The sequence below is a fragment of the Aulonocara stuartgranti genome (genome assembly GCF_965226115.1).
Source record: "Aulonocara stuartgranti genome assembly, chromosome: 18".
NCBI lineage: Eukaryota > Metazoa > Chordata > Actinopteri > Cichliformes > Cichlidae > Aulonocara > Aulonocara stuartgranti.
The window spans coordinates 13737302-14025659 of record NC_138954.1 but is presented as its reverse complement, the minus strand read 5'-3'; the positions used below and the strand labels follow the sequence as shown (position 1 = coordinate 14025659).

The following is a 288358-nucleotide window of genomic DNA, read 5'->3' as shown; positions in this document are numbered from 1 at the left end:
GACCGACAGTGCTGGTCACCACAGTGAGTAAACCGGACCCTGTCATTTTAACTAATCCAGTCACAGATGAACAGGGGACAGGTTCCTTTGCCCCGCCAACACGAAAGAGACGGCACCGGCGTCATCCTCGTCAAACCGAAGCTCACCTCACTCCTGTGGTTTGGGAAGAACCAGCTGACTCTGGACTGACCGTACGAGGAGCCGCGGACCCAGTGCTAGAACATGAGCCTGCCACTACAGACAATCGGGAGGCTGAGATTCTCCCCAGGGCTTCCCCAGAGGCTGAACTGGAGGCCTCAGTTGCCTCTGGCCCCCTGGAAATTGCTGAGCCAGCGGTAACATTGTTTTCCTCTCCACCCTTCATGTTGGACATATCACCCTCACTTCAATTAGCTGCCCAGCTAGTCGGTCAGTCATCATCTGTTCCACCTTCCACATCCACTGCTCTGCCACCACATCCACCGCCTGCTGCTGCCATGTCGCCATCGTCACCGCTAGGTGACCGGATCAGCGTGCATGGGGATCCCGCGCCGCAGCTGGAGGAGCTCAGCGAGCCGGAGGAGCTCAGCGAGCCAGCTGGGGGGCCAGCGCCGCTGCTGGAGGAGCTCAACGAGCCGGAGGGACCGGCGTTGCCAGCAGAGGAGCTCAGCGAGCCTGGTGAGCCCGCGCTGCCACCGGAGGAGCTCGGAGGTCCGGAGGGATCCGCTGAGCCAGAGCTGGAGGTCGGCGAGCGGGAGTCGCAGGAGGAGCTCGCGCTGCCCGAGCAGGAGCTCAGCGAGCGGGAGCCGCAGGTGGAGCTCGCGCTGCCCGAGCAGGAGCTCAGCGAGCGGGAGCCGCAGGTGGAGCTCGCGCTGCCCGAGCAGGAGCTCAGCGAGCGGGAGCCGCAGGTGGAGCTCGCGCTGCCCGAGCAGGAGCTCAGCGAGCGGGAGCCGCAGGTGGAGCTCGCGCTGCCCGAGCAGGAGCTCAGCGAGCGGGAGCCGCAGGTGGAGCTCGCGCTGCCCGAGCAGGAGCTCAGTGAGCGGGGGGAGCCCGCGTCGCCAGCTGTGGAGCTCAGCGAGCCGGAGGTGCTCAGCGAGCTAATGCTGGAGGAGCTCGGCATGCCGAAGGAGCACAGTGAGCCGGGGGAGCCCAGCGAGCTAATGCCGGAGGAGCACTGTGAGCTGGAGCAGCTCAGCGAGCCACCCACTGAGAAGCCCGCACCGCTGCTGGCGGACCTCAACGGGCCGGAGGGACCGGCGTTGCCAGCAGAGGAGCTCAGCGAGCCTGGTGAGCCCGCGCTGCCACCGGAGGAGCTCGGAGGTCCGGAGGGATCCGCTGAGCCAGAGCTGGAGGTCGGCGTGCTGGAGGGGCCGCCACGTCCAGCAGCCCGGCCGCCACGTCCAGCAGCCCGGCCGCCACGTCCAGCAGCCCGGCCGCCACGTCCAGCAGCCCGGCCGCCACGTCCTGCAGCCCGGCCGCCACGTCCTGCAGCCCGGCCGCCACGTCCTGCAGCCCGGCCGCCACGTCCTGCAGCCCGGCCGCCACGTCCTGCAGCCCGGCCGCCACGTCCTGCAGCCCGGCCGGTACATCGAGAATCATGGGTTGTGCTGAGGCGGGAGCTACAATGCCGCCGCCACCGGACCCGTGGCCGCCCGCCGGAACTGCAACGCCGTCGCCACCGGATCCGTGGCAGGCCGCCTGAAGCGTTCTGCTCCCACCACGGGGTTGGAGGTAGGCCGCCCGAACGGTTTTCCCACCACTGCCTGACCCATAGCGGGTTTTGCCTGCTTGCGGTCCACTGGGTCGGCCGCAAGAACTGTTGCTGCCACCATGGCAGTGGTTGGACTTTTGAACTGGGGTTTTCCGGCCCTCCGTTCTGTTTCCCCCCCGCCGCCCGCCCTGGGGTGGTTGGGTTGTGGTTTCTGTTGTGTTTTGGGTCGTCGGGAGCCGACCCTTAGAGGGGGGGTACTGTCACGGACCCGACTCTGGGGACTCGGGGTCCGTGGGCAGTGGGGACTGTGACTGTTGTTGTTGTTGTTGTTGTTATTGTTGTTATTATTGTTATTATTATTATTATTATTATTATTATTATTTGGTGTGTTGTCTGCACTGCCCCTATGCACATCTGTATGTAGGCAGGTATGTGTGTGTGTGTGTTTTGCCTTTCTGCTGTGGCCAAGTTACAGGCACCTTCAGCCCTGGGGGCGTGGTCTAACTTGAGGGCTGGCCACACCCGAAGTCCTGGCCGCACACCTGCTCCTCATCTGGGCTCGTCGGGGGAGCTATTTAGATGAGCGATGGAGCTTCCACCGACGCTGGATTATTGCGTTTGACTACACGTCAGTCTTCAAACAAGTCAAGTGTGAGTGTATGCCTGCTGGGATAAGTGTTAACGGCTGCCTCTATTGTTTTCCCCTCAGGAGGAGTGTGGGACGAGAAGGAGCAGTGAGCACGGGGAGTGCAGGGACACTGGGGCAGAGAGCACTACACGGGGACTTTTGGGAAGAAGACACTACACGGGAGTCTGGGAAACTGGGGATTTATTGTTGTTTACTTCACCACCTTGTAAATAAACACTGTTGCACTGAAGAGTCCGGCGTTTGGGTCCTATTTCCCCATCTCCCCACGGTCTGCCAGCCAGACCGTGACAATTGTCTTGTTTATGACAGTCCTTTATATTATTTTTTGCAAACTCCAAATAACTGTATATTCTGTGAGGGGAGGTTTTTGTCTGACACTCTGCCATAAAACCCACATCAGCGTCATGCTGCACTGACAATTGTTTTCTGCACACTGAAGCTGAGCCAGAGTGACCACCAGGTCACCTCTCTTGACCAGTCCTTCTCTCCTGATTGCTTATTTGGGAAAGCAGCAAATTTTAAGAAGAGACCTGGATGTTATAAATGCCTTCCATTTAATAGTATCACAGGCCTCTGTGCTACTGGGAACCTTAAATGTAGCAGTCATTGATCTGTGCCGGCACAATGCTTTGTTCCTGTGACCTGTATTGGTTTTCTCTCCAATAGACACTGTCAGGTGTCAGACAGTATTGTTTGCCTTTAAGAATTGTGACCAGCTTGATTTTACACAGGTGGACTCTAGTCACAGTGGATAAACATTTCAAGGGAATGTCACAGTTTTAAAGAGTGAAAGGGTCTAAAATACTGAATGTACTGCATGTAGAAACATATACATAGATTTACTTTATTGGGACTTAGAGTACTCAAACAAAACAAACACGGTGTTTCTGGATTCAACATTGGTCAGGTTATTCATCATCCCACAGGGTCTCTCCTGGTGTCTGGCTGTAACATGCAGCCTCTGTGTTTCAGTATGCTGAGCTACAGTGTGACAGCAGAGTGACGGAAAAAGCTAATTGGTTCAACTGATGTGTCAGCACAGTGGTAGGCTCAGTGGAGAACAGCAAATAGGTAGCAGCTCCTGCCAGCCTCTTGTAATGCCATAGCACAAGCCAAATGCAGTTCAGAGAGGCTGGATAAACCTGCAGAGCTGTTGCGTTAGAGATCATTTCCCGATCCCCAGATGAACATATTAGATCAAATAACAGGGCACTGAAGATTCATAAGTTATATGTTTAACTGCAGATGTGATGCAGAGGTGTAAAAATTCACCCCAGGGGTCTTGCTCAAAAGTTTTCTGTTATTTTTTTCTCTTCTCTCAAAAATTGCAGTTTCACTTTCTGGATGTGTCTGTGTACACTCTGGGACTGAGGAGATTTTGAAAAAAATGCAAATACGCCCCCTCCCCCCCTCCCCCGAATATAAAGACAGAAAAAGCAGCAAACTTTTTTTTTTCTAGGCAATGCACAATGTCAGATCACAGAAACCCAGCACTCCTCGGTTGGCTGTATTGGTAAATATATGTCAGGCCTGTTTGACATGTTTGTCACTTCTTCTCCTGCAAGCATAAGAAAATTTTTGATGACTCATCGTGACTGGGGTTATTTACATAAGTATTGCCTGTCTAATGTTAAAGCTGCCATCATATGAAACTGTGAAAGCACTTCAGAACCAGATACTGTTTCAGTGTAAGCCAACACTCTAAAGACATGTGGGAGCATTGGCTAATCTAAAGTTGGATTCCCATCAGAGTAAAACTGGCAACTGTACCACGGCCCCCAAAGTCCTGTAGACCTGAAAGACTCAGGTACACTGTATCCACTGCTCTTCGGCTGATTGATTAATTGCACCACTTAAGAATAGTATTACCTTAACCTGCATTAGTATCTAGTGTTGTGGCCGTGTCTTGTAGCAAAGCAATTTGTCAAAATAACAATCCATATTCTGCCTTTATTTCAATCTTGAAAGTGGCAACGTCTCTCCCAGAGCTCCAATTCAGTGACATCTATGTGCATCTTCTGCAAAATTGCTCACCTTACATGCTGCCAGGATGAAAGCTTTTAAAGTGTGGACAGCTGCAAGTATTCTCATACAATTCCATTCCGTTTTATTTATACAGCACCAAATCACAACAACAGTTGCCTCAAGGTGCTTTGCATTGTAAAGTAGACCCTACAATAATACAAAACCCAACAATCATATGACCCCCTATAAGCAAGCACTTTGGCGACTGTTATGACATGCATAGGTTCTTTCTCTTCAGCACCCTCTGCTGGTCATAGTTGGAATACTCACCAGCTTACATTTTGGTGGTGTTTTTCTGTGTTCCTGCGGGTAGAGGAAACAGGAAGCTAGTCGCTTGTTAGCCTGCAGAATATGTTGTTGCTCTTTAAAACGTTTCTGCCTTGGAGAGTTATTGCTTGTGAGTATTAATGTACAACATGTTTACAAGTTTATTTGGTGCATTTCTAATACAGAGATTTGTTTAGAAACCAGTTATTTCATCTGTTATGTTTATCTTTGAGGAAGCTAAACTCACTAAGTTGTATTGTGATCAATACTGAGTCGCTGTTGATTACACATACTATATAACAGTATAGTTCATATCCTAGAAGTGTGAGTAAAAAGGAAAAGACATCTTGTAACATTTACTTTGTGTTTGTTTTTAGTTTTACGGGAAGAAAAGGATGTCAATCATTGAAGTACTGACGAAGTAAAAAGCCTTAAACGTACTTCCGCCTCCAGTGTTCATTGAAACCATTAGCTGTCTGTTAAGTTGGGCAAAGGGACGCACAATAAGGACAGAACAGCGACAGTGGGAAGGAAAACTCCCTTTTAACAGGAAGAAAGCTCCAGCAGAACCAGGCTCAGGGAGGGACAGCCATCTGCTGTGACCGGTTGGGGTCAGAGAAGGAAGACAGGACAAAAGACATGCTGATATGGTCTGTCTGGTTGAAATTTGTGCCCTAAATTTCTAAATTTCTGGCTTAATGTTTATGTGCACGGATTTGGTATTGGTGCCATAGTAATGGCTGAGTAGAAGCCCTAAATTTGCCTTGAATTGGAACATAGCATTGATTTTGTATCAAAGGTTAGATTAAAAGACAGGAAAGAGAAGTGATTATACACAAGAAACATCAAGTATCAAAAGAAAAAGACTTACAGTTGTAACCACATTAACCATACAGTTACTGTAGATAAAGACATTTATAAGACATTAGTGGGATGGTGGCACAGAGGTAAAACTGTGACACTGATCTGCTTGGTAATATGCAAGAATGAGTAGAAAAAAAATCCTGCAAATTAAACATCCAGTCTGAGCTCTCTGGAACCGAACATCCCTGCAGCATTTCTGCATTTATAGTTTACAATGCTTGCAGATGTTTTTTTTAATATAAATGTATTTTTCAACATGTGAAACACCAAAGGGATATCTAACTTAAATTGCAAATAGCAATAAATGTGAAAAAAGGCAGTGAACAGCCTTACTAATATGAAAATGAGTAAAGATATGCTAATGCAACATCTATATTATATTTACTCAACCCTCTACACACTCTCAAATCCCCACAACTATCCATCATTAAAATATTATTTACAGATCTTTCTCTCATTTACGCTATCACTCACCTCCCTTTTCCAGGGCTTTGCAGAGAACATGTCATCCAGTGATACTAGTTTAATTACATAGACCATTAGGGGAAGGTAAGATGACTGAAGGTAAATGGACTGATTCTTATACAGTGCTTTTCTCCTCTCCCGTAGCACTCAAAGTGCTTTATACAACATGTCTCACTTGAGTGCTTACCATCTACCAATCACACACATTTATACTTCATTGGTGTATCAGTGTTCATGCATAGAGCCACAGTCTCTATTCTTTGATCATACTCCATCGGAGCATGAATATGTGTGATTGGTAAATAGAGAATTTGGCTCGATTTGGGCAACTCAGAGTGCCCTCGGGATGCCCAAGGATATCTGGCAGCCAGGTATTGAACCAGCACTGAGGCAGGTTGGTAGGACCAGGTAGCAGAGCGAAGGTCCAGTTGTCTGGATGTCTGGGATTATGGTGTTGAATGCTGAGCTGTAGTTCATGAAGAACATCCTCATGTACCATGCCTGTTCTCCAGATGGCTCAGTGCTCAAGCCAAGTCATTGTTTTTGTACTCTGACATACCTGCTTGTTTTCTGCTCTTTGCCACTGAACACAAGCTCTGGACAAGCTAAGACTAACTCAGGGGCAGCTCTGACTTTTCCAGCAAGTCAACAACGGTGCTGCAACCTTCTTGCAAATATCATGTAAATTTTTCATGTAGATGTGTAGTTGAGCTCAAAATTAACATTACTGACTTATTGCTTCAATGATGGGTGCGCCACACTGACGTCGCTTTTGCCTTGAAATTCCCTGCATCGAGCCAAATTCTCTAAAGTATTTGCTGAATTATCCAAAGTGACAGCTGATAGAGGTTTTTCTCTTTGAAGCAAACACTGTTTTCCCCCACAACGAAAGTCTCATCTGAATACACGATTCATTTAGAAAACAATACATATTAATGACTTTACACAGAAACCAGGGCATCTTTCATGCATTTTAAACTTAGCCTCCTGTTTTACATTTTTTGGAAGATCACCCTTGATTTTCCTGCTGTTCTCTTTCTCACTGCATCCCCATTTTCTTCTAGCCACCTCCAGCAGACATGTTTATTTATAGCAATGACTCGTGTGCAAATAAGCTATTGGGGTATAGAACACACAGTAGTTGAGAAGCAGGTTCAGACATCAGTCACAGCAAAGCCTTAAAAAGCACAGGTTCTGGCAACTTTTTAGATCCCACCCATCCACTGGAAGGCTTAGGTAATAAAGCACTGCCCAGCTGAGGCCTCAAGGGATGGGTTGCTGCCTGTGTGACTCATTCTCCGAGGCTGATCTTGTCCTGGTTCTTTCTATTAATAGCCATCTGAGCCCATCTGAACTCTAGTTTCTAATAGCCTCACACCCTCTACTTGGCCCAGAAAAGAAAATCATCCATTCTCAATGGTATGGCTCAGAGGCATGAGAATAAAACCACCCTATCTTTACAACTTTATGCAAATTTCAAGACCATGTCGTATAAAAATAGCATGTGTCAGGCAACTACAGTTCCTGTTTTTTTTGTTTTTTTTGTTTTTTACTTTCACGTCCGGTTATGAAATAGAGCAAATATACTGCGGCCAGATCAAAATTACTTTTTTGTGTTATTTTCACTGTTTTGCATTTAGGGTAGCATATATATATATATATATATATATATATATATATATATATATATATATATATATATATATATATATGTATATATATATATATATATATATATATATATATATATAAATAAACAGATGCAAGTGCAGGACATGAGTGCTCACTAACACATTAACTGTAACAATTTTACACCTGTCCAAAATATAATTCATGAAAACAAATACATGAAAATGATTCACAAGGAACATTCTGTTCTAGGTTAACCAGCAAAGTGAAGCCTTCTTGTTTACATGGTAAGGTGTAAACAACAACACTCAGTCAGTGTATCATGAAATAACTTCTTCTTCTTCTGCTTTCCTATTTTTGGTAGAGTACTGCTGCCAGTGAGAAACTGGAGAGGGAGCAGGAAGGAGGATTCCCACATTCTGTGATGATGTGAATGGTAGCTATATATGTGTCTGTGTGGGCAAAATTGTTGGAGCTTTGATGAAATATTACCAGAGCTACAGCTTTAAATCCCCTTAGACCCACTGATATAATCTCTAGATGTTTAATATAGCGAATGTAGGATGTGCACAAAGAGCATTTGGAGATAAAAAAAAAAGTTTGAAGTTCATGACTGTTCCTATTACAGGAAAAATCTATAGTTTTTATTTATTACTTGCGTCTCAGTTATGAATTTTTAATGCATGGCTAATATTTATCTTATACACAGAGATGCTGAAGTACAACACCACCAACAAAAAATATGAAAATAAAAATTACTTACTAAATATAACCATGGGCATTGCAGCTTTTTATTTAGTTTTTTATTGAAATATTTTATGATTTGGTATTACTTACAGCTCCCTGGCTTTGCATTTCTTTCACTTTATAGCACACTCCCAACTTTAGATCGTTCATAGCAACAAATGCATACAACATTGTATATAATTTCATTTATAGTACTCAAGTGCTAAAGTTTTTTTTTAAATTGCATTTCTATATACTTTACTTCCAAGGAGCCAGACCTTGTAGTTTTTAAAGTGATCTTGAGCAATAGTTCTCCAAACTCCCTGAAGGTCTTTCAAAGTTTTTCGTTGGACATCGGCTGCTTTTTCAGCCATTTTTTAAAAAACAGCAACAGATGAACTATATCTGAAAGTCATACCCTAAGAAATAGGGAAAAAAAACAGCAAAGACCTGACTCGGGACCTGAGATCCTTCACTTAATCCATCTACTGTTCATTGAACCCTCATCAGAAATGGTCTCAGTGGGAAGGTGGCTGTCAACAGGCTTGCTTAGGAAAGGCAAACAGGGAGAAAAGGCAGAGGTTTGCCAAAGTATATAAGAACTGGACTGAAAATGAGTGAATGCAGGTTTTATGGAGTGATAAAACTGTTTTGTTTTTGTTTTTTTGTTCAAATCTGTATGTAGGAAGTCAGGAAGAAAGTACAACAGTGAATCTTTGCAACCATCTGTAAAACATGGTGGAAGCTCTGTTATGGTTTGGGGCTGCATGTGTGTCTGTGCTGTTGGGAATCTTGTCAAAACTGATAGAATTTTGAATGCAGAAACATCTTATCAGATTTTGAGATGCGTCAACAAGTTTGGTTTTCAGCACGACAATGATCTCAAATGCACATATATATACATGGAAAAACATACAATGGAACAATATCAGTCATAGATTGGCCTCCAAAAGAACAAAAGGCAGCCAACGCCCAAAGAGTTCTGAATGTCTTTCTAGAAGCCTGGCAAAATATAAAGAAATGAGGGATGTTCAAGACTTTTGTACAGTGTTGTATATCTAAAGAAGCTTCCCACAAGAAATCATTCACACAATTTATGAAAGCCTGAAGTGAACTGAGCAGTACTTCACACACATCATGACAACAATCCTTGGCCCCTTAAGGAAACAGCAACTGACAATATACAATCCTGAAGGACATAAATACTATTCTTTACCAGCCACATCCTCACATATTGAATTCCCTTGCTGAATACAAATGTGAATGATGTTGGATGATTTTCTCAGAGGGTATGAAAGCCATTTCTCTACTGGCATCTGCTGAATATAAACAAAGAAAAAACACATTTTTCTCAAGTCACATATTTTTAAAGGAACTGCCCATGTTTAGAGGGAGACCAAAGGACACCAGAGTTGTAATTTATTTTGCTGAGGCAATATTTGGTTTGAGTATTGCATTAGAAGTAGCTTGTTTTAACCGATCCACCAACAAAATGCATTAGAGACTGAAAACATCATGCCATCATCAAGGGTTGAGATCGCTGAATGTGAATTTCTTTTTGGAATCTCGAAACTATTTGTTACCAAAATGCTCAGAGAGTTTCTGTCCATCACTTGGTGACACATTTAAAAGCTGAAGCTGTTTAATGCTATAAACTAAAATTGCTGCCATTCAGTTGTTTTCTTCACCTCAATTGAAGAGGGCAGCACACTGGGCATCTGACCCAATGTGGAATATGGTTACCACCTTGCCCCCACTTCTTGAGCACGATGATGTCACAGTGAAGATGACCTTTGGATATAAAATAAAATGTTTGTATCATTTTGATATAATTCTATTATGAAGTCTTGAGTTATAACAAAAACATGTTTTACAGTGACCTTAGTCTTTGGGTTTTGACCAAAACAATCTAATTTTCAACCTCATGGACAGGCACAACATTTCTATGCCATCATGTGGGATGGTGGCTCACCTTTCAGTCACTCCTGCCTGTAGTTGCTGCTAGGTCTGTGGAGGAGGCTTACACTGTCACACTCTGTCACTCAAACAACTCCACAGCTTTTCAGTGGGGTTGAGATCAGGGCTCGTTGCTCATGTGGTGCACTCTGCCTCCAGCATTCCAATGGCACGATCCCAGTCAGGTTGCCCCATCTCCATGTCAGTTTCTCCAAACCTGTGATACCTTTTGTATAGGGTTGGATGTGTTTGACAGAGGAGTGGTCATTAGGTATTGGTTGGATAAGGGTATTGTAACTTCATCCTCAAAACTGTGTTTTCAGACACAGGGCTACTAACCATAATCAGCCAGTCATGACCAAATCCCACATGTAGGGAATTATCATGAAAGCAAGCCTACATGCATTGGTACAACTAATTTTCTTATTAGAGAAAGGCAAATTGAGCAACAAATAGAGTGGTGCATCATTAAATCTCTTTAGTGTACAGTGGGCCATTTATATGGATACACCATAATAAAATGGGAATGGTTGGTGATATTAAAGTCCTGTTTGTTGCACATTAGTATATTCGAGGGGGCAAACTCCTTAAGATGGGTGGTGACCAGAGATGGGCAGTAACGCGTTTACTGTAATCCGATTACTTTTTTCAAGTAACGAGTAAAGTAAGGGATTACTATTGCAAAAACGGTAATTAGATTACCGTTACTTTCCCATAGGAACGCTGCGTTACTGCATTACTAAAACCGTGATTTTTTGCGAGAATGTGACAGTGACAGCTGTGTGCAGATCAACAATGGATCACATATCGATTGTGGGAGAGAGTATGAGCGTGCAGCCTTTAAAGCGTGGAAGTACTGACCTTACTTTGAGTTTGATTCCATAAAAAGTGACAAAAACATTAGCGTCCATCGTGCGTGGGAAGAAAACTTCTTTTTACGGCGAAAAAACCCCCTAAACTTCCAAGCAAGCACCGAGTGCGCTACGATGTAATGGGAAACTCACAGAGAAACTCGCGGATTCTTCCACTGACCGCAGCACACCTGCACCAGGGTAAACCTCCGCCTACCCCCACTCCTGCTTTACAGGTGAAAATAGATCAACAGGACCGCTAGTCTTTGACTTTATTTATTTTCTGCTGTGTTTTACTTGCATCTATTTGAAAGAGTGAGTGTAAACACAAAAAAAAAAAAAAAATTTTATGTTCTGGAATGTGCAGAAAATAAGTTTAAATATTAAACAAATTTCTTCCAGTCAGAGAATGTTGCATATAATTAAATTTTTGCTTGATGCATAAAGTTAAAAGATTAAAACTAATAAAACAAGTTTTAAAAAGGGACTTTTCCATTTGATTACATTTTGTATGATGGATTATGTAGAAAAAGTAGAATTGGGCTGAAAGATCTATCGCTTTATCACCTCTTCAGGTTGTAAATCGTGTTTTTAAAAAGTAACTAAGTAACTAAGTAATTACTTTTGAAAATAATTAATCAGTAAAGTAATGGGATTACTTTTTTGGGGAAGTAATTGGTAATTAGTTACTGATTACTTTTTTCAAGTAACTTGACCAACACTGTTCATCAATGGAAACTTCAAGGCCACTGGATATTTGAAATTGCTACATGATGATGTGTTTCCCTCTTTATGCACTGAAGCTGGCACGTTCCCTGAGTTTTTCCAGCAAGATGGTGCACCACCACATTATAGGTGCCAGGTCCGAGCATTCCTAGATGAACAGTTTCCTGGAAAGTGAATTGGTCGTCGTGGGCCAATTGAATGGCCCCCACGGTCTCCTGATCTGACCCCCTTAGACTTTTATCTTTGGGGTCATCTGAAGGCAATTGTCTATGGTGTGAAGATACGAGATGTGCAGCACCTGAAACTACGGATACTGGATGCCTGTGCTGGCATTTCTCCTGCGGTGTTGCTATCAGTGTGTGAAGAGTGGGAGAAGAGGGTTGTACTGACAATCCAACACAATGGGCAGCACATTGAACACATTTTATAAGTGGTCAGAAACTTATAAATAACTCATGAAAGAGTAAAGTTACGTTGAAACCAAGCACACCATTGTTTTTCTTGTGACATTACCAATAAGTTTGATGTGTCACATGGCCCTCTTCCTATTGAAAAAACAAAAGTTGTATCCAAGATGGCCGACTTCTAAATGGCCACCATGGTCACCACCCATCTTGAGGAGTTTGCCCCCTCACATATACTAATGTGCCACAAACAGGACTTTAATATCACCAACCATTCCCATTTTATTACGGTGTATCCATATAAATGGCCCACCCTGTACATTTGATTAAATATATGGTTAAATTATTGACAACTAATGAATAGAAAAATTTGCTTTCTGTTTGGCCTTAGTTTAGCTGAACTCAATTTTTTCATTGTGCTATGTGATTTTTGTTGGTTGGCTAATTGACCCAGTAGTTTTTAGTAAACAAGAGGCATTATTCTCCATTGCAATTTTAAAAGACATGTCTCTTTGTCTTATTGCACCAGTAGCTTGCATCCTTGTATGCAGTGCCATGAGACATGGGGAAAGCCAAAGGGAAGAAAGAAATGAGACAGTATCATGTGTTGATAGTAACTGCTTTTTTTAATTGCTAATGTGCATAGAGATACATGTGGTTTAATGTTTGTTGTTGGCCTTGTTGACAACAGAATGCAAACTGAGATGGCATTTATCATTCAGTGCAGAAAATGTTTTTAAAATCATGAACTGGTGAAGGACATGGATCTCCCTTTACACCCATATTAAACTGTGTTTACTCTGTCACTCCGCCCCTGCACTGTTTCTAGTGTTACTGTAGGGCACATATAAAAGGATTCTTTAGCTCAGGTAAACCCAGCAGGACTGCAAAGCATATAAGATCCAATCCCTGAAAAACAGTAGCCTCGACAGCTCAATGACAATACAGTGTGTAGACCTCCTGAGACTGTGGTTTCACTAAGAAAACCTTTGCAAACTATTTTACCTCTTTCCTCTGCTCTCTTTTCTTATAGTGACTAATAAATACTAACAAGTTTAGATGTTCCCAAACTCCCAATGCAGATAACAAGAACTCCTCCAGATTAACTAAAATGACAGATGGACTAAATGGAAGGTCTGCTGAGATTTCTTGAAGTTCTCTAATATTTCTGTCAATACTGACCAGGTAAGAGAGGCAACAGTACCTGTAACTGGTACTGAGTCTTCAGTGAGTTCAGCCTTGTGCAAATAATTTCTGTTGTCATGGATAAAGTTCTGCTGCATGCTATTAGCGATTAAACTGCCTGTTGTGTGGCTCAGAACTGGCATCTCTTAGGACGAGCACAGATTTTCCTTGCAGTTTATATGCAGCTCATTTAAACTTTTTAATCTGATTTATTAGCATTAATTCAAAAGTCAATAAGTTACAAAAGTAGTTGGTCATTACTCTCAATTATCTCACCTGGCTGATAGACAGAGGAAAATATAGTGTTTGTCACTCTAATATCATCCTTGTTACCTAGAAGGATCACAATTATGAGGCCGAACTGTCAGGTACAATAACAGAGGAAATGTATCAAAGAGACATGAAATCCGCATTGGTGAGAAACACACCACTGGTTTCACTAATGAATCCCATTCTCTGCCTGGAGATTAGTTTAATAGACATGTGTGCAAATATGTGTATGCTATGGAGGAGTGCAAAAGCGTGGGCGGGTGTTTGTCTTGGATGGACTCTTAGCTGTTGTGGAGTTTTCTCTTTGATGCTGATAGTAAAAGAGGTGCAGCAGATGATACACACCCACAAATCATTGCTGCCGGTCGCCACCAAGGAGAATATCCGGCAGAGGTCACAGCCTTGACCTATATAAAGAGTGAACCCTCTTCATGTAATACTTAAGTTAAAACATATAGTGCTAGTGATAAAGACGTTGGCTTCCTGCCCAACGCAATGCAATTTAAAGCCAAATCACTGAAAAAGTGCTAAATTCTCTGACAGACTCAGATGGGACTTGATACAAACACAAACTTAACTTTGAAAAAAATATGAATAGTATGGAAGCCAGGATCATGTTACCATTCCTCAATGACTGCAAATGTCTAAAAACAGGAATTACTGCAGCCAAAAATAGAACTACTAGCACTGACGTTCTCCTCCCCTCCTCATGAATCCTCATTATCGAATGCATGTGCATCTGTAGCTCAGGGGATCCAGACTTTCTTGAGTACTCCAGGAGTTGTTTGTAGTTGGCAAGGCTTCAATGCAAAAAAAAAAAAAAAAATCTGCAATCTACATGAACACACTTGCAACGCTTGACACAAATCCAAGGAAATTCTTTGATTTCTGTGAGAGATGACTTGCAGATAAAGATGGGGATTCTGGTGAATCTTTTGAGGAAATCTTTTGCATTCGCAAAAGAAAAATGAAAAAATTGCAATGCCTCACTTGAGCTGGGCTTTGCATACATATCACTCTTTTCAGGAATAACTGGAGAAAATTATTCCTTCCTATCCTCCTTTGTAGGTTTGAAAGGTGTTTCATTCCTTTTACATAAACAGTTGCACTTGATATGTTCTGAGAACTATAATGTACTGTAACTGACAGTTAAATGACTCATAAAGACACTTCTCCCTTCACCAGCTGTCACTGTGTTGTAATATATTCTCTTCTAATTGTCATTGCACATGTTGTTCAAATGATATCTTTACATAGCTATGCAAATGTCCAGGTAATGAAAGACAAATAGAAAACCAGCCAAACAAACAAAAGTGAAATTAAAACCAAAAAAAAAAACAATTAACTCTGATCAGTATTTGGTATGACCACCTTTTCATGCTGTTTAGCAGGTATGTTGTTGCAATCTTATTGGATTAAACCATCTGTTGCAGGCTTGTCTTTTTTCTTGTTGCTGCAGTTATCCATCTATGACTCAGGCTTCTACCGATGCACAATTCATTTGCGATTGATCAGAAATCTCCCTGGTGATTTTCCGTTCATTTTGTAGAAATGTTCGTCTTGCTGTCCCTAGCCTTTACAGAAATATGATAACATTTAAGGTTTGCACTTTATTTCTGCGTTAAAATATGAATGTGATTTGAACAATTGCACATTCTCAAGCCATAAATCTAACAATATTTATTAAAAAAAAAATCAAATATTCCAAGTATAATATTCCATGTGCTACAGAAGTGCTCATTCCCACATTCAAAATATAGTGCAACTGCTATATTTTGAGGGGAAAAAATATACATTTTTAACAATTTAAAATGCAGTGATGCATATATAACTATTAAATATACAAAGTCACTGGTATGACTCACTTAACTGTAAAATTGTCAAAAAAAAATAAAAATGGTTTAAATTACAAAGTTTTGTGAGTACATTATGACTGAGAACATGTGATTTGATCTCCTGTAACATCCTTTAATAAAGAGCATAATTCATGAAAACTGTTACTGCTCTTGCCTTTCTTATGGCAAGATCATTACTCTTCAGCTTACTTTGGTCACATGTGTCACTGTTGTTACTGTTTTCTGTCATATCAAACAAAATGTTGCACATTTCCCAAGATAATAACGTTATATCCATTGAATTCTGCTACACTTAAGGTCTGAGGTCTAAAGAATGGCATCATCACTCATTTTTAACCGTTTTTCAAACATTTTCATTGTTACAAGGTCTCACAAATGAAGAAATATCATACAATCCCACTTTGAACAAAGCTGATAGCGATAAATAAAAGATAATCTCCTGATTTGTTGCACTATCATTAATCTTCCGTGACTCTAACTGTGCTGCAGAGACAGAAACAATATTTGATAAAAGCCTTTAACATAGAATAGGAGTTACTTCAGTGACACAAAGACAGCACATGTAGTCTTTAAGGAAATGCACAAAAAATATATTTTTGGGGGTGATGTTATGATGTTGATGTTATTTGTGTGTATATATAAATTTCAACAAGTAAAACCATAGTGGAAGTTTGCAAGTTAGAATAAAGGAAACTAATTTTAAGGCATCTTCCATATTCCATTTCATTACCCCTAAAAAGCAAGGGGGCAAATTGGGTTATTATATATAAAAAGCCCAAAGGACAAGAAGTGATTGTTATATTGCTCACATTCCAGACAAAGCAAGTTGCACTACTCATGGATGTCACACCCACACATCCTGCAGGAAAGCACCACAGAAACACTATAAATAGGTTTTCTACTGCATTTCTTCTTCCTGCTTGTACACCTTTTACACCACTGGATTGGTGTCAGAAAAGAGCAATTAAATGACAGTTTTGCAGGCGAAAAAAACAAAAGTATGCAGTGTGCGTGTGTGTAAAGGCAGACACAAAGGAAGAGTTAACTCAAAGCAAACAATTAATAAAAGCAAGTTTCACATAAGGAAGGAAAACATGGGAGCCAAAAAAAAACAGTAATGAGCATCTATTAGCTTGCCGAGCACCTCAGTGCTCCCTTGTCTGAAGATATTGGTTATGTCCACTATTGTATTATACGGTATTACATAATCTTAACTCTGAAAACAAATGGCATTAGATGATAGGATTGATTCAGTTACCGCCCTTCTCTTTTACTAAAAATGAGAAAGGCATAAACTCAATTTCAGCTGTCATAGGATTGTTTTTATATTATTACCACAGACAAATGCCCAGTATGGAGCTGGGGGAGAATGTCGGCCAAAACTGAGGGAAAATCTAATTACAGTGGAGTGATTGACCATTCAAAATAATGCTACCCTAGGTATGGCAAATTTCGAAAGCTAAATGCGTGGCCGTGACAGGAGATCCATATTACATCTTGCATCTGTGTAATGAAAATGTGATATTGGAGACATAAAGCACATGTAATTGGCAGTTCTGTTTAACAAAACCCACGGAAACATTGCTACTGGAACAAAGACATAACGGAGCTCAGATAAAACCACCGTTTTTACAATTTGATATTTAGCTCAGGCGGTCTTCGAGATTTCATTAGTTTTTACACCTGCTCACCACTGGAACTCGCGACACCTTGACATTCATTAGTATCGGATGCTGCAGGAATTCATTAGTTGCCAGCTGACAAGACAAAAAACTGCGGAGCTCGAGAGCAACTGAATCAATACTTTCACAGTTTTAACAGAAGTTGCGTGATGCTCTGTAGCTGCCGTCAAAACGTTCAGATTTCTGCCTCCTGATGATTTTGATCTATGCTGATGCTTTCCATTGCTTTACGGTCACTAGAGAAGTAACAGACTGAAAGTAGTCATTTGAATGTAGAAGCGGCCATCGTGACATCCAAAATGAATTTATGCACAGTGAGTCAGATAATACTTTTCCTTCTGGTGTTAAATCCATATGGATGTTATACTGATCAGCCTCATAAATGCGTAGGTCTGTGTATTTGAAAGCTGTCATGCTATGCACAAATAAATTCTTCACATCATGACTCAGTACAGGAGATTATTTAACAAGCTAATAAAATCATTTACAAATGTTTAAAACCATCTATTACTGGAAAACTGTTCCACCGGATAGTAATGTCACCAATAAGGAAGAAAAAAAAGGTTGATATTTTCTATACAAATAAAACCAAAATGCAACCAGATCCACAGCTGCTTGTTAGTGTTGCTTGTCAAGACTAAGTAAGCTTCAGAGGGGGAAATGGGCAGAATACGAAGCTGCACTAATGAGCTTCATTATCAGTCAATGATTTTAAGAGGCTTTGTGAAGAGATCCACGAGGGGAATGAATTAGCAAAATTCAGATTAGAACACACCAGTGATTCATATCGAATGCTCCTTGATGCTTTAGATTACCGAGCATCAGAAGTAACATGAAAACAAGAAAAGAAAGGGTGCAATGAGCAAGGCACTGTGTGGCTATTTTTTCCCAGTATTATCAGCCTCTCACAACATAAGCAACATCAAAGCTGATCTAATGACACAGAGACATGCGAAACACGCAGAAAAAGCTTTTATTTTTTTTAATTATTATGTTTTTTATGGACAGTATCTCTGAAGTGGCTGTGTTAATATGTGAGTCATACTCCTCTTCCAGTCCTCCTCCCTCCTGTACTGCCTTCTCAGATCCGCCGCCCCTCCCTTCCAGACACCCTTCTCCCCCTCTATTTCTCACCGCGGCAGTAGGTAGTGTGAGCGCTGGATCCCTGCTGCATTACTGGAGCCTTCTGATCTAATTGTTTTGTAATGCGGAGATTTTGCTTGGGATGACTCATAACTTAGAGAAGGGTAGAAAAGTGCAGATGTCACCAAAAATTCGAATGAGTACAAAATAACAGCCAAGACACTCAAAGCAAATTAGAATACCCCCTACATAGCTGTCTTCAACGAAATCATATTGCTTCTCTCAGTTTTCCTTCCATCCTTCAGGTGCAGTTTCCGTTTATTCCTTCAATACATTTTTTCTGTTTCATATTTGTCGGCTCTGCTTCGGGCTTCTCAGCAAAAATGTCACTGCTAATTCTAGAATGCTTCAGCTGTCTGAGCCCAATTAAACATCTTTATACCATTTTGAACTTTCAGTAAAGCTCAGCAAGCAAACACTGATCAGCTTATATAACTGAAAAGAAGGAAAAAAACACCCTGGAGGAAACTGCAGTGTAAGGTGAAATGGTTACCACATATTACCACAAAACCTCACCAAAGTGATAATAAGTTTTGTAAGGTATTTAATGGTCCTTAACACGATTTAGGCTAACTTATAGTTTGCTGTTCTAAGAAAACAACATTAGTCCTGGCAATATCCAGAAACCAGATTTAAGTAAAATTTATAATTTACTACTAATATAAAATCATCCCAGCATTACACCCATCCTGCTTTAAGAGCAACCAACAGCTGCCTGGAACGGTTTAGCATCTTCCCTCGCTGTTTTTTATAGTTACAGGTGCATTAGACAGGGCACCCTTCTAGCACACCCATGATGCTGACTGTGATCAAGGGTGAGCCATTTCTGCTTTTTAGCCTGCTGTTCTGATAGTCTACTGAGTAACCCAAGCTGTTTTCACACATGTACTGCAGCACTGAACTTTTGTAGACATGACACGAGAGATCTGCAAGTGAGAATGCAGTCAGATCAGAGATTAAACATGTCAGCAACCTACAGCAAAGTCTGTGTGATTGTCTGTCAGATTGGCTCCTGTGTGAGAGGAGGAGAGGTAATAATCTGTAGAATTCCCAGAAAATGATTGTGTCTCATGTGCATTGCCTTCCTCTATCTAGGGAATACCCTTGCTGGATCAGAAAATGTCCTATATAAGACACTGAGTAACTTTATCCTGTTCTGTGCTTATAACTGTGTATACTGAAACTAAGTAAAAATGTAAAAAATACATGAAATTGATGTTTTTTCACCTCAGGATTTTAGGCATGGCAATTAAGACAACATCAAAGGAAAAGCACAATTTGCCTCACTGGAGAAATGGGTGAAAATGACCTGTGAAGTTCAGAGGTCAGGACCCTGTAGAGGTATAATAAATTGTCTGACTACAAACATGAAGAAAAAATAGCATTGGTCCACACAACAAAAAATAGTAGGGGTGCAACGATACACAAAATTCACGGTTCGGTTCGATACTTTGGTGTCACGGTTCGATATTTTTTCGATACAAAAAAAATGTTCACGTCTTTTTAATTTGTCATTTATTGAAATTATAAGTATATATTTTAACTCAAAAGTACAGTTTTTAAATTTAACGTTGCTGAAACAACAAAGTAATAAAAAAAATAAATTTATCTGATCGAGAAATCACTCATCTTTGGAAAAGAGAGTTTATTACAGAGAAATGGCTCTTTCCAAAATAAAAGCTATACTATCCGCTTCTTCTGGGCTATATTCTCAGCAGCATATTAAACATATCAGGTCCCCATAAGGAGAATCATGTGCTAACGGCTGTCTAAATGACTCGGGTAAAGTTTGTAGCATGCGTGCTTGTTGTTTTTGTCTGCTTCCACTTGTCTTTGCACTAGGATGATGTCGGCGTAAATGTGCAGTCATATTCATTGTGTTCCCACTAGTGCTGTCAGCGTTAATCTCGTTAAAATGACGTTAAAACCACAACACGGCAAATCTCCGTTAACGAGCTACCGCGGATCGCCCCGTGCGTGGGGCTGGACGGCCAACACGTTAACGAGCAAACTGCGCTAACACACTAGTTCCCACCCATGTAATTGAGCATTGCGGGGCACATCCAACATACTGTTTTACTTTTGTCCATGACGCGCTTACCTTTAGGGTCATACGTCACATGAAAACCAAAATAGTTCCCAATGCCACATCTGAATGAGGGTGGGGGAGGTTCAATTTGCCATGTTGCAACGAGAGCTTAACTTATGTCTTGGTAGCTTGCCCTGCGGTCAGTCAATCTGCGTTCGACTACTCCACCTAGGCTGCACTGTCGAGCGCAGATCCACTGAGCGCTCACCAGTCAGAAGAAAAGTTGATAAAATAAATTAAAAATTTTGTATTGTTTGATACATATGCGTACCGAACCGAAAGCACTGTATCAAATGGTTCAATATCGATACGAGTATTGTTGCACCCCTAATAAAGAGATACTGCTACCAGGTCTAGAGTGGGACAAAAAAATCAGCCCTGGTGTTTCTGGTCCACGCTGCCCAGCATGATCGGTCAAAACAGCGCAGCTGGTCCAGTTAAATATCTGCACATTTTTTTCTTAGCTTTTCATCTCCATCTTTTCACTTTTCTTTGTCTGTCCTTATCAACCATTTCTTCCACACTAGAGTGTGTTCTACAAGGTGCATGAACTCACAAGGAAGGTATTGGAGGGTCCGCCTGCATTAAGAGATTTGATTGAGTAATCCAGTGTCAGCAATGAAAATCAAAAAATGGGCTGCTGTCAGTGTTTGTAGCTCTTCAAGCCGGCCTGTAGCCTGTAAAATTATGACAATGAAGAAAAAAGAAATTTAAAAAAAATTAATTATATTGATCTATTGGCCCACTCTGGCCAGATTACCAGTCAAGCCCTAACTGCTACTACTTCTAAAAAATATTTACATAGTAAAAATAATATACACTTGATTAAATTTAGTGCATGCTGTGCAGTTGTTTGGTCTGTTGAAAGACTCGTACCTTTCACAAGACAAGTGTTACAAAGCTTTTCCTTCTCCCAACATCCAGAGTAGTTACTCTTTAATAAGCTCTGTATAAGCGCTTGGAAGCAGTGTTCAAACAAACCTTTGATGAATCAACCCACTGGTGTTCAATAATGTGTTTTGGTTGTAACATCACGACAACCTTTCAACTAGAAGCTTAAAAAAAGTATATCAACTGCAAGAATTGCAATCTTTGCTTAGTACTCTTAGAAAATGATTACGCATTTAATTTGACAAGTTTAACCAGTCAATCCAAAATAAATCACGGATTAAGTGATGACTAATATACAGTAAATAATGCTGAACTTCAAAAGTACAATCCACAAGTAATTGCTTTATTATTTTGGTAAACTTTCAAGGTACATAATGAAAAAAAATGAAAGAGGATAAATTTGGAGGCTGCAAAACAAGTTAGAGAAAACTAATTCCACAGCAGCAATGATGAGTGGCATGACATTACAACTTAAAAAAAATTCCAAAATTGTATAGTGTAATGCTAATGTCTTATTCCCGCCTCCACAATATGATGAAAGGTTCAATAGCAGAGATCTAAAGTGATGAACCTTTTGTCCGAGCACTTTTCTCCCCTGGACATTTAATTATGCTAAATGGCTCTCTTAGTGTGTGAGTGGCCCTTTCACTGGCTTCTCTGCTAATCAGGACGTGGGCTGCTGGCGACTTGTTAGCTGACCTGCTCATTATTCTTTAGCGTTAACGTTTCTCATGCTGAAATGCACACTAATTGTTTGCAGGAAGCTGCAGACTCGCCCACCATGCAAACCCAGGTTAACATATCCCTTGATAGATTATTTGCCTGTCAGCCTTTTTAGCAATAAGAGACACAAAGATTTCAAACTACTCTCATTAGGTCACATTAAACTTTAAATAACGTCATTTAAATCCAAGCTTTGAAACCTGTGAGTCTTTGTTTTATGTGATGGAGCATTTCTTTGTAAAGCACACAGTTTTTTCAGCTGACCGAGGATCTGCTAAGAAAAAAAACAAACCTTTTTCATCATTTTAAAAAGTATTTGCTAGCACAGTCCAGCAAATGTGATGTAATAAGTTCAGCCAAACTACTTTCCATTACTTTTTTCTCTAATAAATTTAGAATGAGCTTGTCAGACTGAAAATCCAATAGAACAAGTGACAAATTAAAATAAAACTCAAAAAAACATGTCTTCCAAGGTGCTGGACCAGCAGAACAATTTAAGTGCTCTTTGGTACTGAGATAAGGTAATGATGGAAAACAATTTTTTATTGCAGTGACCCTTTCATCTGAAGAAAAAGTAAATCCTACTATTTGCAGGATGCGAGTCACCATTCTTGCTACTTATAGAGTTCAAAGACTGGGCATTTTTCCTTTTGTCGTCAACAGTCTTGTATACAACCAAAATTAACTATATGATTACAGCTATATAGTCAACTGGCTCATGAATCCTATAAATGCACAAATGTTTATGTAATATCTTTAGGTCTACAGGTCCAAAAAAAGCTCAGGCGGGCATACGAAGAGTTAACTTTTATCTTATGTGGTGACTATTTGTCACTGTTGCATTTTTGCCATGGATATTTGTGCTCCAGGTCTAAGGGTTAAGCCCTTGAAGAAAAGAAAAGGAAACTGATCATTTTTTGTCACTAAATCTCATCCTTCTTGGTGGCTTGTGTGCCCGTATGTGTTTGTTTAGCTCAGCTTCTTGTTCTTCTTATTACATGACAAATGTCACGGTAGTCACCTGCATCCTCAACTGGAGATTAATCTTGCTTAGGAGCACTCCACTGTGTGACAGGTCAGATTAAGAAAAATGACTGTTAGCAAGAAAACATACACAACTGCAGGTCTTGCCTCCATGTTTCCATCTTCATCTCTCAAGCCCCCCACCCCCATGTTGAATGCCAGCCCCACCAGTTCTCAATTGCCCCATGGACTCGTACTACACATTCTTACCACCAGTTGTTAGGGAAGACCATGATTTGTAGGCTGGGTTGTGAGGTATGTGGGTATTTGTAAGCATAATTGAGGTGTGGCGTTTTATTGGAGACTGTGTGTCGATGTGAATGTGGGTGTATCCACAGGGCGGGGGTAGCTGCGTATGTACAGACTGAAAGGAGAACGATAATAGGTGTCTGTGCATGTGCACTATTGTTGCTTCGTCTAATTAAAAAGAAAATAGTCTTTGCTTCATTAGGCTGTCTAAATTGAGAACCTCACTGGTGCAGTTGTGCTGCGTTTTCCTGATAATTTTAGTACATTTAGCTGACATGAATTTTAATCAAACTTTAGTTATTATTTATTTACAGTTTCCAAACTACTAAATTATAATAAGCAATGTTTATTCATTGGATAACAGTTGTTTTCTGGATGGTTATTTTAAATGTGATAACTTTGTTCGTAAAACTTTGTTAGTGGTTAATAAATACTTTGCACTGCAAATGAACAACTACAGGCCGATCTCAAATCTCCCGTTTTTAAGTAAGATCATTGAAAAAGCAGTTTCTCAACAGCTCAGTTACTTCTTAAAACAGAATAATTGCTACGATGCCTTCCAGTCAGGTTTTAGACAGAACCACAGCACTGAAACCGCTCTGACCAAAGTGTTTAATGACATATGTCTGAATACAGACAGTGGAAAAATGTCAGTCCTAGTTTTACTGGATCTCAGTGCAGCATTTGATACAGTTGACCACAACATATTACTCAAACGACTGGAGAACTGGACAGGTCTTTCAGGAACTGTACTAAACTGGTTCAAAACATACGTAGAAAACAGGAAATACTTTGTATCAATAGGTAACCTCATATCTGAGCAGACAAGTATCACATGTGGAGTTCCCCAAGGTTCCATCTTGGGACCCCTTCTGTTTAACATCTACATGCTCCCACTGGCACAGATTATAAACAACAACAAAATAAACTATCACAGCTATGCAGATGACACACAAATATATATCACAATGTCACCAGGAGACCGAGGCCCTGTACAGGCTCTTGGTAAATGCATTGAGGAAATCAATGACTGGTTGTGCCACAATTTTCTCCAGCTAAACAAAAACAAAACTGAGGTAATAGTCTTTGGCGCCAAAGAAAAACGATTACAGGTCACCAGAGAACTTCAATCTATACATCTAAAAACCACAAACCAGGCGAGAAATTTAGGTGTAGTGATGGATGCAGACCTAAACTTAGAAAAACACATTAAGACAATAACAAAGTCAGCTTACTATCACCTCAAGAATATATCAAGGATAAAAGATCTGATGTCTCAACAGGACCTGGAAAAACTAGTCCATGCATTCATCTTTAGTAGGCTTGATTACTGTAACAGCATCTTTACAGGTCTACCTAAAAAATCAGTCAGACAACTACAGCTCATTCAGAACTCTGCTGCTCGAGTCCTCACTAAGACCAAAAAAGTGGACCACATCAGTCCAGCTCTGAGGTCCTTACACTGGCTACCTGTCCGTCAGAGGATAGACTTTAAAGTTCTGATGCTGGCCTTATAAAGCTCTGAATGGTTTAGGACCAAAATACATCAATGACCTCCTGACCCAGTATGAACCATCCAGATCCCTCAGGTCATCTGGATCCGGTCTTTTATCAGTTCCCAGAGTCAGAACCAGACACGGAGAAGCTGCATTCAGCTTTTATGCTCCTTATATCTGGAACAAACTCCCAGAAAGCCTCAGATCAGCTGAAACACTCAGTTTATTTAAATCCAGGTTGAAGACCTGTTCTCAGCTGCATTTGAATAAAGCACCAAATCCACACTTTAAGCTTAAATTTCAAAACTTACCTTTAACTACTGATTTTATCTACTGTTCTGATTTTATCTGTTTTGATTTTATATACTGTTGTTTGTTTGTTTGTTTGTTTGTTAATTAGTTAGTTAGTTTATTTGCTTGTTTTATTCAATTTTAAATCATGCTTTTTATTTGTTCTTGTTTCTAATGTCTCTGTAAAGCACTTTGAATCACCTTGTTGTTGAATTGTGCTATACAAATAAACTTGCCTTGCCTTGCAGCCATAAAATTATCCGGAAGACAACAATGTTTCAAATGCTTCTCTTTTTAGATATCGAACTCTCACAGACACGTAAAACTTCGGGGTTAGCATTTCAAATTTTCAACTTAATAAGTCAAAATTTGGAGCTGCATATCTCAGATTTTCAACTTACTAAGAAGTAACTCAAAATTAGAGCAACTGGACCTTTAGCTTACAGACACACTGTGTGACAAACTGCACAGAAACAGTTTGTGTGTTTGCAGATATTTTTTGAGCTCCTTCTGCTGTGCTAGCTACAGAAGAGTAGTATATGTAGTACTGGATGCTGAAGTACCATGACCACAACTATGCGCCAAAACTGTCATTGCAGATTGTTTCACCACAAAGTACAGTTATATAAATGAATACATTACATCTTTTTGGCGATTTCATCTATTTAATATGCCAACAGTATTGTCTTTTATATGTTATTTTTCCATCCATTTTCATCTATTTATGCAAGAAGGTCCACATTGATGGGAAATGGAAACTTCCCCCATCTGTGTAAACGATCCTGTTTATGTAAGGAGAAAATTAAAAATTGTAAAGAAAAACAAATACTCAAGTAAAGTACAGATACCTAAAAATACTACTTAAGTACAATAAGAAGGTATTTGTACAAAAAATTATTAATGATTGATGTTGTTACCAGTTTTGCATAATTAAAATGTGAATTAACATTGTACTGTATCTATGGTTTTACATGGCAGAAATTTGTGATGAATATAAACACGTTACAGTTTTAAGTCCTGCTAATTTCCTCAAATGTTTACCAACAGTTTGGATATCAAACCCCGACAGTTTTTATTGAGATTTCTAAGCTCCAAGTCACCAGTAATGCATACCCACTGATGGCTAATTACACAGCACATGAAAGGGAACAGAGATGCTCTTTGACATCCACTCACCACAGAGCAACCAGCGGGAAGCTGAAGCCTGTTAGTGAGGACACGATAAGCTTAGGTCTAGATGCTCGGTGTGCACGATACCTTTCCAAGCTTCTTTCATTTGTAAAATCCCAGAGATACTGCATCTCATGTTGTGCTTTTACTGTATCACCACAGTCATAAGCATGCACAAATAGGATCTGTCTGCAGCACTTTTTAAGGAAAAATGAACTGAAAAACTGTTAGGGACAGGCATGCAGTACCTAGTACATGCGTGCAGATGGATATCCTCACACAGAAGCTTTAGGGTCTTTGATCAGCTTAACTTTTAACTTCAATAAAACTGGAGATCAAGTAGAGTACATTGTTGCAATCTTACTCCCACGTCTCTTAGTTTCCATTGAAGTCTCTGATAGTGAAGGCGCATTTGCCTTAATAGTTTTAGAATTTCATCAAAGAGACTTCTCAGGTCTCAACCTGTACAGTTATTCTGACAGTCTGGCTGCTATAATAAATATTTTAGGCGTGTTCATTTTCTTCACACTTGACATGTAAAGAAGAACATTTTGGATGTCATGCAGTCGTACTCAGTGCTACCACTGGTTAAGATTGCTGTACCTATACATACCACGGGAATTTATTTTGTGGGTGACATAAAGTTTTGGGGTTGTTCTCGTTAATGCAGAATCAGAAGTATGCAGGAGATGATTGTTAATGTTTCACTGAATAAAATAATGAAGTGAATATGTATCAGTCATGCATTTTAATAAGAAGAACATGCCAGTCTATTTTATATTACAGACACTCATGGATTTCATCTGTAATTTTTACTTAAAGGCGTGCAACACACGGTGGCGATTCTAGTATTTTTTCTTTAAATGGCAAAGATTACACACTTTACTAATGTGACTCAGCAAGTACTGCATGTAGCACCAACATGTATTTCAGTTCAGGCCTTCACAGTCTGTAGAGAATGAATATGAATGAGTTTGAAAAAGCAGCCTTGACAGATGGTGGTCAGTTCAAACGCTAATATTGGTTTGAGTTCATGAATATTTTCTATTTGTCAAACAGTTTCTCATTCAAGATCTTGTGTACTCATTATAATATATATTAATGCAGTTTTGGATGTTTTTTCTATAATTCATATACAAAACTATGACGGTTTTGTAAAAGCGATACTTCTGGAATTGACTTTCCATTTATAGCTGTTTCTATCTATTCTATATAATTTGCTCTGTGCTTCCTACAAACTTTCCTTACAGGCAGCATGTGGCTCATTCTACTGACATTAACAATGGCTTTAGGCATCTAAGTCAACATTGCAAGCAAGCCAGCATAGAAGGCATGTTACTCTTAGATCAGCGGTCCCCAACCCCCGGGCCTTGGACCGGTACCGGTTCGTGAGTCGTTTAGTACCGGGCCGCGAGAGTTGAGGCTCAGGTGTGAAATGTATAGTTTTCAGGGTTTTCAGAGTTATTTTGTTATAGTTTTTATCGTTTACTCGGTTTTCCTGGGTCTTTTCACGTGTGTTATGAATAAACCTTCTTTTTTTCGGTAGTTTTATTTTGTTGTATTTATCCGCGACACCTTAAAGGGATGAAAATATTGTCGGGCATAAACCGGTCCGTGGCGCAAAAAAAAGGTTGGGGACCGCTGACTTAGATCACTAATAGGAATCGAGCCAAGAGTATTCCCATCTATTAGACCTGTGTTTTTTTCCTTCTTGACATTTCTAGGTGTCCTTGGCCTGTCTTTCTACTTAACCCTAAACCTACTTGATTTATTTATTCACTCAACTTTACAGTCTAATTACTGCTCAAGTTCACTGTACATTTATTGTTAATGTGCTGCAGTCAGTTGCTTTGTTTGAGAAAACCCCACATCTTTAAATAAACACTTTGCATCCTAATTGGAGGAGTCCTGCCCCACTCTTTTTGGCTGCTGCACTATTTGGCTGCTGTGATATAAAGCCGCTGCTGCTTTCTGGATTACAGTAGGTCAGTTGGTGCCAAGTGGGACTGCCTAGGCTGCCGTGCCAGTGACGGGGACAAGGTCAGCCAGAACAGTATGTAGCCATTGCCAAATCTCTGCCCAAAACTCTGTTTAAAATTATAATCAGCCATGATTATATTCACTGCAATTATACAAGCTAGGTTTATGGTCATAAACTGTGAGCCTAATGTCTGCTAGTGATTAATTGGAAAGCATAATTAGATTTAGAGATTTGGAACATAACAATCAGCTCAACATAGTGAACAAGAATATGAAAGTGACAAATGCTTTGTTGATATGATTACCTGAATTAGATTAACATATTACAGCCTAGTGATGTTATTTGTTTACAAAATTCTTTCTTTGTACTGAACAGTTGTGAAACACAGATAAATGAAGAACAAAGTAAAACATTTTGCATTTCAAACTACTGCATTTCATTAGTTCCTTTCAAATTGTGGGTTTTAGGATCAACCCAGTGGTGTGATCATTCACAATAGTTCCATCGCAGGACATCCAGTGTCAATCAAGGAAAAATCCAACATGGCACGCTAAAGACATTTTTCTGTGGAATACTTGCACAGTTTTCATTTTCCATTATCGGAAAGACAGTTCAGAAGGATTTCGGTTTAAAAAAAAAGCAACAACAAAAATCGAAGATCAAAAAATGTAATTTTCTATCCTGAAAATTGCTGGACCTGAAAAGACTGAAGGTCCTTTACAAAAGATGAGCAAAAATATAAAATATTCGTTAAAACCAGAAGTGAGTCCAAAGATGGAAAAAAGGTGGCTTAAGTGAAGTCCCTCAGGAAAAAACTCAGTTGTGACCAAGGTTAGATGAAACTAGGAGTAAACATGGAATGTTCCACCAATGCATCCAAACATTTTCACAGTAATACTGACGTTTAAAGGGAGATTTTATTACTGCATCAAACATAGATCATGTTTTGCGCAGGTAGATAAAAGTGTTTTGAATTAAAATTAGTTTTTTTTGGAAAACTGTCTCCTTAGCTTCTAAATTGTGAACAAACTGGTCATTTTTTCATGTAAAGTACATTGGAAATCTTTTTTTTTTGGACATATTTGGGCAAGCAAACATTTGATTTTGTTTGAAACAGTGAACCTCTGGACACTATACTCAACTAAGTCAAGTCGTTACATTTTTAGACTTTTTTTTGTTCTTTTTTCAGAGGCCTTAACAGTTTTGTATCACTAAACTGATGTTTTTATTCGTCTCATTTCTAATAATTAGCATACATAAAGTGTGAAGTTTTCACTTGTTCAGGCACTGTGAGTTTGTTTGACTTATTACCAGCAATGTGGATCAAGCTCCTGTAATGGATATATAGTGAACGAATCCCTCATAACAGTGAGCCGGGAACCCCATACTCCTGAACCACTCACCACAGGATACTTCTCTGGATCCATAAAACACATGTAGGTTGAGTAAACTCCCGTGTACCATTCAATATCCTTGAGAGGATAAAGAGCTGGTCCAGTGTTCTGTGACCAGGATGAAAACCGCATTGTTCCTCCTGTATCTGAGGTTCATCTAACAGATGTTGTCTTCTTTCCAGGACCGTGCCATCAACCTTCTCAGAGAGACTGAGGAATGTGATCCCTTGTAGTTGGAGCACAACCTCTGATCCCCCCTTCTTAACGAGGGGGACCACCACCTCAGTCTGCCAGTCCCGAAGCACAGCCCCAGATCGCCGCGCAATGTGGTAAAGATGTGTCAACTAGGACAGTCTTACAAAATTCAGGGCCTTAAGCTGAACCTCATCCACCTAATGGGCCGCCCAGCCAAAGATTTAGCCAAAGTTTAACTGCCTCAGTGATGGGGAAGTTGTTCCCCTGGTCCCTATACTCTGCTTCCTCTATGAAAGATGTGTGAGTGGGACTGAGGAGGTTGGGACATGCTCCAGCCTCCCTGAGAATGCTGTAAAAGTTCTGTCAGAAGTGGGAGTTAAGATGTCAAGGACCAGCACCTCTTCCGGACATTCCTGGAACACCCTTACAATGCCTCCTCTGCCACCTCAAACTCATCATCTGGTATTAACCAGTTGACAGCTCCTCTTGTCACCCAAGATCCAGAACATGTGGCCGCAGATCCAATGATACAAGATTCCAAGATTGCTCATTGACCTGCGACCTAGGGTGTTCTGGTGCTGTGTGCACTTATGCACATGCTTATGTTTGAACATGATTTTTGACCGAGCACCACTTAGGTTCAGATAAGGCAGGCCATTCCTCCCAATCACGTCCCTCCAGGTCTTGCTGTCATTGGCTACGTGAGCATTGAGGTCTCCCTCTATGAGTTGCCAGATGGAGTACCCTCAAGTAACCCAAGAACACTGGGTACTCTGAAATGTCATTTGGCACATAAGCGCAACCCATTACCCGACCCAATGATGAAGGGGAAGAACCCTCTTGTCCGCCAGCAGAGACTCCAATGTGCAGGCAGCAAACCGAGGGGATGCAATAATACCCAGGACTGCTAGCGGCACTCTCACCAAGGACAACTCCAAGCTGGAACAGAGCTCCAGCCCCTGTTTTGGATAAAGTCGCATCTCTTAAATCTACCCTTCCTTTGGTGACCGACCGTATGCCCACCCCTGATTGTTCTACTACTTTTTGTCAATTTGAACCTGTTTCTCTCTCTACTCTGAAGCATCTAATTGAGAAACTGAACAATACTAATCTTGTACATGATGTTCTTCCATCCCGTATAGTCAAGGATTGTTTTAGTGCAATTGGACCTTGTCTATTGTCCATATTGAACTCCTCCTTGCTGTCCGGCTATGTACCATCAGCTCTTAAACATGCTATAATCCAACCTGTTCTTAAAAAAAGTAACCTCGATCAAAATGATTATGCCAATTATAGGCCGATTTCTAAACTTCCCTCGTGGCTAAAATTCTTGAGAAGGTAGTTCTGCTTCAACTTCAGACCTACCTGGATGAGAATAACATTAATGATAAATATCAATCGGCCTTTAAACAACACCACAGCACTGAATCAGCACTGCTCCGAGTTTTTAATGACCTTTTACTAATGGCTGACAATGGACGCCCCTCTGTCCTAGTGCTATTGGATCTTTCATCGGCATTTGACATGGTTGACCATAACATACTATTGGCGAGACTAGAGCACACTGTAGGCATCAAGGGCGCTGCCTTGGATTGGTTTAAATCTTACCTCTCTGATCGGCTCTCTTCGGTTCACTTGGCCACCTCCTCCTCCTCCGCTGTACCTGTTTGCTGTGGTGTCCCCCAGGGATCTGTGTTAGGCCCTACCCTGTTCTCACTGTATATGCTTCCTTTAAGTGTCATTTTTGAGAAATACCACATTGCCTTTCACTATTATGCCGATGACATCCAGATCTATTTTGAGCTGAATGATGATCTAGCTATGTCCGTGAGTAACTTTCGAGAGTGCATGTGTGAGGTCAAGCAATGGCTTCTGGCAAATTTTCTTATCCTTAATGATAAGAAAACTGAAATTATGATCTTTGGCAGTGTTATGGTTCGATCCCGGGTTTCGGCACCAGGAATTGTTATGGTTCGTTCGATTCAGGTAAGAGAAGAAAGCAAGCCCAGGCCGAAGTAGGTGTCAAAAAATAGTGATCTTTATTACACACTATTGCGCAGTCAGTGTGGGAAAGACAATTTGCAATACAATCCTTCGTCGACTGGACCGTCCCGTCTCCTTATATTGCCATCATGACATCACAGTTGGATCTTTACTGGAAATGATAACAATTGCCCTCCTCTTCAAAACCTTGTCCTTATATAGACATCAACTGCTACTCTTAAAGAAAAACAAGTGTGTATTACATTGTGCATTTTGTGAAAGTGTATCTATCAGAAAAACTATCCTCAGACGACCCTCCTATTATTACTAAGTGTGAGTGTAAACGTGCATGTGTTATATAAGTGCGTGCATGTGGTTACAGGCCGGCGTACGTGCAGAACTGAACGCAGACAGGCCGGTGTCCAAGTACTGATCATCTGTGTGCATTAATATTTGGTCAAAGTAACATAGATGTGATTCAAAGATTATTCTGTCAACAGATTCAACAATGGTAAATGATTAATCAATGATAACTGATTATAAGAATACAAAATAAAATATCTCCTGATCACACTCCTCCTCTTTGGCCTTTAGGAAAAAGGCTCCGTGAGATTCAGTGCTGAGTCATTCCCCAGCGGTTTAGACCTGGGATTAAATAAATTCACCCGAATTAACCCGAATGGATCTGTCCCTACTTTATCTACCCCTACTACTAAATAAAACGCACCTCCATCAAACCCAGGTTCAGGGAGTTCACTCCATGGTCCTAGGGAAAGAGTAATAGGGTTATTTGTAACAGAATAATCTCTCTGAATAGCTATTCCTTCAAGGGCCGGTGGCACTGTTGGCTGCCATCCTACCCCTGTCCACGCGACCACATCCTGCCAAGAACACCACTGATCCGTTACATAGGTGTAGATGTCACTATCCCATGATGGGCCCCACACCGACTTAGGGTAACACATCATTGGATGATAACAAACCCACACATTATATGTTCTCCAGCTATTCCCGTCACCCGAGCACAAATCGAATGTGAACGCTGTCGTGGACCCATTAACATACCCAAACTCGACTCCGCCACTGGCTTTGAGACACCCATCATCCCCACCTGAACCAACCGCACGCTTGACTTTTTTCGACGATTTGATCGGTTCGGGCTCTGGAGCGGATAGACCTCTGCGTCTGGGCAATTCACCTGTCTGCCAAAAAACAAAGAAACACGTTATAACACTTATTAACCCCAACACCCCCGTTATTTTCCAATTTTCCCACAATTTCATGATGCTCCCAGGCTCGTTTTACTTTTACTCTAAGCTATGTAATAAAAATATAAAGTTATAAGTATAAACGTATGTGATTAACGTACAAAACTATTAAGATTCCTTTAAACTATCAATTACTTCAGACTAGAGCCCTAGCCTATTTAAGAGCCTCAAATTAATTGACTGACGTGTGCCGCTCCTCTTCTTTTCTTCGCCTCAACTCAGGTTAGACTACTGAGGAGGACCGTGGCCAGGGGGAGAGGATTATTCTGCCTCTATATTCCCCCTGGGTTAGTTGGGGTGGAGCTTAGCTCCAGCAAGCTCTCGTCCGCGACTGCACACTGAGACCAATGGAACCAGGTCTCCCCTTTCCCCTTCAGACGGACAGCACTGGTGGTTCGGGCAGTTACTTCGAAGGGTCCGGTCCACCTCGGGTCTCTCCACTTTCGCTTAATGACCTTCAGCCACACCGCCTTGGCATCGGGGATGGACCTGTCCTCCGCTTTCACCCCTTCTCCAACCTGTTGTGTGAAACTAGACACAAGAGCTTTTAATTCTTTCCAACATTCAATATGTTTTCTGTTACTTTTTACACTTTCTTCCGCCGGAACTGTTGTCCAAGGACCTGGAAACTGTCGTCCTGTCAACAGCTCATATGGTGTGAAACCTGTGGATTGATTAACACAACATCTTATTATCATCAATGCAATTGGCAGGGCTGCTACCCAATTTAGCCCCGTGTGAGCAGAAATTTTAGCAATTTTATTCTTCAGGTTTAGATTCATTCTTTCTACCTTTCCCTGCGACTGGGGGTGATATACCGTGCCAAATCTATGTTGCAACCCCAGCTTCTGTTCTACCTCTGCCAAATCTTTGTTAGCGGGGGATGTAATGATTGATTAAACACTTAATCACACTTTTTGCAGCCTCCCTCTTGGTTGGACATGCCTCAGGCCAGCCCGTCAAAGCATCTACACTTACCAGTAGATATCGAACTCCTCCTGGGCCTGGATCAATCATGTCAGTGAAGTCAATGACAATCTCTTCACCTGGTCTTTCCGGAATGGGGAACTTACCTGCCTCTGGTTTAATCACTGGCTTCGGATTGTGCCTCCCACAGATCAGACACGTCCTGGCCTTCTCCTTGATCATATCCTTCAAAAAGGGATGCCACCAATGGCACAGCAGTGACGCTCTTCGTGCCAAACTTCATGATGCTTTTGGTTTTCTCACTAGTTCTTTCCCTGACACTGTTAGGAATTTGGGTGTGCTACTTGACAGCTCATTTAAACTTGATAAACAAGTGTCTGCTGCCGTCAGATCTAGTTTCTACCAACTTCGCCTTATTTCCAAAGCCAAACACTACATCCCGCACAATGACTTGGAAAAGCTTATCCATGCCTTTGTAACGTCAAGACTAGATTACTGTAATTCACTTTATTATGGTCTCCACTCTACCCTTTTACATAGATTACAGACAGTCCAGAATGCCGCTGCACGCATTCTAACTTAAACTAAGAAGTTTGCTCACATCACTCCCGTCCTTGCTGATCTGCACTGGTTGCCTGTGAAATTTCGTATTCAATTCAAAATTCTGTTGTTTACTTTTAAAATTACTAATAACACAGGGCCAAGTTATCTTAAGGAACTCTTAAAATCATATCTTCCTACGAGGGCCTTAAGATCCTCCTCACAGTCATTGTTGGTTCAGCCCAGATCTCGCTTGAAGTCTACAGGGAGTGCAGAATTATTAGGCAAGTTGTATTTTTGAGGAATAATTTTATTATTGAACAACAACCATGTTCTCAATGAACCCAAAAAACTCATTAATATCAAAGCTGAATGTTTTTGGAAGTAGTTTTTAGTTTGTTTTTAGTTTTAGCTATTTTAGGGGGATATCTGTGTGTGCAGGTGACTATTACTGTGCATAATTATTAGGCAACTTAACAAAAAGCAAATATATATCCATTTCAATTATTTATTTTTACCAGTGAAACCAATATAACATCTCCACATTCACAAATATACATTTCTGACATTCAAAAACAAAACAAAAACAAATCAGCGACCAATATAGCCACCTTTCTTTGCAAGGACACTCAAAAGCCTGCCATCCATGGATTCTGTCAGTGTTTTGATCTGTTCACCATCAACATTGCGTGCAGCAGCAACCACAGCCTCCCAGACACTGTTCAGAGAGGTGTACTGTTTTCCCTCCTTGTAAATCTCACATTTGATGATGGACCACAGGTTCTCAATGGGGTTCAGATCAGGTGAACAAGGACGCCATGTCATTAGTTTTTCTTCTTTTATACCCTTTCTTGCCAGCCACGCTGTGGAGTACTTGGACGCATGTGATGGAGCATTGTCCTGCATGAAAATCATGTTTTTCTTGAAGGATGCAGACTTCTTCCTGTACCACTGCTTGAAGAAGGTGTCTTCCAGAAACTGGCAGTAGGACTGGGAGTTTAGCTTGACTCCATCCTCAACCCGAAAAGGCCCCACAAGCTCATCTTTGATGATACCAGCCCAAACCAGTACTCCACCTCCACCTTGCTGGCGTCTGAGTCGGACTGGAGCTCTCTGCCCTTTACCAATCCAGCCACGGGCCCATCCATCTGGCCCATCAAGACTCACTCTCATTTCATCAGTCCATAAAACCTTAGAAAAATCAGTCTTGAGCTATTTCTTGGCCCAGTCTTGACGTTTCAGCTTGTGTGTCTTGTTCAGTGGTGGTCGTCTTTCAGCCTTTCTTACCTTGGCCATGTCTCTGAGTATTGCACACCTTGTGCTTTTGGGCACTCCAGTCATGTTGCAGCTCTGAAATATGGCCAAACTGGTGGCAAGTGGCATCTTGGCAGCTGCACACTTGACTTTTCTCAGTTCATGGGCAGTTATTTTGCGCCTTGGTTTTTCCACACGCTTCTTGCGACCCTGTTGACTATTTTGAATGAAACGCTTGATTGTTCGATGATCACGCTTCAGAAGCTTTGCAATTTTGAGACTGCTGCATCCCTCTGCAAGATATCTCACTATTTTTGACTTTTCTGAGCCTGTCAAGTCCTTCTTTTGACCCATTTTGCCAAAGGAAAGGACGTTGCCTAATAATTATGCACACCTGATATAGGGTGTTGATGTCATTAGACCACACCCCTTCTCATTACAGAGATGCACATCACCTAATATGCTTAATTGGTAGTAGGCTTTCGAGCCTATACAGCTTGGAGTAAGACAACATGCATGAAGAGGATGATGTGGACAAAATACTCATTTGCCTAATAATTCTGCACTCCCTGTAGAGGTGATCGAGCGTTTGCTCTAGCTGCACCTGAGCTGTGGAACAATCTCCCGATTGGCATCCGGGCGTCTGATTCTATTCAATCTTTTAAATCACGGCTTAAAACATATTTGTTTGAACTTGCTTTTTCTACTAGTTAAATTCTCGCCTCGCTTCTGTGAGTTATTCTATTAATGTGTCTGGTTGTTTTGCGTTGTCCTGCGCTGTCAATGTTTTCTATCACTGTGTTTGATGGTACAGCTTTACTCTGCTATAGCTGTGTGCTATAGCTTATTCTTATTAGTGGTCTTTACCTGTGAACATAATCTCACACTTATATGACTCTGACGTTATAGTGCTAATTATTTTATTATTTTATTGTTGCGTTGTCTATGTTCTCTATCACTGTGTATGATGGTACAGTTCTACTTTGCTATAGCTGTGTGCTATAGATTATTCCTATTAGTGGTTTTTACCTGTGAACATAATCCCACACTTATATGACTCCGATGTTTTAGTGTAAATCATTTTATTGTTTTATTGTTTTATCTAAAGCACTTTGGCATGCCCCTGGCTTTTAATGTGCTCTATAAATAAAGATTGTTGTTGTTGTTGTTGTTGTTGTCCAGAAGATTGACCCCCTTGTTGGACATCTACATCACTCTACCATGCAAAATGTCTTCGGCATGCCTGTGTCCATACTCATAGGACCTCTCACCCCTTTGAATCCCCCAGACAGCTGAATGAGAGTCAAATTTAGGATCATTATCCTATTCTAAGATCAGTGTCTGGAAGCTCTCTGGTGAGTAGTGAAGCAATTCCAAACCATAACATTTCAACCCTCATCAGCGACAGATGATTATCTTATGGGAGGTTGTATTTATTCTTACTTTAGTCTGCTGTAACTCTGGTGAAACAACACCAAAGAAGGCCAATTCCTCGTAAGATTAATTATTATTTCCAGTATTATTTCCATATCACCAGTCTACTGGTGATCTTTCTAGGGTGTCCCCTGTTTGAGATAAGCCCCCGTTTGACCCTGATATGGATCCATGGAAGAAAATGAATGGATGTACAGATGTAATGCTTATGGATCAGTGTCAGTGAAGCAATACAGAAAAAAAAACTGACACAAATATTTGCAGAAAAAAGACTAATTGTTTTTATTATAAAACATGGCTTTGATGCTCACTCTGTATTTGGTGTTAATAGTATGTAGTGTTTGCATGGATCACATTATGTCTGATTATGCAACACTTTTTTGATCATTTTATCAAATTCTAATAGAGACAACAAAGGTCAGAATAAATAAAAATTAGTTTGTTGAATTTTCATTTTTAAATTTTTGCCAAAAGATTTGCACACATGGGATAGTTCATCCCTAGGGTGGATCTGCACCTACATTTGAAACTAGATGTACATATTATGGGGTTCTTAGACTGAATTGGAGCGTCACCACCCAGCCTTGGACAAACTTTGGGGTGTTCACCATGTTGCATTATTGTCCTTGCACTGAAATTACTTGTTTAAAACAATTTGAAGAACTTGAAATGAAATCTCATATAGTAATCATCCCCATCTCTCTTGTTTTTGCTGAAGGCTTTAGAACACTTGAGCTTAAGATGATGACAACATACACTTCAAAAGGAAAGATATCACAAGACAAATTTTCAGAGGTTTAAATAATACAGGTTTCATCTGTCACTCCCTTAGCAGGAGATTTGAAGGTATGATAAAGGTAGAGGTGTAGTTATTTTTTTACATGCAAGACCTTATTTTGTTTATATAAATAATAAAACATGAAATGACAACAAAATGTCAATCTTATGTTTCATTTGTTTGAGTGTCTCACATTCCTATCACATAATAGGCAGTATTTCAAACAGGATCAAATGTTTCTTTTCCAGATATGTCAAAAAAAGCCAATGTTTTTCTTCTTGTATGTTTATGAATGCAAGGGTGTATCAATCTTACTGTCGTATTCCAGTGTCTCATATAATGATATAATTTTGCATTTCAACATTTCAACATTTGAATATGTGTCCTGATTTGGTATGGGAGACCTCACGCCACATATTACATATGCATGCACACAGATATAGGAGTGCATGTGTATTATTAAGTTCACACCTATACATGTCTGTGCACGTGCGTGCGTGTGTGTAATATGTGGTCTCTATAAATCATTGACCATATCACTATGGAGCTCACTCCTCTGACCTTTTCTTGTCTCATCCCAGCAATAGAGCCTAGATACATATCGATATTGTCTAACTGCTGTATCCCAGGCGCCGTGGGTTGTCCTGTGCAACACGCTACTGGTGTTTGAAATAAACACTCACAGAGAGAAAGAGAGAGAGAGACTATGATTTTCATTGCTAAATTGTTCTTTAAAGTTGTCATGTTTGTCATTTGTGTAAGCCATTTCAAGCACAGAAAGCACTGATTTGTTTGATGTGCAAATGTCAGAACTTGAAACTGAGTACCTTCAGTTTAGAAGCCTGAAGACATTACTATGTGTTTTATAGTACTTTATGTAAGAGTCGATTTATGTAAGTGTATTTGAGGTTCATTGAAGTACTTATTCGTATATCTACATCATAAAACGTGTTGTTGTTGTTTTTACATAAAACTATTAGGAAAAAGGATTTTCATAAACGAATGTAACTACAGTAGGTGTGTGGGGTCATGTTATGCCAGACAAGAAGCACTCTATGATGAGCATTTATGGCTTATCAAGAAGGTGGGCTGAAAAACTGGAAGCCAAAAAAGTAGAAGGCCTATCTTCCTACAATGAGAAATGACAAGAAATACTTATTTTTAAAACCATCTGGTGAAAACTACTGTGGACCACACTATACATTTTATATATGTTCAACAATTCACAGTTGCACTGCATGGTAGAGAAGCAGATATGCTAATAAATGAAGCGCTTAGCACAAACAAAGCTGATTATGAATGTGATAATCAGATTAACATGCTTGACAAACATAGCAATGTCCCAAAATAATACTTTATGCTAAATGTTTGGAACATTAACAGATATTGCTTTGTTTACACCAATAATTCTGTGAAATACTTTGATTCCTCCTTATGGTTATAGAAACTAAAGCTTGGTGTTGATATGAGGCCAAACATGCATTACCTTCTTGAGTAACGTAATGAGGAAGCCCATTAATTAGCTAATGGAAACATGGCCTTTGTCATGTTTACTCTAACATTAGTGGTGAATTAACATGCTCATTAGATTAGTGTAGCTGATGAGTCTGGGGGATTACGTTCGAGGCATTCTCCATGTCCAAATTTTCAAGATAAAAACTAGATTCCAAGGTGAATAGACGAACATGCCTTCGATCCCGAGGACTCGGTCTGACCAGTGTGCCAACGTGTCTGATGGCTGGCAGCAAACGGAGCGATGAGTCATTATTTCACTGCTGCAGTGCACAATCACACACACCTTTTGCAGCACGGAGAAATCCCTGTGTATTAAGCTCAAAGCAGATTAGCCAGTGGTATATAAACATCTGAAAGAAAGACGGGTGACTTTGAGATGTTCATTATTTTGGTTCACACAATATGTATATTTTTGTTTTGGAATTTTGGGAAAATTATTTCACAATATTATTTTGGGGAAGCATAATAATGTAACACTAGAATTTGTAAAAATGAATGAAAGTGTATGTAAATCAAGTTAAATGTGTTATTTTACAATATACAGTCGTATATAGAGGTTTTTTATATTTTTCCTGTCACTAACATTTGAGTCATTGTTTTGTTTTTCTTGAAGCCCTTGAAATATACATCCCAACGTAATGAGTCTAATACTGACTAAACATTTCAACACAAAAGTTGTTCAAAAACAAAACTTTTTTCTACTTCAACACAGTTGAAAAACACGAGACATGAGATTTTTTCCACAGTACCCACTCTACAGATAAGCTCACTAAGGACAAGATGAAGTGTCTTTATCAACAAGTTTTAGTCATCTACTTCTTTTAAATGCTTAAAAGAGGGAACATAGTGGAAATTCAGTGGGATTCAACTGAAATTGTTTTTCATTAGTAATTAAAACTTTGATAATTTTTTCAATCAGTTTTGTTTACTTGTCAATAAATCATAATAATTAGAAATTAGAGAAAAAAATGCCTTTTAAGATTTCCCAGAGTACAAAGCAATGCAATTAGTTTAATGTCACTAATGTTCAAAAATGTTTAAATGTTAACAAATACAAATATTTGTAAGAAAAGCCAACGATCCTTCTAATTATGCTGCAGATTTGAAATGCAGATTCACTTTAAATCAAAATCTAATTCAAGTCTACTGTTCTATGGCATCTACCTCCCCTCACCCCCAACTGGTCAAGGCAGATGATCACCCCTCTGAGCCTGGTTCTGCTGAAGATTTCTTCCTGTAAGACTTTTTCCTTCCCACTGTTGCCAAAGTGCTTGCTCATAGTCAGGTTTATTGACTTTATAATACACTGCATGGCTCTTAATTAAGTAGGCTGCTCTTATGTCATGTAATGTACGAACACAGGTTCTAGATTTTAAATATAATGTTCCCATTTCATAAACTCTGTTTATTATTGAGGCTGTAGTTGCTGTTGATTTTGTATTGCACTCTAGAATTTATTTAGCTTTGTTTTCAAAATGCCTTCCCCCTCATATTTTAAATGGATAGCTAAACCATTAGATGCAATGCATGATAAAAATGTGATGGTTGCTGAATGCTAGTAATTTCACCTCTGTACTGTATGCAATCTGGACAAGCAGCATATGCCATCGTATTACCTTTATTATTATTGTTTTTTAATCAAAATTTTAGCAACATGGGATACAAAATATAAAAATATGTTTCTGAAAGACTGACACACAAAAATAGAAACATCAAAAATCTGGCGTTGTCAGGAAATAAAACAAGGCTCCCAGCTGAACTTGAAGGCTAATGGGAAATGGGGGAAAAAACCTTTATCATGTTACCAGCACAGTTAAAGGGAGAGCCCAGCCCACAGTTATGATTCCACTAGCCCTGAGACCTCCAACAAGACTTACCTTTTATCCACTCCTCCCACGAGGAGAGCAGACACTATAACCTTTATTCAGCATGAGTTCAGGCCTGCCCCTCCAGACACAATCACTGGTTGAGACAACCTTTAAATTAAGACAGATCTGCCTCGCCGTCTCACTGTATACTCAGAAAATTGTCTGTTGGTCTACCCTCTGCTCTCCTCTTATGTTTCAATATTGCCATCCTCTCAAAACAAGTTAGCTCTGTGTCAAAAAGTAGACAGTCGACTTGCCAGTGGGCAATTTGTTGAAATATAGACAGCAGTGACGGAGAGATCTGTGTTATTGTTCATTTTAGGGTGCCCATCATCAATTTTGCAAAGCAGGTTTTTCTGTCTCCCCTCAATTTGACCTCCTGTTCACATCTGAATAACAATAGCTGAAAGTGACAGTACCACATTATGATATCAGCCTGGGTAATCCTTAGTATGCCACGCTGCCTTGCATTTTTTAGATATTTAAAAGTACATCAACTTATACTGAAGCTGTTGACATAGGAGGTGATTGCAGCATTAATAATTCAACATTTTATTAACATTCTACAATCCAGACTGTTGGAATAATAGCAGCATGAATACTGCAAACCATTTCCATTTTAATGGCGCTAAATATAAGACCTTTTACCACTATGTCATACATCAAAATGGCAGCATTACAAGCACGCTCACAGTTACGTTGAATGTTTGTGACTCAACAAGTGACTTTTCATGAATCATTATGTTTTCATCGAGAAGTTTTGATTGTTACTGTAGGCACTGCACTTGTGATATGTTTACCATATACACAGATTGTTTCAAGGGTTGAGAAGGCCAATACCAAGGTTTGGACCCAAATGCAGACATGATGGGCAAGTGTTAGAACAAAGGTTTTATTGAACTCAGGAATCTAAAGGGACAGGTTTCTGCAGGGAGCGAATGTCACAGGAGATTTCATTGAAAGAGAGGAAAAGCTGGATTAATCTGCTGAATAAGAGCGGTGGGATCAAGGTAAGTATTTTGATGGCGAGTGAGGGGAATGAATTCTTCTTGGTGCAAAAGACAGCTGTGATTCCAGGAGGGGTGTCAGCCAGGTGAGCATCAGAGGGAGTGCGGGAGAGTTGTCCGAGCTTTTTATGCTTCCAGAGTTCATGCTCAGTTTCAAGGACGACCAATCAGAGTTAATGAATTCACATTTATTGTTCCTAGTTGCTGCAGTGATTGTTAAGGTATCCCTTACAAAGAGCAGTTCATCTTGGAGAACATTTCTGTTGTCCCTGTTAACTTGAACCCTCTTATTGCACAGTAAGCTTATAGCCACATTTTTAGAAGAACATATTTTCAGCACCACTACTTTAAAGTGCTGAACAATAAGGAGATATAAACACAGATTGGAGCTCGGCTAATTAGGATGGAAATGCCAGTAAGTAGCAATAAACCTGTGCAAAAGTAAAATGAACTAACAAGGTCATTTAAATGTGAAAGTAATGGACTATTCTTTTAAAAAACCATAGCGTTAGCGTCAACAAAACAATAGTCATCATGAAAACTATTCAGCTGTCTTTTTGTTTATCATATACTTGTTTACCCTTGAGGTAGCTTCTGAAAAATAATAGAGCATTTTCTCTCAGTATGACACATGTTTCTCTATACTCTACATTCAGTTTGGTAACACAAGGTGGGGGTGGGATATGCGTATTAATATTTGAATATATGACAGGAGGAGAGGTGGAAACAATTCACTGGTGGAAAAAAAAGGTTTTCATCCATGATTAGTCACTGTATGAAGAAATGGGCTGGTCAGATGAGGTCCTTTCTCCATGTTAGAGCGGCTCATGCGAAAAGAAGTCTTAGTTCACATGACCTCTCAACATCCAATTGCTGCTTTCGATTAAATCTCCCCTCAGCTATTTCTCCCAGCAATTTTTTTTTCTTAAGCCACTTATTTTTTGTGGGTCAAAATATTTGAGCTTCATGGTTTAATTTGTCAATCTGCCATAAAGCAGTGCATTCAAAGTGGTGTCGTGGGCACAAGCTGACATAGCAGGCTAGCATTAACAATTCAGATACAGCATCATCCTCACATCTTGCTCCATATGCCTCTGGTTTAACCCGTCTGGAAAAAGCAGATGGTGAAAGAGCTTAATAACACTTGAGTCCTCATCTGTCCCCTGGTCACACTCGTTGCTTTGTAGCTGAGATTTCTCTTGACTTTGAACTCTACCCTACAAAAAGAAGCTCTCCTTAACACAAAATGCATTCATTTTCTTTCTTCTTACAGCATGTAGTAGCTAACTCCAGAACGGCACGTCTATTAAAAACTAACTCTTCAGCATAATTCAGACCTGTCTTATCATTAAAAACTAACGATGATCAAATGAGGTGTTTCCCCTCAGATTCAGCATCCCCAAGATGCAGAAATTGTCACAAACAAGAGATTTGTCTCTTCTTTACAAGGTTCCTATGTATTTTTCATCACCACCATCATTCCTCGATTCATCGTACCATGTTACCCCGGAGTCTGACATTATCACAGTCCTGAGGGTGCTGAGCACATTGCAAATTAATGTACCCTATTGACTTTGGCAACTCCATCAGCACATCTACCTGCAGACACAGTACACAAACACAGTTTTAGTAATGAGAGCATGAGAAGTTTGGGGTTTTGTCACATTAGTTAGCACAATTTCGATCATGATGGCAATGGCAGTAATAGTGGAGATTGGAGAGTCCTGGGAAATAATAAGCACCTTCATTACCTGCAAAAAAATATACGGGGACTTCCGCTTGAATGTCAAATGCCAAGAAATGGATATGTGGGAGTTTGCTGACAATTACAATAGACTGGGAAAAGTACACAAATGAATATCCATTTACAAAAAAATGTGCCTGTGCTTGTGTGGCTAGTCTGTCCTCTAGAAAGACACTTGAATACAGCCACTTTATTTTTGCCACTAACATTTTGGAAGTAATGTATTATGTTCATCTGTAGCTCTGTTTCCTCTGTTTTGTAGGTCACCTCCTTAATTTGAACGCCTTTAAAATCTTAGAGAGAAAATACAAACAATTTTATCATTCTGATCAGGAAGTCAACATCTGTGGGCTCACAACTCGGTCTGAATAGCAGGTAAACAGATACGATTTTGCATCCAGGCAATGAATATACTGTGATCAAACAAAATGAAGTACAGCAAATGTTTTGTAGTTTAGATTATGGTTCTCTCAAAATGTATCTGTATTTGCACATTAGTATAAATTCTTAAAATGCAGATTTGGCGTCTTTGTTAGGATGTTAGGATTCTTTTGTATTAGCTCACGTGTGATAACATTCATTAGCTGCAAGTATTATCTTGATTTCATCCTGCTATTTTATCTCTTTGTCACTGGTTTGCGCAGCACCCTGAAGATCAATATCTATCTGTTTGAGCACTAACTGCCGGTTCTTCTATTGCTATTTTTATGGTTCATCCCTTACCACGGGTTGATAGTCACCAAACAGAATTTTGCTATATCTTTCCACAATGACAAATAAAGAATCTTACTGTGTATATTTTAATTGTTTAACACTTCAAGAATTTCCAACTACAACAAACTCTGAAGAGTAAAATTTCAATTTTGAAGAAGCCACTTAGGGTTAAGAAACGTGCATGTTTCCTAACCCTAATGCATTTCTCCATAGAAAGAAGGCACCTGAAATAGAATCAGGCTAAATTGTGTGCATGATACAATTTTTCTTTCTATCTCCCACGTAACCATAGTGACTGCTGGTTTTCGCTCAAGACAGAAGTAACATTTTCTATATAATCAATAGTGCATAGAATTTCATTTAGGGGAAAAACCCAAAGTCTGGCTTCTTTTCTACTGATTAAAATGCCAGCGTGTCTCCAGTTAGAGCCATCTGATAGACATAACCTTTAGTGGGCCATTAGGAATATATTAAAAAAGACTCATTTCCTGGGAACATGTCACTGATGAATTATTAAAACATCTAAAACAGGCCACACCATTCTACTCCGTCTCCCCTAAAAAAGATCACCACTGATGAAGAGTTAACCCCCTGAGTGACGAACACATAAAATAAAATTTAAATTTGCACTTACAGGACACGAGCAAAGCTAAGATCAAGCTTACAAATCATCAGATACGGCCTCTGATATAATTTTCTTATCGATTTTGAACCTGGCCTTGCTGACCAATCAGTATGCATTGGAAATCAATGGGTCGAGCAAACGCACAAGGGTAAAGTGGGATCTTTAATTGGCAACTGCGCAGCTATGTTTGACTGGGAAGAAATCAAATCCTGCTGCTTAATTCAAATCAAGCAATCAATTTTTGCATCTTTGAAGAGTAATTTAAGAATGGCAGCTTGAGAATGAATTACAAAGTGAAATCAAATGTCAATACAGAATGAGTGATAAGTCACAGCAATCAACAGACGTAAGCAAGGAGCCATGCAGATGAAAGGCAACACCACACTCAGGAATGATTCATAGTAAGTCCATAATCTCCCTCATCTGACAAAACCCACTGAGTAGTTTTCTGTTCTTGAACTAATAATTCAAGCCAATAGCCTGTTTTTACTAAAAAAGCTGAAGGTTAGCATTTGAGGAGATATCTAGTAATACACATACAAATACTCTGCTTGTGGAAACATTTCTTGAATAGAGAATGGCAGTATAAGTATCAGTCACTTTTGATCATATTTAAGAATGTGAATACTGATAATGATGGCTCAATACTGAGGCGTACTCATCTTTTGACAATGGCATACAAAGTTAACTGGTTTTTCCGTATTTCAAAAGTACTTACTGTAGCATATTAACATCACTTCTTTCGGTCTGTGGCAAACTAAAATCGAGTCATATATTGCCTTCATTATTTGTTTGAGACAGATTTTGGAAACCTAATTTAACAGGAAATCATGCCTATGCTTATCTTTAATAAACAGTCAAATACACATGTGATGTAGTTTTTAAATTTGTTGGTCCGGTTTATTTTTAGTTTTAATGAGTACACAACCCAAAGCAATGCCACAGAGCATTCACAGTATAATGTGATATGTGCAAAGCTTAAAAAAATCTCCTTATTCCCAATTACCTGCTTGATTCAGCACAGACTGTGCTTTTTCCTTCATTTTGCATTGTACAGTGCCATTCGCATGCTCTGTAGGGCACAGAGTTAGACAGGTGCGTGTTGCCCTCCGATTGTTTGTACTGCGTGGGCTGGGTTTGCGTGGGCTGGCTAGGAAGTTAACTGATGTCTGTCCATAACTGAGTTTCCACTCTCTGGCTCCAGACAGGCATGCAGGAAGTCAGGCAAACAAGCTGAAAGGCTGAAGCTCATAGAAGTGAGAGGAGGAGATGGCCAGGGTGGCTGAGCTGGCAGGGGAAGGATAACGACTGGTGCATTGTGCCCAAGCAGCTTGGGCTGAAGGAGCGTGAGAGAGGCCAGCAACTGGCCCATGAGGTCCACAGATGGAGCCTCTGGATGGATAGAAGAGAAACCTGGTCAGACTTCTCAGATGCACTTTTGGATGACTCACAAGCCCTCAGTGTCCTATACACCTACACAGAGACATGAAGCAGAACGTTGTAGTGCAGCTTGCTGCTCGTGTTTACAGATGAAGAAAAACAGGAAAGGGAAGTCATTACTTCCTCTGACTCTCTCCCTGGACCACTTTCAGATTATCATACTGACATATGACTGTACTGTTGTCTAGGTTAACAACGTGAAAATTAAATCTGACAACTCAGATGGCATGACGCTATTCTGATGAAACATATATCCTCCAAAAAATGAATGTTTTGTTTTTTGTTTTTTTGTTTTGTTTTAAGAAAAAATCAAATTCATATCCAAATCTACAAATGAAATGATAAATGGTGATAGGTTAGATTACATACTTGATGGTTTTGCTTTGACACTCTTTGAGTGAGTCTCCCATACTGTATGTGGCAAAATCAGAAAATAATAATACATACTGTAGGTGGGTGTGAGTTAACTGCACCCAGCAAGGAGTTATTATTGCTGAGGAAGTGAGAACAGCTTTACAGTAGAGTGGAAATCCAGGAGATGTTAAATTGAATTTAGCATCTCAAGTGATGGTAAGTGGTCATTGCACAGCACTTGCAACAGATCTAAATCTTACTAAATCATTGCTACATGTGCTGTGAAAACTTTTCTCATGGTCAAGTGGGAGTGGACTTTATTTTTTGACAGCTCTTTCACTTCTAACATGTGGGTGTTTATTCATTTTTAAAAAAAATTGGTTATCATTTTTGTTGCAGCTAGTGCAAATTGATTTATATATTTAAACCAATCATTTGCTGTTTATGCTGCTAGAAGAGCGAAAAGTATACATAATGATCCATATTATAGATTGTCTTCCATGGTCCAAAAAATATTGGCTAAGAAAACAAGTAGAGGAAATGGTCTCTATGAAAAACAGGGACACTCATAAATAGAAAGATCACAGCTGCTTTTTATGTGCTATATTTGTTTTTTTCTAGATTATGAGATTTTAAAATATTGCTTCACCATTAAGCCGTGATAGGACAGTAAATCAAACTAACGAATATGTAGTAATTTTCTTCCCCTAAATGAAAATGGCAGGGGAAAAATGGAAAATGCAAGAATATGTCATCATAACATGTGTTTTGTTACTGAAAGTCCATGAATTTCTGTTTCTGTCATGCACTGTAACATGGAGACCACAGTGAGAATGATACAAATCCCTTCCTAAAGCTCAAAAGTCAATTTAAAAACATGAAGGCAAGGATCTCCCTATACTCTTAATGTCCTTTTCTTTGGAGAAAAACAGAGACCACAGTAGGATTTATGAAACATTATGTTCTAAGACTAGATTTTAGGATGCATTAAAACACCCACAGCTCTGTATTTAATATCATTTCCACAAGCAAACCTCCCACTGAGTGACCCTGATAGTTCGGTTCACGTTCCTTGTGCTCTTCAAGCTAAAAGTGCAGAAAACATCTGCACTTTTAGCGTCATGAGGTCCCAGTGTATCATGTGGAGCACACAAACCAAACACTCCCTCCAGAAATAAACCAAGACCCTGACACACAGACCTCACTCTTATCTTGCACTATTTGTGTTTTCTTGCCCATTGTGGCCCGCTGTAACACAATTCTGCCACTCAAACAGAGGCGATGACACATTAAACCCTTTATAGGCACATCATGCATATTTGAAGACAAAGCATTTTGGCCCATAAATAGCACATGGGTGAAATAACTGACAAAGCAGTTGGTAGACACGTATGCAAGCACTGAGATCTACTGCACATCCTGTTCCTGAAGATTAAGCAGAGCATGAATGACGCTATACTCGAGCAAATGGGAATTGCGAAAGTCTTACTATTAAAAATAAAATAACAGCGCTGATAAAGTTGTTTAGGAGATGAGTGATTGCAACAAACATGGCTGAAATATGAAGCGATAACTGCTGTATAAGTATAATAATGTAGTATTATCTCTTCTGGTATGCAAATGCTATGAAACATAAACTGAGTTCTTTCCACTATTATTGAAAGTAAAGCCAAAAGCCACCATTGTTTAAGGAAATTGAATTGAATATATGTTTTATTTAATGGTCTCTTTTTGCTCCCATTCACATGCACATCCAAGATATTTCGTTTTCTTCAAAACTATTGCAACATTTTTGAGTGGATCGGTACTTATGCCCTGCCTCTTGCCCTTTGGGATCGGCTCCAGTCTTGACCTGAAAGGCAGCACAACGGTTTATTTATTTGCAAGGAAGTGCAAAGATGAGGAAGCGATCATTATGCAGCTTCAATATTTATTTTAATAAATATAATGGAAAGCAGTAAAAGGTATATTTTTGCACTATTTATTTCTTTTCGGAGTTCCTAAATTGTGATTCTGTGGTTTCATTTGCACTTCCTCGTTGAATCTATGTAAAGTGTACGACATAGTCTAAACAAGTGGCCAAGTCATTGCCAGTTTTTTTTAGATGGCAGTGGAGTTTGTCGCTTCAAGTATGATTGTATAACAAGTAGCAAAGATGCATAGAGGGAAATGACGGTACTGAACCGGCCAGTCACAGTGTTTGGAGTCTTTGTGGATACATTTCTCAGGACTCCAATATATTTCATATATCCACTGTAAGTCGGCTGCAGGTGGAAATGTGAGATAGATAATGAATTAATGGGTACACTTGCACCCAGTTTTGCACCTGGGTTGAAATGGTCCATTTTTGCACTATTACATTAAAGTTAAACATTGTCCACAGGGGCAAAGATAAGCACCTCCTGTCAAAGGTATAATGCCAGCACCAGATGGTACTCCCCCAGTGACAAGCAATTGTAGCCCTAAAGTTACAATAAGGTACTTTATTTTCTGAGAGTAAGGAGCAACTGCACAACTTTCACAATGGCTCAAGGCAGTTAAGGAGAGGGGGAAAAAGTATTATTTCAGTTTTCCTCACAGACCTCGCTAACTAGTTCAGGGATTCACGCTGGCATCCTTCTGGTCTGATATTCTTCACTCTCACCTGCTGCAGGCTCACAGTGCTGTGTGCCGTTTTATGTTCCCAGCTCTCTGCCAGTTGTTTGAAATCCTGCAAAAGATTCATGTTCACGGTGAAAGGGAGAGTGCTGTAATAGGAGGCATGATTTTACAGCACATAGTGTTTTCTCGCACAGGGGCCAGATGAGGTCCAAGTCTGTTTCTCATACATGGGGAAAAATAAGTCCAAGAGTCGAATGAATTTTTTTACTGAAAGTGCCCGGCCAAGAATGGGAATGTAACCTCAGCGTACCCTCACTATTCACTTTCTCCCACACGCATATCGCATCTTCCTTCACACAGGCTCACCCACACAGCAGTATACGCACATGCAAGCAAAATGTAGGGACACGTACACAGAAGCACATATGGATTCGGCTGACTCCTGAATAATTGAGATGTTGCTATAAAACAAATGGTGCACCATATAGTGAGAGGTGGTGGCGGAAATAAATAGAAAGCTCAGGGAGTGCCTGCAGGTGAGCGTTAACATGTGAACCATCATGAATGGGTTTTAACCAGAGAACATCACGCATTAGCAGTTTGATGTATATAAAATATGAATATACAAATATTGAATTAATATGTAACAAAAGAGTGACTCTGGGAATGTAGCTTTACTCAACATACTGTGGTAAAAAGTAGAGAGGATTATGCAACCAAGAAAATGGGACCAAAGAGTGCTAGTCATGTTAGCCAATGCTTTACACTTCTACTTTGTCGCAGTTCATTACCGACTGCTTGTTGGGATTATACTTACAGGCTGAATCCATAGTGCTGCAAGCAAATATTTCTTTTTAGCTCAGTCCAGATTACTACAAACTCTGTGAGGCCATTATGATGGCACCTGCTGTGCTAAAGCTGGGGATGCACACACAGAGCAACAATGCATGTGTGTTTGTTTAATAGTGGATCAACAGAGTGGGTATTGACCAGGTGTCACAATTCCAAGTAATTCAATACTCCATTTATTTAGAAGAGTGGGGTAATAATGATGAGATGAACCCAAGCAAATGACAAAACCAACGTGTAATACTTTAAAGTGAAATATAACTCTAGGCTCCAGTGGACCTCCATTCAAGTTAATCGTTTTCAAAGAGTCATCGTGTAAATCTGCTCCTCCTGATTAGTGTGCTGGTGTTCATTTTAAAAATATGTCCATAATTAAGTACATATTTGATTGACATGCGTGGTCTATAGCAGTTGACAAGCAATTTTGATAAGACAGTTCTGAGGGACACACGTACAGTTTTTAATTCAGGTGAAATGTGAGTTTTATATTTTGTTTCATGTGTTCCACAGGAGGCAGAGCGATGCAGTGGTTAGAGGGCTCCAACATTGTTCTGCTGTATCCTACGCACAGCCTACAGACAGCTTTGCAGACTGTCTACATGTTGTACCTGTTTACAGTGTCACAAACTGGTCTGTGGGCTACTTGTGCCATTTCTGGTCCTTGGCAGCTGTAGAGAAAGAGCTCAAGTGAAACTGGTGAAACCAAGTGTTGAAAAGTGTCCACTGCAGCCACTGTCTGCTCTTCTCATTATGTTTTTTGTTTTTTTCTTTGTGCATCTCTTGTTCGTGTTGAATACATAGTGGAGTTTGCATGTTCTCCCTTCTTCTCCCCGCAGGCCAAAGACATGCATGTTAGGTTAACTGGTGATTCAAAATTAGCTATAGGTGTGAATGTGAGTGTGAATGGTTGTCTGTCTCGATGTGTTAGCCCTGTAACAGGCTGGTGACCTGTTCAGTGCCCACTGACAGCTGGGAACTTGATAAAGATGGACGAGATGTTTTTGCTGTGCAATGGCAGAGTCGGTATATTACATTTTCTGAAGTCTGTGTGCTGTTTATTAGCATTTTTATTCATCTTCTATTCACAGTAATTATGGTTTGATCTTTGGATAATTGTACACAGTGACCCTCAAGAGGATGTGATGCAAAGTATTTCTTGTTTTTGTTGATGACTTCCAATTTTGATGAGATTCGTGTATATTTTGAAATATTGAATTAAGTAGAGAGTCACTCCATTCATTTAGAAGTCACAAGTCACGTTTCTGTGAACATAACAATCATGTGTTGCAAATATTGGCAGTGGGTGTCAGTATCACTTGGTTTGTCCCCTCAATGCACAAACGGTGACTGCTCTGCTTTAATATAATTCAGAATAACAGTAGTTAGCATACAAGGTCCAAATGAGAAACAAATCTATATTTCTAACATCTCAATATCTGTTTGTGGATACAGAAGAAGAAAACTGAGTTATGCAAAGTTCAAGTACTTAAAGGATGAGTTGAGTGCCACAAGACCGAAAGGTCGGTACAAAAATTGGACTCAAGTGCAGGAACCTAGAGAAGAGATAATGGAAAGTTGAAGTTGTTAAACTCAAAACTTCAAAAGTGCGACAAGGGCAAAGTAAACAAAACACAGAACTTGATATGGCGAGGCCTAGCTAACATGGCTAGGTGGACGTGGATTGGCAGGGGTATTGGGCCAGAGATGCAGCCTGGAGCTTGGCAGTTAAGCAGTGACACTGAGGATTAGGGATGGGTATCGTTTAGGTTTTATCCGATACCGGTGCCAAATCGGTACTTTTGAAACGGTGCCGGTGCTCAAACGGTGCTCAAACCGGTGCTTAAAGAATGGAGAACACAAAATTGGTCCAAAAACCTCTCATGTTCAGCTGTTTTTTGTAAAAAGATAACAGCCTTTTCTGCAGCTATGGGGCATATATGGAATCACTCTTGGCTGGAAGCAGTGCTTAAACAATGGAAAAAACACAAACTTTGTCCAAAAACCTCTCATGTTCAGCTGTTTCCCACTTTTTCTTTGGTCATTTTAGCCTTTTTGGCCAGGGTGAAGGGAGTACCTGCCATCAAACAAGAGGACAGCCGCATGTAGCTATGATGATGTTTGCTAGTTCACCTTACATGCATTAATGTAATAACGTGGTTAGCCTACTCAACGTAAATTACACACGAACAACATTAAGCTACTCACGCAGAGAAGAACGGCTGCTGCTGCCATCATCATCCATCATCATTTCTGCTACACTGGCAGGGCTAGAGACCAGGACTCTCCTCTTCGAGTTTTTGGGTATGTTGCTAACTCCGGGTCCGATAACAGGCACCACACCTGCAGTAGATGTGCTCGGTGTGAGGTCTCGCAGCAAGCTATCAAATACAGTGCATTTCTCGGCTTTAAAAAAAACCCGCTATGCGTCGCCTGGTGTTTCATCAGATTTGAGGTGTTACCTCCTTTGACAGTATCAGCTTAAAGCACTTGTTGCAGGCTGCTGAGTTTGCATCTTTTGCTGTGAAGTACAGCCAGACTTTGACCGCTTCGCCTTGGGCATTTTTAATCTGTAGCTCTGCTCTAAAAGAACGTACGTACCTGGACCCGCCTACTATCCTCGGAAACGTAAAATGATTGGCTAGAAGTGTATCACAGCTCAGGAAAAAAAAAGCACCGAAATAAAGCACCGAAATGTGCGCTGCTTTTCGGTCTGGTTACTACCGTTTATGTCAGACACCGGTACCCATCCCTACTGAGGATAGAGGAAAACTGAGTTGGGGAGGTAGTGGAGAGGAGCTCTGTACATGGTGAGCATATTGTACAACTTTTCTTACTTGCAGGTGGAGGAAGTAAGCGATGAGGGAGGAGTGATGTGATGTAAATCTGGAGTGAGGTCAACGGTGTGGAATGGCTGACCTGAGATCCAGAGGTTCCAGATGGTGTGCAGTGGCAGGAGGGCAGGCAGGTGAGGCACAGAGTGATTTACAAAATGAGGGTAAGGTATCCTGAGTCCAAGAGAAAAGCTTAAGCTTGAGGTTTAAGTCAAGGTGAGTTCAGGAATTGTGGCACAAGAAAACAAGGTTAGCAGGGTAAATCACAAAGAGAGCTTGAAACATGCAAACCGGCTGCCAACGTGAGTTGATGACAAACTGGCGGTGAACGAACGACAGCGTGAGGCTCAAATCACTCTGGCTTGATTGCCTGCAATCAGCCCCAGGTGTGTGGAACTGCAGAGGAGAAGATGGCCAGGGGCGGATACCAGGTAGACTCAGGAGCCAGATGGAAAATTCCAGCCACAGACCCGGACCATGACATTGAGCCTCTTAATGGGGCTGAACGAAAGCCTTTACCTCAGCTGTCCTACACAGCGAAGACGAGAACAGTGAAGCCAGCTTTGTTTTAATTAATTTTAATCACAGCAGTGCAGTGTTGTTTGTCCTATTTCTTCTTAATTCTAATGTTACCTAACACATTAAATTAGCCAATCAAGTATGTATGCGTGCACAGTTCTGCTCCAGTTTCATCATAGTTTAATAAAGTTGAAGTTTTGGCACTTTAATATAGACTTTTAGGGCTTATTAAATCATGTGGCACATGTACAAAGATACTGAGAAATGACATAACCAATGAAAACACTTTAGCTTAATGTAGTTTCCTGTAGTTTTTGGTTAAGAAATACCCCAAACCCATGTGTGGCTTTTTATTAGCTGCTTTTGGGTATGTGGAGATTGCATTCACGGAGATGAATTAATATAATCTGCACGTACTGAGCATCATTTCTAATGGAGAGCCATGTGAGACTAGAAGCTGCACCAAAGTAATCTGGAGGTTGATTTTTATACTAATTATATCCCCGAAGAGGCATCTATTGCAGCTGAGTGGGAAATGCAAAGTATGCTCTCCAAGTCTAATCGCATTACATTCTATTTATTCTAATGGATAAATGACCATCTTTATCGGCAAATGTGGTCTAACAAATTGTAGTGTCATGAATAGAAATTAAAAAAAAGTTATTTCCAAGCCTTATAATGATTTATTGTTACCCATGTAACAGAAATAACTTTCTGGCTGCACATCAATAAAGTTAGAATCACCATGGTAATGTAATCTACTTTTTCTAACTTCAACTTTACAAGTTTTCTTTTTTTATCATTGCTGCCATGACAAAAGGGTGACAGGTTGTGACGCTCTGCTATTTATAAACAGCTGCTGCTCTGAATAAATAATAGCACCAGAATAGGCTTGTAGTATAGGTCACCTTGCTGCTCATTTCATCAAGTTCGTCAAGATTTTACTTAATGTCTGCGGAAAATATTTCACTTGAGGTAGCTCAGTAAAATATGGATTTATGACACACGGTTGACCTTTGAGAAAATGCCTTTCACGGCTCATTCTTTTCATCCATTACAAATATCTTAAGTTATTCAAGAGGGTGACAGATTTTTATGTGCTCTCCACTCTGCCTGATTGTTAGTATGATATCAAACACTTTATGAGGATGTCTGAAGCTTCTTTGGGGGTTAGAGCCAGGTACACAACACAGTCTGACTGTTTGGTAAGGAAGAGACAGGCTATCATTATTAGCCCAAAACAAAGGATGTGTGAGAATGCGAAAAGCAGTTTCTGCTTTCAAAATAAACATTCTGCCATTTCTTGTCCTTGTTACGTTACCATAATGTTAATGATGCAACACGCTGATGTTTTTGTAAGGTGAATTTGACAAGGACGCAGAAAATTCCAGGTGCATTAAGAATGAGAACAAACAAATACAACAACTGCAACACATTAGTAATAAGTAGCTAACTCAAAGGTAAGACATCTGGGAATCAGAAATAGAACTGAATTTAATATTGCATGCAAATACATGTTTCTATATTCCAAGCCTGATCGTCCAACAGTAGTTTGAAAGTCAACAAGTCAATGATTAAACCATGATTTCGATACGGTGTAATTCAATCAGCATCATCATAATTAACAATGCATTAAATGACTTCACATCTGACACGTCAGCCTCAGGTTCAGTCTCTGTGGTCCATCCACCCAACAGCCTGGTGTCATTGTTTCCTGCTTATTTATTTTAGCTACTTGTTCATTTTTATATAGTTATACTTCAAGGTTTTTCTCAACAGTGTTTTGTGGAGGTTTTGTTGCTCCTGTTGTGTGAAACTGGATTCAAAGAAGGTCCTGCACCAACAACCAATGATTGCTTTGGTTGCTGATTGATTGCCACAGTTGCCTGCAGATTTTCATGTTTGTGTGTAAATACTCACTAACTACTTGCAAGTTATACCTCAGTGCTGCAGCCAGCGTATTTCATAAGGAGCCACTTTTACTTTGAAGGAAAATGGTCTGTATTTCCAGTTTGTGTTGTACTTTTCACAGTTTCTCTACAGCTGAGAGAGTAGGTTCAAGGTTCAAGGTTCTATATTTGTCACATGCACAGTTATACAAGTATAACACACAGTGAAATGTAATCTGACACGCTCCTTGACATGTGCAAAAATGGGGGGGGGTAGAGGAAGAACATTATATATATATAGTATATACATTAGGTGAATGTGCAGTAGTAGCAGCAAGCAGGTGAATTCTGTACATTAATAAGAATAGACATCTGACTATTTTACAGACTAGACAATATAAACATATTTAAAATTGGTGGCTGTAGCTCAGGTGGCAGAGCAGGTCAGCCACTAATCAGAAGGTCGGTGGTTCGATCCCAGGCTGCATCCTAGCTGCATGCCAAATATCCTTGGGCAAGATACTAACCCCATGTTTGCCTACTGGTGGTGGTCAGAGGGCCCGGTGGCACCTGTGTCCGGCAGCCTTGCCTCTGTCAGTGCGCCCCAGGGCAGCTGTGGCTACAATGTAGCTTGTTCTGTGTGAGGATGCTCTCCACAGCGCCTGTATAGAAAATCCTGAGGATCTTTGGAGAGACCCTGAACTTCCTCAGTTGTCGTAGGTGATACAGGCGCTGCCTAGCCTTTTTGGTCTGGACCTGAATGCGGGCAGCCCATGTCAGGTCTGAGGAGATGTGGACACCAATCAGAATCAGAATCAGAATACTTTATTCATCCCGAGGGAAATTAGGGGTTACAGCAGGCAGCACGCTAATGGCGCATGCGCACTCACAAAGGAACCTTCTGACCAACTTTACACAAACATCATTCAACATTCAAGTTACTTGAAGGACTGCACCCTCTCCACTGGAGCTCCATTGATGATAATGGGCTTGTAGTCTCTGTGCTGACTCCTTCTGAAGTCCACCACCAGCTCCTTGGTCTTGCCGACGTTCAGCTGGAGGTGGTTATCCTGGCACCATGATGCCAGACTCTTCACTTCGTTCATGTAGGACGCCTCATGGACAGTGTTTATAGACAGCCCAATCATTTCCATTAAACTACAATTGCTGCAGTGTGCTAGCCACCAGAGCAATCACAAGGATGTTTCTGCCAAACGATTGGTTAATGCACATTGTTCCCTAGCGACATGTGCTTGGTAGGAGGTCAAAAAGCTGTAGGCTATCTGTAGGCTTGTGTCACTGGGGTTTAAGAAATAACTTTTTAAGCAACTACCACCAACACTCTGTAACTACTCACAGGTAAGTGGGGAATGCTTATTTCCCCCCTTATCACAAGTGATTAACTCCTTATCTCTAGGCCTGCTTCTGTGGTCTTATTCACTTTATCTACGTTGTCACCATATAGATCCTAAAATAGAGCACAAGACATCTGGGTCACATGTCTGCAAAACCTCAAAATCAACAGTCATATAGAGTGGAAAAAAGATTTCTTTTACTTTGTTAATCAGGTTTTTAAAGCTAACATGTAAACAGCTCTTCAATCACATTACAATTGTGTAACGTGCTACATTTCACTTACAATTATGATGTTACTTATGATACAAAGCATCTTCAGTTATCTGAACAAAGAAAAAAATCACCAAATAATCCTATTTTTTCTTCCTGTGCACATCTTTAACAATCGGATGTTTTTAGTTTGTGTGCAGGAAGATGAAAATCATGGTATAGTACAGCGATACAGGAGATCTGTATTTTTATTCCATAAAATAACAAAGAGTGCAATGGTAAAGTGCAAATTGCATCCAGGACTGAAACAACTAAATTGCACTGGTAACAGAACTTCAGCTCTTTGCAAACATCTGCATAGCCAGGATGCTAACACAAAGCTAGCGAAGAATCCAGAGTGATGATGAAGCTGAGTAAATGCCAACCTCAGCTCAGCAACCAGAGCTGAAAACAGCAATCATGAAGATGATCATTTTAAGTAACAGATTAGTTGCTACACATTCCTGCACCGAGAGGCATTTGCAATATTATTAATATTTAGACTAGATGTTAGGTTCAAATACTTTAACATTACAAAGTATTTAGCTGTCATTATAGTAAAAACTTTTGAAAGCCTTTTTCCTCTTGTTCATTCATGATGCCACTGTAAATGGTGACTACAATGGATCTCTTTCCTAATAGCTGAATATGCTGATATTGTTTCCTGTGCCCTTTCTCCTTGTGTAATACTCTCATTGTTTAAACCTGCTGTGTATGGTGCTAGTGATGCACCACATCCTGGAGCTCATTTCAAGTGTGTGCCTTGGCACAGATGTGAAAAATACTGTGTCAACACAAGAGCACACATTAAATGTACCAGGACTATACATGTAACTACCAATGTATGGGAACGGCTCAGTGGACTTTGTCAGTGCGTATATATTTAGCCGCTGCAGTCCTTTTTCAGTGTGGTGACATCTCCCACAGTCTCACCCAGCTGTTTTTATCAAGTCATTCTGTCAGCCAGGCAACCCCACACTGCTGCATTATTCATACTCTGCTACGGAGACAGGGGAATTGGAAGTCCCGACCACCACTTTGAAGACATGCAAAGAAGGGGGGAAAGACTCTGCGCCGCTTACATCTGCTGTCACCGGTGCTTTCCCAGTTGCTGTGATCACATTGAACGCAGGAATCATTAATAAGACTATACTAACATGTGGAGGTGAGATCTAATTGCGAATAGATGCTTACATTTATGTGCACAGGTATTTTGTGTGCATGAATGCATGCACATGCATGTGTGAAGAATATGCAATTTTGCTTAATGTCATTGTCCCCCAGTTTTCCTTTTGGTTTTGTACCAATGTTTATTAATTAAAGCCATAAATCATCTTCCGGGCTTTGGGTTTCCCTTGCACAGGCTACAAAAGAACACAGCTCCCCTCTGTACTATAAATATCTTAGATGGTGAAACACCCCTTTCAGGCACTGTCAGAGAAAAATCTAACCACCATCTTGTTAAAAAAATTGTCTGTGTTCATTTCAGGATAATTACATAATCTGAAAACTCTGACAAGATAACGGATGTGATGGAAAAATGAAAAAAACACGTGCCCCCCCCCCTCACAATACCTCATATTTCTAAAAGTCTCCTCGTCATTTCAGTTTGATAGAGACTGTAGCTGTAAGGAATATGACTGATCTTCCATCACAGAGATTTTTTTTGTCAGTCCTAACATCATAATAGAAACACAGCAAAGCTGAATAGATTGACAGTATTTTGTAGATGCACACAGACCCGCACACAAAACAAAAGTAATATTCCAGAAATGAAAGAACGCATGAAACCCTGACGTAAAACTAGGCAAATAACGCCGTGACTGTGTATGCTGGTGTTTGGCGATTTGCTCGTGTTTGCATAAATGGGAAAGCCTGATTGACAGAATGACTTCCAGTGTTGACTCAGTGTGATTGAGTTGGAGATGTGAGTGCACTCTGCTGGCAGTGTTCTCCATTTGTCACCATCTTGAGCCATGAGATGGGCCGGAAGACGCCCGTTGGACCAGAGACCTCCTATCTGCCTTGCCGTAATCCCGCTCTTAGGATGTACAGGCACGCCTACGGCCCCCAAGAACACCCATCTCATGGAAACTAATCCATTGATCCCACTCTGTGTCAGCCACCAAAGCAGTTAAAGCTGCGAGCTACAGAGCTATGCTATGTCAAGTGTAGCTCTCATCACCAAGGATTCGACAATGTGAAGATATTGTGGAATGCAAATGGTCAAATGGCAGCTTTGTTTATGAGTAGTACACAAGAAAGAGGTTGTTGAAATAGCTTCTTCTCTAATTAAGACTCAACCCTTTTTATGAAATTGATTAACATGTATAACTAATGAATGGTTTTATATTCATTATAGATTTGTCTGTAACTTAAATCTAATCAAGTAAGACAAGAAAAATCAGAAACACCATTAATCATCATCTGTTTTCCTAATGTCTAAGGCCAGCTTTTTATTCCCCAAGTATATATCAAGTCTACGAATAAAACCCAAATAAAAATTGATATAACATGATTTATGAAAGAGGCTCATTGGAGAGTAGGGCAATGAAAATGCCATCCGCCTGAAAATCTAATAAGCATCCTCTCTGAATCAGCGAATGAGGCGGTGGCATGTACAGGAAGCCTTTCACAGGGTGATCATGTATTAAACAGACTTCCTCTCCTCAAATATTCATGGGCAGAGATTTACTCATTAATCTTTCATTATCTTCTATCTCTCTGTTTTGCATACATCAGGAGCTTGAAGCTGTTATTGGTTACAATCACCTTCATTGCGTACATATTCCTACGTGCGGGTGCCTGCGCTTTTGAGCTGATTATAGTGCCTACGTGCAGCAGATAATGAGTCAACTTATTATTTGAGCATATGATTTTGCTGCTGCCTTTTCTGTCTGATTTAGGAATTTTTAAATATTTGTGATGAAGGAGTCAGAGTGTATGGATGCCTAGCTCAAGGGTTCAGTGGGAGAGGTGTTTGGATGACCCACAAACTAACAGGATCTCTACATAAACACAGATGTTTGTCTCAAGGAGCAGATACACTTCAACTTGTCATGGCTGCAGACCTGTGCATAAATACAAACAGCCAAGTGGTGGTAGAAAAAGCTCTGAGATAATTAAACCTTTATTTACAGGAAAGTGAAACTCTTGAGATTAAGAAACTCATTTGCAAGAGTGTCTTGGGCCATCGTGTGTGGCATGAACCTAGCATGTTTTACGTGCCCTCTTGCTGTGAGGGAACAGCACTAAACACTCATCACCATTCTCTTGCTTCCAGTTCGACGACCACCATGTTCAGATCCCCTGCCATTTGCTTTTGAAAGTGTTGTAGTGTATAAAACAGAAGAAAATAGACAGATTCACTACATGAGTAAATGTGCCTAACTGCATTTTAGTACTATACAATGCAATAAGTAAACATTCTACTACTTAAATCGCTTTACTCTCATAAGGGGCAGTAAACAAACTAGATTTATGTTAACTTCAAAGCTTTATGATCCGAGCTCACATGATGCTGCAGTGTGTTCCAAATTAGACTTTGGGGGGAGACAGAGTAGGCTACAAACTATCCTCCAAGATGAAAGCAGTTTTGACAGTCCAGTAAGGTCAGTGGTTCACTGGCTACATGCTTGGCTTCCCAGAACCGCCCCCAGCATGATTAAGGATGTGCTGTGATGTGATCCCTCTGATTACCATAGATGACTATAGGAAGGCAAAGCTGTGTGTAAGACTTCAGGGGGACACTGGTGGGCAGCAGTTGTATCGACCTGCTACCTTGGATTCCAGTTAATAATATACAGGGACTTAACACGCCTACATATGTGAACAATGTGCAAGAAGAAATGCCTGGGCAAAGAGAACACACCAAGTCGGGAAAGCAGAGGAACAAAAAAGTCATCGAACTAGAAAATAAATTACACATGCACAAAAAGAAACACTTTTGAATGTAAGACGCGTACACTCCCGTTTCCTGCACATGAGGAAAAACTGCTTTAAATGAGGCAAAATCTAAATGTCGCTCCTGATAATGACTTTCGTTCTGCTATTTGTCCACTAACATCATCATCACCATGGTTCTCAGAAATTGGACCTTGTTATTCTGTCGACTCTCTTTCTACATGGTCTGACTTACTGGTAACAATGCAATTAATCAGAAACTCTGGATCGAGTTTCTTTTTTCTGAAAAACACAACTTTTGGTTTTAACTTTAGGGATGTGCAAAGGAGTTCTTTTCAGTGTCTTCAATCAATAGAAGCATTTCTTTAAAAAAAAAAAAAGTTGCTCAGATGATTTGTTTGAGTCCACTGACTCACTCAGGGGACTCAGCTTCGTTGTGTAACCTGTTCAGTAAACGAATCACTGAACCTGCACCTTTCCCCTCGCAGTGACGGGATCTGAGACCGTCTTAGAAGCCACCGAACAACACTCAGGGCTGTCATTCCATGTGTGGTAGTTTCACATGAATCACTGAAAATATGCAGCTCTCTTGCATTGAGTCACAGCTGCTGAAGCACCAATGTGTAAGGTGAAGCTAATACTTTGATTTAGCCTTTTTTAGGAAAGTGTGTTACCAAAAAAAAACTTGCTTTTGATTGTGTACCTTAGTATTCATGTGGCTTTGTAAGTGGAAGAACACGACCATTTAAGCCAATTATCTTGTGCTAACTCAGCCACATCAGTCTGGTTAGCCCTGCAAAGAGTCATATTTGTGTGTAAGAATGTACTTGCTCATTACTTTGAGTAATGTATATACTGAAGACTGCATGATAAACTGCACAACATCACATAATATTTTGAAAAGAAACAGTACCAGTGTAGCACTGATATCTACAGACAGTATTACAGTTGATGTTGCACAACTAGGTGTTTGGGCAGTCAGTTAGTCCAGTATAATCAGCAGCAGTTCCTTAAATCTTGCAATATGTCTTTTGGAAGAAGCACCTGACATTGAGTTGATAACATTTTTACTGCGAAAATGAACCGGAAAACATCTCAATTTCACAGTTTTGCCATTTGTAGATTACCCTGACCTTCTCCAGGAAACAAAATGCCTGTCTTTTCTGGGAAGGATTGGCTACGGATCCAGACTGTTAACAAGCACAGGGAGATCTTTTCCATCCCAACAAAGAGTGTTGTACTTATTTTTTCATATTTATTTTATGAGATTCAAAATGTTTTCTGAAGTCTTCCTGCTAAACTGGAGTTTTCTGATATGACTAATGCAATAATGAATCAGCATTGTACAGAACCTGGTCAGGCTCAACCTGTTTCCACCGCTCATCCGGCTTTGAAGAGGTACGTATGTCTGCCATCTGTTGTTATCTGGGCACCCGCTGACACCACACAAAGATTCATTCATATTCATTGATTGGAGCTTGTCAGGCCCTCTTCAATGTTAAAAAATAGATGAAGGTGACTTTATGTCCACGCTGTCAATCAGAAAGTTCAGTAAATTTGAAAATATATCTAAACCTGACTATAAAAACTGGAGCCTGACCAATATCAGCCAAAACTAAAGTAACTCATCTGCTGAATAGTAATACATTAGCAAGTGCTGTGTAAAAGTTGACATTTTGCTAGGAAAATGGCAAATAGGTGCAGCAATTTACTGAAAAATATGGAGAACATACATGGAAATACAGTACATAAGCAAACGGTTTGTTCAGTTCTAACAAGCTTGAAAATTAGTAGTTGATAGCAATAGCAATGACCACCTTTATTCTACAAAATAGCCTGGACTACGTTAGGCAAGCATGCTTGTAACAGTTCAGGAACAGTTCTTTAGGCTTCAAGGACATCCCAGATATCTTCTTAGATATTGTTTGCCTTTTGTGCCACCCTGCATCATGCTCAGTGTTCATTAGCGAGCGTCAGCGTGGAGTGCGAATTTGGACATGTGAGTGACTGGCTTTGTGAAGAGGGGAGCCTTGATGTGTTTTCCCTTCCCTGGATTCCCTCGAGCCCCTTTCCCTTCACCACTGTATATAGCACTTGGTGTGACTCTGTAAATAAACTCGCTTTAATTGTTTCGTTCAGAGTACTGTGTTTGAGTCCTGCCGTTCACCATGATGCATTTCTATTCAGGTATGCTTCTACTGCATTGTCAGTGCCTTCGGGATCACTGTCATGCTGAAAAATGAACCCATTGCAATCAGATGCTTTCCGGATGGTATGGCATGGTGGATCAAAATCTGACGGTACATTTCTGCATGCCCAATTCCTACAGTTTCAACAAAATCCCCAACACCACTGACTGAAATGCAGTCCCAAACCATGACATAGCCTCCACCGTGTTTTACAGGTTCCTGTATCGACTCACAGTTGAACCTCTCCCCTGAGCACCTCCATGCATATTGATGATTCATCACGCCATAAAACCTGTTGGCACTGATTCCCAGGCCAGCTCTGGTGGCAACTGGCCTATACTTATTTTCCTCTAACCTTTCCTTAAGAACATCTTCTTGACAGCCACTGATACCATTTCTTTAAGGCCGACTCACTACCTTGGCAAAACATTACTCCATTGTGACTGCAAATTACGGACTGTCAATAGTACTGCAGGCCAAAGGTTTGTATTTTTCACGTGTTTCGAGCAAAGACTACTTGGATCATGTATCCAGGAAGGAAAAACAAAGATATGAAGAGAAACTACAGATTTTGGGGACTTATGATCCATACTCTGCCCTGGCAGCTTTATTTAAATCTCTCCTAGAGCTCCAGGATGGTGACATCTAAGTGTATCTTGTAGAGAATTGCTGATCTTCATTTATTTATTTTATTTATACAGGTAGTCCCGTTGAGACTTAATGTCTCATTTACAAAAGAGGCACTTCTAACACATTTGACAGGATGAAAGCTTTCAAAATACAGAAAAGCTACATGCATTTTCAATCTGGATGGGTAGATATTGCCGCTATGCAGGAGGTGAAAACAAGATGCTAACTACATAAAAACCAATGCACAAAGACAAAAGCTATGATGAAGTGTATTGACACTTTTGAAAATGTTCTGGAGAGAGGATATCCAATCAGAATTAATTAAGTTGTGTAAAAAGGCAGGATGGGCTTGGAAGTGATCCAATCAGAAGTTAAGTACTTGTGCAGCAAGGTTATATGCACACAATTTGATCAGCCTCCAACAAACAGGTTTTGAGGGGGTTGGTGAGGAAGCTCCCGTTGGGCAAGTTACTTTGAAAAAGTAATTAATTATAGTTACTAGTTAGTTCTTCAAAAAAGTAACTGAGTTAGTGACTGAGTTACCAGATTCTAAAAGTTATTAATTACTTGAAAAGTAACTATTGCATTACTTTAAAAAAAAATGTTTAAGCTTCTGGGGTCCAGGTTAAATATTGTTTCCCCCTAGCTCCAGGTGTTGTGCCAAAAAGTGGTTTGTCTACCAGAAAGTGATTGCCGCGCGCGCAGCTGCTTAAAGCTGTAGCGCCCAGATTACCTACAGCTACTTCCTTTGCAACTGATATAAGCTGCGGTAAGCTGAAGACAGCTTCAACCTTCTGTTTGTTGAAAAATAGTAACGGACTGCATTTTCTTGTTAGCAACGGTAACGGCGTTGTAACGATGGGAATAGTAATTAGTTAGATTACTCGTTACTGAAAAAGGTAACGCCATTACTCCCATCACTGCTTCTTACCAACATGGCATTCGCATACTGTTTATCTTCTGTAAAACGTTTTTCAGGCCTTTCATTTGTTTGACAAACTGTGTTATCTTTGGCATTTTTTTACTAAAGAAATGAGAACAAATGATGTGTTTTTTCAACAAGCTTCAAGTAACAAAATCTCTAAAATGCTATTTAAAATTGGTTCTTTGCTAAATTGTCTGTAACAGTGGTTCCTTCCTTGAGGTAGATGCCTGTTTTATGCTTGAATGAATTATAGGTCAGCATTGCACAGCTTTCAAAAATCCTTGAAATGGCTGAAAAAGCAGCCAAAGTCCAAGGAAAAACTTTGAAAGACCTGTAGAAAACCTGGAGAATTGCTCAAGACCACCTTGAAAAATTACAGGAAAGTTTCTTGGCAAGAAGATAAAAAGAAATGTATCAAGACTTTTGCACAGTACCGTGGTTTTATATATTGCTTTATTTTTGAAAAAAAAAATCCTAAATAATTTCAAAAGATGACTTATGTTTTCTATTTGTAAATTGGTTTCCATAATTTTAATGGCACTAGTAATAATATTAATTTCAAAAATCTAACCCTGGTAATGACCTACTCAGGAAAGGAAAGAAAACATTGTGAATGCAAACAAGTAAAAACAGAAATCAATAAGCGAATAAGTAAAAATGCTAAAGGTCAACTCCAAAGCCCACACTGTGTTAACAATATCACAACAAACTCAAAATATCACGACGACACCCATTTCAACACTTGTCACATTCACAGTAAAGATCCAAAGTGTAGAAGAAAAACAACCCACGGTGTATACAGCAAAAATGTCAATTCACACCACAAATCCCCCCTGTGGCCCACACCGTATGCTGTCATGAAAAAAGAGCCTAACTTGTCTCTCAGTGTTCAGTCATCTGTGTTCCACATGACCTGTTAGATATGCTTAATAGCTGAAGAACACTTCAAAGACACAATGACAGAGGACACACAAAGATCCCAGAAGTTTATTTGCCAGCTTTGGATGCATCCAGACAATCACGACTTGGCTGACGGGATGTAATGGAAAGTCCTAAGACTCATAGTGGGAACAGCACAAACATCAGATTCAAACAACACAGCGCAGCACTGTCAGTAGTAGAGTGCCAGCTGAAACAGATGGGCAGATGAAACAGCTGTGTGCCTAAATTAATAGGGTTTTCAGCATCAAGCTGACAGCTTGTCTCGGTGGACAATGTGTTACTCACTGACTAAAAATGTAATCAGATTACAAACTCCTTTTAAAAATCTAAGTGATGTCTTGCTGGTTTAATTAAACGCATTTAGCCCAAATTTTCATGTCGAATTTGATTTTTTTTCTTCTTTTTGTAGACAGCCAATGAGTTTGTTCAGTTTGTTTTTCCCGCTGATTGTAAATTGGATTATAAATTGGATTTGTTTGTAGATAGTAAGAGCAAACATAAAAAATGTCATGATCAGTGGTTTGCCACCAGGTTTCGGTGTTATTGGAGTTTTGATTCTTGTTTAATAGGTATTTTATTTTCACTGTGTATCTTGCTCTCAGTTTTTCTTGACTATTGTTTGAGGCCTGGATTTTCTTTGTACTCTAGTTTCTTGTGGCATTTATGCTCTAGTTACAGCTTAGTGTTAGTGAAGTTTGTGTTTGTTTTTAATTTCCTCATTGTTATCAGTGTTTTTCTTTGGTCTTTCTGTGATCATTTTTGTTCCAGTAAAACTGTTTTTGTTTTGAATACAACCAAGTTTCTGTTCTGTATTTAGAAACTGGATTACTATTTGATTTGCTCATTATTATATTATGACCTTCTTTCCTTATCGAGTCCCTGGTTTCTGTTTTATTTATGGATTTTTAGGGAATAGTTTAGTTTTCTGTTTCACATCGTCCAATATTTGTAGATTGTTGTCTTGTGTTTATGCCTCAGTTCCTCTGCATGTCCTTGTCCTGTAGTTGTTGTAAAGTGTTTGTTTTTTGATTTGGGTTAATTTTCTTCAGTCATTTCCTGCTTTATTTTCTAGTTCTTTTTTTTGTCTGTTCTGTTTTAGTTGCTCCTCCGATCTTTATTAACTTGATTGCTTGAATGTTTTCATGTCTTGTTTATTGTGTTCAGCTGTGTCTCATTTCTCCTCCTGTGTCTCATCCCTAATGAGACTTCCATGTCTACGCCTTTACTCATTGAGTCATCTTTTTACTTCCCTGTTTATTTGTGTGCTCCGTGTTTTCTTGCATTTTGTTTTCTTTGAGTTGTTGGACCCGCTTGTGTGCTTCAGGCGTCAGTCAGGGATGGAGGCACTGGGAGTCGATTCTCTGGTTATTGAACCTAGGTCCTGGGACATGGAACTTCACCTTTCTGGTGGGAAAGGACCCTGAACTAGACGTTGAGAGATACTATATAGTCAGGATCACCTCAACAGACAGGTTGGATTAGAACGTGTTTGCTGGAGAGGGTCTGGAGTTGCCCTCAGAGAGAGGCAACAAGTGGGGCTGGGTATATGTCATTCCCTCGCTTCCTGCCTGTATGTTGGAGGTTTCTCTCGTGGACTTCAGGATTGCTTCCCTGTCCCTCCAGTTCAAGGAACAGACTTTGACTTTAGTTTACCAAAAAGTTCTTTAATTAAACACTGGTCACCTGCTGACCCATTTGTATCCGTGAAATGTGACTAATTCCACAGAGGAAGGGTTATGGAATTAGAACAGATTTGTCTATTTTTTAATTCAAAATTATGATTCAGATATAAGGGACATATTTTCTTGGCTATGAGTAGTGTGACTTATCCCACTCCTCACACCTCCTGAGTTGGACATATAAGTATAAGACTGCTTTTGGAGTGGAAACAGTACAATCTATTTGCTAGTCTATGTAATTTTTTGGAGACATGGTAGTGTATCAACAGATGAATGTTTAATATTCATTAAGACTTGTGTCTATGGTCACCCAACTCACACAAATCCACCATTCAGTCTCCCGTTGGCTGCACTAATGGTTCACCCACTCCTGGATAAAACACTTGGCAGGCATATTGAGTATTTCTCAAAGCAGAGAGGAAGGCCTTCTGAGATATTGAACATCTTCAGTTCAGAGCTAATAATAATGACAGACAGGGTTTGAAACTTCTTCTTACAAACTCTAAACTGTAGATGTCTAGTTTCTGGTACTATGCACGTCACTTCTGGAATGGGCTGCATGACAGCGTTAGGTTAAAGACTCACAATCCCCTGTAAGCGAGAGACGTTAAATCTTTTGCATCTCATTTTTCAGAATGTTTTAATTAGTGTGGCGTGTCTGTGAGTGAGTGCTTGTTTGTGATAGATGTTTTAGTGTGAATGATTGTAGCACATGCATTAGTTATGTTTTTCCAGTTACTTGAGTATTTAATTCATCATCCACCCCAGTGCTTTTCTGCCCTCTGATCTTTACAAAAAAAAAAAATAATAATTATTTGTGTGTTAAGCAGTTAATTTACAAAATGATTTTTCCATACTTACAGAAAGTGATTTTCCTCCATCATACCTCAATGTTTCTGAAGTTTGTGTAAGTTTATCATTGCATTCATTGCCAGTAGAGGAAAAATAAGCAGTGCGGAAGGAAGTATTGGGAACTTGACAGTCTTTTGGGAATGACTGTCAGCATTCTAAAAGAAAATTCCTGAGACATTATTACTGCTCAGAAAGAGAGGGACAGCAGCGAGGTTATGCACTGCAGACTATTTACTGACTGGAAATTTGGCCCACCATGTCTACATCATAGCGCTCATTATTTTACCTGATAATGAGCACTGTGATTAATGAGTAAATTACAAACCCAATAAATCACTTTACATTAAAACAAATGTCATTGTTGGTATTTAACTACACAATTCTATTGACTTCTATTAAACAACTGAGCTATAACTTCATTTCCATTCTAGTAACAGTTCACATCACCAGTTTTCTCAAGGCACCATATTTTGTAAGATAAAGATGCTGTAGTAGTAAAGGGAAACCCCGGTGATGAGACCAACGCCAATGACCAAGCGCTTGGCAACAGAGGAAAAGAAGAACTCTCTTTTAATAGGAAGGAGGAGGCAGGGTTAAAAGGCGACCGTAGATTTAATGTGTGAGCCGAAGGACAAACCCTGATGAAAAAACTACTCCGTACTATAAAGTTTACACTTTTAATTGTAACATTATGACTGAGTACGCATTTTTATTATAAATGTTGTCATTTAAATTCATGTTTATGGCATTATGTAAAAATGCATTTATACACTCCTCTTTCAGCCACCTTGAAGTGCTTTGTGCCAACTGCCTGCAGCAGTGTGACCTTCCTGCCTCTTTCTCTGGCTTGCTATTTATATATATATATATATATATATATATATATAGAGAGAGAGAGAGAGAGAGAGAGAGAGAGAGAGAGAGAGAGATATTAGATTGCACTTTCTTATAGAACTGGAGACAGTGTGAGACACCCTGTGAGCTTTACAAGAAGTGCATCATATTTGAACATCTTGTGAAGTTTACTCCCTGGCCTATATTTTTAAATTCCTAAGCAATATTCAAGAATAGAAGAAAGGATTTTGGAGAAAGAGATTTTTGTCCTCTATTCACAAAGAAGCTTTCTCCTGTTTTATCTGTAGGGCATGTTTGAAAATGTGCCTCATGGATTGCTGGTCCATGAACGGGGTGTATGGGGACCGGATGTGTCACCAGGTTGATGACGTGTTACCACTGGGAAATGCTTCTGAGGATGCAAACTTTTGACATGTGGATTTGATACCGTCTAATGGTTTCTGATGAGCGGGAAATCACCTTGAGACTAAACTTTTCACATCTATTCTTAGGAGAGGAAAAAAAAGCCAAAAAAAGTATCATCTCTCTAGCGCCATCTCAACAGAAGAAAACCTCAGACAAGGATGAGAGAAATAATAAATGTCAAGTATTGTTTTATTTTCATTTTATTAGGCAAAAGTAGATCTTAGATGTACTTGAGTCAGTTTGATTTATCATCTGCTGAGACCAGCTGAGTGCCTCCTAATGACTTAGAAAGATATAATTCTAAAATGTTTGTTTTCATCAACAAATAAATAGTCAATTAGGTGTTAGTCACACCTAATTAAAATGTTGCTGTACATGTCTGACTTAACTTTTAGGTAATCTGACCTAGATTTTTCACATTTTCACAAACAAAGCAAGTCGTAATCCAATCTTCACGGTTCAGTTCTGCCAAAGGGGCCTTCCTTGTATGTCTCCGTCTCTCATGTGTACTTGCTTAAAGTCAATTAAAAGACAAGCAAAAATGATGTATTTTTGTGTTTGTAGACAATAGTGATACAATGGATATGACAGTAAAGACAAATGGGCCGAGCTGTTTAATCATATGATTTAATTTAGTCTCTGTTGCAAGTCTCTTATGAATGTGTATTTAGGTGCAGCGCTACAAATGCGCTGCAGGTGAAAAAAACATCTGCTAACACACAACATTGTTAGCTGAATGCACACTCTCAGGTTATTTACTGCAAATGAAAATCCTTTCTCTTATTCTTTAGAGATACAGTCATGTATTCGATCCTCGAGCAGGTGTATGTGCAGTGATTTAAATGATTGATCTGCCTTAACTAAATACACCATAACTGTCTCATTTGTGTGTAGATCAGTCCTATAGATCATAATGCAGCTTTCAGGGACATGGAGACTTATAGTAAGGTAGACTTTGAGTTTCCTTTTAGAGGAAAGGGTCGCCATAAATCAATAAAAAGTTGCTCTCATTGATCACCTTTATCCTTTGATGGTGTGGTGGTGTTTTCTTGCTGCTCACTTTAACAGGACACTGGGTATGAAAATTATATGCAATAGCATTCAAGGTCACGAGGTTTTAGGTCTTACATAGCAATTTCTAGGTTATATCTTTTGGAAGAACGGAGTTGCATCCCTCCACCTGTGTCACAGAAACTTGTGGGGTCAATGCCAGCATACACTGAAGCTGTTAGGAAGATATTTTAGGCTCGTTTTTCCTATAATTTTTCACCCCCATACCTTCACCCCCAGATGTGTCTGCCATACAGACACATAAAAAGAATAAAGGGTTGGAATAATACTGTCTAAGGTTTATTTTTAGATGAAAGAGAAAATAAATAAAACACACCTTTTTTGAACAGTTAGCGTCAACACCAACAGTCAGCGGCCACGTTTTTCCTCTAGTTTTTATCTGACTTGTGTTTGGATCTATTTGTGAACTCACCAGGGAAATGTTATATCAGCTCCAATCAGTCCCACCGACTGAGGGAACCAGCTGCAGCACTGCAGCATCACAGGAGGTTTAACTGTTCCTGCACTAGAGCCGGCCAAATCAACAAATCTGCTCTCTAATAAAAACTCGTGTGCAAAACAGTCATCATCTGGAGAATGCTGTGCTTGCCAATAGTGATGCATTCACTTTGGCTCTCTTGTGGTTCTTCCCTTTCTTGATCATTTACTTAAAAATCTAGGAGGCAAAGTAAGTTTATTTATGGCCAATGGTAAATGGTAGATGTTACAGAAAGAAGATACATTAAAATAGGCAGAGTTCATATCATGTTCACAAAGATTCCAAACTCATGCTAGTAAAATGAATATATTTTCTCATTTTAGTCAATGATCAGTCTCTTTTTTGCATTATTGGAGTAAGTCATGCAATAATTTACACAGTTTCAAAGCTGGAACAACTTTTTAATCTGTGTTTTCTTGCCTTTTTGAATCCATCCAAATATTTATTACAAATCTTTGTCAATCTTACTGAACAGGAGCCGTCGTGATTTCAGTGGGGCATTACAAAAATAATAGCAGATTGAATTTATTTATGAAACTGCTTTTGAGTGAATTACTTTCAAGCCAAGATGTGGTGCTGGTTATGTGTAGTGGTACAGCTGCCTGAGATGTTAAAGGAGCTGCTTTTGAAAAAATTCATCTTCATCCTCCAAAACATTTTCCCCACAAACATATATGCAAAGGACATCTGTACAAGTTTTGTCACTTGTGCTTTACATTTAAAATCCACAGATTGATATCTCACCTACAAAAGCTAGTTTGAAAGTGCATTATGTCATCACAAAATAACCAGGTTGACCAGGTGGGACTAAATGGGTTGAATCAGGGAAAAACATATCAAAGAATATGGGAGGACAGGAATGTCTTCTTTTTTTTTTACTTCTTTCCTGTGTGAACATTTCATTTCATCTAGTTTTTTCAGCATATGGGCTACAAGCACGAAAAAACAAAGAGTAATAAAAACAATTAATTTGAGATTTTATGTTATGTTAGATATATGTTATGTTTTAATAACATAATGATAGAAATAAGGACAAGGAATGTGAGACCACAGACAACAACATAAAATGGTTCCAGTGAGCCAATATCACCTCTGGTTTAAATTTACTAGCACACATATTGGATATTTCTGCTTTCATGTCTGTTTATTTCACATCATTGTCACTCTTAGTAAAAAATGTAAATTCACAGCTCTGTGCACACAACAACTACAGTCTGTCCAGACTAAAATGCAAAGTCTGTATCCATCTCTGAGAGCAACCAAATATTGTCCAACTAAAATAAGGAGAAATAAGACATCTTGCCATCTGAATAGCAAAAGACTTCACCCTGCTTTTAACAAACCTCAGATTCCCAAATCAATCTGAATTAAAGTATTTGATTACCAGTTTCCTAGCAACCCAAGACCATGGCCATCTGTTGCTTCTGCAGGCAGACGAGTCGGCCGGCGCTGTAGCCAGCAGGGAGGAATTCCACCACCCTTTCCTTCTCTCAAGCTTGTGCAGAGCCCCTTGTTTTATTCCAAAAGAAAGAGAAAGACCCAAAAGGGTACAATTTGCAGTATCTGCAAAACCCATCACAAATACTACTTTCCTGAGTGCATTCTGTTCAATAATTCAGCTGCGGACAGAAGGAAGAAATGAAATATAGACACAGATAAATGTCCCGCTCTGTTCCATGCAGGCCCTGGGAGGACAGCATACTTCTCCTAACACGATGGACTTGAAATTGCAGATACGTGAAGACAGGGTATCAGTTTGAGTTCATCTTATGACTGCACCTGCCAATGTAAATTTGCACCAAGCATGTTTGAGGAGAAGCAGTGAGAGAAATTCTCAGCAGTGAATATATCCTTTTCAAACTTTTCATGAGAGTGAACCATTCACCACATCCACTTTATTATTCTCTTAACCGCTTAACAAACATAAGGTCACATGGGAGTAGGGATGGGTATCGTTTAGGTTTTATCCGATACCAGTACCAAACCGGTACTTTTAAAACGGTGCCGGTGCTTAAACGGTGCTTGAACCGGTGCTTAAAGAATGGAGAACACATACTTTGTCCAAAAACATGTCATGTTTAGCTGTTTTTTTTTGTAAAAAGATAACAATGTTAGCCTTTTCTGCAGCTATAGAGCATATATGGTATCACTCTTGGCTGGAAGCAGTGCTTAATCAATGGAAAAAACACAAACTTTATCCAAAACCTCTCATGTTTAACTGTTTCCCACTTTTTCTTTGGTCATTTTAGCCTTTTTGGCCAGGGTGAAGGGAGTATCTGCCATCAAACAAGAAGACAGCCGCATGTAACTACGACGGTAGGGATGGGTATTGATAAGATTTTAACGATTCCGATTCCATTTTCGATTCTGTTTAACGATTCGATTCCTTATCAATTCTCTTATCGATTCTTTTTTTTTTTAAAAAGGAGAACACTAAAGTCGATTAGCTTAGAACTGTGTTTTATATCTTCTCTTTGAACAAGATAGAAATTTAGGAGTAACATGGCCTTACAAACCCAACAGTGAGATCTTAAGAGATCCACAGCCTACGGCTCTTCAATGGGGTGTCACAGGGTCCCCAGGAAAAAAAATGTATATGTAAAATAATAAAATAAATATTCTCCTGTAGCAATAACAAAGTTTAACATAAATTATTCTGTAGCAATTACACAAGAATATCCAGTAATGTCCCTGCCTACAATTAAACACATTCACTTACCAAAGTGAAATCGGGGGCATCTGCTGTGGCAAATGGGTGCAAGCCTTTGACCACAAACTTAGACACTGCTGGGTGACATTCGTCTATCCTGGCCTGAAAGGAGACGCTACCGGTAGACTGCAGCGAGAACTGCCAGCATCTGAGCCAGCCAGACTCTGTCTCTCTCATCATGGTTATCTAAATGCAACGCACAGTAATAGCAGGTTTTGTAATAAGGTAAATCGCGCTAACATAATATGCAATGCTAATTGATTAGTTACCTGCAGTATTAACGGGAGAGGACGTGGAAACGCTACCGCTGCTGCTGCTGCTGGGTTGAGCTTCGCTAGTCCGGAGCGGATCAAAAACACGACATTCGTTGAAAGCAATCGCATGTTTTTTGAGCAAATGCTTTTGCATGTTCGTAGTGTTTCCTCCCTTTGATGAAATCTCTACTTTGCAAGTATTGCACGTTGCCCTGTTGTCATCCTTTCTCATAAAGTGTAACCAAACTTTTGAGCGTTTGTGCCGCTCAGGCGCCGTGTTTCCTACTGGGTAAAAGACGCTACTCAACGTGATGACGTCATTCGGGGCGACTGGAATCGATAAGGGAATCGTTTTTAAAAGTGGCAAACGATTCCAAGGAATTGAAACAGTGGGAACCGGTTCTCAACAAGAACCGGTTTTCGATACCCATCCCTATACGACGGTGTTTGCTAGTTCACCTTACGTGCATTAATGTAATAACGTGGTTAGCCTACTCAACGTAAATTACACACGAACAGCATTGAGCTACTCACGCAGAGAAGAACGGCTGCTGCTGCCATCATCATCCATCATCATTTCTGCTACACTGGCAGGGCTAGGGGCCAGGACTCTCCTCTTCGGGTTCTTTGGGGGACGTTGCTAACTCTGGGACTGATAACAGGCAACCCACCCGCAGTAGATGTGCTCGGTGTGAGGTCTCGCAGCAAGCTATGAAATACTGTGCATTTCTCGGCTTTTAAAAAAACGCTATGAGTCGCCAGGTGTTTCATCGGATTTGAGGTGTTACCTCCTTTGCACAGTATCACCTTAAAGCACTTATTGCAGGCTGCTGAGTTTGCATCTTTTGCTGTGAAGTACAGCCAGACTTTTTATTCTGTAGCTCTGCTCTAAAAGAACGCATGTACCTGGGCCCGCCTACTATCCCCGGAAAGGTAAGATAATTGGCTAGAATCCAACATGTATGACGTCTCAGGAAAAAAAGCACCGAAATAAAGCACCGAAATGTGCGCTGCTTTTCAGTCTGGTTACTACCTTTTATGTCAGAACCCGGTACCCATCCCTACATGGAAGCTGGAACCAGTCCATCACACACAACCACATACTTGCACACCCACACTTATGGACAATTTAGAATCACCAAAAAACCTAACGAGTATGTCTTTGGGCTGTGGAAGGACACCCACACAAGTACTGGGAACAACATGCAAATTTCACACAGAAAGGCTCGAGCTGACCAGGACTTCAAGCTAGGAACTTTCTTCCTGTAAAACCTCACAGCAAGAAAGTTGTGGATTGTTTTAACTCCCTCAGTGGGATTATTAAACATTCACTAAGGCAGTGAGATGCTCCCACTAGAGCTGAGGAAAAGGTGCAAACTGTCTTCAATCATAAAACATAAGCTACATAAATGAAAAATGGGGGAAATGGTTTACTCACTTGCACTGATTTTCAAAAGTCAGTTAGTGGTTCCCTGCAAACCGCTGCTTGATTACCAAGTGTTATCCCCTAGCATTACTGTGGAAACGAACTGTATGTTCCATGTGAATCTGCACTTTATTTGGAATCCAAGCTCCCACCAACAACAAATCGCTCCATGTCCCAATAATCTACACATATTGGCAATTTCAGAAGCCACAGTTTTTACTGGCCTTATCCAAGTCAAAGAAGACAATTTATTCATTTTCAGCACTTTGTGTCATGTTTCCATTTGGTTGTTCAATTTGTGGCCCTTCACTTGCTGTAAGCACTTTAACTCAGTCTGTCCCTCTGAGAAAAGATGTTTCCTCTCAGCAAATTAATATTCCTTTAGATTCTACAGAACATGTCTAATAACTTTGAATCTAATCCAAAGCAGTTTTTTTCCTAAAGGCTCAAACTCAAAATGTAAATTAAAGGTCACACTAGGATTCAGAAATATTTGCTGATACTGAGAGAGGCTCAATATAGAGCCATAAAAACAGAAATAGGACTGAATTTCCTCAGAGTCTAGATGCTGTTGGTGTTGGAGTGAGTAGGAGGAAATATGAAACCTTTCTTCTGAAACTAAAAGAACAATTTGAATGTGCAGTGTAGGTGGGGGATTGTGTAATTGTAGTTCTGTAAGGAAAGACTGGTGCTTTAGAGCCAGCATCAATTGACATATACCTTTGAGAGGTTAAGGATCAAAGCTGGGATAGGCTCCAGTTTGGCCCTGAACAGGATAAGTGGAAGAAAATTGATGGATATAAACAGAACTAAGGCAGCACGGTGGCACGGTGGTTAGCACTGTTGCCGCACAGCAAGAAGGTCTTGAGTTCAATTCCAACATCAGGCCGGGGTCTTTCTGTGTGGAGTTTGCATGTTCTCCCCGTGTTTGCGTGGGTTCCCTCCGGGTACTCCGGCTTCCTCCCACCGTCCAAAGACATGCAGCTTGTGGGGATAGGTTAATTGGAAAATCCAAATTGCCATTAGGTGTGAATGTGCGAGTGAATGTGAGTGTGAATGGTTGTCTGTCCCTGTGTGTTGGCCCTGTGACAGACTGGCGACCTGTCCAGGGCGTACCCTGCCTCTCGCCCTATGACAGCTGGGATAGGCTCCAGCGCCCCCCGCGACCCTGAAAAGGATAAGCGGAAGCGAATGGATGGATGGATAAACAGAACTAAAAGAAAGGAAGTTTTGCTTGGTGGATTATTTCTTACTTGTAACAATGGTTCTTGTTAATAAATCTTATAAAGTTGGAAAGCCTGTTTATTTCCCCTTAAATGGTGCCACATTTGTGTGGCAAATACATTTGTGGTTTGAGCAGCAGAGTTGAGTATGTGGGTTAGACCCAGAAAAACTTGCTAAATCTTTGCCAGTGCCAAACAATTTATTCTGCTACTGACTTTGAGCTTCTTGTACCCCAGATTCTGAAAATCAGGTCTCTGGTTGGTACCTGATGAGCATGGACCTTGCTACAGCAGCCAGTTGATTCTCTACTCCCAGCATGTCACATTCTTGATAGAGCCCTATCCATAGGGTAATATCAAACTGCTGTTTAACAAAGACAAGTTGCAGCATTATTTGGAGTGATTGCTAGTGCCATCTCCAAATTACAGGGCAAGTTCCATAACACGGGAGATGTCAGAGACAGACCAGTGGGGCCCCAATAAGACAACACGACAGGAAGCTGTTTCCTCATCATGTCAGCACTTAAGAAGCGTAGGCAGTCTTCTACAGATCTGCAGGACAATGTGGCTGTCTGCTCTCTACCCAGACAATCCAGAACAGACCGCACACAGGCAGCCTCCTATCTCACAGGGACACCAGGGCAACTGCTGGTTGAAGAACGAGATCCCCTCCCACGACATTGTATGACCAAGTTGTTGACTAGCATGAGGAGGAGGTGCCAGGCTGTTGTGGCCATGTGTATATATACATCAGTCCTGACTATATAAGTTACAGAGTAAGCAATACAAAGAGTAACAGATTACTTTCTCCTGAAAGTGAGTAAGCAATGAATGCATTAGTTTAAAAAAAAGAAAAAGTAATGAGTAATGTGCAGTGCATTAAGTCTTTTGAGTAATAACCCCAACACACTACTTATCAAAATATCTCAATTATGGAAGATTTCCTGCCCTAATAAATACATTAGCCCAACTTAAGATACATTTTTGTATTACTGAAGTTTCTACTTATTTGTGTCTATTTGAGGGTCGTATAAACTGACCTTACAGGTATTTTTAAACACATGAGTGACTAGTTCAGCAAATGTTGTCATTGAGTTTACAAGACTAGCATGAATAATTACTGGACAGTTTAATTTATATTTATCAAAGGTTGGGAGGAAGGTTTGATGAAGTGCCTGGACAAGGACCAGGAGCAGGGTTTTGATGAGGATGTTGAAGGGACCTCAGGTGCATAATCCTGTTCCACTGTCAGGCTGAGCCCTCAAGGATTTGTTTGCTCCAATTCAGTCAGTAAAGCATTTTTGACATTGTGTGCTGACATTGGGGTTCAGCTCTGTCCGTGTGTTAATTTGTAATAGTATTGGCAGGTCCTGCTAGTAAAACATACAAAGCAAATTCCAACTAGTCATTGAACATTCTTGTTGTTTATTTGGGAACTGCCCACATAAAAAGGTTGCCAACAGCTAATTATATTATATGGAGCATAAACAATTGATAATTTTCTACATTTGCAACAGATTGTCTACTATACTCCAAAGAGAAACATGCTTTTAGGGCATCTAAAAAAAATGTGCTGGCGATTTTCTTGCAGTAGTAAAACATCCAAGGTTTGTGCAAAATATTACCTAGGACAATTTAATCACCTTATAAAGGAAATCACTTTAAGCTCTAATACAAAAAGTCAAGATCCAATAAGATGTTGGGTTAATAGATATACTGAGAGAGAAAAAAAGGTCTACAAATGAAAGTTATTGTTAGCATTATTTGTTTCATGGTTCTTGCATTCAAATAGCTTTTTGTGATCAAATAGTTTGTCTACTTTTTTATCACAGTTTTCAATAACAAACAACATTTCACAAAAAAGGGAGAGAAATACTTTTATGAACTTTATATTTAATGCAGTGACCAGATGGAAACGTGCTTTGATGTATTTAAAGCAGTGATACAGCTTAGTGATGAGAAGCACATCCATCTAGTGTCCTATTAATGGGTGATCTGTAGCTTTAAATCAATTCCTAAGCAAGCAGTATCTACACAAGGACTGTGGTACATTGTGACACACCCGAATAGATTTGCTTTAAACCTATATCTTCTTATCCCATGGCTTTAAGTGAAACCTCAGTTATCCGTATCTCTCCAAGTGTATATCAATAGCTGTAATCTATCGTGGAGAAGGAAAGAAAAGGTTTGATCATCATTTTCTTTTTACCTGTCCAAACTAAATATTTGTGGTGGAGGAAGATAAGCTCACGTTATTTTTGCCGACCACACAATTGGTCCAAATTTGACAAAAGCTTCATGCAGCTGTTTGCAGTCCTGCCAGCTGGAGATCTAGCAGCCCAAGTAACTTGATTTTTTTGTTTGTTTCTTTTATGTCCTTATGAAACAGCTTGTCTTTAATTTTGCTTGCGGTGTTGGATGCTATACCAGTCATGAAAACCGTTTTGTCCAACTGGGATTCAGTAGCAATCAATTTGGCAGTGGGACACCTAAGCAGTTTAAAATCTCTCTGTCGTCCTCTCTAACGCTAACCCTCCTTCTCCTCTCCTCTACCAGCCTCAGAGACAAAGTGATTTACTCCAGGGCTATGTTTAGAATCCACTGTCACATCACTGAAACACTCAGTAATGTTCGTCTATAATTAGAAACTCTAGTGTCACTTCTTCTATTATTTTTTTTTTTCATTTCAGCCTGCTGTTGCCTTCATCCCTTGTTTGAGTATATGAGCTATACTTTGCCACCATATGGCTACCTGCAATATAAGTAACTTTGTAATATCCACAGTTTTGTTACAGCACATTAATTTCCCTCCTGATTCTGTGTATGTGTCTGTAATAAACAGTATTCGCTGAGTTGCTGAACCTTTACTAATTTATTCTTATTGGGGGAAGAACGTTTCCTGATTCTGTGTTGTTGTACACTTAGGTTAATTAATAGGAATGACATTTTCTGAACTTGCTTGTTAACCAAGTTTTAGCCAGATGTTCTGCATGTTTACACTGCAAACATAGAGTACTGTGCAAAAGTCTTGAGTCAACCTCAGAGGTATTTTTCTCTCCTCACAGACTCACACCAGGAACTGTTCACATGTTAGTTACAGGAATGGTTTAAGTCTGGCTCCTTTGAAGCGAAACATAAAGAAATCAGGTTTGAAACCAGATTTTAGCTCAGTACTACATACAGTCAGAACATTTGGGAAACTGACATCTAAAGTATCAGCATTTACTCATTTTCTTCATCAGAAAATATATAGACACATCTTCTTAAAGACAGGGCTGACATAGAAACACTTCATTCATTCAAAGGAAAGCACTTAAACATCCATCTTTGTTTGTATTAGCTGTTGTCTGTTTGCTTGTAGGACCCTCCCTCTCCCCTCCCTCATCCACTGCTTGCCATTCTTCCCCGCTGCTGGCATTAAAGGGGGGGGGGGGACACCAGCCCCTTTGGAATCCTTCTTTGCCATCATTAGTATTCTGTGGGGAAATAAAAGGACCCATCTGTGGAGGTGGTGATGAGGGGGTGACAGGAGGAGGAGGAAAAGAGGGAGGGGGCATCCCCTGAGAGACCAGGGGATTAACCACTGACACATGGAGCCTGCTAATAAGGTGGTTTGGTAAAACCCATGCATAGGATCAGTATTTACATGTGTAACAGACACCAGGCACACATATCCATACACCTACATGCATGCTACAACAACAATATGGCTTATACACTTAAAAAAGTGTCAAAGTCTATCACACACTGCAGCCAGACACACACAGTAGCAGTGCAGCACCCTTTATTAAATTTGTAGTAGGGCCACATCTGGTCACATACACCCAGAGAACAAAAGGAGAAGTGGAGGAGGTGGGGGGCAGTGTCAGATATGGAGATTTCATTCCATGCTGTAGAGTATTAATGTGCGTGTGCACACGCCAAGCATCTGTCACGTATAATTGGAGGGTGTCAGGTGTGGACATGGGGCCAGATTCAGTCCACCCACAACATGGATTGTCTGCTCCCGTGACTGGTAGAATCTGTGTGTCAACATCTATATTTATTACGGGGCTGACCCAGAGGTTTGGGAAGATGACTGGCTGATAGCGGATGAATGACTCTTGAGATCGTCATGAATCATGCTGCATCACCCACAGATGCCTCTCATCTACAACAGCCCCACCGTTGCAGTTGTTGATTTAATCGGAATTCATTGATTGCTCCAAACATTTCTCCAGAGGCTTTTTTTTCTGGCTAAGTAATAAAATAAATAAATACTCTGCTCGATGTCAGCTGTGTTCAGTTAGAGCATCTTTGTTAAAGCAGTAAAGCAGGACTTTGTTAGTTTTGCTCTCCACATTATATTGTCACCAAGTGCGACATCCAAGTGCTTGAGATCATGAACATGAGACCCTTCCTCTCAGGAGACTTTCCTGTCACTGGCACCGCTCACAAGCCCCACAAGAGTCTCCAATGCAGCTTGATAGGAAAAAATCTCCACACCCCTCCTTTTGCGGGGAAGATTCTGACACTTTTGCAGTTTTGTTTGCAAAAGCAGTCTCCGTGTAGACTTCGAGTTTCTGCATTACCACACTGTTCATGAACGTCTGCTGACACGAGGAAGGGGGATTGCTCACTACCTTCGGGTTTCATTCATGCTAGCTAGGTAATGTGTCGCACGGGTTGATAGCACCGCTCGGAGTGGGAATTTACTCATGGGATGAGGCAATTAACTGGGATGCAGTGCAAGCTTCACAACAGTATGACAAGGAGTTTTGCCTCTGTCAGTCTCTCCGTCTCACCTAAATTTAGCTTAAATGACAGTCTAGTTTAGCAAGCTCGTATATAAATAGATCACTGCAAATTGAGGAACAACAAGGTAATATAGCGCCATTCAGCGCAAATCAGGGTCTGATTGGCTTCATGAGATATGCTGGATCTAGAAATAGAATTTTGCTGACAGAGGAAGCAGTTGGGACCAAAGATCGATACGCTCTCTCTCGCTCCCTCCCCGCTTTAAACCTTAGGCATTTTGTCTGAGCGCTGCATTTTGTTTTCCCTTTTCCTGTCTGGCCATGCACTGACTGAAGAGACGGTGGTTTTGATTGTAATAAAGTTTACCTCTGAAAGACTCTTGCGCCTGCAGAGTCAGCTTGCCTCAGAATTATGCAGACTGAAGTTTAGCCACTTAGGAAACATTAGTTTTAAATGTTTAGCATTAGTGCTCAAAGGTTGTTTTTTTGTTGTTGCTGTTTTTCAATAAATCTGCCTAAAAACCACGAACTTAGACTTTTTTTTGTCTAACTTTCTTTTTTCTTATCTTTCTTTTTTGCATAACACTGAAATTTATGTCCTGTGGTGCTGTTTGAACAGCATTACCTAATGATTAGGCCACGTTTGCCTAACTGTAGTCATACAATCCTTACTTAATCATTAATAATAATCAGGACAGTGTTTGGCATGTGGAGAAATTAGAGAGCAAAAGTATTTTAAAAACATTAGCATTTTATAGCTGCAGAACTTCAGTGTAAATTGAGATATTTTGTTTTTGTTTCTAGTGCAAATTTGGGTGTTTAAGCTGAGTCAGAAACGTTAATGAGCATGCACAGTGGGTTGCAGATTGCACTTCAAGAAAGTTTTTTTTTTTTGGCTTCTATGATAAACTTCTAGTTAAATGAACGAGCATCTACTTGAAGTTAAATATTTAATTTTTATTGTCATGGCTACCAAGTCCTCCTGTGCAGCACTTCCAGTTTCTATCTGCCTCTTTGCATGGGCTGTCCTTAACGAAGTTATCTGGTCGTACATTTGTGTGAATAAAGTAATTTATTTATGACAGACAGTCATGTGACACTGGGTGCTGAGTCGAGTATTTATGTCCTGGCCTCTATGGTGATTATAAGCTGTAAATTAATGTCCTAAACGAGCAGCTAGATGGCGTGTGTCCGGGAGGGTGCGAAATTTGAAACTGTGAGTCAAACAATAATGATTTTGCCTTGTGAAACATGCGCTAGTCAATCTTTCCCCATATGGCTCCGAACATGCTTGCAAGCTGCCGTCGGTCAGTGACGATTCCTCCTACACCAAACAGTGGAAGTGATCTGGGCCTGCACTGCACGTCCAGCAAAACAGCAGCAGATGGTGAGAATTCTAGATCTGCGAGCCTTTGTGATGGACACCTCTGAGACTCGAGTGAGTGACAGCTGTTTCTCAGTACGTGTCTGTTTACTGTGCAATCAGCTGCCCGGGGGGGTTGGCACAAAAAGCTTAATCACAGATGTGATGTCATGAGCATGTGCCCTTCGGTGTATCATTAACTAATGATGTAGGAAGAATCGGCACAGGATAGACTTTTTAAAGAACTGCATAAAATGTCATTCTTTTAAAAAAAAATAAATAAATAAATAAATCCTTTTTTGATTATAAAAGCAACTTTTTCATTCTTTAAAGAAATTCATAAATATTCAAAACACAGCCTCTAAAAATAAACTCATTAAGCTGCGTTGTTTTTCTGTAGCTCACTGAACACTGAATTATAATGGTTTCTGAAAATAGATGGGTACTGTAATAGAGCCTTGATTTTAGCGACTTCACTGATCCCAGTTGTGGAGAGTTAAAACAAAACTGATGATATTATATTGATTATTTATTTGTATACACATATAAAACATATAGACATGTGGTTATGCCTATACATGGTTATAAATGGGGTCTAAAGTCTGAATATATGTTTGCTTTGCTGTAATATACTACATAAATTTTGTGTTCAGTAATCCATGATTGTGTCCAGTATCTGCTCATTTAGAATGAGGTATTTCAAAACAGTCTGAACTCAGCTTGTAGTCACAGATGCAAAGGCATCCTCGTGATTTGATTTCTTACTATAGATGAACAAAGGAACCTTAAATTGATCTGGAATGAGTTAACAGATTCACTCTGGTTCCGCAGTATTTCTATACACTGTAATAATAATAAAGAAAAATATTATTTAAGTGTATACTAATAATAAAAGACAGCTGCAAGTATCTCCGGTTTGAGATATTATGTATCTAAACCATCTAAACACCACATTTGTAAAGCAGCGGTTGATTACACTCATTGCTTCACACCGTGGGAAAACCTTAAAATTGGGAAGCTAATGGGTCATTAAGAGATTTAAACATTTTACTGCCTCATTTTCAATATTTATAGTGTTACGTCTCCCCGAGGGCAGGAGGGGATAACACAACAACTCCGGAAACTCAGTACAGGTGTTATGAAAAAAGGTTTAATGGCAGCGCTCTCACAAAATAAACAACCCAGACTCAAACAACAAATGTGGGGGGAAAAGGGACAGTTAGGTTGTGCCAAAAAAAAAAAAAAAAACCCACCAAAAAGACAAAACCAAAACTTAGCTGAGCTGAGCTACTATCCTAGAAAAGCAACAAACAGGAGAGATAGACCCAAACCTCAACTTAAAACAAGCTCAAAATTACATGGGTGGCACCAACCTACTTACCTAGTGTTTCTAACACAAAGACTCTACGTGAGTAAGTGTATGGGGTCCCCAAACTCACCTAGTCCACTTTACTCCCACCACAATCATCAAACAAAAGAAAGACAGCAGGAAACCATCACACATGTGTCAAACAATTCAAGGAGGGAAGAGAGCCGCGCCCAGCCACAGGTGAGTCTCCTTATCAAGGGCTTCACTCCTGGTTTGTCCAATCAGGGCCTCCCTCCTCTAATTAATTGGACGTGCCCAGATTGACATCAGCCTGCAGTCTGCGACCTAAGGGAATGGCAAACAAAAGGGGAGGGAAAGAAAACATGCAGCCTGCAGACACGTAACAATAGCCTTTGTTTACTGTTTTATTTTTGTTTTTTACATTATTTTCCTGTTTCGGAAGACTTTATTGTTTTAGCTGTTGTCATTTAACACTTATCACACAGTCATTTAAGTATATCATACACTAGCAAAATGTGTGTGATTATTTGAATCTGTTCAACACTTAATTTGGACAAAGATGTAACATCGTAGATCCGGTCATTATGTAGCTTCTCATTTTTAAGTTGTTTTTTTTTACCTGATTTTTCCAACTTTGTTGAAAACTGTGATGTTAACCTCCAAGGTTTGGTGAGCATCTAATATTTGCTGAATGGCTTCACTAAATATTGATGCTGATTTTCCATTTTCATCAAGCACAAATAGCATCATTTTCACATGAAATAAACACTCACAAGCTCTCACTGGAAGAAAAGCATCTGAAAGCGTGGTGTGATCATTGCTGAGAAATATTTGACCAATCCACACAGGGCTTATGCAGGACTGACTGGGTTGTTGACCTTGACTCGGTCGATTATTGGTGGACTTAAGCAGCCCTGACCCAAGTTTAATCCGGCTACTTATTTTTTGCGGTGAAAGAAAACCTGAAAATGCCTTTATTTCATCTTTGTGTCTTATGTTTCCACTCTTCTTAAGACCAGTCAATGAAATTATTTCTAAGTGATTATCTGCAGTCTGTTTGTTTGTATTTGGAGACGTCTTTGGTGCTTAGCAGTCATTGCCATGTTGTTTTCACTGCATTTCTCAGTAATCACTGTGCCAGCATGATGATGTCACTGGACTTGCAGCAGCTGCCAAACCTCCAAACAAACAGGCATGAGCTGTCCTACTGCAACTACAAATAACAGAAGGGATGAAATTAACACAGTGCCTCAGTGACCATGTCTGAAGAGACAAAAATATCTGCGACATGTTAAGGAAGAATGATTCCATGTCAAAAATGCTGCTTTCCATTGATTTGAGTTTGGAGCAGGCAGCTGGACAATTTTCCAAACCTTTTACATTGTTATTATTTTGCACCAAGTCTCATCTCTTTTCATTTCACACATGTTAATTTACCACAGCAGTGTGTCATTAGATTTTTGGCTTTTCTCTCTCTTATTCGGTGTTTTGTCCTGTCTGTCTATTCTCTCTTTATTCCTTTTCTCTTTCCCCCATATGACTGCCCCTCCTTCAACCTGGCTCTGCTGGAGGTTTCTTTCTGTTGAATGGGAATATTTCCTTTGCACCATCACAAAGCTCTTGTTCATAGGGCGTGGCTTGATTTTCCAGGTTTCTTTAAGAATACTGTAATATCTTTACTCTGTAAAGTGCCCTGAGGCGACTGTTGTTGTGATTTGCACAATATAAATAAACCTAAACTGAAGTGAACTGAAAAGCTGTTGATACAACTTCTTATATTCTGTCAGAGAAGACAAAAGACTTTGTGTTTTCAGCAGAAAATCTGAAAAGATTTACCTTGGAAATTCTGCAGTTCATTCCAAGAGGCAGCATTAAGATTCAATGTCAGTCTTCCTTTAGATTAAGTTTCACCAGGTGGAAATGCTCCAATGTCAGTGTTCCCTGTTTCCATTAAAAAAGTTTTGGGGGAAAGTTCCAGAAATAAGTCACCACTACTGCTCGAACAAACAACAAATTTTCTCAGCCAGCTAACTTTGGCATTATTGTAAAATTTAACAAGTTGCACCAACTGCAGCAAACTAACCATCATAAATTTAACATGAAACCAAAGCAGGTATAATAAGATAAGATTGGCATCCATGTGCAATACTGTGCACACCTCATTTCTTAGTGTTTTGCCTCCAAGGAGTGTTTGTTGACTGAACAGAAAGACTGAACAGAAATGACAGGAAACGCACACAAGGAGTTGATAGAAACTGGACTGGTAAATGAGAATTGGAAACAGCTGAGAACACAGCTGGAATGAATCTAACTAATGGAACAGAGGAAGTAAAACTAAACATAATGCATATAAACAACAGGTTATCACAATAAAGCAGGAAACATACATAGGAAACTAAACAGTGTCCATACTGAAAACACTAGGTCAACAACCCAGGTACCTTGACAGTACCTGACCATTTTCAGAGGAACAGTTGTTTGTCTGTTAAGCCAGTTAACACTAACCAATGAATCCTTCAAGCATAAATATGGCACCAAACTTACAGAATGAACCCGTGTTGGGTTTAACAACAGTTTGTGGAAATGGTGGAGAAGTCCACAGCTTCTTAGGAGTGGAGATACAGACGTCACTTTTATTTTTATTGCACAAAAGAAGAAGATTACAATGGTGAAATGCAAACTGTGTCCAGGACAAAAACAACTGCAACAGCTGATACACAACTTCAGCTCTCTGCAAGCATCTGCATAGCGAAGTGATGTTAAAGCTGTATGCTGACCCCAGCCCAGCAGCCACAGCCTCTACTTCAGTGGATAGTGAAAGCAATGAGAGTGAGCAGTAAGGCTTGCGGGACTATAGCCTAATTTTTCCACCTGTACATGTTTGTACTGTATAACTACTTTGGTGATGCTTGGAAATCTGTTTTTAACTTTGCTTTGTGTTGTTAGTTTTGTGTTCATACGTTCATAAGTTGTGTGTGTCCTCATCAGGATAGGGATTCATTTTGTTGTGTGGGACTGTAGTCTCAGGTCATTTTATGGAGTAATGCAAAAGTAATGCAGTGATCTGTCAATCTATGGATGCACACAGCAGAGAGCTTAGCAAAGAACTCATTTTAATTTGTATTTTTTTTGAACAGGACACTTTCTTTAGCTGAATCTACAAAAAGAATTATCCAACTATATCTGGCCATATAGTAGATTCATGCTTCAAGAAGCCATTCTTCAAGGAGAAAAGGCTGAGTTATGCCATACTACCCAAGAACTCGTGTTAAAATCAAATGGAACAGGTCTAATGGACACAAATTTGTCATTTTTAGTGTATATGTTCATCAATATGTAAGGGAGAGAAACAGGTTCTGTCATGATTTGGGCAGCATTTCAGCCAGTGGTGTTGGAGATCTTGTCAGATAGATGGCATTATAATTGCAGAAAAGTACGGTCATTTTTGAGTCACACACAATACCATCTGGAAACCTTGAAATAGGCAACAGCTTAATTTTTCAGCATGACAATGATCCCAAACACACTGCCAATGCAGTAGAACCATAACTGGATAGAAAAACACACAATGCGGCACTATCAGGCATGGATTGGCCTCCCCAGAGCCCAGACCTCAACATTATTGAAGCAGTGTGGAATTATCTTTACAAAGAATGGACCAAAAGGCAGCCAAGATCCAAAGAAGAGCTTTGAGTGTCCTTCAAGAAGCCTGAAGAACTATTCCTGAAGACTACTTAAAGTCCGCTCATCTAAAAAAGTTCAGGCTGTGTTTAAAAATTTGGCCCACTGTCTAATGTCATCAGTCCAGCTATCAAGTTATCCGTGCTGCTGTAGACAGTGTTGCCAAACCTTGCCACCACAGTAACAGTTTTTAAATATCGGAACAGGCATTGTTGTCGTTTGTAGGTCTGCGATTGTGTAACAAAGTATGAAATGCAAATGACATGGATATCTGCCTTAGGAACATTAATGTTTCAGCAGTGTGTCAATCATTGTAACAAATGTTCCCTGATGGGAAGAGCTGCGTAGGAGGGCAACCCTTCCAACAAACGGAAGAGGGAAAAAAAAAAGAAGAAGCGAGAAATGGTGGGATGCGCAAGCACAGTCTGTTTTTCTACTACACGATTTGGATGCTTTACCCCGGGGAGCACAGGATGCTGTTCACAGGTGTGAATGAAGAACCTGGTTGGTTGCCTCGCCTCCCTATGTTTCCCACTTACACTTCTCTCCTTATAACACAGCTTCACTTTTTATAGAGCTGCCACAGACAATTCCCAAAGAGTTGTGTGTTTCTCTGTGACAGGCATTTCCTTTTGTTTTGAATATGTGTGAAAAAGATGGGAAAAGCCTGCTTTGCTCAAAGCGAACACTTACCTTTTTGGTGTGCGTGTGAGGATTGGGGTAAAGCAATCTCTAGGATCTCTATATGTGAACCCTTGGAAGCATGAGAAGTTTGTAAGACTGGAAGAAAAGGAGAAGATGCATTTTAGAAAGGCAGAAAAGGAAACTCTTCCTATTATAATCAAAAGATGTTGAAATAACACAGGTTTCTTGAATCTTTTGTGATGTAAACTGGAGAAAGGGGACTTTGCAATTTCTCTTTTCTCCAGCAACTTTTTCTTCAAACATTTGTTGTTTTCTTTGTCCACAAAACTTGTTTTTGTCAGGAGTCATGCATTCAAAAGCAGTACTGTTCCATCTGTCTGTATTCTACAGTCTCCTCAAATATTTTGCCTATTTATTAAAGCATTTCCCAACCCTCACAGACACACACGCTCATATTGCGTTCATTAAAAGGAAAGAAGAAAGATAACATAACCACAAGCTGCGTGTCAGCGTGAAAATTTGACTCTCATGAGCACATAACCCATGAAGCCTGAGCCTGACAAGCGTCTCTCTCTGCTCTCCACTGTTCTTCATTCATTAACACTCATCTCATTCAGGAAATCTCTCACAACTTTAGAGACGTGAGGGTGAATGATGTGGAAAGGGGTGCAGCAGTGGGTGTCTGTAGGGGGAAGGAGTAATAGGCTGTCTTCCTCCTTCATTTTAGAGGCAGGTGAAAGAGATGGGGAGGAGAATTAAAAGAGCATGAACATATTTCTTCTCGCAAATCTCACACTGAGTCTTTGCACCTAACTTCACCAGCAGTGATACATTATTCAGTGTTTGCACAGCCTCGCCCTAAACCAGAATGGGCACAGCGAATGTACGAGCTGCAAGAAAAATTGAAGGCGAAAAAGACGGTCAGGCTGCAAGATGCTGGTTTGTTTGCATCCCGCTGAACCTTTAAGGTCTGCGTGCGTAAGGTTTAGATATTGTCGTTCGTGACCCTGTTTCTTCTCTTCAAGAGCCAAAAATGTTCTTTGAGTTTGACGTATTAGCATAACAAAACGTCCCAGTACCGCTCCCACTCCCCAGGAAGTTGAAATGCAACCCACCCTGCCACTACCACTGCTACCAGCAGAAATGTTGAGAAGCACATGGGACAAAACAGCTCTCAGATCAAGTCTTTTGGAGAACCAAGCTGGGATCAGACAGCTTTAAAGAAAATTGTTTGATGTTGAACAACGCAGAGCCATGGGGTTTGGGGAATTTTTTTTACAGTTAAATAGCAGCGACTAACGGGAATATAGGGGGTTCTGGGAATAGGCCTATTAAAATGTGTGTTAACAAATTAGGGTTTTCACTGGCATGTTGGACTCGCATGTGAGAGACAGTGTGCAAATAGTCTTTAACTGAGGGTCCAATTTGCAAACTATTCATTATTTTCTATTTATTATGTTTGAGCCTACACTTAGATCAATGGGTGTATGTATTGGCCTCCACAGACAAGATTATTGTCTGCACAGTCCCAGACCTTCTGGCAAACGCTTTGTCTTATTAAGTAAATCCACATGTAGACCCAAGCATAATAAACGCCCAGCTTTATAACACCTGAAGCATCTACAAATGGAAGACTTGATATGGCTGTTTGATTTCTTCTTCAGAACTGCTCCAGTCAACATGTTTATATTGACTGGATCAAATTACTGTGTGATATGAAAGGACATACTTGTACAGATGGTTCATCCGTTTCCTGCCGCTCCGTAGAGGGTTTTAAAAGTTTTACTGCTTATTGTTCAGATTTTTAGTTCGAGTGCAGCAACATCAGCCTTGCCACAAAAGCAAGATGTTTTTCAGAGGAATGGGCAACCAGAGAGCTTAAGACAAAGATGTAGACAAACAAAGAAAGAAAACAAAAAAAGAAAGAAAAAATCAGAAGCTGAAAGGGTCTGAACTACATTTGGAGAGGTGGATGGAGACATAACTACACATCTGAGATCTGCTGCATATCTACAGGATATGCAAATAGGCAACTGTTTGCTAGCATAGAAGCTGTATAAGTTTATAATATCTTGTTTTTCTAGCCTTTCGTGCTAGCCTCAAGGTGTCTAGAGATGATTCATTTTTTCACAGATGTGCTCTCTGTTCTCTAAATAGGTTAGAATGTGTAATTTTTATTCATGACTTTTAATTCTTTTCTTTTTGTTTATAGCAGGCGTATTGCTAAATGCACCATTCTTTAGTCAGTTTATTAGTAGTCATCGGCAACAATGTAACCTCTTAAGACCTTGAAAAATAGAAATCAATTGGACTTCTTCAAGTTTGTGAAGACGTTTCATGGGCTTCACATCCAAGACGAAACTTCAGTTGACCTACGTCCAAAGACTGTTGGAATAACCACTACACGTGATATTTTGAGCTTATTTTTGTAAAGTCGGGTTGTTGTTTTTTCAAGGTGCACTCATGTTCAAGCTTAGCTTGGAGACGTGTACATTTAGTAAAGTAGCTGAGAAAATGATGGTTGAGGTGATTTTCTTTCCAGGCCAAATAGCCTCATAATAAATGATGGATAGTTCTGGTCACCCATGATTACTCAAGCAGCACAGGTAAAGTGTTTCCCTCTAAGCCAGAAGCAACTCTTGATCAGTGGTCCATGTCTGCAAACCCTCGCCCACATCTCCTATTTTCTCCCTCCCTGTCTTTGCTGTCTCTCTCTCTCTAACACGTTGCTCCCAGAGGGGTTGATGTTCACCACAGTGTGCCGCCTGCTCAATGGTAGATGTGACAGAGCCCGCCACAAGAAGGGATTTAAGGGAAAGGAGGATTGAGGGATTCGTGGCTGCCACAATCAAGAGTTTCATAGCAGGCATGACTAGACTGCCCCCCCACCACCCCCCACCCCGCTCAAACCTGACCACTGAATGATTCATGGGGTAAAATGCGAGGGGGTGGAGTGGGTGGGATGGTGATTGCATCACTGCGGTGTCTGGGCCTTTCTTGTACTCCTAACCCTGACATGCAAGAGAGATGTTATGGAAGAAGGAGGGGGCAGTGTTTGCACTTGAGATAAATAAACACACAAACACACACACACACACACACACACACACAAAAGTATTGTGAAGGGAAGGAAATGTTAATCATACACACAATAGAGCAGTAGTGCTCATTCACACACACATACACACTTCTGGCTTCACATGCTCATCAAAACATGGTGACAAAGAAAGATGGGTGTGGCCATGCGGGACTGGGAGAGGTGTGGGTATCCCCACTGAAAAAGCCCTGAACAAAACCTCTCCTTCCCCCTCTAACACTCCATACGTGATTAAGACGTGTCTGGAGGCAGAGAGCTGATTATTAAAAGCCGTGTTTGATTCCAAACTGTTTATTGAGGGAGTTAGACTCTAAATTTAGGAGCTCTTTCCATTTTCCCCCAAGAGAACGAAACAAAACAAAAAACCCAGAGAGACTGAGAACCTTCACAGACAACCCAGAGAGACAACTCCTGCGAAAAAATCAGTTGTGGAATCGCTCAAAGATGCTAATACAGATTTAAGACGTAGAGTGCAGAGAGGAGAGATGATGCGGCACTATGAAGAGGGAGGAGCCATCTTTTATGGATTCAGGCATTAATGTACATTACAGTATGTACAAATTGGTCAAGGGTGGCCCCTTATGTGGAAGCTGTGCAAACAAATTGATGCATTTGTCTCAATATCCACTTGTGGGGGTGAATATCAAATCCAATTTATTTTTGAATACATTTTTTTGTTCGTTTCACCTGCCTCATTTGCTCCATACAGAACAAGTCTTGCAGTCTCTGCTTGTCAGGTGGACCGAAGCTGCTTTTCACTTTGACAGCAGAAGAGCAAAGGGGTAGAGGGGGTATAAATAAAGACCGGAGACAGCATTTATATCACACAGGTAGGTTTAGCACAAAAAAAAGGCCCCTGACAACCAACAATCTGTCAGCCTTTTCTTAGCAACAGGGCAACTCCCATGAATTGGTGTCTTCAGGGAAGAAACAGAGATGCACGTCGAATGAGTGTGTGGCAGTTTCTCATGGCTAACTCACTTTGTTGAATTTCATTAATCATATTTAATACCTGTGCTCCTCTGTGGCAGTAGCTGTTGGTGTTATTACTGTGTCTCTGATAGACACACACTGTGCATCTGTTTCTTCTGTTCAACAGGCAGCGTGTGCACAAAAACTGTAAGGTGTGATGCAGAACCCCATTCCAATGCAGAGCCCGCTCAAGGTCTGCCTGTGCAGTGCACACAAATAGCCCAAAACACTCAGACATGCACACAAATGCACACAGTCTCCGTCTTTGTCTCGCTCCTTTTTTCCACACATACAAACACACTTGACACATGCGTATACATAACCGTGTCCCTTTGTGGACCGTTGCCATGCAACATTTCTCTGATTGGGTTAGTTGAGCTCTGGTGCATGTGCACTCACAGACACATACACACACACATACTCCTGCTGGCTTATGAGTATCAGATCACACACATAATCCTTTGCCACACCCATCCTCCTCGTCTCCCACAGGACACAGCTGCACTACCAAGGCCAAGGATGGAGTGAGGAGAAACACAAGGCAGTCCAGGAGGAGAGAAGCCCTGTGTGGGGCTCTGCAGCTCAGCCGTAGCTTCTCTTGATGAGCTCCTCAGAGATGTTTGATGGTTCTTCAGTTTGAATTGCAGGTTCATTTATTTATTTCCTCAACTTGAAATGCAAAAACACATCTGTGATTTCCCTTTTGACGCATTGCAAACGTGTCTTTTAAAAGTTAGACCAACTTCACACAATGCATTTGCTGCTTTATTTTCTGCTGTGCAACTTTATGTTTGTTACAGGAGGAGATCTGTGCTCATGGAAATAGGTGGTTCTTCATGTAAGTTCAACATTCATATGCGGGCAGTAAACTGCAAACAAAATATATATTCTAGTCAGCGTGTGTGATGTAACTGTGGCTCCGCTGCACTTTCTTTGTTCAAAAGACACGTCTCCTCGAAAAACAAAGTGATGTATTTCAAAGATTAGACATTGATTAGAAAATGTTGTTGTTTACAAAAATTTATTCATACAAATCTTACAACACTTTCATAACAATGACAAACGTAAAACCCCATATAAGGACTCCTGTGTGTATAACGATGTCACTTGTACTAAGGTTCACTTTTAAAACACATTGTTTTCAGATAGATAAGAGATTAAACATTGAAGTAAGGCGTTCGGCGCTTTCAGAAATATCAACAACAGGCATTTTCTATGATCTGAACAACATCTCTATTATATTCTCAAACCCTTTTAAATCTAGATAGTGATGCACAAAGTTCTAATATGTAGGGGATATTTTCTCATTGATAAATTACTGACCCAAAATAATCGACAACACGTCATAATCAACAGCAAGGAACACTGGTCATTGTCTACTGTTCTCACAGACACTGAACACCCCATGCACACACACACACACACAAACAGTCAGACACACACACATACATCGCCTGCTTCACCGACATACACATTCTATTCACTTTTTTAATATACTTTATACTCAACAAATCATTGCCATGCTTTAAAAGAAAGCCTAATTCTACTACTCTTGGGGCAGACTAAGCCGAGCGATTAAACAGAGGAAAAGGAAGTTTTAATGTAAGCTAATGGACTGCAGCATTGTAGGGCCACTAAAATTGCCATCTGTCACTTGTGGTGAATATTCTTTTTAGTATTTTTTTTTTTAGTATTTTTTATGTTTTTCTCACGTCGAAGCAAGGCACCAAAAGCCAAAAGCTGTTTCCACCTCCGCATGCATGTTCAGTCACTCGTCCACACAAACAAACATTAAATGCACACACGCTCACAGATAAACGCAATATGCACATACGCACTCACGCAAAGCCTGTACGATGGAGCCAAATTGAAGAAGGAGTGTGTTGATAGTTTCTATGGGGGAACACAGGCCACTGATTAGATTGCAGGGGTGCATAAAGCTGCATTTGCATAATGTTGAATAAATACATGAGATATCTCTCTAATAAAAGTCATAGGGAATATCCCTCTGCTGGAGGGCTGAATTTCATACACCTCTGTTCTGCTGGTCTGATCCACCTTGACTCACATACTCTTAAACCTTCTTATGAAACCAAAGTGAAGGGAATTCAACGTCTGACATTTTTTTTTATCAGACTCATTGACCCTGATCTCACTTCAACAGGTGAGCAGAGGCAGTGGTGCCATCACTTGTTTTGTTTGTTTGTTTGGTTCTGTATTGACGTGCGACAAACCTCCTCTGGCTCGTGGGTGCTGTAACCTGTGTCTTATGCAACAGGCTACTTTGCTTGCCTTTCCTCTCTCGCGCTCTCTCTTTCACACACACACACACAAACACACACCGTCTCTTTTTCCACTGCCTTTTCTTCGACTCCACACACACATCTCTTTATCAGCTAACACTCTTCACCTGCTTCCTCACATACTCTAACACAGATCAGCTTTACAGTGAAACTAGAGCATTAACATCAAACCAGAAACTTGGCATGGCAATCTAGAAGCAAAAGAACTTGAACTACTACTACAACCAAGATAAAGGCAATCAGCATATAAGGGAGGTGAGGGGGGTCCAGTGTCTTGTTCTATGATATCCACAATGACAGCAGCAGGACAGGTAAAAATAAAATCAACAAGTCAGTGCAGTACCAGTTTCTATCACTTCTAGCCCTCTTTCTTCACATTTCTGTCACAAAACATCTGAAGGGGGGGGGGGGCTGAAAGAGGCTTAGCACAGCTCATCTCCTACACAGCAACAAAAGCACAATCGCATGCAGTTTGTAAGGGAAAATTAGCACGGTGTCAGTTTTCACATGCACCATTAAATCAGAAATAAGAGTCCAGTATCTCTAACCCCAACTCAGACGCTACCTTCCCTCTCCTCCTCTTTTGTCAAACTGCATCACTTTCTGCTCCTTCTGAGTCCTTTCTAAATATTTCGGAGCTCTGCCAAAATACAATCAACAGTTTAAGCATTTTTTTTCCTTTCTCTTCTCCATTTAATCCTGTTGACTGAACAGAGACAACACTGAGATGACTATGTGCTCTGTGTAATTTTTATACTGTACACAATACACATATGTGAAACATTCCTTAGACAGTCGTATCGAGCATAATTTATCTCCCACTGTAAATGACTCTCGAGGCGAGTGAGCAAGCAGTGTTTTCTGCATACTGTTAACAGCAACTCGAGTGCTTCCTTTCGATTTAGTAAAGGCATCAGTGCCCTTGCAAAAGCCTGCAATGAAATTGGAAAGAAGGTTGAATTTTTACCAGCACTTACATTGACTGAATGTGTAAGTCAATCGGTTAACCATCAAATGAGAGGCTGTGGAACAAAAGCCGTCTGAATTCCCCTTGGAGGGGCAGCAAGCTATACAAACCCACAGAGCTCCCATTAAGGGAGCGTGGAGAAGCGTGGACAAGGGCAACATCTATCATTTAGGATAAGCCGGATATGCCTCACATAGCATGCTCACTGCTTCTTTGGGCCTGTTTGGAAAACAAACAACACTAAAAAAATAGAACGTTGGTTACAAAAATAAGTATAACATTCAATACTTTGATTGTCTTTTTAAAATCTATTTATTTTCTGCATATGTAGATGACTTTTAAAGATTTCAAGCGCATAATGTTGAAGGTGCACAATTATCTCTTTCTTCTTCTTCTTCTTTTTTTTTATCATTTTGTTTTGTTTTCAACATCGTAAACATGAAAATAAAATATTGGTCCACAAAGTATAACTGTGCGGTATCAAGTGCTTTTGTACAAAAAGAAAAAAAACGATATTATTATTAAAATATTCATTTTAATGGCTTTACTTCATACATAAATACATGTTGAAAGAACACAGGCGCAATCCACTGGTTGGTCAGATATATCTGAATGACTTCGATTTAACGACTGGATGTATATACACAGGAGGGCAGTTTGAGCGCCTTAACAGCGCTACAAATAGGCAAGCCGGCGTCCTTTGTTCCTAACTCTCTGTCTGTACCTTCTACCCAGAACCGCTGCCAGGTATTTCTGCACGGCCATCTGCTTTCTATAGCGACTGTAGCTGTCAGTGAAGATCCCATCTGAGTGTCTTTTGGATAAGGGCTCTGATTCTTCCTCCATGCTGTTGTCGTCACTGAAAAAATACAGAAGATAAATAAAACAACAGTGACATTAGTTAAAGCTGCGAGGTCTTGACTGGTTTGTGCTCTTTTTGATGTGGCATTTCAACTTTGATCATCTCTTCATCTGGCCAGTAGTCATTAATAATGCATTTATGGGCCTTTATTTTATTTTTTTTATTTTTTTTGTTTTTTTGTTTTTTACGTTAAAATATATATATATGTGAGGAAAGATTTGGTGATTTAAGCGTTTTGGAAAGGTTATCAAATATTAATTTACATCCCATTACATATTCTGACGCTTGCTTTTTTTCCCACCACCACCCATTAATGTTTGTAAAAGCAAAATCAATTGATAGGTAAGACAAGGGCTACAAATAGCGCTGTATTTCAGTATGTTATTCTTAAAGAACATAAATCGTGGATGCAATGTCACGCCACATCAAAATAGGAGCAAAACGGTGGAATGAAAATGTCCAGACGTTATATAGAGGGGTAGCATTTTTTTAAGAAGAAGAAATAAACCACACACGCACGTAAAATGACAGACAGTGACACAGCAGCCTGAACTTGAGCAGCGCAGAAACATAAAAAAAATAAAATAAAAATGATGACTGCAGGTGAACGCTAATAAGAAATGCCCTTACCCTGCACGAATTGTCATCAGAGAATGCAGATAATGTCTCGCTGTTAACTGACCCAGGATCTCCCTCAAGGCTCTATCTAATTCTTCCTCAGCATGCCTTTCTGGTCTGAGATGATAAAACGCCAAAACACATAGATCGTCAGTGACTAAAATAAAAATAAATAAATTAAAACAAAATAAAAAAATAGATTAAAAAGCGCGGACAAAATGATCAAAAGTAGCCTAAAATGTTCCCGCCCACTCGCATGTCCAATATCACGTCAAGTGCAATAAATAAATAAGAAAGAAAGAAAGAAAGAAAGAAAGAAAGAAAGAAAGAAAGAAAGAAAGAAAGAAAGAAAGAAAGAAAGAAAGAGATTAAAGGCTATCCTTTACGAATCTGCCGACCTTCTTTTTTTTCTTTTTTTTTAATCTTGATTATCAACTGCAGGGAATCAACATTTTAGGCTACTCGGTATGAAAATAAGACAGGACAAATAACATGAGAAACTCTGGGAAAAATAAAGCAAGCAAACATTATAGCAAACAGCAACAAAGTCATTAAATTGGAATCCAGCCCAAGGCTTTGGCTGTGAAACGAAGGCGCATTTACCTCTTCTCCTGTGGGTAGTATAGGGTGTATGCGTCGTCGTTTAAGGATGGCGGGCTTCGTATAGCAATCTGATCACTATCAAAACCCATGTCGGATAACGAATTCCCGTCCTCATCGAATGCGTCGTTTTCAAGTCTGCATAAAGAAAGAACATTCATCACAATTTTGATCAATGCACACGTGTGGACGCAGGAGTGAAAGGATGCCAAATGTCTGCATCTGCCTTTAAAAACAGCGGGCGGTTAAATGCAATGAAAAAGGGTAAAAACGGGGGAAAGAGGCTTTTTAGAATAAATAAATAAAGAAAAATAAGCCAGAAAACGAATAATTTAAATTTGGCGAAAATAATGACTTGAATTTTATTAAATGCGTCCTGCTGTATTGTTTTCTTTCTTTGAATATGTTTTTCTTTCTGGAAGAAATCGGGTTTTTTTAATATATATATATTCCACTTGATGCTGCCGGCTCCAACCTTATTAATTATTTAAAACTCGAAACAATGGGTGTGAAAATGATCACATTTAGTGTAGGCGTGGAGCTCAAAAATATTAAAAAGAATTCAGAAAATACCTTTTTTATGTATTTATTTATTTATAATTTGATCAACGAGAACCACGCCCAAATAATGGATATGCTTTTCCCGAAGAAGGAAAAAAAGAAGAAGAAGACTAAATCTTAAATGGATAAAGCTCCCCTATTCGTTTTGCCTCGCCTCTCCTTGGTGACGCCAGTCCACCGTCATCCCGAGGGCTATCCATTGCATCGACTGCATTCTCATTTTTAATAAGGGGAGTTCCGTGAACCGTCCCACCGGACAGATACTCCTGTGCAATTTCCATACTCATTTTCCACACCAGCCTTGCATTTGATTGTTTAAAAGCCTGCATGTCCTTCTGTTATCATGCTTAACTGGGAGATTCTAAAACTTGCGCGCGGAGTTTCTGCGCAATTGCGCGCATTTATTTGAAATAAAGTGAACAAACCTCTTTTTCGTTGATTGCAGCAAACGTAACAGCAACATTAAATGAAACGTGTTGCTGAGGAGCATTTCAAATAGAACATAAAGGACAACGATAACAACCCAGAAACCAGAAACCTACCTAATCTTGGGGTAACTTAGTCCAAGAGGTGTGCAGAAGACGCTGTAGTGCATAAAGATCCCGTAGATGAGCAAGATTAAAGTCGCTTTACTCGAACTGGCCATGCTGTTAGGAAATGAGAAACAGACACAACATTAAACAGAGCAGTTACCTGACAATAAAGCGGCTTTTTCTTTGTTGTATCAAAATCACAAGGCGGTGCTACTTTATCACCACTAATAAAACTAAAAAGCTGGTTCGAACATGAACCTGTTTGAATTAACTGGATAAAGATAGCGTCCACTGGCTTATACCAAAAAAGGATCATTAAAAACGAGGGGTGGGAAGAAAAAACTGGATATTTTGTGTTTTATTCACCTCATCTTGTAAAAGTTACACTGCGGTAATGACACCAAATCCTCTATGTTCAGCGTCAAAGTAGCTAAAAAATTGCAGATCTCCACGCAGTTCACAAAAAGGGAAAAATTTCCATTACTTTATCTCGCTCTGGAGCATAAATTTCTCCGAGTTGTAAGACAGTCCGCAGATAAAGCACATACCTATAGCAGGAACGCAGAGAGGAGGCTGTGCTGTAGGTTGTGAACCGGGCGCGGTTGTGGCAGTGCGTGTCTGCGTGTGTGTGAGAGTGAGAGAGAAAGAAAGAGAGAGACGGTATCTTTCTCACGGCACTTCTTCCCTGGCTGAAGCGCCTCCGTCGTCTCCTTATGTTCCCCTCAGTGCTGCCTATCTCACTTTTATACCCAATTAATAGGACTCAACCGGTCGCAAAGCCAAACAAAAACTCGGTGGGAGAGCGCGCTGTCTGTGCGTCTACATATCGTTGCTCTAAACTTTTGTCCTGTGCTGTGATTGCCTTGGATTTTTATCCATGTATCGCAAGCCTTGCCCCCCTCCTTCTCCTCCTCCTCCTCGTCCTCCACCTCCCTCCAATAAGTCACATTAAGGATGCTATAGACGTCATCAAGTCTTCCTCCCGGAATATAATAGTACAGTTCCTTCCTCATCGATGCATCCGTCAGACTCACCCCCACCTCCCTCCGAAGATGGAAGTTTACTTTCAAACTTTCTTCTTTTTTTAAAAAAAAAAAGAGAGAGAGAGAGAGAAAGAGAGAGAGACGCTTGTGAATGCATACATGAAATCATCAAGTTTTGATGTGACGCCCAATACAGATCAGTTCGTCAACGCCTTAACCACTACTGCTTTTCTTGTTTTTTTTTCTTCTTTTTTTAAAATATAAAATAAATAAATAAAACTTTCACGTCACCAATAGGTTAATTACGCTTTAGTGATTATCTCTGATCTGGGAAGTGGTGCTGGTGGTTTCAAATGACTTGATGGTTTTGATGGAGGGTGATCAGGCTTCCGATGACCAAGTCCAAGGCCCCTGGGGAGTCGGGAGCTGTCCAGTGCTGAAACGACTCGTCTCAAATTGCGGCTTTCAGACTTTATATTCACTTTTCTTTTTGTTCTAATCGTTTACAATAATTGCTCACTGGATGTCGAGGGGTGGCTTTAATGGCCGTGCAATGAGAACGCTAAGGTCTAAACCTAACCTCTGGATTGTTGAAATAAACGAGGCACATAATCGGATTTGAACAACGGCTGGTGACGCAGGATGCTGGTTCGGAGAGTCTGCGTGGCCGAATAAACGATTCACGTTTTCCCAGCATTGTTCTCAAATTATCTATGTCATTACAATCTGCTGATTGATGTGTTTAAACGAAAAACGACGATGCAATGCTTTTTATATAGAACATGTGTCAAATAACCAAGAAGAAGGCCTAATCCTCTCCACCCATAGTGGACTGGTGACGTCTAATTTCGAGCTCGTGGAGAGTAAGTCGAACCTCTCTGTATCTGCAGCTTCTGAGCAATTTTCTCTTTATTGTTTGTTCTAATGCCGCAGTCAGATGATTGGAGCAAAACTTGGCATTCTTTTTTACTCCATACATGAGACTTTTCATCTTGGAGGTTCGGAGGCCGGTCTAGCAAACTTGAATATTTTTCGTGGGGACTGGTAATATTCGCCAAATGGAGAGGTCAGGAGACGCTTAGGTTTAACTATGCACCCCCACTGAATCAGATATATAGCTCACCAACCAATTGAAGAGTTTGCCAAAGAGGGGAGACGGAGACATTCACGTCAGCGTTTTGTTTACGCTGACGCAATATGACGAAAAGAGCCAGTCACTGCGGGAGGGGGGCTATCTAGAACCTCTCCTTGATTCATATGAAGACAACAACTTAAAGCCCATGCGTTTCAACTGGAGCAGACTGCTAATATTAGGCCGGGTACAGCAGGTAGCATGCAGCTCCGTAGCCTGAGCAAACGGCGCCATCATGAGGACAGAGGACAAACACGCTGAGCCAGTCTACCGAAGTTTAGTCATCATCACAGAAGCACACAGAAGGAAAGAAAGAAGGGAGAAGTGGAGCAAATCCTCACACCAGTAATTCCTCTTCATAAAGTGTCACCTTGTTAGTGAAACAGCTTAACTGAGAGCTTCATTTAAAATTCGTGTGATTTCGGCATGACATTACAACTGAGAGGGTTATTTTGCATTTAAAACACAGACGCGTAAAATGGAGCTACTCCAGCGTGGCTTTGAATGTCACTGCACCTACAGTTTAGTGAAGGCTCATAAAGGCCAGTTTCCCTATATGGCTGACCCATAATTGAAGTACTCTTTTTTTCGAGCTGGAACCTCTGTGAGTTGCTAAACATTGGCCATCAGAATCAGAAACACACAACACCACAGAGAGATCATAGATAAGGAAAAGGGATATGTGTTCAACAGCTTTTCTACAGATTTCTGTCCGATTTGTTATCCGTGGAAGATTTAAAGTGCCCAAATTCAGATTTCCCTTCAGTCCATGTTTATCTATTACATAATACAATGCAGTAATAATAACCGTTTATGTGCTTTATCAAATGTAAATAAAACCGAATTCAATGATTCCGTGATCTCAAAAGCCATATTTTGCAAAAGACCATAGAAAACAGACCACCCTATGGCAACACGTCTTCTTTTTTTCTTTTTTTTTTAAAGTCTGTAGACAAGTGTGAACTGAGGAGACCAGTTGCTGGTCTTTGGGGAGAGAAATGTTCCATTCTTGTCTGCTATAGGATTCTAGTTACTCAACAGTCTTTGTCATATTTGTTTCATTAATTTCTTCGGTTGGTGAAAGGGTCTCCACGGGATTCTTTTCTAATAGAGCCAGGTTTAGCATTCTCTTACTGAAGGCTTTCCCTGGAAAACATGTAATCTGGATGCACATGTTGCTCTAAAAGTTGCATATACCTTTCAGCATTGATGTGCAGCACACATCTGGTCTTTCCAGCTGTGAAAGCTGCCAATTACAATGGACCCCCATACTATCAGAGACACAGGTTCAAATTTTACATTTCAGTTCATCTGAACACAGAACAGATTTCCACTTTTGCCTCAGTCCATTTTAAATTAGCTTTGGTCCAAAGGACAAGACGGTAGCACAAGCTTATGTTTATGTTTATTTAAAGAGATCATGTCTATTAATTAACATGAGAACTTAAATTCATCATGTAAATATGCCAGATTTAGGCTAATTTTCATCGGCATACGGCTTCTTTTTTGCATAGAAATGCTACTTTCGACTGCTCCCTCACTCACAAGGGGTCACAGGTAGCTTTGCTTGTTTGATTTCATAGATTCTTGCACTAGATTACCTTCCTAACCCAATCCCAAAAGGTTTTATGTCTCTCTGAAAATAACAGGTATTTAGTATTGATTCTCAACCCCTTGCACACAGAGATTTCTTCAAATTCTCATGTTTTGATTATGTTATTTGTTGTAGATATATAGATATTCACAATCTTCAAATTTTTACATTGAAGAACATTATCTTGAAATTGCTCCACAATTTGTAGACACAGTTTTGTTGAAAACTGGTGATCTTCCATCTGTCCTTTCTTCTGAGAAACTCTGTTTCTAAGAGGTTCTTTTTATACCCGGTCACGTTTCCTGTCCAATCACGGCTCATATCCGATCATACTGCCAACCTCTTGTAAATCAACCTAATTAGTAGCAAAATGTTGCTCCACGTGTTTCTTTTTAGTTCCACTTTTTGTTGCCCTGTCCCAACTGTTTTAAATAGTGTTTCTGCCATGAAATAAAAATGAGCTAATATTTATCATGAAGTAGTAAAACATCTCAGCTCAGTTTTCTATGGTCAATAAAATATAGGTATATGAGATTTGCAAATGATTTGCAAATGATTGCATTCTCGTTTTATTCACAATATCCACCTTTTTTGGAATTGGGGCAGTACTGAACTACTACTACAATACTACTGCTATAATAATAATAATAATAATAATAATAATCAAAAGAAGAAGAAGAAGAAGAAGAAGGGTGAGGTGGGGTGGTCAGGATTATCTATGATGGATAATGGTATATTGCTCAGTGGCCTCTCCACAACAGCTTCAAACTTCCTAATCAGGTTATTTGGACTATAGCTGCCACTAGTGCAAATGCTACTCCCCCATATAATGACCTTATTACAAAAATAAGAGGAAGGCTTTCTTAAGGACATTTTGAAATGCTATTAATCTTGCATCTCCTTGCAAGCCATGCACGGCCCATTGGCTGATACCCCTGAATCAGGAGGTCAGCAATTAATGGAGGGCACCACCAATAAGCTCATAAAGAGATCAAATTAAGACTGAGCAGAACTGAGTGTAGCTTATTGCTGCAGCCCTCCTCCACAGTCCCAGTTTCTTATGTGACCCTTAGGGAAAATTAATTGCACATCCGCTGCCCTGAATGGAATTTAACCAACGTGTTTGAGCAACAGTTGTGTTTATTTCCACCCCAATAACTGGTTCGCATGATATTTAATCTGAGCATGGATGTTTACTGTAAATATTGTTCTTTTTTGTCCTGTCTGTCCCCTCACCCACAGCTGGTGACGACAGATGGCTGCCCCTTTCGGAACCTGGTTCTGCCCGAGCTTTCTCCCTGTTAAAAGGGAGTTTTTCCCTCCCACTGTCGCTAAGCGCTTGCTCCATTTGGGGGGGGGGGGGGGGGGGGGGTCTGATTGGTGGGTAGTGGAGTTTTCTCTGTATTGCTGTAAGGTCTTTACCTTAAAATATAACGTGCTTTGAAATGACCGTTGTCGTGATTTGATGCTATATAGATCAAATTGAATTAAATGGAATTGAATTATTTAACTTTAAAGGCTAACCGATAATAAAATATAATATTAAATCTAACCGATGAAAAAAACAAAATGTAGATATCGAGCAGTGGAAATCATTGCATGATGACAAACAGTGACCGTGCAAACTCTGAGAATCCTTGCTCGTATGCATCCGAAGTGTTTTGCAGACGGAGCCACTTTCTAGGAAAAAAGCATCTGGGGGACATGCTGTGGCGCCTGCGCACTGTGTAGTTAGAGTCAGTAGGGGTCAGCAAATCACTTGAAAATTGTTTCATCCCTTTACAGACACACTCCCGCTGTGTCTGTAGTCAGCGTTTGGTTAGGTGTTCAAGATGAAAGCCCAACATTAGCCTCCCGCTCTCCTTCCTTTTCTCATTAAATATTTTGAAATTATTTTAAATATGACTTTTTTTAAACTACCGCCTCTGTGTAAGTTTAGAAATCTTATGGAAACAATGAATATTTTAATAAGTGTTTTACACACTATGATTTTCCAGTCTGTGCTTCGCAGACAGCCTCGCTGAAACACGCAGTCTTTTACACCTATTGTTAACTCAAGTATCTGCGTGAACACACCTCTTTTAACCGTTTGTAAAACCCAGATGGCGCTAAATGCCTGCGCAATATGAACAAAGTTCAGAGGTGAACACCACGACGCGACTGCGCTTTATTTTTATGGCCAAATAATACATCTTAAAAAAAAGAAAAAGAATGAATGGAGATTGTTGGAGAGCATAACTGAAAACGCTTTAGCTGTCCGGGCAGATGGTGGGCTTTCTCCTTTACAGGGATGTCGGCCATATTGGGCACACGGGAAAACCGTTCAATAGGACACAATGATACCTTCAAGTTCTATCGGAAATAACAAAACGTCGACATGACCAGGCGTGGGCTAGATAAAAGTTTGATTTGTCTTTTTTAATGACCAAATAATTGAATTATTCAGATTAAAAGACTCTTTATCTTGTTGCAGTACAAAATATACCACGGAGTAAGATATCCGTTACACATGAGTAGTTCACTGACAGACAAAAGTAATTACTTTGAAGTTATCCTCGGTGTGGTTATTTGCTGTACTTCTGTGAGCAAGCTAAAATTCTTTGGGTTTCGTACAGTTTGACAATTAGAAGAAGCAATTTGGTGATATCGCATTTTTAAAGAAACAAAGGCCAAACATTCAGAAAAATAATGGTCAGATTAATAATAATAATAATTATTATTATTATTATTATAACATAAGCGTCTTCAATCCTCATTATAGTATACACACACAAACAAACCGCGCTATTATATATATATAGTAACACTGGATAAGAATGGATATTTATATTATGCTGCCTCTCAAACTGGAGGTCGGATTGGCGTTTGAAGTTGGGATTTGCCGATGTTCGAGTCTAATCTGAGCAAGTGAAGGCAGCATGATTCCTTCTTTGGCCTCGTCTGTTCCTCGGTCCTAGTCCGGCTATTGTTGTGTGTCTTTCGTGGCAACCCTGACCTATCGGCAGGCGGTGATTTCTGATATTTTAAACTGCTTTGCTCAGCGCCTCCACCGCCATATTAAGTAGTCTTTGTCAGCTGGCGGCGTGTCCTCGCTTTGAGGGAATTTTAATTTAAAAAAAGGATCCCAGTGAAGGGCTCAGTGCTCGTGAAGTAGTTAATCGGTATGGGACAGACGGAAGACTGAGATTCCACGTTAGTAGAGTCTGCTCGTGTCGCCCGTTTCCACTTAAGGTTGTCGACGTGAAATTGAAAACGCTGGGGGGAAAAAAGGCTCACAGGACGCATGTAGCCGACCCACCACACTGCTACGGTCGCTTTTGAGGTAAGAAACGCTCGCCAACAACTGACATTTTACGTTGGAAGTCGATTCAGCAGGGCCTCGTTGTGTTTGTGACACTTGGAGAAAGTTGGGAAGGGACCAGAGGAGTTTCCTCGCTGTGTTACATTGTCGTAAAAGCATGTTTCATTATTAATCCGCGTTTAAGACCCCGGTGGGGTGGGGGTGGGGGGTCGGTCCTGTGTTGGAGAGGACAGCTGTTTGGAAAGGCTCCAAAACCGTCCTGGGACAAGACGAGAGCAGAGTTGTAGCTATGATGAGAGGTATTATTTATTCATTTACATCTTGGAAATCTTTATTTCAACTACATATTTTGGTTCTTTTCATACAATAAAAGTTTACCACCCTGTCCCTATCTCTGTGCCTCACCCAGTCTCCCTCTCCACACATGCATCAGCTGTTTTAGGCCTCAGCTGTGATAGGCCTTTTAATGCAAGGCACTCATCAGATTTTTCTAAATGGCCAGTGTTTTGATGCCAACTTTGCTCTTGCGTGCTTTTATTGTGATAGTGCAGCTCTGTTCCTCAGACTTATACACACGTGTGTAAGATTTTCAGGCATGCTGCTGTGTTGGATTGTGTATGTATCCTAACATTTACTGCCCCTGACTCTGCATGTGTCTGTCGGTGTGCTTATATACTCTGGTGCCACGGTAATCCCTCTGTTAGTACAGCCCCAGTTGGCTGGACAGTTGTGTCTCCTTCTCACACAGACACAAACACACACATATACACACACAGCTGGAATGGAGAGGGCAGTTGGTAGAGGAGTGAGGAGCACTAACAGGTGGTGTTGGCTGCGGTCCAGGAGCTTGAATTTTAACTGGGTTGAAGGATCCTTGCATACTCTTTGAGTGTCCTCATGGCACGAATGAGACTCTACACTGTCATTAAAGTTTGCTGATTAGAAGCCTCCAGTCTTTTGTGCCACAAGTGGAAAGGCTGAAGTCGTAAGGCAGCTCCACACATGTTGGCAATCTGAACAAATGTTTGGATTTTTGGTGAAAAATAAAAAAATAAAAGAGGAGAATTCACCGTGGGCAGAGGGAACAAGAAGAGCTCTTCTTTTTAATAGCTTGAAGATGGCTCTTTCTCTTTCCCAGCCTCACTCTAGCCTTTGACGGGCACAGCAGGTGGCCTCGACGGCATGAATGGATTCGGAAGGAAGTTCATCTCCTAGCTCCCCGACAGTCCCCTCCTCTCGCTGTGATTGGCAGAGATGGCAGGCTGCCCTGAAGATAAGACCGAGCTGGGCCTCAGAGAGTGTGCCAGGGCAATTACTGCGTTATGCTTTAGTAATGGGTTTTCAGGCCCTTGTATATTTTCATTGCTCAGTGCTTGTGGCTGGCGTTAAAAACCAAGGCGATTAACTTTAATATTATGCAATGGCTTTATCTTTATCAGAATGAGCAGTTTGGCTGTAGAAATAATGTTTACTTATGCATATTGCACATGCTCATTAATAACTTTTTTACGGTGCTGAAAAGATCAATGAAAAACAAATAAGCAAGGCTGGAGTGATTGATGAATTCATCTGAAGAATCTATAAAAAAATACTGAACGATTGCTGGTTTTCAAACTTTTCAGATGTGAGGTTTTTTTCTGCATTTGTCTCATTTACACCACTATGACTCAGTTTTTTCGATTTTTGTTTTCAGTGTCCAAAAAGTTCAAAAACAACTCATGTTTAAGGATTTCCAGCTGATCGGGTTAATCCACTACCTGGATCACATAACCATAAGGAAATTGGTGCACGTTTTCATCTATTCTTGGATATAGAGTATAAACATGCTTCTCTCTGTAATTGTACCTGCTCTAATAATCTGGCCCTCCAGGTATTTGAGTATTTCAATACAAAGGTTTTTCTTTATGCAATGTTCCAAATAGGGCTTCAGTCTATATTTGTCTCTATAAGTTGTGAAATAGTGGTCAGTACTGCTCTGTGCCAAGTTTCACTCTCTGGTCACTTCCATGTTATTGTTGTCAGATGACATTTGCAAACATTAATGCCTTTCTTTTATTTAAAATGAATAAATAAGTGTCCTTCCTGAGTTATGACCAGTTTGTTTAACCACGATCTCCATTAGCAGCATTAGATCCATTAGATCAGCCTCAGGTTAGCTATTTTTAGCTTAGCTATTTATCCTGGGGTCCCTACACACATAATCCAACAATCGCAACATGCAAACAAAACAAGCAGGTTCTTTGTATAAAAAGAACATTTTAATTTAAACAACTAACTTATATCTATTGCTTTGGTTCCAAGATCAGGGCTTTAAGTTTGCGTTCATATTCACACAGTATATTTACATCCTGTGTCCATCAGCTGTCTTCATTATCCATTTGTTAATACTGCTTTAACAGATATTTAAACTGATTTAACTTGTGAGAACATTGCCGTGCACATCATGCAGATTCATTTTGAGCTATTTGTAACTTATTTCTTCCTTTTGTTGAAGCACTGGAACAGATCACACTAATGCATTTTATAACCTCGTGTCATTCATTTTAAAGCTCTTCTAATGACTGACAAACCTCCACCTGTTTTACTTACATTATTATCAGACTATGTTAATTTACAATCCACCATTATATCAAATAGTTTAGTTTTCTTCGATAGGAACATTCTTAACACTCAGGTGGTAACATTTAACACCAGTTTATTATCTGTCACACAATCTTCTACAGCCTTCAACTCCTCATTACGTGTTTCCTTTAACTTATCGGTTGACGCTATAAATAACTCTTGAGTCATCAGCATATATAGCAATCTGAGCCTATTTTAATAAGATCATTAATAAAAAGACAAAATAATAATGGTCCCAAACAGCTACCTTGGTTACTCCACACATTACATGTCTTGTCTTTGACGGACCATTAAATTAAATAATCTGCCTACAATTTCACAGACAAAAGTTATGTTATAGCTGAAATGAGTGTGCTGACCTGGAAGCAGTACATATGTTATCACTGCAAGATAACATCAAGTATTATTCAGGCATTTACAGCTACCATCTGAGCCTTTCAGTGACAAACACAGCACTTTTAGTCTGACATGGACAGTTGTCTAGTGGGATTACACTGCAGTCATTTTATAGTTACCCATTATAGCAATCTCAATCACTACCAATGCAAACAGTTGTGGTCCAACCAGATTGGAACCAGTTAGAAGAAACCTGGTTTATACAATGTTGATAAGCCTGTAAGCTACCAGAATACTTTGCCTTAAAAGCTGTCAGAAACAGAGACTGAACGATGAAAACCTTTGCTGATAGCTTTCCGTACTTGAGTGTTTTTTTTTTTTTATATAGACTTACACTCTATTCTGGCTTACATATTCTGACTTAATATACAAAGTCTTACACTCTGAAAAAACACATCCTCTGTTGAGCTCCGGTCTCTGGTATACACCCTACAAGCCCAGTCTGCGTCACAGAAATGTCCCAAGTGACTGCAAAGTTTGCGAAAGGCAGTTGTGTAAGGGTCAAAGTCTTCTCCAAAGTTGCGTCATTCGCGATCTGTCACCTCAGTAGCCAGAGTAAGGAGCTTCATCTCACAGGACATAATGCATGAATATCGCATTTATACAGAGCTGTACTGAACCATTTTTCTGAGAGCAGACATGCTGGAATTTGTTTTGTTTCTTTTAAAAAAAAAAAAAAAAAGCCCTCAAATAATTAAAACCAGTTTGTCCATTAGGATTGAGTTTGTTTTCTTTTCGTTTGACAGATCTGAGATTTAGCATGACGTTTTCTTTTCCCTGTTTTTGCTTAGTTACTCTGCTTACAGTTTCTGCCTGATATTTGCATCAAATTGCTGTACTGACTGTATAACTGGTTATCTCTTGTGTGGTAGCTCGCTGACTCGTGCCATTATAACAAGTATAAGGCTAACAGTTTGTAATGCTGGAATTTTTCTTAATTTGAATGTTGATGCATGCCAGCCGCAGCAAATAGCTTCCCGCCTGTAGTGCAGCTTCATTGTTGTATTTTCCCCTCTGGGAAGCAGCAGCCTGTGTCTCCTTAATCTGCATCAGCATCACTGGTAGTCTGGCACATAGCATTGCATGTCGCATGTCCCTGGATACAGTCTATTGCCAGCATTTGTTTGAACACATACCAGTCGCTGGGAGTAAAGTTATTCATAAATATGCGTGGGAGTATCTGGATAAGTATATTTCCCTTTCTTCTGTTATTCCACACAGTGGTGGTTGTTTGAAGTGCAATGCAACTAATCAGTATTGTCGTTCTTTATTATTGCACCATTTGTTTTCTAAATTAACATATTTTTCATTCCTGTAAATGGTCCGTTTGATCTGAAGGAAGATCAATAAAATTGAATGAACGTGAAGGGTTATGGTAAATATTAAAAAAAAATACCATTCAATTAATGTTGTTGACCTAAGTGCATCAAAATCAGTGCTTCAGTTTTTTTGGGTTTTTTTTAATATATGTACTTTACTAAAGAAATCAAAGAGACCACAAAAGAACTCACAAAAAATCCTCGAACATGATTTATAATGCATCAACATTATTAAGGTCACTTTATTGATCATGTTTGACGCAAGCTGTGATGACACCACAGCTCAGTCACCACGTATACAGCCGCTGAGGGTGTGCCATACTCACTGTAGTGTTCTTCTGAGTGATGGGTGTCGCCACTCAGACTTCTATACAGCATAAGTGCTGGTCTAGGAGAAGAAAATGTCAAAAAAGACAAGCAAAGAAAATCAGAATTTGTTTTTTTTTTTCCTTTAAAGAATTCTCCGGAAAGTCTGATCTTCTCTGGAAATCAGAGGTTCTGCGCTATCGCTGAGGTGGTGGTTTAAAAACAACACAACCAGCTGGAACAACAACAAAGCCTGGCACGCACCAGCGGATGTGGGGCCACCCTTTGTGGCGCTGTTTGGCAACATTAGTGGGTAGTTTATTTCAGACAACATTTAATGATAGGCGAGACCACCACAGCTATCATCTGCCAACAAGTGACACTTGTCAAAATAACTTGTCTGGATACAGTCTATAAAAGAAGCTACTTTTAACTGCTCGCTTATTCACAAAGGATCACCGCAGCAGGCAACTCTGTATGTTTGATTTGGCAATTTTTTTTTCTTTACGCTTGATGCCCTTCCTGGTCCAACTGGAATTATTTCCAGTTCTTACCTAAAAGGAATTTATAGGTTACAAATCTACAGGAAGTTTGGCAAGTAATCACAACAGCTTTTGCTAATGCAAACTAGGACTGCAACTAATGATTATTTTGGTAGTCGACTAGTGTGCCAACGATTGTTTCAATAACTCTTATCTCCACTTCTTGTGGGCAAACCTCTTGCACCAGGCTCCACTACCTCACCTCCTCAAGTCTGCTCACCTGTGAATGTCACCCTGTTGTCTCGTCCCACAGCAAATTAAAATAATGACTCACGAACATTTGAATTTGAAAATTTAAAAATAATCTAATGTAATTGTAACATTTCTCAATAGGACATGCTTAATTCTAATTGTACTATGATTGCATTCTCTTTAACGACTAATCAGTACACAATAAAAATATAGTTCAGATTACAGGTTTAGCAGTATTACTGCTGTTTGTAAGCACTGCTTCCATCTTGGATGGTGATGTCCGTGTTGGTAGGGTGTCTTTGAATTTTCAAGTTGGAAGTTTTTGGGGATTGTTCCAGTTGAATATTCTAACTCATAATGCCATAGATCATAGGCTCGTTACATGATATGATGTTGCCCACACCTATGCTGATGTGTAGTGCACAGCTTGTTTAATTACTGTGGATGTTCCAAGTGGTGCCAGTCGATAGACTTTTTTTTTTAATGCCAAGATTAATATGTTTTTTCATTCTTGTGTCTATTTGTATTTGTCTATTCCTGTTGTACTTATTTTTTTTTACGATCTCTTCTATTCCGATAGTTTTAGTAATCTGCCTGCAGGAATCTGCTAACATTTGTAAGCCCTTATATTGATACTACGATTATTGTTCTTTATACTGAGGTGATGATTGTTATTCTCTTACTGATAATTAAAAAAAAACTGGCAAAAAACTAGCCAGAATTGAATAGGAAGAATCGACGGTGCTGAACAGGCTAATCACGGTTCTCTATAGGAGCGCGTCAGGTTACAGCATAGAGTTCAGAGGGTTTTGTGGTTATGTCATAGGTCACAACGTAGGTTTCACGCTGTAGCAAAACTTGAGCATAGCTCTTTTGCTAGCTGCTCCTGTTGTTAAACTGTAGAACAAATAGTTCTGCCTGTAAAGCACTGCAGTGTTGCTGATTATCTAGTAAAACTTTTTGAGACAGGATCAGGCCGATGCCAGATCAGCATGCCCAGTTTTGTCAAAATCGCTGTTATGTTATGTTTTTGAGAAACTATGGGACTAAGACGTCCTTTGTGAGCTGACAAAATACTCCCATTTCTTAAATAAAAAAAAAAAAAAAATATAGCTCAGCTTCACGAAAAATTGAGTTTTTTAGAATGTATAGTTTGCACAGGGCAATAACACAATGGTAGCATGCACTATACATTATCCATCTTAAATCAGATCATGACCCAAATCACTGTATGGGCTTGAGGCACCATTTACCGTGCCCCTTGGAACCACCAGAAAAATGGCACATTTCTTTCAGCTAAACTCATTGTGTGTGTAACAGCCTCATTTAGGAAGCCATCTGAGAGAAGATACAGTAATCTGCCTGTAATTTGATTTGCTGTGAAGGCGATTTAAGCTGTCATTGCTGTTGGCAGATTTGTCACACTAGAGAAAACACTGGTAGTAATATTTATCTTTGTGACATGCATTATCGGGCTTTTTTTTTCCTTTTACAAAACTGCAATTGATGTATAGTACAATGATTTGGCTAAGCTGTTGTAATGATACCATTTTCTATTCATGCCAGCTGTACTTGTAAATGTTTGTCTATGAGGCCATCTGGTTGTTTTGAATATTTAATTGGAGCATTTGATTGATAGTTGGCTGTTGGGTGCCACTGTAAGAACAGTTCCGGGCCCTTATAAGCTTTTGTGCTGTTGGTGTTGTAGGAATATGCATGGGATCGTATAGTTCGGGGGATTCTGATGTGATCTGTGGGGGAGCACCACAAAATCCTTTCTCTTTGTCCATAACAAAAGGTGGGGGCAGACAAAAGAGAAAGCCAGAGGGAGAGGTGAAGTTTCTGCCTTTTCTCAGCGCACATTTCCCAGTTTTAAGTTTTAAAGAAAAACTGGGTGGTTCATTTGTTATGTGACACCCCCCCAAGAAAGAACTGAACCAGAATATGATGGACAACTCCAATGATGTTGGGGCATATTTTGACACGGACAGTAGAAAAGCCAGTTCCAGTTCTAAAGGAATCACATTCCACATGTTTTTAAGGCATCGTTGAAGATTTGTATTTGATAAGTTGCTGCTGTGTTATGTCTAGATTCTGCTTCAAGCCAATTCTTGAGATCTAAAGTGAAACTTGTGGCTGTTGAGCCAGTTTGACATTCGGGCTTGCTCAGGCTTGTTATCCATCCATTACTGTCTTAGAGAGCAAATAATATGAAATCATAATGGTATAAACAGCATACTGATTTAAATTGATTTGGTCTTCATCTTTCCAGTTATTGACCCTTCATCTTAAAGTAGACATGCCACTTGCATTCTTCTTCATCAGTTTTTATGCTATTAGCGGCAGGCTAAAGTGCTGCTTCCAAAACAAACAGAATTTTGGATGTTTTTTCAGAAATGTTTTCACAAATTTGTTCCAGGTCAGCTCTAAGGTTCTGCACTTTGTGTATCGGACAGATGAAGCAGCACGTTTTGAAAAAAGGTGGGGAAGTGAAACAATAGACCAAAAAGGTTGTGCAATGGGGAAAAAAGTATAACAAATTAGATAATGATATGTTAGTCATAGTTTCTGTCAACAACCATTTTTTTTCCTAACTCAAACAAGAGGATAACTAAATAAAAACTAATGCACAAGGACAAAAAATATAATGTAATGTATCAAGACTTGTCAAGGCCAACATGTTCTGGAGAGATGAGATCCAAACAGAACTAATTAAGTGTTGTAGAAAGGCGGGACGAGTTTGGAATGGATCCAATCAGAAGTAACACTTCCCGTTTCTCATGAAAATGTGACAAAATGCCAACGAAAATAAGATTCCTAGTATTTAGCAAATCTGACTGGTAAAAATCTGACTTTTACTTCTTTACTTGATCTTGTGATTAAGAGTTGTGCAACAGTTTGATGTTGTGTGTTGTTTTATGAATGAGAAGGAACCCAGAGCTTCCAGAGAAAAAACACAGAAGTGGGGAGTATATGCAAGCGCGTCATCAATGTTCAAAAGTCAGTATTGATAAGTTATGGAGGTGCATTAGTGCACATGGCATCTTTATACATCTGTGGAGGCTCCATTATTGCTAAACAAAATCATGGACATCATAAAAGAGAGGTATGTGACTTTAAATGTGAGTTATGTTTTTGTTGGTAGAAAGTCAGTAAAAGTATCAAGTGTTTGGGTTTTTTTGTTTTGTTTTGTTTTTTATAGTCTATTTTGGGTGAATATGTCTTGGTAACCAATGAAGTGCCCAGAGCTGGTTCGAGATATTTGCCAAACTGTGAGGCTTGCACTTGAAGGACTTCAACAATATAGGTTTTCCGAGCAGCTTATTCTGCCAATTGTGTGGTTTCTTTTTCAGGAAAGGCCTAGGAAGATGATGTCATTCATTACAAAAACACAACTCCATTGCGGAGCAGGCTGAGTGCTGAACTGACCTGGACACAGCTCAGATCCATCACACATTAGGAACATTAAGAGCATTAAAGGGGAGGCCTAAACGGCAAATGTACATTTTGGTGGCATCAAAATAAAAATCATTGTTCCCATAAAATCCACTTGGACCTGTTTTTTTTGGTCAGCTTGCTAGCAGTATAGAGTTTCTGCATTGAAATATCTGCGTAAGTATTTTGTTATACTAGTAATTTAGTAGACAAATTTTAAAAAATGAATCTGGAGAATATTATTTTCTATCCCAGCATATTTGGTTTTCCAAAACAGTTTTCTAATCTAGTTTTTATTTTTTATTTTTTGCATTTGATAATAACCGACTTTAACTAACTGCCAGTCGTAGTGCTGCCGTGCCCACACAGCTCACATGCTGCTGTCACCAGCTGGTTATCTCGTCTGTGCTAAAACTTCTGTTAGCTAGACCTCCTTCTGCAGTGGATGTCTGGATTCTGAGAAGCAGCTGACTCATCCTCGTAATTTCTAGTAATATATGTCATTATAATTGTCATATTTGCATTTGATTTCTTCTAACATTGTTGCTCCAGACACATAAATAGAATTTAACTGTACAGTACAGTATAAATATAAATATTGATTGTTTCAGGTCTGATTCTTCTTGCTCAGCATTAGCTTTCCGTGAGTCCTGTTTATTTGTTCCGAGAAAGTCAGTTGGTCCCAGTTTGATGAAACAAATTGGGCGTCTAATGTCTTTTGCTTGCTTTGTTGTTTATTGTCGCTGTCGACCTTTAGCTGGATTTTAAGTAGAAAGGCTCAAAGGGTTAACAGCAGTAACGCTCTAGGTCTCAGTGCAGTGTAGCTTTTGATTTTGTTGCTGATATAATCGCTGCCTTGCTGCTTGCACATTGCGATTGCGATCAGGCTGTGTTGGGCTCCTTTGGCGCTATTCCCAACAGTCGGCATGTTTTCAATCTTTTATTTACTCTGTGGTGCAGAGCTGCACTGAGCTACACACAAAGAGAAATGTGCAGTCGTTGTGTTAGGGCTCATTTATTCATAGAGAACAACAAACGGGCCGAGCAGGGGATTTGTGCTGCAGTTTCTTTGTCGGGTGTTTTGTTACTTAATGGGAGGTGACTGCTGAACAGTGTTTCTTTAGCTTCAAGGCCACTTAACCTTGGAGCCAAAGCTCAGAGCCACCAAAGCTACAGCCTAACCTCTTAGCACAGAAGAATAACTTCACCTGACTCAGCCGCTCACATATTAAGTGCTATAATCCTTAACTAGCTTCAGAACAAAGATACTAATTCAAATTGGAACATTAAAAGAGATTTGATGTACTTATATAACCCTTAATTAGGCTTAAATTGTGGTATGTTTAGGGTTATTATTATTATTTTCGCTTACAGAAATACTGAAGTTTATTCAGGCTTTTGAAAGTCTGCAATTTCCAAATTACAAGATTCACACTTTTAATGATAACTCGCACAGCTAATGTCTTAACAAGCTGGAGGAGAAAAAAAGATCACTTAAAGTTTAGTCAACCAGTCATGTTCCTCGCAAATGTAGTCAACTGTAGCTAATTAACTGAAATGCTGCAAGCTTGCGAAAGTTTCTTTAGTCAGAAGTACCACTTTTGTTCCATTTTAATGACTGAAGAACACTTTGCTGTTCTTTCACTCAACTTCACAATTTGCACATAGTTATCAGATTTCAAGTGTCTTCAAACCGCGTCATGTGGTCTGGAATACAAAGATAGCGTTGCGGTAGAGAACAACTGGAAATCCTAATATCTGAGACACTGAAAACTTTTGTGAATTTTTTTGGCTTCAGATACGGTATAAACAATGAACCCATTATGTTAATGTTACAGATCTGATAAACACACTATTAAAACATTTACAGCCCGTGCAGCCGTAGGTCACACACCAATGAAAAAGTTTACCCATGTGATTTAAGCCAACCAAAACAGAAAACAAGGCAAACACTCAACCATAATCCAGCATTTGAACACACATTATCTTTTTTTCTTTGACATTTGAATGACAAGTTAAAAGTAAAATCAGCGACTAAAGCTAAAGATGCTTCGATCCAGCTTTTTTTCAGTTTCCCACCCAGTACCAGTTACATTGGCTTTTAGTATCTGAGAATGTGACGTGATGTTTTTAAATTGATGAAGGGACTGTGACTCATTCTTTTAGGACGTGCACTGAACCAGCGTCCTCCTCCCTTCTCCCTCAGTCTCTCTGACCGAGTGTAATGAGCGCAAAGTGTGACGGGAAAAACAACCATGATCTGATATCTTCATTCATGCCAACTCACTTTGGCCACAGCTCTGCCGTTTACCACTGATCCCTAACATAATTATTGTTAGTATTATCAGAGAGTATATGCGATTATACAGTAGATTCTACAAACGATTATCCATTTATAATGACATATTATAAAAAAACAGTACTTTTGGATACATGTGGTTAGAACAACTTATAATGATGTATAAATAAATATAACATCTTTTTATGAAGCTGAATCTGTGTATTAGATTGGCATATTTATTTATACCATATAAATATATTATAGGTTGCATAATCAAAACAGTTATATAAAATGAGATGGATAGTGTTTGGAATTAATTTGGAATTAATTGATTAACTTGGAGAGGGTAGTGATTAGATTATGTTTTTGTGAATATGATGGATTTATGATTTTTTTGTGTGTTATCACATATTATTTATGTGTGAATTGAAGATTTGACTGATTGAAAATGTAGTTTTTCCCCAAGTAATTTTATCTCCACCAAGTGCTGATTGATTAAACCCGTAACAGTTGTATGCAAATCCTTTCAGCATTAACGGTATCATAAGGGATGAGTGCACACTTCAGCTATTCTGTTACAAATACCAATGTGACCCTTCACTTACGGGCACTTGAAACTATGTTGTAACATTTTACAAATGCCAGGATATGAGTCACTGAAACTGGAGCAATCTTGGAGTTGAGCATCCATCTGCTGTGTAGTGGCAGCTTGTTTCACTCTGCTGCCACGCGCATGTGTGCGCGCACATGCACTCGACCTGCATACACACAAGTAGTTTGACATAGAGGTCAAAGGTGAGAAAAATGAGTAAACAGAGAGGATGCTGTCAACCCTTGACAACGCACACGAGCTCTCATACTCAGACACCGAATACGTTTCTTTGCGATCACACACTCTCCTAATTTGAGCCCAGATCATACGCTGTGCAGACTAGACTGCTAAACTGCCATGTACATGCTTTTATATATCTTTATCCCAGCATGCATTTCATGCACAATGCGAGCATCCAGTTTACTGCTCCAGGGCAGGTGTGGTTGGTATGCTTGCACTGAGTACAGTCATTTAAAAGTTCCTTTTTGGGGCTTATTGGGAACTTATTCTGAAGATATGAGCCAAAATATTACTTTTTTCAAATATCCCATAATGTGACTGTATAAACAGATACAGGTCCTCACAATTTGAGTAATCCCTGGACCACACACACACACATTACTAACTCACTGAGTCATGTGTATCAGTAAGCCTGGGAGGGAAGAGCACCAGCTCTGAATGCCAAAGGGCTTTTTCTCCCTTTCAAATCTGTGTCAGTGTAGTGTGAACACAGGGGAGAGATGCCCGTAGGCTGGAATCGTTTCTTGCTGTGCAGCCTTGACAGGTTTTGTCGGGACTTGTAAAGTCACGTGAGGTCACTCCTTGTTTTCTGTATGCTAGAGTCAGGCTGAAACCCTCCAAAATGCTTTAGGCTAATGATGAACAACATAGTAGTTTCTGTTCATTTGTGTCATTCAAGTTCAGCCCTCATGACAAAGCTTATTATCAAGTCAACATTTATGGTGTTTAGCATAAATTTCTTTTATCCAGCGAGACAGGATGGTGGCTCATGTTACAGATATTTTTCACAGATTTGTACTTTGTTTTTGTTTTTTAAAATTTGCCTAATTTGGACACATTTTTTGGAAATTATATCATTTGTGTTTCATATTTTATAGTTAACAGCATTGCATTTACACCACAAGGGTGACAAAAGCATCTTTAACCCAAAGCATCTTTCTTGGGCTACTGGTATCCTGGTATTTGATCGTCAAATCTTCCTCTTCCTCGCAGGCTTGACGATGGGTTGTGTCAGGAGTAAAGAGGACAAGGGCCCGGCTCTGAAGTACCGACCAGACAACTCAAATGCCACTCCGGCCAGCTCGCTCCTGGGCCACTATGGGCCCGAGCCTACAATGATGGGTCATTCACCTGCTATGAATGCTCACAACAACAGCTACAACAGTCATGCTGCTGGCCTCACACCCTTTGGCGGGACGTCTTCAGTCATGACACCCTTTGGCGGTGCCTCCACCTCCTTTACTTCAGTGGCTGTGAACAGTCCCTTTCCCAGTGTCATCTCAGGTTAGTTTGTGGTGAATCAACATATTCTGTATTCATAGATTTATGTATTAGAGAAGCTATAAATGAATGACTTGAACAGCTTTCCTTTCTATTGTGTGATGCACAAACTGTTGTACAACTTTAGAATAAACTCAGTTGATCATTTGTTATGCAGAGGACGTTATAAGCAGCAGATGTTATGCAAATGAGACATTTGAAACGAGTCAGCCAAAACATCATTGCTGAACAGAAACCCAAAATAGGTCTGTATTATGGGAAGCAATGCAGAGGCATGGCCTCTCCTGAGCCAAGAAAAACAATAACATGGACTGGATTGAGTGGCTTTAGTAAATGCAAATTGCATATTGAACGTTTTTATTTCCTACACTAGTTAGACTTAGAATGACTTTAGAATTAAGGGTGTGTCGGTCATAGAATGACTCTGAGTGGATTTATATTTAAATTATGCAGGAAATGTATGCAACAAAGCATAATGTTGCCTCCTAAAGCACGCACACATCCCTCATTCCCTTCATGGCTCTTTCACGATGCTGTGGCCTGAGGGGCTCCTATGCATCTAATACAGCCCTTTTAATTTTCTCTCCAAGATAAACATATCTGAGTCCCGTTGTCTCTCTGCACTCCATCATTTGTCAGTTCTTTTTATTGTGAATAAAAAATTAAATGACCTCCCTTTAATTTGAGGTGATGCCACTCAGTTTGAGAACGCTAGGAGGAATATTCTGCTTCCCTGATGAATTCTTAAAAATAAATCAGAGCTGAGAGAGCCAGGTGTATATGCAGACCACCTCTGGTGGTATAGCAAGGAAAATAAATATCTGAAACAATATTTCACCGTGTTCTGCCATATTTCCATCTTACCTTTGTATTAATCTGTAATTTAAGGCTGTAACAAAGAGTGATCAAAATGAGTGTGTGTTTAGAGGAATCAGGCGTTTAAATTTCTCTCACTTTCAGGTGGTGTAACGTTTTTTGTAGCGTTGTACGACTACGAAGCGAGGACGGCAGACGATCTGTCTTTCAAAAAAGGGGATCGCTTTCAGATTATCAACAACACGTGAGTATATTTGCTTTTTACACTGACAAAATGCTAGGCGGATTTGTGTGTGTGTGTTTAATCCTTCAGTGTATTCAGGTCTGATATTAAGGCCGAGATCTGTCTGGGTTAATGGGTTCCTTTAATGGGCCATCTGTTTACTGTCCATTGATTTTTCTCTTGCCAAAGAAAAACATGCAGTTAAATTTATGACATTATACCAAAAAAAGGATGCTTATTATTGGCGCTTTGATGATCACTGAAGGTCAAGCTCATTAGAGTATTGACAAACCAATTAGCTTTGTAAACCAATGCTCATTTACTTCTTTTGATTTTATTTTGTGGATTACTCAAGTCTTGAATTTGACAATTCAGTATCAGTCATGTTAGTTCTCATAGTGCTTTGTAAGGATATCATGATTTGGAAGGAGAAATATGTCACTCAATACCTGCCGCAGCAGCTTTACCTTGTACCCCACATGTGCTCAGGTGTGAAAATAGGCGGCGTGCCAAGTGCTCTGCTTTTCTTGTTTGTCACGTTCCACGTCCCATCCTACCACTGTGTGTGTCCACATTGCTTTTGCGGTGATGAAAATGCCATCTGCTTCTAGAGAAGAGGTGGGACGAGTACAGATTGGCTAAAGGTTTTCAGACAGATTCTCTCTTCCTTCACTTTTAATTTAAGCTCCACATCTGCTGTTAAACACACTAGTAATTGTGGCTACTTGCTTATTTTAGCGTTCTAGAAAATTTTGATTCTTTTCCAATCAGTTTTACTTGTTTTTTTTTTTGTTTTTTTTAAATAATAGAAAAAGCATATATAACATTATATAGGGCTTTGGAGTTGATATAACGGCCCAATGTATTGTGGGACTGCGGCGCCATATTTGCAGGTCACGAATCAAAACAAGCACACTGTGGTGGACGATTGCTAGAACCATGCTTAAAAGCAGCTCAAAAGAAAAGGGATGGGATAGAGACTGATTGCGTCCGGATGCGAAGAGACGATACTTGGAAAAAATAGAGTGCGTTGGTAATGTGGACACGTATGAAATATGGCTGTGGAGTAGAAACCCTGATGACCTACCGCCATTGCCCTACCCTGATACCTTCTCGTACCTTGTATGTCAGGGGTGGGCAACTCCAGGCCTCGAGGGCCGGTGTCCCTGCAGGCTTTGGATGTGTCCTTGAACCAACACAGCTGATTTAAATGGCTAAATTAGCTCATGCAGTTCTCCAGAGGCCTGGAAACGAACTAATCATGTGATTCAGGTGTGTTGACCCAAGGTGAGATCTAAAACCTGCAGGACACTGGCCCTCGGGGCCTGGAATTGCCCACCCCTGTTGTATGTGGAGTCGGTGCATACATGGCGAACCAGTTTCGGAATTATAAATCTCTGGAGGCACACATCCAATTTACAAGATTTCAGGGTTCAAGATTTGGCTGTTTTTAAGCCTCCGCGTTGTGAGTACGTTGTCATTCAAACAAAGGTAAGTCAACTTGAGTACTGCGAGTAAAACGCGATTGATTTCCCCCCTCCCTCCGTAGATTAGACATTTATTAATGAACTGCACAATCTCCATATCATATTGTGTGTGTGCAATTATTGTCACTTAAAGTCAGGATTTGTTTCATCCATTTCATAGGCTGGTTTGCCTGCAATAACGCCAAATAATTAGCAAAACATAGATCCTCAAAATCACTCATTAGGATGTTTGCTCTATTACGCTATGACCTCAGAGCACATTGAAAATAAAACTAATAGGCTATAAAGAGCAATATGAACTTATATGAACTTACTGGAATGAAATGATGGAGCACACCAACAGATATCTGGGGATAATAGAGAACTGGATATCAGGTTGTCTCACTGCTGCTATCCAGGCTTGACGCCTTCGTTTGGTAACATCCGATACTTGAGATCCCACATGTTGCTTCCAGGAGGGGAAAGAATGAAAAGGTAGACCATTTTCAAGCTTATTCCCTTGCCGGTCATGCAATCTAACATTACAACCGACCACACAGCAAGTACGACCCATAGCTGATGTTATCCGTGTGCTTTCGCTCCGCTCAATTGTTAGCTTTTTGTTTGGCCTGCAAATATGGCGCCTCAACCAAAAATCCTGGCCACGCCCCCTCCCACAATGTCATGCTCCAAAGCCTTATAATGTTATTGAGGCGTAATTTAACTTTTCCTTAACAAATTACTTTCCCATTTTCTGCCAGTGACTTCCCTCAAAAAGTAGTTCAGTCAGGACCACTTCTGTTAGGACTCACAGGTCACACAGACCTGGAAACCAGTCCATCGCCTCCCACGGCAACCTCTGGTTGCTAAGGAAACTTGTGGTGATAGTGCAATTTCAAAAAGAACAATGCAAACTGGAAAAGATAAACGCTCACCATCAAAGTAAAAGCTGTGCCTCCCTTCTGAAACTTTGAAGTCAAACGGCCTCTGTTCCTGCTTTATGCCTCACGTTTCAGTTTCACTATCACTTGCCGAGTAGTTTGAGTGTTTGCAGACAAGTTGCAGTCTTCCATGAAAACTACTAGCGACCAGAGCAATTGCTAGAAAATTTTTGGTGCAACACCACATTATCTCTTTGCGAACATTTTCACACTACCAGCCGCCATCAACCGGTCAGGAATACATTTGCAGCTTATGGTTAGCAGTTGGTTGCCGACCAATCTGGTCTGTGTAACTGGGGTTTTAATTAAGTAATGCATGCAAAGGAAGAGCTGGGTTAAGGGTGGGTTCCAAATGGGTTTGCAGGGATAGCTCAGTAGGTAAAGTGGTCGCCCCATGATCGGAAGGTCGGCGGTTCGAATCCACTTAACGGCTACCCTGAGGTACCCCTGAGCAAGGTACCGTCCCTACACACTGCTCCCCGGGCGCCTGCTTAGTGGGCTGCCCACTGCTTCACTGAGTGAATGGGTCAAATGCAGAGAAAAACAAGTAATTTCCCCATGGGGATCAATAAAGTATCCATTATTATTATTATTATTATTATTATCAACAGCAGTAACTGTAGGTGATCTTGAGTTATTTAAATATTGCTTCCTGCTGAGGTTAGCTGTTATCAGCTGATCGCAAGCTGAGCTTGACTTCCTGTTTTGACTAAATGCTTAATATGTGGTCTTTGTGTCACATCACAAGTCTTTGTCAGTTGTTTGCAATTAAAATAAAGAAACTCAAACCCTTGAAATTTATTTTAAACATGTTTTTATCATCTGTACAAGTAATTTTTTTTCTTTTTTTACAAAAAAGCTAATTTTAGTCATCATTTATTAAATAATTTTGTATTCTTGATCTGTTCATTTAATACTATATATAATATATCAGTTATTTAGTTTCAGTTGATTTAAAAAAAAAAAAAAAAAAAAAAAAAAACTAAAAAAACACCAACAACATTCAGCATCTGAACTCCACCCACATTTTGATGACTCAGACTGCTGACGTCTTTGGATGATGTATAATCCTACCTCTCTCTGTCTTTTTTTCCCCCTTTGTATGCTTTCATACCAGCTCCCTTTCTTTTGGAATAGGATAGTTTTTTTTTAAGTCACACTTTTGTGTTTGTATTATGTGGTTCTGATTTCTAATTTACTTCTCTCTTCAGGGAAGGCGACTGGTGGGAGGCGCGCTCCATCAACACAGGGCAGAAAGGTTATATCCCCAGTAACTATGTGGCTCCAGCAGACTCCATACAGGCTGAAGAGTAAGAACTCACACAATTGCCTTTCCAAACATAGTATCTTTGCCTCTCTCTGTCATCCAACAACTTTTATTTCCACGTCTCTTTTTTTTTTTTTCTTGTCCCTTCTTGTTATTTTCCCGTTCCTCACCCAACAGAGAGTCTAAACAATGAAGCCATGTATTGTCACAGGAGCCGATGGCGTTCTCTTTTCTGTTCTTCTTGTGTGACAGAAACATTGTGCTGCTTTTACACAGTTGTGGCCTAGTTTCTCTTTTAGCTGTTGGCCATTTTCACATTTTCACTTATGTTTGAGGTTTAAACTGCTCATTTAAATAAAAAAAAAAACTGGGTAAACCTGCCCAACTTTGCCTTTAGCATGAAAAATAACTTACTGTGACTGAGTTTGCAGGATTTTAGTATATGAAGCAAAAAAAAGAAAAAGAAAAAAAACTCATTTCTTTGATTGAACTTCGCAAAGTAAGCCTTACAAACAAGAAAATTTAGATTTTTGTTATTTACATCTGGGAGACAAGTGGAAAATAGAAAATATACCATGGAATGGCTGTTCCAGCAAATTCATCCCAGGGTCAGACCGTGCGATGTTCAGAGAAATTGCAAACAAAGCCCAGACACTGTATACACAAACAGAACAAGTATAGCTTGTTTAGAAGGGATGCCAGGTGAAGAAAAAAATGGCAGCACTGTTTAGGTTTGCAAAGTTGCATCTGAACAAACCACATGACTTCTGTACCAATGTTCTTTAGAGCGGTGAGCTAAAGTAGAGATATTTGGCTAAAGCGTCACGTTTGGTGAAAACCAAACACACCATATCAGAACAAACACACATCATACCAGCTGCAAGCACGGTGGTGGAGGCGTGATGATTTGAGCTTTTTTTGCAGTCACAGGACCTGAAGGGTTTTATTATAACACAAGATTAACCACACTGTGCATGTCCTCTGACTGGAGCCTTTTATTTTGCCGAGCCAGCTAATTCAAAAAAAGCCTCACTTTCTTGAACCTCCTCTGTAGTAGACCCCTCAGTTCATCTTTTGGTCACTGAGTCAACCATGAATTCGTCTTTATATACCTAAATATTCTAGAGTCAGAAGCCATCTGTCCGACAGCTAAAGCTTGGCTGAAATTGGGTCGTGCAACAGAACAGTGATCCCAAGCACAGTAACAAATCTACAACTGAATGTCTGAAAATAAAAAGAATCAGGTTTGTAATGGCCCAGTCAAAGTCCAGACTTCAAGCTGATTGAGATGCAAACCTGAAGGAACGCTGTAAAGAAGAGTGGGGCAAAATTCCTCCACAATGAGGTGAGAGGCTGATAAAGTCGTACAGAAAATGAGTCCTTCGAGTTATTGCTGCTAAAGGTGGTTGTACCTTTTGACCTATTAAAGCATGGTATATGTTTTTAAAAGGATTGCAAAATCTTTTATAACTTTATTTTCACATGACTATAAATTGAAACATGCAAAACGCTTGTTGAAGCAAAGTTTTAAACAAGTGATTATTATTTTACCTTAAATTATATTTTATATTTTTTCCCCTGTCTTATTTTCAATGCAATAATGTTAACTCCACATATAAATACCTGTCAACTGGTTGATGTCAAATATATTGTCACATCACTACAAAACATATCCCTACTATATGAAGGAGAAAATGTAAATTGTGTGCAGTACATCACAGTGGGCTCTCCTCTTGTGACTGATTGTTTGACTTTATTTCTTTTGGCAGATGGTACTTTGGTAAAATGGGCCGCAAAGATGCAGAACGCCATTTATTGGTTCCAGGAAACCAGCGGGGAACTTTCTTGGCACGAGAGAGTGAGACGACTAAAGGTAGGATGATTTATAACAGACATAAAGATGGGCGTGGGTATAGAGACGTCACCCTTTCCCTTTAAACTTGAACTTTAGCATCATGACGATTTTCTTCTTTTGGACCAATAAGTGACTCTATTTGGACACAAGAGCAAAGTGCTAGCTTGCCCCGTCACATTTTCTAACAATTTATTTAGAAAGATGTTTCTATAGAGTGCTGGGGGCATCACAGGAACACAGATACCTGCTGATTCGTGGAATGAGTGTAGCATTTTTAAATACTGGATGATATTGAGATCCGGTGCTTCAAGTTCTCATTTGGTGGATTGAAATTTTTGGCACTTTTGTGTTTCATTTTCCTTCTCTAACTGGACACACTAGCAGCGTAGCTATACCAATGGCTGTAATGCTTTGTCACTTGACCCACCATTATCACTTTACTGTGTAGTTTACTGTAAAATAGAACCATAGATCTATCTGTATGTCTTTGTTCACCTTCCGACTTCATGAGATTTGTAGGCTCATCTGTGACTGTGGCTAAATATTTTTTTTATTTCTTATCGGTTTAGTTATTTTAGAGTGTTTATTTTCCCGAGCAACACATCTAAGTTCATTTCTGTGGATTGTTAAGGTGCGTACTCTCTGTCCATCCGTGACTGGGACGATGTAAAGGGAGACAACGTCAAACACTACAAGATCCGCAAGCTGGACAACGGCGGTTATTACATCACGACACGAGCGCAGTTTGAGTCATTACAGAAGCTGGTGAAACACTACACAGGTACGCTGCCCATCTTCTGCACACTCGGGCGTCTTATTTACGTGTGGAACGCATTTAGACAAAGTGCTGTTTATAACTGGACAGATTTATTTATTTATTTATTTAGTTCTTTCCTTTTTTCAGATGCATGTTTTATGAAGCCTAGTGGTGTTATTTGGGCAGATGTGATGTAAAAGTCACTGAGACCATAGAGACTTATTCTTTTGAAGGGTTTTAGCATTGCAAGTAGTCCCCTGCCTCCTACTCTGGCTCCATACAGTGTGTAGACCAGCAGATTCAGTGCTCACAGTGGGAAATGTATTATTCAGCTGCAGATCTATGTGTTGAATATGTATGCGTGTTACAGAGGCTTTTTTGCTATGGTGATTCTGAACTAGTCACATGCAGCGCTTTCACCGACGCGGTCACAGCTCAGTAACTCAGTAACGAGGTTCTAAAAAAAAAAAGTTTAACCCACTGGGACTTAAGCCAGAGGAGGCCATGAATACAAAAAATGTTTCACTTTTTAAAAAAAACTGTCTCATGTAGCTGAAATCTGCACAGTATTGATAAACAGTCATTCTAAAGGTCTCCTTTGGTATCTTAAAAGAAAGCGACTGCAGCGCATGGTGTGTAAACACATTCAGTACAAACTGTTTTTGCGAACTGCACAAATCCTGTTAAACTTGTAAGAAAATCTATTTTAAAAGAGAGTGTTTGTTAAAAGAGACTGCGTTTCTGGTTGTGTTGACCGCATTTTTCCACATAACTGATAGAAATCACTCGCTGCTGTGTGGGTTTTTTTTTTTTTTTTTTTTTTTTTTTTTTAAAGAACTGTTACGGCTCAAAGCTCTGCAGCAGTGTAGCCTTTGATCTGGAGACAGAAAGTCAGGAACAAGTGAGAAAATCTTCACTGGATCTTAACTGCTCAGTGTTTGAATACAGGCTGGATTTCCACTCATTCCTCTGTTTTCCCCTATTTTGTGTGCAGAATTCCAGCAGGACATGATGTAGCGATTGCTGCTGCTGCCAAACAAAAAACAAAAACCCAGAACCTTGATCTTCTTGCCTTTTAGTGTAGTTGAAATCAAAATAAAACACGGGATACTATTATGGTGAAAATCAGATTATTTCTGGAGTGCATGTTGGAAATAAAGTTTTTCTGTGAGGTGTGGGGACGGGGATCAAATCTGTTGTGATTTGATTCTAGTTTGCTACCTGCTGGTGGCCAGGACTGCATGTGGATAAAGCACTCCGCATCAAAGCTCATTCACTCACTCACTCACTCATTCCCCTTCTTTTTTTTTTTTATGTACTTCTTCCTGTGTAGAACATGCGGATGGTCTGTGCTACAGGCTGACGACTGTGTGTCCCACAGTAAAGCCGCAAACTCAGGGACTAGCTAAGGATGCCTGGGAAATCCCACGAGAGTCACTCCGGCTGGAGGTCAAACTGGGACAGGGCTGCTTTGGAGAAGTTTGGATGGGTAAGAGGCCACTAGAGCCATACTCAAGCACACAGTATGAATGATATTATTTATTGAAATCAGCCCTGCAGGCACAGAAACCAATGCTTCAATCTTTCATTGTGCTCACTCACACTAAAGAGTGACAAAGCAAAATTCATCTACATGCCCTCCAGATGTTATGTGACAATGATGGCTGTAGTTTTTGATTCCTGCACAATTGGTTGACAGCAAGGACGCTACTTTTATGTCTTTGTTAAATATGGAGATGGGGATTGAAAACAGCAGAGACTTCATAGTAAAGAGACATGCTACTGAAAGAATCCTGAATGGAAGCTGTTGGTAGGAGTATAAACCCTTATTATAATCCTTATTGATGCACAAGTCCTTGAATAAGTGCCTGGAGGCATTTCAAGATGGCTGCTGTGTGGCAACGCTTGCTTCTAGAAGGACTACAGTAAACAGTACAGGGAGTGCAGAATTATTAGGCAAATGAGTATTTTGTCCACATCATCCTCTTCATGCATGTTGTCTTACTCCAAGCTGTATAGGCTTGAAAGCCTACTACCAATTAAGCATATTAGGTGATGTGCATCTCTGTAATGAGAAGGGGTGTGGTCTAATGACATCAACACCCTATATCAGGCGTGCATAATTATTAGGCAACGTCCTTTCCTTTGGCAAAATGGGCCAAAAGAAGGACTTGACAGGCTCAGAAAAGTCAAAAATAGTGAGATATCTTGCAGAGGGATGCAGCAGTCTCAAAATTGCAAAGCTTCTGAAGCGTGATCATCAAACAATCAAGCGTTTCATTCAAAATAGTCAACAGGGTCGCAAGAAGCGTGTGGAAAAACCAAGGCGCAAAATAACTGCCCATGAACTGAGAAAAGTCAAGCGTGCAGCTGCCAAGATGCCACTTGCCACCAGTTTGGCCATATTTCAGAGCTGCAACATCACTGGAGTGCCCAAAAGCACAAGGTGTGCAATACTCAGAGACATGGCCAAGGTAAGAAAGGCTGAAAGACGACCACCACTGAACAAGACACACAAGCTGAAACGTCAAGACTGGGCCAAGAAATATCTCAAGACTGGTTTTTCTAAGGTTTTATGGACTGATGAAATGAGAGTGAGTCTTGATGGGCCAGATGGATGGGCCTGTGGCTGGATTGGTAAAGGGCAGAGAGCCCCAGTCCGACTCAACAAGGTGGAGGTGGAGTACTGGTTTGGGCTGGTATCATCAAAGATGAGCTTGTGGGGCCTTTTCGGGTTGAGGATGGAGTCAAGCTCAACTCCCAGTCCTACTGCCAGTTTCTGGAAGACACCTTCTTCAAGCAGTGGTACAGGAAGAAGTCTGCATCCTTCAAGAAAAACATGATTTTCATGCAGGACAATGCTCCATCACACGCGTCCAAGTACTCCACAGCGTGGCTGGCAAGAAAGGGTATAAAAGAAGAAAAACTAATGACATGGCCTCCTTGTTCACCTGATCTGAACCCCATTGAGAACCTGTGGTCCATCATCAAATGTGAGATTTACAAGGAGGGAAAACAGTACATCTCTCTGAACAGTGTCTGGGAGGCTGTGGTTGCTGCTGCACGCAATGTTGATGGTGAACAGATCAAAACACTGACAGAATCCATGGATGGCAGGCTTTTGAGTGTCCTTGCAAAGAAAGGTGGCTATATTGGTCGCTGATTTGTTTTTGTTTTGTTTTTGAATGTCAGAAATGTATATTTGTGAATGTGGAGATGTTATATTGGTTTCACTGGTAAAAATAAATAATTGAAATGGGTATATATTTGTTTTTTGTTAAGTTGCCTAATAATTATGCACAGTAATAGTCACCTGCACACACAGATATCCCTCTAAAATAGCTAAAACTAAAAACAAACTAAAAACTACTTCCAAAAACATTCAGCTTTGATATTAATGAGTTTTTTGGGTTCATTGAGAACATGGTTGTTGTTCAATAATAAAATTATTCCTCAAAAATACAACTTGCCTAATAATTCTGCACTCCCTGTATACAGGAAGTAGTAGTATAGAAGCATCCTGACTGTGAAGGGGAATTCTTGCCAAGGAGGAGCAACTTTGTTTTTGTTTGTTTGGGGTTTTATTGTTTTGTTATTATGCGTGTACAAATTGAATAAACAAGATGCTGTCTTGCATCTGTCTGGATCCATTTCTGCTCTAACAGAGCAAGATAACATTTGAAAATATAAAACAGATGCTGTTTTTTTCCCCTCCCTTTTTGTCGATTCAAATTTACTCAGTTTATTCAAACCACAAAGAGACAGAAAAAGAGGATGTTTCCCTGCAAAAGTACTCCCGACACAGTAAACGCCTACGTAAATGTGTTAGTAGCTGAATAGTTATTGTGTGAAATATGTCAGAAATACTTGGAAAGGCTGCCAGAAACAGGAACTTTACTCAGAGCCATGTTTCCAAAGAATTTGCTGTTTGAGGACGAGGTGATGAAGCAGAGCTGTAAACATGACCACGATGAGCCGCGGCGTTTCGAAAAAGTCTTAAAAATTTGATATGTTGTCTTTGTGTCCTTTTCAATTAAATATGGGATTTGATTTGTGGGTCATTGCATTCTGTTTTCTGCACTTTCATATTAATGAAATTATTAACAGGGTTGTAGATGGCGATGTTAAGGGATACATTGCGATAAACCAGTGGCCTCCGTGCGTTCGAGCAGTACTTCCGATGTTAACAACTTGCAGACATAAATCCCCGCTGTAGTCCAGGTGTTTGACACAAACACTTATGAATTAGTGAAGAACAGGAACAACTTTGTGGACGTAAACACACACAGTCATTAGGGCCTACAAACATGCCCAATGTGCATGATTTATATGCGCATGAATATGAAACTTATGTAGAGTTAATGTGAAAAACAAATGACACTGATTTATGTTAGTGTTTTAACGTCAGGAGTGGGCCTGTTTTGCTGCCTCACCGGCACACGTACTGATGTCAGAGCTGATTACAGATTCCTGTGGGTTTTCATAGACACACACACACACACACACACACACACACACACACACACACACACAGCTCCAGTAATCACAGGTCACTTCCTACGCTTCTTTTCACTGGCCTGCTTGTGAGACGGGGCCTCTGAGTGAACACGACTCTCTTCTTTCATCGTTGAGTCTTTAATTAAGCCTGCCCTGCAGCAAGCCTCGACCTGCAAGCCTCCACTGAGCAATCCCAGGAATCCCTCTCTGTCACTCACTGTTTCGTGGTTTCGTGATGGTTTTCTGCTCAGCTGCAGTTCGTGCTGCTCGTGTGTTTTTGTTTTTTTAGATGATGTTCTCTATGCACTCCCCACCTCACGTTATTACTTTATAGATATTATCATTGTCTTACTTTGTCCTTCAGCTTGCGTGCGTGCACGCAGAGTTTGTTCGCTATGATTCATTCATGAAGCTCAGCCCTCTAACGAAAGCAGTAGATCTCCTGCCTTGGCTTATTGTATGTAAGCAGGGCGTGAGTAAGTGGCTCTCAATCAGGAAGTGGCCGATTATTTCAGCTGCCATGTTCTCTCCATACATGGGAGCCCTGCCAGAGGTCCAAGTGATTTTAGGATTGACTTTTTAATCACGTGAAAGGGTTAGAAAATGGGCCTTTTAGTCTTTTAATGAATTGGAAGTGTATTTCCTCTGTATCTTTCAAGCAAAGTATTTACTTTTGCAAAGTAAATAAGTGATCATTCACATTTTGTTTCATATATATTCAGGCACATGGAACGGTACGACTAAGGTGGCGATCAAGACCCTGAAGCCGGGCACCATGTCTCCAGAGGCTTTCCTGCAGGAGGCTCAGATCATGAAGAAACTGAGGCATGACAAACTGGTACCTCTCTATGCCGTGGTGTCTGAGGAGCCCATATACATTGTTACTGAGTTTATGGGCAAAGGTAAGAACTGTTCAGTTTCCAAACCAGAAGTTATGACGATGCACACAAAGAATGTATATCTTAAATTTATTTGTATAGCCCAGTATAACACAGAGGTTCCAAAGAGATTCACAGGAACTAAAGCATATGAACCCATATGAAAACAGACATTTAAATAAACAAACAGTCCATCAGAAATAAACACACAAATCGTGTTTGGTTTTAGAGCCAAGAAATGAAGAAATGAAATTTAGTCTTAAAGCATTTGCAGTCATTCATATGTTAAACACAGTGCTAAAAAGCTCATTAAATCAGTGTCGCCTGGCTCTACAGATAGCTGTGTATCGACTGCACAACTATGCTAACAAATGTTTTGCTGTTTGGTGACGTTTCCAAGTGGCAGCATGTATAAGGAGAAAAATAATGGATCAAGACAACTGCCCTGTGGAACGCCATAGAAGTCATGAGTGGTTGATCTCCGTAGATGATGATGAATTTTCTGTTAGTGATAATATAATATGATCTAAAACATTCAAGTATATTATAAAAGAGTCGTGCTGTGACTCATTTTTTTTTTCATCCATAAACTGTTTAGGAACAGCCAGCCAAACGTGCCCATACTGTTTGCAGTGACGTCTCTTTGGGGCTTGTAGTTAAAATAACACTAAAAATCAAAAGACAATCACTTTGAATCAACTTCAGATGTGTGCTTCATTTGGCATGAAATAACAGGAGAGCTCGCCTCACCTGGCCACGAAACTGCTCCTCAGTCAGTTGTCTGAAAATGGAGACTGTGTATAAAAAATGGCTATAATACCCAAACACTTCATGCATTCATTTTTGTAAAACCTCTGAATTAAAGCTGAAAAATCTTCCCTTCAAGCACAAATTGATTTGTTTATTTGGATTTAAATCCACTGTGGTGGCATAGAGAGTCAGAGCGGCAAGAAAATGTATGTTTATGCAGAGCTTGTTTGAGTGCAGCTTTGAGATAAATACTTTTTTTTTCCACTCCAAGAGTGAGGCAGGAAGTCTGACATATCTTGTGTAAACCTTAGAAGTGAAAATATCGACAGACCTTTCAAAGAATAAAAAAAAACCTGACGTCCTCTTGGAATAATAATTTGTGTCTGTCAATTTTTCTATTAGAGTGTTTCTATAAAAGATCTTCTGTTTATCTTTTAACCTCAGAAAAGTAAATGCAAATTATTTCAGAGCTTATATAATGTTATCCCTGGCCTCAGAGCTCTTTTTAGAGCTGTCACACAGATTATACTTAAGCCAAGCGATCAATAGCCACTCCTTTCACTCTGATTGATTGATTTATTTTTTGAGCAGATGTTAAACAAGAGCAGCAAAAAGGTAAAATTTGAACTCATTAACTGGTACAGAACTGTGATTAGAACAGCCAGATAGTTCCATCAACATTTAATAAGTATTTCATTCTTAATCTGACCCCATTAAACACACACAAACCTTCCAGTCAACAACTTGCTCACCCCTGCACCACTGGATCCCCCGCAGTCCAGCAGCCTTTAAAAACACATCACAGTTCATTTGAAGGGTTGTATTCACTTTTTAACAGTCGCGGTGCCTCCAGGTTATTTCTGTTTCTGTTTATTTTGGTGTTGTCTTTATACACGTTGCAGACGGATGTATTGATTCTCTTGACAGTAGTCTTCTAAACTCTGGCAGGTAGTTTACTGGACTTTCTGAAGGAGGGAGATGGAAAGTATCTGAAGCTTCCCCAGCTAGTGGACATGGCTTCACAGGTAGGATAAAAACTCAGTGTTTAAATGCTAACACAGGTGCAGCAGCTCCCCGTGTCTCTTCCCTGCCCGGCTGCTCTTTTAACTCTGACTGAGGGGAAAGATTATCATACATCAGCAATGCAGCGGAGAAAGCTCCACGCGGGCTTCTTTCCAGCCGTGTGTGTAGGTGTGCATGAGTCAAATATTCACGCCCTGTGAATACTGGTTTCGGTTTGTTCTCCATCTGGCTGGCATAATTTATTTAAAATCTACCCTTCCCCTCTCTGCCGCTTCCTGTGCAACAATGTGCGCCTCCTCTCCCCCTCCGACAGCTCTTCACCGCTGCGTGTGCCTCCCCTCGTTGTTCCCCACTTAACTGCCTGTAGCACTTAAACGCTGCTCACCAGAGGCCATTTAAGCTCGCTGGTTCAGTCACCTACTGTGATCTGCTCTTAATTTGCCTCTTCACGCTCACAGGCTCCCTCTCCACTCTGCAGAGTAGTAATTTTTCTTTTCCTTTTTTTGGGGGGGAATTAAAACTGAAACAGGCTGAAACCCAGAGACGCCTCAGAGGGAGTTTACAACAAGTGTGAGAATGGTGTCGAATGGCTGTGTTCAGGATGTTTATCCAGATGCTGTTGGTGTCATTGTTACAGGTGTAGAGTGCCTTGTTTGAGTTTTGTCTTCGTGTATTCTTGACACCTAAATGCAGCTATGTTGATTTGATCTATAATTGAAAATAAAACGTCCTTTTTTCATGCTCGCACTTTTGCTTTCTGAAGCTGTTAGAATAACACCATTACGTCCTGTCCAATCCAACTTAATCCCAGATTGCAGACGGCATGGCCTTCATTGAGAGGATGAACTACATCCACAGGGACCTGAGAGCTGCCAACATTCTGGTCGCTGATAACCTGGTGTGTAAGATCGCTGACTTCGGCCTGGCTCGGCTCATCGAGGACAACGAGTACACCGCCAGACAAGGTGTGTGACAGGGAGCGGATGCAGTTGGACGCATGTTTGTCTGCACTGACTATAAATAGAGAACATGTTGATACTGGGCCTCTCAGTGCCTGCTCTGATCTATTTAGTTATGACTGCTGCTTAATACAGGACTTGGAGCTTAAATAAATTGAGTTGAACCTGAAAATGTCACAGCAGATTTTGATATTAGCTATAATTAAAAATGCAATTTGCAGGCCCGCTACATGAACCATGATTTTGTTCATTTAGGCTACACATGCTTACATTTTTTTGAGCTGAAGGGTGGTTCAAAAAATCAGTTAACGTTTCTAATCAGTTGACCGATTTGGCATCCTGATGTGAGGATGTGCTGCTTTTTCACAGTTTCTAACATTTGAAAAGTTTAAATTATTGATTTACCAACTGAGGAATATTCAGCAGTCTTATTGATGTTTTCTTTGCCCATGCTTGACTCGCCTCGCTGTTTCCTTTTCTTTTTTGCCAGGTGCTAAATTCCCCATCAAGTGGACAGCACCTGAAGCTGCCTTGTATGGACGCTTTACCATTAAATCAGACGTCTGGTCGTTCGGTATCCTGCTGACTGAACTTGTGACCAAGGGCAGAGTACCATATCCAGGTAAAGACAGCACACGCAGATACATGTAATGCACTTTTAATTTTTGCTGTAGATGCTTTTGGCCCCTCCTCCTTTGTTCAGCTGAATGGAGTTCTCGTGATGGTTTGCCCCAGGAGACAGTTTTGCGTCATGATTATTTTCCAGCACGCTATTGTCATCCTCAGTCATCTGGGGCTTTTTCACCCTGTGAATTAGAATAGAAATCCACACATGTGATCTGATATGAGTCATCTCAGGTGTTTAGTAACTTGTCAGTCACTGGCAAAGTACCCTTGCATGTGTGATCCCCCTTCTTATCCCTTTCTTCCACCTCGTTTCTGCCCCCTGCTGTATGAGATCAGTACTGCAGTGTGTGCCTTGAACTGTGTTAAACTGACAGTGATTACAGAGCATGCCATATGGACGACTTAACGATGTCTTGTAGAGGTCCATCTGGCTCCAGTGGCCTTCTTGGTTTCAGTGCAAATCATTCCTCTAATTATTTCACCCCAGAGCTGCAGATTCAGGGGGTTGAACCCACTTATTTGCATTTTTTTAAACCATAAAGTGTCTAACTGTACATGTATGGTCTGCTCTTCTTATTTGAATTCGATGCTAGACAGTGCAGATGTATTTGGATGCAGTTAGACCAAGTGTCTGGACTGTGATGTGTCATTTCTTTTCCATTTTATATCAAGTGTGTGTGTATAGGTATCTACTGTTACCCGAATAGGCAGACATGATGTTAGAGCTGAGGTTTTAACATGCGAGATGTAAATCATTCTACCACCTCAGCAGCCGACATATTGCTGCCACCACATCCTGGTCTCAGCAGCTGCTCGGGGCTTTTCCTCTCCTCTCCGACTGTGAGATAATCTGATCCCCACTCTCCCACAGAGAGATGGAGGGGGGAGGATGCGGCTATGCTGTGACCATGCCGCTGACTCTGTGTCATAACCTCTTTTAGCTGCAGTTGAGCTCCCCACGGAGCGGTTTCTGTGCTGTGTCACAGAGTTCATGATCACGATCTTCCTGTCTTGGGAAGAAATCTGTGACACTGGGACGCGGAGCTGGAGCAGTTCTGTTTGTTTTCTTGTTGTTCAGTTTTACGAGTAAACCAGTAAACTGGAGGAAGCTACGCAGACTTCTCTGTGAGAGCGCTGGAGCACCTGTATCGGTTTATTTCTGCTAACAGTCTTATCTCCCTGTATGTGTTTTAAAATTGACTAAAAGTCTTAACAGGAAATAATGAGTGAACTTCCAACTGGGTCATTGAGGTTTTTTTCCCCCCGTACCACAGTGGTCTGCGTGGGCATTTAATCCTGCTGTCAGCTGTATGACAGCAGCGCTTTCTACAGTCAGGCTGCACACTGAGCTATTTCCTAATCAAAAGTTGTACTAGTTTTCTTGACCAGAAAACTTTGGAAGACTCCTTCTGTTATATGGTTTTTCAAATAACCACAGAGAGAAGTCATATTAATGTGGAAGTCAAACTATATTAGGTGTGTGTGTGTGTGTGTGTGTGTGTGTGCGTGTGCTTGAATGCTTCAAAGGCAAAAATAAATGAATACATCCGTACAAGGACTAGAGTGAAAATTAGTGGAAAAGCTGCTAATGTCCAAAGAAAAACTTTGAGAGATCTTCAGAAATTCTGAAGATGTATTTCTCATGACCATAATAAATAAAATAAATTATATAAAAAACGTCTAGAGTTATATTAAACCACCAATTTATGAAATTTTATTCCCATCCATCAGAGTGCACAGCTTCACTCGGCACATAGGTTAGATGGTGAGATAATCTCCCTTTTTGTGTGTCTATAGTGTAAATTTCCACGATTACAATCCCACTGCCTTACTTAGATCAAATAAATGAATAGATGTATGAAGTACCTTTGTAATGAATGTTTGGATAACCTGACTATATAATGGCTGTCCATTTATATTGTATTTCTTGTCCTTTTTTTTTCCTTTAAGGCATGGTGAATCGAGAGGTACTCGAGCAGGTAGAGCGAGGTTACCGCATGCCCTGCCCACAGGGCTGCCCCGATTCACTGCACGAGATGATGAAGCAGTGCTGGAAGAAGGAGCCAGATGAAAGGCCGACCTTCGAGTACATCCAGTCCTTTTTAGAAGACTACTTCACAGCCACAGAGCCACAGTATCAGCCAGGAGACAACCTCTAGTCGGGAGGATCTGGGACTAACTCTGGCAAACCGCGGTACATCGGCAGAGATCAAAATCCAGGAAAACCAACGTTTCTGCTGAAGCTGCAGAAAATACTTTTTTTTTTTTTTTTTTACAAACTTTTCCAAACTGACATACCCGATGTAGAGGAAGTAGAGGTTTGTCCCTTATGTACCTGGGGGGCCAAATATGTGGGGAAATGTCCAAGCGGGTTGAACTCTGAGAACTGTGCATATCACAATAATCCATATAGGCTGGCCACAACACTGTGATCCAAATTTTCAAATGAATGGTTACTCGCGGATGCATTTTTTTAATGAACGTTTTTTTAAATGAGAAGTTCCCCTACCCTTCCTCCAATCCACCATCTTTTTTAAATTAAATTTAACAACAAAAAGTCTTTGATATTCGAGTGAGAGCTTTTATATGTATATGAGTTTGGTATGAATATGTAGGTTGATAAGAACAGACTGCTGACAAATCAAAGGAAAAACAAACGGCGACTCAGTGGGCACAAAAGGAGCAAAGGATTCGAGTATTTCCTTTCATTTGTCAGCCATATGTATGTAGTGGGCGCCCAATTACTGTGTGAGATGTTACGTATGTGCTCTGACTGTAAAGTGTGGAGCATTATGAGGTGGAATAAATGGAGGAGGAAAAACGGTGGTATCGTATGGATGCAAGAATGTACTGAGAGATGACCGCAGATGTACATACAGTATGTATAAAAAGTGTATTTGAGCAGGTGTGACGAGGTGGAAGAAGCAGGAATAACAAGTGTTTTATAACAGGGTTGTTTGAATCTCAAAATGAAATTTTCTTCTTTTTTTGTCATTTAATCTGGGACTTGAAATCATAAAGAGGTATTTTGCTAATTTACAAGTGCAAACAGTTTTTCCTGATTAACGTTTTGTATAAGAAAAGAAAAGATTAGACAGTTCAGCTGTGAAATTTAATTAAGATTGTCTTCATCTTTCTATAAGATTTGCTTCTTGTCTTTCTTTCCCTGTTGTACAGCTCTGATTGCTACAGAAGATTCTTGTAGATTTCTCTTCATTATTGCACACATCTACACAGTCGAATTTTGCAGCGCCGTGACTGACGGTGCAGGAGTCGCCATACGTGGGACTGTGTGCAGATCGACACTGTCCTCATTTCAGATTTTGCTGGAGGGAAAAGCTTTATCCAAAGCTACAACCTCAATCAAGTATTCTCATAGGTTTGAAATGCAACTATGCAAAGCCGTGCGTGTGGTGATGTTTAATGAAGCATCTCCAGTGGTATTTGCATGTGAGCAGCTCCGCTCTCCTATGATTTTCATAGTTCAGTTCCCGGCGGTACAGATGATATATCACTTCGTGTGCGAGTTAAATAGAAACAGACAGACAAAACAAACACCTGGCACACACTGTGTTCCAGACAGGGCTTTAGTGCTTTTACAGATCAAAATCTAATAAGAAATTCTTAGAAATGCTTCCATTCTCTGTCCAGGTGTGTGTGATGGGGAAATTTGGGAGTATGAAAGCTACAAAGATGTGAACTTTTTGTTGTTGTTGTTGTAATTCTTTCTGTTCATCACTCAAAGAACATGTGTGATTGTTCTTAAACATAAAGACATGGGGACTTGAACTAGTAGGGACATGAATAATGAAATGAATGAGAAAAGTTACTAATAATGATTTTTGTACAGGAAAAAAAATAAAAGGTTTACTCAAAGGTTACTTTTACTACTTGTGTTCTTGACGAGTTGCAGTGATCTTCTTGAAGAGTCGGACCCAAGACGTCCAGATGTTTTCTTAAACGTGGCTATTTTTAAAAATTCATTTAAATTTATGCTTCTTTTTACTTTACTGAATACTGATGCTTTCTGACTTTGATTTGACATTTGTAGATTTCAACAAGATGATGGCTACAATACAAACATGCTCGAGTTGTATTCACTGTTGCACACTGCAGTATTACTCATCTTCAAACCTGTAAAGAAGCAGAGAAAGCAATACCTAAATGATCTCCACCGTCGTTGTAAAACTGATGAATATTGCATCAATATTTCAGAACGATTCAGCCTTGCTATCTAATGACATTTCTGCCTTTTTTTTTTTTTTTTTTTTTTTTAAAGAAAAAGGACAAGTGATACTGACAAAAGCATGGGTGAAGGGTTCAGTCATTCTGGCTCTCACCTGACCATCTCCTTGTACTTCTCCAGAGCCTCTCGAGCCACATACTGAATGAAGGCTGGGTCCTGCAGCTCCAGCTCGCTGGGAACGGTGAGGGTAAGCGGAGGAGAGTTTAGGATGCTTACCTCCACCTTGGTCTCACGAACAGCCTCATTCTGTTCATTGTGGCTCTCTGGCGCCACCTGGAGAGTGGAAGAAGTCATTTTACATCAAGCACTCCTTTGCAGTGGCATATACAATAAATATTCCACTTTTACGATCAGATTTAAAATTTTCCTTTTTGCTAAAGCTTAAAGTTCGGGCTGGATCAGATGACTGAACCATTCCTATGTTACACTGCTATAGGTGAGTGCTGCTGGGGAGGGGCTTCCCGTGATGCACTGAGCATTTCTTCTTCACTCGTCTCTTTTCACTCTGTGCATTTATTCTCCACTGCTGTGTTTAATCATTAGCAATTAAACTCTGGCTCTCTTCTATATTTTATCTTTTGTCCTATTTTCCTTCCCTCACCCAACCAGGCATAGCAGATGGTCGCTCCTCCCTGAGTCTGGTTGTGCCAAAGGTCTCTTCCTGTTGAAAGGGAGGTTTTTTTTCCCCCATTGTCACCAAGTATTTCTACTATTTTATAAATGTTTGCGATTTAAATTCGGTTTATTGAAGATTTAAGAGTTCCATGACAAAAGCTCTGTGGATATGCCTCCATTTAAATTTCTCCTTAAGAAAACATATCTGCTGTTTTTATTTCATATTTCATCATAGCTTTGCCACCTCTTCCACCATCCCTCCTCACCTTGGTGATGTGGAAGATATTTTGTGAAGCGCTGCTGTTGCTCACAGCCTGAGCCACCCAGCTGTATACAGCCGACATGTTGCTGAGCCAACTGACTGTTTCATCAGTGTGGTGCTGGACAATAGACAAGATCTCATCAAACTGCTCTTTGGAGATTTCCAGCAGCTGAGAAACGTCATCCAACTCCACGTGCAGTTCCCGAACACTGGGACACTCTGGAGCCAAGAAGAAGATAAAGTTTTAAGTTTCAAAATGTCAGCTCGAATAAACGTCCAGGTTGAGGCTGGTGGTTGCTCACCTGTGAGCAGAGCTCCCTGGCAGTTCTCACACTCGCTCTGTAGCTGCCAGCACTCTGATGTCTGTCTGCGGAGGGCTCTGCACAGCTTCCTGTTCTGCAGGAAGCGAGGAAGACTTTCCCTCTCTACAACAGAATTTTTTATTTATTTTTTAGTTTGCTAACACTTTATGGAACAGCTAAGAATAATAAAACTCAGTCTGTACAGTTAACTTACAAATAAGAAAATGCACTGAAATTTGTTCAATTACATTTAAAATGATTTCAACTCAGTAGTTCCAAACCATGTGGCACTGGGAGCAAGGAATCTGCATATTTTAATTCCAACCAATTCCAGCAGCAGCTCTATAAATTTACAGATGGAACCAGAGAAATCTGCAGCTGTTATCATTTTTTGTATATTTGGCACACGCTCACTGGCACACGTGAGGCAAACTGCTCGGCTTAATCATTACCTTTCTTCTTCTCCTCCTCCACTGTCTTGTGGATATCATCAAACACCTGGGTCACCACAGCTCCAAACTCATCCACCACACTTTTAGCAAAGTCAAAGAAGGATTCCAGTACTTCCTCTAGTCCCACACCTTGCAGGAAGCCCGAGTCCCGGGCAGGGTCGTAGGGATCAGAGGTGGTTTCTTCCATCAGGATATCGGTGTTGTTCAGAAAGGCTCTCTGAAGAGCTTTGTCAAGCCTGCTGCTCAGCTTAGAGACCAGGGTGACGCTACGGTTCACCAGCATTCCCACTTTATTGACCAGTCGGTTGAAGGAGTCTTCCATCTGGACGATCTCTGTGTCTGTGTTGTTATCCTGGTTTACCAGAATGTCCCCTGCTTCCAAGTTGGTCTCACGGGGACCAAAGCGCCGGGAAACTCTTTTAAAAAAGTTTTCTACCTACAAAACAGAAGTGATGGAAATTGATGCATTTCACAGAATAGAATAGAACAACTGTGATTTCAGGATTGGGAGATAATTCAAAAACATCCCGTTTTAGCTGAATTTAGCATCTACTACTCAAACATCAGGATTTATTTTGAGGTATTGTTTTATTGTTAATATACAAAACAAAAACGCTATTATAACAAATACACAATGAAAAAAATTAATTAATGATAATAAATTAATAAAATAATATTTCAGTTTTTGTCTCAGTATGTATCTATTTTTAAAATGGATTTGCACTCAATTTTTATGACTCCCATTACTGACTAATTTATTCAAGCGACTTCAGACAAAGTTATTCAATGCATTGTTATGAAAATACAACAGTCTGTCAGTGGGAGAAGATTGCGCCAACTGTACAACTGTCATTTTTCAACTGAGAACATGTAACTTTATTTCTAGCAGCATTATTTGAAGGGCATGAAAGTCTGCATACCTTAGTATGGAAAGAAGCAAAGCCCCTGCGGCAGGTGGAGGTATAGAAGTTTTTACATGCATCCTCCAGACAGGGTCTGCAGTCCTCCCACTCAGTCTGCAGGGAGTCTTTGCACTGCTCCTCTGCCTCTTTTAGCTTCTCAGTCACCTCCTTGGCTAGTTCTGCTGCCCCCTGGTGGTCAAAATAGGATTCTTTAATATGTTTTCATCATTGACTTGAATCTTTTATTTTCTTTTGCAGGAAATCAAACGTGGATCCAACCTTCTTCTTTTCGCTGCTGTTTCTCAAAGACCTCATCAGGTGTTCATGCTTCTGCTCATTCCTCCACATCACCTCCTTCATCTGCTTCACCCCATACAAAGCTCTCCTTACCTCCTCATCCACAAGCTTCTCACCACCCAGTGACAACTCTGAGAAAACAAAAGGAAACTGAATGCATTTTAGTCTACACATAAACACACTATTAAACCCTAAAAGTTTAATATTAAGAACAAGAAACACATTTCCTTCAAAGTCACTTACAAATATTTCTGAACAAAAGAATAATTAGATGAACCAAATCTACTTGGAAGTGTCTGTTCTGCAAACTCACGTTTTAAAGTGTCCTCTGAGATGCCTTCACCTTGATCCGTAGGTACAGAATCGAGGAGACCCAGCGTCACCAACATAAGTGTTAAACCCAGCAGGAAGTTCATTTTGGAGCTCTGTCACAGCGACTAATAAAAAGTCTGACAGGATATACCAAGTGTGATTTAGGGGTTACGTATGAAACCGACTCACATTTAGACACTGAGATTTAAACACAATTAGAGCCTATCTGTGCATAAACTTTAAGATTGTTATCAAAGAGATCGTTTTGCAAAGATGAGTAAGCAAATCATGGCATCATGGTGACCTCTCATTTAAGGTCACTAGATTAATATGCAAATAATGCTACACATAGTTACTTCAAATGTCAGTTTTGAGACTGACAAGAACTTTTTGAGTACAGCTAAATCTTATTTTTTATGTACATTACAATTACAAGTTATAATACTTTAAATTGATAACAACTTTAATACATATAGCATGTTCATGAGTATTTTAAAACCTTTTTAACTTGATATTTATCCCTAAACATTTAAACATTCCATTGTTTTAATAGTCAATGAAATGAATGCCACATGTGAACTATATGCACAAAAATAAAAAATACTCAAAATAACAATTATACTCAAAATTATGTCAAGTATATTAAGATGGTGAACACCTGCACTTTGCACTTGGCTTTACTGCACTACAAACTTCTAAAAAGGACGATGAAAATAACATGAATATATAAAGAATATACTTATTTCCCTTTAAATGTAACTACTCCCCAGAGAGTGAGCTGCCGAGGCGGAGGTTTGTGCTCTCTGGAGTTTTTTTCTTAGGCTTTCTTTTCTTTGCTTTCAAATCTAACAATTTGACTTATTTGTGCTTGCATACACAAATCCATCTTTATCCATTTTCAAGAAAACAATAGGTGCTATCTAGTCAGCCACAAAGGCGACAGGATTTAAGGGTGAGCGTGAGCCTGATTTAACGTGGTCATATAGAAGTCTCCCACTTGGTGGCGCTACACAGCCACTAGGCGCTGAAAAATCCGGATGATCTTATATCGTCGTGTTGGTGTTGATCCTGGAACAACATAGTAAATGTTGTTCCAGGATCAACATTGCAAGTGACCAATCACATTCTTCTGACTTTATTCTTTGGCGCACCAAGCCATTCGTGCATTTATGAAATTCCAGTGTTGCAAGGACAATATCAATTCTGCTTAGCGTTTATTAAAGGGTTGGGGTTAGGGTCAGGGTCAGATCGTGCGAAAAATCCCACCTCTCTCATACTTACTTCTCAGTTACCATATTTGTTAACATTTCACCAATAGTTTCCTGCACAGAATAGTGATCACTATACTTTACTGCATTTAAACAAATTTAACATATATTGTTTAGAGCAATGGTGTAGCCTGTTATGACTCTATGAGGAGGCTTTGCCCTTTTTCTTTTCTTATCTTTTTATTCATTTGGCTGACTGAGTTTAGTTTTTACTTTAAGCAGCACCAGTGTGAGGTCAGCAGCAGGCGGTGATCACCAAGCAAAAGGCACCGTAGGGTCAAATTCAGCTCAAAAATTTTGCAAGCTGTGTTTCCGACAGGGACATCTGTTGTGTCAGGAGGTTAAGCTCCATAAAATCACAAGGATACACAAAAGAGGAAACTTTAAAAATACATTTTTGAATTGTTTTGAGTTGGGTTGCCAGTTTGGTAACATTTAAATCATCTGCCTGAATTTTCTAGAGCCTGTGCCTCAATTATAAGCCTCGTGAGTTACAATTTGGCATGCAGCAGGGATTTACAGTAAACAGGGATGAACCTTTTAGGGATGTGCTAAAAACAGCTTCTCTATTCTATTTTACTGTCTCCAGTTTTTATTAAAATATGTTTAAACTGATTCAACTATAACTCAATAACAGACTCCTGTCTTTTCCTTGGCGTATCTCACTTTTTGCCCTTTGCCAGCTGACATCCAGGATGAGTGGGTAAAAAAAGGGGGAAGAATGGTGTCATTTTTTTTAACATGATTTCATTATTTATGGTTATGGTTATGAATTTAGGTTAATTTTTAAATACAGCTGCTGAATATTTGAATTTTATTTATGGCAATAATTAAAGTATCTATCTATCTACAACTGTTGCTGTGCTATCACAGCTCATGGAAAATTTCCGACTTCACTTAGAAAAAGCGTTAATGATAAAAGTTAGCTGAAGAAGTGTTGATTAACTAAAAGACAAACATAACAACAACAGAGCGATTACATGAGGCACAACTCACCAGCAGCAGACTGAAGGTGCTTCTCTGTCGACCGAAATAAACAAAGTGCTCGGTGTGGACAGATCTCGTCAGGATATCTTGACCTGACGAGATCTGTTGGTAATCTTTCCACTTCAGCTTTATCCTATTACTGTCCTTGCTTGAGGTTGATGCCCGTTAATCCAGCAGTCGTCACACTGACTGAGTGGTTTGTTTTGGACAAGAGACTGCTTAGTCACATCAAACGTACTGTTGACAACCAGAAAAATGTATTTATTTCAAATGTTGTAATGGGGTATCGGCACATGTCAGACAAGACATCAGAGGCCAGAAGTCTTGTACGTGCACATTAGAGGCTGAAAGGTTTACTCTGTGGCTGGCTTTTATATGAGGTGTAGAGAAGATGTCCCTGAAGGGATTCAAGTTAAATAACCACAAAAGAGTCAAAATGTCTCAGAATCAACAGCAAATTCTGATTACATCTGCCAGCAGCTGTACATCTGTGTAAAGGCTTTTGGAAATGTTTGCTGCACACACAAATATTAATGTTAAATTAACCATTAACCAGTCAACCAAGCACACATGGTTGTCTCAGTCCTGTTCACTCACACACACACACACACACACACACACACACACACACACACACACACAGTGAGCTGAGCTTTACACGTTATTCTTTCTGTTGTTAAGCTTGTTTTGGGTTTTTTTTAACCTGAGCTGGACTGATCTCATAACCTATACTGGCACAGGTGAAAGAGGTGAATAGTACACTCTGTTATATATTATATGAATAGAAGCCAGTCCAGCCTATTTTTTAGTAAAGGGACACATTCCTCTCAGCAGAAAGCTGTTTCCATTAAAAGTTTTCATTCTTGGTCAAATGCGAGGGACTCTCTCACTGCTGCTCCCATCATTCTCAAAAATGTGCCCTCTTTGCATGGTGTGACCCAGATAATAGAGTCCTTATGGATAATAATCAAAAACAGCCAGTGCTTCAGCCTCACTGACACCTTCTGCACCTGGTTCCTATAACACTGCAGGGCAAACCCGTTCCTCCCATGTCCTTCCATGGCTCAGCTCAACATAAAACAGTTGAATGTATAAAATGGCACTTGGCTGTGTAAGATTTCAAGCACACAATTACTCATTGAGAAATTCAGGTCAATTTTATTTATATAGCGCCAAATCACAACAACAGTTGCCTCAAGGCTCTTTATATTGTAAGGTAGACTTTACAATAATACATACAGATAAAAACCCAACAATCATATGACCCCCTATGAGCAAGCACTGTGGCGACAGTGGGAAGGAAAAACTCCCTTTTAACAGGAAGAAACCTCCGGCAGAACCAGGCTCAGGGAGGGGTGGGAGAAGGAAGACATGCTGTGGAAGACAGACAGAGATTAATAACAGGTATGATTCAATGCAGAGAGGTCTATTAACACATAGTGAGTGAGAAAGGTGGCTGAAGAAGAAATACTTAATGCATCATGGGAATCACGTAGCAACCTACACCTATTGCAGCATAACTAAGGGAGGATTCAGGGTCACCTGGTCCAGCCCTAACTATATGCTTTAGCAAAAAGGAAAGTTTTAAGCCTAATCTTAAAAGTAGAGATAATGTCTGTCTCCCGAATCCAAACTGGAAGCTGGTTCCACAGAAGAAGAAGGCCTGAAAACTGAAGGCTCTGCTTCCCACTCTATTTTTTAAATACTCTAGGAACAACAAGTAAGCCTGTAGTGTGAAAGTGAAGTGCTTTAATAGGGTAATATGGTACTACAAGGTCATTAAGGTAAGATGGGACCTGATTATTTAAGACCTTGTATGTGAGGAGCAGGATTTTGAATTCAATTTTGGATTTAACAGGGAGCCAATGAAGGGAAGCCAAAACAGGAGAAATATGCTCTCTCTTTCTAGTTCCTGTCAGTATTCTTGCTGCAGCATTTTGGATTAACTGAAGGCTTTTCTGGGAGGTTTTTGGACATCCTGATAATAATCAATTACACAAATAGTGCTGGGTGTGTGTGTCATGTTTAATATTGTGGCACTGATCAAAGTCTGAAGTCCTGGGTTGAAGACATAAGCAGAGAACTGAATTATAATGAATGAAACTGTTAAAAACTGTTAAAAACTGTGCCACTCCTGTCAGCTAAGAACAGAAAACTGAGGCTACAATTCACACTAGGAACTCATAAGGATCCTTGCAAAACAGGTAAAACCCATTGATAAATTCTCTTGATTACAGCCTGTTTACAAAGAGGAGCAGGGATATTAGACATGAAAACAGATACAAACATTGGAAGTGACTTTTTGGCATGACACCTGCATTAGCAGCATGCACCTAATAAAATGTGTGTGACTGTATTTATTCATCTGATAACCCCTTTATTCAATATTTGCATCTTTTTCCATTTTATTGAGCAGTTATTTATACAGACCAAAAGAGAATCAAAAGAAGTGTGGAGCACTATTGTACTCAGATCCTCAAATGAATACCAGAGCTCCTCATGTATTCTGGACGCCCTAACACCTCGTGATAATTAGCTCCCCAAGCGACCAAAAGAGAAAAAAAAATCTTCTCCAATTTCTTCACATTTTTAACTGCGCATATTTAAACAACTGGAGCTCCTCTTAAAAAAGTAATAATAATAAGAATGATGACGTAAAAATAAAACTATAATATGGAAAATCTGAAAATAAAATAGAAGTCTTCTACCTTTTATTTTATTTATTTATGTATTTATTTAGTTAGTTTGCCATGAGACAAACATTTCAGTCCACTCTGAGTTCTTCTTCGGTTTTGTGTTTTCGGACATAAAAACTGAACCAATAACGGGGAACACAACATTTGGAATCACTATAATTCAGAATCATTCTCCCATATTAAGACTGGGGAAATCAAAATGAACCGCACAATGGCAGCTGTGCGCTGTGTGTGTATGTGCAAACACCCTCTGCAGACGGTGCGCACAGATGTGAGGAACACGTGGTTTCTCCAAGCAGCCACTTCCTCTCACGTATGGATTCCTTCACTTTGGAGTTTCTCCTGTTACTCTTGCGGGTGTGACTGGAGCGCTCATGACTCGGATACACCCTCAAACTCAGCATCCCTTCCAACAACCACATAACTATTTTACATTTTTCCTCCCTACTTTTTTAGAAGTTCTTCTTCCATTTCTTATTTTTAGCAAAGTGCGTCCTTTTTATGCAGCACTAAAGTTACCTGCGCTGAAGGAGGTCTAGCTTAAAGAGCTGCGGATGGAGCTTTGAAATCTTATTATTGTTATTATTATTCTTTTTAATAACCTATCAACACGCTAAGGAAACCGGGAAAGCCCACGGATTCAAGGTGCCTTGGCGCATAACGGGAGGTTTCGGGCAAATGCCACTGCGATGCTGTGGATGTGACTTCAAACAGCAGCTTCACAACGGTAGAGTCCTGTAAACCACAATGAAAGGTAAGCTCAGTCTGGGGACAAAAGTTTTAAAATGATGGAAAATATCTAAATAGCAAACTTCGGTCTACTTTCTGTTTACCCCACATTCCTCTCGCGCTTTTTTGTCACACTTTTCTGCGCGCGCTCTCTCTCTCTCAGTCTGGGGCATGAGGAATGCGTAGGCTACAACTGGCGTCTAACATCTGGAATCAATTAAGGCACTCTGTTTGGGATTGTTTTGCATCTGTCCACTGCTGCACATCAAACACTAACCCGTGTTAGGAGAACTTTTCAAAACTTAGGAAAAAAATGAATCATGGTGCAGTGTGTGACTGCCTCGGGAGGGAGAACGTGTTGTTTTAAATCAAGGTTTAGATAAAGATTTCCCAGATGCGATTCTCATGTATTGCCCTGGTGTTTTGGACTAAATTAAGCTCCTCCATGTCAGTCTCTGAGGTCCAAGCTTTATAGGTCAGTAAGCTGTTTCCCTCTTACAAATAAAAAACACTGGTTACTGCCATCTTGTGGTCTCTCTTAGAGAGCTTCACATTTTGACCACATTTTTGATCATCTCTGGGATTTCACATTGTTTCCGCCCAGCAGAATGACAGACATTGCCCTTATACTTTCAATTTCTGATATTCCTGATTTTAGAAAAACAAATATAATAATAATAATAATAATAATAATAATAATGAAAGGGAATGATTTATGGCCTGACCATCAAATTAAAGAATTCAGAAATTATGGCACTGCATAACCTCAATGCAAAAACAAAAAAAACCGCAAATCATATAAAATCCATTAAGGCAGGTAAATACTTGCTAGGATCAGACTCTACAGAGTCCATACTCTGTAGAAATAGAGGAAGTGCATTCTGCAATCTGGGCGCAACAGCTTGGAAGGCTCCTCTCGAGTTCTGAAACGGGTGTGGGGGACCACTAGAAGGTTTTGATTCTTGGCCCTTTCTTGTTTAGACAAGTAAACAGACGATTACAGTAGTCCAGTCTTGTAGAAAGAAAAGCATGAATTATCATCTCAGGTTCACTTGTTGACTCAATTAATCTAAGTTTTGAGATGTTTCTCAAATCACAAAAACAGGTTCTTACTATCCATTTTAAGTGTCACTCCAAGGAAAAAGCTTGACCAAGAATAAAACCTAAATTTGGAGACCTTGGAGAGTTTGTGACCTTCAGAAGGCTTAAATGAGCAGTATAGCAGAATATCACCAGCAAAAGATGATAAGAAACATCAAGAAACTGCTGTGTTATCTGGCCTAAAGGAAGAATGTACATCAAAAACAGAATAGGCCCCAGCACAGAGCCTTAAGGAACTCCACTCTACTGAATCCTACTGCTTATTTTTATATAGATATAGAGACATGGAAGTGTATTTTTTTTAAATCTAATCTTACAGATACTGCACATTGCTAATACAAGCAGAGATTTTAACAGGATAAATATCAGTATTTTTACACTGTTTATCTGTATGTATTGTTACTGCTTTCATTTAAAATTTGAATATAAATGTGAAGGGACGTCTTAATACAGAAGATAATTAAAGGCAAATAGATACTTATAGAAGGCAAACACAAAGAGGCACTGGACTGCTGTAGGATTCAAGTTTTAAAATACTGATGTTGATGGGGCCAATATATTGGGCGATATTAGCTGTTTTTCAATATACTGGTATCAGCATTTAAAGAAGAGATCGAAGAAACACCCTTCAATTGTGTTATGATTGTTAATGCAACTTCTCTGTTGTCAACACTTTTGGAATGCTAGCTGATCCAAGCAAAGTCAGGCGGCGCAGAAACAAGTAATCCACCACTTGCTGTGACAATAAAGCACATTATTTTTCTTTGTATTATCTTAGTAAGGACTCATAAATATCTATATATAACAAATGTTATTGAAATCTGGCAATGTTTCATCTGTCTGGTAGAAAAAAAATATCAGCCAACATATATGTCAGAGTTTTAAATCAGTAAATATCAGTAACGGTGTGAAAAATCTTATATTATTATTATTATTATCATTGTTATATATTTTAAACTTTCTTTTCCATGCAGGACTTTGTTTATATCAGAGAGACAGATGGCCTAACCTTCCAAAATGGACAAATTGTGTCCTCTCAGTATTATGTAACTATTAGTCTCACTAGTATCTGCTTCTGGAATGTTAAACAATCTTTCTTAAGTATCCTGGCCCCATGCAGCAGTACGCATCGCCAAATCCAAATAACACTCACTTTGACTTGCGCTTTTTTTCAGGTCAGCCCTTCGGGTAAAATTCCATTTCCCAAAAATGACTTTTCAGCAGCTCCAGACTTACACTGATACAACTATTGTAATGGGATGTTTTCATGTTACTTGGAAACATAAACAGGAAAGAGGTTGTTGGGGGTGTAGGGATAGGGAAACACAAATTGTAAGATTGGTTTAGTATGTTTTACAACACTTTAGATTGTTCTGGTCACCTCTTAGCTCCATCTGCTCTCTGTCCATGGGGTCTGCTAAAAGGTCAGAGTCATTTATTTCAGTACTAGACCTTGGAAAGAGGCAGCTTCCCATCACACATTTCTTACTTCTCCCGTTTCCAGCTGAAGAAGCACTGATAGAAAAGAGTCACTGCTCTAGTCTTCAGACATTTATTGCCCCTTTTAAGGTTATATAGATGAAAAAGGGGGTTTTTGTCATAAGATTATTGGGACATGTTTTGTTTCTTTATTTTCATGGGTTAGAGTTGTTCCCACAGACATGGGAAAATAATCCCACACAGTGGTTTTGGGGTTCAATCCTGTCAAGGTTGGACATGTTGATAGTCTGATTTAGACGATCTCAGTTGGACAAATTTTGGACATGTTTTTAAAATGTTTAAGGCAGATTCAGTGGGCAACAAATAACATTTCCTATATGATTTTCTTACAGTACTCATTGAGAGAGACATGGTTTTAAATATCCTCTACAAAGGAAAATTTTGATTTAAATTGACTGGAGAAGTCTGTTCTTTATTAAACTGTAATTTGTGTAGAAAACAAAAGCTAATCTTAGGGTTTCAGTAATGTTTCAATCTCTCCATCAACAGGCACAGTTTACAGTATATTCAAGCTCACATCTCTTTATTTCTGTCTGACTGAATTTAACATTCTATTGGTTTTTGGTTTCTTTTTGTTTACTTTCCATTAAATTTTATCCCTTTTACTGTTCTCCTTCCAGACGACTTTGCTGATGAGGAGGAGGTGCAGTCCTTTGGTTATAAAAGGTTTGGTAAGTATAAAGTGACTTCTGGAACCATCTGCTGTGACCACCTTAACTGGTTCATATTTCTTATGACACATCAGTGATTTTGCACACTTTTTTGTGTGTGTCTTGGCTGTAGCCCATCTGCAATAATCCTTGAGGTTAAATGCAGACTGCAACTCATTTCCGAGAAAGGTACTTATTTTTGGCTGTAGCTTTCATTTTTATTTTATTTCTTTGTTATAACAGAAAAGGATTACAGTGGAACGAGAAACCACAATATCCTGGGTGTTCCTGACTAGCTGATAACTTTGCAGTTTTATCAGCACATGTGTACTTCTGTTAAACCCTGGGCTATATAAAACATAAAAACTGCCTCCCACTGGATCTGTTCTTGGTATGTATTTGGGTCTTATGCAGACAGGTTTGTTGACTTACCCACTCATCAGGTAATATATATATATATACCTCAAAACAGATGTTGTTAACATCCTAGATGTATGGCTATATTGATATCAGTCATTGGCTTGTGACATATGCAGAATCTGTAGGCAACAGGAAAGATTTCTGATATGTAAAGTGGATCTGAGAGTCCACAAACACTACATAAGATTTTCTTTTACAGAGGAGGTACCCATTGTTGGATGAAAAATGTACATTTCAGACATTTCTGTACTGGCTTTAATTTTCAGACACCATGTGTGGTGCTTAAATGGAATGCAGCTTCCTGCAATTCCCATAAATGCCCAATAAAAACAGATCAAATTTTATCCCTTTAATATTTGAGTGTTACAGAGTCCTTAGTGTTTATGCAGCCTAAATGCAGTAGGTGAAATACCTACCTTAAATAAGTTAAAGTCAGTTTAAATTTTATGTGTAGAGATCCAATTTGCAGCAACAGTCTTCTAATTTTAGGTAAAGAACCTACAATTAGAAAGAAACAACTCTACAAGCAAGCATTTAGTGACAGTGGGAAGAAAGAACTCCCTTTTAACAGGAAGAGACCTACAGCACAGCTAGACTTCTGTGTGGGGGAAGCTGTCTAACATGACAGTTTGGAAGGAGAAGAGAAAAAGGACAGCATAGGGAGAACTTTTGGAGAAAGAAGACAAGTCAGTGACACACAATATTAGCTTGTAATTGCATTATTGGTGAAAATAGGTGAGTGAAGAGGAAGAGCTCAGTTAATTATAGGAAGTCCCCCAGCAGCCTGAGCCTATAACAGCATAGTTAGGTGATGGTTCAGGACCACCTGATCCAGCCTCGACTATAAGTTTAATCAAAAAGGAAAGGCTTAAGTCCAGTCTTAAAACTAGAGAGGGTGTCTTTGTCCTGAATCCAAACTGAGAGCTTGTTCGATGGGGGAAGGGCCCTTAAAGCTGAAGGCTCTGCCTCCTGTTCTTCTCTTGGAAGCTCTAAGAACCACAAGTAAGCCTGCAGTCTGAGAATGAAGTGATGTATTGGGAGAATATGAGGTCTCTAAGATATGATGAAGCTTGATTATTCAGGACTTTTTATATGGAAAGAATCATTTTAAATTTAGTTCTGGTTTTAATCAGGAAGAGAAGCTAATGTAGGAGAAATATGTTCTCTCTTCCTGGTTCCTGTTTGTACTCTTGTTGCAGCATTTTGGATAACAATGTATCTCATGTACAAGACGTTCCAAATGTTGTTTATTTTTACAAGTAGCTTTTGTTTATTTTCTAGGCTGTCTATTACTGTATGTGCGTTAAACATGAATGCATGTGCTGATCCAACTCTTCTTACAAGAATAGGGCAGTTTGCATTTCTTTGCTTCCAAACCAAACATCGTTGTTGCTATGAATGTGTTTTTGTGTCATTCAGACAATATATATGTTGCCTATTATTTATTCAGACCATCTGCACTTTTTACTGAGCTGTTTGACCTCTGGTTTCTAAACAGATCACATAAGCGATAAGGGAAGTTGTATACCTAAATTGTATTTTTTCAAGTAGTTGCTGGACTTGAAACCTATCAAAACTGCTCTTTGGCACAGATTCTGTACAAGAAACACAATCCCTCCCTCCCCAGCAATATTAGTTTTTGATTGGCAGGGAGAAATTTGTTTCATGTTGCTCTCAGACCTTCAAAACATATTCACTCGGCACGTCATTTCTATATTTTTCATACTAAAACTAATCATTTTGGTCCTCAGTCTTATAGGGAAGCATCAGCATTTCTTGTTTGTCCACTCAAGATGTAGTTTGATGTTTCGATATAAACAGTCACATACTATGAGCAGATTGATATTGTGCTCACGTCTTTGCATAAAACAGGGAGCTAGAAGCCATGAAGACGGGAAGCTTAGAAAAACATGTAGCCTGCATAGTTTATACATCCACCCTGCATTTCAGGGATTTTCTCCAACAAAAAATGTTAAACTGTACCTTTAACTTGTCTCCTACACTTATACATTAGCAAAAAATGGTATGTTGCCCTGCGTCTCCTATGTCTTCTTTTAATGACAGGAAAGATGGTGTTGACTCATTCTGACATTTACTTTTCACAAGTGGTCTGTTTTCCCACTAAGAGTACGTCCAAACCTGAGAAGTTGCTGAGCTGCTTCCTGTGTCCATACTGGAGGTTTATTCATTGCCGGCCCGTACTCCAAAAAAGAAAATGAGACAGAGGTGGAGTGTGGGTTTCAGGTCTGGCCTGTGCTGTGTCAGCAAAATGCCAAAGGAGAGAGAGGGAAGAGGGAAGTGGAAAAATCTATTTTTTATTTTATTTTAAAATGCTTCCTTTATCTTAGCATCACTCAGTGCCCAGTGGTTGTTTTTGCAGTTTGTAATCTGCATTTATTTTTGACTAATTCCACAGGGAAACATTTTTCCATTGTTTTGTTTTTGGGTTATTGGTTTTTTTGTTTTTTGTTTCTTTTTTTTTCTTTTTTCTTTTTGGAGCTGATGAGTCACGTTCTTTGCTTGACTTCTTTTTGGGAACAAGTGGTTTTAATTTATGCAGAGTTTATTACAAGAAAAGAATGCTTTCTAAATGCCTCCTTGTTACTTGCACCCCACTTCCAGAACACGCATGCATGCACTTTATGTTCCGTTGTCGTAATGAAAAAACACTTTCTGGTGTTTTCAATAAAGAGCAGGAGTCTTGGGAGGAAACAGAGTGAAAATATGAATATGACTGCAAACAGAAAAAAACAAACTTAAGAAACTAGGTAACTAAAATAGAAACGATGAAGGACAACCCCCCCCCCCCCCCCCGCCCCCCCCAAAACAAAACAAAACAAAACAAAAAACAAAAAAAAAACTGTTTCTCACACACAGAGAAGATAAGTTAATCCTGGATTGACCAGTGATAGTCTGGCAGGAATGGACTTACGGTAAATGGTAAAGCATGCCACAAGAGCTTCTGTTCAGAGCATCAAAGAGGGACAGTCGCAGGGCAGCTGAACAGACCCAAGGAGATTAGATTTAACAAGGTGCTGGAAACATTCCTCAGAGATTTTGATCCGCGATGATATGATAGCATCACACAGTTGCTGCAGATTTACATGAGTCAAATCTCACATTCCACCACATCTCAAAGATGCTCTATTGGATTCAGATGTGGTGAGTAGGGAGGCCATTTGAGTACAATGAACTCATTGACATGTTCAAGAAGCCAATTTGAGATGATTTGAGCTTTTTGACATAGCACGTAATTCTGCTTGAAGCAGCCAAGAGAGGATGGGTACACTGTGGTCATAAAGGGATAGAGTTAGACTGTTGCATGTAAGCATTGCCCCAAAGTGTGCCAAAAAAATCTGTGACAGTATTACACCATCTCCAGGATTATACTATCTCCGGGGGGGTTAAACCATAAATACAAGGAAGGATGGATCCATGCTCTCTTGTTCTTTATTTAAAATGTTGCAAGAAAAATTTAGGCTCTTTAGACCAGTTAATTATGCAGTTTTGGTGAGCACAAATTGGGAATGGGAACTGTAGTCTCAGTTTCCTGTTCACTGTTTTGTTTATGTGTACTGACCACGTAAGATCCTCAGCCAGATGTACACCAAGGAAGCGGAAGCTGCTCACTCTCTCCACAGCAGCGCCGTTGATGGTGATGGGGGTGTGTACTTCTCTGCACCTCCGGAAGTCCACTATCAACTCCTTTGTCTTTGCGACGTTGAGGGTGAGATGGTTGTCTTGACACCAGTGGGTCAGGGCGCTGACCTCCTCCCTGTAGGCCGTCTCATCACCTTTGGTGATAAGACCCACCACTGTAGTGTCATCCGCAAACTTCACAGTGATGTTGGAGTTGCTAGTGGCCGTGCAGTCATAGGTGTAGAGTGAGTACAAGAGAGGGCTCAGTACACACCCCTGTGGAGCACCAGTGTTCAGTGTGATGGGGGATGAGGTGATGCTGCCTGGTCTGACCACTTGGCGTCTGTCAGACAGGAAGTTAAGGATCCAGCTGTGTTTTAAAGGGGTACATGCTGGAGCAGTAACACAATTTAAAAGCAAAAACAGGAAATAACTGACTTCGGTAAGATTCCTATACGCTGATTTCCTTCAAGAACTGGATATTTTCTCCTGTTTTTAACAATTCCTTCTAAACCCTCAAGATTGTTGTGAGGAAACTTCGCAGTAGATTAACAGTTTCTGAAATACTCAAAACAGCCCGTCTGGCACCAACAGCCATGACATGTTCAGAGTCACGTAAATTCACCTTTGTTCCCCATGCTCAGTTTGAACTTCAGCAGGTCGTCTTGACCATGTCTGCATGGCTAAATGCATTGAGTGGCTGCCATGTGATTGGCTGATTAGATATTTGTGTTATCATTTACTGTAAACCAGACATTAAATGCAAAGTTGTTTGTGGTACATCCGCTAATGTTGGTCTTTGATGCTCACATTATCAGTGCAGTAGTTATTCACACATCATTTGTCTCAATCTACAGGGTTCCTCTAAAAAAAACCTTTATCTATTTATTCTTTTTTCTGGGTTGTGAGTGACTTTAGTGTGTCATTATGTGCGTCAGAGGCCACTGTCCCCATGCATGTTGTATTCATTAAGGAATAGTACACATAAGTTGTTGCCACGTTGTTTTTTCCACATTCTGCATAAAGATAAACCTTTCTTGACTTCACCCTGCTTCCAACTGAGGGCCTCTTGCGTGTATAAGCAGTAGTAGCTTCAGCTGACCATAAATTGTTCCATCTTCAATGTTTGACTCCAAATTTATGGAAAAGGGTGTTCAGATGTGAAAGCCAGGTGGGGTGGAACTGCAGTGCGTCTGGCTTTCTTGCAGTAGCAGAGTTAGTCATTTCTTACAGACCAACAGATTTTTTTTTTTTTTTAGCCCTGCCATAATTTTAGTTGTCTAGCCTGAACCACTAGCCTAACCAAACCTTAAGCATATCTCAACCATTCTTTTGTTTCTGTCCCCAGTTGAACCCTCATGCAGAGCACGATTGTGAATACACTTGTACATAAATATAGGAGAATAGAGTGAATAGAATTTTCCAGAACCAGCATTTGTACGCAGATAGTAGGAGTGCAAACTTAATATAAACTGCTTTGTATCCAAAATAGGTCTTAGCCATGCACAGCTGGATGTTTTATGGTGTATATGAATTTGTATTGAGTTGGGATTCTGTCTGAATTCCACTAAGGCAATTTAGAGATCACAGTACATTCCAGCTGCCTCCAGTTACATCTTATTCACAGTATATCAGACTTCCTTTAGTACAGACATTGCCACATAGATATAAACTCAATAACACAATAACTCAAAATGTCAATGAAAAAGGATCTCCAATTTAAAACATGATACTTCTAGAGTTGCAGCAGAGTTTCTGTCAGTAAGTAGTTTTATATATAGCCACAGTTGTTTTTGACTGAAATTGGCCTAACCACCTCATCCTTCGTCCCCAAGGGATATGTTGGTCAATTTTAACGAGATCCCTGGAACTGACTGTCACCTTCTCTCACATAATGGATGCTTGTCAAGCTCTGCATTCATGGCAGGTTCTGGCTTAAGAATAACATGGACAATATTGGAAGCATCTGACTGTATTTTCTCTCTACAGTCTCAGACGGGCTGGATGAAGAACTTGTGTATATGTCTCAGCATCAGCGTTACACTTAATGAAAGTCTTCTGGCCCCAGTGATGGCCAACATAAACTTATCTGCTTCCTCTCTTTGAAAAACAGCAGAAAGCTTCACTGAAACTGTGCGTTTGTCATTGCGTTGCCGTGAATCACCTCGCTGCTCGCTGTCTGACTCGCAGACCTGGCTCAGGGACTCTTGTTGCTCTGGCTATGCTTACATTGGCCCCAGTCCAGCACAGAGCTAAGTGTCTTGTTTATGCCTTAATACTTTCATTTTGATGGCTTAAAATGTCTGCATTTTATCCAGAAAAGTAGGTTATGTAATTTTTCCAGTTACTCAGCTCTCATGTCTTTTAAATGACTGTGTCAAGTATGCATTTGTGTATTCACATCGGTGCATCTGCTGCAAAGGAAAATCAGAACCGCCCAGTCACCCTGAGCATTACTATGCAGGACTGAATACACGTAGTTCAGTACAATACTTCAGTGTTTTTCACCCACACTCCTGTAAATCAGATTTTCTTACAAATAGTCAGAGTCAGTGAATAGTTTAGCATTAGTCAAGTTTGGAGTTTGGAGACACTGACTCACTGAATTAATTTCCTTTCTGGGGCTTAAAGTGTAAAAGAAACTTTCAAAGCATGCAAATACTTGAAAGATTTAAAAGACTGAGATCAGGATATTTTATCATGATTATTCACTGATATCAGTGACAAAGATGTTTTTATTGCTTTGTCACATCAACTCAACATAATTTTTACATCTGGCCTGTGCTATATTTCCCCTAATGTACACATCTTTGCATCCAAAAAATACTGGTCTTCCCTTTACACCGAAATTCAGTGCATCTTGAAGAAAAAGTAGTAAGATGTTAAGTAATAGTGTAAGTACTATAAGTAAAAACAAGGTGTTTGTTCACATTACCCAAGCGCCAAGAAACAGAATATACTTCAGACCATTTATTCTGCCTCCATGATTGATGTAAACAAAACAGGTCCTCACTGCTGTGAGATCCCTCTCTGTCTCCACTGCAGTGTGTTTCGCACACAGTGTAGGTGTTGGCACTGTGGAAAAATAAAGCTTTCATTACTCACCATGTTTATTGGACACATATTTTTGGCCAAATAGAATGTGATAGTATTTTGTCTTTGTAAAATGGATAGATGTATCCAATGTGCAGTACAGGCTCACCTTTGAGACTGACTTAATGTTGGGTGACTCACATTAGCAACCATTTCTTGACCTACAGTATATTCTACTGCAGCTAATGGTGATTTTGCAGGCGTTTGAATAAGTTAATTGTGCAGCTTTGCAATGCAGGCGCCACTATACAACAATCTTTGCATATGATTCGTTCTGGGTTAACATCACTTTCCCTAAATTTGAAATATTTCCAAACAATAGATAAGCAACCTTTAGGAACAAGCTCTTTGCCTTCAACTGTGCCAGACATTTGATTTTTGTTTTGACGGTCTGTTATCTGTTGTCTTTTAAGATAATGATACTGATTCAAACTTTATCCAAGAAACTTTGCAGCACAGGGAACAGCTTAGATTGGCAGATGCAGGTATGTGGTCAGGTAGTGGCTTAGGGAGCAATAGCGTTAGATTAGCTTTGCGTTCGAGCAGTGTTTTTTAAATCAGTAGATCATGTTTATTTAATTGTGGGAATCATGTCATGTTTGTGATTAAAGCTGAAATAATTTTGTGGCCCTGTGACACACTGCATGCATTTTTTTAATTCGATGCATTTGACATAAAACAAATAGCAGCTGCTAATTTACTTCTGAGAAATGTGGACCAGAGTAATAGGTGCACTGTTTCTGGGAAGGAATGCAGTGAAATCAGATCTTAAATTTTCTTCATTAATTCATGGCGCTATTTTGCATCAGTGACAAAAACATAAAAAAATCTGATGTTTAGTTTTTGTAGTTTCAAATTGCCTAATCAGCCATCAAAGAGTCCACGACATATGTGAATGATTGAGAGCTCTTTATTCTGTGTCTTTGTGGTGACATACCACATCTTATTAGATACAGTAAAAGCTGTCTGAATGATCAGACTAGTGAGAAATGAAATGTATTGGCATCTTCAGATTAAAAGCTATATTGCATTAAATAACTACTTTGATATGGATCACATTAAAACTGCAGCTGCTTAACAAATAGTTAGATACCATCGTCTCTGTGGTCAGCATCTTTTCCCACAAGTAAAGCCAGACTTGGCTGGACAGCCTGCTCAGTCCACGCTGTGTGGTTTTATTGGCTCTACTTGGCGATGAAGCTTGAAAGAAAGTGCTTTGTGGCGATGGGATAGAGTGTAGCACCACCTCAGACAGACTTAGGGTTATGACCATCAGGCTGGGTGATGATTGTAGCTGATTCAGTAAGTGCTTCCACGCTGGGCCACCCAGCCGGCATGACCACACAAAAATCCAGCTGCACAGATGGTGTGTGGAGTTAACTCCAGCGCTCAAGTCAAAATGCGAGTATAGCAGGTTTGGACTGAAACGAGAACGCAATGAAAGATTCATAACCTTCTTGACAAAATATGTCTCAGTTTAATTGAGGTCATGTTCTTGTGGTGAATTTGAGATCCGTGGGGCTTTGTGAGTGAACTCCATGAATGTCATCCAAGACACAGACAGTTCTCCGTGAAGCTCCACTATGGGAGCCATCATAAAAACAATTTTCTCTGAATAACATGGTTACAATTAAAGAAATGTTTGATATTGATCACACTTATGCAATCCACATTTTACCAACGAGCACAGCATGCTTTCCTGGTAATAGGAAAATTGTGTGGTTCTTGAGGCATAATGAGATTATAGATATGGCACATTCGTACATGGAGGTTTCCAAAGTTTAAAAAAACGTGCTTTCTTTAGTAGCATCTAGTGAATGAAGCACTTTGAACATTAAAGGTTGTTTTTTTGTTTTGTTTTGTTTTTCAAATTCATGCATGCCTGTTTTACCGGCTGGCTGGGGCCTTTCTTTGTGGGATTTTCATGTTTCATGTTCTCTCTGTACTTCAGCTTCCTCCCACAGTCCAAAAATACGCACATTAGGTGAATTGGTGACACTAATGTGGCTGTAGGTGTGAATGTGAGTGTGAATGGTTGTCTTTCTCCCTATGTTATCCCTGTGAAGGTATACCCTGCCTTTTTTTCCCCTTATGACAACCCAACTGTAACTCTGAATTGGATAAACGTAAGAAAATGGATGGATGGATATCTGTTTTAAAATAAGAAGAAGCTTAAAAGGATGAAAAGTTTGTGTTTTATACATTAATAGACTACTGCCTGGAATTTAACGTGTCTCTCTTTAGAGCTTTACTCGTGATGTAGTTTCAAAAATGTCTGTGTTTATTTGTGTAATAATACTTTATCTGGCTGTACTAAATATATGTTTTCTTGTGCCCCTCTGCACAAGAAAACAGCAAATCTTTCTCATTGTAATTAATGGTTTTATGCCAGTTCTGGGGAACTGGGATATCAAACGTTTATAAGCACTTAATGTGTATGAAAATACATACTTGCATGCGCCTGTGGTTGCAGGTGCTGTTTGAGTTGCACTTTACAGCAGTCCCCGGTAATATTAACTCCCAGTTATGTTAAAAAGCCCTGCCTGTGAGCACTGCCTCTGCTTGCCAGCTCGTAGTGGACCTACCTCATACCCTGTATTTTATAACACAGCCAGCAGTTGGCATTTCTTCCACTGTATATTGTGGCAGCAGATGTGACTCTACCTACATATCTCCTCATCCCATCATACACTATTGGCCTGGATTTAAATGGAAACTGCTGACTAGAACAGAAAGGCTTTTTGGTCACAGCCACACAAAGTATGAACAATACAGTGGCCCAGCTTTGTTTACGAGGCACACATGCACACTTAAATGTATGTCTTAGGATTACAATATATGACCCATTTGTCATAGTCTGTCTTTCTTTAACCAAGCACAGATGGAATGACAAAACTGGGGGTTAATCAACTCCATCTTGGATCTGCGATTGTCTTTGATAGGCCAGCTAACCGTTTTGTTTTTTTTTTCTTTTTTCCCCTCTACCAGTTGGAAATAAAAACACAGAGGAGTGCTCAAAATGAGAAATGCATCATAAAGTTTCCCCTAAAAAACAAGCTCAGTTCTATTCCTTTTCACAGTTTGCACAATTCCTTCAGTAGCTCCAATTTTTTGTTTTACTCGCTCTGTGTTGTTATGAAATCTTACTGGAACTAAGTACTCAAAGGGCTTTTAGGTAAACAAATGTTGCAGGCAGAAATTAATGTTTGTTTTTATAAAGCAGCTGGTGGCATTAGGAAAGACTCATTAAGGAGATAATTTTGCATGAAATTGTGTTGTTCTTTTGTTGTTGTTGTATAAATCAAGCAAGCAAGAGAGTCTGAAAAATTAGTCATAATAGTAATTGATGGATTGATGGTCATTAATGTTTTGTTTATTCTTTTTTGTCAAATGAAATACCCCCGATTACACGTTCAAGATATGAAAACATGATATTAAACATCTGTAAGTAATACTTGGATTTGTTATATTTTCACCATTAAATCTCACTAGCTAAAATTGAAACTAGAATGAGGAGGCCTCTGTTGTGTAAGACAAAGGTTGATGGCATTCTGAAGAGAGGATGTGTTTGAGTCACCCGTCCACATTGTATATCCCAGTGGAGTGTTTGTATTATTGTCTTTGGCCAAAGCCTTATGAGTACAATATACAGTTTTTTCAGCTTTAACTAGTGTGTGTGTGTGTGTGTGTGTGTGTGTGTGTGTAAAACATGTGCATGTTATCCTGTTCAGACATGCAGTCCTCTACCCCAGCGGTCCCTAACCTTTTTTGCGCCACGGACCGGTTTATGCCCGACAATATTTTCACGGACCGGCCTTTAATGTGTCGCGGATAAATACAACAAAATAAAACTAGTACCGGTACCGAAAAAAAGAAAATTTATTCATAACACACGTGAAAAGACCCAGGAAAACCGAGTAAACGATAAAAACGATAACAAAATAACGCTGAAAACTGATTAAAAACCCTGAAAACTATACATTTCACACCTGAGCCTCAACTCTCGTGGCCCGGTACCAAACGACTCACGGACCGGTACCGGTCCGAGGCCCGGGGGTTGGGGACCGCTGCTCTATATGTTATTTAACAACATACAGATCTCTCCTAACTGTAACACTCTTAACTCCTTACTCATCATGAAAAGGAAGTGAATACCAGTGGGAAGGTTTCTTATAAAAACACTCCACATAGTCCACTGAAAGCAAAGTTTAGAACTTAGCTACTTGCTTGGCACGAAGGAATGATGTATCAAATGTTTGCATGCATCCTTTGATTTGGCTCCACTGTAACAAGGCCCAGATGTGCTAGAGAGAACCTGGGGCTCAATTTAAAGTGTTATAAACCTGTCAGCGGATTTATGACACTGTAAAGTTAAATAAAATCACTCACTTTGCGCCAGAAAGAAGAAAGCAGCGGATAAACAACAGCAGAATGGTTAAGCTTGATAAGCAGTTGTTAGAATTTATTTAATATTACTTTCTACACCAGGATCCTTTTCTACGTAGCTGCAGTGGCGTGTCTAGAAAGTTTTTGTTGGGGGGGCCAGGTAGGGGCACAGATAATGTTAAAAAAACAAAAATCTATCAACCATAATTCAATAACCCTATAAACCTAATAACCGAATGCACTTTTAACTCTTATTAGAATGAGATTTTATCCACTACGGTGCAAACTTTTTAGGTACTGCGTTGATAAAGTACAAGAGATACAATCAGTGCTTTGTCAGTGTTTATTCAGCATTCAAGGACAGCAATATTTGCATAGTATTTTTACTGACATATAGTGCACATATGTTATGGGCAAAAACATTTTTTAATATTAAAATACGAACATTTTTAACATACAATTGTCAAATTAGCCAATGCAAAACTTTATCTGCCTATTAAAAAAGAAGATAATCTTCTCACAAACTGGTGTTTGATTTTGAAACAGGAAAAAAGTGGGGAAACAAATGAAAAGACTAACATTTGAATAAAACCTGGAAGCAAGTAAATACTTTCTATGCTGCCTTATGATAAACTTTGGTAATACTGATGTATAAAGAACACTGGCTGATGATGAAATACAGTCAGCTGGCATGGTGACACTGCCAGTATTAACCTGCTGGGCTGGACTGGGACAAAAAATCGGCCCGGGCATTTTGATTAAAGACCGGCCCACCAGGTATTAAAGCCATGAAGCCTTTGAATGAAAACAAACCCTGTTGTGACAGTGATGTACAGTCTTGTTGGTATATGTATGATTTCTATACATTTTACGTCAGATAAAAACTTTGTTCGCAAGATTCAGATAATTATTTAACAAAAGCTAGATATTTTAAATGAGAATAAGAAAGGAAAGTATTTATTTGTGCCCCCCTGTCCCTGTTAATGCCCTACCTGGCCCCCTGACAAAACTTTCCTAGACCCGCCCCTGCACAGTTACCAGTTGTCAGCTACTTAGAAAAGGATCCTGGTGTTGTTTGTCTCTCAGAAACAGTTCATAACTTCCCTTCAACTCATTCATGTCACCTAAAAGGTAAACCTGTTTCTCCATCACCTGTTCAGCTCTGATGATTCAGTAAGGACATCTCCTGGTTTCATCTTCATGTTTCCCTCTCACCACATATCCAAACCGACATCATGACCAGCAGCTTTACAGCTGTGGCTCCAGCAAACATCAGCTGATAGAAATTAATATTAAATAAATTCTAACAACAGCTGATCAAGCTTAAATGTGCTGCTGTTGTTTAGCACGACATCCGCTGGTTTCCTTTTTCTGGCGCAAAGTGGACGATAAATAAACAAGAGAGAAAAAACGATCAGCTGATCATCGATCAGTTTCATGATTGAAGTAGCAACAGGAAAGGGAGGGGAGAGAATGAGAGAAGAAGAGGCAGCTGACAGCGTGAAGACGCAGAATAAATCCAGCTTTGTGTCTTTTTCCATTTTAGCTTAAGCCTGGAATAAACTGTGTTCCTTACAGCTCAATATGAAACGTGTAATATTTTCTCTGAATGAGGGACCATTCCATTTTTTAAGGAGTGGTTGACAAGTCTACTAACTAACCTTATGAATAAAACAAAGTTCACTATCAGTAACATCATAGCACCCACTCAGCTGTATAGAAACTCCGTCATGCTAGCCAGTACGCAGTACGAGTTATTGTAACTGACTGTAAAAAGTCAGCACAACGAAAATAAACTCCACCTAAATTTGTTTTATATCTGACCCAGATAGACTGCAGGTCATAACTTCTTACCTGAAGTTCAGTTCACCTGACACTCGGACTGGCGGCCGCCTCGGGTCTCTCCTCCTCCTGCCTCCCTTTCCCTCATCCACCTGCTGGCCTCTGTGGAAGCTCCGCCATAGCCACCACCAAACAACTGAGTTATTTTTTCACATCGGCCAGCATCTGGCCATTCCACCACCTCTCATTGTTCATGCCGTTACAAAAAAAATTTATAAATAAGTCATCAGCCACTGGGCAAATGCCCGGTATGCCCGATAGCCAGTCCAGCTATGTTAACCTGCAACCAAATCTGCAGCTCCATAAAGCAATGTTAGACTTGGATTATATCTTATGACTCATGCTATGCTAGCAAACATTTAGCTAAAATAGGCTACGACTTATGCTAGCTCCCCCCAGTAGCCTACTGTCTGAAATATTAGACGGTTGCAATAATTCTCTAAGTGTTATTTTTTCCTTGGTATTCTAATGTCACAGAAGTTTACAAAACTCAACAAACTTAATATTACTTACCGGGACATTTATTCTCTCCTCATTTTCTTTCATCGAAAAATTGTTTTCTGTCTTTCTCCTTCCTTTGCTAACGTGATGCTCATAGTGCAGAAGCCGAGGCTGCATTCACTTACATTCGAATATCTGAGCTTCACTGTGAAAACATAATCGTACATTTGATATTTGATTTAATTTTATTGTTTTAGCTTCGGGGTGGCACCCGGGGTGGCCAGTCTGGTTGGGGCCCCCCCAGGGCCACCCTGCTGGACACGCCACTGCGTAGCTGACAGCTGGTAACTGTGCAGGGGCGGGTCTAGCAAAGTTTTGCCAGGGGCCAGGTAGGGCATTAACAGGGAAAGGGGGGCACAAAGACATACTTTCCTTTCTTATTCTCATGTCTAGCTTTTAATAAATAAATATCTGATTTTTAAACAAGTTTTCATCTGATGTAAAATGTATAGAAATCCATTATTGTATACAGTATAGGAACTTTATAATTTATAACCTAGTAAGCTATAGTACTTTTTCCTTTGGGAAGATACCATGTGTGCAGTCTGCAATTCTGTTGAAGATGTTGAATCTATTTAATTATTGTGGAAAAATTATTGATTTCTGTGCATTTTTTTTTTACACGTGTATTAAATTAAAGTTGATTACGTCAATTAAGCATTATGAGGTGGAGGGTGGTTCCCTATGTTTTTTTGTTTGTTTTTTTTTGCTGGGAGTTGGCAACCCTACTAGTTAGGTTGCTTAATATTTCCGCGAAGTACTCTTTAAAATACCAGAATAGGAAGGATGGTGTAGGTTTAAGTTTATTAGATTGATCAGTATTGCTGAACTATGAAATATTTTGGGTGCAGTGTATTTTTTGCATACAAGTATAACAGAATAGCTTTAGATTTGTTTTGTTTTTTTAAACTTGATTATGAACTTATACAAAATGTAGCAAGATATTTAAAAAAAAACATTTTATTGATTATAAAATACGCTATATCGGATTTATATCGGTATCGGCAGATATACAAATTTATGATATCGGTATCGGACATAAAAAAGTGGTAACGTGCCATCTCTAACATGAGAGAGAGAGAGAGAGCCCAGCAGGCTGGCTAAGCTAGCTCGGTAGTTCAAGGTGCCTAATGTCTAGGTAATTTGTCTCAGTGGTAGCTTCCCCTGTGGCGTAGTGCTGCTTACTTTTTAACATTCCTGTTGGCGACTGTTAGCTGCAGGAGCCGGAGGGAGATGTAAGGACATCGGTTCAACTTGCAAAACCTGCTCAGGGTTTAACTGTTTAACATGGTCCTAAAAATGGCATCAGGAGAAACATAATCAAGTTCTTTAAACCCAAACTCCACCGGCAAGATAAAAGTGTCGTTTGCTTTGATGTATTCAATCCACCTCTTCTCGCTGTGCTGAAATAACTCGGCAGTTATTAAATGGATTGCTTCATCCTCCTTGGCCCACTGTGGTACATGTTTGTTTGATAAACTGCGTGTTTTTTGTTTATCTACTCAGTTTGTTGAATTTCCAAACCAGATTGTAAAAAGACAAGTCCAAGAATGATTATGGAAATCACAAACTTGAACTCGATCCACAAATATATCTAAGTAAAGTTATGACGGTTTATAGATCTACAGTTTACAGCTGTAGACAGACAGATATCACGGGGGTTTACCATTTAAAAGAATAATATTTGCGTTTCCTTAGGAAATGTGAACATGCTGTATTGACAGGATTAGAAAGTGTCAGACTCCATTCAGGTGGGGAAGAAAAGTTCTGTGTGACTAATCTGGGTTTTGGCTTATCATCATTTTCCACTTATATACAAAACACAAGGCAAAATCAAAGAATTAATGTGATAGCCATCCACAGCTACTGTATAAAAGGCTCTGACCTGCACAGGCTTTCTTTGTGTTGCTATGGAAATTTCCACTGCTACGCAGGAGGGAGGGAGGGCTTGCAAGCAAGTCTAATGTCAGGTATAAGGAACTGGGGAATTTTTTTCTTTGACTGGCTTAGAGTCCAGATGAAGTACAGCTGTTTTAGAGACACCACAGTGGAATGCTTCATCTTTCAGTCTGTTTTTCCCTCTGTCTCCTAATCCGCATCCTCTGTCTTTCTTCTACTTTGATGGCAACAATAAAGGATTTGCCAAAGATAAAACTGACTCATAACAGAGCATAACTTCTCCTAAGTATCACCGGCAACTTTAAAAGCACTCACAGGTCAATTTAACATCACTGATCTTATCATTACAATGACACGATATGCTGGGAAACCTTGGATTCTGGCATCCATGCAGATGCTACTTTGACCAAGCCTCTCATCCACGCTGACAGCGATAGGACTCTGAAATGGCAGCAGTATCCCACAACAGGGGAGACAACAGTTCGGAACAATGACCCAGGCTCCATACTCTCCATATCCCAGATCTCCAAAAGGGAACAAAATACACTAGAAAAAGCTCGATGCATAGAGACGCCATCCTGCATACTACAGGACCCACAGGATCTGCCTAAATAATCTGATGGCTTAGCATTCATTTTAGTATTCAATATAAAAAACTGCAGTCAATCCTGCAGAGAAATACTCCATGGGGAAGTGTAGAGCTTAATACTCATGTTAGCAATGTTTATACCAGCAGCTGCAATTCTAAAATGCTGAATTTTTCAATATCTGCAGCACGTTCCCTGCTAGTCCTTGTTTCCTGAGCTAGAGACACAAAGGAGTGCCATCCTTGTAGAGCAACACTGCTAGCTCTGGTTCTCCAGATAAGACACAAGTAGTCTTGCATTTTTCTAGAAATATATTTCTTTTTGTCTTCATTCAAAAGGACAAACCACAAAAAACAGACTGGAAGCACAAGGTTTTCATTTGACATCAATAAAATGTAAGTTGCAGTATCCTCCACTATACCTCTGCTCTTTGTAGCATTTTATGACATTTATTTGCCTTGTGGGGATTATTTGGCTCAAGTCCAGGTTGCTGATGAGGAATCTGGCTGCTCTCCTGCTTCTCAGCTCTCACCATGCCTCAACGGTTCTCGGCATTCTGCACCAGGCCTTTGGTGTAACAGTCCCTTTTAAGTCAACTCATGACATATGTCATCATATTTATGTTTCAGTCACAGTGGTCCTATGAATATAAAACAAAATGCATGTGCTGACTAATGAGGTACAGAAGTAGATTTGCTGTCTGCATGTACATAAAGAGAGGACTTGAGTGAGCTTTTTTTTTCTTAAAATACTCCATATGGTAAATTAAATTATCAAACTTTGTTGTAATGTACTTTGATTGACATCAAACAGTATAAGTGTAATGTCAGAGATTCTGACTACCTTTCACTTGTTCACCTTAGCACATTTCAAGGTCAAAACAAAACTGTGTCAAAACAATCAAAAATGTCTGATGAATGGTTATAGAAACAACGTAGGTTTATTTTACTTCTTGATTCTCTGTAAAAGAATCTTTTAGCTACCTTGGAAGTGTTAGTGTGGACCACATCACACAAAATTGTTGTTTATGCAAAATCTCTTGGAGGTTAGAAAAAAAAACCCGGCAGTGACAAGCAGTGGGAAAATGTTACAGCCCTGGAACAAGTCATCAGCTGCTCTGCCCAGAATGAATTTCCATGTTAGTTCAGTCTAAGCGTCGCTGTGGGGAAGAACATGGCTGTTATGGTTTTTAACCCAGGTTATACACAGTATGTGCTAAATTCTTGTTATGCTAAGTGTAGATACTAAAAAGTCTGCAAAAAAAACCCCCACAATTATTTTTCTGCCACAACAATTAAAACACTCTTTTGTTGTCTTTGTTTAAGATTTTAAAGTCACAGACACATTTTTTTTTCTATTTCTGTGGGAGAAATCCAGCCAGGAGAAAAGTTATTGATGCAAAAACGTATGTGAAATTCATCACCTTACACTTACCTTGCTTTCAACCCAGAACCTGCAGATGTACAGCTGCATGTTTACATGGTGTGATGCTGTACTTTAAACAGCGTGTTTTCAGGGACAGTGGGGGATTCTCTGATAGAGCTCTCCACATTCACTCACATGGGGCTGTCGGTACACATAAGGACAACAGTGGCCGGCATATCCATGTCTAGCTCCATGGTGGTCCCCCCCCCCCCCCCCCCCCCCCCTTTAGTTTGTCAGACATGATGTTTGTACAGATGTCTGGGTCCAAAGCAGAAAGGACAAACCCTCGCTGCCCTTTTGGTGGTCCCGGCCTACCCCTGACTTTAAAGCATAGATATACTCAACTGTACAAGTTATCTTTTGGATTAAATTTTCTGACTGTATTCTGTGACCATGGTGGGTATAACATGTTTCTATAAACAATTCTCTCCTTATTATTGTTATTATTCATGGTCAACAGCCTTGAAGACTGCTGTTGTGCTCTGTGAGGTTCTTTGACCCATTTCAATGTATTTCAGATTTAAATAAAATAAAACAATTTATTACAGTTTGCGTTTTAGTAATGAGTTCCGATAATGATAACTAAAGAAAGATGAGCAGCCAGGACATTAGAGTGGTTGTAAACAAACCCTGATGTTGGCTACCTGAAGTTTGAACTCTAAGACCTTTATCCATACCGCTGCTTCCTTTGTCCTTCAAATGAAGTGGTAGCCAGTCTCTCCAAACATTTAGCTTGCTTACAGTCTGTATGATAGCTGCACTTTCTTCCCCAGTCAGTCTTATCTTTCAGCAGTGTCACTGTGTTCAGTGATCACAGCAGTTGCTTAAGTGAGTGCACGGTTTTTATAAATAATAGAACCAATGTTGAAAGTAAATGGAAGACCCACTTTGTTTTATGATTATCTATAGCAATATGACATTTTATGAATCTTATGTACAGGACACCTTTTAACAACATCTTTTAAATAATAGTTTGTTGCAGCTTAAGTTGTATTGATGAGTTATGATAATGGTATGATATTATACTAGAGAAACCCTGATGTTAGTTATAACTAAAGTTTGAACTGTAAGCCCTGCATCCACACTGCTGCTGTGATTTGTTTGTAACGGCAGATGGTGATATTGCACGATTTTCACATTTTGTTTGCAAACATCCAAATCGGGAATGTGTGACAATTTTCCATAAATTCTCCTTTCCTAAATAACCTGATAACCTGATAACCTGACCTCTTCCATTAAGAGCTTTTTGGCCTGTTGTGAATTCACGGCAGCTGTCTTGTATCTCTGCTTACTAAATGCTACTTTGTCAATTCGAGTAAAGTCAAGCAACCAACCTGCCTACAATGTTTAGCATTAAATCACTTAGTGTTGGGGATTTTTAGGAAGCAGAAGTAAACGTCTGCGACACGAATGACCAAAAATCTCACTGTCCCAGTGTTCTAGGTTAGTTGCCAATGACACAGAAGGGGAATAGTAGTGTTTTGTATTGGTTCCTCAGTCATATGGATAACACATGTGCAGTGTTTTCAAAGTTTCATAGTGAGTTTTCTTGCCAGTTAATGGGGCCAAATGTTTTCAATTGATACTCAACTTGAGAAAAGCACAGCGTGTGCCACCACAGACACGCAGGTCTAAACTTAGTGATGACGTAAAAAAGAAAGAATCCATGTGGTTTCACTTTTTATATGAAAACATTTGGGATGTTTTTATGAACTTCCTTCTTCAGCTGGAGCGTGTATGGGTTACTACTGCAATTTTATTCTTCTTGCTTGCAGCCAACCTAGAATAGAATAGAATAGAATAGCACTTTATTATTATTGTAAATGTACAACGACATTATGGGTGTCCCATGCCAACTGTCCCGGAATAAAATATATAAACTATAAATAGACAGTGCTGTACACTGTTCACTGGTTTGTGACACAGACCCTGTTGTGTGTTACAGGAATTCAGGAGGGTACAGAGTGCACCAAGTGCAAAAATGACTGGGCATTAAGGGCAGCCATCGCACTCCTCTATGTGCTCTGTGCCCTGCTCGCTATAGCGGTGGCTGTCCTCGGATACAAAGGTAAGCCGTAACTGAAGTTAAAATGCCTGCTTAAACAAATACTCTAGTTTTCAGCTGGATTGCAGCTTCTGACATCCACAACAACTTACCTGACAACACTGAACCCACAATGTGTGCATAACGGGTTGAAGTGGAATGGCAGATGGTGACCTCAGTTTTTCCAGAGTGGCTCAGTTAGACCCTTTCTTACAAGCCAAGAAATATTGATGCTCTAAGCCAAATACATAGACTTTCCTTTAACTACAGATGATGGAACACTTATTTAATTCTTCACTACTTCACTACCCCTCCACGGACTGGCATATTAGATCACCCAATTATGTAAATGTAAAAAACATATTCTTGCCATTTCCTTATATTTACATGTGAATTAAGTTCCTGTCCTCTGTGCTGTGGTGATATTACTTGTACAAGCCCCTGGACTGTCAAAAGGCATAGCAACTGGCCCTGTTGCCCTTGGATGTATAATCCTGTATTGTACTCCTGTAGGTGTGTTTGCTGGTTTAGTATGACGTGATTCACAGAAAGTGAGAGGGGATCAGTATGAATGAAATTCTGTATAATTTTATTATGAAGTTCTTTCTCTTCACACAAACTTGGTTGATTTTTTTCCTTTTTTTGTCTAATAGATTGAACGATAACAAACAGAAAATACAGTACACAAAATCTTGCTAGAAAGTCCAGAAAGGATGATAAGGCCAACTTCAGGAAAGACTTTGGACAGACAGAGAATTAAGATGTCTGACTTTGGCACAATTATAGTTTTTTTTCCCTTTGTTTACTCCTGCCCTGCCTTCTGACTCCCATGGTCCCACAGCTTCTCTCTGCCTTCGTCTTTTTCTTTGATGTTTGATAAAAAATTAAATGGTTGTATCACTAACAGTCAAGCCAGAGGCTTTGGCCTAAGATTAACCACTCTGTTGACAGAAACCGTTGTTTACTGTCCACCATATTTGACATCTTTAGCCACAGCTCTAAATGGGAAACAGATTGTGTGGCGCTGTCCTTACTGCACGCATGCTGCTGTTACTCCCTGTTTGAACAATGGAAATAATATTAAATAGAAACAGACAGGAATTCCACATATTTCAGGCGTTATCATCGGGGAATGCTTTCTGTGCCTTACACATTTGTGGTCCAAAGCAGTCACAGAAAAATATGCCGAAAGTATCCTCGAGTGAAACACTGCTACAGTCCTACCTGCTCCACAGGCAACGGATGGCATATTTGCCTAATGGGGAAAGACTTAATCCAAACTACTGCACAAGTTTAGATTTAAATCAGAATTAGGTGCTGTCAGGTTTGTTTTAGGCTTCCAGCTTTGCGTCTGTGTTAGCGTCAAGCCCAAGTGAGTTTGATGTCTTGGCTCTAATGTCTACCAGATGACTGTGCAGCGACTACCCAGGCTTAACAGCCCAAAGCAGATTTTATGGCTTGGTTGCAATTTGTTATCTCGTGAACTACAGACTAACTCACAAATTGCTGCGAGTGTCCAAAATACTTTGAGTGTGCAAGAAACCAATCTGAGCTCTGCATTCTATGTTTTTTTTTCTATGCACTTTGTTATAGATATGCTGCTATTTTTCAAGTTAATGCTTTAATTCCTGTTAAAGAATTGTTTATTTAAATGTCTGCTCCAGCAGCTTTCATCAGTGTTAATCTCAGTTTGGGTAACTGCCTAGCTTTTGCTCATAACTTGTCCCAATAGGCAGCCAGACTTACTAAAAGACTTACTTAAATTAGCAGCCTTATATAACTCGCAGTGCCTTTCCAATATAAGGATGTGAAAAGGATGGAAAGATTAACAGGGGTGAATGAGAAGGTATGTTCAAGATTAGTGGGGAGTTTTGCAGGTGTTTCTAGTTTATTCTAGATTTTTCTCACTGTTATCAATGGAATAAATTTATAGAGTGTTTCTGATTCACCCAAAAGAAAAGCATGTGACCATTTCAGAGAAACTAAGACAGATTTAAAGGAGATTACCTTCAAACTTCAGTTCTCAGCAGTTACCCAACAGCTCTTTGAAGCTGTTTTTGTTTGTCCCAAGTGCATGTTATTGTTTCATGTTTTTGTCACTCCTGGAATGATAACAGTGAACGCTTAGGGTGTTTTCCAGTTCAGTATTTAGACGCCCACATGCTGAGAGAAAAACAAAGCATGGAAGAGAGGAGACTCTTCCTGCAGATGTAAGGAGAGAGAAAGTGGAACCAGAGTCGTAAAGCGCTGGCGTGGTATTGATTATGTGTTTGACATTATTTACACTGATGAAGTGGAATTTGTGAGGAAAAATGTTAGGAAAGTTTTTCACTCCATTCAATCCCATGTTCCCATCAGTGGCGTTTAACTTTTCCAGTTTTTCATTGCAGCAGTATGAGTGTAACAATGCCCTCTGCTGTTAAGAAGCCCTTCTGCAGAATATACTATATCTATCTTCAACTTTAAGACAGTCGCTTTCATTTTTTCTTAGTGGTTGAGAAAATGGACAACATGACAGAGGGCATGCAGAATTATGGAGGCAAGATCATTGCTGTGGAGACAGACTTAAAGAAACTAGGTAAGTTCCAGTAACACAAGATTATATCATAGATGCCGAAAGCTGCAGAGATTTCAGTGACGTGTACAAGAAAGTAGGTTTTGGCTTTGACACTATACTATATTTGTATGTCCTATTAACAGTGTGTGACTGTTTTTCAGATGATCAGGCTGGAGTGATGTCAGTTAATGCCACTAGTGAGATGAAGACTTTCAAGTCAGATCTGGAAGCGTTACAGAATCAACTACAGCGCATTGCAAACAGGGCAACAAGTAACAGCGACAGGCTGGATGAACTTAGGATAACAGGAGGTGATACGGAAAGTGCACATGTCTCACTGCAGAGTTTTATGGAAAACAATGATGCTTCACTGCGTGGCATCAAGCAGACCTTGATCTCTTACAGTGGAATGATTGACAGCCTTGAGGCGGACACTGCACGGCTCCAGTCTGAGATACAGAGCCAGGTCAAAGTACAGAGCCAGACTCAGATTGATGTCAGTGCGCTGAACATCACGCAGGCCCAGCAGCGCAATCTCCTCAGCACACTACAGAAGACAATTGAAAATGCAGGACAGGAAGTTCAGAAACTGAAAAATGACTATCAGATTCTGCAGCAAACAGCCAGACAAACACGGGCTGACACAGAGTGGCTGAAGGAAAAAGTTCAGAACCTTCAGGTTTTGGCAGCCAACAACTCCGCCTTGGCCAGAAACAATGAAGAAGCTCTAAATGACTTGGGAGCTCAGCTCAGCACTTTAGCCAGCCAAATCCAGAATACCTCAGCTCTCACAGAGGGACATGACCAGAGCTTGCATGAGATGATGGACCACCAGAGAGACCATGATAATGCCACCTCGCTTAAGTTTGACAAAATGGAAGCACGATTAGACAGACACGAGAATGACATGAACCGCGTGACTGGAAACATTAGCTTTGCCGCACAGATTCTTGGTGTCATCAGTTCCGAGCTGAATGGCCTGAGGTCCTGTGCTGAGACAGTAATGCAGCACTCTGACCTGTTAGTGGGACTGAATGGAAGTGTGACACAGGCCAACGCAGACAACAGAGAGCTGCGCGCCCAGCAGGATGAACTAACAGCCCGGTTGGACAGAGAAGTCAACAACTTGTCCATGGTGATGGAGGAGATGAAGCTAGTGGACAGCAAGCACACACAGCTTATCACCAACTTTACCATCCTACAAGGTGAGGAATACCTGGCGTGCCTGATTTAGAGCTTTTCATCATCATATGTAAATAAAGCACCTTTTCCAATTATTTGTGAAAATTATGACAAGTATATTTAATTATTCTAGGTATGGAACTCGTACATTTTTAATTAATATAGAAAAGTATAAGAATATATAGATAGATTTCTTCCACTTCCATTTTGTTAAATAAATAAGTACAACAGTTTTCAGTTTCTTGGGGTAAGTTACATTGTCTACAACCTTCTGGTCTTAAGAAGAATCATATTTATGAATTATTTGTGACTTCTGACAGTGACTAGGATTGTACCTCTTCTGATTTGTAGTATGCATTTGTACCAGAAAAGAAATATAAGATTACAAGAAATCATTTGTGTGATGTTTTGTGTGACAGTGCATGTAAACATTAATTGTTACACATTGTTCTATCAGTTATAGTTCACTTATCTGCTCGTATTTCAGGCCCACCAGGTCCAAGAGGGCCCAGAGGTGATAGGGGTCCTCAGGGGCCAATGGGCCAAACGGGACAAAAGGGTGATAAAGGAGACAAAGGAATGCCAGGATTGGTCGGACCTAAAGGAGAACAAGGTGCAGCCGGACCACCAGGCGCAGCAGGTCCAAAAGGTTCAGTTGGGGCTCGAGGTCTTGTAGGACCTAAAGGATCAAGAGGGCCTAGTGGTCGACCTGGAAACCCTGGTGAGAAAGGTGACCCTGGGGTTCCAGGGCCTCCTGGGAGGGATGGACCTTCCGGAATGCCAGGACCGCCCGGGCCACAAGGGCCCAGAGGAGCAGCAGGACCTTCAGGTATGGAAGGACCCCGTGGGCCTGTTGGACCCATGGGCCCTCCAGGTCCTCCCGGTCTCCCAGGACTTCCTGGAACTCCCATATTTGTAAAGCCACCTCAGCCCACTCAGCCCCGTCCGGTCACTCAACCTCCCAAACCATCTCAACCTTCTAAACAAGTACAGGAACCACAGGGCTCTGTGTCGGTCCAGCCTCCTGTTGCCACAAGTCCAAAGCCTGGTGAGTTTTGTCCTGTCTCACTCTCATCAAACCCAACCGTTCACGGCAGTTGGCTGCCCCTCTCTGAGCCTGCGCTCTGAGGTTTCTTCCTATTAGAAGGGTGTATTTCCTTCCCTCTGTCACCAAGTGCTTATTGATGGAGGTTGTCTATTTGTTGTGGTTTTCTCTGTATTAGGGTATTGTAGGGCCTTTATCTTACAATATAAAGTGCCTTAAGGTGACTGTTGTTGTGATTTGGTGCTAAATAAATAAAATAAAATAGAATCTTGCACGGTGGCACAGTGGTTAGCACTGTTGCCTCACAGCAAGAAGGTCCTGAGTTCACTCCAGCCTGAGCATCACTCCAGCCTTTCTGTGTGGAGTTTGCATGTTCTCCCCGGGTACTCCGGCTTCCTCCCCCAGTCCAAAGACATGCACTTTGTGGGGATAGGTTAACTGAAAAATCTAAATTGCTTCAGGGCAATTTAGATTTTTTGGTGTGAATGTGAGCGCGAATGGTTGTCTGTCCCTGTGTGTTGGCCCTGCGACAGACTGGCGACCTGTCCAGGGTGTACCCCGCCTCTCACCCTATGGTAGCTGGGATAGGCTCCAGCACCCCCCGCGACCCTGAAAAGGACAAGCGGAAGCGAATGGATGGATGGATAGAATCAAGTGATTAGATAAATTAGACCAGGACATTTTTGTAAATGTTGATACCTTGTACCATCTAAACAGCATCTCTAGTGATTTTGTTTTCTTGGATAACATGTATGTGGTAATTCATTCTTCCAGGTTGTCCACGTGAATTCAGAAACTTTGGAGACAGCTGCTATTACTTTTCTTCTGGTTCACAGAGGCTCAACTTTGATGAGGCCAACCGGTTTTGTACTAATCGTTCAGCTCATATGCTCATTATCAATAACAGTGAAGAACAGGTAAATTAAATTACATCCATATATTCCATATAAAGCTATTGCTAATTTTAAACAATTGCACAAATTGACATAAAACATTATTATAAACATTTTTTCTTGTTACATCTTCTTTTCTATTCTACCTCTAGCAATTTGTAAAAAAAGCCATCACAGGAAAAGGATATTTCTGGCTTGGACTGAGTGACAGAGAGGAGGAAAATGTCTGGAAGTGGGTAGATGGAACCATACCAGTTTTCACGTGAGTTGCAAATTTGTGTATGTATTTTAACTGTACAGGACAATTTTAACAAAGTGTAACCAAGTGTCTTTGTGGTTGTTTTTAGGAAGTGGAAGCCTGGCCAACCTGATAACTGGAAGCATGGTCACGAAGACGGCGAGGACTGTGCTGGCCTTATCCATGAGGCCAACTGGAATGACTTTTACTGCACTGACCGCATTGGTTTCATCTGTGAACATGCCTTTGACAGTTAGTACCTTCTTCATATTGGACTTTTAAATTTCCTATTTGTGTGTATTTCCATAGTTGCTTAATTTGTGTTTTTGGAAACAAAGCCCATATGACGACCAAGTTTGTTTATTCAACTCCAAATGTATATTTTTAAAATGTGTCACAAATGTGTAATGTCTTAAAAAATTATACTACATTCATTTACGCTGTTCTTTTGTAGACTGATGCAGTTTTGTTTATCTAAACAGATCCAGTAATTATGATCCCCTGTTCAAATTGGACTGATTCAAGATCACCTTAATATATTTTATTAAGTTTTTCAAAAGAAAAATAAACAGTCTAGTTTATTTTATAGTTATATAGATATACACACAGAGACATATACACACACAAAGAAAGAATTTAATCTATTTTAGAATAATAATAATGGATTGGATTTATATAGCGCTTTTCAAGGCACCCAAAGCGCTTTACAATGCCACTATTCATTCACTCTCGCATTCATACACTGGTGGAGGCAAGCTACGGTTGTAGCCACAGCTGCCCTGGGGCAGACTGACAGAAGCGAGGCTGCCATATTGCGCCATCGGCCCCTCTGGCCAACACCAGTAGGGTAAAGTGTCTTGCCCAAGGACCAACAACCAGGACAGAGAGCCTGGGGATCGAACCGGCGACCTTCCGGTTACAGATACGCTCCCCAACCCCCTGAACCACGGTCGCCCCGTAATAAGGCTGTAACAAAATGTGGAGCAAGTAAAGCACTGTGAATACTCTCTGGATGCACTGTAACAGTGAACATCCCCTGCTAAGTGGAGCTTAGTCATCATTAATAGCTGTTTTTTCATACAATAACACCTCAAAATGTCGCTGGGAGAGCTATAACTGTAAATGCAACATCTTGGGCGCACACACAGAGATACAGATACAAAATGTGTTGTATTTTTTTGTTCTCTTCACAGTGAAAGTTCCAGTTTTATAGCATCCATCTAAGAAGTAGTGATCAGTCTCCTTTCAGGAGAAAGGTGAAGAGGTTGAAGACGTCACTATAACGAGGGCCATGCGGAGAAGCACTACGTGACTAGAAGACTCTGATAAAGCCAGCCCAGTGGAGCATCACTGACACTTGGACTTTTATTTGTCTTTAAAGGCACTTTACAACATAGTACCATGCAAAAGGCAGAGCAAACACAGAGCCATTCCACTGTTGTATTAATTTCGATTTTGTACTGAAAAAACATGAGTATCTTCATTTATTTAGGCTGATGCAGCCACAGTTGTACATGTGTATCTGTAAATAATATTTTACAAATGACAATTAGTTGGTTGGAACTGAATTTGATATTGTTTGATTTGTTCAGTTACTCAGTCTTTACACATTTAAACTGTCAGAGTATACTTCAAATCTTTGTATCCGATAAAATACTCCACAGAATCATAGAATTATCATTTGTTTACAAGTTCCCACAAACATGGTGAGCAACCACTTGTCATCATTGCCCAATAAATACCTGTAACCTAACAAAAAGAAAGAAAAGTAGAGTAAATTTTTTCAGTGCTTTTTTGGAGGTTGGGGGAGAATTGATTGCTGATGTGAGCAGTGTTGCTGCCTTACAAAGGACTGTATTTCTTGGACTTTGACCTGCCAGTATTATCTTAATCTGATATATACATGATCCATATGCACATGGTTTGTAATGTATCCATTATCAGATGATTTCTTCATTATGCCAAATGCAATATGCGAAACATTATAATTTGTATAATCAATTTTTTTTGTTGATCTTATGGACTGAATAGCAATGTTTAATCCAGTTTAAGGTTCATCTGTGAGTTCATTCAATCACCACATTCCGATGGATCGGGTCAGAATGCTTAACACAATAAAATTGGGAAAAAATTTGTGTGGAATCACTGACTGTTGTCCATAAAATATTTCAGTAAATGTGTGCAGACTGGTTAGCATGAAATGCCAAGTGTTTACACATAAAAACTGAAGGAAAATAGAGACTTTAAATTTCAAATATTACTGCTAATCTGCTATTTATGTCTTATTTGCATTTTTATTTTGTCTTCAATAAAACGAGTGTATAACAGTATAGCATCAGTACTTTGAGAAAAAGTAGCAAAATATTACAAAAAATCTAAACTACAGCTAAACTTACATATTTCACACACTCTAGACAGAGTGTGTGAACATCACTGATGCTGCCTAAACCTACATACTATTGTATTAATAATATAATAATAACATGCTAATATTATAAATTGACAATTACAACACATTGACTAAATAATGGATTTATATAATGTAATATTCAGTCTATATTCAGATAGAAAATTTCAGATGTACTAAAGTAGATTTGTATGTTTTGGGGTTTGTTTGTTTGTTTGTTTGTTTGTTTTTTGATATGTATGCTTTGTCTAAAAAGTGAAAAATGCATAAAATAATAAATACTGACAATAATACCTTTTTTAAGATTATATACTTGTTCTAAGCACTAACAAAATTCTTAAAATGTATAATTTTTTCAAAAATATACTTGAATTATATATATGCTAATATTGGTGCCAGTTTTATTTATATATATATACATATATATATACACATATATACACTTTTAATTAAACTCAGTGTGCTTTCCATACATTATAAAAACATTTTTAAACTGTATCTCGGTAATGTCCTAAAGCAATTAACAACTAATTATCAACTAAACAGAACTTTAACATAGACACAGTTGTGTCTTGACTTTAGGCATCTTGGTCCAAAGGACAAGACAACAGTGATGCAAAGCACCCTCAGCGCATTTAGGTCCAACTCAGGGAATAGTTAAAAGATTTGCACCTCTCTAGAGAGGTCCACTTGGTCTTACTGAGCAAGTCAGAGATGTACTTGAAGAGCAAACCACTGAGAGTTGTATGAACTAACAGAGATTTTAAACGTAATCCTGGGTGGAACCAGGACCCAGTGAAGACTTCAATATTGGGGTAATTTGATAAAGTTTCTGTTTCTGTGTAGGGATTCTGGATGCCGCTGCTTTAAACTGATAATATATCCAGTAATATAACTGGATAAATATCTCAAATATTTCTTTCTTGTCTCTGTTCAATTTTAAAAGGTTTGTAGACATCAAGCAGTTAATGTCATCTGTGCTAGAATTACATATTGGTTAATGTAGTTTAGTTTAGACCACTGTTAATTACTTAAATTAGTAATTACTCATTTATTGCTTCACTTACGCCACACAAATCCTCTTAACTACAAGATTAAAGTCTTTATGCGTTACTCATTTTCACGCGCTGCAGCCTCACAGTCACATTTTGTCACGTGATCGACATCACCTGACGATGACATGTTATTTTTTTCTATGCCAAGGACAATTGGTGACTTATGATTCATTCTCTCTAGTTTGCAGACAGCACACAGGGATGAACAGTAGTCCGACAGGGAGTGTTAAACTGTAGAAGCTTATAACCGTTTATTAAATACAGTGAGGGCTCCTTCGATTACCCAGAATGCCCTGCTTGTTGCCGTCTGGCGAAGGAGTGACTGTGTGAAAAGAATCAGTTAGCTGCCTTTGATACCCATTAGGTTGTCGTTACTATGCATTTGTATTGTATGAAATAAGAAAAAAGAGGGAAAGAAAATATCTGGGAAAGGCGAAATCTGTTGTCGTCTATACACCAAGCGATGCCTCTCTTCACGACTAACCCCTTTGACCAAGATGTTGGTGAGTAATCACAACTGGAGGCTGTTATTAGCAGGCTAGCTAAGTAACTGTGACCAAACAGCTTTGTTTGTGTTCTCCAGCTGTGGGCAACATTTCACTTAGCCACTGGATATATATTATTGGTATATGGGTAACGTTTGGTACATACTGTAGGTTGTGTAAACTGACAACCTGAAGCCCATGATATTAATTTTGATGTCTGTTTTGCTTGTTTTTGAGGAGCATAGATGGCTAGCTTGCTCCCCTATCCTATGTGTATATTTAGCTAGCAAACAGCAAGTGACCGTTTGGCGAAAGCATCCTAAACTGGTGATGTTATTCTCGAGATGTATTACGTGTATTATTTAAGTCAGGCCAACTCTTAATGAAGGCGGAGACACAGGCTTGTCATCGGATCACTGAATTGAGTTAGCAAGCCATATCACTGGCTACCTTTATGTATCCCATCTTCTGTTAACTAACCACAATTATGTGCTTGACCTCTCACAGTGAGTGGAAGTGAAAGAGGATGCGGAGCTATGGGAAACCACAGAGTATCGCTGTATTTCCTGTCGTCTCTTTGATCTTTGTCGAGTGGTTAGCCACCTAATTTTCATGTAGAGCGTGTAGTTTTCATATAGATGAAAAATACACAACACCGTTCACTTGCACAGCCCCATACACAGCCTCAAGCCCAAACCCAGCAGTAAATGCTGTTTTGATCAAACAAACCAGCCTTTAACTGATCGTGCTCTTCTGTTCCTGGCTTTTACTACTGTTGTGAGCATCTGTTACTTCACTATACTGTTTTGTATGACATGACAGCAGCCAAAGTGCTTTACAGGCTCACATAGTCAGTCAACATAATGAAAAATAATAAGTGGAAAAAAACGTCAGAAATAAGAATAAAAAACATTACTAGTCAACTAAAACGGGTGGAAAAAAGACATTTGCAGTGAGTGTGATCAAACCATGAGGGACCTCAGACTTAATTAAAGCAAGTGTAAATAAATCTTTAGAGCTGATTTAAATCATCAGCTGTTGATCAGATTCTTATTTGGGGAAGCAGATTATTCCAGAGCCAGTGGCAGTAACCACATTTGCCTGGTTGCCTTTAGCTTTCAGTCAAGTAAGGGGCACTGAGAGAAGTTGTTGGGATAATGAGTTGGTGACCTACAGACAAAAAAAATATCTGTTGTGAAACTCATTTATTGGAAACTTCACAGACAGCCAATGCAGTTCAACTAAAACAGGAGCGATGAGCTATCTTTTCTTTGTACAAGAGTCAATCAGCTGCGTTTTGAACCAACTGGAAAGCGTGGAATTGGGCAATCCTATATACAGAGAATTGCATTAGACCAGGTGAGATTTGGTAAAGGCTTGGATAACAGAACTGGCTCTAGCAGTGGTTTTCACTTGGTAAAAGCTCTCCTTCACAACATTCCTTTGATTGCTAAAATTCACGGAATGTCTCATAAAAACACAAAGATTGTCTGGTTAAAGGACTATCTGCCTCACTGAGGATGGTTGTGTAGCTTGGGGGTCTGAATAAAATAACTTCAGTTTTTCTTAGTTTCTTTCTTTAGTTTAAGGGTTTGTTTTTGTTTTTTACATCTGTGATTCCAGATCTTCCAAACATTCAAAGAGGTTCTTTATGGTTTGAACACAGTCAGGTGTGGCAGGTAGATAAAACTGGGTGCCACATAACAAGGATAATGAATTTTGGCTTTCTGTCCATCTCTAATACTTCCAATCTTGTTTAGGGTATATTTAGGGTATATTTTTCTAATGCTTCTTTTGTCAAGAGCAAAAGAAGCAAAAAAAAAAAAAAAACACTTTTTAATGTACTTATTACTTCCCAATTATTTCTTCTACTTCCCAGTAACAGCAACTGATGACTCATGTTAGAAAGCAATGTCAGCTATTTACACATCTTATTTCCATTCCTATGTTTATACTTGGAATACACTTAGCTCTGTAATAGACTGGGACCCTGTCCAGGGCTAACTTAGACTCTTGCTCTATGACAGCTGGGATAGACTCCAGCCCAACTGCAACCCTGAAAAATCAGCGCTGTTGATTGCTATGTGATGCCACTGACTGATGTTTATTATTGGCTAAATATTATTGGCACAACATTCAAGAAGATGTTAAAATGTTGTCAGACAAAGCATTTTAACATCTGTTTAATCTAAATCTAAAATGTTCTTGTTAAACACCTTATCTGCTCAAAATTGCACAAGTGGTACTTGGTAAAACATGAAGCTGCTTCCAAGACCAGAGGAGTCAAACACACAGAGTAGATGCAAGACTAACCATTTCATTTGGAAGGAAAACCCCAAAAACACAATTCTTAAGTGGCAAATAGAACCCACTGCTGATTGAAATGCACTGATCCTTAGATAAACTTCAGGTGAAGTCTTCGCAGATCATGAGCTGTTAGATTGTGTTCACTGTAGTGCGGTAGTGTTGATGGGGCACTTCTCATATATTGTCAGCCCTTTGTATCTCATCATGTTTATGCTTATGTGTAGAGGAACATAGTAATCTTGTTGTTTTGATTTCTCAATACCAAACATGATCATGAAAAGAGGATTCTCACGGACCGTTTACAACAGTGATTCTTTTTTTTCTTTTTTTTGTAGGATTACAGTAGCTTTATTACTCCTCTACAGAATTCCCATGTCTCTTCTTTCCCATCTCTAAATACAGTCATGCAGAAAAAATATGCTTTTGCTGTAAAGACTTCTTCTCACGCCGGTTGGTGTTCTTCTTTCCTGCAGAGAAAGCAACCAGTGAGATGAACACTGCTGAGGACTGGGGCCTCATTCTGGACATATGTGACAAGATAGGGCAGTCACGCACTGGGTCAGTTAACTTTCCTCATTCTGAGGCATACCAACACATTTATTTTATATTTTTGAGTTTTGGATCATTAGAATATATATTCAAGGAAGTCTAAAGAAGTTTAAAAGAAGAGCTTAATATAGCTTAACCTTCTCAAACCTTTGAGTTGTGCTGTTCTGTTCCAGGCCCAAAGAATGCCTCCGCTCTATAATGAGAAGAGTGAACCACAAGGACCCTCACGTAGCCATGCAGGCACTGACTGTAAGCAGACTCTTAACAAACAGCCATGTTTTGTTTATGTTTGATAACTTATTTCTTAAATGACACTAAGCTATAAGCTAATAAAGTAACCACATTTACTCTTTTATAAGTGATAAATTACGTATGTCAAAAGTATTTCAGGTGTTTACTTACTTCATGAGGTTCATGAAGAGGATGTACACTTTGTCTTCGCAGCTTCTCGGTGCCTGTGTCTCAAACTGTGGGAAAATTTTCCACTTGGAGGTGTGCTCCAGAGAGTTTGCCAGTGAAGTCAGTAATGTCTTAAACAAGGTGTGTGGTAAATTTCACTTTCTTGTGTGTTGTCCAAATAAGCCACATTAACTATGTGGGATTTCTTCAAAAAGGTTCACTTTTGATCCGTGTTGGCATAAAATGCTTTAATGCGTGTTCTCCAGGGCCACCCCAAAGTCTGCGAGAAGCTGAAGGCCCTGATGGTGGAGTGGGCGGAAGACTTCCGCAATGATCCGCAGCTCAGCCTGATCTCAGCAATGATCAAGAATTTACGGGAACAGGGTGTCACGTTCCCTGCTGTGGGCTCCCAGGTTGGTATATGAGTATGGTGGTTTATACCCCACCCCCACAATTGCAGTGGATACATACCTGACGTAAGTTGGAAAATGTTTACTGTTCAGAATAAACGCTAATATTAATGTGAGAAAAACAAAAACTAGGAAACAGTGTAGCGACTCCTGTTTAATGCTTTACTATCGCATTTCACTCATTAGCTAACAAAACTGAAATGATGTTCGCTCAACAAGCATCATCTTTACCTTACGACAGGTAAGCTAACATAAACATTCCTGTAAAAACATTAATATAAACAAGGTATCAAAGCGACACACTAACTTAACTCTCTAAAACTGACCCACTCAGAGTTGACGTCACAGCTCCAGATTGCTGACGTTTTACATTCTGGTGCACTGCAGTCGTGCTGCTGTGGAAGGAAAAGCTCTGCTTTGACAGTCTGCATTCAACTTTGTTTTCTGGGAAATCCTTTAAAATTCCACGTCGACGTGTTTTTATAGTCTATGTCATCAATTATGCCGACGAATCGTTGCAGCGCTAGTGGTTAAGATCAGAATTTTAAGTTCTGGCTCATTCTATTTGTAATGCTAGTATCTCTCTTGGTTTGCTCAAAATCCATCCCCGTTCTTTTATTCTTTTGAGTCATGAGTGTAAGTCATTATTTATGTGAAGCACATGATTATTGTCTTCACAGGCTGCTGAGCAAGCAAAAGCAAGCCCAGCTTTAGTGGCAAAGGATCCCTCCACATCAACAAACAAAAAAGAAGAGGAGGATTTGGCCAAAGGTAAAGAGGACTCTATCAGATAATCAGAGCAGTGCACAGTTTTTGTAAAGGACTCTTGTATAAAGACTCTTTTTAGTATTCAGACACACATAGAAGTGCATTAGAAGCATGTTCATTAAACACATTTTAACTGTTGTTTATTGGCTTTGAAAAACTCCCCCTGTTATTGTGGATTAATGAATTGCAGATGTTCCACAAGGTTTTCAAGGGCAAACACACAATCACACTCTTGTGATTATCTTATTATCTCTCTTGTGTGCAGCTATCGAGTTGTCTCTGAAGGAGCAGCGTCAGCAACCGCAGACCTCAATGTCGAGTCTTTACCCAAACACCTCCACCCTGCTCTCCTCACACAAGTCTGACGGCAGAAAAGTCCGTGCCATCTACGATTTTGAGGCTGCAGAGGACAATGAGCTCACCTTTAAGTCGGGAGAAATCATCACTATCCTGGACGATAGGTGAACATTTACACAAATATAATCAAGAGCACACAACAAACCAGGACTTTCAGTATATAATAGTGAGCAGATTTCCCGGGCCTATGTTGCGTTCTAATTTGGATGGCTGTTCTCTTTGAAGCCTTTTTGAAATGCTCTTTAGAAAAGCACAGAATCCATGAACTCAAAAGAAAAATACGTTTTAAACATCACATCTATGTATTCATGCTTTAAAGAGGTCTGGAAATGACTTTGTAAAATGCCAATGAAATTATTAAGGATTAAATTCAATTACTAAAGGCAACATTCTTCTCATAATTGAATGGGCTTTTTGTTTTCTTTCTCCCAGTGACCCAAACTGGTGGAAAGGGGAAACATATCAGGGGGTGGGGCTGTTTCCCTCCAACTTTGTCACTGCTGATCTCACTGCAGAGCCTGAGATGAGTGAGTACACACACTTGAATCATTGCTGTTTCTTTGGGAGCCCATTTAGTCCATTAGCAGCATTGCTTTATAGATCTGGGAGTGTGATATCCAGAGAGCAGAGTGCAGTAAGAGACACAAAATAGGTACTGAAAAAATAACACTGCCTAAATTTCTGGGAAGGAGTTCAAGCAGTGTGTGATCAGCACTTTCTCCTGCTGATACTCTTTTCTTATGTACCAAATCTTTTTCTGGTATAATTACAGAGCCCTCTGAAATGCAACATTCATATTCATATGTTGGTATCTTGATGCTCTGTTCTATCTAATTCATTGTTTCCACAGAAATGTGTAGTCTTAAAAATTTATTCTTGGGAGTTTTCTGGCTTTTTCATCACATCCACTTTTTGTTGGTTAAGATAACCTTTGTTGTTATTGCTTGATGATTGTATGGCTTTGTCATATTGTTGATTCTGTGGGTTTGCATACTGGGTATGTACATCATGCTGTTGCACTTCTACTGCCTTCATGCTGTGTGCCACCGTTTCTTGTAATTCGAGTTAAAGAAAAACTTTTATCAGCTCGTAACTTCTATTTTTATCTGATATCTGTTCCTGTGCTGCATGCTTCTATCAGAGCATTACAGGTGATTAAGTTAGTTTGTTCTTATCTCTTACGTTCGCGTTGCTGACCACTGCCACTGTTGTGTTGTTTTTCTCCTGCTGCATCTACGGCTGCTTGAAAACCCACAGTGAAGACGGAGAAAAAGACAGTACAGTTCAGTGAGGACATTCAGGTAGAGACCATAGAGCCCGAACAGGAGCCAGTGTACATAGACGAGGTGAGTGCTCTGCTGTGTGCGCTTTCTTACTCAGATCATTCAGATTTATTAAGGTCACAAGTTGCTACAGTAAATAAAAAAATCTCTTCCAGTATAAGATAAAAAACTTTATTACTTCTGGATTAAGTTGTGAAATGATCTCACATCTATCCGATACTTATCACATCTCCTCAGGACAAAATGGACCAGTTACTGCAAATGATTCAAAGTGCGGATCCAACAGACAACCAGTCTGACAGTGTTGAATTATTACAGCTTGAAGGTAATTTTCATTCACTTATTTATTAATTTCTTATGCAAAATATGAGTATATGGAAGTGAAAGAAAACTATTTAATAACATTGTACACATGCTGCATTTTGGAAAAGGTGGATTTCTGTCAGCCAAAGAAAGAGATTTAAACAATTTTTTCATCAGGTGCCTGCAATCAAATGGGGCCCCTCATTGATCAGAAGTTGGAGGATATTGACAGGTACATTGTGTTGATGTGGCGTGCTTTATTCATAGAAATTCAGAACATTGTAAGCTCAGCAGAAGCGAATAACATGCAGAAGGTGTTTGACAAGATATGGATTGCTGATTGTTTGTATCACCAGGAAGCACTCGGAACTGTCAGAGCTGAACGTGAAGGTGATGGAAGCGCTGTCTTTATATGCCAAGCTGATGAATGAAGATCCCGTCTATGCCATGTATGCCAAGCTGCAGAGCCAACAGTATTACATGCAGCAGCCTGCCAGCGCCGCACAACAGGTGAAGTCAATACAAACTTCTTTTTTTTTTTTTTTTTTTTTAATTTGAGAAGCAGCTACATTCTGAAAGGGAAGTACCAACACTGGGAAGTCTAAGACGCTTGGAAAGAAAAGATAGATTACCATGAACCTGAATGATTGAGAATCTACACAGACAACATTAGGTGTTGTCATTTTTTCAAGGACTTTAAAGCTGATTGAATATTAATATTTACTTTATGTTTATATTTGTCACCACAGGTCTACCCTGGTCAGCCTGCATCAGGTTCATATGCCATGAGCAGTGCTGGGGTGCAAGGCTATACCGTTCCTATGGAGCAACTTCCTCCTGGAACTCCCATTCCTGGTCAACCAGTTCCCAGGTGAGTTTGAGGTTACCCACGGTCCTGCTACAGCACACAGTACAAATACTAAGATTATCAGTTTCCGCTGTTGTTCTCCTCTCTTTTATGTGAGATGAAAAATGGCAAATACATTTAAATGCTTAATTAAATTCACGTTTCACTTATTCTTTAAGTTATTTTTACATATGGTAAATTTTCCGCTGGTATCAGAGGCTGTTACTCAGCTGCAGAACCAGACTTTCACTTGTTCCAGCGTTATAGACGAAGCCTTCTTAAATACCTGAACAACTTCTGGTTTTTCCTCATTGAAATTGAATCTTGGTTTCCACATTTTAAATCAAAGTATTTGCTGTACTTGGAATTGAAAGCAGTAATTTCTCACCATTGAGCAATTCCTTACACACCACAACAGTTCTGTTCTTAAACAGACAGAGGTTTACTAGTGTTAAAATAACTTGATGTAGTATAATATTCACTTTTTCCCCATCATTCTTTTCACAGTGACGTTCATATGTACATGGGCCAGCCGCCTGTGTACACTGCAGCTCCAGGCGGCATGGCACCAGCAGATGTTCAGTCCTACCAGAATCCAGCCAGCAACCCTGGCCCAGCACCATGCACAACTCCCGCAGGCATGACGCAGACCGCAAACTACAGCGCTGCCTCTGGCGTGAGCATAGCACCCTCCACAGATGTCCCACAGGCCCCCTTCTCAGAGAAAGCATTGTTATAGGGCCACCGGAGCTCACTGATATCCTCACAGGCACATATGCACTCTTACATACAGACACAACCACACACTCACAAAAAACCAGACCTGATCAAATAGTTATAGTTGAAAATGTGTTTTTATTGCATAAGTTGACACCAGATCAATTAAAACACAATTTAAACAGAGTAAACTAACATTGGCATGTTTTCTGTTGTATTCAGCCGATATACAGTCAAAGCTGCAGTGCAGAACTTTAATTTCCTTCCTCTGGCAGTCAGAGTAATTAAACAAAAATATTATTTGATTTTCACTGAAAAGCATTAACCTGTTATTTGAAGATTCATGCTGCTGTCAAATGACTGCGCATATGTCTAGCAGACGTTTGACATACTACTTTTATATGGCGGAGTTTACACTGGACTTCCATTTATTTTTTGAAGGAGTTGGAGAGTGTTCATTGTTGTTGGCTTTCCGTGTTTCTCTTGTTTATACAAGCATCAAATCTCACAATACGAAACGCTCTACAAGCCTGATGCCAACTAGATGCGAGTCTTTATTCTTCTGTTTTTGTTTGATTTTGTTGGTTATGTGATTTTTGGCTTGCAAACAGTTTCTAGGTGCAGTCCCATCATCTTCTGGTGGTAGTAGACACTACATCCTACCAGGTGCTAGTAAAATAAGGGAACAATGTATTTTAGGAAAAGAAATAGTTGGATAAACTTTCTTTTCTTTTTAAACAACTATTCAGATAGCCAGAAAGATCGCATCTTTCTTTTTTAGATCTTAGTCTCTCATCTGACTGGTGAACTCTTTTCTTTTTTTCATCCAGAGTATTCAAAGAAATTAGAAGCGTAAATCTACTAAGGATTCAGTTTCTATCTGCCATACGTCTAGCCCAACTCCAACTGCATAGCTCCCAAAGTTTAGCTCTGGCTATTTCGCCACACATCTCACATTTCAAACTTCAATAAACTGCAAAGTTTAGAGAGTTTTATCAGGTGCTAATAGCCTTGACTATAGCAGACATTCATTTTTATGCAAAGGTCCCACACTCCAGCTTTAAATACACAGTTCTGCTTCTCTTACCAGTAAAGAAGTGATCATGGGGATTTATTTAAAGAGCTCACACTACACTGAGTCACAGATATAAAAGTATGGAGCGGCTTTCAGTTTCCATCTCTCAAGCCCGATCACTTCAAATCTAGATTTGATAGCAATACATGCATTCAAATTTTTTCTTGTCACATGCAAAACCATTATGGCATTAATTGCTTTGTATTTATTTCAGACTATTGAACAATTATGGCAACACTGAGTTACAAAACATTTTTTTCCAATTAGTTCCTAGAAGAAAAACTAAAACTTTGGTGCTAAGAAGTTGTTTTTTAGTACATATGGAGTTAAATTTGCATGCATAAAAGGGTTGTTTTTCAGCAAAACAAATACTCTTTAAATATTAGATTCTCTCTTCCAATATTTAATGCTGAAGCTTGACTTCAGAATATGCCATTAGTTTTGTTTTTTTCCCTGTATTATTAAATTTAATAGTTCTTACACAACAACTTAAAAATAAGAAGAAGAAATGTCAGTTTCCCACTTCTAGCTAGCTATTTAAAAAAATGCAATTACTATTTGATCAAGTGTGAAATATATGCACACACACACAAACACACAGCTTCACACCACCCTCAGTACACACACTGAGACTGCACACACACGATGCACACTACAGGCTGGCATACAGCAGCGAATGCACATACAGACACAGCTGCACTACTTGGTTCACGTATCCTGTAGTAGTGTGTGATCATTTTCCTTCATTCACACACTGACATAGAAATAAAATGACAGTGTCCCACAGCTTTCTCACCCACTTAAACAAACTATAGTTCTAATCATGTCTCAGAAAGGGGTGTCAACTTTTTTTCTTCTTCTTCTTCTTTTTTTTTAGTTAAAGGACTTTTGGTCTGCTGAAAACATCAGGATACTCTTACATTCTGTATATGTTGTCAAATTTTAGAAGTACTGAAAACTGAAGCCACTTTGTTTTTGGAGAGAAAAGAAAGTAGAGGAACTGAAGCATGCACATAACTCTTGTATATACTGTACTGAACTAGTAGTGAAGCCACATGATGACCTCATGGGTGGAGCTGTATGCTAGCACAGCTCCGGCTGTTTCTCTCAGCCTTAAAGGCGAACTCTGCAGTCGGGATTTTCCAGATGTGTTGAAAGGTGTCGAGCCAAAGAGCACAAAGTGGTTGCAGGGAAAAAGTGTCTGAAAACAAAATGGTATATTTCTTTATTTCTATTCTTTTTGCATTGTTTTTTTTCCTCTCAAAGAAACAAGACTGACTGCTTAATTCATACTGCAGAGTTTTCCTTTTAAATCGGGCGGTTACGCATCTTTTTTGATGGCTTTGCTTTGTACCCATCAGGGGCTGTGTTAGCAAACCCGCACCACAGACTTGGCTACTAAGTGGGAGAGCCCCAGTGTCTCCCCAGTGTCTTTAAAGCATTTCTTTAGTTAGTGTTGGAAAAATAAATGCTTATTTTTTTCTTTTTGTAGTACGTTTTAATTCATGTTTTGATTATTGTTAAGATATTTTAAATGGAGAAGCAGTGAAGGATGTATGTATTCAGAGAATAGATCAGGATATGTAATATTCTGTCTAACTTAGTTGTATATTTAATTGCTTACACAAGAACATGGACATTTCTCTCTGTGTTTGATACATGCTTGATGTACTGTAGGCTCAAATGATAATGTAAAAGCTGACTGAACCCCTCCATGCTTTTCAAACCTGTCCGTTAACACTAATACAGATTCTACCTGAAGGTGTCTCTGATTCTGAATATTCAGAGTCAGGATTTGTAAACGGCTCTTTACCAAAGTCTCCCTAAGCTAAACAGTTAGCGCTATGTAAGTCATTCAAGATCAAATGTACAGGTCTGCTCCTCATATCCTACCGTATTCACCTTATTCTTCATATTTATCTAATTTATATTGCTTCTACTCGGACAAAGCCTTTGGGAAAGAGTTCATGTTTACAAAAACTGACTGGACTATAAAAAAGGAAACTAATTTATCTGTTGTATTTGACATCAAATGATGTTACATGAAGGAATTATTAAGAATTGTTCAATTTCTGGTGAAATTAGTGTGTTGATCTAACAAATTGGTGTTGTTTAAGTTTTTCAGGAGGTACTATGTTTCAAACTTCCTACTTCTCGACACCACTGTGAGATTACAAAGCGACTTGTTTTAAGCTCTGTACCTCCAGTTCCTTAATTGAGCGCTAGAAAGATGAGGAATATTTTTTGTTTCTTTGTTTTGTTGCCTTCAACTAAAATCAGGAGCGAAATGGAAAATTAATCTGTTTGTTCAAAGAGGGTTAAAAATATCAAAGTAGCAGCTGTTCTGGGACCATAGGAGCCAGTTTATTGTCACGTATCATCCAAATGTCACATCTTGTTGCACCCCCAGAGTTGGACTGTAACCTGATGTGGTTTTTTTTGTTTTGTACAGGACTGAGATGCTGCCATTTTTTTTTTTTAGTTTTAAAGCAACATTATTGTAAAGGTTCCGTCTAAAGGTGTACCCTGCTGTTTGTATGTATTCTTTTAACCATACTTATTAATTGGTATTCACAATAAAACCAGGCCAAATGTACAGAATACTAATGACTTCACTTGGCTTGATATTGTGTTCATATATTTATGCAAGTAAGAGTAGTCCTGATTATCACAGTATGACACACACAGTCTGCGTTATTTATAGGATGATCCGTCCGTCATGTTAAGAAGTATAAACCACCATGAATCAGTTTCACCTGCTTTGGTGTGACTCAGTGTGACAACAGGTGCAGTGATTAGGCAACGACCAAATAACCCCTCCAAAACAGCAAAGACTGTGCAGGTGGTCGATGCAGACTGTTGCTCTCTCCCTGCTGACTGATTTTTCTCTGGTTTTGCTGCAGCTGGTTCAGGTTGCACAGGTAGTCTCCCAGCGCACTGCTGTGTCTCCCAGCGCAATTCCCAGAGTGTGGAGGACAAACCAGGAAATGGGCCTGCAACTGCAAAGAGAGCTTAACAGGGAAGGAGAGGGGGTGTAAACCCAGCAGCAGGACCGGTATTTGTTTGTGTGAAAAAGAGCGCTGCCAGAGTTCTAGAAAATGACCTCAAACAGGTTTATGAAAGAGACTCCATCAGGGTGTCATATAGGTCAATGCTCACAGCTCAGCATCATGCAGCTTGACTGGTGTTTACCACTGACACCCTGTTCTCTTCACAGATGAGAGCAGGTTCATGCTAAGCAGATGTGCCAGATCTGAAAAAGAAACAACACGTTATGCTTTCTAACTGGACAGAAGATGTCACTGACGTTTAACTTTTATACTGTGATGATTGATGCTTTAATGGTTAAGTTTTTGAGCAATTTTGTTTAATTGTTTACTGTTTGTGAGACTTAAGTTTTCCTCATGCAGAAATACCTATTTGGTTGATATAAATTAGACATAATGGACATATCTGTTACAACAGGTAAGACAATATTTTACAGTCTCTGTCCTACATGCCCTCTGCCTTTAACATAACACAATGCAAGGAAGTTCTCCCAAAATTACACAAGCACCCAGGATATTATATTCATATCATACTCACCAGTCAAAGACAGGCCAGCCAAACTTAAACTCCTTAAGCTCCCCCCAAACCCCTCCTACAATCATCCCTACATGATTGAGAAACTTGGAAAAACTAAATGATTATATAGTTTGATTTCCTTTCAGTAAGAAACTAGAAAATTGTCCTCTTCCCTGCCACTAGGTGGAGTTTGGTGTATGTGTAAGCAAGGCTGTAAGCGTGTCACTGTGATTTTAAATTGAATTCAGTTTTATTTATACAGCGCCAAATCACAACAACTGGCTTCTTTAAATGCAGTAGGAAGTAATTAAGTTTTATCTGGTTGGGAATTTAGCGATGGAAAGGTATACCTCCGTTTCAGCTACACACACACACACACACACACACACACACACACACACACACACACACACACACACAAATCCATCCATGGTTTTCCAAATGTTAATGCTTTATATATCAAGAATGTATTTCATAACTAAGTAATTTTTCTTTAGAGAAAAGCAAGAACCTAGAAAATCCTTCTTCTTGCCACCAGGTGGAGATCTGAGCATGTCTGAGCAAAGCTGCATGTAGCCTTGCTGCATGTAGCCTTTCAGCATGTCACTGTGATTGTAACTGCAGTAGGAAACTATTAAGAATAGTTTATGCTCACTATAAAGGTTTATCTGGTTGAAATTTTAACATCAACTCACTGTAAAATTATATCTGCAAACAATGTGTGTATTACTGTAAAAAAACAACAACACATGGGTCAAACAACCAAATATCTTAAGATAACACTTTTAGGATCCCACCTACATCTCCTCTTCGCATAAGGGAATGCAGTGAGGTTCTCCAAAACTACACAAGTATCCAGGATGACACATTCCTAAAAATCCTCCATATTCACCTGCGATGGGCATTTAAAAACAAATGTCACTATTCCTTTTTGGAAGGTGTGTACAATTATAGCTCGGTGTAATCTGCCCCTGTGATATTATAGGATGGGAGATCTCTTCTTTGTCACCCCCCATAAAAAAAAAAAGACAAGCATGATCACCTCATTACCTCAGCAATAAAATAATACAGCCTCCAGTGCAGTGTAAGCAATGTCAGTGTGCAGAGTCCAGCGTCTCCACTGGCTCGTTTTTAGGAGATGATTGTTAAAGTCTTAAGCTCTGAGTTCAGATCAGCGACTGGTAATCCAGCACCATGCCCTCGGGGAAGAAAGTCAAGCTCATCCTGTATGAGGTGCTGCAGTTTGCAGCACTGATTGTACCCATCTTTGTAATCATGGAGAGATTTGCCAGCCTCATATACAACGTGAAAGGACGGGATCAGACAGCATACTGGCTCGTTGTGGCGGCTTCTATCGCCTATGTGACCTCTGTGACCTTGCTGGTGTGGGCTCCTGTCAGATATATGACTATTAAGCAGCGGGGATTCATCAGAGAGGTCACGCAGTGGTGAGTTGAGGCTTTTGGAACGTGATAAGTGACAAGCTTATCGTTTTGTGTGTATAAACATAAACCGAATCTGTGTAACCTTAAAAAAAAAAGAATAAATCACATCTTAAATGTGAAAAGTCGAGTTTACTGAGTAAACTTTAGTTCAGTTCTGTGATTTGCTGCTACAGTCTTAAATTGTCTGGTATTACAGCTCATCATTTGGTAGTATTTATTGCAACTGAAATTACAGATCAACTATTTTAACTATTAATTATTAGTTTAATGACTCTTCTCTACTAAGTGCTACCCCTAATAATACAACCTTTTAGATCATGTAAGTATATTTATGCCTTAGAAATGAAGTCTTCCCTTACTCTCAAAAGGGAATATAAACCAAGTGAGCATAGATAACAACTGTAATTGAGTGTAGCTGCTGTGTTATAGATTAGAATTATTAAGCTGCATAAAACTGAAAGACTGCTTCAAAGTCTTTTCAAACACAAATTAAAAATCTAAATATAAACTCATGCACTTGTTAAAAAAAGAACAGTTACTCTTCATTATGGGATGATCATTATGTAAATGTAAGCTGTGTTTTTTTCAGGAGACCAACAGCAATGGCATATCTCATCCTGTGCACATTACCGTGCTTTGCTATCCTAATAGCCAGCTCCAAGGTAATGTCACCAAGACTGATTGATCTTGTCACTGAGGAGCACTTGTTGATGTTTTGTTCAGTCATGCTCTGACAGGGTCCTTGAAGAGGCATACAGAATTTGTTGTAAACAGTCCATTAGAGGCCACAGTATTAAGACACTATAATTATTCACTGAGTGAACAGCGACATGCTACACTGCACCACAGAGAAAGAAAAGCATCCCTTCTCACGGACTCACCATGATCTCTTGAGGTTTACTTATTCAATGTCAATCTACAGGTAGCAAGAAGTTGTACTCTTGTACAGTTGTATTGTATTCTTTATTAGGTAATAATATAGTAATGAAGTAAATACTACATGTTTGTACACCTATTGTTTTTGCCATATTGTCAAAGAATTTGTGAGAAGGACTTTGGCAGGGAAAATAGGTCCCCAGTCACAAGACTGCCCTCCCTCTGAGCTATTCAGTAACCTATAGTGAAAACAACAGGTTGTCCATTAACTTAAGGTTTGATGCTATCCCCGACCCTAAAAAGAAAAGATTTTTTATTCCTACATTACACTGTGTCACTTAGTATTTTATTGCTGTTCCAACAAGAACATAAATAAGCACAAAGATGTTTCTCATATTTATTCACCCAGTGTTTCTTATTTTACAGGCGTAAAGATGTAAATCTGCAAGGATAGGGAAGTAAATCCTAATGGGTTCATAAAACTTGGAATGTAGGCGCTTCTTTCTCATTGGAGACAAATGTTACAAAGACTCTCAGTTTCATTTTTTTCCCTCACTTTATCCTTTACCATCCTTTACCAGTGGAACAATGAATGAATACATTCATTGTTCCACTTATGAGTATTTTCTATTATTGTGAAAACACAGGTGCAGGTGGACAGAGGACAGACACTGGACAGTTTCTCTGAGTTGCCAGTTTCCCTGGTGCTTTTATTCCTCATCTGGGTGGATATCATTGAGAGGATTCGACCCTGCAAACTCATGGGAAAATGTAAGGCTTGAATTCTTCCAAATCTTTTATGATTATTGAATATTTTTGCGTCACATTTCATCTTCTGCGGGAGTGGTTATTTAACTGAATCCATAGACCTTTTGCGCTTATTTGTAACACTTTATTTTATTGGTTTGTTATTTCATTAAAGCAGCACAGACTGCAAGCTAGTTCAGAGAAATATCAGTCACTTCACTCACATCAGATTTCAAATCAGAATCAGAATCAGAATACTTTATTAATCCCGAAGGAAATTAGGGTTACAGCAGGCAGCACGCTAATGGCGCATGCGCACTTACAAAGGAACCTTCTGACCAAACTTTACACAAACATCACATTGGGAAGACATGTCAGAGAGGTAGGCTGATAGGAAAAAAAACAACAAAAATACATAACATGAGGTGAGAGGAGGAGAAAAAAAACTCCACTCAGACTGAGCTCCTAGTGGGAGAACAGTTTGATAACAGAAAAAAACACCTCAGCACAAAAGCACATGACTATCAATACACCATAGAAACACAAGACAAGCAACAGGGGCGGGTAAAGGGTAAGAGAGAGCCAGTGTAGACAGCGCATCCGGTCCTGCAGCATGTCTGCGCTGGTCCAGTCGACCGCCATCTTCCCCGGGAGGGGACAAGCATCGAAGGCGTTTGGAAAGGGAGGGGGAATGAGTGTGTATCAGTGTGTATGGGTGTGTGTGTGTGTGTGTGTGTCCAGAGTTCAGCTGAGACAGTGTCCTTCGCCTGCTAGGCTAAGTAAACAGTCTTCCAGCCAACCCAGGTGGCCTTGTGTAGGATAGGAAGAACAGTCTAAGCACAGTCTGTTATCAGGGTGTTTTTGTTCAGCTCCAGCCTTGAGATCACAGCTGGCGCCGAAGTGGTAGCCGCATGAAGTGATGGTGGTTTTTACTTTAGTGCGAACAACTCATGTGAATTTCAAAGCAGTTCTAACAGTCCGACACTGGTCTCTCAATCTCCTGTTGGAGAGCCGTGAGCTTCTCCATGATGTTATCAAACTTGCGCTCCGTGATGTTGTCATTCTTGTGCTCAAAGAGCAGATTCTGAGAACTTCTCCAAGATGTAATCCAATTTTCGCTCAGAGGTCTTATTCTGAGTGTTCACGGCAGCCGTAAGCTTCTCCAAGATCTTATCCGTGCTGCGCTCAATGAGCCAATTTTGAGAACTCACCATTAGTCCCATTGATTCAATCCCAGCGGGCAGCCTTGTGGGGTTTTGAACAGCCGATTCCACTTGCTTTAATCTTCGATAAGTCAGGGCCAAGCCAGCTCCGATCAGCAAGAACCCTGTTATCATGGTTCCGAATAGGTAGATATCTTCAGCACTCAGGCTCACCCGAGCCCAGACTTCTCGTTGAGAGAAGGGTGTCAATTGCATTCAGGGACCAGATGATCAAATCCATAATTCCTCTTTAGGTTTTTGAGAACAGACTGTGAGAGAGTGTTCCAGGGAAAAGTAATACAAAAATACACAAGACTAGACAAGGATACAAGAGGCTAAGCAGGGAAGATAAGGGGGAGAGGAGAGGAGAAAAAGTCCAACCGCCTTGGCCAAGAGCCAAAGAGGATGATAATAAACACACCCTTCCTAATTTAGCTGTTTAGTCAGCTGCAAAATTTTCCAGCTCTCCCTAATACATCCCTGTACCACTGCTACATTGCGTCAGTGCCTGATTCTGTTTATCTAGACATAGCATTTTCAGTGGGAGAAATGTTTCGTCACCAAGTGACTTGACTCGATTTATAAGGTTGGGGAAACCTGCAGTCAGCTGAGACAGAAGAAACACTTGAATGAGTGATACTTGAAAATGTTTCTACCACTGAAAACTCTACATCCAGATGAACAGAGTCAAGTTTTTGGGACTTTGGTCATAGACTTCCTGTGCATTTTCTAACCAGTGAATACAACCCACCTAAACAGCTGGAGAACACAAGAGCACAAAACATTGACCAAGATGACAAATTCTCCAAATTCAAATCATGTATCTGCTAAATGTACAGTAAGAAGCCTGATTCATGGAAGCTGGACCTTACAGTCTACAGTAAACACTAACCACCTTACCCCGTCACATGATTGTCGTTACCTATGCTAAAGATGATTTTTCTTCTCTTATTTTTAAAAAATGATTTAAAAAAAGACAAGTTCTCTTGTTATTAGCTAGTCTTTCGGATAACCTAACTTATACAGAAAAATTTGGTTTTGTCATTTATAGCAGACAGCTTAGATTCAGACTTTGACATATCCGGCCCTGTCCTCACCCACATGGAACCAGTGACCACCGTATCAAGCCAGATGAATCCTGAAGAAGGCCAGAACGGTGTGACCCAAGGCCAACCAGAGGCCAAAAATGGCAGTCCCTCTAACAGATTCCACGATGTTGCCAACTCACCACCAAGAACACGAATCACCAGCACTGCCTACTTGTACTCCTCAACCTCACGCCCTCTGTCGTACTCGGGTCGCCCGAGCATCCTGTGGAAAAGGGACGGAAGGTCAGAAATATTTGTGGATAGTTTCCTTTTCTGGTTTGACACTGTGGAGATGGTGAGAGTGGCAGGACTGCCCTCAGTGTTCTACTCAGGCTGGGTGTTCCCAGTCTACATCCTCGCCTTCCTCTCTACTCTTCGTATGATTATCACACCTCACAACCCCTTGTTGTCTTCTGCTGGATTTGCTCTTCAGGACTTCCCTTTCTTTGTTTTGCGGGTTGCTCTGATTGCTGTGTTTGGCTTTGTAACACCCTTCTTATACCCATTGAAAAATGTCCTGGTAAGCCTAGCTTTTATCTATTTCACATTTCTGACCAGGCTGAAAATATTTAGACATCACAGCCTGTTTTGAGGAGGAGTGGCACATTCTGTTGTTGATGAAAAAGCCACTTGGACTGTGAGTATTTCGACAGTTGGTCTTCATGTGTGGAGAGCAGCATCAAATCAACAAGATGCTGGTGCTGATGATGGCGAGCAGCATGTTTGAATTTTTCTGGCTTCTAATGCATTAAAAGGACATTCAAACCAAAGTGCAAAAATCATTCCGAATTTTGTTTAAAAAACAGGTGTACAGATGGAAGTATAAAGTAAGCCAACTCTCATCTTGATTAAAATATATTTATTGGTGCAAATGTTTATCTGCTTAGTTTTGTATTTTAACTCTAAATTTGTTTACATTTCTTTTGAATAAAACCTTGAAAAACAATCCTTTATGTTGACACTGGTGTATATTCTGTAAATACTTCAAAGCTAATCTGATTTTATTTATTTGTTAAAGGAGACAAAGTTAGGTGCATTGTGAGGCCCAAAGAGATTCATTTCAATTCAAATTTACTTATATAGTCCCAATTCCCAAAACAGTCAACCCAAGGTACTTTATATTGTAAAGTAAAGACCAATATTATAGAAAAAACCCCAACAAATATATGACCCCTTATGAACAAGGACTTGGCGACAGTGGGAAGATAAAACTCCCTTTTAACAGGAAGAAACCTCCAGCAGAACCAGGCTCAGGGCGGGGCGGCCATCTGCCTGGTTGGAGGTGAGGAGAAAGAGAAGAGAGCAAAGTGAAACAGGACAAAAAGCAAACTATGGAGAGAGCACCAGAGTGTAATAACTGCTAATCATTAAATACAGTAGTGGTATATAAAAGTGAAAATAGAGTTAAAATAGACAAGTAAAGAAGTTCATCATGGGAAGCCCCCAAGCTGCCCAAGCCTATTGGTTCAGTCCAGCTCTAACTATAATGACATTTTTAAGCATAAGCTTAAGAGAGTGTTTATCTCCCAAATTTAAACTAGGAGCTGGTTTTATAGCTGCTTAATTGGTGATCCTAAAGTGACTACTGGTGTGAACATGGGCATGACTGACTGTCTGTATGGTGTTAGCCCTGCGACAGATTGGTGACTTGTCCAGGTGTATTTGGCCCTGCTACAAGTGAGATATTCTTCAGCTCCCCTCACAACCCAGAATTAGATTAGTGCAAGAACATGGATGGACAACCCACTCAAAAATGCAACAAATAAACAAATGAAGGTAAGTTAACTTAGAAATAAATAACTGTTCGGTAAACTTTCTGGGTGTGTCAAGTAGGTGATAAGCATGATGATTTCAGACAAGGTAATTAAACTTGTGATTTAAGAGCTGATGCTTTGTCTTTGCTCGATAAGTACAGTTTTATTATACAGCATACTCACCTGGACATCCTTTATAAAATATCTTGTTTGTTCAGATGGAGTGGCTTACTGCTCAATCTTTGGGAATTTGTCTCAAGAAATTGTGTGGCAGTAATGGTCAGATAATTAGTGCCACAGGGCATCCAATCAAGAATTCTCATAAACAGATGGTTAGTTTGTTAAAGGCAAAAAGTAAAACATCTTAACAAGTATCTGGGCTATCAAGAGCTTCCAAAAAGATAAACACCATTCTTCCAAAAGATATGCTGTGCTTCTAAACATTGTTTGAGCGTTTGATTTTGTTGGGATTTAATAATCGTGGAGATCACAGCATGTGATAATCATTTTCATGGTCCACAAAATCTTTGATGAGTCCTTCTAGGCTACAGCTATTATCCTCATCTGGCAGAAATATCCACACAGACCACACAGATTAACTTCCTCCTGAAGAACGTCTTGCCACTTGGCAGCCATTTCAATATGCCTGTGGGTAATTATTTGCACACTTATTTGAAGCGTTATCTAAAACAGCTTTGAATTCAAAAAGGGCCAAAGAATATTTTACCATAAGTTTTGGGAATCATCAATATGGTTCTTGGCAAATGTTACACAAGCCTTTGTGTTCTTTTTAGTCAGCAACAGTTGTCTCCTTGGAACTCTCCTATTGGAGAGTTGGCAAAGTACTTAAATAGAAGTATAAATACTGCTGTTAAAAAACACTCCAGTAAAAGTTAAAGTACTGATTCAACTTATTTACTCAAGTAAAAAAGTACTAAAATGTACTCAGAGTAAGAAAGTAAAAATGAGCTCTTTCGAGGATGTTTCTATTTTTGTGCAAAGCTAACTGTGAACCTAGTTGCTATATTAGCATAATGAGAAAATAATATCACTGGACTCTGTGGAAGAGTTCCATGGAGGAGGCTGTGCATTGGTGGCATTTATGAAAGAACCATAACATCCATTACAATAACAATAACATTGGATGAAAGGGAACAACGATGGCTACCTTTTGAGAGTAAAATGATGGCTGTACACCAAACACTGTGGACACAGCAGCAGCAGTTTAAACTTTTAAGATCAATTTTTCCCCTGCTCCCACTCAAGCAGTTGAGCTGTCTCACTCTAACCTCCAACATTGCGTCCCATACACACCCATTATAAACTCAGAAACGGTGACTGGAACTGAAGAAAAAGTATAAAAGATATTAAAAAGATAAATACAACCTGAATAGTTCAATGTCGTGGCTTCATTTTACAGTTTGAATGGTGTCTGTCGGTCAATGTATGTGGAAGTAGTTAGAGTTGAAAGAGGAGTAAGTTGAATGAGAATTTGAATTCTCCCATTGAAAATACACTGTAAATTTTTGTTGAATAAAGTTGAATAATTTAAAAAATATATAAAAGTTAAAAATGAGAAAAATACAAGCACACATGTCTAAAAGAAGAGGAATCTAATGGTGGTTGAATGTTTTTTCTAAGTTGAACAGTGTTAAAGGAGATAGCGTACAAGAAATGTACTGAAGATGAGAAGTAGAAGAACAATACTGTGGATGTTTAATCAGCATCCATACTAATTGTATTGGAGTGGATCTTAGCATCATGGGCTAAAATTCAAATGAATCTCTGCTACACTTACCTAACTCTGACAATGAAAGCACAGCCACTGTGCACAACTCACACACTATTCTTTACTTTAAATTTATCACAGCTGAGCAAACTAATGTGTTTATCCTGCACTAACCTACAGAGGATTTTAATGCAACCTTTAAGTAGCAGTTAGTCTACTTCAGTTTGATTTGCAGCATGTTTCACAATATGAAAAAATGGCATTTAAACATTTAAAAGCATGAGGACTTACACATAAGCTTTAAATTTCCAAGTTTATCAAATCTCACTGAGCATCCTTACCTTTAAATCTAGCCTTTCTTCTTCCTCTTCTGTCCTCTTTCTTATCTTTCTCCATCTCTGAGTGAAGCTCTTTCTTTTCTCTCCCTGTGAAATACAGCAGCTGGACCTTTAGCTAGCAACACACTGTGTAACAAGCTACACACAAACAGTTTGTGTGTTTGCTGATGGTTGTTGAGCTGATAGAAACGTTACATTTGAAATTACCGGCCACTTAAAAAAGTCACTCCCTTTAAAAAAGTCAGGACTAGCTAGATGCTGAATTACCGCAACGTACAGACACCTGCAATAATTCGGGTGTTGTGGCAAAAACAACAACACCCCCCCCCCCCCCCCCCCCCCCCCCATTCCTCTTTTAGCCTCCGACTATGCACCATCCTCTGGTGATAAAGAAATGAACAGGATTGCCTTTCATGTGTTTCTGTTTAGGCTTGGTTTGATGTTTGGAGGCTCGACCCAAATGCGTTAAAGCAAAAGAAACAAGCCTGTTTTAAAAATACAGATATTTGTTTAAAAATGTAGGAAGTAAAAGTAAAAAAGTACTCAAGTTGAGTACAGATACCTGGAAATTATGCTTAAGTACGGTAAGGAAGTATTTGCACTTTGTTACTTCCCACCTCTGTCTATGGATCCCATTTTTGTTCAGCCTTTTTATATATTGAATCATGAACTCTGACCTTAACTGAGGCAAGGCAGGCAAGGCCGTCCTTCTGGGCCTATTTAAGTGATCTGGCAGCTATCAGGCCTGGGTGTGGCTAGTACATTTAACAGTGGAGGTGGGGATAGCTTTTTCCATTAATAAATAAAATTCTGATTTTAAAAAATGCATTTTGTATTTACTCAAGTTATCTTTGGATAACATAAATGTATTTGATGATCTGAAACAATTAAGTGTGGAAAAAAATGCAAAAAAACTAAGAAGTCGAAAAGTCTTGGATTTTATGTGCTGCCTCTTCTGTCCTTGGATGTCACAAATTAGCATTTCCCCTCTTCTTTTGTTTATAGCATGAAGGCATAGCAGTAGTTTATATGGTTCTATGGCTGTATAACTCAGTGGACTGGAACCTTGATATGCATGTGTGCATGTTTCTGTGTGTATCTGTTGTTGTGACACAACAGAGAGCTGTTGTTGGTGTTTACTGTAATCGGCAGTCCTCCAACCGGACAAACCTGACAGAATTATACCCATGGTGCATTTGGTCTTTGTTCCTCTGATGCATGAGCCGGGGCTGCAGGACTAATTGTTTAAGGGAATTTTCAAACCAGCAACTATTCTCGAGTGAAGAAAGGAAGAAATGAATGGATTCAGCTGAATTGCTGCTGATAAATCTGAGCTGTAAATCTGTTGCCACACTAAGAGAGAAGATTTGTTGAAGGTGTTATTAATGATGTACAAATGACAGGGCAATAGACAAGCAGCTTGGATTCACAGTGAGGGACCATAGCTGGCCTGCTTTCATTTACCGGTATGGAAACTAAAATTATCTTCCCTTAATTTCCCCATAGCCACCATCAGCCTACTCTTTAATGATTCATATTATAATCTGCAAGAAGGCATTAGTGCAGCTCGAGTGATTATGACCATGTTGCAATACGTCATGTTGGCAGGATGGAGAGCACTTTTTCTTTCCCTTGTGACATTGGTTAAATGCTCGAAATGATCAAAGCAAAAACACAACAGCCTTGCAATAAGAGACTAAGATCCACATTCATGGATGGAGAGTTCTCTGAGGCAGGCTTTCATTTATTTATTTATTTATCTGCCATCAAATTAACCCATCAAGTCTGCTGAGAGAGAGGCTTTGCAATAATTCTGGCATTTTAAAATTCATATTCAGCACAGTGAAAATAGTTTTTGTTAAGTAGTTTTGTCTGGCTTGAAAGTCCAATTTCCTTATAACAGGAGGAAATAATCTTCTGCTCGAAGAAATATGTGGTCCAGATAGTATACATGGAAAGTTTTTTTTCATACTGCCTCTAAAATGGTGATTTTTTTGGTTGTACAATGTAAAGACATATTCATTTATGATTTTTAATTATGTTTAATTTAATTTTATAGATGCATTTAGAGGATGAATCACAGTTACTTTGACGCCACAGGTCTATACAGTTTCTCTGTGCCTGTGGGTTCTTAATCCAGTGTCCAGAAACATACATATCAGGTTAACTGGTGAGCCTAAAGTATCAAAAGATGTTAATGTGAGGGTGTGATAGACTGGTGACGTGTCCAGTTTGTACCCTGCCTCTTACCCAGTAATATAGGCTCCAGCTAGTATAGGTGCCATCCCTCTGAAACCCTGAACTGAATAAGTCGCTAAGAAAATGGACACAAAGATTCAGAGAATCCTCGCTGTGCCAAAACAGCCAAGCAATGAGGCAATCAAGAAAAACTGGAATTTCAAATAGTTCCATTCATATCTTACTTTACTATCTGCAAATGTCTCTCAAAACTATATCCAAAGACTTTCCTTTATTGACTAGTTTCTGATGCACAAACTGCAAATAAAGAAGTTCCTATTTTACCCTAAATCTTTGTTGAAGCTGTGGAAAGAAAAATCCTGCTCAGCGCAGCTACACAACAAGGGCGTAAGCTAGCTGCATAGCCAGTTATATTTCCTCCCTTTCTGATGCTGACCACTTTTCCATCTTTAGCCCGTGGCGATTACACTGTGTGGATTGTGTTAAACTGCATTAATTTTACCATTGTTAAATGTGCTATGAGTGAGTATTTATCAATTTCCTTTTTTTTTAAATTATATTTTTATTGAAGAAAAAAAAGGGACTTGTTACAATAGAGTGCATTGACATTATTTAGTCAAAAAAAGAGAAAAGGAAAATAAAAAAAAACAAAAAAAAAACAAAACCCTTTTTCTTAGTCCTTTTGTTTTACATTCTGATAGCAAAAAAATAAAATTAACTCATTGGCTTGACAATGTGTTACATAATGCAGCATGTTTAACTTATTTACAAAAACTACATTAGGTACATATAAAGTGGTTAAATCCAACTCCGCCAACACTTGAGGATTGGTTTAATGTGGTTTTCGAAATATTTAAAATGGAAAAATTGACATTCTTTTTAAAAATTCGGAAAGACAAATTCTACAAAATATGGAATAAATGGATTAGTTTTGTGTCCCCCATCTGCCCTGAATTTAGGTAAGACCAGCCCTGAATTGGTGTATCTTGGTGTATCTCCCATGTATCGTACAATGTCAGGTTGATTATTTATCAATTTCCACTGCTGCTAAACCAAAATAATTCAAAGAATGGATCAACACAGTTTGTCATTTTCAAGTTAACAATTAAGACTGTAAACTAAGAGCGATGAATCTGCTCTTTGCATTTTAATCTCAAAGAATGAATGAAAACTTTGGACTTTAGCCTGGCTTTTGCGTGAAGCCTGGTAAATGTCTAATAAGCTCTGACTTTGGACACTCACGTTAAATCTCTGGTTTGCTCATTGAGAAATATTGCTGAGTCCCATTGTGTCACGCTTTGAACTGGAAATTGTTACATGCATTTGTTTCATCTCATTTGGACTATTGTAATTCTTTGTTTTCTTGTTTATGTAAGGCCTCCTTGGAATGTCTGCAGGTTGTCCAGAATGCTGGTGCTGGGCTTCTGACCAAGTCTTCCAAGTACTCGCATATCACACCTCTGCTGATCAAGCTGCACTGGCTCCCTATTAAATTCAGAGTCCACTTTAAGATCATGACTTTGACATTCAGTGCTCTGCATGGTAAAGCACCACCATACATCAGAGATCTTTTACATCCGTTAATCCCCAACAGGTCCCTGAGGTCATGTGATCAGGGCTTGCTGGCTGTCCATCATATGAGGCTGAAAACGAAAGGTGACAGAGGCCCCCAGACTCCCCTTTGAGTTTGAGATCTCTGGACTGGTCTCATCCTTTTAAACTTGCTTTTGGTTATTTTTTTGTTTTTATTGTTTAATGTTTTAGCTTCTGTGAAGCACTTTGTGATTTTTTTCTTGAAAGGTACTATACAAATAAAATTGCACTTGCTTACTCATATGGAGTAATTCCCAGTCATGAGGGCTGGGTTATCTTGTGATTCTTAGCTGTAGTTTAATTAACACATTACAAAACTTGTGATAGTACCCCAAACTATTCCTGCTTATATCTGTAAGCAGTCAAAATTATTTGCAGTATATAACCAACCAACAAACCAACAGTCTTGAGAGACGCAAGCAGCTAACCTTAGTATTTAGTCATATCACCCACTGTTAGACTGCCTGAGGTTAAAAACTGGCAGGAACAAACTGATCAAACTGTGCCTGACTGTTCACATGTTAAATATAAAGCTCAGACTCAAAAATACTTCTGACTAAACCGACTCTTTCAAAACAAAATGTTCTAAATATGATTATTCTGTTTTTGTTTTTTGTCGTTGTGATTTTAATTAAAAATATAAGTCTTGATATTTCATCAGGTAGAGTCCAAGATCAAAATGAAACATGTCAGTGTGCAGTGTTTTTTCTGCCTTTTGGGTTTTTTGCTCCCACAATGCAATGGGTTGTTAGAAAACATGGATAAATACCTGTATAAAGATGTATTTATATTAGCATGGTACACTGTTTTGCATTTTTACTGGCTTAACTCACATTCATTAGTAAATCATAAAAGATTTAAATCTTTTAAGTTTGGGGGGGTTTTGTCTATATTTGGACTGTACCATCAGCAGTAAGTTTTATTTATGAGTTTATGCAAATGTTGCAGTTCCCATCAAGGATCTTCCACACTTGTTTTTGCATGCTGATGTCACTTGAGCACTTGACACTTGCTAAAATCTTGTCTAAAGTGGAAATGGATGGTAATAGTACGGATAAATACACAGATTTTCCTCTCTTGATTTCAGTGAGTTTTTTTTAAACTTAATTGTAAAGTCTTCATATTTTGTCACAAATGGAAACAGAGTAATTTCCTGTACCTTCTAAGCCCAGTCTCAAGATAACATGGAAAAACCCTGACATCGGAGGGAAAATGACACAAAAGGAAGCAATGGCAAAGAAAGAGAGACAGAGAGAGGATATTGTGGAAAGAAAAGAGGATAATACGATAGAGTGAGAGGAAAAAAACAGATAACAGAGAGAGATGGCGGGGAGGAGGAAAGTTGGGGGGTGGTGTTTAGGGAGGGGTGAGGTTTTGTAAATCGGAGAGGCTGGAAGCGCATTTGAATTCAGGCTGTGTGTCTCCTGCGCTAGCCGAATGTTACCTGCTCTAGCATGGCAACAGAGAGAGGGAGAGTGGTGAGCTTCAGCTGCAGCCTCCACACACACACGCACACACACAAACACACGCAAACACACACACACACACACGTGCATGCACAGCAACAACAGGAGTGCGAAGAGTGACTCAGGTAAGCAGGAACGCCCCTGATGGAAGACGACCCTCGAGAGAGCAAAGCAGCGTGTGCAGTGAGAGGGAGAGATACTGAAGGAGGAGCCATAGAGCTGGCATTTCTTTGAGGAGGGAGAAAAGAGGAATCACGCTGAAGCTAAAAATCTCTGAATCTGCACTCCCAGGGTGGGCTTACATTGAAGGATAGACAGGAAAAAAAAGAAAGATGGATGTGGAGCGATGCAAGTGCTCTTATTGGACAATTTTGTGAGGCTGCAAAGCACTAAGGGACACAGCAGAAAATGATATTTAGTTTTTATAGCAAGACCATTCGGAGGGCTTAAGCCGGGGGGAGGCTGAATGGGAGGTTTTTAATTTTTTTGGACAGGGTGAGCTGGGACAAAAAAATGGTTCAGGTTTGGTAAACACACACAGGATGGGAAAAGAACCACCTGTCCTTCTTAAGATGAGGTGAGCGCACATTAACAGAAGCACACACAGAAACCTCGCACACACTCTGCACATCACACCGAGTCTTCAGGACAGTTTCGCAGGATTCACGATAGATTGGATCCTTGCTCCTCGCAAAGTGCGTGACTTTGAAAATGCTTTAAGACGTCTGCCGTCGGGATCCCCTGGATTCATCTGAGGACTGAACTTGTGAATAGAACCAGCCACTAAACTCCCAGGTGACTCTCTCCTGCGACAACCTGTGGACACAGAAGCTCGGCTTTTTTTTTCTTTTGTGGGATCCCTCCCCCTAAGAAAAAAAAAAGAAGCAAAACAAAAAAACTCCCTGATGAGCTTGCAATTAGGTGGATCACCTGTCTCATGAAGATCCTGTCCTGAAACGACCCATCCCGGAGGCTTCATCAGCCTGTCCCCTTTTCTCCCCCCAACTAGATGTCTTGATGTATTGCTGTGGGCTGGGACACTGGCGGAGAGTGCAGTCCACCTATGTAAGTGACCATTACAGCATCCATCCCATCTTTTTGATCTCATAGCAACATTGGAGTTGTTTGGTGGTGTGTGGATTTATCGTATACTTTTGCAAAAAGAAATGCCGATGATGCATTCATATTTATATCCAGGGTTGTCATTCATGTGCAACGAATAAGCATGACAGAATTACTGCCTGCAAGCAGCTGTGAGCATGAGTCTTGCAACCTTTTATTTGCTAAGCTGTTCATTTCTCAGTAACAATAAGTTTTCACCTGGGCTGCATTTTACCAGATGGTGAAAATGTCAAACAGCTCAGCGTATTGACTCCAGTACAGGACTTAATAGCACCGTACCAAAAGATGGAATATCAGGTAATGGAGAGTTTCCTTTTTTTCCCACCCAGGCAACAGTTTGGTCACTGAGCAAGTAAAGTAAACAATGTGTGAAAATTGTCTTCAAAATTAAGATGATTAAGTGATACAACATGACAGTTCCCGTCTTCCTCACATCGTATGTCCTGGCTGAGAAGCGGAGGAGGACAGAGAGGTGCTGTTATCTAATTGCAAGTCAATTTTACTGTCCTCTCAATGACAGAGATGAGAAGGGAGGACAGTTTCCAGCCTCTACAGCGCTCTAATCCACCTGTTTTTCTTTCTCGTGCTTTTGCCTGTCATCTAACTCTCTCTTCACTTGCCCTCCTATCTCCTTCTATCCAGTCTCTGTGTATCCTCTGTTTAGTTGTGTTGTAGTCGATGGAGTGAGAGTTGTGCATTGTGCGATGGCGCTGACTGCAGAGCACCCTAACCACATTCCTACATGAAACAGGCTTACTGTCAGCCCTCAGCACTCAATAGGCTGTCAGCGCAGAGCCGCGCAGATTACCACGTACTGTAGTGCTGCATGTAATGTGTGCCCACCTCAGCAACGAGCCAGGAAAGGAGCTTACAGACTCGAAAGGCATGGCTGGGTAAAAGCAGTGACACATCCTCCCGACATTCAGCGTAGTTTCATTGACATGTGTGTGTGTTTGCAGGCTTAGTTTAGCACCTAGTGTTAAATAAGTGCGTGCAAATATAACGAACTAAGACACAGTTCTACAAAATCTCTTCTGTAGATGCACTCACTCTTTCTAATTTCTGTGCAGAAACTACATTACTCATGCATTATCTTTACTCATGTTGCTATGATACATTATGTGTCAGGGTGCTAATTACACTTGAGTGAGTGAGATATAAATACTTTTATAATAAATAAACAGGCCGGAGGCTGCTGGGCCAATAAAGGTTGGAGAATAAATCACAGAAGTCACCACCTCAATAATCAGATCGATAAATAACCAAATAAACATGTTCTAATATACAATTTCCATAATCGAATGTTCTTTGTTATTACATTTGTCATAGTATACATACAGTAGCATAGATTTCTGATTTAACACAGAATATACATTCTGACCCAAAGGATTCTGAGCGTTATATGTTGCTATCCCCAAATGCATGTTTCAGGGAAGGCCTTACTTATTTTAGCAAGATAATGCAATATCTTGCATTATTTTTAAGAAATTTGAACTGTTGTAAACTGTTTTAAAAGCTAAGTTAAGATGAAACATCCAAATTCTACTAACAAGGCTTTGGAAATATTAAGTGGTCGATTTTTTATATTTTGTCTTTGCAGTCACCGTTTTAAATAAATATATATAGCAAAGAAACTGAATCATTAGTCAATTTAAATTCTTATTTTCACTGTGTTGTAGAATAAAGCTGGATTGTTTTAAGTGCTCATCTGGCTCTAAGAAGGAGGTTATGGGCATCTTTAGATATCAAACAATTCTCTCTGTAGTGGCTGCCATTTTTTACACTGAGAGTCACAACAGCTTAGCCAATAGGTGAAGGGCAAGGCATGCTTATCCCCATTACGCAAATGTGATAAAACCTTAAAAACACAAAATAAATTTCAGGAATCGGTTTGTATGTTACCTAAAATTCCCTATTCTTCCCTCTCCACTTAAAGTTGTTTTTTTTTTAGAAATAAAAGCATTAATTTAAAAGTATATATAATCAAAACAACGATACATACAAAGAAATGAAGGGAACATTTGATCATCAGTGTAACATAACGTCAGTTAAACTTCAGGTATTTCTGTCTAGGAACCACTTCAATCCACAGCTGCTTTGGTGCAAATGGAAGTGACAACAGGTGCACAGCAGAGGCAACAAAAAGACAATCCCCCACAAAGGAATGGTTTCTGTTTTTTTTCCTTATTTCCTCATCCCTCCTGACTGATTTTTCTCTAGTTTTGTGTTTTGCTCGGGTTCTTGTCAACACTGGTAGCATGAGACGGTAGCTGTATCCCATTCAGGTTGCACAGATATGGTAGCTACTCCAGGTTGGCAGAACCACACGTCCATTTCCAAGGATTTCTGTGTCTCCCAGCAGAGTCTTATAACTTTCATTTCATTTATTTATTTATTTCACACTTGGTACAACAGTTTCCACAGTTAGTTCTTTCAGACAAACCAACCACACTTTCTATCAGTAAAGCACTGCAACTGTGGGGGAGATACCAGGAAATTGGCTGTTACACAGGAGGCACACTGCTAGACCTAGAGAATTACTTGCAGGAGGGTACTCATGCATGTTCCTGCCCAAACTGTTAGAAACCAACTCCCGATGTCCTTTAATGAGACCTGTGCTCACAGCCCAGTATCGTGCCCATTCACTTACATTGACATTACTTTTTTCATTACTGTACATTATCTGAATGTTAGCACGACATGAGCATAATATTTTGTTGTTTGGCTGCTTTAACCAACCAAATGTCATTTACCAAAAAAAGGAACCCATTAACAAATGAAACCTTGAAAGTAAATGTAAATAAAAACACATTTAAATAATAATTCCACTAGGGCTTGTTTAATGCAAGGACACATCATCATTCATTCATTATCACATTGGTGAAATTTTAAACTGAGGGTTGTGGAACAGGCAAAACGAATGCATGTTAAAGTCATTTTTACATTTGAGCTGACTCGTGTGGGTTTTGATATTCAAAACAAGGGGAATTTAAAATCAGCTCTGGCAGAGAATCAAAGCTTTAAATGATAGATGTAGCAGCCGTGCTTTTTGCCTGGATACTCCTGCTGTAAACTTGAACACTCACATGTTTGGGGCTCGCTTTTTTCACTTTATGAGATCTGTTTGAACAAACAGATAAAGTCACTTTTTTATCTGTGACACAGAAGTTTCTGTTTTTATTTCTTCTTAAGTGGGACTCTTCCTCATGCTAATATAATCAAAACAGATCACAATAACAGTGCATATTTACCGGCTCTCACACATGCCAAGATATGGTTTTGTTACAGCATGTTTCCCCTTTTTTAGTCCAACAGCATTTCTGAACATTTCAAATTATATTTTTACCTTTAGGTTTATTTTCTGCACAGAATCCAACATTAAACATGAACTCTTGGCTTCTTTTTTATATTGCAGAAGTGACTCTATAAGGACCACAGATCTATACTGTGCTAGGGTGGGCATTGATTATAACGTTCAATCAAAACCTTTTGGATTTGGTGAACACGCTGCAAGCCGTGGTTGGTATTGACTTGTTTCTTCACTCATGCTGCTATATCCTCCTTCACTGGAGGCGATGGCATTGTGATTCATACTCGAGTATCTCTTCAGGCCAAAAAAACCCTTCAGCTCAAATATAGTTCTTTTTTTTATGTATTTAAACATAGATGCACTGTTCACTGAAGGAGAGTTATAATGAATAAATTATTCGAGGTCATTTGGTCAAATCAATACAATATTTTTTTAATAAAAATATGAAATTATTTTTGACGATTGTTTGTTTTTTAAGAATGGGTGTTACACACAGAGTCTTACACAAGAGTCTAATAGCTTAGTGGACCATAAATTACTAAAGACAGAAGGAAGCAGTTTTCTCCCAAACATGCATCTCTGATGTACACAGGCTAGAATGCAAAAAATGCTATTTGATGTTGTTAGGTGGTGTCCTCAGTAAAGGCCCTTGGATACCACTATGACTTCCTGCTACCTGGGTAATTTCAGATTTAACGCTGAAGTTGTCTGCAGCATGAAGTTAGTTCAGTTGTTACAGGGAATATCACCACAGTAATGTAACACGCCCCCTAGTGGCAGGTCGACTGACAGATTATATTTGGTCCTGAACAGACCAGTTAAATGATAGTGACGACAGGTAGTGTGGTAGGATCGCGCTATATGTTGGCTCTTCAACAAAAATCATAAAATTACAGCCTTTCTTTAACAAAATTGCGTATGAAAACTTACACAATATACAAAATTAAATCACATAATGTGGCCAAGCATGATGGTGCGTCACACACGGACCCATACTGTGAACATGACCTGCTCCAGAGCAGGTTAGAGTAGGAGGTTCTTAAGCTTTTTAATACCATCAATTGTTGGACTATCAATGAGAAATATAATTCTTTTTAAAATTTGACCACAGTTGTATTTTCAGCTATTAATATATGACCCAAATTCTGGGCATCTATTTGTACTTGCTGATCTCGTTTCAGATTTGCACATAGTGGCCGAAGTTTGACCTCAGCTTTTATATTCTTTCTTTCTTTTCTCTCAAACAAGTCTGCAGCTGAAAGCATAAAAACTACAACTGTTTTTTACACATTAACTTAATGAAATACTCAAATATTATCCATCAGGTTCTCCTGTGTCTTAATTGACAGAGCTGTGATATTGATAAATCTATTAACTTACACTGTCAGCATATTTGTCCTCTTTCTTCCCTGGCTTCAAATAGGATAAACTTTACTAATATAGTAACTCTTTTCCAGCTCTACTGAGTGAAGCACTTAAAGGGCCCACTTTTAATATTAAACTACTGTGTAGTGCTTTTCCTTTCACATGCATACTCACACTGCTGCTTTGTCTGCAGCAGCTGTATTGCTTTCAGTGATACTACCTGTTAAACCTCTTCATGCCTATTATCTGAGCTGTACTCTGAGGGTCACTGGGTCGCGGTATCCTTGTATGCGGGATTTTTAAATGATCTTTTCAGCCACAGTCAGAAAAAAACGATGTTTTCTACTTATCACAGATTCCCCAGCATACAAAGAGAGTTTAAACTGAGTTTCAGTTTACCAGAAAGAGTTCTTTTTAAAATATAAAGTAAAATAAATGAAAGGTCTGGAGGTCTGGCAAAGATGAACTAACAAATAAAGCAACAAAAACACCAGGATCAGCATTCCAAAAGGGAAAGAGCAGGGATCTGAGGTTGCTGGAGATAGCCTCCTTTAAATGTGGGGTTACACCACCACCCTAAGAAAGACAGAGGAGATGAGCGAGGGAGGAGCGAGGGAAACAGAAGAGAAGAAAGAAGGACAGAAGAAGCAAACACAAGGGGAGGCTGCATATCACTGTTATCACTAATAATTGTGGATACTACTAAAAATCCTGTGAATGTTTAGTAGTATCCACTACTATCCCCATAGTATCCCGGAATTACGAATGTTTTCAACATTCTTAAGTTGTTGTAATTCCAGGGAGCAGAAAAACAAATGTTTAAAATCCAAACTGCTCGCCTTAAACAAATAGGTTTGCTGACTTTTACTTAGACTACAGTTGAGTGCTTACCTGCACATGTATTACATGTATTTTTAATGCACTTGACTGAGTTCAGCATGTGCTGTGGATCATATTGTGCTGTGTGTATCCAGTAAATGTAGCCAGATTATTCACACAATGCATGATTCAATACAGCAGTGTGAATGAACTGCAGAGTCTCAAAATAAGCAGCAGTCAGCAGGTTAATGGTCTGACAGTGAGCATCGGTGCGCGCTGCCTGTAGTCCTCTCTCTGCATTAGGTGTTCAGTGCAGTGTGAGCAGTGGAATTTTCATCTCAAGATTTCAAGACTCCCGATGAACTTTACTTTCTTATAGTACTCTCACTGCTGCCTGCTTTAGCAGGTTATGAAGAAAAATGAGATATTTCACAGCAGCCAATTTAATGTTTCCTCTTTAATCTCACACGAGGGATCAGTAACCGACTCTCACATCTGTGTCTTTGCAGTTCTTTGTACTACTTCCTCCACTTCATAACCTTCTCCTTCCTAACTCACTCTCCCTCCATCTTAAAACACTCACTGCCCTATCCCTCGTATTCCATTGTCAGTCTCTTCTTTCCCAGTTGTAAGAAGGGTGGGATTGGCATCAGCATCCAACCACCAGCATCGCAAGGATGGGGGCATCAGTCCCTCCTAAGTTATTCATACAGGTTTCATGAAGATAAAGCCACTGATAAAGAGAAGGAGCAGTGAGACTCAGGTGGACGAATGAAAGAACGTTCTCCATGTGCTATTTCTGCCTCTGAAGGGCACTTTTGGAGTCATCCTATCTTTGTTTCTGTCTCACTCCCACGCCTCCTCCTCCTTCTTGACTGAGTTTTGGAGCATGTTCTGCCGGGTGTGATTGGAGGGCAACGCTCCAGGCAGATGTAAATCTGGTGAGGGTTGTTGGCGCAGGGGGAAACAGAGGATGTCAAATGAAAATCCTGTCTCCATCTCCAAACGGGCTATCGCGCTTGAAGGTGGACTGAGATCTGGGTCTTTGTGGATGCTAAGCTTATCACGAGCCGGGTTCTTGACCTTTTCACCTGCAAGTCATGTCAAAATTGCTCAAGAACAAAAATGTGTCCTGGGTGAGTACTGCCTGTCTGGTAGGCTGATGGGGGGAGGCAGATTATTTCAGCTCAATGTTTAATGCTTCTCAATTCTGTCAGGCTTATCTGCTTTGAAATTTGTCGTCTACGGTTGCATTTTCTAAGGAATGATGCGTGTAGAAGTTTCAGTATATCAGAGTTTGGTTTGTATATTCAAAAGACAAACTCACTGTCGGTGATGCTTCTTCTGCACATCTGCTTTGGTTTGTCCAACAGCTGTGTGGTGATAAAAGGCTCAGCTCTTCTTCAGCTTGCTTTGCACCATCCTGCCGTGTCAGTCGTACACCGTCAGAGCATCAACTGACAAAAACGTATGAAAAGACACTGACTGGGCTGAAATCGATGAATGGAAATAACTGTAAAGTTCACTCTGGGCTAACTTGTGTTCACCAGGCTTCCAGTATTGATGATTAAAAATTTTGGTTGTGTTCACTTGTTACCAAAAATAAAATTTTCAGTCTTTTCTTATCTATTTATTTATTATTTTAGTTCAGGGGAGGTGTGTGGGTTTGTGGACATTGGGGAGGGTGGAGTGTCTAGTCTTGCCTGAAAATTATGCATGCTGTCCATCTCTGGCTCAGCAGTCCCACAGTACCGGCCCCAGATTGACAGAACACACACACACAAAGGTTAAAAGAAGCTTATGGACAGGTCTCTGTTTATGTATGTGTAAAAGCACATGTGCACATAAACTTATGTGTGGAGGAGTGGATGACAAGTGAGATGAAAGATGTGTGCTTTATATTTCTGCATTTTAACACTAAAAAAAAAATATCTGTGACTATATATATATATATATATATATATATATATATATATATATATATATATATATATATATATATGGAGAGAGAGAGAGAGAGAGAGAGAGAGAGATAACTGAGTGAAGAAGTCTACAAAATTGTTTCTGTCCAATGTCTCAGATTAAGTTAGAGTAGTGAGTTCTGTCAACTACTTTTTCTATAGTGAATATTTTGATAAGTACATTTGTTTGAATATATGTTTTTACATATGTTTTTACTGGGTATATGGCAGCAGCAGAATAAACTAGTTTTTATCTCTTTTAATCTGCCAAACATTATTCTAAAGGCTTTGATAGTTCAGGGAAAAAACAAGAAAAGGTTAACGTTATCCTTGTCTGTAAGTCCAAAAAATATTGCGGTATTATAGAGAGTATAGACATGTTGCACGTAGCTTTTGTGTCTGATAAGTGAAACCAGTGTATGCTGTAGAGACTGTTATCTGTCTAATGGCCAAAATTCTGGCCAATTCTTTTGAAGAAATCTGGTTGTATAAAAAGTTCTGGGAAAAATAGCTCGTGTCACTTGATCTTTGACCGCTGTGGGTTCAGTTTCTATTTTCAGTTCTTACTTAATACAACATGATTTTCATTTTGTAAATTATGGTCCCGATTAATGTGCAGACAGAAAGTAGTGTTTATATAGAGCTACAGTATGGTACACAAGTCTTGAGCTCATTTCTTTATATTTTACTAGGAAAATGGGAAATCGGTGCAGATTGAACGGCAATGTTTGGTGTGACTAGCTTTATTCTTCATCACAGCTTGAAGTCTCTTAGGCAACTTTCTTGTCATTTCTTGAAGTAGTCTGCAGGAATCGTTCTCCATGCTTCTTGAAGGACATTCAAAACTTTTTTGGGGATGTTGGCTGCCTTTTGTTCCCACTCTGCTTTACTAGTGTACAGTCTGGACTTTGGGGAGGCAAATCCATGTCTAAAAGTGCTGCACATTGTCTTTTTCTATCTAATTTATTGCATTAACAGCGCATTTGAATCATTGTGATGCTGAAAATTGAAACTGTTGCCATTCGGACGCTTTCGAGATGTTATTGCATGGTGGCTCAAAATCCATCTGTTGTTTTCTGAATTTAAAATTCCATCTATTTTGGCAAGATCCCCCAAACTACTGGCTTAAATGCAGCACCAAACCAGGATGGAGCCTCCAAAGTGTTTTGCAGATGTCTGTCAACACTCACTGTCATATCGCTTTCCTGACCCCCTCTGTACTGATGATGATTTCAGCCAAAATTTTCACTTTGTTGGAGTGTTTCATTGGCTCTGCAGGGGAACCTCCTCTTGCTTGAGGAGATTTAAGGTGTCACAGATCAGAGTTTAGTAAAGGCCAAAGTCTGTTAGACCTCAGGTGACTGCAGCTGTCTGACCTCTGATCAGCAGCATAGATATTGACAAGGACAAGAGCTGTGTGTGTTTATGTGTGTATAGAGCCCAGATGTACATCTGACCCAGGATTTATTATCATCTCTCCATAGAGTCACAACCTGGATCAGCTGACTACAGGTCTGCATTTTCTTTTCTATTCTCAGTTTTATGTAACACTCCCATCTTTGTCCCTCTTCTCCTTATAAGCTCTCCCTGGAGATTTTGGTACCACACGCCCATCTGCTCATGTCCCCTGTCCAGCTGTCCAGGTCGCAAGCCATGGTGACAAATGGACCAAACACTGTTACTTACCTTTAAACAGTGGAAGAGGAAGTATACATTTTTTTTGTTTGTTTTTAGGTCCTATGCAATGCGTAAAGACAGAATGATAAAATTAAATTATAAACCTTTTCAAATCAGAGGTATTATCAGCAAAATAGTTAAGCAATAAAAGTAAATTGGCATTGTGTTCAATGATCTTTAATAAACAGCTATTACACTATTTAAAATGACGAAATAATATGGATAATATACAAGATAGTTAATAACTGGTTTGCAAACCTTCTGTCGATTTAGCTTCAAAAGAAGCAGCGTCTGTGTGTGGCTGATACTTGGCATCGAGTTTTAGTGGTGACATAATGACACCGAACCAATGTGATGAAAGAGTCTCTCTGCGCTCTCTGGATGATGAATTCTGTTTGTCTGTAATTCCATGCTGTAAATCGGGCGCACAATGGAATTATGGTCTGCGTGTTTTTTTTAAATTTCCATCTTTCTATTTTGGAGCCATGCCATTATAACACTCCAATTCTTGTTTTTTTTTTTTTTTTCTTTTTTGCACACAAACCCTAGGAACACACGCACACTCTAATCAGGGACAGCACGCACACAGGATGGATCCTGTTCTTTAATAAAAGGGGGAAAAAGAAAGTAAGACTTTCCTCACTTTCCGTTATTTAGAACTCATAGAAAGCTCGGGTGGGTTGGAGACTTTCCTGGTGTGTTTGGTGCCCGAGGTCAGAGTGAGCGGTGTGCCGCGTAACAGATGCCGCACGGAGAAATAAGCCTTTAATACCCACAGGACTCGGGAAGGGGCAACTACACTCAACTCACATCAGCGACTTAAGTGAAACCCTTCACGCAACTCTCGCAGTCTCCGGTGGTGTCCTCGGCGTCGCGGTTCTGAGAAGAAATTGCATCCTCACGCTCAAACTGGCGCGCAGGGAACACGCGTATCTGTTGCACTGAAGAGCATCTTTGGAGTTATCCACCTGAGTGGAGGGAGAACCACTCTCATGGCATCCTTGCCCATTTGTTTACTGGAGCCAGGTGAATGGTGATTTGAAGTGGTCGTTACAGCCTTGGAATAGCGCTACAGGACACCTTTAACTGCCATGCCGCCCAAAAAGAAGGTAACATTTCAGATATTTCTTTTTCGTGCATATCTGTGCGCGTGCGCGTGTGCTGAACAGGAAGGGTTGGAGAATACGCCATCTGTTGCACTGGGCGTTAATCCTTGTGTGAGGCCTTTCCACATCGTTGCACTCGCTATGTAACAGCGCGCAGGGCAGATAGAGATGCATATCCGCATGCTTGTATCATGTCATATGTCCAGCTGAAAAACAGACTTCAGATAGGGTTGCATAACCAATAGTCTGTGAAAATCGAATGGATTAAATCTCTTCTCGAGCTTTTTCCTCTCATTTATGACTCTTGTACTCGCGGTGAACTTTGTGGCATGTGGTATTAAACCCCAAACTATGTGCTGCACCTGTTTGGCTTTCTTTTCACTTCACGTGTTGTAGCTGTAGAGCACGCCATCAGCAGCATGGTTTTGTGTTTCTTGCACATGCTGTGCAGTCCATGCATTGTTTTGTTTTAGTTATGAAACCAAGCTCCAGTTTGCAGTATTCAGGTAAACTTCACAGAGTGAGGCACCCACTTCTCAGTCTTTTAAACAGCTTGAGGGTGATGTAACATTAATTAACGATGTTAGGGGGTATTCGTTTAATATACGTTTAATCATTAGTCATATTGGTCTCTGTTTATTTATTTTCTAATATCTCATATTACAAAATACAGTGCCAGTATTGTCTGTCACATTTCCAGAAGCAACTATAAGAATTTCTTCTATATTTTGGTCTTTAGGTTCATTGTTTTTGTGACATACAGCTTTTCCTTTTTGTTTTAAACTGTGCTACTACCTAACAAAACACAAAGTTAGAGAAACAGAGTGGGCAGGGAGTGTGAGAGACAGTAGTTGCCGGAAAACAAAAATGGCTATAGGAAAGTGAATACCATTTGCATGGTGGCTAGAAACATTACTTCAAATACTAATGTTCCTCTGTAGCTGCAGAATATGTAAAATGAAGTATAGTTTAACACGCTAGCTGTAGTGGCCAAAATAATTGGAAATATACCTTCAAAGGTTCATGGATACCTTTAGAACAGGAGGAAGTGTTTGGACATACGCTTCTTGGTTTAACAAAGCTGATATTTTTCTCCTTTTTTGGAGATGTAATACTAACACATCGCAGGAAGACTTTGGCTGGCCTACTCTCTTGGATTGCAGTGCTAGTTAGTGCTGGCCCACTGCTTGTTACTTAGAATAGGAAAAGCCTCTTAGTAGTTGTTACTGGGGCATTACATGCTGATACCTGCTCTCCTTCCAGGCAGGAAGGGGAGTAATAAGATGTGGAGCTGTGTGGAAAGTTCCAGAAGTATCAGTAAACCTGTTTCCTGTGAAATTGGGGCTGTTTCCAAATTTAAAATGTTATTGTTTGCATCAAACTTTTTGCAGTTTAAAAATAAAACAAAAACGACTCTATATTTATTTTATTTTGTGTTTAGCTTGATGTCAGGTTTTTGTGCTCATAGAGTGACGTTCCAGTGATAGTGGTTGCTCAGTACTTGTGCAATAACTAAGTGAGAAATGATCAGAACACCAGTGGCTGGCAAAATGATATTTTATAATCCCCACACATGCGCACACCTCTCGGCACGCCAGTTCTAATCACGTTGCATCACAGCGTTGTGCAGAGCAGAAGAGCAGAGAGATTTCTGTGAACTATAGATGAAATGTATCTATTACGGGGGCCCGGCAAGCCAGGATTTAAGTGATATAGATACGACAAATGCTTCTATTTTATGTATATCTGATGACTGTCAGGGAGCACTTGAGCACATCCAGTAGAAGCTGCAGTGTTGGCTGTCTGTGAGGAGTTTGCATTTGTCTCTCTGCCTCTAAATCCTGGATTGACGCATGCTATCTTAATCTCCTTACTCAAAGACAATCATGACCCAAAGAGAGAGAGAGACAGAGATAGAAAAGGATCCAAATACACATTGCGTCTTATGCTTATAACCCCCCCCCCCCCCCCCCCCACACACACACACACACACACACACACTCAATATGAGCAAATATCTTTTTTGTCTTTTTGTACTTCTTGATGAATGAGTAATCATTAACTGCAAAGTGATGAGACGGAGTGATGAGATGTTACTCTTTAAAGACTAACCAATATTGGATTTATGAGGATGATACAGACACAGATTTTTGAGGAAAAGAAATTTGATATTGATGTGTTGGTGGTAGAGGAGCTTCACAAACCGGTTAGCAGCTTAATATTAGGACACAACTGTGGTCCAGCTGTGATGCATGCTCTGCTACATGTGCTGCACACAGTGCTGATAGAGTTAAGAGTATTGCAAGCAGTGGAATCAGAACTGTTGTAATGCCACCTTTTCTAAATCACTCCAAGAGTATTTTTTCTGCAGTATGTTTTAATGTTTCCCACAGATTTAAGCAGCTACAATGTGTTTCTTGCAGGATGACTTCTAATTTCATGCCCAGGCATAGCAGAGCAGCGACCTGTTCTTCTTCATACGTTTAAAAAAAAAATTAATCAAATAATGTTTGTTAATTTCTTTAGTTGCAATTACAAACTGTAATTAGACACTGCAGGGTGATGAAATCAGAAAAAAAAGAATACATGAATGAAATGAAATCCTGCCATTAAATGTAGTTTGGAACATTGCTAATAAAGCAGGGAGTTTAGGGGTAATCCCAAAATCTTCCATACGAAACTGCAAGCCCATCTTAAACTGTTCAGTGATATTTCTTCTTTGTTGGCCTTTTTCTTTCTCTCAGCATGACATGTTGATGGCACTGACTACTACTATAAGTTCCCTATGTTTATTTGTTGTCCAGTGATTCAAGACTCTTTCAGCACTTTATACTAGAGCCTGAACAATTTGTTAGTGGGCTCATACTATTGGTCATATCGATCTATTTGTGTCATCATTAGTAATGACTGATAAATGATCTTGAAACACCCTTCAACAGTGAGTGTTGGCATTACATAGATTGTCCACCAGAGGGCGCTCTGCAACTTTGTTGTTCATGAAATGTGTTTGACTCTTCACAGCTACCAGCTGATCTTAGCAGAACCAAAGAATAACTACGCAAAAAATTAGAAGCATGACATATCCCATACTTACTGTACTGTTTGTTATTTCAGATTTTTTTATTATTATATTCTTTACTTTTGTGTGAATCCGCCCGCTCAATCTGCCTGTCACTTTGCTGCTGCAACACTTGAATTTCCTTCAGTGAGGGAAAATAAAGAATATGTCTATTCTATTCTATATTGGGTTTTCTCCACACATCAGATATCTTAAAAAATCCAATGTCAGTTGGAATCTAATTTATAAATTTTTTGCGTGTGAATCCTTTTTTTTTTTTTACCCTCTTTTAACAGATTCTCCAGGAAATTAAAAAATCATGCTCCTATTCTTCTGGTTTCTAGAAATTATGTCCTAACAGAATTTCTAGAAGTATGGTTAAGTTGTGGGCTTGCATTAAAAAAGCTGTTGCCACCACGTGTTGCCAGAAACTTGAGTGTGCCTTTAAAAGTTTCAGAAATTTAGATGACGGTGGTGAAGAGCTTTATCTAACAGATGTCCATCCATTTCCCTCCATTTATCCAATTCAGAGTCACAGGGGCTGGAGGCTATCCCAGCTCTCATAGGCAACAGGCGGGGCGCAGGTCGCCAGTCCGTCAGAGGGCTCAAATAAAGAGACAAACAACAATTCACTCTCACATCCACGTCTGCAGCCAGTTTAAAATTTCATTTGAACAGTGGGAGACAGGCAGAGGATGCCCACCCCACCACTGCACCACCCTCTCATTCTAACAAATATGCTGTATCCTCTTGTGTGCTAAGGATGGGGACTGGTCTGCTACAGTATGTAAAACTCATTTCTCTTGTAACATGAAAATTAAGCCTACTCTCTCAAAACCCACTTACAACTAATATAGCATTAGTATTCAAACTATGGATGATCCATTGGCCACGTGGTTAGGACATTTCAGCTCTTGACAAGCTGGAATGTTGCTGGTTGTTATTCCTCTTTGCTCAGTATGGGCCCTTAAATATGTGATCATGTATCAGCCATCAGATTTTGTCTACATCTGTCTGAATTGGAGGAGCCATTAAGTTACTAATAATCTAATTTCTACAGTTTCTACATTTTTCACTGCAGCAACAGCAACCTTTTTTTACCCTTTATTTTTACTGGCAATATCAGCAGCCATAATAATGATAAAGCCCACATTAACAAACTATATATGAATTAAAATACATTTACCGTGGTACTGATTTACTGCCTCTTTTGATCTATAATTTGAGATCTAAAGAGATGTGATGCAGCCTTAAACTCCACAGACGGAGATCCGTGCCAAAGTAAAGATAGCTGTGCCAGCCCGGCCGTATCTGCTCTATGGTAGCATCAGGGAGAGGGCATGGAGCCAGTCTCCTTCAGACAGATGATGCAAAGCAGCTGATTAGACAGGGCTTGGAGAAAACAGGATCAGAACACTCACTGCATGCAAATGAACTGGCTGTTAATGACCAAGAGATACAGTAGCAAAGAAATCATCACAATATACAGAATAGGATGTCAAAGTAAAAAATGAACAGCAGAAGAAGATGGGTGTAAGAGAGCTGAGTTCCATTATTCCTCACCTACAGAAAAAAATATGAGGAAATATTTATTGGCAAAAATTGACAAATGTTTCACCACACCTGGGCTTGTTTCTACTTTCGCTGCAAATACCTTGAGATGACTGTTATTGTGAATTCGTACTATATAAATCCTGAAATCCTGAACTGAAGTAAGATCAGCCTCATCCTGTCTGATCTGCAATACACGGCGTTCCAAATTATTATGCAAATGATATTTTTCTCTGTTTTTCCTAAATAGTCGATTCAAATGACAGTCGGCATAATTTTCGAGTCATCGACCAATAGGGTATAATTCAAATGTTACTAAACAAAACTCCCAATGAAAACAGTATGTTTTTCAAAAATAAAAAACTTAAAATGCACTGTTCCAAATTGTTACGCACACAGAGTTTCAAAAGATTTTATAGGCTGTAGAGAATTGAAAATGATCCTTTGTTGAATTTGCAGCATTAGTAGATCAATTTCACTGACACCAAAAGCTATTTCAATCAAAAACATCTTAACAGGTCAAGTTACATATTAACATAGGACCCCTTATTTGATAGCAGTTTTACAATTCTTGCATCCATGGAACTTGTAAGTTTTTGGAAAGTTTCTACTTGAATGTCTTGCAGGATGTCAGAATAGCCTCCCAGAGCTGCTGTTTGGATGTGAACTGCCTCCCATCCTCAAATTTTTTTGCTTGAGGATGCTCCAAAGGTTCTCAACAGGATTGAAGAAAGTGATCAGTCAGAAACTCCACATACTTTGCAGAGGTCATTTTCACACCTTCAGGGACCCTAAAGGGGCCGACCAGCTCTCTCCCTCTGATTCCAACCCAAAACATGACTCCACCACCTCCTTGCTGACGACGCAGCCTTGTTGTAACATGGTGGCCGTCCACCAACCATCCACCACTGCATCCATCTGGACCATCCAGGGTTGCACTGCACTCATCAGTGACCAAGACTGTTTGGAACTTAGTCTTCATGTAGTTCTGGGCCCACTGCAGCCATTTCTGCTTGTGAGCATTGGTTAGGGGTGGCCGAATAGAAGGTTTATGCACAACTGCAAGTCTCTGGAGGATCCTACACTTTGATGTTCGCAGGTCTCCAGAGGCACCAGCAGCTTCAAATATGTGTTTGCTGCTTAATCTGATGTATTTGTCTGGCAGAAACCTTCCTCATTGTGCCTTTATGGGCCACAAATCTCTTACATTATGGTGATCACGCCTAAATTTTGGTGAAATATCTAAGGTTTTCATTAGGTGTCCAAGGTATTCAACTATTTCACGCTTTTCAGCAGCAGAAAGATCATTTTTCCTTCCTATTTTGCTTGAAAATGGTGGTCTGCTTAACAATGTGGAACATCCTTCTTTAGTAGTTTTTCCTTTAATTGGGCTCACCTGGCAAACAAATGATCATAGGTGTCCGAGATTGATTTCAGTGATAAAAAGAGTCCTGAGACACAATTCCATCCATGAGTTTAATTGAAAAACAACTTATTTAATCTTTATGACACTTAAACACAATTTGCATAATAATTTGGAACGTCGAATAGTCTCTTCCTGGATGATGTCATCCATAGCACACTGAGTGGTTTGTATAAAGTGACTTTAAGCCTCTCTCTTATTTACAAGGCGTCACCTATAGCAGGAAGCTCCCACATTTAAGATAAGATAAGATAAGATAAGATAGAACTTTATTAATCCCTCGGGTGGGTTCCTCTGGGAAATTCGATTTCCAAAAAAAGCACAGCAACGACCGAAGTTACAGTTACAGAATTGTTATATATATATATATACACACACACACACACACACACACACACACACACACACACACACACACACACACACACACATATATAAATACAGAGACAAATATAAATAAAATATACAAAGGGGATAAATAGAATAAATAGGAATAAAAAATAAAAATACAAGTGAATTGCACATTTCAAGTACTGAGTCTATTGCACTGTTGACTATTTACAAAAAGTATTGCACAAGGTATTGTACAGTGAGGTGAAGAGGCACTACAGCTTAGTTGTTCCCCCCTCCTTTGTCCTCCTGTCTCCCCTCCCTCTCCCCTCCAGAGAGGAGTTAAACAGTCTGATGGCGTGTGGGACAAAGGAGTTTTTAAGTCTGTTAGTTCTTGTCTTGGGGAGAAGCAACCTGTCACTGAACAGACTCTTCTGGTTGTTTATGGCCGTGTGCAGAGGATGCCCAGCATTGTTCATAATGTCCAGCAGTTTCTTTAGTGTCCTTTTCTCTGCCACTGTCACCAGAGTGTCCAGCTTCATGCCGACCACAGAGCTAGCCTTCCTGATCAGTTTCTCCAGCCTGGATGAGTCCTTCTTTGCTGTGCTGCTCCCCCAGCACACCACAGCATAGAAAAGTACTCCAGCAACCACCGACTGGTAAAACATCCTCAGGAGCTTCCTGCAGATGTTAAAAGACCTCAGCCTCCTGAGGAAGTACAGTCGGCTTTGGGCTTTTTTATACAGGTGCTCTGTGTTGCATGACCAGTCCAGTTTATTGTCCACCCACAGCCCGAGGTACTTGTACTTGTTGACCACCTCCACCTCCTCCCCCTCTATCTGAACCGGCAGTGGACCTTCTCTGGACCTCCCGAAGTCCACAACCAGTTCCTTAGTCTTTGAGGTGTTGAGTTGCAGGTGGTTTGTGTGACTCCATGCGACAAAGTTCCTCACCAGACTTCTGTACTCCTCTTCCTGATCATCCCAGATACACCCCATGATGGCCGTGTCATCTGCAAACTTCTGAATATGGCATAATTCAGAGTTGTAGCAGAAGTCAGAGGTGTACAGGGTGAAGAGAAGAGGGGACAGCACAGTTCCCTGTGGTGCTCCTGTGCTGCTGACCACTGTGTCAGACGTGATGTCCTTCAGCCTGACGTACTGTGGTCTGTCGGTGAGGTAGTCGGAGATCCAAGCGACCAGGCAGGGGTCCACCATTTATGATTGGGCAGATTTTTACTTTCCTAAAGCAACTCGCAAGGGATTCAATCTCTTCCTGGGGATCTTCCCTCGTGTGAAAATGTGTAAGCCACTGCACTGCGGAGCTGTGGAACAGTTTATTGAGTAGGAATACAATAAATTGTATTAATGCCATCACAGTCATCAAATCTCAACCTAGTTAAAAACCCGTGCAAGAGTTTGGACTGACATGTCTGCACCACAAACATTAAAAAGGAAATAGCTTTAGGAAGAATTGTGTTTCGGGCAGCACGGTGGCACGGTGGTTAGCACTGTTGCCGCACAGCAAGAAGGTCCTGAGTTCAATTCCAACATCCGGCCGGGGTCTTTCTGTGTGGAGTTTGCATGTTCTCCCCGTGTCTGCGTGGGTTCCCTCCGGGTACTCCGGCTTCCTCCCACCGTCCAAAGACATGCAGCTTGTGGGGATAGGTTAACTGGATAACCCAAATTGTCACTAGGTATGAATGTGAGTGCGAATGGTTGTTTGTCCCTGTGTGTTAGCCTTGCGACAGACTGGCGACCTGTCCAGGGTGTACCCCGCCTCTCGCCCTATGACAGCTGGGATAGGCTCCAGCGCCCCCCGCGACCCTGAAAAGGATAAGCGGAAGTGAATGGATGGATGGATGGAGAATTGTGTTTCTCCCTCCAGCAGAATTCCAGAGACTTGAAGAGCCAATGCCAAATCGCACTGAAGCTCTTGTGGCTGCATATAGGAGCAACAGCTTACTTCTTAATGTAAGCCCACACTATAGTGTAGCATGAAATAAAAACTGTCTGTGGTTCCTATGAATAGTTACACTTTGCTCAGTATCTCGTGAAAGCTGAAAGATGGGCAAAGCCATCCTTTAACTAAAAGCAATGGCTCAGAGGCGGGTTAAAAGGTCCAACACATTGCTTTTTGTTTAGTTTTTAGTTTTTGTTTTTATTTGTGACTCATCTATATTTTGTTTTCTGTATGATTTTACCGACACAGCAGCATCACAATTTTTCAAAAAACATGCTTGAAGCTTTACAAGTACCCAAAATGTGGTCTGAAGACTCATTGCTATCACCACTGATTTTTGCCCAGCTCAAGATGGTCTTTTGTGGTTCTGACTTAAATTCAAATTTGGATTCATGTCAACAGTAGAATTGTATCATTACTTTCTTAAAAGCTGGATTAAAGTAATATATCAAAGCCTGCTGTCTAAGTGAGCTGTGAGTGAAAAGAATTACTGTGGCGCTGCCTGAGAATGTAAAAGTCCTGATGGTTTTTGCTGTATGCAGTTTCAGGGAACTGGGAGTTGTGGGCATGCTGAATCTCTTCTCAGTGTTGTCCTTGGGGGCTTTTATGCAGAGTTTGCACTGATGCCTTTCTCCTGTGATTATTCAGCTGTGGACAGAGCAACAACCAATTCACCATCACACATGAGATACACAGGGTGGTTTTAAAACTCTGTTATCATTACCATACTGTCATTTTTTCAGCCCTGCTGTCATAATTTTCATTTGCATTGTGTGGTATGTCAGTGAATGATGCTGGAGTCACAGTCCTATAATAAACTGCCAAGTGTTTGAGCTCTCTTCTCAAACTTAAGGCTCTTATTATAGTAGTTAACTGCCACAGGGATGAAGGCACCACAGATTTGTTCACCTTGGTCTTGTTCATTGAAGTGGAAACTCCTAGCCTTAGATGTCTTTTTTGTGACGAGTGAGATCACAGCAGTACCCGAGGAGTATCCAAGAATGCATGGGAGGGTACAGGAGGTAGTAGCAAATCTCCATACTCACACAACCAGAGATCAACCAAAAAAAAGTTTCCCCATATGAATATGAATGCTTTGAACAAATCACTATAGGATTAACTATATCCTTACCTTCCTAAATAACTATGTTTTACTTCTCTGGGTTTTGTCCTGTAAATTGCTTGTCTTCTGAAGTGGTATTAGAGCTGACAATGGGTATTCCATCACATAAATCCATTTAAGATGTGTCCTTTTCTGCTGTTTAGGGGGCTAGAATTTTACTAGTGTTAGTGCACTCATGTTTGTCCAATTAACATATTAATGTCTAGCCCAAACACTATATATTTATGCTAAAAGAAGCCAAAAGATACCCTAAAAACTGAGCTCTAAATGGTAGAATTCAAATCTTTTGCTGCTCTTTAAATATATTAAAAGGGTGATACTTCTTTCATCCTTTCAGCAGTTAAAATAACTATAAAAAAGTTATCTTCATCCAAAAAGCATCTTTAGTTTAACTAACTTCTGCTTCCTGTCTTTCATGCTGATGTTTTACACTGATGTTGGATTAGCATCTGAACTTCGTGAAAAGATAAAAAGATTGATTTTTATGACATATTTAAAATACTATTTATAGATGAGTGTACAGGTGTAATAGTTTTCTGCTGTGTCATCTGAGGGTGGAAGTACAGTAATGAAGTGCTATCAGCACTTCAAAGCCGACATAAATATAATGAAAGTTTTATGACGGTTTAACTAGCTCCTTGATGGATCTCCCATTGAGTTTTATGTAATGCTCACTTAATGTCTTTAGTCTGTCTACAAGGATGTGATGAATTTGAAGGAGAGTTAAGGTGTCAGGTATGGGTTGTTGTGACTCGTATGTATATTTTTCTGAGGATTGTGGTATACAGAATGTAACAGCAGACGTATTTTCGTCAGTGGAAGTAATTTATGCTCACGTTGCATATGGTTGCCATGGAAATGTCTTTCTGTATTTTGAGTAATATGAAGCGGGAATTACTGTATGAGTATCTTCGGCCAATACACTCTACACGGTACAGTGAATAATATATTCAAGAGGAGACACTGAAAGAAACTTAAGATAATAGATGGATTTTCCTTTCTAGTTTTTAACCCTGTGAGGAGGTATTTTGTGATTCAGCATTCATAGTAATATTTCCTTTTTCATTTTTATTCTTGAATAATGGTGGGTGGTATGGCCAAAGATCATAGAGCGGTCATTTAAAGTAAACTCTCCCCATGTGAGTCTTCCCACAATTAATGTGCAGAGACCTACATGACTGGTTGTGCACATAGCTGTCTGGATTTTCCCTCTGATTATATTCTGAACTTACACATCATGATGCATGAGCCTTTTCATCTTTGTGTCACCACCTATCATGCTGCACCTTGAAGGAAATTTGGATTGCACATCACTGTATTTTAATTGTTTAATGTAGTAATCTTTTTTTTTATTTCCTTTGACAAATCAAATCAAATCGAAAGATCATCTGTTATCTTAAATTGTCAATTTTCCCACCGTATATCTTGTATTTGAACTCATCTCCTCAACTCAAGAGGAAAAGGTTCTTGTACTGTTTGATACAGTTTCCTACAGCAAAGAGTCAAGCGTGCCTCCCAGTGTACAGCTAGTATGTGTAGACATGAAGACTCTATACATTCTCCCAACCTACTTGGGATTTCATCCTTGATAGTTAATGTTTCATTACTCTTTGTGAAAGACTGAAAATATCTTCTTCTTTTACAGTTATATCCTCTGGTGGGCCAAAGGTCTGTGTGGTTTGCAATTTGGCAAACTTGTCAGTTCATCATTCCATGTTTGGCACTGATCACCACCTGCACTCATGTATATATCTATCTACTTAGCACTTTTAATTCTTATTCTTATTTTTATTTATTTATTTATTTATTTTTTCATGTCTATTTAAGCGTAATTTATGACAGTATGTTTGCACTGAAGCACCGCAGCAATTTCCTAATGTTGTAAACCTGCTCAACATTTGGCAATAAAACCCTTTCTGCTTCTGATTCAAGACTGGACTTTCAGGAGTGTCAAAGCCATTTTAGCCATTACCTACTCTCTTTTTCACCACTTGTGTTTCTGTTTTACCGACATGGAGCAGATAAAAGACAGGTGTAGCAAAGAAAAAGTTTGTCCAGCTCTTATTAACTTATGTTACTGTAAGTGCAATAAAAGCTTTCCAAATAGTGCTAAGTGCAAGATAACTAAATGAAAGAGAAAGGAAAAGAAGGAGGGAAATGTCATAAAGAAGTCTCCAACATTCAAAAAGGAAATGATCATTTGAGCTCCACCACATGCATCCAAGTACTTCACTACATGGTTGGATGACCAGGCAATGACCTGGTCCCTCCTCACCTGACTTACAGTGAGAGAGGGCGATATACCTCTTTGAATAGCATTTGGGAGACTGTAGTTACTGCTTTAGCTGTCAACCAGTCATCAACCAATCAAGAAACTTAAACACTCAGTTGATGTAAGGTAATGAAAAAAGGGAGGTTACGTTCATTACCAGATCTTTTTGAAAGGCAGTTTTTTGATATTTTATTTAACTAATTAAATTGAAAAATACTTTTTTTAAAAATTATGCACTTTATAAAGCTGTATCTGTATAAACAGATGTGCTTTCCTCCATTGTTTTGCAGCTGACAGCTGTGTAACTAGCCCTCATATATCTCCTATTCGGTCAATGTCAGTCAGTGGAGTTCTCAGTTCACACTTTCTGCACTCAAAGTTGAAAAGTTGATTCTGTACATCTGGACACAGTGTTTTAGTGAGAGGAACGCCACTTGGATGATTGAGTCATTTGAGGAAGACATTATCCACTTGGATGAGTGACGAAATGTTTGACGAATGTTTGACGAAACTTTTCCCCCCTTAAAATTAGATGAACATAAGAAACTTTCTGGGATTTCCTTGCCTAGATGACTGAGCATGCATCAAGATATTAGTTTAGTTTACCAAACTTGGTACAAAGCCACACTTTCCTTTTTTCTTTGGTTTCTTTGGTTATTAATGTTCTAATAATTTTGCACATTTTGTCACGCAAGGCTTAAAATACCTGCTAAATATCTGATGTTGATGCAAGCTGCATGTATAACAGGATCCTTTTAAAAACTGGTTCAGAGTTTAGTTCGACCTCTGGGGAATCACAATCCTCCAGGGCAGCCAGCTGGCTCCTGGTGACTCGATGGTTCTGATTATTTAGGTTTGGGGATGGAGTCCATCTCCCCAATCAGATGCTCCTTTCCTAATGCACTCTCCTGGCGTGTGCTGAAAGAGCTGTGTAAACACTTTTCAGCAGAATAGGAGTCACCTTCAGGTAGCACATGAGAGAGCGTGCCTTTATTCCTTTTTTTCACGTCATCCTTGCCCTCTACCTTCCTTTGCCCACCTTCTAAGCCACGTAATCACAGTAATGGTCTAAAAAGATTCTCCAACAGGGAGAGAGAGAAGGACAAAAGAGAAGAAAGAAGGGGGTTTAATGAAATGATGAGTTAAGGGTAAAGACTTTGAAAGAGTGGAATGAAAAATCAACTTGGAGTACCTATATAAGAGAAAAGTTTAGTGATAGAGAGAAAATACTGTGCAGGGAAGTCTGGGTATTATTGGTCAACAAAGATGCAGTTTCTTTTAACTCAGCTGATTCAATTTAATATCAAAAGAGAAAGGACTGTAACAACTAATGAACTAATGATTATCTATTAATGTGAAGATTTATTTTCTGAATTGATCACATCTTTAAAATCACAATAACACAATGAAACAAAAGCCTTTTTTTTAAACATTTAGTTAAATGTAATTTATCTCAAAGAAAAAGATCAGATCTTCACATTTCAGAGGCCGGGGCCAGATTATGCACAGGTTGGGAAATCTGAGAGAATAATCCAATAATTATGAGACACAATGAGAAAATGTTTCAGTTCAAGCAGGTACAGTTATCTACATGGCTTCAATGCAGCAACACAGTGAATAAAGTAAACCAGGCACAGTCTTCATCTGCAATAGAGTCTAGAATCACACACTGTAACTGTTATGCCAGACCACAGACATGTCCATTAAGATCTTCCCCACATATGTAAAACTCTTAAATAAATATGTGAATCAGAACTGTAAAGTAAAAGGTTACTTAACTTGCGATATTAATTACAATCTCTTTCAAAATTATATATATATATATATATATATATATATATATATATATATATATATATATATATATATATATATATATATATATATTGATTTTTGCTTCCTTTCTCTTGGAGAGCTCAACTCATTCTCGTAAAGTCATCAGCAGTAGTTCAGTGTTGCTTAATAATTCAGCGGGGGCGTTTTGTACTATTGGCTGGGTGACACTGGCTCACAGGAGAGCTGGGTGCTGTGCGACCAGATGTCTTTGCCAGGCATGGGTAAACAAAAATCCTTGCCTGGGCATAATTGTGCCCCAGGGAGATTTACTTCCTCCTTCTCTCTGATTTTCAATTTTCTGTTTTGACATTGTCTCTACTGCATCCACCAGCTTTTCATAACTGTAATGTGTAATTACCAGCAATCTAGTACGTTGATACGTTATGTCCTTGTGATTCTTTGATCAATACTTTTGTTGTTTCTCGAGTATTAGTCGTGTGTGTGTCCCCCCTTCCAATGAGCAAATATGTGCACATTTGTGCCACCACTGAATGTGCTTTTGTTTTCTCTCTGAAGATATTTTTCTTTTACTTTGTTTTCTTCTTGTAGCACTGTAGCGCTCTCAGTCGCTTCCCTCACGCCTCATGCTTTCCTTCCTCGTTGCAGTCCCTGCTATTCTCTTTCAATTTCATTTTAAAGCTAAGCCATTTTGGAGTTGAAGATAGGTCAGAAGTAAAAATTGGCCTATGGTAATGACATGGTGCATAATCCATCATCATAAGTGTTTCAGTAGTGTCAGTGTGCACTCATTTAGAATAACATGGAGAGGGGGAGCAGGTGGTAGAGTAAAGGTGTGCCAGAAAAAAAAGGTTCTTTGGGTTTGCACAGTGAGCCGCCTATATTCTCAATTACTTAAAAAAAAAGTCTTAATCATATGAACAGCCATAAACTAGTGGATTGTAGAAGTCTTCATGTTAAATGTTTAAAATATGTCGACATTTTCTTAGATTTTCGAGGAGGCAGGTATTGCAGCTGACTGCAATGTTTGCTGGAGAATGTAATTGTTCCCTTTACTGTGATCAAGTGGAAACACTGTGGGGTGCATTGCTCAGGGTGGGCAGCGGGCAAGCAAAAGCAACTCTCCATTTCACTTTGGAAGACGAGGAGTTGCAATTCCAGTTTTTTGCAGAAAAAACACTTTAGCTAGGAGTGGGGTGTGGATTCAATCAATCAATCAATCAATCTTTATCTATAAAGCACTTTTCATACAAAAAATGTAGCACAAAGTGCTTTACATAGTTAAAAGCAGCCCACCCCACCCTCCAACTCACTCCCCAGACTCTCATTAACATAAATGATGTGAATACACACATATCTCTCCCCCCCCCCCCCCACACACACACACACACACACACACACGCACACTTAAAGAGTAAAAATTGGGCTTGCCATAATTGAGCTTATTTATTACTTCACCATTTAGCTGTGTATGATTTTCAATGTGTTAACAAGTCAAAGAGCATCTAAATGAAGCAGAGCAAACATTTGCAAACTAATTTTAATGTTTTATATCATTGGTAGGGACCTAATACAAAAATCACTTTGTGCACCACCAATTTCAGATTAGATTTGAGAATATTGACTTTGACCCACCAAGGGCGCATGATCTAAATGCATCAGGCAGAGCAGACTGTCTTCAACAACAGACCTGATTTGCGACTCTGGGATGCGAGTGCGTATCATGAGTGCCAGATTGACGCGATGGGCTTTGCCACCTCCTGGCTATGACACTGAGAGCGTTAATTACCATGTCTTTGAGAGGACAATCTAATCTTAGGGACACATGGTGCATAAACCTGGGTGTCCCTGGGGGAGTTTGCTGCTACATTTTTGCAGAATTACATGCAAAAGTTTCTTGAAAACTAATTGATAAGTTGTTTAATTATTGCAATTATTGATCACATGATCAGTTTCTCTTTTGCATCTGTGTTTCCTGGGAATCAGCTATTAGTCGTTAGTAATAAATCCATATTTGCATTGATAGGACTGACCCAAGAGCAACTGGGACACAAGACAAGTAAGGTAGAATAAGAGAATGTTTTTCTGTTGCTCAAATTCTGTAAAAATAATATATAACATATTATGTCGTTTATGTTATGTTGTTTACCCGTGTAACTGATAGAGTCCATGCAGTTGAGAAGGCAAAAGTATAGGAAGGGACAGTTTATTGTGAGGCAATATTTTATTTACTGTAGTTTTCTTTTGTTTGGTTAAATTCCATAAGGGTTTTCCTGTTACTTTCATTATGACATTAGTTTTTTCTCTTGCTAAAACTCTGCTGTTTAACGATTCCTTTTTGGCTCTCGTTTGCTGAACAACTGCAGCTCTCGTTTTTTTGGAACACCCTACATGACTTGAATAGATTCGACTTTGACTAGGACAGAGAAACTTTAAAAAATAAAGTGCGACATGTCAATTATGCTGTTTGTTCGTCAGAAAGAGTATGGCTAACTAATGACGCTGCTGAGTTGCATTACTGGATTGAATTTTAAAATATGAATGTTTTCCTTTCCACTGCTGCAACATGTTTGCTCATATCTGATTGGTGGGCTTTCCTCTCTATTATTCTAAGGTCTTTATTTTGAATCCAGTGTTTTTGGAATTTGAACCATGCTTGGATTGTAACCCTGCTGCTGCTGCTGCTGCATTGATTTAAATACATTTTAAATGTCTCATATGTCCTCCACTATGTAACCACCCTTGAAATGACTGCAGCAGAAAATATGTAATTTCTTGTCCTCCTTCTGCAGCATTCCTCTCTTGTCTTATTTACAGTGAATTGATCAAACTAATTGCTCCTCCTTTGTATCTCCTGCAGGGAGAGCATAAGGACACAGATGTCGTTGAGGAAAGAAACGCCCAGGTGCAGCTGGAGAAAGCAAAGGTACTTTTGCTCTGTTGCATCATGTATCACCTGATCTGACCCACTGTGGCTCTTACAGACTCATTTTTGAGAGAGGCTGCTCTCAAGGACATGATTACATCACAGACATGAAACACACACATCAGGACATTGGATTAGCGAAGCAATATTCTTCTACTGAAATGAGTCATCACAGTCTTCATCCTTGTCATTCCTTTATGTGCTCACTGCCAGGAGAAGGATGATGACCAAGGATATTGATTATTGCTTCACATAAATTACAATACTTTCATCTTCAGCCATATGCTTTCTAGCAAGATAGCAAAATAACCAATTTAACTGACACAAACTGTATTGTAATGCAACAACATTTAAATTTGATATGTGATTAATTACTTTGCCATCAGAACAACAGTGGATATGGAACGCCAGGACTGCCATAATGAATTAATTAAATACACCATTAAATAATTAATTAAATGTGGCAATAATTAATTAAAATGTGAAATACATAAATAATTTATTAAATGTATCAATAATTAATTAATTACATGTGTCATAACTATTTATTTAATTAATTAATTCCAATTTTAATTAATTATTGCCACATTTAATTAATTATTTAATGGTGTATTTAATTAATTCATTATGGCAGTCCTGGCGTTCCATAAGTGGAACAACATTTTTCTGCAGTGTGTATATAATAAACACAATATGTAGATAGTCAAGATGAGGTAAAACGATTGAACCTGCTGGTATTATACTATGAATGTAATATCATATGGTTATCATTTTTAAGTCTGGCTTACATACATACAATCTGCGAGGTTTTCCTTTTGGGGCATAATCACAATTAAGGTCATTAGAGATGTGATTTTTTTAAAGCCCCAGTTGATAGCAGACTTCCTCTCTTTTGCCCTTTAAGCAGACCCTGCTGATGTGTTGTATATTAAATTAAATCCTCCCCCACAGATTTAATGTGCTCCCACTGTTGCTTTGTAATTAAGGCGGCAAAGACACCCGACCTGTCACCTGCTGACCCTGCAGCCTCTCCCACAGTCTCTAATCTTTCCAAAGTGGAGTAATTAGCAGCTTGAATGACAAGCCACTGACATTTGATTCTGATTGGATTACAACACCAACCTTCGGTCAGGAGGAACCATACAGTAGTTACAGTGCAACAAAGAAGAAACAGCAACAGGTCATTTTTCCTAAGCATAAATTAAACATATCCCTTTGGTGGAAGAAAAATCAAACAAAACATTATCGTGTCCTATGACAGTCAGACAACAGGAATTTAATCATCAGTAGCTTCGTCTTATACAGCTGAAATGCAGAATCTTCCAGAATTTGTGTCTAAGCTATATTTCTAAAATATAGCACTTCACATTAAACTTATACTTGTTTTCCTAACATCTGTCAAAAGGTTGATTTATATGTGCATCAGGCCACATATTTGTGTATGTACACAAAATGCTGGCAACACAGCCAATTGTACTTGACACAGTTATGCAGTTTAGCCACACCCCTTAATTAAAAAAAATGTAGAAAAGGGAGAAAAAATTGATAAATGTTATGATCTAATGATGTTAAAACACTGGAATGAAGTCAACATTCTGAAATTCTCTAATAGTTAGTTATTCCTTACTGAACTGAGGAATCACAATTATGTGCAACTTCACATACAGTAAAATAGGATTGAATATTAATACAAGGATAAAAGATCAGTGACTTGTTTGGTCGTACGTTACAGCTTGTGGTATTATCACAGTAACTCTCTTTTCTTGACTAATGGTTGTATTTTTAACTTTAACCTACTATTTTTTTACTTACCTATTATTACTGACCTAATTCATTAAATGTCATATTTATAAAAGTTTAGCTTTTAGCTTTTGTAAAATGGAATACACAAGGTTACTCTCTTACCCTGATGTAGATTGTATTGTATATAATATGATTTATTAGTAATCATAACTCCTGCCTTGTATTCCCAGTACAAGCCTGTGGCATTTGCTGTACGATGCAACTTCTCTTACACGCCAGCAGACGATGACAACGTCCCTGTACCAGGCCAGGCTGTCACTTTTGAGGCCAGGGACTTCCTACATATCAAAGAGGTTTGAAACAAACACAAATACACATATCATGCAAAATTACAAACAGTACAAATGGGGGTTGTTAAAAGGACCTAACTGACAGGGCAGAACCAGACGGATTTTAAAATGAGAAGCAAAATGACAACAAACTGATGGAATGTAACCCAAGAGACGGAAAAGAAATCCAAAGAGGAGAAGCAACACAACATCCCAAATTGTCCAGATAGTGGCGTACTTTTGGTGCATTCTTCTTCTTTTCGCACATTTTGAAATGTGCTGTGGTTTAGCTGATAAAGCTATGGGGCGATCGTGGCTCAAGAGTTGGGAGTTCGCCTTGTAATCGGAAGGTTGCCGGTTCGAGCCCCGGCTTGGACAGCCTCGGTCATTGTGTCCTTGGGCAAGACACTTCACCCGTTGCCTACTGGTGGTGGTCAGAGGGCCCGGTGGCGCCAGTGTCCGGCAGCCTCGCCTCTGTCAGTGCGCCCCAGGGTGGCTGTGGCTACATTGTAGCTTGCCATCACCAGTGTGTGTGAATGGGTGGATGACAGGTTGTGTAAAGCGCTTTGGGGTCCTTAGGGACTAGAAAAGCGCTATACAAATACAGGCCATTTACCAAAGCTTGACACCTGTTAATTAAGATTTGGGTTAATCTTTAGAGACAGATAACATAAAATGCAAAGCTACAGTTGCTAAATTGGACCATTAACATCATCAGATAAAAATAATGTCACATGAGAACATCAATCTTTAAATGTCCGCTCTTCTTTTTTTCTTCTGAATGAGCAGAAGTTTAACAATGACTGGTGGATCGGACGGCCGGTGAAGGAGGATGGTGTGGTGGGCTTCGTCCCCAGTCCAGTCAATCTGGAAACCATTCTTATCCGAAGAGAAGTCCAAGCGAGGAAAGCTGCCAAGGCATTAGCCAAGTATGTACATCGTGATGCTCTTTCATTTCCTTCATGAGGGTTTTTATGCAGGAATTTCAATGCAAAAGTTGTGTTTTAAATTGACCACAAATAAATAAAATTGCTGGAGCAGAGAGACTTTGAGGAAACAGTGTTGGTTCGAATGTGTATACACTGATACTTTTGGCACAAAGACGAAAAAAAAAACAGGAAAGGTTGTGATATCAGCCTGTCTGCGGGTGGTGGCTCGGTAGCGGACCTTTTTTAAAAAACAAAAAGACAATTCTAAAGTCTTTTTACTGGTGTGGAATAATAAGTTTTCAATTTAAAAAAATTATCAACCAGACTGGTAAACAAGTTTGCTGTAGTGATATGCAAATAACATTTTGACTTAAAACTTGTATCATACACTTTCCCAGCTTACTTTTTAGTAATTTAGTGTGTTCATGTATGAATGACATTAGTTATTTTATGTATTTTATGTTGTTTAACTTAAGTTTGTTTCATGTCATCATGTGTGGTAGTAAATTATAACGGAGATGACTATATTTTCCTTTTGTTACTTCAAAAGGTTGCACCCCCACCCCCCTCACCAGAAGGCAAAAGCTCATTGATTGACACAGTTAGACTGTAACACATCTAAAGAATCTTAAAAATGTTGCTTTGGTGGAAACTGCGCTGAACCACTTTGAGGGATTTGCCCTCTAAGCTTCATATATTTGTGTCTTATGCTATAAATAGACACACAGTCTCTAAGCACCAAAATCCTTCATTGCGTAGAAACATGGTGGTCTATTTTTATCATTACTAAAGCACTGAAATTCAGAGTGTGGTAAAATCAGCGTTTGGTTGTTGCAGACTTAAACTAAATCAGAGATTTCCTCTCATTTTAGCAAAGCTGCATCTCAGGTAGCTCAAGATATGAACTCGAAGAAATATACTCCTCCATCACAAGGTCAGTATGTGCATACAAGGGAGTAACAATAAATATGTTTGCTTTTTTATTCATAATAACTGTGGAACGTGTGCGATTTTGTCATTCTGCACAAGCAGCCAATCAGCAGGTGAAAAAGAAGCCGGTAAGTGACGAAAGTGTTTACACTCTGTTTACATCTGTTTCAGCCCATCGATCCTCATTATAAAGAACACTGCTTTCTAGAAACACAACAACTGATTTTATCTTATTCATATTTTCACTGCATACAGTGAATTCTTGAATGCAGAAGCTTTGGTTTTGTCTTGTGTACCATTTTACAAATGTTGTTCTAACTTTCAGACTAAAGCAAGGATATGTGTGTTGTCCATTGGACTGACAGTGTCAGTAAAACTGGCTGTCATGATTCAGCTGTGTATAGGCAGGAAGAGGACCCAAAATGCAGAACTCCCAACACGTGGGAATAACTCAAAATTCAGCTTTATTGCTGACACACGGAAATAATACAGGACTAAACTAAGCTGGAAAATATAAACTTCATCAAGAGGCACACAGCATGAGGGACGACACGACACTGACGCAGAGAAACACAGGGCTTAAATACACTGGGGAATAATGAGGGGAATGAGACACAGGAGGAGAGCACAGCTGGGAGAAATGAGACATGACGAGACCAAAGGGAAGCAAAACTAGAAACACTGACATGAGACACAGACCTTCAAAGTAAAACTGAACTCTAGACACGTAAACTTAACAGAGACTGGGGAGGCAGAACATCGAGACCTGAAATGTAGGACAGAAGGGCACAGAGTTAACACCAGGAAACCAAACAACAAAAACTAAGAATTAGAACTCAGGAAGTACTACAGAACCAGGGAGCTAGAAATACTAGGACAGAAACCAAAACACAAACAGTCATAATCCATGATAAAATCAAAAGTAAAAGTACAAAACTCAAAACACTGGGTCACCGATCCAGGACCGTGACACTGGCCAACTGAACTTTTGACTTGCATTTAGATCACCTTGGTATATTACGGGCTAAAAAAATAGTTCATGAATTTCTAAGTTGCTATCTCATATGACCAGCTAAAAAGTGAGAACAAAATCTAATGCTCAAAGTGGTATTAATAACATGTTAATAAGTTATTCTTCTTTATATGTTTAAGCATTTGAGTATAGCCAAAATTGAGCTTGTGATCATCATGCATCATCAAACTTTGAGGTTGTTCATAAAAATAAGATAATTTTAGCCTTTAGATGATGGGTATAGTGGTTCCTCATGTAGCTCTTGTTTCATAAGCAAAAATCTAACTTTGGGGGATTTTTGTTAATTATTATTTTTTGCTACAGGGGGAGCAGGTGGCTATGTATGATGTAGTGCCTACAATGCGCCCTGTGGTTCTAATGGGACCATCACTGAAGGGCTTAGAGGTGAGCTTAATTTGACTTTTGAAGAAATATAAAACTCTAGTATTATTTGTTGAATTTGGAGTAACTTTATTTGTTTCCCTCTTGCAGGTAACAGATATGATGCAAAAAGCACTATTTGACTTTTTAAAACATCGATTTGAAGGCAGGTAAGTTCTGATTTAATTCTTCACATAATCTATCACATAATTTATTTGAAAAAAAAACAACAACCCCAAAATAAAATAAAACAACAAAAATCATAACTGTGTAATCATGATTGTTATTTTGTCTCTGCTCCAGAATTACTATTACGCGGGTAACAGCAGATATCTCACTGGCAAAACGATCCATCCTCAACAACCCTGGCAAAAAGGCCTTAATGGATCGCTCCAACACCCGCTCCAATTTAGGTATGCCGTCTGTCATCTCCAGAACAGCTTCCCTGGTTGACATTCACAGCATAAAGACAACTGAAGCAGTAGTAGCAATAAGAAAATAAATCAATTACAAAAACAGATGGAGAAAATCATGACAGCCACTCAAAATGCATCATATATGAAAACACAATGTCCCAATTTAGCATCTCTTCCTCTGACATGTCAGTGTTATGGCTTCCCTGCACGCAAGTTCAACCCCTCCACCACCCCAGCATCCACCTTCTGGCTCCAGGGCATGTTAACTTATCACTCTAATGTGAAACACATAGTGATAAAGAAGCATCCCTATGAGCTCAGAGCATGGACATCAACCTTTAACTGTCTGCTGCTGTAATGAATCAATCATTTCAAACGACAGTGGTCTGACTACACTTCTTTAATTGTGTAAGCGTTCTGGGACTCACTTTTTTGGTCTCTGGTGGCAAAAAACTTTTGGAAACCTAATTAGGATAAAATAGGAAACCAATACTGTCTGACCCAGGTTTGATATGATGCTTGCTTTACCCCATTAACACAGTGTGGCTCATGCTCACAGAGTTTGCTTTTATATATGGTCCAAAGATTATTCCAAATTCATAATGTGAGAGAATAATTTATCCATTGCCATGAAGACAAAGAGTTTGAAATGAATAGTTAAATATGACAGAGACTCAGATGAGAACACTGACATCAGATCTGCGTAAAGCAGTCTGTTGTCTGTCAGTTATGGTTATATATTGACTGGAAACTTACTGTGGATTTGATGTCTTTGTCCCAGTGACACTGTGCACTAGGATAGTGCAAATCTCGCCTTTTCCTAGAAGAGTAAATATTTGGTATCAGACAGAAGCGTGATAAAAATTTGTTTGGTTTTCTCTACTCTTGTCTTTCCCATTGCTGTCTCATCCCAGATGCTGCCGGTATGTATTGACTGAAAGCACTGGTAGTCCTTGTGTTTTTGAATGCTCCACTTTCCTTCTCCTATCATTACCTCATCACATCTGTCTCAGCTGCCACTTTTTTAACACTCTGTATGTATACAGCCATTGACTTGTGGACTTCACTGTCATTAAAATTGAAATCGACTGTTATTAAGTTTCTCAGTTTGCTGGGTTGAGAGATATGCATGTGCTTCACTGTTATTTGTGAACACTATAACTCATTAAGGACAGAAGCAGCCACATTTTCTGTATGCCCTGCTTCACGCTCCCTCTCGTGGCCAGTCTTTAAATACACTCCCATGAGTGTAACAAGTCTTACTCACCGCGTGGATTAGCTCACCAAGAAAATGAAAACATCCATCCATTCGCTTCCGCTTATCCTTTTCAGGGTCGTGGGGGGCGCTGGAGCCTATCCCAGCTGTCATAGGGCGAGAGGCAGGGTACACCCTGGACAGGTCGCCAGTCTGTCGCAGGGCCAACACACAGGGACAGACAACCATTCACACTCACATTCACTCGCACATTCACGCCTAGTGGCAATTTGGATTTTCCAATTAACCTATCCCCACAAGCTGCATGTCTTTGGACGGTGGGAGGAAGCCGGAGTACCCGGAGGGAACCCACGCAAACACGGGGAGAACATGCAAACTCCACACAGAAAGACCCCGGCCTGATGTTGGAATTGAACTCAGGACCTTCTTGCTGTGCGGCAACAGTGCTAACCACCGTGCTGCCACAGAAATGAAAACAAATAACCTTTAAAAGAAGTTTTATTAAGCATGGCATGTTTTTCATAAACACAGTTTTTAATCTGCTGATGTGTTTTGTGAAGTGAGTGTGCGTACCTTTTGTTTTCTATATTAGAAATGGTATAGCAGAGAAAAGATGACAATAATTACAAATAAGCACATATCCTAGAGTGTCTGTGGTTTTGCACGTGACAGTGAGATGTGCTTAAAACTAATATTGACATTTATTTTTTGTACATTATCAAGCCTGAATGACTCCCCATAAAATATATAAAAGTATTGTCTTGATACAGTCTTGATAAGTCACTGGTATGTCTTGATACACATCCGGAACCTAAAAACAAGTTATATTTAAGATGCGTTATTGTTGTACATGTTAAAATGTTTAATCATGCACAGAGTAACTTTCCTGGATTTTAGATGTTAAAGTCTTGCTTTTGCTTTCTGGTGTTGCAGCTCAGATCCAAGGGGAGGTGGAGCGTATCTTTGAGCTCGCCCGCAGTCTGCAGTTGGTCATTTTAGACGCAGACACCGTCAACCACCCTATGCAGGTGTCCAAGACCTCCCTAGCTCCAATTCTTGTCTATGTAAAGATCTCCTCACCAAAAGTAAGCTTCACCGGAAAAGACTGTGGAATCCGATGAGACATGATTTTTCTAAACGTGAACTTTGGACTATTTCAGTTCGTTTAATATTTTGAACTAATAATAAAGAGAAACTTTAAAATGCAAGTCCCTTTTTTCACTTCCTCTTTTATTCTCCTCCTTCTCTTGATTCCTGACAAACAGGTGTTGACAAGACTGATCAAGACCAGGGGGAAGTCTCAGACCAAACATCTCAATGTTCAGCTTGTGGCAGCAGACAAGCTTGCTCAATGTCCACCAGTGAGTGCCATCTAGTGGCAGATGAGAAAAGTTGGCAGAATTGTGACTACTTTAGTGCATGAATATATACTACATGTGTTATTTCCAGTGGCACTGCTGAGGGCCCAACAACAACATATCTGACGATTTTGGTGTGCCGTTGAAACATCATTTAGACCTTATTTGTGATTCTCAAAAATAACCACAGATTTGCCCTTGTCTCCTGACTGTTACACACTTTTCAATTGAATTTTTCCATTTCCTGTAGGAAATGTTTGATGTCATCTTAGATGAAAACCAGCTATCGGATGCCTGTGAGCACATTGCTGATTACCTGGAGTCCTATTGGAGAGCCACTCATCCGCCAGAGATGGAGCCTGCCAACGCAGTGGTGGCCCAGCTGGCTGAGAATACACTGCCTGTCAGTCCTACAGTAATACCGGTACTTAAAACACAAACAAGTACAGAGAAAAACTACAAAGAAAAAACAGATGTAAAGTCTTCCTTTCATCTAATCTCATCCCATTCATCTCATGTATTAGAAAGACAGCTGAGTGTGGAAAATAAATGTTTGAACTGTGAATAATCTCATCAGAATTCATCTAACACTTTCATTTCATTTCCTCTCATCGTACTTCACTGGAAAGTTGAAGAAATGAGATAGGCTTACCTCTGGTGAGTGAGATATTTTCAGACTCTATTGTCACTCCCGTGTAGCAGTGGAGATGAGTAGTTAGTACCATGTTTATCATGACTATAGTGTAATCTATGTAGAAACAACTTAATAGTGCTGTGAAACTTCCTGGGAAAATGACAGAAAACAGAAATAACACAGACTATATGAAGATAGACTAATACTGTAGTAGATACAAACAAAAGGCAATAGTTGGATTGATAGGCTGACCTACTTTTATTTAATTAAGTTAGTTATCCCAAGCTAAGGCTATCAATTAAAACACATGTACTTTTCTTCTCTTCTTTGATGAATCTCTTAACATTTGGTGAAGTTGCATTTCTTTTTTACCATTGTCCTAACTGATTAAAATAAATATTTGTGGTGCAAACAGTTTAATATGTAAATGATTTAAAAAAGGAGTGTTGACTATGGAAATCAGGCTCATGCTTGCGCACATCTATACAGTTTCAACGATTGAGCTTTAAATAAAACAGCACCATTTCTACCTTTGTGCATATACTAAGTTGTAGTTTTTACAGTAAATGTGGAAACTTTGTCTTTATTCACCAAACTGAAAATAGTTTTTTGAGGACAAAATACTGACAAAGAAAATAAAAGTCAAACATCAAAATAAATGTCTCACAGATCTTTGCAATACTTATTAAACAGTCGTGACCTGTAATGTAATGGAGGATTTAAGCTCTCCACCCTCCACTACATGCAAAAATAAGATATCTGTCAATTACAGCGACAGTTTTGACCAGATCATTAGATATAAGAAGATAAATATTATTCTAAGATAAAATGATGGTTTCCATCATGAATGACCATTTTAAACCAGTGATCCAGTTATACTAATGTAATCACAATTATCTTTTAATTCATGAGAATATTTCGTCTAAAAGTCATATTTTTAACTTTTTTGCCCCAATTACCATTTCAAGTTCTATAATTTATAATACAAAAAGAACTTTCATAAAGATCTGTCCATAAGCTTTTCCTGGCCTAAATTTGTAAGATGTATAATCTGTGATATAATGGTTATATTTAGTCAGAAAACACTATGTTTTTTCTTTCTTTTTTTCCTAGGATGAGCAGAAAAGCAAGAAGTCAGGTGCCCCTAAGAGGAAAGGCTCACGGGAGAACCATCTAGACCATGAGCCCCCTTCAGTCCCGGCTCAGGAGCAGACCGCTGAGGAGGGCCAGAGAGAGGAGGAAGAGCGGCTCCTGAAGACTGAGCCAAAAAGACCCCAGCACACCCACCACCATCACCATCACCACCACCACCGGCGGACGGAGCACCACAGCCACGTCCAGCACAGCCAGACTTCAGGTGGCATGGAAATACAGTCGAGCAGGGATTACGCCTCAAGGCCTCCTCGAAGGTACATGCCCGAGGAGAGGGATGGCGAGGTGGACGATGTCCTAAAGGAGGACGAGGAGGAGATTTACTGTAACTTCCGGGTTCATAACCACCATCATCACAACAGTAACCACCAACACCATCACCACCACCGCCAACATCATCGTGGAAACATCCAGCCATATGTTGGGGAGGACTACGAACAGGAGCACAATGAGCGCAACCGGCAGCACAGACATCACCAGCATATTCCACCACGGACACACCACACAACGGATCACTATACTGCACACAACCATCACAGCTACCACCACTACCCAGGCAGAGACCGGGAGAGAGACAGGGACAGAGACAGGGAAAGAGAAAGAGACAGAGATAGAGACAGAGATAGAGACAGGGATAGGGATAGAGAAAGACATAAGGACAGGGAAAGGGACAGGGATAGGGATCGAGGTAGAGATAGAGATAGAGACAGAGATGCTCGACAGTGGCACAGAGATTCCTATATACACTAGTGACTGTTGTTTCTACTCCAGGTTGATGCATGGAATTATGCTTCTCACCTTATAATGCACTAATGGGCAGGGCAGGTTATGTCTTCTTTGTAGTCAATGTTTCTCCTCATATTGCATTTTTTAAAGATTTACCCTGTCCCACATGCAACATCTAGTTCTTTCTTATTTTAGCTCTTGTAAGATAAAATTTTTTGTATGTTTTATCCTAAGTCTTACGGCTCCATACGTGTTTTGGCACAAACAGTGGTCAAGGTTAAACTGCATCAGAACACTCATGACTCGCTCTAGTCTAGTGTTCACGATAATAATTTCATATATAATTTCAGTATCCACTAAGGTTACTTTTTTAATTTGTCATGATCACAGCAGCCAATAGATTTGTCTGACCATCAGTCCAATATCAAAAGATGCTCAGTTTACAGTAATTCAGAATAGCAGCAACAACAAAAAACATGTATTATGTTTTGATTCAGTATACATTAGCTGTGACATCAGACTAAAATGTTTTACTGTGACTTTGTTTTGATATTGTGAAACATTATTTTGTGTCAACTTGGTTCTTGAACCAAACAAAACAATCAGTTTGGAAATGTCACTTTAAGCTATGGGGAACTGCAATTTGAATCTTTAACATTTTATTGTCTAAAGAGTAAATTTACTAATGTATAAAGTGGCAGGTTAATCAATTAAACGAAATCATTAGTTGCAGCCCATTAATGTTTATCTCCCTTATCAGACAATTAACTAACTCATTAAATGCACAAAATGTGAAAGAAAAGTTACAACAATGAATGTTGTATTTTAGGATATTTTCTTCTACATATCTGCACAGTGAGATTTTTTTGTCTGATCAAATGTTCATACAACTGTGGCGAACAACTGACTTGTGCATTTCAGTGTCACATCTTCATTTAAATTGGTGTGTCCAAAGACAAGTTATTTTAAACACTGTTATGAAAAGTCAAACTATTTTTCTACATGATTTGAGAGTGAAGTCACTACTTTACTTCCTACTTTTTACACTGGTGTACAAGCATATTTACTGACTTGTGTTTGCTGTGTCTGGAAGCATGAATAATCTTTTGGTGACACTGACCTGTGCTATATGCTGGATACTCTATGCATCTTCTTGTGATAAAATATATTGCTTGAATACAATCTCTATGCATTTGTACATACTTCATAATTGCCTTGTTAAGTAAATGTAAGGAGAACCAGAGAGCCTCTTGCACTGTTTGGTAAGACTTTGGTAGAACCACAGACTTTAACAAGACGGGATTGACTCTGTTCCTTTTAAGACTTTTTTTTTGGCTATCTTTGTTTGTTGGTTGGTTGGTTTTGTACAGCATTCAGAAGTTAATTTCGACAAATATGCATTCTATTATTGAAAATCATTAAACTGTAAAATGTGTTAAATGACACCACACTCAATAATTACTGTCCACTGAATCTATCAGCGAAAGTTTTTTTCAAGATGAACTCAAGATCATCCAGCAGTATTGCAAGAGAGAAACAAGGTAACTTGCCCGAACACTTAAGGTCACGGGAACCAAGATGGACAAACATTTAAGCAAGCTCATATATATTTTTCATTTCATTTAAAACATCAAATAAACCAACAGAAAGCATAAATTCCTATCGCTACACTTTTCCTGGGTCTTATGGTACAACCACTAGACTAGGTGCCAAGAAAGAGAAAAGCATGACTTATAATTTGTGTTTTGCTGATAAAATCCTGAGCAATATTGTCAGCAAATTATTTTTCCATTACAGTATTTGGAGAATTTTCTCTCAAGATAGTCGAATGGTTTAATGCACAGTATTTAAAGAGAAACAAAGTCAATGTAGAAAATGACACAGAAAACAGTGGGCACAATTTTCAGGTTCACGTGTTCCATTATAGATTTAATATGATAACGGTGGTGCTGCAAGAGAGTTCAATGTAGCTGTTGATTGTTTTACTATTGTTGTGTAGCATAACCTATAATATTGAAAATTGCAAAATAATGAGTAAAGTTTTAAAATAAATATGAAAGTACAAAGAATAATACTTACATCCAAAGTACAGTGGAGTAGAAGCAAAAGTAATAAATGTTGAGCTCATAAAAGAGGTCAAAGAAACAAAACTAAACTCAGGCAAACAACTGCAAACTTAACAAACCAAATGACTGCCCAAACAAACATAACTGACCTCAACAGGAAATGACACAAGGGTATATATAATGGCTGATCAGACCACTATCACACATGAGGGGTAAGTAAACAGAACACAATCATAAACCACAAAAACGATGCAGTACAGTCTAGTTTGTTAATAAACAAAGAAGAAAATCAAAACCACTAAGCCCTAAACTCAAATATTTAATCAAATACAAAGCATAGCAACATGCATAGCTCTAATTTCTAATTTTTTATTGGATTTGTTGACAGATCTGAGAACTGAAAGCTGCATAGAATTATGTTTCATAAGTAATAAGAGTAAATGTGAAGAAAATCATAGAGGACAAACTGTGAATCTTCTGTGAATTAGATTTCTTGTACCCATCTATAGTTTCAGAGTTCCTTGATCTACGGTGCAATTGATTTTATTTGTCTTGTTTCTTTTTTGGGTATCTTTAATGTTTCAAGCTAAAGTTCACCTAATATAAAGTAAACAATAGAACAGTTACATTGCCCTACAATGCATGTTCGGTACATTTTCCCCATTGTGAGAAAGTGAGTTTTCTTTTTATTAAGTATTTTCACTGCTTCAGAAACAGAAACACTTGAATAAATTATTGCTAGTTTTGGTCTAAAACATGTTTTTCAGTCGCTCCTATGAATGCAACAGCGTATAATTTTAAAGCATCATGGTCTCTGAAACAAAACCTTTCATCAGAAGAATTCAATTACTGTTAGCGGTGAATAAACCAAACCACTTTTACAAGTTATTGCTTTGTTTTTGGAAAAGAATGATCACACATTCAAGATAAAATGTGTGGTGACCCACTAGAGGGCTCCACTCACACCCAAGCTGGGAGGAAAGATTCTGCTGTTTTGGCGCAATATGCTCAGTTCATGTTTGGAGGTGAATAAAGTTGGAGTGTAAAACTAGAGCTCCTGTGTCGTGTGTCACATGCCTCCATGAATGTTATTTTCCATTTATATCCAATGAAGAAATACTAACCTAACCAGTAGATAAATGTAATGGGTGTATAAAATAAAGCATTTTTGCTAGTTAAGTGGTCAAAGGAGCTTGCAAAGAAAAGCGTCTGGAGTTCTTCAAGTTGCTTGAAGACGTTTCACCTCTCATCCGAGAAGCTTCTTCAGTTCTAAGGTCAAATGGTGGAGAGTCTCAGATTTAAACCTAGTGGGAGAAACCCCCCACAGAGGGACAAAAGGACCCCCCGATGATCCTCTAATCGTGTGAGCAAAGGTGTGAAACTGGGTGTGGGTCCCAATCAGCCAGGGTTTCGGGTGAGTTCATTGTGAAACCTGGCCCCACCTTATCATGTGAATTCCTGAGGTCAGATGGCCCAGGATGTGAGTGGGCGTTCAGGCGTCTGGGGAGGGAACTCAAAACTGAATTATAGATGGCAGACAGTTGGTGTCGTAAACCACCGCCTCTGTTCAAAGATGGTCACTCACAGTGGACATAGATGGCTTCTTTCACTCCTCTTTCAAGCCATCTCTGTCCAAAATGTGAACATTGGCATCCTCAAAAGAGTGTCCTTTAGCCTTTAGATGCAGATGGACTGCTGAGTCTTGTCCTGTGGAGGTGGCTCTTCTGTGTTGTGCCATACGTTTGTGAAGTGGCTGCTTGGTCTCTCCAATGTAGAGGTCTGGGCATTCCTCGCTGCACTGCACTAACTAGTGTAACCAGACATTATGCTCAGACATTGTAAACTAAGCAAAGGAAGTACTAGAATAAATCCGATGAATCTTTTGGCAAAAGTGAAACCGATATTTTATTCTTGTAAATAACTTTAATCAAATTGTTTCATTTCCTGTGATAGAGGTCTTGTGATCAAGATTTCAAAGACAAAATGGATCAGTAGGACATGCGACAGTATTTGCATTATTTACAATCAACTACACATCCCAACTTTGGTTAACACACAAAAATCAATCTACATCTATCCATGTAGAGCTATTCTAACATTTATATTTGTAAAAAATAAAAATTAAAAATTAAAAAATGTATGGATTAAAATTACTGATCAGTTATCTTTTAATTGGGAGTTTTTATTATTTAAAAAAAACACAAAATTAAATATCAAATAAGATTATCTAAAAATATGCCACTTACTGCTAACTGACTAAATAAAACTAAATTTTCTAAATCAGAGCTCTATTAGATTATGCAGGTATACACATTAAACAGTTAGTTGTGAGTTCCCATCATATGCATTTGATACCAATTAATTTTCACCCACCACACCAGCCTGGACCTGTTCATTGTTAAAGAACATCGGGTTATCAAAGGTAGTTAAGTTTTCAGAGATGGACTGGCAGATACCAGACTTTTTCAACAGGAAGATGATGATGACTATCCCTATGGCAGTCACAGTAATGCCAAGCAAAACCTCCAAAACCATGTGGCCATTGGCTTTAGGATCCTCTATAGAAGAACTTGCTGTATAGATTGAGCACATAGATTAGTCCAACTAAATTATAAATGTAAGACAAATATAAAAAAAGACACAACTTACCAATTGTTGTTGGTGCTTGTAATACTAAAAAGAAGATTTAAAAAAGATAAAAATTTCTGTGTCACTGCAGGGACTGGTACTGTAATGCTAAATCAATTGAAACTAGTGCTGTCAGTGTTAATCTTGTTAAAATGTTGTTAAATGTTGCATAACTGCATTAACGCGGCAAATCTCCGTTAGCGAGTTAACGCGGATTGCCCTGTGTGAGGGCTGCACGGTGTCAACGCGTTAGTGTGGTTAGGTTGTTAACGCATTAGCGCCATGCAGCTCCTCCCACATGGCGATCCGCGTTAACTTGCTAACGGAGAACCGCCGCGTTAATGCGGTTATGGTGTTAACATCATTTTAACAAGATTAACGCTGACAGCACTAATTGAAACATGTTGTTAGGTGTATGTGTTGCACATTTGTGCTATTACAAAACCATTTTTTAAATTTCTGGACTTACCTTTAGGTGCTTTACAAATAAATCCCTTGCTACTATACACCCTGCCTGTTGTCCAACTCCCATCTAGAGATGCAATTGCTCCATAGGTTCCAAAACCGCCAGGCTCATTTGGACCCCAGTTAATGAAGTCAATGGCTGTTTTATCCAACCATTTCCACAAGCCTAGAAACAAACAGAATTTCTCTTTTGCTCTAGTTCAGTTGCAAGAAAACTGGTACTTTATTTTTACTCTTGCAATAGGAAATATGTATGAAGGGGAATAACTTGAAAAGTTACATTAATTAGCCACTTCAGAGCAGTAGAAGTGACTGAAAACACAACACTAGCACCTTAATGCTCCACTACCAAATGTTCATAGTTGTGTTTGGCAGTTTGCTTTTTTCCCCTCCTTCTTAATGGTCAATAGGTGACGAGTCATCGGTAGCCAAAAGAAGTGTGGATGTCTAGAAGTCTGAAGTAATCACTGAGTTTGTCTCAATTGTTTGTTTCATGTCTTTCTGAATGCAACATGAAACATTAATCATTTGGGGAAATTTGATCTCTGGGGATCTGTCCAAAGGCTGGTCTACCTTGTAAGTAACAAGTCACTGCAGAGAGTCCAGGAAAATCACTTTCTCAATCACAGCAACCTGTCACTAATCACATGTTATATTAAAACACTAAGATTGTGTTAATTAACACTCAGCTTGAATCTTCAGCATGGGACCGAATCAGAATCAGAGAAACTTTATTTATTGCCAAGGGGCAATTAAGATACAACAGAGCAGCATGACATTGAAGATAAGGACAGGGCATAAACAGCCAATAAGAATGAGATAATAAATACACTAGCACCAGACAGACTAACCAGATATTTTATGTCACGGTTACAATTACAATTTTCAGTTTATGTGTTCTGTTTTTATTTATCTTCAAGTATACATTAATATTTTTCTATGAAAGAGTGGAAAAAATGACTGTACCTTTGTGAGTCTGATACATGCCAATCCAGAAAAGGGGTTGGCTGTCTTTAAAGACTAGCACGTTGTTAAAAATGAATCTTTGCTCAGCAGGATTTTCAATGCTGGTTAGAGTTCCACCTTGACCAACAAAAGATAAACAAACTGTTAAATCCAAACACAGCTGATGGACTGGGAATTTGCATTACACCATTCCCATATCCTTACCATATCTTATACATAGTGCAGATGCATCTCCCCAGTCAAAATTTCCTTTGACAAAGAGGTAACAATAACCCTTGAAGGGTATCCAGGTATAACCAGTTCTTGATGCTGGGTCTTCAGGGCAATTTCCTGGAAAACTGACTGATTCTGTTGACTCTGTTGGTGGAACATCTGTGAATTAAAAAGTAACCAGATATATAGTTTAAATCCAATGAGCATTCAAGCATCTTTAATTGGTACTGATATACAATAAACAAACTATGTCAGATCTAAAATAGGGAAATAAAAAAAAAAAGTTCATAGCACCAGAAATGTAGGATCGCTTTATCAGATTTTACATGAGCCCTACCTGTAGACTTCATACAAACACTGGCCATGTTGTGAGCACAATCAGCAGTCTTCCATTTTCCATTTTCATTATTCACATACACACAAGATTGTTGCATTTCTGGTTCAAATCGATCCCAGTTGGAAAAGGTCATTTCCCAGCCGTCAATAGGTCTGAAATATCCAGTCTGAAGGAAAAAGATGAAGATGATATATAACATGCTCCATGCTTCACTGCTTCACTGGGTGAATGGGTTAAATGCAGAGTGTAAATTCCCTACAGGGGATTTATTAAAATCAGGTACATTAGCAAAACTAAATAATTACGCAAACATTTACATTAGTAAAGTTACAAGTAGATTAGGTGAAACCATTTGTGTGCTGTACCTGCTTTTTGTTCAGTCCAATCCACAAAGGACCTTCCATTTCCAAAGCCATCAGCTCAACATAGACCTGTGACCACTCATTTCGCAAGCTAGCCAGGTTAGCGCCATCAAGCTCACAGTACTTTTTGGCTGAATCCCAGTTCATTTTCTGAGTAACAACTTTGATTGAATCATTAAGTATTTTCACATAGCCATTGTTAGCTGTTGGTTCAGGGGAGTCTGGGAGAGATGGATCTGTGCACAGTAAAAATAAATAAAATGGTTAAAAAACTTCAATTTTAATTTGCTTCATCTATGTCTGAAGGCTAGAATATTGTTCTGCTTCCGAGAAGAAATTACTTATTTGCCCAATTGTGACACTATTCTGTTGGAATAACGCTAAATTAAAAAAAACAAAAAAACAAAACCTGAGGAGCACTATGAAATACTACATTCAAGACAAATAATACAGAGCATGAACTTAAATCATCTCTTAAATTCAAAATAAAAACTCAAAACGTTGATTTGAAGACCCAGGACCATGACACAAAATGCACTGATAGTTAGTCAAACATTTTTTTCCAAACAATATACTAACTTCTGTGTTCTAATGTGGCAGCAATACAACACATTCTTGAACATGTGTAATTAGCTCATTGTACTCAGTTGGCCTCCACAGTCACCAGATTTCAACCCAATAGAGCACCTTAGGGATATGATGGAACAGGAGGAGCTACATACATAGAGCTACAGCATTTTTCTGATGCACTACAGTATAAAAATACAATTAAATAAATATATATAACAAGCATTTGAAAATCTTGGCTCACCAAGATTACGAAGACAAATATATCCATTTTTGTCACTGCAGGACCTTTGGTCCCATTTCCCAATACCAGTGGTACGATCAGTTGTCATCACAGCACATCCTCTCTGGTGAGACAGACAGAATAGAAATAAAGAAACTAAGGTTATATCTGGATCTGTTTTGCTGGCCTTACTTTCCATATTTATGGTTTGTGTTTATTGCCAATACACTACTGTGAACAATTTCTTTAATTCATTATTAACCCTTATATACTTTTCAGGTCAAATTTGATGTGTTTTGACATTTGACCGGAGAAATGTCCTAAATGTCATTATTTTATTATGACATTTGATGACTAAACAAAAATAATACTACTTTAATTTTTTTTCCTTTTGGGGGGGGTGGGGTGTGGTTATTTATTATGTTTTGAATGTTGTACAGGTGCTACGAATTTTTGAACACTGAAGCTGTTCCAGGTCAATGGGGGTGTCAAATTCATAGGCTGCATCCTCCTGAGGCCGCATTTGTAGGCCGATTACATCACAGCGACGTCACAAAGGCTGTCCAAATTCGTAGAATCCTCCAAATGCAGCCGCCAAATGCGTCCTCCTTTTCCCCAGATTTGAAGGATGGGTTGGGTGTATCCTTCGTGGCCTACCATATCCCAGAATTCATAGCGCAGCCCAGCCAATTCCAGTTTCCAACAATGGTGGCAGCTACTAGTTTTAATATTACTCTTTTTACTCTTTCTGGGTCACAAAATAATTTTTTTTTACATATTTCCAGGCTTGAATGTAGCTGTGTAAACTTCAAATATCTGCTCGGTTTATCAAGATATCACATATTTGCAAAAGTGCTCCGACGTTTTTTGGAGACGTCTGTTACCCACCAGCTCGATAGCTAGCCAGGGCGAGAACAGCGAACTCCCGGCACATCGTTTTCAAACCCCCTGCGGTCTTTCGCTACTCAGGTTAAACACGAGAGAAAGGGACCTTCTGGTCAATAAAGGATTAGGCTGCACAGTATCTCTGCTGTTCCTAGGACTGCGTTGTTCTAACCTGAGATCTCGTATGTTGTTCCTGGGATCTGACGCACATACTCGCCAAGTTTGGGGGTCACTGCCCCGGGTGCCCTTGTTACCACTAGGACCACTGTTGCCTTCACTACGGGTGTCTTCCACTGCTTGTCCACAATACTATGGCTGGTTGGTTAGCCATCACCAGTTTGCCTGTCTGTATCTGGAAGTCCCAGACTTCCAGTTATGTGATGGATTGCTCATCCATTCCAGATAGACTATTTATCGTGCTAAATTGAGCTTTATTCAAAATTATTATTGTATCAATACTATGATGGAATTCTTGGTCTGGATCAAGATATAGAATACAAATAGTATGCAAGGGTAAATAATATTAACTGGTTTTTTTTCAATGTGGCATAAGGAGAGTAGTTACCTTGGCATCTCTTGAGAAATAACCACGATGATCTCTCTGCAATGAAAATTAGGATATGAACTAGAGTGATATTTGAATATAAGGAGAAAGTATATTACATATAATGACAATTAAATAAAAAGCTCAATGTATCATGTGCTAGAATCATTAACTACACCAGACCTTTCTGTGAGTTGTAACAAATTAAGTGTTATTGCACCTTCCAGTTAAATAATCAAGTACCTCATCCTCATCATCCGTAAAAAACATCCAGTGCCCAGTCATCTGCAACTGAAGACTGGTACGTTAAACATGCTTAACAATGCACAGAAATACAGTGTATACAATTCAGATGCATACAAATGACTATAATGCTAATATTTTTTTGTTGTGGTAAAGTAGGGGGAATAACAAAACTGACAAGGTTAAACTTCAAGTACACTGATGACCACTCACAGAACGCCAGTTGGTGTACCGCACTGGTTGTCCATTGGTCCAGTAAAATGAATAACCAAGCAAATAATGTAAACCGATCCAGAGGTCTGTTGTAGGCGCGTCCAACATTTTAGAAGTCAAAAACACTAGAAATAATATAAAAAACAGACATTGTTTTGTGTTTGTCACAAATATATACTTATTTTGAATTTCATGTTAGCAGTTTAAATTAAGAAAATGGTAGGACAGGGCACTGTTGAGCACTGTGTGTCATCATTTACATTTATGGTTTTACATTATGGAGCCCTGCTCTCAAAAACGTACATAGATGTAACACTGCCTGTGTAGCTGGATTTAAGAAATAAGTGCTTAAAATTAAACTTTAAAAACACGTTTACTGCCATCTTCTGACAGTATGGAATGTTACATGACCAGTTTGGTTGGTTGGTTGGTTGTGGTCAATAGACTTAAATTAGTTTATGTTAGCTAACTAGTAACAGAACCAGTAATTCAAGAGAAAATAAAACTAAAAATCAGTTTAAGGGGATCACTTTTGTGCTGTCCCTGGCTGCAACTGCAACAAGGAGTTTTATGTTAAGAGACTGAGGATATACTGTCCACTTTTACTCTCCATTTTGTTAGCAGTGAAAGGCTGTATGCTGTTTGGCTAGCTGGACTGAAGCAGGAAAATCCACCTGTTAGCTGTAATGTTCAGGCTTAGAAAGCACTTTGTGAATGAGGACAGGGTGGAGGAAAGTCTCTGTGAGTCAGGTGACAGGTGGCTCACCAGACCAACAAACTGGAGTCAGTAAATTATTTTTCCTTGTCTGGCCAAGTGTATCCAGCAGCGCAATAAGCTGACGTGATCAGCACTATTTTATGCAATAAAATAGTCTCTTGTCCTACACACATCTAGACAGTTTACATCACAGGTTACTACATGCACATCACACAAAAGCATAACTATGTTTCTTAATGAAGCATGATTGGGAAACCCATCAGCATGTCTGCAGGGAAAATGTATGCGATAAAGAAAAGCAACCAAAAAACTGAGGGGATCAGAGGAAAAGATGCCAGACTTTATGGACACACTTTCATGTGTCCACTACATATTTTTCCTGGTAACATAAAATACATCTTTCTATTAGTATGACAGAGCATAAGAACACAAATAATGAATGGGTTCAGACTTTTTGACTCCTTTGTTATAAAAGAGAATGTATAATATAAAAAGGACAAACCTTGTACATGCTTTGAGAGAATAGAGGCCAGATTTCCTCCTTTGTTTTTGCATTGTGTTCTTGCTCCTTCCCACGTCTCTAATTCCCTGCTAATGATGCTGTAACACTGTAGTTGAAAAATGATCAGCTTGTGATACTTCAGATTTGCTCATTCTTATGCATAACTGTAGTTTTTAAAATGCAGTGTTATAACGCACTCATGAGTTACATCACATTTCTTTAGGAGACAATATTTAGGAGCGACTCTGACCTTTGAATTAAATTTTTTCCAGTCCTGTGGGCAGCCACCCTTTGGAAGAACAGTTGGTACCACTGAAATGTGCTCGGGCATTGAGCTATTGCGTTTACAAATGAAAGAAAGCTGAAATCCACAGTTATAATCATGCCAGAACCCTGTGAGCCGATTCCAAATATAAAATATTTTTTTGTAATTGAAAGAATAAATATGTAGATAATGGACTTCATTGGTGTTTTATACTCATGTTAATATTTGGATGAAAGCTAGTGAAAATGTATCAGCTTACTCACCCCTAGAGGGAGTAATAGCCACACAGTTCTCGTCATTGTTCTGGAAGTTGGGTTGATTTTCACTCCACGCTTGAAAGACGACTGGAGAATCATCCATCCAGCTTTTTGAAACACAAATTTTCAAAAACATAAATGTGCATACCTTCTACACTCACTGTGTGTTAGGAACAATTCAATTCAATTCAAAAATCTTTAAATAGTGCCAAATCACTTCTCATTAGGATGACCAGTCTAAACTATAGGATTTATCAAAAAAGGAAACTTCTAGTTTAGTTTTAAGTGTACTCCTAAAAGTAAAAAAGAGTTTCCACATCATGAATCAGTATTCCCATCATGTAATGGCTGCCTCCATCAGGATAATGAGCCATGTCACAAAGCTCAAATCATCTCAAGCTGGTTTCTCGAACTTGAAAGTGAGTTCACTGTACTCAAATGGCCTCCGCTGTCACCAGCTCTCAGTCCAATAGAACACTTTGGGATGTGGTTGTGTGATTTTATCATGGGGAAAGAAAAACAGCAAAAGTAAGAGAGAATTAACGATGATGTTTATCAAATGTGAAGCGTAGTTTCGAACTTTTTTTGCTGCTGGTTCAGTAAATTTTGGTTGGATAGTGACAAAACCCTGACCGACATCTCACAGATTCTGATGCCTAATTTTCAAATTGCAAATAACACAACACAGTGTTCAACAGGTAATATCGGCTATATGTCAACTATTTTTGTTAAGTTTCTTTCTCTTTTTACATTTTTATGTAATTTACTTAGAATGAGAATTTGCATATTAATGTTCAAGGCAGTCTAAGGAGCTTGGAAAGAAAAGCGTCTGGACTTCTTTAAGTTTCTTGAAGACATTTCACCTCTCAGCCGAGAAGCTTTTTGTGGAGAGTCCCAGATTTAAACTCTGTGGGAGTAACCCACCAAAGAGGGACAAAAGGATCCCCTGATGATCCTCTAATCACATGAGCCGAGGTGTGAAAACGGGTGTAGGTCACAATCAGCCAGGGTTTCGGGTGAGTTCATTGTGAAACCTAGCCTCACCCTACATGATTGGGTGGGGCTAGCCCATTGTTCATTAAGTAGTGCTGCTTTCAGTCATTATGCAAATGTACTGTTTATGAGGTTGGTGAAACCTGCAGTCAGCTGAGACTGAAGAAGCCACTTGGACATTTCTCCCACTGAAAACGCTCTGTACAGATGAACAGAATCAACTTTTTGGAATTTACTTAGAAACATTATTTGTTTTATACTCACGCAAATGTTCCATCAAGATCTACAATGAGGCCAATCCAGTAAGGGTGATGACCTGTGTCTTGTATCTAGCCCAGATATGTAGAAAGGAGGCTGAATCAGAAATATTTAACTTGTAGCATGACCTGAACTTAAATTCTGTGGAAATGGATGCTAGTAGTGTAGTACAGTATGTTGCTGCTCACCAGTTTCCATAGAAAGACCCTTTCAGCTTCACTGCTGATAGTTACCAAGTCACTATGCCTCTGCTGACAGTACCGACGAGCATCTTCCATGCCCATCTGATTTCTGTTAATATAATACTGATTCCTGTTCCATTCAAACCACCCATCTGATGTTTTATTATAGCCTGGAAATAGATCAAAACTTGCAATATGGATTATATTCACTATAACTGTTGTTTTTTTGATTTGTTGTTTTTTTAGGAAGACATAGTGGTTGTGTGGTTGAAAATTTAGTGGACTGAACAACAGATCAGCTATAGGTTTTAAAAAGTTAACCCACAATTGTAAGCTTTATTGTGCTTAGAAGAACAAAAAAAATGGAGATAAAGGTGATTTTCTTCAGGTTTGATGAAAAAAATGCCAGACTTACTTGGAGTGACGGGGTCTGGAGGCGGATTTGGGGTCATTCCTGTATTGTTATAAAATCATTTAAAAACAGTGCACTGGACAGAGAATTCGAGGTTCTGCAACACAGCTCTAAGCAGAGAATATGTTAAGAAATATGACTGTGCATCCTAGTGTTCAAGAACATGGGTACTAAACCAAGAAATTGTGCATATAGGAACAAACCAATCTGTACACAAAATCAGCTCCCAAATAAAGATTTTATCAATAGTTTGATGTTTACTCCAAAATCTGAGGACAATAAATCTTAGGAAGACATTGTGTGAAAGTTACTCTCACTGAGTTCACCTTCAACAAATGCATAAATGTGTTTGGTTAGCAATTTCACCTGCACGGATCTGGCACAGCCATTCGCTGTATTTCTCACAGTGTATGTCACTCCAAGATTGTCTTCTGAATATGCGCTCTGGTTTCATTTCCACACAAGACTCAACATTATTTTTATTGTTTGGCTCTCCAATCTTCCATTGTTGGAAATTTAGCTTTAAAAAGAAGGAAACAATGAAAAAAAGTTATTTAATTGCATCTTCTGAATAATGCATAAAAATGAACAACTTACTGGAGTTCCGTCGCTCCATACATAACCTGTGTCAGGATCTGAGGCACTAAGTCCAATCCAAGCTGCTTGTAATCTGTAATAGAAATTTACATTATTGATATAAACTTAAAAAATAATTGTTAGACATTTTCCAACTCATTAGTTATCTGTGGAAGAACTTGCTAGCAATTATTATTATTATTATTATTATTATTATTATTATAACAACTAGTTCTATTTTCTTTTATACTGTACCTAGGTTGTACGGACTGAAGCTCAACAGAACTGTGGATGCTGAGCAGGTCTCCTCCGATAGCCCTGCAGTAATCTTTGGCTTCAAACCAGGTCTTCTTTTGTGTAGAATACCTATCAAACAACTTAACACCAACCGGCATAAAGATGCTCAGTGTGATTTGGTAATGTCAAGGTCACAGAACTTTTATATACTGTACAAAGGCTAAGATGTTGTATTCACGTGGGGTGATCAAAAGGTTACTGGACTTAAACATTAAAAAATATTACCCAATTAAATTTTTGTCAGGCTGCTGTTTTTAAATTGTTTTCTGGAAGTGCTGTTCTGATCATACACACTGTGCTCTCTGCAGTTTCAACATAGACCTTAAACTTGCACAAACAGCAAAAAACAACTTCTGTTTTAAATTGGTGCAAATGTCTTACAAAAGGATCAACACAGCTGATGGGAGCTGGGTCTGCTGCTATGACTGAGCAGTTTTCTGCAGGTTTTAGCTGAACAGTTTCCAACCACAATGACAGACTGCCGTGTGAAGAGCAAGACCAGAATTACCTGAACTGTAGCCTGAAACATGGTGTATGCTAGCATGCTAGCGTACACTACTATAGCGAGCACTGAAAAACACAGTGGCACTTTGGCCGTACCAGCATAATCTTTGCTTGCCAACTTGAAACATTCCCAATTTTACCTCGCTGGAACATTGTCCACTTCGCAAAATGTAAAATTAATTTGAGTATCACAACTGCACTGCAGAGTTACAAGCACAAAGGAAGATCACAGGACTGCAATGAAGTGATGTGAAAATAGAAGCTGGTTTAAAAGGAAGATTTAGCACATTTAAATCACTTTTATTGATCTATACTGGGAACTTTTTGATGACCCTTCATATATAAGTATATGATCTTGTCTTTAGTATGAGTTAGGACAACCTGATCAAATTAAGTTTTTCCTTGAGATTGTACCTTAAAACACCGGTTACTAAACCCCAGGCGAGTCCAGCCAGATGCACACTCAGGAGGGAAAAGAGTGGGTGGTGGAGGGGTTAAAACTGCCCCCTCGGCTAGGTGCTTACAGATGTATTTCTCCTTATTTGTGCAGGGCACCACATCCCAGAGGCCAGAAAAAATCCCAGTTTTCATCGCAACACAACCCTGTCTGTTCCCTTTCATTGTCAGGGAAATAATAAAAAATTTAGTTGTGAGACTACGTTCTGCAATGTCTTACTGACGGAGTTAAATGTGTCACCATACCTGGCATTTCAGCATTCCAGTGTGTGAATCTCACTGAGTCTGTGTTGGTCCATACAAATTCTTCAGTATTTTTCTGGTTTGAAAGCCCCAGCCAAAAGTGTTTCTCTGGTCGCATCCCCACCAAGCTTACAAGAAATGCATTATCCACCCTGAAAATAATTTCAAGAGTACAGCCGTTTAAAAAGCTTCAAAAGTTGATGTGATTATTTATGTTTGTTTTTCGTTCACATTTTGTTTTGTGCACTCAAAACATATGGAATAAAGACATGTAAAACAAATCTTACCCATTTGAAACATCAGCTAAGTAAGAAAGGGAACCTTTACAGTCATCTTTAGCTTCATCAAATGTTTTAGTCTGTATTCCTATAAAGTAGCAGTATGAGCCGTGTCTCCTCCACCCCTGGTTTGATGGAAAAGAAGATCATGAAGAAACACTGTAAATGATTCAGATTTTTAACAATGACAAGGAAAAGGAGATTTTTTTTTAAAGCTCAGTTATGGTCAGTTCTTATTATGACCCAGCAGCTGTGTGGGGCTCCCACGAGTAATAATATGGAGCTTGAAATGAGTGAACAGGTTCAACAGTATTTGTCAAACATCGGTCATGTTAAAAATGACTGTCAACATGCTCAAGCAACCCAGTCCACTAACTTTCACCTAATTGTCTCATTGTACGAAATTATTCTTTAGCTTTAAATTTTGCAGAAAACAATATTCATTTAATTAAATAATCATTATTTCATGCAACCTCAACCCCAACCTAATAACTTCACAATTCTTATGGTTTATTTTTTAAACAAATTCATAATTATACCCACATTTTTGCAGCCTGTGTTTTGCTCCACTTCCTCTCCAGATGGTCTTAAGGCACTCATCTTCTTACAAATAAAGCCATGTTGCTCCTCGCATACACGATCTGCCCAGTTTCCATTCTGTAACAAAGTACCATAAGTAGATCTGGAAGTACTGGTATTGGTATTTTTTAAACTTTACAAATTTAATGTCATATGTTAATGTAAATATTTATTGAATATGCTGTGCATTGTGTGTTCAGTATAGTATGTTGGAAGACAAAGACAGTGGTACAGTCTACAGTGTGCTTATGGACTGTTATATTTATTGCACAAAAGAGAGCGCGCTGATAAAGTGCAAACTGCATCCGGGACAGAAAAAAATGTATAACGCTCCTGACACAACTCACGCTCTTAGCAAACACCTGCACAGAAAGCAGATTGACCCCAATCCGGCAGGCAGAATCTGAGCTTCAACAGGTAACAAAAGTAATGAGAAGATGATTACACTGATCAGAACAAAGAAGGGAAATAACTCCAACATGCACAAACATCTGACCACACAGTGTGCACTTAATTTGCATGACTATAATGTTTTTGATATACTGCTCAGCAATGGTGGTGACTCTCAAAGCAGAGCCAATGAGAACCCGAAAAGAATTGATAAGAGAATCGACAAGTAATCGAATCAATGAGTAATATTGATAATGGAATCTGAATCACAAAATTATTATCTATTTCCATCCCTAGTGTTCGGAAATGCTCTACAGCCTCAGGTTGTATTGTATTGGTTATTGAATATTTGAGTTACTGTTGTCTTCTCAAAGTAGACAAAGCTGAAAGCATTCATCATCATTTTTGTTTTCCATTCTGATGCTCTGTTTAAACTTCAACGGCTCCCTATAAATGCACTGAGTTGCTGCCAAACTGCCTAATAAAGTGGCCAGTGAGTGTAGATTATGTGCACCGTATGCACTCGATGATGCTGCGTACCTCTCCACGCATGAGAACACAGTCTTTTATTTCAGAAGACACAGCTGGTTTCCCAAACTCCCAGCTGGTGAAGGCGACAGTCGAGTGGTCAGACCAGTCAAATAACCCCTCTGTCTTCCTGTCATTCATTCCAATCCAAAGCTGATCAGTGGATGCTGCAGACGTTGGTTAAAAATAAAAGGACATTTTTGTATTTTTCCAAATCTACAAATGGATTACATGCATGTTAGAAAACATGTTCCATGCAGTTTGCTTGTTTTTATTCATGGTTGTAAATCTTTTGAATAACCTCAATGGTCTTTATATTTTTCTGATGTCAAAATATTGATTCAAGGAATAGAGACCAGCACCTGAGGATTTACAGGGATTTTTTGTTTTAATTATTTGTTCCTTAACAATGATCCTTTTTAAAATAAATATCCATACATACTATATCCAAGCTGAGAGATGATGAAGCTTTGGTCCTCCACACTGTGGATGCTCACTAAGTCTCCTCCATCCTGGTGGCAAGCTACCTGAGCCTCAGACCATGTTTTCTGAGCCTGATTCCTGTGGAAGCAGTGGCCATTGTAGTGTATCCAGGGGTTTGAACAAAAACCTGTCCCAGCTGATCATAAATAACAAAGTAATAAAATAAGTGTTGAGGAATATTTCAGTTATGCTATAACCAAAATCTGAAGAAAAATTTTTTATTTACCTCGTGTAGGAGCTTCTTCAGCCTCTTTACTGTAGCAGATGTAGCCCAGTTTATTGCTACAAGGTAAACTTTGCCAAAGGTACCGTACACTAGGATCAACAACTGCACAGTTGTATCCCGGATTAGGAAGTGGATGTCCTAAACATGATGATAGATATACTTTACATGTTAACTCTACAACAGTCTTATACCCGGGCTCCAATTTCTATCTTTCTTTTTGCAGATGCATTTCAGTTTTTTTCAGTTAACAAATTGTATATTTTCTATTAATATGTTTTATTGTTGCCGTCATAGAGAGTCAGGCTGTTCTGCCTCTTTCATGTCTTTATGCTAACTTAAACAGCTGTTTTACCAGTAATCTGCTAGAATATATTATATCACCTGAGTCCCATTTCATGTAACGGTAAGGCCTGCCATTTATCCATTTCCAGCCATGTTCTGGATCTAGGATGAGTCCAATCCAAAGTGTATTGCCCCCTTTCCATAGCAGTGCTGTTGGAGCCATTGAGTACAGAAATGAAAAAGAAAAAATGTCTTTCACTTTGCGTTAAATAAATCTCTAATTGTAACCTCTATCATCCCTGTTGGACAACATCTCCCACCCCACGCAGGAGACTCTGACAGCACTGAGCAGCTCCTTCAGTGGCAGTCTGCGGCACCCACGATGTGGGACGGAGAGATTTCGCAGGTCTTTCCTCCACACTGCTGTCAGACTCCACAACAAAGACTTCAACTGATCAAACACACACATCCACACATGTGCAATAGCAATAACACTAAGTGCAATACTCTTTCTGGCATCGTTGTATTATAGTGTATATTGTGTACATTATCTTATGGATATATTATTCCAGTGTTTTTTTCTTCTAATTTTTCTATGCAACTTTGCACTGTCCACTGCTGTAACAAAACAAATTTCCCACGCGTGGGACTAATAAAGGTTATCTTATCTTATCTTAACAATAATCAAAACTAGTGTTGATGTTCTTTTTTTTAAATGATGGGGGGAAAATCATGTAATTCATAACACAAAGATAAGAGATAAGAAAAGATAAGATAAACTCTGATTAGTCACACGTGTGAAATTTGTTGAGTCACGACAGAAAGTGGACAGTGCAAAGTTACAGGGAGCAACAGTCAAGAAAAACAATGGAATAGAATAAGATAAAAAGAACAATATACTATATAAAATAGAATAAAATACTATGTTTGGATACATATACTTTACAGGAGTTAAAGTATGCACATAAATACATGATCACTTTTTCAGTGTGTCCGAGGCAGATTACCTGTGATATAAGCCTGCTCGTGAGGATCATCGATGCTGAGAAGGGAAGCTCCCTGCTGTTTGCAGCTGACTTGTGCCTGGTGCCAAGTCAAAGCTGACTGTATGTTAAGCTGGTAATACGCTCCCGTTGTTGGGTGCATATTCCAGTCTTCCTTGGCTGTATATACAAAATGCATATATGTTTATAAGTCAAACTCATTTTAGATCATGGGTAACTTTAATCTTTAGTGGGCCTAACCAGTGAAACTCAACTTTCCTTCAATGCAATTCAAATATTATAGAAAAATTATCTTTTTTTGGTGGGGGGGAAACAGCTTTTCTGTCATTTAATTGTTTTTCTATAATTTAACGACTTTGTTGTAGTATGAATAGAAATAGTGATTGAGTCATGATCAAGGAAAACTGGGAATATAAGAAAAGCAGCAGAACTTATCAAAATACAGTTAAAAGTTTAAAGTCTATGCACTTCTTCATATTTTCCAGAGTCTTCCAGTGGGTTGTTTTGGAGTCTTTCCCAGGCCAATTCTGGCCCCGGTCTTCAACAACACTGGTGCAATAGTAAAGGTAATACTTTACTTCTCTAACTTAATGTTGATTTTTTGCCTCTGTTCAGCTATGGGAGTTGACTTAAGTTAAAAGTATATAATAAATCAGTTAATCCTTGTAAGAGCTCTGAAAAATAATTGTAGGTCTTAATGGTTCAATTATTTCCTTCAATTGGTTTCATTACTCACACATAGTTGGGCAGTACCCCCAGCGTTCGCTTTGATAGTTTGTTTCAACTGCACACCAAAGACGCTTTTCCGAGGAGTCAAATTTAGTACAGTCTGAATACCACTGAGTTTTGTATAGAAAGGGAAACATACACGGCCTTCCCGCTGCATTTCCACCGATGGTAAAAAGCTCTAAAAGGTCAAATAAACAAACGAACAAAACAAAGACTGTAAAACACATTTATCACAAACAGCTTTAAGACATGAAGCTAGGTAGAAACCTGTGCATCCATTTAATACAACCCTCTTATCTAAGAAAAATTGCATTATACTCTTTTTCACATGGCACAATACCTCTATAAGTTCTTGTGCAGGCACCACTGGATGTTCCAGAAATTGTGAGGTGGTTATTTGGTCCTGTTGTCCTGGAGAGAATGGCTGTGTTATCTGCAGTGAGCTCAATGTAAAGCTCCTGGCCTTTGAGAGCGAACACTGTTTCGTTCTTGCATTCCCACTTTTGGAGCTCACTGGCTTCATCGCAATCGTAGAGGTTTACTTCACTGCCCACACTTTTTCCCTGGACACCCAGGCACTTGTTCCTCTGCAGAACCAGTAGTCGATCACCAGTTGTCCAGCGAATGTCATTGCAGTGGTTATTTGTTTTTATCAAACAAAAACCAGTGCCCCTGTTAGTTAGCTGAAATGGTGAGTCTGTTGAAAAATAATTGATATAAATTCACTTCATTTCCATGACTGGGATTGCTTTTGGTGCCTCATTGACTCTGAATCATTTCACTCTTCTTGCTGACAAGAAGAGCCAAATGATATGCTGACATAAATTTACAGGATAAACATGCTCGTTTTAAAAACACAGAGCAGAGGAAATCAATAAAATCTGACAAAAGATTAAAATTAAAAGTTGGATTACTGTACCATCTGAAGCCAAACAATAAAATGTTTGGATGAGGATCACAAAGATTTTACAAGTTATCCTCATTGTTAGTATTCCTGCAATTTGTATTAGAAAACTTTATACATGCATTTCTTGCAAAGTGTTTAAGGCTTGTGTGAATGACTGTTGACCACCAGTCCTAAGAGTATTATTTGTTCTGTCTCAGAGGAACAAGGAGGGCCTTGTCAACTTCCAGTATTACACAAATTACTACGTGATTGAAACTGAGTAATAAACAAATCAGTGTGTGAAACAGGAAGTGCTAGAATTACAGTTACAATTATGTTGCAACAACCACACTGAGGAAGTTATGATATCCTTCTGTGAATGCTTGAAAGAACTCAGTGGACTTTCCATGGATGCACTGGTTCTGTTAAACTGATGCACCGGTTTTTATCATTTATCCTGTTTAGTCTTTGCCCCCTACCTATATGATGGATGTACATGTGCTTTTCTTATACACTTTACATTAACAGTTTTGATACGTGCAATACAATTAAAGCTTTATTATAATTAAAACTCAACATTGAGTATAATCAGAATCAGAATCAGAATACTTTATTGATCCCTGGGGGAAATTATTTTTTGTTACAGTGCTCCATTTTAAACCAACATTAAGACAAGACAGACAATACGCTAACTAAGAATAGTACAATATATACATATATATACATACATACATACATAAGTCACTTATAAATATTTGGAAAAGAAACATGTGTAGTTGTAGCAGCAAACAGTGTGTTAAGTGGATGCGTTGTACAGGGAGATGGCCACAGGCAGGAATGATTTCCTGTGTCGTTCAGTGGTGCTTTTCGGTAATCTCAGTCTCTCACTGAACGAGCTCCTGTGACTGACCAACATGTCATGGAGTGGGTGGGAGGTGTTATCCAACATTGTCTTTATCTTGGACAGCATCCGAGTATAGCTGATGAATCAGTGTTACGTTGAGGAGAAAACACACAATGTAAGCCTTGGCTTGCAAAGAGAGTAGAGGAATTGTCTGCATGGCTGGAGAGTGGTTTTTATTAAGGTAATAGATTATTGTTTCTTTTGAAATGGTAATTTAAGCACACATATCTGATGACAGCCAATTACAGTCTAAGGAGCTTGGAAAGAAAAGCGTCTGGACTTCTTTGAGTTGCTTGAAGACGTTTCGCCTCTCATCCGAGAAGCTTCTTCAGTTCTAAGGGTCAAATGGTGGAGAGTCCCACGTCCACTGTGAGCAACCATCTTTGAACAGAGGCGGTGGTTTACGACACCATCTGTCTGCCATCTATAATCCAGTTTTGAGATCCCTTCCCAGACGCCTTAACGCCCACTCAAATCCTGGGCCATCTGACCTCAGGAAATCACATGATAGGGTGGGGCCAGGTTTCACAATGAGCTCACCCGAAACCCTCGCTGATTGGGACCCACACCTGCTTTCACACCTTGGCTCATGTGATTAGGTAGAGGATCATCAGGGGGTCCTTTGTCCCTCTTTGGGGGGGAAACTCCCACTGGGTTTAAATCTGGGACTCTCCACCATTTGACCTTAGAACTGAAGAAGCTTCTTGGATGAGAGGTGAAACGTCTTCAAGCAACTCAAAGAAGTCCAGACGCTTTTCTTTGCAAGCTCCTTAGACTACGATGACCTGGATGACTGAGAACCTTCACAGACACAGCCAATTACAGTTATTTATCTTCTACAGCATAGTGGCTAATTAAAAATTGAAACACTGTTTAGAGGCCCTAGTTAAGAGGAAGTGGGTAGTGGAACTCTGAGAAATGAACCCTAACGAAGAGGAAGAAATCCAAAAATTTAGCAGCTGAGATGTCAAATTATAAACTGCTTAGTAGACAAAATAGCTGGGTAAGAGTGACAGTAAGAGAAATTTGCAGGTTTCAGCATCAAAACATTAATTGTGCCGTCATGTGAATATTATTGCCTGTTTTTTCAAACTGAATAGGTCTTACTTGCTTGTTTTATTAAGCATGAATCATGATGATATGAATACAACTTGTGTCAACTTATTGTCATGAATCACAGACAAAGAAGGTAGACAGGTTAAACAGAACAAAACTTTAATTCAGCAGGTTGAGCAAGTCCACAGCAAACAACAAAGCTACAAAAGCATACAAAAATCCCAAATGTTACAATGTTAGAATTTACAAGTTGATGCAGAAACTCAGAAAAATGCTCAATACCATTTTTGACAGCTATAGCCACTACTGTGGGACAGACTGTTAATCTGCCCAGGTTGTACCTTGCCTCTAGACCACCCCCAACCCTAAACTGGATAAGCAAGTGCAAATGGTTAAATGGATAGCCACTAACTGACATTTTGACTTTTTTTTTGCAATTTTCTGTAGGAAAATTTACATTTTTATGTGTTATGATGGTCTGTTTCTCTTCCATTGTTAATTGCCTTTTTCTTGCCATTTTCTTTAGCAACACACTACTTTCTGCAGTACAATACTGTTCAACCGATGCTCAGTTGGTAGGTACCACAGTGTATTGCAACACTGAGACAGAAAGGGTTGTAAGTAATGCAGAAAAGTTGGAACACCTGTAGGAATTAGTAGTAGCTTTCAAGGCTGGGTCAACCTCCATTGCTGCAGAACAGCTTTAAATTGTTGACTCATTTTGTCTTCGTTGAAAAAAGCCTGTTTGTATAATTCTGAAATGTTTATTATTTTTCAGTTTTGGTTAACCTTACATTTTTTCTAACCTCTGGCAGTTCATTACTTGCCTTTGTACCATTTCAAGCTATATATTGGACTTGAACAAATTTAATTGCAATAAAGAACTTGAAAAATTGGGGTATTCTAAAACTTTTGGCCGGTAGTGTATATAGTCTGAATATTTAAGAACTGGTGATCTACTGGAATTTTCCACACAACCATCTCTAGGATTTATAGAGAATGGTCTGAAAAAGAGAAAATATCCAGTGAGCTGCAGTTCTGTGGATGATAATGCCTCATTGATGTAAGAGGTCAGTGGAGAATGATGATGCTACTACAACTTGACAGGAAGGCAAGAGTAACTCAAATAATTTCTGAATGTATAACATGTAAAGCCTTGAAGCAGATGGACTACAGCAGCCTGTCAGCTTGCACAATAGAAGAAAAATGTTGCCTGGTCTGGTGAGTCTGAGCTCTTGTTGTGAAATTTGGATGGTATGGTTAGAATCTAATTTCAGCAACATGAAACCATGGATCCTTCCTGATTTGTCTTGATATTTCAGGTTGCTGCATGCATATATGATTGTTGACTAGGACATGCATTAAACTCCATTTACCCTACCTTTTATCCTAACCATAACTGAAATAACAAAAGCCAGCATTTATGTAACCTACATTCACAGAATATGATAATATGAGATGATTCTCACCTTTTATTTTCCAGTAAGCCATTATGTGCTACTTGCTGCCACCTCAGCTCAAATTTTTATAACATACTAGGAAATCATATGGGCCATGCAAATGAGCCCAAAATATTTAAATTACATACTGATTAAATCTCCAGTGTTCTCTTCTGCTGCATTCTCTACTAGTATACTGGTGTCAGCTTGCTCAGGCTGTGACACCCTACTACTGAAGAAGAGCGGGTTATCGAAGGTGTTAGGGGCGGGTAACTGATGACCAAATTTCTTAAAGATGAAGACAGCAGTGATTGCCACCACTGCAATCCCAGTAATGACTAACACAACTGCAGTGGTTATATAGACACGCTGATGATGAGGTAATCCAGTTTCTGTACAGAGTGAAAAAGTAGATGGTAATCAGCTAAAAAAAACATTTGTAACAATTTTACATAAAATAAATAGATAAAAGAGGTGTTACTTACGGGCTGGTGGTGATGGCGTTGGTAGTAATACTGCAAAAGAAAAAGAACAAATAAGATACTTTATAAAAAAAAAGTAGCTCTACTTCATTTCAAAGTAAAAATAAATTGTTCAAGATTCTTGTGGAGTAAACAGGCATTTATAAATGGATCTAATTTTGACTGTGCACTCAAGATTCTGACCCACAAGAGGTATTTCTTTCAGCTTTTGGATTCATATGACTGTGTTATGTATGCAGTCAAAGTCTTACAACTGATTTGAATCAGCATTATAAAAAGGAAAAAAAGAAAAACACTGCAATAAATAAAGATTACTTTACCTTTTGGTGTCTTGCAGATGTAAGGTCTATAATCCCATATTTCGACATCCTTCCATGTCCCATCTGATGTACTAATCTCTCCTGTGCGCGATCCAAAGCTCATATTAAAAGGTTGACCTTCAGCCCAGTTAGTGTAACCCATGGCTGTTCTGTCCACCCAGAGCCATTCCTCTGCAGGCAAATAGACAAAAAAAAGAGATGTAAAAATGTAATTTTTTTTCCCAAAATAATATTTTTAAAGAACATAGCAAAAATAATAAATCACCTTTGTGTTGTTTTTTAAACAGGCCAATCCAGAAAGATGTGAAGCCATCTTGAAAAGTTCTCAGGTTAATTTCTAGAAATTTTTGCTCAGAGGAATCTTCAATGCTGGCAAGCATTCCACCTTAACAAAACAAATCAGTTGTTAATGAAAACTACAGCAATTTATTGCATAAACGTGTCTTTCACATAGGTTGCCTACCATGTGCTACACAGGTGGTGGATGCTTCTCTCCAGTCTGTTTGCTCTGTAATAAAAATATAACAATAACCCCTGAATGGTACCCAGATATAGTTCTTGTTTTCTATTGTTGCCTCTGGGTCTTGAGGGCAAACTCCTGGAAAAATGGTTGACTCTGTTGGCAGCACATCTGTGAATGAGGTAATGTCAATGGGATCAATTAATTACATTCTTTTAAAACTGTGTTGTCAAAACAGTATCTTTCAAACTGTGTGTGTGTTTGGTCGTACCTGTAGACTTCATGCAAACACTCATTAGTGTCTCATTACAGTGAGCGGTTTTCCATTTTCCATCCACATCCATGTATACACAGCTTCTGTCCTTTCTTGGTTCATTTGTACCCCATCGACTGAATATTAAATGCCATCCATCAACATATCTGAAAGAACCATTGATCTGAAAGCAAAGATTAATGAGACAGCAGTTACCGATATTTTCTGGTTTTCAGGAATATCTGCCTTAGTAAGCTTAACTGCATGGAGGGTAAAACAGTCAATAAAAATAGATTTCTTTCTGTTAAAACAGTTGAATTAAACTAGCATGGTGATCTATACTGCTTAAAAAAATCCTACAGAGGTTGCATAGGTAGTCCAGCTCCTTCAGGATGGCACATCAATATGTGCCATTTCCAGAAGGTTTGCTGTGTCTCCCAGCTCAGTCTCAAGAACACGGAGGAGAATCCAAAGAGACATGCAGTTACTCTAAGAGGTGCTGTTGCTCAACATGCCTTCCTCTCACAGAGAATCTCCCTGCTGGAGCAGGGATGCTGCACTGCCACACTGCTTATTTAATGAATGCCGAATTTAAGAGTGTTCTTGAGTTTGTTGGTGTTACGTGCAACTGCTTCTTTACATCACATTTATTGGTACCTTCCTTAAATGTAGTCAAGTTAGCCAGTGCTTTATAACAGTCAGCCATTTCCAACCATGATTGAGAGTACAGAATGTAAACACACAGTAACTTCAAATGTGTTTGCCTAATGCTGGAAGATTTATTGTCAAAAGGGATGGCTAGATTTAGCTGACATTAGGTAACAGGTTAATACTGGTCACTATTACATTAACGGACTATTATTGCGGCCAAAAAACTGAAAACCATCCCATTGGTGTGGTGCATTTCTAGCTAGAACGGAATCACAACATCAGCTAGCTCTAGACTTTTAATAAGAAATGTCAGCTGAGGCTGGCTCCATCCTCCAACATCCTTATATTGGATAATAAGAAGAGGATGGATCACAATCTCAGTTCAAATTTATCATGCAAAAATTGTGCTGGATAAATAACTGAATGAGTGGATAAATAACTGGACCAGTATATTTATCCATCAATGACAATTTCATTCTCATAATCACAGATTATTTAGTTAGATAAAATCTTTGTTGGAACAATTTATTGTACCCATAGGTAAGTTTTAGAATTTTTACCAGAGTCAGTTTCAAACTGGTTGACCTATTATTGAGCTATGTACTTTTTATAGGTTTTTATAAGTTTACCTGCACTTTGTGTAATCCAAACCAAAGAGGAGCCTTGAGATTCAGCGCCATGAGCTCAACATAAGCTTGCATCCACTCATTCCTCAGGCTAGCTAGGAGGGCATCGTCATTTTTACAGTACTCTGCAGCTTTATCCCAATTCATTTGTTGAGGAATAACCTTAATGGAGTCATTGAGTATTTTGATGTAGTTAGTAGAAATTGTTGGTTCTGGAGAATCTGGGTGAGATGTGTCTGTTGAGGATTAGAATAGAAACAATTTTATTTATTGACTTTTTTTTACATAACAAACCTCTCTACGGTACTCTTAAAACTATTACAGCTTTTGTCAATGTGGAATCATACTCTTGATCATAGATTTTATATATCACTTATAGATATAGATATTAATTATAGGACTAAAAAAGTCAAAACATATTTTTAGTTGTTTTAGAGAGTCTGATGAAGCTGCAGCTGAAGTTGGGTGGCAACAGGCCTGGGGTTAGAAATGGACTCACCAAGATTTCGATGACAGATAAATCCATTGGTGTCATTGCATGACTTTTGAATCCATTTCCCAATACCAACCAAAGGCTTGGTATTGATCACAAAACAGTTTTCCTGTGGAAACAGAGTTGGGTCAACAGAATGATGCTATGTGGTGACAAAGGGAATTTACATATACTTCTACATACAATATACTGTATTATTGGTTACTGTCTAATCATCAGAGCAGATTATATTAGGAAAGTTTTCTTTCTTATTTTATTTAAACATGCAAACATTTGAGTGCCCTTGCATAATATATAGCTATATAAATAACAGATAAATAATTAAATAGTAGTTCTGTCACTGTAGAACTTGTAAAATACAACAAGAACTGTAAACTGTCATGCCATAAAGTGTCACTGTACTTTACAAATAAGTTTTAAAAACTACTTACCATTTGATCGTACCAATACCAATACTGCAATGTAAACACAGAGATTTTAAATATTTATACAAGAATATACAGTTATAGATTATTTCTAAGTATCTGACCCTTCACAATAGGTAATTATATTCTGTATCTACATGGTGCAAGTACACTGCTCAAAGTTAAAGAAACACTTTTTAAACAAAGTATAGCATCGAGTCAGTGTAAGTTCTGGGATACTGATCATTTAATAAGCAGAGAAGGCTGTTAATTGGTTTCAGCTGATTTGCTGTTAATAACATTATCAACAGGTGCACTAGTGAGGCAACAGTGAGACACCCTCCAAAACGGGAATGGTTTACCCTCACATTTTTTTCCCTGCTCATCTTTCTCTTTGTTTTTTCACTAGTTTTGTCATTGACTAGAGTTAGTGTCACTACTGGTAGCATGAGGCCATACCTGGACCCTACAGAGGTTGCACATATAGTTATGGTTGTTCACTTTTAATGAGTATAATGTTTTCTCAGAAAGAGAAACACAATAATTTATTATTATAATTCATTCATTTAATTATTCATTAGTTAATGTATATATTTAGATTATCCCACGTACATTATTACCCAAATTGGTATATGACTTTGGTTGTCCATCAGTCCAGTAAGTTTTCCACTGTGACCGAAATAAACCAATCCACAAGTCTGTAGTAGGTGCATCAACCATTTGAGACAGTAGAAACACTGAAAATGTAGACAAAGATTTATGGTTGAGATACAGTGGCTTGCAAAAGTATTCGGCCCCCTTGAACTTTTCCACATTTTGTCACATTACAGCCACAAACATGAATCAATTTTATGGGAATTCCATGTGAAAGACCAATACAGAGTGGTGTACACGTGAGAAGTGGAATGAAAATCATACATGATTCCAAACATTTTTTACAAATAAATAACTGCAAAGTGGGGTGTGTGTAATTATTCAGCCCCCTTTGGTCTGAGTGCAGTCAGTTGCCCATAGACATTGCCTGATGAGTGTTAATGACTAAATAGAGTGCACCTGTGTGTAATCTAATGTCAGTACAAATACAGCTGCTCTGTGACGGCCTCAGAGGTTGTCTAAGAGAATATTGGGAGCAACAACACCATGAAATCCAAAGGACACACCAGACAGGTCAGGGATAAAGTTATTGAGAAATTTAAAGCAGGCTTAGGCTACAAAAAGATTTCCCAAGCCTTGAACATCCCACAGAGCCCTGTTCAAGCGATCATTCAGAAATGGAAGGAGTATGGCACAACTGTAAACCTACCAAGACAAGGCCGTCCACCTAAACTCACAGGCCGAACAAGGCGAGCCCTGATCAGAAATGCAGCCAAGAGGCCCATGGTGACTCTGGACGAGCCGCAGAGATCTACAGCTCAGGTGGGGGAATCTGTCCATAGGACAACTATTAGTCGTGCACTGCACAAAGTTGGCCTTTATGGAAGAGTGGCAAGAAGAAAGCCATTATTTAAAGAAAACCATAAGAAGTCCCGTTTGCAGTTTGCCACAAGCTATGTGGGGGACACAGCAAACATGTGGAAGAAGGTGCTCTGGTCAGATGAGACCAAAATGGAACTTTTCAATAAAATTGATTCATGTTTGTATTTTCTTGCTAAAGTGCACCGTGGTATCAGTTCTAACTTGTAGGTATGCCAGAACTGCACAACAACAGAAATTCAGTGGTAATTTTAGCTACTAAGAACAGATATCTGCAATGACAGTAAATGGACCACATAAGAGGAGAAGTTCACAAGATCTAAATACATATTTGAGTAAAATGAAAATGAAACAAACCTTCCACCTGTCTTGAAGTAATAGATGCCAATTGTCCACCTTTTTGTTTGCATTTTTCCCTTGCATCTTGCCACGTTAAATTCTGATTCTTAAAAATTATGCTGTAACACTAAAATTGAAACATGAAAAAGATCAATATAGTGTTCCAAGCACTGAGAACATATCCCTTCAACAGTAAATAACAGAAAAATTAAAAGACATGAAAGATATCTGACCTTAGAGTTAAATTTTTTCCAAGGGGGTGGACATCCACCTTTTGGGGACACTGTAGGCACTGCAGCAGTGGTGTTTGTGGGAGTTGAGCTGCTGCGCTTACAAAAGGACGCATACTCAAGCCCACAGTTGGAGTCATGCCAGAATCCTGCTAGCCATTTGAGTATAGTAAATTAATCATATAATCAACTCGAATGATAGATTTTAAAAAATCAAATCAACTCTATCTTTAATCAGTTTTGATATCACACAAGCCAGCTATCAGTTCTTGTAGTTTATGTAATAAGCAGAATCATGATCAGAATACATGGTTGTAGAGGTGCTCTAAAAACTCTCTATGGGCTCTTCTTGTTATGGCTATACCTATTATTTCGGTACACTCACCATTATGATGTGTCATGACAGCACAGTTTTCATCAAAGTTCTTGAATTCAGGTTGATTTTCATCCCACCTTTGAAACACCACTTGAGAACCATCCATCCACCTTAATGTAAAAAGACACATGGTTTAAATATGTCTGTAAAAACTTATATTACCAACACAGTCACATACTGGTTTAAGTAAAAGTACTCTTTGCCTTCTTCCTTTTAGTCACAGTTTTTTGGTTTTAGTTATAGTACCTGAATTAAGTTAGTAAGAAAGATAGCAAACTGGAATAGTAACTGATTCATTTTACAAATATTAATTAAAAGTTAAAGATCACAAACAGAAATGTAAATTAACCACAATTTACAGTTAATATGTATTTAGGTAGTTAATAGGTAATTTTGTCTCTGTATACTAGCCATCAGATTTTATATCAAACAATCAAGATATGATTAAATGCAATTAAAACTGGTATACTCGTACATCTGGCATGCTGCCTTGCACTAAGTACTCTCTATTTTTAACATGGTGTCACATAAATTTAAGTTTATTTTGTTGCATTTAAATTTTATAAATCAATTCATACTCACTGAAATGTTCCATCAAGATCTACAGATAGGCCAATCCAAGAATTCTCATAACCTGTTGAAATCTGCACAAAAGCATGGATGCATAGTAAAACTGTCTGTGTGGAAGTTTCAGTTTGTTCAGTTACACCTTACCCATTGCCTTGGTAAATCTTTTACAAATGCCATTGCCTACCTGTTTCCATAAAAATATCCTTTCTGCTTCACTGTTGATAGATACCAGGTCACCATGCCTCTGTCTGCAGAACGTACGAGCGTCCTCCATGGCCATCGCCTTTTCATTAATGTAATACTGAGCCCCATTCCATTCTAGCCACCCATCAGAGGTCGTGTTATACTCTGAGAATAGATAAGAAATGTGCATGTGTGTGGTTCTCTGGTTGAATTTAGGAAACTAGTACTATGTTAGGAAAAAAAAACCCCACTGTAAATATAGCTGATGAGCAGATTTTAAAGTGAACAATTTTTTAAGTAAAAAAAATCTGCATGTTTTTGATCTTATGCTCACACTACATAGTTCACTTTCTTCACTGTAAGTTTTATACTCATACTGTATCAATCAGGTAAACAGATGTTTTGTTTTTTTGTTTTTTTAACCAATATCTCATTATCTTACGAGACTTCAGAAGAGCAACTTTAGGTTCCTATTTATATTTTGGATTTGTTGTTGGGTTACATTAAACAATGTATTATATGAGTTATCATATATAATTCTACATGGCATTCTACAAGAAAAACAAAATTAATAATACTGTTTGGCCACAGATATTCGCCATGCAGTAAATCAGCATCCATTAGTTTCGTGTCAGCATAGTATGCCTCATGGCCTGGTAATCATAATAGAAAGTCAAAAGTCATGTAAAGATGCTGACCGCCAATGTGGTCAAATTCCTCAACATACCAGGGGTGACAGGGTCTGGAGCCGGCTTTGGGGTGACTCCTGTAAAGGTATAAAAACAAAATAGTGTTGAATTACTAGTGACCACCTCCAGCTTGACATTGTGAGAATACATGAGGCCGACAACAATAAATGTCTAGTTCAAAAATATGTTGCAAAGGAATTTTAGAACTGTGACCATGCTTTACCTGCGTGGATCTGACAAATCCAGTTATTGTACTTCTCACAGGGCACATCACTCCAAAGCAAAATGTTATCCCAATACACGGGTTCTACTTCAACACACAATTCAGCGTTATTTTTATTGTTTGGTTCTCCATCTTTCCAGTCTTGGAAGTTTACCTTTATACAAAAACAAGATAATTATTAATAGTAGTAGTATTTGTATCAGTTGTAATAGTAGCTGTAACATTATTAATGTTAATAATCATCATCTTGATCGTTATCATCATTTAGGCTACATAAACCATTGTAGAGAGTTAAAAACTGTAAACTCACCGGGGATCTATCACTCCATACATAACCTGTGTCTGGGTCAGGAGCACTAAGTCCAATCCAGTATTGATTAGGCCTATAATGGACAAATGTATGTTCCAAAGTTTAATACTTGATTTAGCACTCTCTGGAGGAATGGTGCACTAGTCTGCAAAAATATGACCATCATTGAACAATCATTGAGGATAAAATGGGGGTGGCTTCTACATCAGTAATTAATTACATTGTATATATAAAAAATACTGTATTTTTAATCTTTTGTAATGATAAAAATCTATACAAAACATTTTCATCTTATGTAGCTCTAACTGTAGACCAGAAAACACTATACCAATGATTGTAGATGTTATTGTATGTCCGTAGTAAATCAGCACCGCTGTGAATGCTGACTAGGTCTCCTCCAATGGCTCTGCAGTAATCTCTAGCCTCGTACCAGGTCTTTCTCTTTTCTGAAGCCTCTGGAAAGATCTTAAACAAAATATAAGAAACTGAATTGTGATCTGAAGCTTTGGTAATATTTGTACATTTAAAACTATATACTAAACTTGGGCAGCCATCTCTGTTTTTATGTCATCCCTATTATGAATAAGTTCAATAGAATTATATACACACACATAGGGAGAGAGAGAGAGAGACATGCTGCACCTTATAACAGATGCCTCTGGATTGCATCTTAATCCATCCATCTGTGCAGTTAGGTGTGGCAGTGGTTGGTGGAGCAGGGGTTAAAGCTGCCCCCTCTGCCAGGTGTTTGCAGATGTATTTTTCCTTATTGGTACAGGGCAACACATCCCAAAGGCCAGCAGAATGCCCAGTTGCCATAGCAACACAACCCTGCACGTGACCTTGTGTTATAAAAGAAAATGTTAGCTGTCATTTGTGAAGACACCTGCCAACTATAGTTTACATATAGATCATGAGATTGTTTCATTACCTGGCATATGAGTGTTCCAGTGAGTATATCTCGCGTAGGCATTGTTGGTCCACATAAAATATTCTCTGTTTTTCAGGTTTGAGAGACCTATCCAGAAGTGTTTCTCTGGCCTCAGCCCCACCAAACTTACAAGGAAAGTATTATCCACCCTGGAAATATTTACACAAGTTAGATTACAGACTGCCTGCAACTTGATACATTGGTGTGAAAAAGTGATTATCCCCTTGATGATTTGCTTAATATTTTTCCCACACTTAAATGTTTCAAATCATCAAACAAATTTTAATATTTGGCAAAGACAACACAAGTGAACATAAAATACAGTTTAACATGAAGGCGTTTATTATTAAGGAGAAAAAATCCAAACCTACTGTGTGAAAAAGTGATTGCTCCCTATTAAGCAGTTGGGCCACCCTTAGCAGAAACAACTTGTCATGGCTTTGTGCAGGCAGGCAGGAAGAGAGGACCCAAAATGCAGCACTCACAGAGACAGAAGTAACTCAAAATACTCAGCTTTATTGCTGGGAAGAAACTGAACAAAAAACTAACTAAACTGTGAATACGGAACAAACTAAACAGGTGGGCAGGCTGGCAAACAGAACACAGAGTGAAAGTGAGGGTAGAACACGACAGCTAGCAGGGAAGACGCAGACACTAAATACAAGAGGTGAACAGCGCTAAGAGGAAACAGCTGGGAGACACAGCTGACGCTGATTACACTGATGAGACAGGGAGAGCACAAAGCTGAACCCACAGACATAAGGCACAGACCTACAAAGTAAACAGGAAGTACACGACAGACAGAGAGATCCAGACGAGACACAGAATTTAACAGACGCAGACTCATGAGCAGACAAAATAACACCATGGACAGACAGAAGGAACACAGAGAAGAGGGAGCACAGAATAAACACTGGGAAACCAAATAACAAAACCTAAAAACAAGAACTCAGGAAGTACTACCAAACTAGAAACCTGAAATACTAGGACAGAAACCAAAACAAACAGTCATACTTCGTAAATTCAAAAGTAAAAGTACAAAACCAAAAACACTGGGTCACCGACCCAGGACCGTGACACAACTGCAATCAAGCTTTTGTGATAACTGGCAATGAGTGTTTCACAGTTCTGTAGAGGAATTTTCACCCACTTGCCTTTGCAGAATTGGTGTAATTCAGCCACATTGGAGGGTTTTCAAGCATGAACCATCTTTTTAACATCATCCCACAGCATCTGAATTGGATTTAGGTCATGACTCAAATGTTTTAATTTGTTTTTCTTAAACCATTAAAAGGTGGACTTTTGGTGTGTTTTAGATCAGAAATGGATTAGATTAGAAATGGCTTTGAAACCTTTTCCTTTACCAGACTGACAGATGTTAGTGAACTTATTTCTCAGGTGTTTCTTTAGATTGTGGTATAGTGTGTTGCTTTTTCAGATATTTTAGCCTGCTTCACTTTCTCAGACAGGTTCTATTTAAGTGATTTCTTGATTCAACAGATCTGCCGGTAATCAGGCATGAGTGTATTTAGTGAAACTGAACACAACTTTACAAAAAATGTGGTTAATCACAGTTAATTCGTGATTTAACAAGAGAAATCAGAAGGGGGAAAACACTTTTTACACCACTGTATATTACCTTTTTTTATGGTAAAAATTTTAGGAATCATAAAAACTTTTTTTTACCCAGTTGAAACATCAGCTAAATAAGAGTTTGAGCTCTTGCAGTCATCGTTGGCTTCATGAAACGTCTTTGTCTCAATCCCTACAAAGTAGCAGTAGGATCCATGTCTTTTCCAACCCTGCATCGCAGAGAAACAACAGTTGAGGAACTATTCAAGCCTGTCGTTAAATGCTGTCTTTGTGTACATATCTTTTTGTGATAGCAAGAAGAAAGACCCCACATGCAGAATCACTCTGCATCAGTGTGACTACTTCAAAGTCAAAGTAAACTTTATTTTCATCTCTGCTATATACAGAACAGTATATAGCGAGACGAGACGACTCCAGTTACATTCAGTGCAAAACACAAAAATAAATATAAGAAGAGTAAAAAATAAATATACACTTTAAGACTAGGGTAAAATTTTAAATGTACAATTTAAAGTTTGATAATACTTTGTATTATCCTGAGATAGCTTACTCCACTCACTCCACGTGCTAATTTAATCAAGAGAATCTGCCTGCTTTTTTTTCTTAATTGTTTTTCCTATAAACAACATCCAAATACAATTTATTTGATTAGGTATCATATCCCACGTGTATGCTGGTTTCCCAGCTATTTCTTGGACCACAGGCACAAAAGTAGCTTTAGACATTGTGCCATTTGAAATATACAACAGCCTTTACAAAACAGAAACAGATAACAGAATGTGTGCATTCAGACCAACCAGATGCAGACATTCTTTGGAAAATATATGAAAGGTTCACATACAGTTTTGCAGCCTGCGTTCAGCTCCACTTCATCTCCAGAGGGTTCAGAGTCACTTGTCTTCATGCAGATAAAGCCATGTTTCTCATCACACACACGGTCAGCCCAGTTTCCATTCTGCAAGAATGAAAAGAACAAAATATATGTGGAAACTGAAATTAACAAGAGATAGACAGGCTGCGGTGCATATCATAAAACAAAAGCCTCATACTCTTTGATATGACTGGGTTTTTATTTTTATTTTTTTATTGTATTTCTTTTGTTTGTTTCAAAAATCATGTGAATGCGATAACTCAAAGAGGAAGTAACATAGGACTTTCAAATTCATACCATAGGTTCATCTACTAGCAGGCTGAGCAGTAGCAGGGCAGCTTCCAGAGAGTGCTAAATCATCTTTTTGCTGTGAAACTGATTTAAATTGCCTTCCTAACAATCCTACAAGAAGTTCCTGCATAACATTTCCTTTTTTATGTTTATGGTGTTGAAACAATACATTTCTCACACTGTTAGAATATAGTGGAAATATGTGCTTATATACATATGTGCATAGAAGAGATTTAAAGACAGGTCCCAGACTAAACATGTGGCAAAGGTTTTGAAATTTACTTTGGCCAATATGTGTATACTGTATGTTGTGAAGTAAGGTGTGATACATAGCTGCATAGGTTTAGAGAGAGTGTTCTTTAACAGAACTGCATAGTTTTACAGAAAAACACTGGTGTGTCATAATCATCAATAATCACTCCCACACTGTGCACCTTACCTCCCCTCTGATCAGAACACAGTCTTCTTGTTCAGAGGTGACAGTTGGTTCCTGAGAGTCCCAGCTAGTGTAACTCACAGGAGAATGATCACTCCAGACAAACAGCCTCTCTCTCTTCCTGTCGTTTAGTCCAATCCAGAGTTCATCAGTGGATGCTGCAGACAGAAAATAACATTAATTGTTGTATAATTTTCTTGATACATTCTGCTCATTTGCTACTTTTTAGTTGTTACTTTTACATCTAAATTTTAGACTGTTGCTAATTGTTGTCTGCCAGAATTGCTGGAAACTTTATCATATGTGAGATGTGCAGTGATACAGGGATCAGAAAACAACAGGAAGTGATTAAATGCTTATGAAGAGATAGGCATAAAGACCTGCCAAATTATTAGTCGATTCCAAAAACTAACAACTGACAAATGGTCATTATTATAAAGAGGAAGTCTACCTGTTGGCAAACAGTTGGAAATGACTATTACCTGTTGTCAGAGAACTGTATTTTCTTAAGTTGGAGGAGAGTTGTACATTGAAACTACAGCAGTAGACCTCTTTCCTAGGAAAAGATTGCTCACATTCTTATGAAGTGTGTAGCTATAAGATGTTCATTAATATCTGGGTTTGGTGTGTCTTTAACTTTTGAGTGTGATGTTCAACCCAACTTAGACATTTGGAAAATAAAGGAGAGGCAACTTCTTATGACTTAAACACAAGCTGAAAACTTCCTGGAACTTTAGCAATAACTTATGTTGGTGTTGTTTCTGGATCAACATAATAATATTGGTCCAGGACTGAAATTGCAACTGACCAATCACATTGTTATGATGTCATAGCTTTTCAACTTGGAAAAGAAAAGGGAGTGGTTAGGATTAGAGTTGGGCATCAGTATGTGATCGTGGTTTGGGTAATGGGGTTAGGATTAGAGTTTGGTGTGCGATGTGATGGTGTTTCCACATCGCAACACTATGACATCACTGCAATGTGATTGATAACAAGCAACGTTAAACCTGGACAAACATTACTTTGGTTGATCCAGAAACATACCAACATAATCATATTAGATCGTGCCTCAAAAATATTTCATTTTAAAAGGGCAGACGTGTGGGGAAATTACCAACAAGATGGATATGAAGTCTTGTGTGAAGATTATGTTGAAGGAATGCAAATGGTGCTCAGAAGTTTTTATTGCCATACCATATCCAAGTTGAGAGATGATGAAGCTTTGGTCCTCCACATTACGAATGCTTACTAGGTCTCCTCCTTCTTTACCGCAAGCTTTCTGAGCATCAGACCATTTTTTTGTTTCATTACGATAAAGGTAAAAGCAGTGGCCATTGTAGGGGATCCAGGGTGCTGTACAAAATCCACTCTCGGGAGCTATGAACCAAAAGAACAAAAGAAGAAGATCAAAGAAATAGAGTCAATCAAGTTTTTTAAGAGAAGGGTAGAGAAGGGATTTTTTTCTATACCTTCAGTAGGTGCATCCAAAGGTCCTTCACTGTAGCAGATGTATCCCAGTTTCTTGTTACATTTTGAACTTTGCCAAGAAAACTGAACAGCGCCATCAATAATTCCACACTTATATCCTGGATTAGAAACTGGATGTCCTACAGAGCAGTGATGGTAAATGAAACTTGTCACTTATGAGATGAGACTCGGCAACTTTCCATTCACAGGATTCTCAAGCTATTTAGAAGCATGGTGTGTATTGTGTATGAGCATTTTAGTTTTAGTGGAAAAGAAGTAAAGGCCTATGATTTCTACCCAAGAGTGACAAGGTTATGTGACACACAACGCCACCACAATAATTTAGCAGTGGTTGAAATTGCTGACCAGTAAAAGGTTACAGTGTGGCTAGCACACCCATGTGGAAGAAATTTATAAGAAATAGGGAAAAAATTATTTAATTGCTAACAGACAAGATTTCTTATATAAATAAAACAGATGGCAAACATGATCAAGATGAATTGATGAGATAATTTAACAATAGTAAGATAAATTATCATCAGAATGGTAACACAAGCTCCTGAAACTTGAAAGTAAACTTACCTGAATCCCAATTCAGATATGCATAAGGATTCCCATTAGACCACTTCCACACATAATCTAAATCCTGGAAGCTCAGTCCAACCCAGAGCTTGTACTCCTGTCCCCAATTTGCCCCTAATAGTGCTGTCAGTAGAGTTTAACAGACAAAAGAGACAGAGAAAACAAAAGTTACCAAGTGTAATACTCAAAACATAATCATCAGCTGGAGCAGTGTCTACAGTCTACAGACCACATATTACGTTATCATTTGTTTCATGGTTTTGCAAAATAAACTGTTTACGGCAATAATTTTTTTAATCCTTTTGATGGTCACTGTAGTGGCTATATTAGTTTCTTAAAGTTCTCTCTTTCTCTTATATTTAAAATAACTACACTACGGATGGACAAGCAACTGTTTTTACGCGTTGTGGTTAGCAACAACGACGGTAAACCCAGCGTGCCAGAATATGCATAATATGTGTATTTTTAGGTGCTAAAAAATAAACCTTAGACTCAAACGTTAGAACAGGCTTTTCCCAGCAGCACGCCGTGTAATAAATACTCACAAAGAAAATGGTGGCCGTTACAACTTATGTCTAAACCCTAACACTTGACTCCAGGTACACAACGCCCAGCTGAAAACACTTCAAGCAAGTTGAGTGTCCCGAGATTCACAGAATTTACATAAAAATTAAAATTTTTGTGATATATATATATTTCGTTGTTGTGACGATAAATGTCTTAAATTGGAGTACAAAATTTTGGTCACATCGCATAGCCCTAACACAGTAACTTTAATGTTTCAAGTTTTAGCTATTTGTCAAACCTCAGCTTAAATGAAATGTTTTGTTTTCAATATATTCAGTGTAGTGTGGAGACTTGTCTCCTTACCTGAAATATAAGCCTGCTCATGAGGATTGCTGATACTGAGCAGGGAGGCACTCTGCTGTTTGCAGCTGGCATCAGCCTGATCCCAGGTCAGCGCTGACTGTGTGTTCAGCTGATAAGATGCTCCTGTTGTAGGGTCTTTGTTCCAGGTTTCTTTGGCTGTGACACAAACACAGTTAAGGTATTATAGTGTTACACTGAACTTGTACCTCAAGATGGCGTTCCTCAACATTTAAATTTGGATGTCCAGGTTCTGCTTATTACTCTGAAAACCTGTATTAGAATTTGTTGTGTACTTACAGTTAGTTGGGCAGTAACCCCAGAGTTCATGATCATATTTTGTTTCAACCGCACACCATTTACGGTTCCCTGGAGAGTCAAATGCAGTGCACTCCGAATACCAATTGCTTTTGTAAAAGAAAGGAAACATGCACGGCCTCCCAGCTGCATTTCCTTCAATGGTGTAAAGTTCTGAAGGACCAAAATAAGGAAAACATATAAGAAAAGAACAAAGAATAGCTTGAATAGTTTAAGCAAAATGATACTTTTATCATTTATCAACATCTTGTAATCATTTGACACACTATCTTTGCATTACAATTATTTTGGAACTAAATATGAAAATCTACAAATTTATTATGCCACTAATATTATTTCCATAAAAGTTATCATGAATTACTTTACAATGTATTTTTATTTATTTCATTTACCTGTATATGTTCTTGTGCAAGCACCGCTGGAAGTCCCAGAAATTGTAAGGTGGCTATTGGGCACAACTTTATTTGAGAGCACGGCTGTGTTATCGGCAGTGAGGTCAATGTAAAGTTCTTGGCCTTTGAGAGCGATCACAGTTTCATTCATGCATTCCCACTTTTGGAGCTCACTGGTTTCATCACAATCATACAGGTTTACTTCACTGCCCACAGTTTTTCCCTGAACACCCAGGCACTTGTTCTTATTCTGAACCAAAAGTCGATCCCCAGATGTCCAGCGAATGTCATTGCAGTGGTTATTTAATTTTACCAAACAAAAACCAGTGGCCCTGTTAATTAGTTGAAATTGGGAATCTGTAGAGAAAAAAATATTGAAAAACAGTACTGTTGGAGATGTAAAAAATAAAGAATAGGTTATACAGGATTATAGAGAAATAGAGGACATAACAATCTTACATATAGTACAGATAGGCAGGACATTAATTATGCACGATACTCTGTAAAAGGCTTAGGAAAAAAAATAAAATTAATAGTTGGATTACAGTACCATTTGAAGCCAAACAGACAAATGTTTGGATGAGAAGTACAAAAGCTGTAGAAGTTATCCTCATTGTTAGTATTCCCATTCCTATGTCTTATATTTTTATATGAGCTACTTGCACAGGACCTAAACATATGATTAGGTCCTGTGCAATGATTGTCGACCATGAGTCTTTATATATCCTGTCTTGCCTCATCATGATGAGTGATGTTTCACAAGAAGAAGGGAGGGAAAGTTACTGTGAATTTTGCTAAGGACAACTGAGCAAACAGTGTAGATAAATAACCTTGAAACTCTTTGGTTGAAATAGTAAAAGTAAAATATTAATTAAAGTTAAAACTTCACTTTATAGATACATGTAAGTGAACTCTCCAACTATGATAGATACAAACTCAAAAACTCAACATAAATTTGTGGTGTACAGTATTTTCCCTAAAGAAAACACTA

The 288358-nt window shown here is 39.4% G+C and overlaps 9 protein-coding genes across 13 annotated transcripts; 5 read left to right on the top strand and 4 right to left on the bottom strand.

Annotated features, from left to right (window-relative positions):
- Positions 1 to 94027: 94027 nt before the first annotated feature.
- adcyap1b (adenylate cyclase activating polypeptide 1b) lies at positions 94028 to 100272 on the bottom strand. 3 transcript variants are annotated; one of them, XM_082514124.1, is made up of 5 exons: positions 99994 to 100272; positions 99455 to 99559; positions 98355 to 98489; positions 97764 to 97868; positions 94028 to 97130 (listed from the first exon to the last, which is right to left on the bottom strand). In XM_082514124.1, exons 2-5 carry the CDS (start codon positions 99556 to 99558, stop codon positions 96947 to 96949), a joined length of 528 nt encoding a protein of 175 aa, XP_082370250.1. In that variant the 5' UTR covers position 99559; positions 99994 to 100272; the 3' UTR covers positions 94028 to 96946. The 3 variants fall into 3 exon arrangements, with proteins under 3 accessions (XP_082370250.1, XP_082370249.1, XP_082370251.1); XM_082514123.1 differs by lacking the exon at positions 99994 to 100272 and adding an exon at positions 99812 to 99980; XM_082514125.1 differs by lacking the exons at positions 97764 to 97868; positions 99994 to 100272 and adding an exon at positions 99812 to 99980.
- Positions 100273 to 106064: 5792 nt separating this feature from the next.
- On the top strand, positions 106065 to 139601 carry yes1 (YES proto-oncogene 1, Src family tyrosine kinase). Its single transcript, XM_082513862.1, has 12 exons — positions 106065 to 106476; positions 119374 to 119664; positions 120622 to 120721; positions 124319 to 124417; positions 126144 to 126247; positions 126861 to 127010; positions 128320 to 128475; positions 132206 to 132385; positions 134060 to 134136; positions 134946 to 135099; positions 135584 to 135715; positions 137671 to 139601. The coding sequence occupies exons 2-12, from the start codon at positions 119382 to 119384 to the stop codon at positions 137877 to 137879; spliced, it is 1644 nt and encodes a 547-aa protein (XP_082369988.1). The 5' UTR covers positions 106065 to 106476; positions 119374 to 119381; the 3' UTR covers positions 137880 to 139601.
- clul1 (clusterin-like 1 (retinal)) lies at positions 139294 to 145480 on the bottom strand. Its single transcript, XM_082513863.1, has 9 exons — positions 145373 to 145480; positions 143110 to 143245; positions 142779 to 142927; positions 142518 to 142688; positions 141598 to 142033; positions 141146 to 141268; positions 140848 to 141062; positions 140061 to 140239; positions 139294 to 139854 (listed from the first exon to the last, which is right to left on the bottom strand). Exons 2-9 carry the CDS (start codon positions 143210 to 143212, stop codon positions 139839 to 139841), a joined length of 1392 nt encoding a protein of 463 aa, XP_082369989.1. The 5' UTR covers positions 143213 to 143245; positions 145373 to 145480; the 3' UTR covers positions 139294 to 139838.
- A 2874-nt stretch (positions 145481 to 148354) lies between these two features.
- On the top strand, positions 148355 to 179932 carry colec12 (collectin sub-family member 12). Its single transcript, XM_082513123.1, has 10 exons — positions 148355 to 148813; positions 152010 to 152060; positions 171777 to 171899; positions 174367 to 174453; positions 174594 to 175637; positions 176102 to 176662; positions 177434 to 177576; positions 177705 to 177814; positions 177900 to 178042; positions 178984 to 179932. Exons 1-10 carry the CDS (start codon positions 148807 to 148809, stop codon positions 179001 to 179003), a joined length of 2289 nt encoding a protein of 762 aa, XP_082369249.1. The 5' UTR covers positions 148355 to 148806; the 3' UTR covers positions 179004 to 179932.
- A 1456-nt stretch (positions 179933 to 181388) lies between these two features.
- stam (signal transducing adaptor molecule (SH3 domain and ITAM motif) 1) lies at positions 181389 to 193362 on the top strand. The gene is made up of 14 exons (XM_082513302.1): positions 181389 to 181755; positions 184518 to 184602; positions 184767 to 184842; positions 185038 to 185133; positions 185259 to 185405; positions 186083 to 186173; positions 186436 to 186631; positions 186960 to 187054; positions 187785 to 187873; positions 188048 to 188135; positions 188291 to 188345; positions 188470 to 188623; positions 188863 to 188984; positions 189468 to 193362. Exons 1-14 carry the CDS (start codon positions 181716 to 181718, stop codon positions 189697 to 189699), a joined length of 1566 nt encoding a protein of 521 aa, XP_082369428.1. The 5' UTR covers positions 181389 to 181715; the 3' UTR covers positions 189700 to 193362.
- Positions 193363 to 195309: 1947 nt separating this feature from the next.
- Positions 195310 to 200505, top strand: tmem236 (transmembrane protein 236). The gene is made up of 4 exons (XM_082513303.1): positions 195310 to 195764; positions 196351 to 196423; positions 197285 to 197408; positions 199638 to 200505. The coding sequence occupies exons 1-4, from the start codon at positions 195511 to 195513 to the stop codon at positions 200264 to 200266; spliced, it is 1080 nt and encodes a 359-aa protein (XP_082369429.1). The 5' UTR covers positions 195310 to 195510; the 3' UTR covers positions 200267 to 200505.
- Positions 200506 to 219268: 18763 nt separating this feature from the next.
- Positions 219269 to 248752, top strand: cacnb2b (calcium channel, voltage-dependent, beta 2b). Of its 2 annotated transcripts, XM_082513301.1 has the most exons (14): positions 219269 to 220116; positions 236487 to 236552; positions 238526 to 238648; positions 239414 to 239553; positions 240426 to 240487; positions 240586 to 240611; positions 241820 to 241900; positions 241988 to 242046; positions 242180 to 242289; positions 244442 to 244593; positions 244774 to 244869; positions 245117 to 245290; positions 245496 to 245523; positions 246614 to 246703. In XM_082513301.1, exons 1-13 carry the CDS (start codon positions 220099 to 220101, stop codon positions 245505 to 245507), a joined length of 1119 nt encoding a protein of 372 aa, XP_082369427.1. In that variant the 5' UTR covers positions 219269 to 220098; the 3' UTR covers positions 245508 to 245523; positions 246614 to 246703. The 2 variants fall into 2 exon arrangements, with proteins under 2 accessions (XP_082369427.1, XP_082369426.1); XM_082513300.1 differs by lacking the exon at positions 245496 to 245523 and having other exon boundaries at positions 219271 to 220116; positions 246614 to 248752.
- A 2386-nt stretch (positions 248753 to 251138) lies between these two features.
- On the bottom strand, positions 251139 to 268308 carry LOC309693774 (macrophage mannose receptor 1-like). The gene is made up of 32 exons (XM_082513299.1): positions 268172 to 268308; positions 267593 to 267949; positions 267260 to 267430; positions 266527 to 266682; positions 265619 to 265729; positions 265238 to 265375; positions 264971 to 265147; positions 264541 to 264695; positions 263575 to 263688; positions 263041 to 263156; positions 262757 to 262905; positions 262469 to 262668; positions 261509 to 261630; positions 261275 to 261347; positions 261044 to 261197; positions 260681 to 260719; positions 260272 to 260435; positions 260090 to 260154; positions 258839 to 258939; positions 258561 to 258703; positions 258311 to 258416; positions 257091 to 257215; positions 256878 to 256925; positions 256656 to 256691; positions 255227 to 255329; positions 254419 to 254651; positions 254054 to 254219; positions 253708 to 253875; positions 253504 to 253620; positions 252542 to 252703; positions 252094 to 252117; positions 251139 to 252017 (listed from the first exon to the last, which is right to left on the bottom strand). Exons 1-32 carry the CDS (start codon positions 268233 to 268235, stop codon positions 251803 to 251805), a joined length of 4272 nt encoding a protein of 1423 aa, XP_082369425.1. The 5' UTR covers positions 268236 to 268308; the 3' UTR covers positions 251139 to 251802.
- Positions 268309 to 270240: 1932 nt separating this feature from the next.
- Positions 270241 to 288071, bottom strand: LOC309694654 (macrophage mannose receptor 1-like). 2 transcript variants are annotated; one of them, XM_082514840.1, is made up of 31 exons: positions 287918 to 288071; positions 287368 to 287724; positions 286958 to 287128; positions 286661 to 286816; positions 285791 to 285913; positions 285211 to 285348; positions 284936 to 285118; positions 283745 to 283899; positions 282985 to 283098; positions 282237 to 282352; positions 280551 to 280699; positions 280262 to 280461; positions 279948 to 280084; positions 279620 to 279692; positions 279310 to 279463; positions 279125 to 279163; positions 278399 to 278562; positions 278227 to 278288; positions 277654 to 277754; positions 277272 to 277420; positions 277057 to 277165; positions 275839 to 275963; positions 275254 to 275277; positions 274829 to 274931; positions 274333 to 274565; positions 273071 to 273236; positions 272803 to 272970; positions 272605 to 272724; positions 272340 to 272510; positions 272023 to 272052; positions 270241 to 271929 (listed from the first exon to the last, which is right to left on the bottom strand). In XM_082514840.1, exons 1-31 carry the CDS (start codon positions 287994 to 287996, stop codon positions 271679 to 271681), a joined length of 4320 nt encoding a protein of 1439 aa, XP_082370966.1. In that variant the 5' UTR covers positions 287997 to 288071; the 3' UTR covers positions 270241 to 271678. The 2 variants fall into 2 exon arrangements, with proteins under 2 accessions (XP_082370966.1, XP_082370967.1); XM_082514841.1 differs by having other exon boundaries at positions 277272 to 277417.
- Between the last annotated feature and the right edge of the window lie 287 nt (positions 288072 to 288358).

Coding starts and splice junctions, on each gene's coding strand:
- LOC309694654 (XM_082514840.1), bottom strand. CDS start 287,996: ATGGGAATACTAACAATGAGGATAACTTCTACAGCTTTTGTACTTCTC. Junction 280,700..282,236: donor TTAGCTGATGTTTCAACTGG/GTAAAAAAAAGT, acceptor AAATATTTCCAG/GGTGGATAATACTTTCCTTG. Junction 274,566..274,828: donor TATCTGTCATCGAAATCTTG/GTGAGTCCATTT, acceptor AATCCTCAACAG/ACACATCTCACCCAGATTCT.
- adcyap1b (XM_082514123.1), bottom strand. Junction 98,490..99,454: donor CTAAGTTACCCCAAGATTAG/GTAGGTTTCTGG, acceptor TTCTTTATGCAG/ACTTGAAAACGACGCATTCG. Junction 97,131..97,763: donor CTGATGACAATTCGTGCAGG/GTAAGGGCATTT, acceptor GTATTTTTTCAG/TGACGACAACAGCATGGAGG.
- LOC309693774 (XM_082513299.1), bottom strand. CDS start 268,235: ATGAGGATAACTTGTAAAATCTTTGTGATCCTCATCCAAACATTTTAT. Junction 260,720..261,043: donor GCTGTGCCAGATCCGTGCAG/GTGAAATTGCTA, acceptor ATAACAATACAG/GAATGACCCCAAATCCGCCT. Junction 252,018..252,093: donor ACAAGCACCAACAACAATTG/GTAAGTTGTGTC, acceptor CAATCTATACAG/CAAGTTCTTCTATAGAGGAT.
- yes1 (XM_082513862.1), top strand. CDS start 119,382: ATGGGTTGTGTCAGGAGTAAAGAGGACAAGGGCCCGGCTCTGAAGTAC. Junction 120,722..124,318: donor TTTCAGATTATCAACAACAC/GTGAGTATATTT, acceptor TTCTCTCTTCAG/GGAAGGCGACTGGTGGGAGG. Junction 124,418..126,143: donor GACTCCATACAGGCTGAAGA/GTAAGAACTCAC, acceptor TTCTTTTGGCAG/ATGGTACTTTGGTAAAATGG.
- cacnb2b (XM_082513300.1), top strand. Junction 239,554..240,425: donor GCTGCCAAGGCATTAGCCAA/GTATGTACATCG, acceptor CTCTCATTTTAG/CAAAGCTGCATCTCAGGTAG. Junction 245,291..246,613: donor TCAGTCCTACAGTAATACCG/GTACTTAAAACA, acceptor TTTTTTTCCTAG/GATGAGCAGAAAAGCAAGAA.
- colec12 (XM_082513123.1), top strand. Junction 152,061..171,776: donor CTTTGGTTATAAAAGGTTTG/GTAAGTATAAAG, acceptor TGTGTGTTACAG/GAATTCAGGAGGGTACAGAG. Junction 176,663..177,433: donor TGCCACAAGTCCAAAGCCTG/GTGAGTTTTGTC, acceptor TCATTCTTCCAG/GTTGTCCACGTGAATTCAGA.
- clul1 (XM_082513863.1), bottom strand. CDS start 143,212: ATGAACTTCCTGCTGGGTTTAACACTTATGTTGGTGACGCTGGGTCTC. Junction 141,063..141,145: donor CCAGGGAGCTCTGCTCACAG/GTGAGCAACCAC, acceptor TCTTGGCTCCAG/AGTGTCCCAGTGTTCGGGAA. Junction 140,240..140,847: donor ATATCTTCCACATCACCAAG/GTGAGGAGGGAT, acceptor TCCACTCTCCAG/GTGGCGCCAGAGAGCCACAA.
- stam (XM_082513302.1), top strand. CDS start 181,716: ATGCCTCTCTTCACGACTAACCCCTTTGACCAAGATGTTG. Junction 184,843..185,037: donor TAGCCATGCAGGCACTGACT/GTAAGCAGACTC, acceptor TTGTCTTCGCAG/CTTCTCGGTGCCTGTGTCTC. Junction 185,406..186,082: donor TCCCTGCTGTGGGCTCCCAG/GTTGGTATATGA, acceptor TTGTCTTCACAG/GCTGCTGAGCAAGCAAAAGC.
- tmem236 (XM_082513303.1), top strand. CDS start 195,511: ATGCCCTCGGGGAAGAAAGTCAAGCTCATCCTGTATGAGGTGCTGCAG. Junction 195,765..196,350: donor ATCAGAGAGGTCACGCAGTG/GTGAGTTGAGGC, acceptor TGTTTTTTTCAG/GAGACCAACAGCAATGGCAT. Junction 197,409..199,637: donor CTGCAAACTCATGGGAAAAT/GTAAGGCTTGAA, acceptor TGTCATTTATAG/CAGACAGCTTAGATTCAGAC.